Source organism: Mustela erminea, chromosome 20, assembly GCF_009829155.1.
Source record: "Mustela erminea isolate mMusErm1 chromosome 20, mMusErm1.Pri, whole genome shotgun sequence".
Taxonomy (NCBI): domain Eukaryota; kingdom Metazoa; phylum Chordata; class Mammalia; order Carnivora; family Mustelidae; genus Mustela; species Mustela erminea.
Window position 1 is genome coordinate 34,939,004 of NC_045633.1, and position 279,884 is coordinate 35,218,887.

Consider the following 279,884-nt stretch of genomic DNA (forward strand, 5'->3'; position numbering starts at 1 on the left):
CAGCTCTTGGACCTACATCAAAAAAGACTGGCTGCCCGGAAAGTTTTCTTTCCAGCGACAAAGGCTGGAAAAAGCGCCGTGGTCGCCACCTACCGAGGAGGAGGGGGTGGGGGTGGGGGCGGGGGTGGAGATGGGGGCGGGGGGGGCGGCCGGCGTGGGGGTCCCCCCCCCCCCGCCGGGGACAGGAATCGCGACATCGTTCGGTCTCGTGCTTTTGCAGAACCCCCTAACGACCTCCGGGCTCGAGTTCTGTAAAACTTCTGAGTTCCACGGAGGGGACGAGAGCCGGGTCTCGTCCTTCTCGACATTCTCGAAGGCTCCCCAAGTTGAAAGGATAATTGGGGGGTGGGGGGCGGGATGTTCTGTCGCATCTCGGCGCGGTTGACCGGACAAAACGAGCGGCTGCGGGGCAGGTTTTCCGCGCCCGCTCCGTGGCTTCCCCGCCACTTTGCTTCTCCGCGTCCAGCGGGGGCGCGGGAGGAGAGCCTGGGGCGGGGGCGGGGCGGGGGGGGCGCGGGTCAAGAAAGGCAGGAGCGTCCCCTCCCGTCGCCCCGTCCCAAGTTGGGGCAACAGTCTCCTCCGGCCGCTTTGGGGGGCAAGCTTTCAAAACTAACAGAGGAGTTCTTTGTGTCCCCGAGGGGGGTGCGGGGCGGAGGAGGTCCCTTGGCGGAGCACCGAGAGGGGCAGGCCGGACTGGGGACGCCCCGGCCCTCGCCGCGTTCCGGCCTCGCCATCGGCGGGGAATCTCGGGTGCAACCGTGAGTGCGAGCCCTGGACGGTGGCTGAGGCCGGCGGCAGCGCCGCGCTGAGCAAGCGGGGGCCGCCTGCCCCGGCCTAGAGAGGCGCCCCGCGCCCCGGCTCCCCTCCCCCACCCGGGCGGCCGCGCAGGCCCCAGGTGCAGCCATGTTCTTGCTCCCACCACCCGCGCCTCCATTGACAGTCCTTGCCGGAGAGGGCCGGGCGCTGCGCTCGCCGCGTCCCCGGGTTCGGGGCTCGCCCGCGCGAGGCTTCCTGGGAGTCGTAGTCCGCCGCCCCCGCCGCCGCGTTGGTGGGGACGGACCCGAAACTACAACTCCCGCTGGGCGGCGCTGCGGGTGCGCAGGCGCAGCGCGCCTTCGAGGAACAAAAAAAAAAAAAAAAAAAAAAGAGGAGGAGGAGGAGGAGGGTGAGAGAGAAGCTCGGAGAGCAGAGAAAAGGGGCCACCGATCGCCCCCCCGCTTCCCCGCACGCGCTCTCTGGCTGAGGCCGCCCGCCTGCCGCGGTTACCCCGGCCTCTCCCTCGGTCCCCTGTGAGCGGATCTCGGCGCTGAGCGAGGCCCTGCCGGGGCGGCCATGCGGCGGTGACAGGAGCTCGGCCGAGACGCCCGGGCCCCTCGCCCTCTCACCTCCTGCCCGCTCGCCCGCTCGCCGCAGCCCGAAGCTGCCCCGCCGCGGCCGCAGCTCGCGCGCGGCCCACACTCGCTTCCCTTCGGCTCCCCCAGCCCCGGCGCTGCCTGGAGGCGGCCGCACTCGGGTGAGTCCCTGTCGCCTCAGCCCCCGGCCCCCGCCCCGGTTGCCATCACGAGCGGGGCCTTTATTTGAGACGCGCCCCCTCCGGGGCCTGCCCCCGACGGGGGTGGGGGGTCGTCGGCGGCCGCGGTGGGGTGGCCGGCACCCCCCCCCCGCTCCCCCCCGCACACCCCGGACCGCCGCGTGGGGGGTGGGGCAGGAGCAGCCGCGGTCGCGGGGGACGGCGGTTGCACGCGCGCGCCTGGGTGCGCGTGGGGGAGGGGCGCGCGCGCCGGCGCCGCGTGGGGGGGGCTCACGCGTGAGGCCCGCGCGCGAGCGAGCCTGCGGGCTGCGCATGCCCGGCCGCTGATTGGCCGGCTCGGGCGGTGCGGGTGCGCGCGCGGTGCCAGGCCCGAGCCGTGGGGTCGCGCTCGGCCTGGTGTCTCCGGGGCTCGTGCGCCCGGGCGGCAGACGCGCGCGATTGGCCGGCGGGCGGCCGGGGCGGCGCCGCGGCGCTGCCTGGTAACTGCGGCCGGCGGGCAGGCGGGCCGGGCCGCGCCGCCCCTCCCCGCCCCCGCTCCTCCCCGCGCCCGCTCCTCCCCGCCCCTGCCCGCGCCCAGGTGGAGCCCGGAGTGGGGCTTTGTCCCGGGCCCGGCCGGCGCGCCGTCCCCGCGGGGCCTGTGCTTCGGGGGGAAATGGACACAATGACCGGAAGGAAAGCCTCGGGCTTCAGGCCCTGGCCAGAAGCCGCGCGGACTGCGCCGGCCCCGCGGCGGGCTGCGGGGAGGGACGAACCTGCCCCGTCCTTCGTGCAAGTGGCGCCCTTCAGGGAAGCGAGTTGTGCGTTCTTTGTCGTGCGGCTCAGGACGCTCCGGGGTCCCGTGCGGCCGCAGCCGTCGCCCGCCGCCGCGGATGCGGGGCTCCGAGCGGACGCCTCCCTGCGCCGCCTTCGGCCGCGCCGCAGACAATGGCCGCACCGGCCCGAGGGCGGAAGAGCCGCGTTGGGGCGCTCGGGAATCCGAAGGGGAAGTTGGTTTGCAAACGAGGGTGCCTCGGGGGACCCCGCGGAGGCCGCCTTCCCGCGAGGCTGAGGCCTAGGACCGGGAATGACATTTTATGCGCTACTACGTCTGCATATTTTTTTGTCAGTTCTTTTCCTTTTTTTTTTTTTTTTTTTAAAGATTTTATTTCTTTGACATAGAGATCATAGGCAGGCAGAGAAAGAAAGGGGAGAAGCAGGCTCTGCGCTGGGCAGAGAGCCCGGAGCAGGGCTCGATCCCAGGACCCTGAGACCATGATCTGAGCCGAAGGCAGAGGCTCAACCCATTGAGCCACCCAGGCGCCCCCAAATCTTTTTTTTTTTTTTTTTTTTTTTTAATATTTCGCTTATTTACTTGACATGAGAGATCACAAGTAGGCAGAGAGGCAGGCAGAGGGAGAGGGGGGATGCAGGCTCCCTGCTCAGCGGTGGAGAGGCTGATGTCAGACTTGATCCCAGGACCCTGAGATCACGACCTAAGCCACCCAGGCGCCCCCGTTTTGTCCATTCTTCAGCTCCAGAGTGGTACCGCCTGACGCGGAATCCCCTTTTGCCTCCTTTGGACTTTGGCTCACACCTTTCGTCCGGAAGGACTTTTTCTGCAGACTTTGGGACTCTGTTCTTGCTCGCAGGCAGTCACTGAAAGCTGTCCCTTGCATTGTTGGGTCAGAATTGGTTTCTTCGTGAGGTGTCCCGGTCAGCTTGTGTGCCCCTTCTAGGAGGGTATCTTCAGTTCCCCTGTGAGTGTGTTTGGTTCTGCGCCCGTGCACTCGTGTCTGCCTAGGTGGTCAGTGGGTAGGAGGGTAGGGATTAAGCCTTTTCTACCTTTGTCTCTCCTCTCAGTGTACAGACGGTCACAGGGCCTTGCATAGGGGAGTAACAGCAGCAACAGGTGCCCGGCATCCCTCCTGAGCGCTTAACGTTTATTTTCTTATTTAATCTTCAAAACAACCCCGTGATTCCCTTGTGTCCATGAGGAACAAGTCTAGAGAAGCTGAGTAATTTACTTCTGATTACTCAGCAAGTCAGCCTTACCCCAGGATTTGATCCTAGCGGTCTGACTCTCAACCCCTAAGCCCGTGAGCACCAGCAACCCCTGGAGGGCTTGTTAAAACACAAGTGCGGAGCCCCACCCCAGACGTTGGGATTCTGCAGGTCTGGGGTGGCACCCTGTCATTTGCATTTCTAACTAGTTCACAGGCGGTGTTGCCTGGTTCACTGCACTGGTGGCGCTTTGAGAGCTGTTCACTACGGTGCAAAATTCAGTTATGAGTGTAGGAAATTTACTCTTTTAAAAGATTTTCTTTTTTTTTTTTAAAGATATTTATTTATTTGACAGAGATCACAAATAGGCTGGGGGCGGGGAGCACGCTCCCCGCTGAGCAGAGAGCCCGATGCGGGGCTCGATCCCAGGACCCTGGGATCATGACCTGAGCTGAAGTTAGAGGCTTAACCCACTGAGCCACCCGGGCGCCCCTACTCTAGATTTTCATCTCAGGTTTTAAAAGGAGGCATGGATTTAAAAGTACAGGACAAAATTAGAAACCTAAATAATCTTGGCTTTTTTTTCCTACTCTGAATCATTTTGTAATGTATTTACAGCACTGGCATTTATTACCTCCTCCCAGAGGTGGCTGAAGCATCCCTTCACACCACTGAGTGTAATCGGGAAATCTGAAAGGCCTGATAGGGCCTGATCTTGATACTGAGATTTGGGAGGCGCTGATCTCCTGCAGCCCTGAGTCTCCCCACCCACTCCTCCTCACAAGCCCCAGGCACTTCCAGTGGTTTGGTTTATTTACTTATTTATTTTAATGTAGGTTGTATGCCCTACGGGGGCTTGAACCCTGGGCCCTGAGATCTGGAGTGGCGCTTTGCACACTGACTGAGCAGCCAGGCACCCCCATTTCGTTTACTTTTAAGAATGACTACAAAGACGGTCATTAAATTTGTAGGTTCTGAGGTTCTTTTTCTTAGGGCACAAGTCTTGAGAAAGAGTTTTGAGTTCATTGTAATGGATTTGCTTCTGGAGAAAGTGACTCAATTTAGGTAGGAGGAATGTTCTGTCATTTTTGACGGCGCGTAGATGGCTTGTGTGTTCCAAACCAAAGCCTGGAGGAGAAGCGCCCTTTCTCCAGGTTGTTATTAAAGGAGCCGTAAATAAGACACTGAGAAATTACTAAACACTTAACCTTTTCCCTTTATTAGTGTTGGCTAGCTTCTGCATTGCATTCTACCTGACTCGGTTCTGCCGTGGTTTCTTCATTGAAAACATGCATTTTAAAATATTGCAGTTCTCTTGGTAACTGTTGTGGTATAACTCACATGAAATTGTTTTGACCGATGGCTTAAACAGATGCCGATCAAGTGATTTTTATGTATGTCTAAGCGAAAAAAAATTTCTGAAGAGTTGAGAATACTCTGAGGACAGTATTTCTGCTAGAAATACTGTTTTAGAAATACATTAGAGGCAATTTACCTCAAGAGTAATTCCCAGAAGTTTTATCAGTAGCAATCTACTGATGATCATTGGATCATTTTTTTCAAAAGTTGTATACATTCATTGGGTGAAGCTTATTCATTGTTACTAACTGAAAGAAAGTTGGAAATGAAATCAGTTGGTTGGTTATAATTGTGAAGTTGAGATTTCTTGTAATCAAGGTGGTTTTTTTTTTTTTAAGATTTTTTTTTTTAAAGATTTTATTTATTTATTTGACAGAGAGAAATCACAAGTAGATGGAGAGGCAGGCAGAGAGAGAGAGAGAAGCAGGCACCCTGCTGAGCAGAGAGCCCGATGCAGGACTCGATCCCAGGACCCTGAGATCATGACCTGAGCCGAAGGCAGCGGCTTAACCCACTGAGCCACCCATGCGCCCCTTTTTTTAAGATTTTATTATGACAGCGAGAGGGGGAACACAAGCAGGAGGAGCTGGAGAAGGAGAAGCAGGGACCCCGATATGGGGCTCAATGCCCAGGACCCTGGAATCCTGACCTGAGCTGAAGGCAGATGCTTAATGACTGAGCCACCCAGGCGCCCCTCAAGGCAGTTTATTATTATTATTATTTTGAGATTTTACTTATTTATTTAACAGAGAGATCACAAGTAGGCAGAGAGAGACGTAGAAGCAGGCTCCCCGCTGAGCAGAGAGCCCGATGCGGGGCTCCATCCCAGGACCCCCGGATCATGACCTGAGCCGAAGGCAGAGGCTTTAACCCACGGAGCCACCCAGGTGCCCTTCAAGGCGGTCTAAGTGGCAACATCGCAGCCTGCACAATACTCGGTTGGCCAGAGTGTAGCCTGAGGTGACTTGTCTAGGGAATAAAGTTGAGAATTAATATTTAAAGGCTGTAAGTACAGTGGGAAAATGATGTGGATAAAATCACAAGTACTGATGGCAGCGTCTTGACATTCATTTTCCTTTTTTTTTTTTTTTGTCCTTTACCATTCTCTCTTGTCTGTGCTTTGCTGGAACTCTGCCAGGGCAGTTTTCCTGTGTTTGTTTTCTTTCTTTCTCTTTGTTTCTGCAGTCCTTGTCTTTCTACCCTGGCTTGTTTGTGTTTTCTTTCTGGCACTTAACTCTTCTGCTTTTTTCACTTTGGCGGAGTGGGAACACAAGAGAAAGTTCGAAAGAGCCAGGGATTTTTAGTTGATGGGAGAATTGACTCATTGTTCCTTGGTTGTAGCTTGACTGAAAACCGTAGAGGGCTTTTGGGGCGCCGGGTGGCTCAGTTCATTGAGGGTCTGACTCTTGGTTTCTGCTCAGGTAGTGATCTCAGGGCTCAGGGTTATGAGATCGAGCCCCGCGTGGGGCTCAGGATGGAGTCTGCGGAAGGTTTCTCTCTGCTTCTCCCTCTCTCTCTCAGGAGAGAGAGGTCCTGCTCTCTCTCTAATAAATAAAATCTTAAAAAAAAAAACAAACTAAAAACTACAGAGGATTTTTAAAGAATTAGTTTATTTAAAATGTAACTTAAGAGGCAAAATGTGGTTTATGATCGTGGGAGAAGACTGTGACCTAGACACGGGTTCTGATCCTGCCTGGTGCACCTCCTGGTCGTTAACCTTGAGCAGTTCTCTACACTGTTTTGTGCCTCATTTTCCCTGTTTAAAAAAACAGGGATGGTGATGAGAGAACCCTGTTTCTCTTGCAGGTTGTTGTGAGGATTGAGTGAAAGACAGTGCTTGGGATGGTATGTGGCCGACAGAAAGTATTCAGTAAAATTAGCCATAAAAGCACTGTGTTGAATACTTCTGAGAAACTGAATTTTCTAAGGAAATAAACATTGTCCCAGTAATACTGACTACAGGGTTCATCTCCCCACACTGAAGAATATAAGCTCTGGAAAGGCAGGGACTTCTTGGGATTCTTTTCCTTGTAACTGTTGAATTGTTTTGTATTTGTAGAAGGGCTAAAGGAAATAACGAGTTTCTTTTTTCCCCTAAAAGTTCGTGTATGTGATTATTTTATAGTATAATTCTACAGAGTAGTGAAGAGTTTGGTTTTATTTGGGGTATCTGCTTCAGACGAGCTGAGAACTTATAAATTTGTGTTATGGAGATGAAACATGTCTACCTTGTGAATAGTGAATTTATTATTGAAAAATAGCCTTCTGGACCTGTTTACTCAGTGCATAAATTCACTGCGCCTACTTTGTCTTCAGCCCTCACCAGTTCTAGAGGTAGCGACCTCTTTCCCTACTGGTGATGTTGGCATATTTGAGATAGAACGTAGTAAAGGAGTTGAAAGTAGTCGTCATTTTCCAGGGTAATTAAAGAAGGAAAGGAAGGCGTAGCTATCTTACTTGTGGCCCGGCAGCAAACACTTCAGTTACATTATGTCATCGGTCATGTGACAGAGAAGGATGACAGCGTGTGTTATACCCACTTTATAAGTGAGCAGATAGAGATTGAGCCTCGTTCTGGACTGAGTTTGAAAACTGGCTGAACAGTTACCGGGAAACCCGTTGGCTTCACGTCTTCCTCCTGTTCCTTCTCTTCCTTTGTGCCACTTGGAAGTGTATTTAAGCTTTTCTTTTTTTTAAGCATTTTTTTGCTCAGTGACATTAATTACATTCAGAATGTTGTACAGTTCATCACCACTGTTTCTAAACTCTTTTTGTTTTTTCCCACCCCAAATAGACACTCTGTACCCATTAAGCAATAACTTACCATTTCTCTTCTCCCCCAGCCTCTGGTAACCTCTCATACACTTTCTGTCTCTATGAATTTGCCTATTTTATTCTTTATTACTTACTTACTTGATTTATCCATTTATTTTGTTTTTTTAAGATCTTTTTATTTATTTGACAGACAGAGATCACAAGTAGGCAGAGAGCCAGGCAGAGAGGGGAAAGCAGGCTCCCCGCGATGTGGGGCTTCATCCTAGGACCCTGGGATCATGACCTGAGCCGAAGGCAGAGGCCCAACCCACTGAGCCACCCAGGCGCCCCTATTCATTTAGTTTTAAGTAGGCTGTGTGTCTAACATGGGCTTGAACTCACAACCCTGAGTTAAGAGTAACACGTTCCTTTTTTCCCCCAAGATTTTATTTATTTATTTGACAGAGATACAAGTAGGCAGAGAGGCAGGCAGGAAGAGAGAGGAGGAAACAGGCTCTCCGTGGAGCAGAGAGCCCGATGTGGGGCTCGATCCCAGGAGCCTGGGATCATGACCTGAGCCGAAGGCAGAGGCTTCACCCAGGCACCCTGAAATCTAATTTTTTTAAATGGTTAATTTACTGAATGCTTGTGTGAAACACCAGCAGGTACTTAACTTACAGTCTGATAACTTTGTGAGGTAAGTACACATACTGTTGTCATTTTCCAGAGTAGTAAGTTTGGGGTTCAAGAATCCCAGGGTCAGTCATATCTAGTACTGGAGCTAGAACTTGAATTCAGAACTTTGGTCTGATTCCAAACTTGGTTTTCATGATAGCTTTGCCTTGTTGCCTGCCACCTGTGAACAGTGCATTGAGCAAAAATAAAGATGGGACTTTGTAGGTCATAGTTACTTGATTTTCATTTCCTCTTCCCATTCATGCAGAGTTAGAAAAAGAACACTGATCTACCTTTTCCAGTCCTAAGTAATTTTTTTTCCTAAATAATTTTTAAATTTCTAATAAGGTCAAAAGGATACATTCTTAGTATATTGGTAGAGCCAGATCTGGACTGTCAATTTAAAAGGATAGTCTGTGCATTTGCAAACATTTTCTCTTAAACTCTAGTGCCAAGAAAAGTTGATATGGTGCTTTTTTGGTTGTTTTTCAAGGACATTGCTTTGGCTACTTGTGGGGTTCAGGACTGAACTTGGGATCATCAGCTGGGCAGATTCTCTTCCCTGGCTTCATTTTATTTTGTAATTCTTCCTTTCACCTGTCTTTAAAAAAAAAAAGAAAGAAAAGAAAATGTAGCTATTTTTGTTAGGTATCTCAACATGTTTTTTTTTTTTTTTTTTTTTTTTTTTTTTAAAGATTTTATTTATTTATTTGACAGAGAGAAATCACAAGTAGATGGAGAGGCAGGCAGAGAGAGAGAGAGAGGGAAGCAGGCTCTCCGCTGAGCAGAGAGCCCGATGCGGGACTCGATCCCAGGACTCTGAGATCATGACCTGAGCCGAAGGCAGCGGCTTAACCCACTGAGCCACCCAGGCGCCCTCAACATGTTTTTTAAAATGTGGTGGTGAAGGGTGTCAAGTTTTAGGCATAAATATAACTGTTACAGGTCATTTCAAATCTTAACCTTCCAAATGTATGTTGTTTCTTCTTGAGAGTGCTTGGGTTTTACTGACATGATTACCAGCTTTATTGCAGCAGATAGAAATGAAGAATTAAACATCTTAAAACGTAAGCAGAGCCAGCCATCAAAGCTTAAAAAACCTTGACTTAAAAATCTATCTTGAGCAGTGGTTCATCTTAGGGATTTCTAACTTTATTTCTAAAAGAAAAGAGAGAGGGAGCAGAAGCAGGGGGAGTAGAAGAGGGAGAAGAGGTTTCCCGGTGAGCAGGGAGCCCGATATGGGGCTCGATCCCATGACCTTCATGACTTGAGCCAAAGGCAGATGCTTATCGACTGAGTGACCCAGACAGTTCCTTGGGATCAAATTATCGATTACACTTTCTGACTTAGGCATTTTAGCCAACGAGCTATTATCTGATAGCCTCCATGTGGCTGAGTTCTAATATTGGGGGGAAAACATCCACCAGAAGTTTAGGATTCATTGTTGAATTAGCACATGTGTCAAGAGTGCTTACTATGTGCCAGGCACTGTGCTAGTGCTGGAGTGGCAGGATTCCTCCTCCTGCCCCAGTCTAGAGCAGAGACACATGGTCAGTAACAAACACTGTCCACATTAAAAGGCCCAGGTTTGGGGCGCCTGGGTGGCTCAGTGGGTGAAGCCTCTGCCTTCGGCTCAGGTCATGATCTCAGGGTCCTGGGATCGAGCCCCACATCGGGCTCTCTGCTCTGCGGGGAGCCTGCTTCCTCCTCTCTCTCTGCCTGTCTCTCTGCCTACTTGTGACCTCTGTCTGTCCAATAAATAAATAAAATCTGAAAAAAACAAACAAAAACCCCTGGTTTACCAGTTGTGTGCAGTCTTGTAGGGGAAGTTTGATAACCTTTTAAGTGTAGTATGTGTGCTTTCACTTCTAGGCTTATTTACCTTCGTTAATTTCTAGTCACTCCCTCCTTCAAATGCAGAAAGAAAGAAAAACAGCCCATTTCCGGTTTTATTTAGCGAATAGAGATATATTGTAGTCAGGAATTTACTGTTTAACCTCCTTTGCCCTTCTCCCAGTTCTGACATTCTTCCTGCCCTTGACACCAAAAGCAGCAAGACTTAGGGGCGCCTGGGTGGCTCAGTGGGTTAAGCCTCTGCCTTCAGCTCAGGTCATGATCTCAGGGTCCTGGGATCGAGTCCCGCATCACGCTCTCTGCACAGCGGGGCGCCTGCTTCCTCCTCTCTCTGCCTGCCTCTCTGCCAACTTGTGATCTGTGTCGAATGAATAAATAAAATCTTAAAAAAAAAAAGGGCAGCAAGACTTCAACACCCATGAGATAAGGCAAAAGTAGAAAATTTTTGATTAGCTTATATGTACTTAGTGCTTTAAACATTATGTGGGACACTCTGAAACTGACAGCAAACAAATTTCCCACATATCCTTCAACCAAAACCCCATTCAGGGTTTGCCAGATGTCGCTTTTTTTTTTTTTTTTCAAGATTTTATTTATTTATTTGAGAGGGAGAGAGCCTGAGAAGGGGAGGCAGACGGAGAGAGGAGAGGGAGAAGCTGACGCCCCACTGAGCAGGGAGTCCGATGGGCGGCTCCATCCCAGGACCCAGGCTCACAACCTGATCCAGGGCAGCCCTGCCAGATGTCTCTTCAGAGCAAAAGGCTCTGTCTAATCCAGTTTTCACTCAGTTGTCTTGTTCCTCTAATACACCTCACGTTAGAACAGCTCCTTGGCCTTTGAAATTGGTGCCCTTGACCTTTTTGAAGATGTAGTTGTTTTACAGAATGTCCCTCAGCTTGGGTTTGCCCGATGTATTTAGGCAGGAATATCACAGTGTTCTCAGTACAGTCTGTTGGGTGGGATGTGAGGTCTGTTTGTCCTTGACTGGTTAACTTTGATCACTTGGTGTGTGCCATGCTTTACTTTGTTAATAAGTATTTTCTGTGGTAATACTTTGGCGATAATGAAACTCTCTTTTTAAATTTTTAGTTAATTAATTACTTTTATTAACATATAATGTATTTCTTGTTTTGGGGGTACGGGTCTGTGAATCATAAGTCTTACACAATTCATAGCACTCACCATGGCACATGCCCTCCCCAGTGTCCATCACCCGGCCACCCCATCCCTCCCATCCCCAAAACTCTCTTTTTTAGAATTAAGGATTTTTTTTCCTCTTGAGGCTGGTGATTTTTATTTTTTAGAATGCAGGTTAGTGCATGGACCTAAAAATCCCATTATCGTTTTTGTCTAAATCTCAGAAAATGAAATGTTTTTCTGGAATTTAAATATTATGAATAGTGGAATTTGGGAAACATTAACAATCTGATTAAATTTGGGTGCCTGGGTGACTCAGGTCACCATCAGGGTCGGGATTGATTCCCACATCAGGCTCCTTGCTTGGGGGTGAGGAGGGCCTGCTTCTCTCTCTGCCCATGCTCCCCCACTTGTGCTCCCTTTCTCAAATAAATAAATAGAGTCTTTTTAAAAAAATAAATTTACCAGTAGATGGTACGGTTTAAAAGAACTTGGAGTATTAAGATCAGTTAGATCTCTGTTATATTCTACTTAATAATTCTGTAATCCCAAGCAGTTTACCTCGTTTTTCCCAGGTAGAAGCTTCTTATGTTAAAAAAAAAAAAAAAAAAAAAAGGTTCTGCTCTGTAAAATGTGTCAGGCAAATGCCCCACTTGGGTAATAAACAAATCAAGTTAATGTCTTTGATATCCTTCAGAAGCCAAATTAATAGGGTCAGTGAATTAACCTGAAACAGGTCTTCTGTAGCAGCTACTAAGCAGACGTAATTGGAACGAATGGTAGCACGTTGAAGGAGATTGAAGACACAAGCTCTGGGTTTGCGGTCCGAACTGACTGTAGTATATGTACCTGAAATTTAGGGATGGAACGTTTCCTGGAAAACCGATTCTTCAGCTTCTACCACTTAGTGATTATAGGTACAACGTGGAGGTGTTCAGTGCCATCAGCTTCAGAGGTAGAAGGATTTCGGCGGCCTAGAAGATTGTGGGGATACAGTATTATATGATGACCCAGATTGACTTTAATGCAGCCGAAACTTGTTTAGGATAAAGTCAGCTGATTGAACCATTAGATCCTTTCCAGTTATCTTAGGCACCCTGTTACGGCAAAATGTGTGACATCTTAGATGAGGAATTTTAACTTTTCTGTGTGTGCTCATCATTTTGAGGAAATTTCTTTTCTTTTTTTTTTTTTTTTTTTAAGGTTTTATTTGTTTATTTGACAGACAGAGATCACAAGTAGGCAGAGAGGCAGGCAGAGAGAGAGGAGGAAGCAGTTCTCCGGCTGAGCAGGGAGCCCAATGCGGGGCTCGATCCCAGGACTCTGAGACCAGGGCCTGAGCTGAAGGCAGAGGCTTTAACCCACTGAGCCACCCAGGCACCCCGAGGAAATTTCTTTTTTAGGATACAATTTATTTTGAAAAGTCTGAGGTGCCATTTTACATTTTCCTTAGAATTAAGTGATACTTGAAATTATTTTTACTTCTCACTGAAGATGTTTCTGTTGGTTTATGTACTTTAGACTAGGACGGTGCCTTCATTACTAATTTAATCAAAACTTGACTAGGGGGATGCCTGGGTGGCTCAGTGATTAAGCCGCTGCCTTCGGCTCAGGTCATGATCCCAGGTCCTGGGATCGAGTCCTACATCGGGCTCCTTGCTCAGCGGGGAGCCTGCTTCTCTCTCCGCCTCTGCTGCCTCTCTGCCTGCGTGTGTGCTGTCTCTCTCTCTTCCTCTCTGACAAATAAATAAATTAAAAAAAAAAAAAACTTGACTAGGATTTCTTAATAAAACGAGTTGGTAAATTTGAGTTTTACCTCACGTAAATAATAACCCGAGACTAGGTCTCATAGAACGCAGAGCGACTGGAACTGACTCCAGAAAAGCCGAGGACGAGATCTTCAGTAGCGGCCTAGATAAAGACTGTCCCTGATACAGGAAAACCACACTGCGTTTTTAAATGTATTTTATATTTAATTTATTTGTTTTTAAATATTTTATTTATTTGACAGACCCAGTGAGAGAGGAGCACAAGCAGGGGGAGTGGGAGAGGGAGAAGCAGGCTTCGTGCTGAGCAGGGCGCCCCATGCGGGGCTGGATCCCGGTGTCTTGGGATCATCACCTGAATAAAAGGCAGATGCTTAAGGACTGAGCCACCCAGGCTCCCCTTTTTAAAAAATTTTAAGTAGAGGGGTGCCTGGGTGGTTCAGTGGCGAAAGCCTCTCTGCCTTCGGCTCAGGTCATGATTCTAGGGTCCTGGGATCAAGCCCCTAATCGGGCTCTCTGCTCAGTGGGGAGCCTGCTTCCCTTCCTCTCTCTCTGCCTACCTCTCTGCCTACTTGTGATCTCTGTCTGTCAAATAAACAAATAAAATCTTCAAAAAATAAAAATAAAAATTTTAAGTAGATTGTACCTGCAACATGGGGCTTGAACTCATGACCCTAAGATTAAGAGTTACATGTTCTGGGGTACCTGGGTGGCTCAGTGGGTTAAAGCCTCTGCCTTCGGCTCAGGTCATGATCCCAGGGTCCTGAGATCGAGCCCCACGTCGGGCTCTCTGTTCAGCAGGGGGCCTGCTCCCCCGCCCCCCTGCCTGCCTCTGCCTACTTGTGATCTGTCAAATAAATAAATAAAATCTTTAAAAAAAAAAAAAAAAAAGAGTTACATGTTCTACCTAGCGAACCAGCCAGATGCCTCCCGCTTCATTTTTGGGGTAGAGGTCAGAAGCTGAAGAAGTTTGGATGAAAGATTGTCTTGGTAGAAATATTACTTTGTTTTTACCTCTGAAACCTGGTGAATAATTACAGAATTGAATACAGAATTGAATACCATTACCTGTCCTAAGTGCAGTCTGTAGTTTTCCATGGGCGGTAGGTACCCTTGTGGTTGGTATTTTAGGTGCTGTTGAGTATTTTCTCAGTGTTCATCCATCCAGGTGTCTGGCTGGGATTTAGGGGTTATGGCTCTTGTACAAAACATTGAGTCAGGAAGGTTAATGATTTTTGCAGTCTCGAAGTTTATTTCACCGTATTTAAGTAGCTATGTGGGTAGATCTTAATTGTTCACTGTAAGTAATAATAACAGAGAGAACCTTAGCAGTTTATAGAAAATTGTGAAAATAAAGTTTAAAAACAAAAGATTTTATTTATTTATTTGACAGAGAGATCACAAGTAGGCAGAGAGGCAGGCAGAGATTGGGGTGGGGGGGGAGCAGGCTCCCTGCTGAGCGGAGAGCCCGATTAGGGGCTTGATCCCAGGACCCTGAGATTATGACCTGAGCTGAAGGCAGAGGCTTTAACCCACTGAGCCACCCAGGTACCCCGAAAATAAAGTTTTTTTTTTTTTGTTTTTTTTTTTTTTAAGGATTTTATTTATTTGACAGAGATCACAAGTAGGCAGAGAGGCAGGCAGATAGAGAGAGGAGGAAGCAGGCTCCCCGCTGAGCAGAGAGCCCAATGTGGGACTCGATCCTGACCTGAGCCAAAGGCAGAGGCTTTAACCCACTGAGCCACCCAGACGCCCACCGAAAATAAAGTTTTTGAGAATAGAATAGAATAGTGGGCCTGTTGCCTCTATCAGTTTAAATCCATTTTCTCCTGGTTGAGGACTGGGTCCTAGGTCTTGGATTTTGCTAAAATTTTACTAAGTTACACTTGTTTAAACTCAGCTCTGAGGGCTGTTATTTGCTGTGGAGAGGAAAGGTGACTCCTGATGGTACCCGTCAGCAGAGTTCTGTGACACAAATTACGTGTTCACAGAAACACTTGGCCTGTAATTCCATATTTCTTCTTTGAACCAAATCCTTTGTTTTTTTCATAGAATGTGGCTGATGCTGATATGTGAAGTATTCCTCAGTGTCCCTGCAGTCTGTGCTGCTTGCACAGAAAGGAGACTGTCCTTTGGCTTCAGTTTGTTTGCAGTGGGTGGCCGTTACTCTAGTGCCTCGTCAAGATTGCCTAGTAGTACAGTTTTAATCACTGTATAATTATTTATCTTGGGTTCCTCTATTTAACCTTCTTTTCTTTGGTTATTATTGTGCATGGAAAAGGTAATTGGGAATTTGGAGGTACGGATTCCAGCTCCTTGTTATAAAAGTTAACTGTCCGTACGGCCACAGCAAGACAGCTAATCTTTCCACGTTGGGCTTCTCATTTCTCACATAATGGAGCAAGGAGGTGGCACTAGACCCCCACCCCCACCCCCATCTAAGATCGCATGTTGTAAGGTTGAACTGGAAAGATGCTTGTTGAAATTAACAAAATAGAAATACAAAGAAGAAATAGGATAAAGATGTAATTAAAAAAAAAAAAACAGGATCAGCGTAATACAGTACCTTCCCCTTAAAAAAAAAAAAAAAAACCAAGAATCAGCATAATATAGTACTTCCCCATTTACCACTCTGATCCAAAGCTTAAATTTGAAACACAAGTGCTGAAAATTTAGTAGCATTTCATTTCATTTATTTATTTTTTTAAAAATTTATTTTTATTTATTTATTTGACAGAGATCACAAGTAGGCAGAGATGCAGGCAGAGAGAGAGGGGGAAGCAGGCTCCCTGCTGAGCAGAGAGCCCTGTGTGGGGCTTTATCTCAGGACCCTGAGATCATGACCTAAGCTGAAGGCAGAGGCTTAACCGACTGAGGCACCCAGGCGCCCCTGTATTTTATTATTTTTTAAAATATTTTATTTATTTGGGGGGGGGAGAGAGAGAGATGGAGCGAATGAGTAGGGGGAGGGGCAGAGGGAGAAGCAGATGCTCTGCAGAGCAGGGAGCCCAACAAGGAACTCGATCCCAGGGCTCTGGGATCATGACCTGAGCTGAAGGCAGAGGCTTAACCGACTGAACCACCCAGGCACCCAGTTTAGTAATATTTTAGAGATCACCATAATAAAAAATACTAAAGACCTCAGTGGGTTTTTCGTTTTGTGTTTTGCTGTTGTTGTTAGACTGATAATGGCATATGTGAAAATCTTCATGAAGTCTCCGACTCACTGTAAAATATTCTTTTTGTTATTTTGCTGTTCAGCATGAACAGCAAGGATCAGTAAATTTTTTTAAAAGATTTTATTTATTCATTTGATAGAAATCACAAGTAGGCAGAGAGGGAGGCAGAGACAGAGGAAGGGAAGCAGGCTCCCCGCTGAGCAGAGAGCCAGATGCAGGGCTCGATCCCAAGACCTAAGCTGAAGGCAGAGGCTTAATTAACCCACTGAGCCGCCCAGGTGCCGCAAGGATCAGTAAATTAAAAGCAGTATGGTAAAATGAAAATTTATATGGAATTGGTTGTTGGCTTATTTTGAGGTGGAACAGATCAAAACAGTAAGGACCCAGGTAAACCTAATCCTTGAAATGGATCTCCAACACGAAATCCAAGAAGATTGGCAAGACTGGCTGGAGTCCGGTTTCGGACACATCAGAAAGGATCATATCCATTAACCAGTGGCTGCCCAGGATGGGAGATGTAGGAAACAGTAGCAGTCCAGTGACGGTCATCTCCGAAAGTTCTAAGGAGACTTGAAATCCAATCAGGGAAACAAAAGATGAGGTCAGAAGACATTCAGAACTCAAGAATTGAGCAAACTGAAAAAAACAGGAAAGAAGGTCCGGCAGACTAAAGTTGCTGCTATTTTTTGCGTGCGAGGCTCGCTTAGGCGCCCTCTTGCTTCTCCCCTGGTACCCGTGTCCTGCTCTGCTTTCTTTCCAGTAGCCTCCATGCCCAACGTGGGGCTTGGACTCCTAGCCCTGGGATCAAGAGTCGCAGGCTGTACGGACTGACCAGCCAGGCGTCCCTGCTTTGCCTTCTCAGTGACTGCCTGCCTTCCTGTTCTACGTGGTCCTAGCTAGAATGCCAGGTGCAGGGAACCCCGGATCCTTTTGTTCCGCGTAGCCCCTGCAGTTACACCAGGTGCGTGACACAAGCCCCCAGAACTCTTGTGCACGTCGTAGTGGGAAGACAATGGTGGTCTGTTGCCTCTAGGGTCACAGTATGGGTGTGCGGTGAGCCTAAAGATGCGTGTGACTGTCCCCTCTGTCTTAGGAGAGAAACCCATTCGCTCCAGAAGTGAAGACTCTGTGGGATAGAGAAAACTTAATGTTGTCTTGTGTTTCCGGATCTAGTTGTGGATCCTTTCAGCTGAATAATTAACTTAGACATTAAAAATTCCTTTCGTGGGGTGGTTGGAAATAGGAACTCGTAACCTTACAGTCTAAGATAGCTCTGGCAAATTCATAAATTAGTCTTCAGAATAAAGATAAGATGTGGTTCCCAGGGCGGGTGGAACTAATCAGAAGGTTCTAAAATGACAAAATAAAGCTGGCATAAATAACAAAAAGTTGATGAGATGGGAACTTGGAAGGGCTAATACAGAAAGGCTAATAGGAGAGAGAAAGTGGGAACTCAGATAGTAGAAGTGAAAATCACTTTTGTCCTGAAGGTACCTACTAATTAATTACACCGCTTTATGGGGTGAGAGGCTCAGCAATGGAAGCCCCGAGCTTGCGCAAAACTAGGGGTCAAATAGACATTTTTCCCCGCAGTGAGATGACATCCCAAATTGGATGCAGGATGAGTAAGATAGTCTCCATCCCTGTTTGTGGTCCGGGTTCCCATCTGGGTGGCCCAAGCAGCCTGATCCCTTGAACTTGCATTATGGTGATCCCAGGGAGCTGGTGTTCCCAAACAGCGGGAAGAATGTGCCTTCGTCATAGGTCTCACATTTAAAATGATTTTTCTTTTCTTTTGTGTTTGTGTGTGTGTGTGTGTGTGTGTGTGTGTTTACTGTCTTATGGAGTGCATAATCATTTTGTTCTTTTTCCGTTTTGTTCCAAAGAATATCCCAAATGAGGTTTAGAGATCGAAATTTGCCTATTAGCCTTCCTTGAGTACAGAGCTAACTGTCCCATTTTAGTTGCTTTCAGTGGTGATTTCCTTGTTCATTTCTGGTCTCTCTCTCTCTCTCTCTCTCTCTCACACACACACACACACACACACACACACACACCCACACACCCTGTTTAAAATAAACCAGAAAAAGAATACAGGGGTTCTGCGCAAGTGGATTTTATTTTATTTTTTTAAAGATTTTATTTATTTATTTGTCAGAGCGAGAGTGAGCACATGCAGACAGAGAGGCAGACAAGAGACAGAGAGAAACAGGCCCCTGCTGAGCAGAGAGCCCAATGTGGGGCTCAATCCCAGGACACTGAGATCATGACCTGAGCCGAAGGCAGCCGCCTAACCAACGGAGCCACGCAGGCGTCCCCGGCCCAAGTGTTTTATGAGAACACTGGCTCCTGTGAAGTTCTTTTTTCTGGGCTCTGCGAATATCCTTCTGTTTTGCTTCTGTGCTCTTACCCTTTTCTCCCTTACAGGGTTGTTGTGCGTATGAAGTAGATAATAAACCATGATGGCTGTGATGAATAGCTCCTCCTCCTCTTCTTCTTCTTTTTGGTCTAACTGCGGCTTATAACGAGGGGGCTTAGTAAACGGTCAGAGATGAAGGGGGACTTAAAAGCAAGTGGTTGATTTAGTGCTTCAGAGTCTGGGGACCCACAGCCTAGTCTGCCAGTGCCTGTCATGCCTCATGCTCCGTAAGCTTGTGTCAGCAGCGGCCTGGGGTGTGGCCTTGGTGTGCGTCGTCAGTGCCACCGCGCGATGGCGGTTCCTTTCTGGGAAAGAGAAGAGGAGGGCCGTGGCTACCGGGGGGTGCGGGGTGCGGGGAGAGAGTTCGTTGAAGAGCCTGCCCAGGGAAATGACCTCTTGGGACGGGCAAGGAACAGTTCGGAGAGTTTCTGTTGGCATGCGCATGCACACGTTCCTGAGAGCAGAAGGCCGCAGACAGAATGCGCCCCCTTCCCCGTCAAGCCCTGCTGGACTGACTCATCCCTCCAAGGCTCTTCCCATTGATAAGGGCTACGGTGCCTCCTGAGAAGTTCTGGTAATGAACCGGGACCTCTCCTGGCCTGCGGCACCCCTGCAGGGCTGTCTGTGGGGGGTCTGTCTCCCCATTTCTTAATACGGAGAGGGAGTGACCTCGTGGCCGACTTCCGGCCATTTAAGGTGAGAAGCGGAAATCGCAGTAGGCGGGGAATTGTCCCAAAGTTGTGTTCTGACACTAAGAACAGCTGCGCCCTTTGACATGAAATTGAATTTGTAACATGAGAACATGTCCCCTTTTCACGACTCCTTTTGCCCTTCCTGGAGAACTCAGAAAAAGTGAGATGAGTAGGACATCTATGAGCTTTCAGAAACCATGACCGTACGTTCTAAGTGAATGTTATGATTATGGCAAAATAATATGCTTTTGTAGTTCATTTTGACTGAGCCACATTTTAATACAAATTTACTGAAACTCTTTTCCAGGAGTAAAGAATAGGACCTAGGCTGTTAGGGAAAGTAATTTCTATGTTTTAAGCGTTCTCTTGCTGAATGCTATTGTTCCTGAGTCTGTCTCTATTCAGGATAGAGATCTTGTTTTGGAAAACAAAATTGCTTTTGTGTGTTCACAGATTCAGGGATAAGTATCAGTTTTTGTTATCAATGTTCCTTTTTTTTTTTTTTTAAGATATTATTTATTTGACAGAGAGATAGAGCCAGAGAGGGAACATAGGCAGGGGGAGTGGGAGAGGGGGAAGCAGGATTCCTGCTGAGCAGGGAGCCTGATGCGGGGCTCCATCCCAAGACCTGGGGATCATGACCCCAGCTGAAGGTAGACACTTAATGACTGAGCCACCCAGGTGCCCCTTGTTACTGTGTTTCATTGTAAAGTGTTATTTCCTAAGTATGTACAATTTGTTACTTGTTGATGCCCAAATATAGCTTAGTAGTCAGGGAAACAAATGGTGGGAGCTAGGTCACTTTTACTTATTCTTTTTTGAAAGTAAGGTCGGTGCCCAACGTGGGGCTTGAACTTACTACCTCAAGATCCAGAATCGCATGTCCTACCGATTGAAGCAGCCAGGTGCCCCTAGAAAATAGTTTTTTTAGTATTAGCAGTGTTTTGTTTTTGAGAGAGAGCCCAGGAACTGGGGTGAGGCGGGGGTGGGGGTAGCACAGAGGGAGAGGAGAGAGAAATCTTAAGTAGAAATGAAGCCCTCCACAGGGCTTGATCAGATCGCTACCCTTAGATCATGATCTGAGCCGAAATCAAGAGTCAGCTGAACCAGTCGGCACCCCGGTATTAGTAACTTTAAAATAATGCTTTTGATTTTGGCTTCTTAAGAGTCTTTATGTGATATATTTTTGCTTTTTTTCAATTTTCAATTTCTATAAGATATGCATAACGAAATTACCATTTTAACCATTTTAAAATGTACAGTTCCCTGGCATTAAGTGCATTCATATTGTTCTGCAGCTCTCAGCATCCTTTAGTTCCAGAACTTCATCATCCAAATAAAATTCTGTGCACATTAACAGTAAATCTCCACTACCCACTCCTCCTCGTCCCTGGCGGCCACCATTCTACTCTCTGGCTCTGTGAGTTTCCCTGTTATGTAGGTATCTCATGGGAGTGGAGTCACAATACTAGTTTTGTTGTGTCTGGCACATTTCACTTAGAATACTCTTTTCGAGGTTTGTTTATATCATAGCATGTTTTGGAACTTTTTTCTTCTTTTATTTTTTACGATTTTGTTTACTTTTTTGACAGAGATCACAAGTAGGCAGAGAGGCAAGCAGAGGGGGCGGGGAAGCAGGCTCCCTGCTGAGCAGAGAGCCCCATGTGGGGCTTGATCCCAGGACCCTGAGATCACGACCCAAGCTGAAGGCAGAGGCTTAACCCACTGAGCCACCCAAGCGCCCCAGAACTTTTTTCTTCTTTAAGGAGGAATTCTATGCCATCGGATGTACATGTCCCATTTTGTGCATTGTTCAGCTGACGGTGGACACCTGGGTTGTTTCCACCTCTTAGCTGTTGTGAATAATGCTTTTGTGAACATATTGTAGATATATCTGAGTTTCTGCTTTCGGTTTGGGGTATACGCCCAGAAGTGGTATCTCTGTGTTGTCGTAATTCTGTTTAATTTTTTTAGGAACAGCCAAGTTGATTTCCACCCTGGATGCACGATTTTACATGCCCGAGTGTGGTGCACCGCGGCTCCAGTTTCTCCATATCCTTGCCAGCACTTACTGTGTAGTGTTAACGTGTTGCATTTTTATGGTGTCGGAGGGTTAGCTGAGGCTCTTTTCTGACACCCAGGTAGCGGAAAATCTTTTCTAAAGAGGATAATAATGCTGTATTGTAAAGCATTCTTAGATGTTATTTGTCCTTCTTGGTAAGAAAGAGAAATTCTCTTCACCTAGCCTCTGTCTGCCTTACCCACTGCGCGTGTGTCTGGGAGGAAGGGAACTTGGCGGCTGTGTCCCGTGATGCACTGTGATAAGTGATCACTGGATGCTGCAGTGCTTCACTTCTCATTCTCACATGGAAGATTTTTTTTTTCCCTGAGAGCACAGGAGCTGGGGGAGAGGGAGAAGCGGGCTCCCCGCTGAGCAGAGAGCCCCACATGGGGCTAGATCCCAGGACCCTGGGGTTTTGACCTGAGCCAAAGGCTTTAACCGACTGAGCCACCCAGTCGTCCCTCACTTGGGAGACATTTTAACTGGTCGTGGGTGACATCTGAATTTATTTCGGGGATTATGCTGACCTGATTTTATGGAAATTAGTTGGAAATTTAGGGGATAAATTTTATATCTTAGAGGATGGGAGTTTTTGACAAATTGAATACTCAGCTTCTGAGCCTTTTTTCCTCTTACGCAAGAAAACTGTGAATTAGGCATCTGTGGAGGACAGTCGCAGCTCTGAACATCTGTGTGGAAGGACGTTGTAAATTTCTGCTACTCACTGTCGTATTTCTTTCCTAGGGATCATGGCCCAAGTAGCAATGTCTACCCTGCCCGTTGAAGACGAGGAGTCCTCAGAGAGCAGGATGGTGGTGACGTTCCTTATGTCTGCTCTGGAGTCCATGGTGAGATGGCTTTATAGTTAGAAAATGTTTGTAGTTGGGTAGGGGTTGGGCTTGTGGGTGAGACTGAGTTTTCTTGGAAACATACATGTTTTCTGGTTTTATAAGAAGAGTTTTTTGCTTGAATAGTAGTTCTGGATTTAAGCCTTTCAAATCATTTTACTACCATGTTTCCAAACAATCTGAACTTAACCTAAATATTTAATTTTTTACATTTAATTTCAGTTGGTTACCTATCAATATCTTAGGCAATTTCTTGTTTCGCAAGCAGTAGCTTTGAATTTATGTGAAACGCTGAAGACGCTCCGGACGAGCTGGTATATGAAGCTGGTGTGTGCTGGTGTGTGCTGGTGTTCAGTTGTGTCTGTGAAGAGCACCGGCGGAATTCTGAGCCCCAAGAGCACACTTACTCTTTGCATTCTGTATTGTGCTTGTGCTCACAGTTGTCCTTACCCCGCTAACTCTTACTAAATATGTAGTGTTAGCTCTTCATTTTTAAGAAACCTGTATTGTATACATAGTTATAGTGAACTGTTAAGTATCCTTTTGCTGTATTTTTGTATACTCTGGTGGTAGTAATAATAGTTTACTTAATCATGTTTTTATAGATCTACAGCTGGAAACCTGGTATTTCAGCTCATAGACTTATAAGTGTCAGACTTAGGTATTTTCTGACACATTGAAATTAGACATGTCCTAGCTAGGAGAGGGCTATGTATTTCCGGTCCTAAGTGTGACTCGTATTAGATAGCATTGAACCTCACAGGTGTCTGTATGACAGAGTTTGCAGGTTGCTTACCTTTCCCCCTTCAGGCGTTTTTTCCTTTGTACTACTTGAGAATTTTGAAAAATTCTTTACTTAAAGAAAGTTAGAGGCTATATATTCTTAACCTTTTTTTTTTTTTTTTTTTTTTTTTAAGATTTTATTTATTTATTTGAAAGAGAGCACACGCAGTGGGAGGGTCAGAAGGAGAAAGAGACACTCTTAAGCAGACTCCCTGCTGAACAGGGGGCTAGATACCAGGACCCCAGGATCATGACCTGAACTGAAGGTAGACATTTAACCGACTGAGCCATCCAGGCTCCTCTGAATAATAGTTTAAAGGTTAAATCCTACTGTTTTTTGTTTTTTTTTTTAAGATTTTTATTTTATTTGTCAGAGAGAGAGCTTGTGCCCATGTGCACAAACATGGGGAGTGTCAGGCAGAGGGAGAAGCTGGCTGCCACTGAGTGAGGACCCTGGTTTGGGACTCCATGCCACGACCCTCGGATCATGACCTGAGCTGAAGGCAGACGCCAAACCACCTGAGCCACCCAGGAGTCCCTACTCTGTTTTTTTTTTTTTTTTAATTGTTTTTGTTGTTGTTTTTAAGATTTTACTCATTAATTTCAGACAGAGAGAGAGCACGAGCAGGGGGTGGGGACACAGGGAGAGGGAGAAGCAGACTCTCCACTGAGCAGGGAACTTGACACAGGGCTCAGTCCCAGGAGCCTGGGATCATGACCTAAGCCGAATGCTTAACTGACTGAGCCCCCGGGTGGTCCCCTACTGTTTATTAAAATGGTTTTCCTTAATACTATTCTATACATAGAATAACTCGGTCAGATGGAACCCATTCTCTTCCTTAGACTGTCTTTTAAATTTTCTTATCTTTGGCAAAGTCACTTCTTTATTCTTAGATTTTATGTCTTCCTCACCAGCATAAAGAGTATCTCTCCTCATGTTCCTCGTTGTAAATTATGAAGTGTAATTATAAGTGTATAGGTCAGTTTCATCTTTTCCCTTGGTCCATAGATTTCTTTGATCGAATCTTTGGGCAGTACATGAATCTGGCCCTGCTGTTTCATTAATGCTGCCTTTGGTGACAGGGGTGTCCAGCTGAGTGTGGATAGTGATGCGTAGGCATGTACCCTCACACCCTCACACCCTGGCCTACAACAGAGAGGAAATAACACTTCCTTCCAGGTGAGCAGCCACAGTGTATCTCATATAAATGTCGTGTTACGGAATGATAGGGCAGCATTAGTCCTGCTGGCACAATTGTTGGCTCCACCTGTAGGTCAGAAGTTTTCTATTAGGGTTTTGCTATATTTAAAAAGATTTTCAATCATCTCAGTGGGCGTAAACTTACTTATTCAAGATAGCATTTTAGAGCAATATTATGCAGCTAATTTCTATTTAAGGTGGTTATTGTGTAAATAAAAACCGATTAGAGGAAAGCTATAGTTTGCAACAGATGATACTGAGCACCTGGGGTATTTGCCCCCCTCCCAAAAGTCAACAACAAAAAGCGAAAGAAAACCGCCCAAACTTCCAAGCCTTTATAATGTGTTAAGTTAAAATTCTAGATGAGTAGAAAAAGTAATAGCACAAACTTAGAAAAAAGAAGGAAAAATACATAATTATATATTTAATTCCATAAATAGCTATTCAGTGGCAGAAGTAAGTGAGGTGCTTTTATGTATCAATAGAGAAACATATCACTAAGATAGTAGAAAAATAAGTAAACAGTATGTTACTTTACAGAAACAGTATTGTACTAAGGTACAGTACTCTTTATTTTTAATACCAACCAGTCAGTGAATTATTATCATTACTATTTTTAAGGATTTTATTATTATTATTATTAAACATTTATTTATTTGAGAGACAGACAGTGAGAGAGAGCATGAGTGCGGAGAAGGTCAGAGGGAGAAGCAGACTCCCCGTGGAGCTGGGAGCCCGATGTGGGACATGATCCCAGGACTCCAGGATCATGACCTGAGCTGAAGGCAGTCGCTTAACCGAGACACCCAGGCACCCAAGGATTTTATTATTTTAAGTAATCTCTACACCCAAAGTGGGCTCAAACTCAGCAACACCAAGATCAAGAGTCGCCATGCTCTACCAGCTGAGCCAGCCAGGTGTCCCGGAGTGGATTATTGATTAAACTAATATGCCCTTTTAGAATGTTCCTGGAAAAGTTACACGGTATCATTTGTTAAGAATATTTTGATTTCGCTCCACTAGAAGGTCGGATGGGAGTGTGAACTGATAGACTCTTTTTTTTTTTTTTTTTTAAGATTTTTATTTATTTATTTGACAGAGAGAGATGACAAGCAGGCAGAGAGGCAGGTAGAGAGAGAGGCAGGCAGAGGCAGGCAGAGAGAGGGAGAAGCAGACTCCCCGCTGAGCAGAGAGCCCGATGCGGGGCTCGATCCCAGCACCCTGAGATCATGACCTGAGCCGAAGGCAGCGGCTTAACCCACTGAGCCACCCAGGCGCCCCCTCTTTTTTTTTTTTTTAAAGATTTTATTTATTTATTTGACAGACAGAGATCACAAGTAGGCAGAGAGGCAGGCGGGGGGGGGGGGGGGAAGCAGGCTCCCTGCTGAGCACAGAGCCCGACTCGGGGCTCAATCCCAAGACTCTGGGTTCATGACCCGAGCCGAAGGTAGAGGCTTAACCCACTGAACCACCCAGGTGCCCCATAGACTCTTCTTAAAGCAGTTTGCAATAGGTTCTGAGAACGCTGGAGGTATTTACTTTCAGAGTCAAAAGTTTTTTGGCTCGTTTCCTATCTCTGACACTGCACACAAATATTTTGTCACCAGATTATTTCGGTGTTATTTTAAGGAGTGATCGTTAGAATCACCAACACTGCCAGTAACATTAGTACCAAATAAAAGAAAATGAAATGTTATATAAGAGTTAAGATTTTTAAGAACTTTTTTTTTTAAAGATTTTATTTATTTATTTGAGGGAGAGTGAGAGAGAATGAGAGGGGAGGTCAGAGGGAGAAGCAGACTCCCCATGGAGTTGGGAGCCTGATGTAGGTCTGGATCCTGGGACTCTGGGACCATGATCTGAGCCTAAGGCAATTGCTTAACCAACTGAGCCACCCAGGTGCCCAAGATTTTTAAGAACTTTTAATTTCATAAGAATATACTTAGTAGAAGCCGTACTTACTTAAAAAACAAAACAAATCACCCCAGCGTCATTCCCGTGGTGCGTTCAGACAGAGACTCTGGAGGTGGGATGATGTAGCGGATGCTGTGAGGTGGCTTCAGACTTCCCTTTAGCCCTGATGGCCCTGATCCTTCCTACTGCCGTGAGTGTTCGAGGCTCCTGGCCCAAGGTCTCCCCTTTCTTTGGGCGCCCTCCCCGCTCCAGAGCTCCCCAGACGCGGCCACACCAGCCGTCAGCCCTCTGTCTGCTGACTCCTGCGCCCCTCGCGTCTCTTGGGTGTTGCTGTAGCGCGAGCTCTCCAGTAAGCCTTGGGTGGAAGTCTGAGGCTGTTTCATGGGGATTTGACCTGTAACGGATTAGAAGGGATTTTGCCCTTTTTTCTTACAAATTCTGTTTTTCCCTGTTTAACATTGGGATTGAAAACTATATAAAAGAGCGGTACCTTTAAAAAATGGTGACTCTTTTTCTATGATAATCTCAGGCCAGAAACTAGGAACTTCATCTGATTGCAGATACTGTAAGACCATTGAAATGATAAGATTTTTTTTTTTCTTTTTTTTGACAGAGACCACAAGTAGGCAGAGAGGCAGGCAGAGAGAGAGAGGGGGAAGCAGGCTCCCTGCTGAGCAGAGAGCCCGATGCAGGGTTCGATCCCAGGACCCTGAGATCATGACCTGAGCCGAAGGCAGTAGCTTTAACCCACTGAGCCACCCAGGCACCCCCGAAGTGATAAGATTCTTTTTTCATCCATCGTACATAGTACTTCAAGACATCTGTACGTAGTGCCACACTTGCTCTTTGTGTTTCAGTGTAAAGAACTGGCCAAGTCCAAGGCGGAAGTGGCCTGCATCGCGGTGTATGAGACGGATGTGTTTGTGGTTGGAACAGAGAGAGGACGCGCTTTTGTTAACACCAGAAAGGATTTTCAGAAAGATTTTGTAAAATACTGTAAGTATTGTATCTTTGTCTTTTGTCTTTTGTAAATACTGGACCTAAATAGTTAGGGATAACAAATGTCTTATTTTCTAAAACAGAATGGGATTTATACTAAAAGGATTTTCTAAAATGTCTAGAGACACATTGCAGAACACTCAAGATGTCCCTGACATTGTAATATATAATGGTAAAAGCTGAAGAGTTTAAGAAAAATGGTAAATGTTTATCCTGTGTTCTTTGTTTGGTGTTACTTTGGATTAGTGGCACACCTGGGAGAGGAGGTAGAGGAATCTTGAATTGATTAAAGGTTCTTTTTTTTTTTTTTTTTAAGATTTTATTTATTTATTTGACAGAGATAGCGAGAGAGGGAAACAAGCAGGGGGAGAGGGAGAGGAAGAAGCGGGCTTCCCGCGGAGCAGGGAGCCTGAAGTGGGGCCCGATCCAGGACCCTGGGATCATGCCCTGAGCCGAAGGCAGCGGCTTAACCCACTGAACCACCCAGGCGCCCCTGTAGGGATATTTGTGTGTGTGTGTGTGTGTGTGTGTGTGTGTCTTTAAGTGCCAAATTTAAATTTCCATTATCAACTTAGATCCATTTAAATTTCCATTATCCAGTTAGATCCAACTCATGATAAATTGAGCAGATCGTGGGTAAATAAAATATTTTTCTTAATTCATTAATTTAAATTCTCAATCATATTTTTAGCCCTTTTTATAAAAGCATATCTTCTCTACACCGCAGGCCCCCCCCCATGCCCCACTATAATCTTTTAAGCTTTATGATAGTATAATCTATTTAAATATTTTCATTATTTCTGATCGTTTTGAGAATTTTTAAGGCTTTGATCATGTTTGTGTATTTAAGTTTATAGTAATAATGTTGTTTTGATTATGTGTATATCAGCTGCCATCTGTCCCATGAATACTGTAATCCCACTGGCAGCTGTGTTTATATTCCCGTTCCCTATACTGTCTTGCCTGTGTGGTTCTCCAGTGGTTAGCACTAAGCATTAGGGGAATTGTCCTCAGTTGCAAATTGTAGTCCCTGCCTATTAGTATTCGTACTTTCTTTTTGTTGCCAGTAATTTAATGCCCTAGAGAATAAATCTTGGGATGTAGTTCTCAAACATAATATTTGTTTATATAAAGTATTTTGTAGATGAGGATCAATAGTTGTCTTCTGAAACCTGATCAGTAGGTATATGAGTCAGTTTTACAATTTTTTTTCTTTTAAGATTTTGTTTATTTGAGAGGGAGAGAGAGAGAGAGAGAGAGAGAGAGAGAGAGAGGAGAAGCGGACTCCCCGCTGAGCAGGGAGCCCGATGTGGGACTCAATCCTGGGACTCCGGGATCGTGACCCGAGCCAAAGGCAGTCACTTAACCAACTGAGCCACCCAGGCGCCCCAGTTTTACAGTTTCTTGGGAAGAATTTTCTTTGCCACAGTTTGGAGCAATGAGATGATAATCACTCATAATTTAAAATGTTTGTGTTATGACAATAAGAGAAACAAGGGCAATTTATTTCAGTGATTATAGTTTAACCCAATATATTTTTTTAATTTTTTAATTTTTAAAGATTTTATTTATTTATTTGACAGAGGGAGATCACATGTAAGCAGAGAGAGAGGGGTAGGAAGTTCCCCGCAGAGCAGAGAGCCCGATGCCGGTCTCCATCCCAGGACCCTGAGATCATGACCTGAGCCGAAGGCAGAGGCTTAACCCACTGAGCCACCCAGGCTCCCCTAACCCAGTATATTTAAAACAGCATGTGGTCAACATAAAAATGACCGGTGGGGTATTTTGCATGCTCTTTTGGACTAAGTTTTCAAAATCAGTATGTATGGCAGATGTACCGCACGTCATCATTTGGACTGGGACATCAGGTGCTCAGCAGCGACAGGTGTCTAGTGGCTGTGTGTTGGACATTTTGAACCTGGAATGTTTTCTGTGACATTGCTAATCTCATATTTAAGTTTGTAGGTGACAAATTACTGTAATGGTACCTTTTCTTAAAAAAGAAAACAAAACTACAAGTAGCTAATTTTTACTTTATAGAATTTTTTGTTAAAGCTGCAGTTATTTCAGAGGCGATGACCGTTTATGGTTTTTATTCAAGTCATTTATTGTAGATTTTTATTTTTAAATGCCCCCTGCTCCCATCCCCCTTTTTAAAAGATTTTATTTATTAGAGAGAGAGCCCACGTGTGGGTGTGGTGAGGTGGGGGAGGGGCAGAGGGCAAGGTTGAAGACAGGAAGCCTGACGCCGAGCTCAGTCCCTGGACCCTACCTGAGATCATGACCTGAGCTGAAAGCTGCCGCTTCCTCAGCTGAGCCACTCAGGTGCCCCTCTTTTGTCTTTTTATAACAAATGATAAATATCACAATATTAGAAGTAAATTATTCTTATGGAAAGGCAAATATTAAGATCTGGGCATCTTATATCATTACTTACTTTGCAGGTGTTGAAGAAGAGGAAAAGGCTGCAGAGATGCATAAGATGAAATCTACGGGCCCGGCGAATCGCATGAGTGTGGACGCTGTGGAGATTGAGACGCTCAGAAAAACGGTTGAGGACTATTTCTGCTTTTGCTATGGTAAGGTCATACACTTGAGTTTTGTTTTTTTTTTTTTTTAAGATTTTATTTATTTATTTGACTCAGAGAGATCACAAGTAGGCAGAGAGGGAGGGGGAAGCAGGCTCCCCGCCTAGTAGAGAACCTGATGTGGGGCTGGATCCCAGGACCCTGAGATCATGACCTGAGCCCAAGGCAGAGAGGCTTAACCCACTGAGCCACCCAGGCGCCCCTACACTTGCATTTTCTAAAAGAGACATTATATAATTGAGTTTGCTAAAGGGTGAATTGTGTAAATGGTTTCAAGGTCGCATTTTTGACAAACTGAATGGATCGATTTCCAAATACGGGGTTAACATCAGGAGTGACCATACTTTCCTTTTCTTGTTCGAAGAAACAAACCCAGAAACAAACAAATGTACCTAGTAGAGCTGTGGGGCAGGTTTTTTTTTCCCCCTTTTCTATTTACAAGCTGTTTTAGGTTTGTAAGAAGAGAGAAGTAGATTTCCCAAGTACTCCCTGGCTCACTACCTGCATAGATCCCTCCCACTATCAACTACCCCTTTCCCTGGAGAATCTGCATTAATACATAACATTCACCCAAAGAGAACTGTTTATTTTTGCCCTGTGTGCTGATCCCACCAGTTTCCTGAAAAAATCATCTTTTGTTAGTCTAAACACATGGCAAACAAAGCGCTTTAAAAAAAAACCCAAAACTGTGGGAAGGAGAAGTTACTGGTTACACTGTGAGATTGTAGGTAAAATTCGTCTCTCGGGGGCGGGGCACAGGGAATAGGGTTTCTAGCCGGTGTGGGCTCCTGCCTCTGATACACTCAGACGGGGTGGTAGAACACACTCAGTTACGCATGCTCGTTGTATTTATCTAGTAGGGCTTCAGTGAGAATATTGGCCAAAAATTGCGGGATACTTATGGTAACAGTAGGACCTGTTAGGTTTCCATGTTCTGAGGCTGAACGGTATATGAGAAGATTGTATTATACCACAGTGAGGCCATCGTAAAGAAAGACGATGGTGGAAGACAGCAGGCATTGTTTCTTTGGTTTTGTGTAGATTTTATACAATATTTTATATACTTTGCGTTTTGGCCTTTTGGATCTGTTTCAGGCTTAGAACTTCTAAAATGGAAATAGGGCCCTCTGGTATTTTGAATTTGTTTGGAAATCGGATATTACAAACAGCATGAATGCCATTTGTTAAGCCATGATAAACTAATGATGATTTTGTTTTTTTAATCTCCACATTGAATGATGTTTATCCTCTTCCTACCTCAACTCTGTCCCTCACCCCCAGGGAAAGCTTTAGGCAAATCGACAGTGGTACCTGTTCCGTATGAGAAGATGCTACGTGATCAGTCTGCTGTGGTCGTGCAGGGCCTTCCAGAAGGAGTTGCCTTTAAACACCCTGAGAACTATGATCTTGCCACCCTGAAATGGATTTTAGAGAACAAAGCAGGGATTTCATTTATCATTAAGAGGTGAAGTACTTTATCCCTTTTCTGTCAACAGTTTAGTATATAAAATTGAACATTCAGTTTATTATATTTTAAAAATTCTTGTTTACTTTAGAAGTCAATTAAATTTATGCTTTACGGTAGTTTTGTTTTGTATATTCATGTGTAGTTTTTCATTTTGTTTTAATGCAGACCTTTCCTAGAGCCAAAGAAGCACCTAGGTAAGTGATTACTTTGTTTCCAGATAATTCCTAAGCCTGTTGGACCAAATTAAACATATTTTACTGATTTCTTTTATTTTGAGAATGTGATGTAAGACATCTTAGGAGTAGGGTGTTATATATAAACCAGTGAGAAGTCACTGAACTGAAAAAGTAGAGACTTGTTTTTTGGTCTTAGTTCTGGTACTTTCCTTACGAGGTAGTCAAGGTTTACCCTGGCGACGGGGTCGATCATACACTGGCTCTGCCCTCCTTTCCCAGAATTAAGAGGGTGACTTCACTGAGCAGGCGCAGAATTTTTGGGCACAAGATTGGGTGGGGAGGGGGGGATGCACAGCTTTGCCTCAAGCATTCAAGCTTTGGAGTGCTGGTAGTTCAATGGAAGAGACAAAAACTCATCAAGTCCCCACAGCAGGAGCATAGCCTGCACACTGTACAAATGGTTTGTTGGAGGAAGCATTTGTTTGTGACCCAGGAAGGCTTCTACGTTGAAGAGGGCATTAAGTTGGGCTCTTGAAGACTGAGCTGGGTTTCAACAGGACTTCCTATTGGGAAGTTCGAGCCATTGCATTTGAAGGGAAAAGTGATTTTTAGAAGATTGGTGCCCTTTGGAGGCAAAATAAATGACCATTATCATTAGCATCTCCTAACCAGTGTAAGGGAGAAAGGAAAAATAATACATACACACACCCATATTTTATTTTTTTGTTTAATAACCTTTGTTTTCTTATCATGATGAAAAGATCAATATTTTAGGTGCTTTATTGAGGTGTACTTGGCATGACATAAAATTCGCCTGTATTAAGTATAGAATTCAGTGGGCTTTAGTAAATTTACAGAGACAGTTTACAAAGTTTTACAGTCCTTGCCACCTAAATTCAGAATATTTTCATCATCATCTCTGTTGTTTTCATGAATGTTACATAACTTAGATATATAGTGTGGATGCTTTTGAGACGGTCTTTCACTCTGCATAATTCAGTTGAAGCTCATCTAGTGTTTTTTTTTTAAGATTTTATTTATTTATTTGACAGAGAGATCACAAGTAGGCAGAACAGCAGGAAGAGAGAGAGAGGGGGAAGCAGGTTCCCTGCAAAGCAGAGAGCCTGATCCGGGGCTCGATCCCAGGACCCGAGACCATAACCCGAGCCAAAGGCAGAGGCTTCACCCACTGAGCCACCCAGATGCCCCAAGGCTCATCTAGATTGTTGGGTGTATATGTAGTTATTTCCTGGGGTGCCTGGGTGGCTCAGTCCTTAAGCATCTACCTTCAGCTCAGGTCATGATGCAGGGGTCTTAGGATCAAGCCCTGCATCAGGCTCCCTGTTCGGTGGGGAGCCTGCTTCTCCCTCTCCCACTCTCCCTGCTTGCATTCCCTCTCTTGTTGTGTTTCACTCTGTCAGATAAAATTTTAAAATCTTTTTTTTTTTTTTAAAGATTTTATTTATTTATCTGACAGACAGAGATCAGAGGTAAGCAGAGAGGCAGGCAGAGAGCGTGGAGGAAGCAGGCCCCCTGCGGAGCAGAGAGCCCGATGTGGGGCTCGATCCCAGGACCCTGGGATCATGACCTGAGCCGAAAGCAAAGGCTTTAACCCACTGAGCCACCTAGGTGCCCCCAAATTTTAAAATCTTTAAAAAATATTAGTTATTTCATTTTTCTTGCTGAATGGTAAGTATTCCTACATTTGAATATACCTCTCATGTCCATTCATGGGTTGATAGGCCTTTAGTTTGTTTCCAGTGGGCGGTTACAAATAATACTACCATAGACCTACTTGAGTAAGTTTTTGTCTGGACATAGGCTTTAATTTCGCTTTGGTATACATGTCTAGGAATAGACTTGCTGAGTCATAGACTGATTTTACATTTAGCTTTAGAAACACTGCCAAGCCACCCACTAAGTGCCTGTACCATTTTATGTCCCTACTGGTATTGTCTGAGGGTTCCGGTTTCTCCACAGCCCCATCAGCACTTGCTACTGTCTTTTTGGTTTTAACCATCCCAATGGATGTGAAGTGGTGCGTCTCTGTGGTTCGGACAGTTGAGTATCTTTTCATGTTTTAGCGACCGTGTATATCTTTTGGAGTAAGGTCTGTTCAGGTCCTTTCCATGTGTTTTTATTGGGTTATTTGTAGTGTTGTTACTGAGTTGTAAGAGTTCTTTTTATATTTTTGATGTAGATTTAATACATTTTCTCTAGTTTTACAAGTTGTCTTTTGATCATGTTCTGTACGGAACAGAAGTTTTTAATTTCTACAGAGTTTGGTCTATTCTTTTATCACCCGTGCTTCTGATCTTGTATCCAAGATTGTTGCCTAACACAAGGTCATGAGGGTGTATTGTGTTTTCTTCAGTAAGTTTTATAGCCCGAGTTGTTACATTTGGATCTGTGGTCAGTTTTGAGTTAATTTTTGTATATGGCACGTGGTAAGCTTGTAAATTGCATTCCAGCACAGTTTGTTTAAAAGACGCTTTTCTCGCTTTGGCATTTTTGTTGACAGTCAGTGGGCCCTGCTTGTTTGTTTCTGGACTTTCTACGCAGTGCATCACGAAGTATGTGAACTGGGACAGTTTACCTCTTTGCAATTTGGATACTTTTTATTTCTTAATCTTGTTTTTCTAGCCAGAATGTCCAATACAATACCGAATGGAAGTGGTGATAGCAGACCTCACCTTCTCAATATTAGGAGGAAGACATTTGAGCTCTTGTCATTATGTTAGCTATTGCTTTTTTGTAGATGTTCTCTATAAGATTGAGAAAGTAAAGGTTTATTGTCTTGTTTTATTAAAATTCCAAATTTTCTATTTAATTAAAATATTTTAGTTATTTATTTGACAGACAGAGATCACAAGCAGGCAGAGAGGCAGGCCGAGAGAGGGGGAAGCAGGCTCCCTGCTGAGCAGAGAGTCTGATGCAGCCTTGATCCCAGGACCCTGGGATCCTGATCTGAGCAGAAGGCAGAGGCTTTAACCCAGTGAGATACCCAGGGTGCCCCAATTTCAGAACATATTCATCACGCTCAAATAGAAGTCCTATTTTTTTTTTTTTAAACACACTTTATTTATTTATTTTTTAAAGACTTTACTCATTTACTTGACAGAGATCACAAGCAGGCAGAGAGGCAGACAGAGAAAGAGGAGGAAGCAGGCTCCCCGCTGAGCAGAGAGTCCAATGTGCGGCTCGATCCCAGGAACCTGGGATCATGACCTGAGCCGAAGGCAGAGGCTTTAACCCACTGAGCCACCCAGGCGCCCCTAGAAGTCCTGTTCTTGTCAGGCAGTCACTGTTTGCCGGTTCCGAGCCAGACATACGTCTGCTGGCAATCTTTGTCCGCGCTCCAGTGCCACTGGGGCGTTCCTGGATTGCTGGCATCATAGTGCATTGCTCTGTTTGTTTCACCGATAAAAATTTGAGCTTTTTCCTTAAGGGGAGAGGATGCTGGTGACTGAGGGGATGGAAGCTGCTTGTTGGCCGATCCGCACCCTCACTTCCCTTCCCTACGGGGAGAGAGTGAAGCCGCTGTTGCGCCGATTCACACGGCACTCACTCCGGTGCGACCCAGAGCTGCAAGCGCTCCTGCCCTCGCTCATTCTCTGTTTAAGAACGTTGGAAATAGGAGTCCTGTTGAAAGTGTTGGCGAAACCTAAATCTTAACTGTTTTTTTTTTTTTTTGTATATAGGTGGTCGTGTGATGGTGACAGACGCTGAAAGGTCCATGCTGTCTCCCGGTGGAAGGTAATGTGCAGTTGCGCGGTACGAGTGAACCTCCACACCCCAGCAGCGCCTTTAGTTTTTAGAATCTTGAGGTATTACAATATTAAAAAGGCCCATATCATATGTCTTGAAGGTTAATACTCGGCTGATTCATTTGGGGTCCTGCGAGAATGCGGTTTTTCATTACGTAGTTCCTGGGGGCAGCTATCGGGATGAGTTGCTAGCCACACTGGGCTCCACTGGGAGGAGGGAGGAGTAAAGTGGAATTTGCACGTCGTTACACTTTCTTCCAATAGAGACTGATCGGAATTTGAAGTACTATATTTAGTGGACAAGTAAATTTAACGTAGAGTCAGGTTTGCGTTAAGCTGGGTCAGCTTAGTGATGTTGTGTGTTGGCGCGTGGCCGGCGCGTGGACGGCGCGTGGACGGCCGGCACCGGCGCGCGCCTTCATCCTGCCTTCTCTTCCTTTCAGCTGTGGCCCCGTCAAAGTGAAAACTGAGCCCACAGAAGATTCTGGTATGTACTAGCGCCTTTAGACTCTACTATGAAGTTAAGAGAGCCTTTTCCTTAATTTAGAAGGTTGGATTTTGACTCATTATTTACTGTGATTTTTTTTTTCTTTCTACTGTCATGTTTTGACGAGAAGCAGACAGAATAAATTTATTCCAACAGTGACTTTTCTTTTAAATTAAAAAAAAATTTTTCTCAAAGACTTTATTTACTTATTTATTTGACAGAGAGAGAGAGAGCGCAGGAGCAGGGAGCCCGATGCGGGGCTTGACTCCACGATCCTGGGCTCAGGACCTGCGCTGAAGACAGAGGCTTAATCAACTGAGCCACCTGGGCGCCCAGACATTATTTCTTAATGTTACCAAATAATATACTAAAACCTGGATAGTTTTTTTACTGAATTTTAGCCAGAAGTTTTTAGCTAATTAATGACCTGTTGGTTAACAAAATTTATTGCTAGGTTTCCCTCCAGTTGTATAGGATTAATAGTGTAAAACGTCAGCTCTTTCTACACAAGCTAAGCAAATGTCACCTTACCCTCCCCGCCCGCTTTGCCCGTTTCTGCTCTCCAGGGAGATTGCCTTTAACTCTACAGTGTTTTTGGTGTTCAGTTTCTTTTTTTTTTTTTTTTTAAGATTTTATTTATTTATTTATTTGACAGAGAGAAATCACAAGTAGGCAGAGAGGCAGGCAGACAGAGAGCAGGAAGCAGGCTTCCCGCTGAGCAGAGAGCCCGATGCGGGGATCAATCCCAGGACCCTGAGATCATGACCTGAGCCAAAGGCAGCGGCTTAACCCACTGAGCCACCCACGCGCCCCCAGTTTCTTATTTTTAAATGTCACGTTTGTACTCTTATTTCATACAGAGTTTTTGGATAGCTTTTTTGAGGTACAGTCTTGTGTGCTGCCGAATTGACGTGCCCCAAGTATAAATCCAGTGATGTTGGAGACCTGCTGAGTTTTGCAGAGATAATGTATTGTTGGCACATGTCTGTCATCCCAAATGGAAACCTGGTGCCCAAGTAGAAAGCCTTTTCCCACCGTTAGTCTAATTTTGGGTTTCGTAGGTGACTTGGACATTGCCAGAGAGTGTGCAGTCCTACACTAGGGAGTTGCATATGTTGGGAGGCTCATCTTCGAGATCGTCATAGTGTACAGAAGTAATTCATACCTGAAGATTATTCTGTTGTGCAGATACACTACCTTTTCTTTGTCCAGTACATTTATCGTTTGGTGGACACTAGAGTTGTTCCCACTTTTTGGCTGTTCTGAATAACATGGCTATGAACATTCACATCTTTTTTTTTCTTTAAGATTTTATTTATCTGGCAGAGAGCGATCACAAGTACGCAGAGAGGCAAGCAGAGAGAGAGAGGGGCAAGCAGGCTCCCTGCTGAGCAGAGAGCCCGATGTGGGGCTTGATCCCAGGACCCTGAGATCATGACCTGAGCTGAAGGAAGAGGCTCAACCCACTGACCCACCCAGGCGCCCCTACAGCTTTGTTTTTTATGTGGAAATATGTCTGTCTTCATTTCTTTTGGGTAGATAGATACCCAGGAGTGAATTGCTGGTTCTTTGGTAACTCTGTGCTCAACTTACAAGCAATTGACAAATTGTATTTTACAGTAGCTGTAGGTTCTTAGCAGCAGTGTACGGGGGCTTCAGTTCTCCATATCTTGGCCAACACGTGGTATTGTCTTTTTTGTTGTTGTTGTTACAACAACTCTAGTGAGTATGCCGTGGTATCTCATTGTGTGGGTTTTTTTTTTTTATGCTTTTAAATAGATGTTTTATTTTTAGAGCGGTTTTAGGTTCACAACAAAATTGAACAAAAAATATGGAGGGTGTTTTCATGTATCTTGTACCCTTCACATGAAAACCCTCCCTCCCAAAATTGGCATCCCACATTAGGGTATTAAAAATGATGAAACATTATCACCCAAAGCCATAGCTTACATTAGGGATCAGTCTTGTGCATCCTGTGGGTTTTGATAAGTGTATAGTGACGTGCATCTATTATTGTAGCAGCACACAGGATAGTTCCTCTGCCTTCTCTCTTGTCCTCTGCCTCTCCTCTAACACCCGGCCGTCCCTTGCTGATCTTTTTTACGGCCGCCTTCGTTTTGCCTTTTTTTAGAAAGTCTTAGAATTGCGATTTTAATTGCATTTTCTTAACGATGTTGAACATCATTTTTCATGTACTTACTAGCTACTCCTGTATTAGTTTGATGAAACGTCTTTTTAAATCTGTTGCTCATTCTTTAGTTAATGTTGTTTTCTTTCTTTTTTTGTTATTTATTATTGAAGTGGAGTTGACATACAATGTTACGTTAGTTTCAGGTGTACAATGTAACGATTCAACAATTCTCTCTGTGACTCGTGCTCAACCATACTAAGAGTGGCCACCCCCTGTCACCGTGCAGCATTATTACAGCACGGACTATATTCCCTGTGCTGCACTTTTTATTACTATGACTTAGATTTTTTTATAACTGGAAGTTTGTACCTTTTAATCTTTTTTCCCTGTTTTGCCCGTCTCCCCACACACCTCCCCTCTGGCAACCACGGTTCTCTGTATTTAAGATTCTGTTTGTTCCTTTGTTTTGTTTGTTACATTCCACCTACTTCGTCTTGTCTGACTTGTTACTTATTTCACTCAGCATAAGGCCCTGTAGGTCTGTCTGTGTTGTCACAGATGCTAAGATTTCCTTCTTTGTTTCTCCCCTTCCCCCCCATTTTCTTTTTATTGAAATTTTTTTAATTATAAAAGTTATTTCCATATTCTGGATATAGGTTTTTTTTTTTTAAATCAGAAACCATCTTTTGCAAATGTAGTTTTCTACTCTGTGGCTCGTGTTTTCATTTTCTGGTGTTCTTTAAACCTAAAAGTATTTTCATTTTGTTGCAATTCAGTTTTACACATTTTTCTTTTATCACCAGGGGCTTTGGTGTTACATCTGAGAAAACCCAGACTCTTCGCCTCATCTGAGGTCATGAGGAATTTTACCCTGCTGTGTTTTTTTTTTTTTAATTATACAGTTTTAACTCTTATGTCTAAACCTCAGGCCTGTTTGAGTTCATTGTTCCGTGGGTTGCCAGGGAACGGTCTGATTTCATCCTTCTGTGTGTGGATGCCCCACTGCCCCAGCGCCCTTTGGGTGTCCTTTATTGAAAAGTTGTCCAGTCCCCATCAGATCGCCTAAGCACCTCTTTCAAACAGCAGGTAACCAGGTATATTTCTGTTCCCTTAAACTTGAATCCCAGTCTTAGACCAGCAGCACACCGTACATAGCTCATGTTATTTCAAGGTTTGGTTTTATTATCTGTTAACATACGGAACAATAAGGATATGATTATTTCACTGTCTCTCAATACTTCCCCTTTCCCACTTCGACTGTCTAGTTAAACTGATTTTTACCGTTCAGGTTCTTTGAGAACTGATCATGATCTTGGATGTTGTACTTTAATGTTTCCTTTCTTGTCATGTCCATTTCTAGGGCGCAGGTGGTTTTGCTTATTTATAAAATATACAGCTCTTCCTGACTGGATTACAATTTCTTTGTTAAGATTTTTTTCTTTCTTTAGAAGATTTTATTTATTTGGCACAGAAAGAGAGAGAAAGCACAGACGAGGGGAGAAGCAGGCTTCTTACTGAGCAGGGAGCCCAACGTGGGACTTGATCCTGTACACCGGGATCATGACCTGAGCCAAAGTAATAATCATTGTATTGTTACTGGGAATATCAGTTATAATGAGCTTTAGTGATTGGCAGTGAGAAATGGGACATTTACTGCATTTTCTTATTGAAGGCATATATACACTGTAAAACCTGAGCAGAGGCTCTAGCTGGGGTACAGAAATTTTAATTGGGTCAAATGCAGTTTTATTTCACTAAAATAGTGACGTTCCTGTTTGACCTCTTGCAGGACGGAAGCCAACTGTAATTTCGTTATATCCGAGTTTGCGCTGTTGCAGAGCTGGTCATCATGTAGCTTTTACTCTGCTCTCACTTTATTTATTTGTTTCATTAAAGGTTTTATTATTTGACAGAGAGAGACACAGCAGGAGACGGAATACAAGCAGGGGGAGTGGGAGAGGGAGAAGCAGGCTTCTCGCTGAGCAGGGAGCCTGAAGTGGGGCTCCATCCCAAGATCCTGGGATCATGACTTGAGCTGAAGGCAGATGCTTAACGACTGAACCACCCAGGCGCCCTACTCTGCTCTCACTTTAGTTAAAACGTTATCTTGGGCTGCCTGACTCACTCAGTTGGCAGAGCATGGCACTGCTCTGGATCTCAGGGCAGTTAAGTTTGAGCCCCATGTTGGGTGTAGAGATTACCTAAATAATAAAATTTTTAAAAGAAATCACCTTATACAGTGAACTTCAGACTTAAGGTTCATCTAGGAACACAAGGATATTATTAGGAAATCTCTACGCTCACGTTCTCATGTTACTAAAAATTAGAAATACTATATCCTTTGAGTAGATGATAAGAAGACTGCAGAAGTCCTTAACCTGATTGCCCGGGCTACCGTGCAGAACTGCAAGTGCCAGCCCTTCGTTGTGATGAATAGCGAACCACGGGAGCACCCTTTGTAGGACAAAGAGGCACATTTTCACCAGTTTCTTACCAGTTTCTAGGACAAACCAGCACAGATGAGGGGTAAGTAGTTAGGAAGTGGAGGTACCATTAACTTGTAGACGGTTGGATTGTGTGTGCAGAACACCAGAGAATCAGCTAGAGAACCGCGAACAAGATACCGAGAGTCTGACTTGACCTTGTGACATGTGAAAGAGTCCAGATACCGTAAGAGTTTAGATTAAAAGCATTATGGGGAAAAAAAGTTAGTAATCCTTTGAATAATTGCTAAGTACTACATTTGGCTAAGAAAGAATTAAAACTGAAGGGTGGCAGCGTTGGCCAAAGTGAGCCAGAGGACATGTGAGACACAAGGAATTGCTGTTTGCAAGACAGACGATGAAGGGCTGTTGTACTGGACTTACATTAATGACCAGAGATTCAAGAAGCAAGAGAAAATGCTTAGTCTGTTTAAAGAAAGGGAGATAAAAAATCCAACAAAGATGAAGTTGTGTCGGCAGACCGGCGACACTCTGCTCATACCCAGTGAAGAGGAGCTAGAGTCAGCGGCTTCAGGGATTCTTAATGGGTGCCGAATTGTTGCTTTCTTACAGGTGATGCTTTGGTAATTCTTACCATTTTATTTTATTTGTTTATTTTTAAAACGATTTTATTTATTTACTTGACAGACAGATCACAAGTAGGCAGAGAGGCAGGCAGAGAGAGAGGAGGAAGCAGGCTCCCCGCTGAGCAGAGAGCCCCATGCGGGGCTCGATTCCAGGACCCTGGGACCATGACTTGAGCTGAAGGCAGAGGCTTTAACCTTCTGAGCCACCCAGGCGCCCCTTTATTTGTTTATTTTTAAGCATTCTGTTTTTAAGGAATCTCTATACCCCACATGGGGCTTCAACTCATAACTCCGAGATTCAGAGTCAGGAGTTCCAACCAACTGAGCCAGCCAGGCGCCCCTTTCTTAAATTTTGAGGTGCACGTGCTCTTTGGCCCTTTGCTGCTTTAATAAAACGGCAGTGGACGGGCAGTTCCGTCAGTGGAGTCCTGGTTGCCATTCCCCTGGGAGTGCGAGGGCGGTGACTCTGCTGCTGTCTGTAAGGCAGTGCTCGTTCGCTGCAGAAATCCTACCATGGGAAACAGAATACGTTTTTTATTATACTTTAAAGTTTTTATTTTAGTGTCACTTTTTTTTTTAAGTTTTTTTTTTTTTTTTTAAATTTATTTGACAGACAGAGCAAGAATGGGAGAAGCAGACTCCCCATTGAGCAGGGCGCGCAGTGCGGGGCTTCATCTCAGCACCCCAGGACCATGACCTGAGCCGAGAGGCACACACTTAACCAACCGAACCACCCAGGAGCCCCAAGAACTTTTTACTTTGTTGCAATAGGAGGTGGTCAAGGTTTATCTCACTCTCTCTGTAGTCCGGCTCTAGTGTCTGCCGTCCCGAGAAGCCCCGGTTCCGTTTTGAATGGTGTTAGGACAACAGGGTCTCCGTGCTGGGTGTGCTTATTGCATTTGGGATGTCGCTGCTTCCGCAGTGACGATGTGTGGGAACCGGTGTGTGTGCCTGGGGTGTTTGCATGCACGTACACATACATGCATTCATTTACGTTTTACAGATCTTCGACATTCCAGGGGTTTGCCCTGCTCCTTTTCTTGTATAATTCCCTTCTGTTAGAGTGAGAATCCTGCCAGCCACACCTTCTTAGTATGACTTCATGTGACCCCCGTCCTGTTGTCTAACCCATGGGTCCTCACCACCTTCCTTACCTCACGGCCGCTCTGACCCTCCCTACTGGGCTGTCACCACTCTGCTCGCCCCCTCATCCAGCTCCGTCTCCTAAAGCCCTCCCTTGGTGTCCCCTGCCCCTCCTGTGAGTCCCCTCCTCGTCCTGCCAGTCTCCTCTGCTTCCCGGGGCCTCCCTGACGTAGCTGCCAACCTTGCTCGGTGGCAGCTATTGGCATTGGGGGTAGGTAGTTGGGGAAAGGGAAGCTGTATTTATTTATTTATTTTTTTAAGGATTTAATTTATTTGAGAGCAAGAGAGGATAGGGACAAGCAGATTGCGTGCTGAGCAGGGAGCCCGGCTGGGGGCCCGGTCCCATGACCCCAAGATCCTGACCTGAGCCGACCGAGCCGCCCGGGCGCTCCAGGGCGAGGCTGCATTAATTGTGCTTGTGTGAGAGAGGGGTGCTGAGGAGAGAGAGCGGGAACTTCCGTGGATGTGACATATGGGCCAAGTCCTGGTTTTTCGGAAGATGTGCAGGAAGGGTGGCATTGAATATCTTCGTTGGGAGGAAGTATTTGAATCGATTACACTGTTTTACAGAAGGTTTTTCCCTTTCTTTTTCATGCCACAGGAGATCTCAGTTTTCTGTTTAGCTTTTGGTTGATTGCAACTCAATCACCATTTTATACATCGTTTTCTCTTTTATTCACATAGTCATTTCCTGAATAGTTTTTATCTAAATATGAGCATGCTGAATTGAGAAAAGTCCTGTTTTATTAAATTCTTTAACCATCTTTATGTATGGATGTAATAGCAGCGCTCTCACAGAGGTTTCTTTTTTCTTTTTCTTAAGGATTTTATTTATTGATGCGACACAGAGAGAGGGAGGGAAACAGCGAGAGACAGAACACAAGCAGGGGGAGTGGGAGAGGGAGAAGCAGGCTCCTGCTGAGCAGGGAGCCTGATGTGGGGCTCGATCCCAGGACCCTGAGATGATGACCTGAGCCAAAGGCAGAGGTTTAATGACTGGGCCACCCAGGTGCCCCAAGGTTTCTTTGTTCTCCCTGATGTTGTATTTCTTCATATTCTCAATTTATTCTGCAATTTCTTTTGATATTTCCATTTTACTTTTTTTTTTTTTTTTTTTGTATATATGTCTTGGGTATAACAGTCATGGTCTGGTCAGGAGAGAGAAGCCGTAGAGAAAACCCACCGTAAAGATGAGCCGGTTTTCATCACTAGCTTGGTAATGAGGAGTATGATCAAGTTTCAGCTGCGGAGCAACCCCGGGAATGGGCTGCCGCCCCTAGAACTTGGATTCTGACTGCTGAGGGGGCAGACCGTTGGGTGGTGCTGGTGTCTCAAGGGACGGGGACGTGTTAAAACTGGTTCTGGTGGTGGTGGGAAACTTGCCACTGGGTCTTGCTGTTTGCTATGGGAAGGGTCTGCTTTCTCCAGGTTGACGGAGGGTCTGTGACCCTGACCGGAATAGGATGCGGACAAGAAGCCAAAAGGACGTTGCCGGTTCATGGTCACTGCTCTGGCCTTGTAGCCTCCTCCCTCTTGTGCTCCCTTGGGAGTTTTGCAAGGAGCCAGAATGCTTTGCAGTCCAGGCTCCAGCAGGGTCTGGGGGTGCGTCTGGAGCTGGGACAGCAGGTCGTGACCGCACTGGCTGCTCCCTCCGGCTGCTCCGTCCGCACCCGCCTCCACACACTTGGGCTTTCCGAGAGCAGAACAGCCGTTCGGCGGGCAGGATGCGGCTCTCTCGCACACAGTCTGTCGTTTCTGGCCTCTCCCCAGAATGAGGGCTTCCAGGGTCCTGACAGGCTTCGTGCCTGTCTCTGGGAGACCTAGCAGTGTCCAGTCGTGTCCATTCGGGAGCTGTGTTACTTGTGTCTCAGATTCACTCTCAACCGATTTGAATATTCGTTTTCCAAGAGGCTGCATGGTAACAGAAGCCGAACAAAACTTGTAAAATAATCATGCACAGTAGAAGGAAGAACAGTTTATATCCCAAATACGTTGCATTTGCAGAAAGACATTCCTAACATGGAAGAAAATAGGCACATGTTCACATTTCTACAGTTTGTCACAAAAATTAATACCTTCTTGAATTCATTGCCCATTACGTTGCACTTCCTTTGCCTGCAGTCAGGACGGTAGCTGGTGAGGCCGTTCACCTCTTTGGGGCCGCGCGAACCTTCATTCCCGAAGCGTCTAAATCCCCGGTGGATTTGCCTTTTTTGTTTGCTTTCATTTTTCTCTTTACTGATGAGCACCATTGTGGTCAAGGGACGGCCTGCAGAATCTCAGGGTTCCAGACTGTTCTCTGCTGCCGTCATGGGCAGCACACCCGTCTCCTGCTGGTAATTGCTTGTTGCGTTAGGGATAAGTGTCCCTTGGCATGGAAAGCTAGCTCTTCCTGGCTGTTTCCAGTTGGTGATCCTCTCTCCGTGCTGCTCGCGTCACGTAGCGCCGGCTCAGGGTCAGACCGCTGGAGAGCTGCACACAGTGAGCCTTCATGTGTGTGCAGGTGGGTGGTGTGTGCTTTTGTTATAGCCACAGAGGCCCACGTCCAGTTATCTGTCCTAACCATAGGCACAGCGTTAGGCAGAAAGGTACATTTTGTTCCCTTGTTCATAAAGGGATTTATTAGGAGGGAAGAAAAATCATTGTATCTTCTGAAAATGGTTTACAGTTATGCCATCTTGACTGCGGACTGTTGAGTCATTACAACTGAGGTTTACAAGTCCTGCCTTCCACCTTTCAGCAGGGGGCAGAGGGACAGGAAGAGAGACAATTTAAGCAGGTTCTCTGCCCATGATGGAGCCTGATGCGGGGCTTCAAGTCTGATTCTGAGACCATGACCTGAGCCAAGACAGATGCATACCTGACTGAGTCGGGTGCCGCTACACGTGATTTTCAGTAGTTTGTCAACGTCTTTCTAATTCCTTTAGTAATTTCGGCACACAGTGTGGGACTTGAACTCAGGACATGAGATTAGGAGTCGTGTGATCTGCCAACTGAGCCAGCCAGGTGACCCTGTAAAAGCATTTTAATGTTGTGTGAAAAGAGAAGTATGACTGATTTTCTTCAAATCCAGAGAGAAGAAATCCGAGAAAAAAAGTTAGCAGCAAATAATCTCAGAAAATTAGTAACAGAACTTTGTTTTGTTGGGATTTTAGATGATTTTTGCCCCTTTGCTATACCTACCAAACTTTTGTCTTTTCACAGTCTTTATGTATGTGTTGCTCTGCATTATTAGGGCAGGAGAGATTTTCCTGCATCGTCTACCTGCATGCCCTAAAGTGTAATTAGGTACGTTCACTTCCTTTTACAGGTATTTCCCTGGAGATGGCAGCTGTGACAGTAAAAGAAGAATCAGAGGACCCTGATTACTATCAGTATAACATTCAAGGTAATACTGTGTATACCGTTTTTCTTCTCAAAAGTTGTTGGCGGTTATAATTCAAATTTACCAATTGCCTAAATTCATTTAATATTGCTTTATGGATTGTTTCTTGATTGGCATGCATGCTTATAATTTATCACTGGAATAAGATAGATTTCCAAAATGTGGCAGTGAAATAAGTCATCTGTCTACAGGGGAGATGTAAAATAGCCATTAATGTTCTTGAAAGGCAAGCAAAAGTTGTGGCACAATTTAGAATTCAGTTCTAGTTTCTAGTGTTATTTGCAAGACACAAGAGGCCTTCTGAGCCTCGAATATTCTGTTTGTGCAATAAAAAATACCTGTGTGACCATTATCATTATCTTAATAATCTGCAAAAGGTAAGAGTCTCATAAATTTTTGGCTATTATTTCTCACCTCGTTCCGCATCTTTCTGCTCGCTTGTTAAAGGTTGTGGCGCAATAATGCAGTTGCTCTTACCCATCATTGGCTTTTAGTTGAGAAGAATGTTTTCTGTATTTATAGTCCATTTTATTTTTAGAGGTGCATAGAATACTTGAAAATATTTAAAGTGTAAAAGCTGCTGAGTGTCGTTGTCTGTATATACCCATAAATCTGTCTGTACTATAGTCAGGATAATGACATTTCCGTAACCCTCAAGTTCCTTTGTGTTCTGTTGCGATTCACTGCCCTCCAAGCCAACCACTGATCTGTTTCCTGTCATTTGACTTGAGTTTCCATGTTTTAAGAAATTTCTGTAGGTGGAATCATTATAAAGTATGTACTGTTTTCTTGTGTGACTTCTTTCATTCCACATAATTGTTTTGAAATTCATCCACAGTGTTACTTATATCCGTAACTAATGCCATTTTATTGCTGAGGATTATTCCATTGCATGTCTGTCTGCCACAGTTTGTTTATCTCTTTGTATATTGATATTTTGGTTGTGTCTGCTTTGGGGGGCTCTTAAAAACAAAGTTGCTTTGAATTTTTGTGCAAATTGTTGTATGGAAATATGCCTTCATTTCTCTTGAGTAGATTCCTAGAAATGGCATAGCTGGGACATATGGTAGGTATTTAATTTTGTAAGAAACCACCAAAGTGTTTTGCACAGTGCTTGTACTATTTTACATTTCCACCGGCAATGTATGAGTAGTTCCGAGTTGTTCCACATCCTTGCCCACACTTGTCCTGTCAGTCGTCTGCTTTTTAGCCATTTTAGTGAGTGTCTTAGAGACCTCGTTTACTTGTGATTTGCCTGCTACTTGTAGCTCATTTAAAAACATAAACTCTTATGAATTCTGGAGCATTGTGAAAGTTTTATGAATGAATTTATTCTGATTTGCAGTCCTGTGAATACCTATGTACATATATTAAACTTTAATAGTGAATTTCATTTTTTTTTTTGTCAGTTTTGCACATTTTATTCTTGTGATGTTAGTAATCACATGGCTAACAGGTTGAGACAGTTCTGTGGAGTTTTAATTAAACAGTTAAAATTTTGGAAAAAATTTAGCCTTTATAAAAGTAGCCGTTGGTACCTTCCTAATACATGGACATAAATTTGATAAATACTGTTGAATGAAATAGTCTTTTTTTCAACACAGATTATTTTTACAATAAAAAGGTCTGCTTTTATCTTTGGTTACTGCCTGTTCAGAGTTGTGTTATTTTCAGCCACGAGTATAGAAGCTTTCCTGTCCCCTTTTGAGACTGTAGGTTGAGTGATTCAAGGTGAAGACTGGAAAATGAGGGCTGGAAATCAGATGTTTGTAGGGGGAGAGATGGCCTGAAATGTAGTACTTTAGGTGCAGTTGAAGGTAAGAGCTAGATAATACGTATCTTCTGTGTTTTATAAAAATTGTGTACTTTTACGTTGAGGTCTTCGATCAGTTTAGGCCTGACTTTTGTGTGGTGTGGAGGATGTTCGGTTCCAAGCTGAGTGTATGGCTACCCAGATTTTCCAGTAGTACTTTATGGCTCTGTTCCATTGATCGCTGCGTCTCCTCTGACCAACTTCTACATGTGTCGCGTACTGTAGCGTCCAGTAAGTCTTGAAATCAGAGTGTGGGAGTCCTACAGAATTGTTGTTCTTTCCCACAATTATTTGGTCTATTTTAGCTCCTTTATCTTTTCATATGAGTTGTAAAAATCAACGTGGTGATTTGTTCGGAAAACTGCAGGGATACTGGTAGAGATTGTGGTCAGTCCGTGCAGCTGATTCTGGCTAATTCCCTGCATGCCCCTTCTTCTGGTTCATGACCATGCTTCTATAGCTTTTCCTAGATTTCTTTTTTCAGAGGTTTGTTTTTGGCACAGAGAGATCCTGTAATGTACATTTTGTAAGATACACATCTAAATATTTAATGTTTTTTGTTGTTACTGAAAATAGGACTGTTTTGTACATTTCACTTCCAACTATGGCCAGTCCAGAGAAACTCCAGTTTTTAGGTACTGACCTTGTATCTTGTGACTCAGTTAAAATTCACTTACTAGTTCTAGCAACTTGTGGGTAAAGTCTTTGGGACTTTCTAAGTAGACAATGTCATTCCTTCCTTTTCCTTGTGTTAATTGCGCTCTCTGGGACCCTCTGGTGTTGTGTCGGACAGGAATAGTGAGAGTAGACGTCCAGATCTTTCAGTAGAATAGCCGTGGGGATTTCATAGATACCTTTCATCTGTTTGAAGAAGTTCTCGTTTGTCTGTGCTTGTAGTGATTGGATGTCAAATTTGTAGAAGGTCTTTTCTAGGGGCACCTGGGTGGCTAAGTTGGTTAAGTGTCTGCCTTCAGCTCAGGTCATGATCCCAGGGTCCTGGAATCTTGTCCTGCACTGTCCTCGCTCGGCAGGGAGCCTGCTTCTCCCTCTGCCTGCTCTGCCTGCTGTTCCTCTGCTTGTGTGCGCTCTCTCTCTGATAAATAAATAAATAAAATCTTTTTAAAGAAAAAGGTCTTCTTGGGTGCCTGCGTGGCCCAGTGCGTTAAACCTCTGCCTTCAGCTCAGGTCGTGATCTCAGGGTCCTGGGATCAAGCCCCGCATCGGGCTCTCTGCTCAGTGGGGAGCCTGCTCCCCCGCCACCGCCTGCCTCTCTGCACACTTGTGATCTCTGTCTGTCAAATAAATAAATAAAATCTTTAAAAAGAAAAAAAAGGTCTTCTACATCTCTAGAGATGATTATATGGGTTTTTCTCGTTTACTCTTGTTAAAATGGTGATTGATACTAATTTTCAAATGTTAAACCAGCCACGCGTTACTGGGATAGTAAGCCCTATTTGGCTATAATGTATTCTTCCTATATATTATTGATTTTAAGCTATATGAGTCAGAAGGCTTCTTTCCTTGTAAATGTCTTTGTATCTGGTTTTGGTTAATACTGGCCTCAGTAGAATGGATTGGGAAGTGATGTAATGGAGCAGTGTTTTTGTAGATTTGCTACTATTCTGTTCTTTAGTGTTTGGCGAAATTTGCCAGTGAAGCCACCTAGACCTTTTGGTTTCCATAATGGAAACTTTTTAAACTCAGTCTATTTTTTGATTTTTAAATTTCTTAAAATAGTTGTGGGCTGTTCAGGTTATGTATTTCTTCTTCCCCCTTTTTTTTTTTTTTTTAAAGATTTTATTTATTTATTTGACAGACAGAGATCACAAGCAGGCAGAGAGGCAGGCAGAGAGAGAGGAAGGGAAGTAGGCCCCCCGCTGAGCAGAGAGCCTGATGCGGGGCTCGATCCCAGGACCCTGGGATCATGACCTGAGCCAAAGGCAGAGGCTTTAACCCACTGAGCCACGCAGGCGCCCCTGCGTAGTCTTGATTGAGCTTAAGCCGTTTGTTTTTTTTTTTTTAAGGGAATCTGACTACGTTGCCTTAAGCATTTTTGTTGTTGTTGTTTTCATTTCAATATTTCAGGGTCTATAGTGATGCCCCTCTCATTTTCAGTCTTTTTAAATTTGTGTCTGTTTTTCTTGGTTGCTCTGGCTCAGGGTTTCTGAAGCTTGTCAATACTGACTTTTTCTTTTTTTTTTTTTTTAAGATTTTATTTATTTATTTGACAGACAGAGATCACAAATAGGCAGAGAGACAGGTAGAGAGAGGAGGAAGCAGGCTCCCCGCCGAGCAGAGAGCCCGACGCGGGGCTCTATCCCAGGACCCCGGGACCGTGACCCGAGCCGAAGGCAGAGGCCCCAATCCACTGAGCCACCCAGGCACCCCAATATTGACATTTTGATCAAACAGTTCACTGCTGTGGGTATCTCTGTTATGCTGTGCGTTGCAGAAGGTGTAGTAGCTTTCCTGGCCTTTACCCACTAGATACCAGTAGTATCTCCCTAACTGTGACCATCAAAACTGCCCTAATTCTAGGGCAGTCTGTTTCTCCCTTTGTCTTTCTGTTATTTTTTCCCCTTTACTCGTTTGTTTTGTTTCTGAAGTTCCACATATGAGTGAAATCATAGGGTATTTGTCTCTCTCTGACTGACTTATTTTGCTTAGCACAATATTCTAGCTCTGCCCATGTCATTGCAAGTGGCAAGATTTCATTCTTTTTATGGCTGAGTAGTATTCCATTCTCTCTGTATTCCACATTTTCTTTGTCCATTCATCCATCTATAGACACTTGGGAGCTTCCGTAATTTGGCCAATGTAAGAATTAGTGCTTTTGTATGTTTTGGGGAGAGACCCAGTATTGTGATTCCTGGGTCATAGCACAAGTGTGTAGTTGGCTTTCTTTGTTTGTTTGTTTTTTGTTTTTAAGAAGTGTGTAGTTCTAATCTCCACATACTAGTGGACTCCTCGGTATCTTTTCTGTTACTGATTCTCATTTTCTTTCTCTTGTGGTTGGAGAATACTCTTTTCATAATTTCAGTTATTTTAACTCTGTTAAGGTTGGTTGATAGTCCTTTAAGTCTCCTGTCTCTGCTGCTACTTCTGTCTCCTTGTTCGAGCCGTTCTAAACAGCACTGACATCTCCGGCTGACCCTGGGTCTGTGTTTCCTCGTGCTTTTGGAAGGGCTGTCGTTAGGTGCCAGTGTCTTTAGAAGCTCCTTCCCTTGGGCTCTTTTCTAGGCAGCCACTTCCAGTGGTGACCCTTCTCCTGACCTGTAGCAACCTACCTTAGTTTTGTCTGGTTTTGTGTTTCATGTAAGTGGAATCCTTTTGCATGTACTGTTTTAGGCTTCGGTTTTTCAAAAAATATTTTTACTTATTTGGGTTTTTTTGTTTGTTTGTTTTAAGTAATCTTTACACCTAGTTTGGGGCTTGAACTCACAACCCCAGAATCAACTTATTCCACCGAATGATCCAGCTGGACACCCCTAGGCTTTAAGCAAAGTTTCTGAGACATATTGTTAGGTGTGCTTGCAGATCATTTATTTGCATTGCTGTATGTATTTCTAAATACATTGCATTGCTGTATGTATTTCTAAAATACTTTATTTTAAAGTAAAATATTGAAACCTAAAGACATAACGTACATCTGCCCAGGTTTTGGGAATCTTAGTCTTTTGACACCCCCCCCCCCAGCCCATCATTGACCCTCTTCTTTGGGCTCTCCCAAATTTCTACTTTTCTTTTCTGTTCCTCCAAGTTAACCATTTTCTTGAAATTGAGGGTCATCCTTATCAGTAAAGGTTTGTTTGGGTTTCTCTGGGGGTGCTGCAAGGGCAGAGGGAGGGGGAGAGAGGATTGATACTAAGCAGGTTCCATGTGCGGTCTAGTCTGGACCCTGAGATCCTGACCGAGCTGAAATACAGCCAGCAGGGTGCCCTCTTAGCCATAAGGATCTTACGCCTTTCCTATGTATCTGTTCCCACAGACGTGTCTCTGTGAGTATTTCCATGCACATGCGTTTTATATTTAGTATTTTGCTAGTTTTTAAGCTTGACACAAATGGTATCACGGTATATATGTTAGTATGTACATACCAACTTGTATGTCCCTCATTTGGTTTGAGTTTTTGAGATGAACTCGTTTTATCACTTGCATATTTAATAGTATTGTTGTACAGTATACGTAATTCATTTGTTCATTCTTCTGCATTGGACATTTATGTTTTCCTCCAAAACTTTCAGCATTTTAAAATAGCCTCCTAAATATCTCTGTGCACTTGCCAGTGCTTTCTAGGGTAGTGGTCGTCACATGGGGGCATTAGGACTGTTTGATTTCATGACTGTGTCGATACCACTTGCATTTTGAGTGTCCTTAGAATGAATAAAATGTATGTGTGTGTGTTAAAGCATACATAGCTAAAATTAAACATAGATAGTTTGAGAGGATAGTGATCTGTGAAGGTCTCCTGGGCACATATAACTACTAGAAGTCAAGCTTAACAATATTAATTTGAGGCCAAAGAAGGAAAAAGTAATAGGTATAGAAAGTTAAACTACATGGGTTGTTATAGTGGTTGATACAGTGGTTATTAATGTGTACTGTATAGTATATACACAGACACACAAACATACACCTTTGTATATACCTTACAGTATAGTCTCAAGATTAAAATGGATATAAAGACTTGACACAGTTGTTAAAATTTGTAGATCTCAGTCATGTGGGAGATTTTTTTTTTTTTTAAGGTTTTTAAGCATTATTTAAAAGGTTTTAAGATTTACTTATTTGACAGAGAGTGCACGCAGAAGCTGGGGAAGTGGCAGGCAGAGGGAGAAACAGGCTCCCTGGTGAGCCAGGGGCCCGATGCAGGTCTCAATCCCAGGACCCTGGGATCATGACCTGAGCCGAAGGCAGATAACTGCTGAGCCGCCCAGGCACCCCAGTCATGTGGGGGATTCTAACGAGTGACAGTCAGTTACTAAACCATCACGCTGATGAACACCTGCAGATTGTAAGTAGGAAATGCGCATTCTCCGGTTTAGAAACGGAAGCTACGTGATGGCGCATGTAGACCTGAGCACCAAGCACCTCAATTTACAGAGCAAGACTCTTACAAAAATGGACTTTATCCTTGTTCACAGATAATTTTAAATTCTCTGAATGTAATATAATTAGTGTAATTAGAATTCAGAAGTAAACAGGCTATTTAAAACAGAAATCCTATACATTGAACATTGTACAAGAATGTACTTGGTGTTAAGGAGGACCTTCTTTTTAAAAGATGAGACCAGAACCATGCTGAGAATACTGTGGAGCCAGACTTCAGAAAAAGCAGCTAAAGCCGAACTTAGAGGTCAAGTAACATCGTTGGCTGTCATTTAATTGTTTTCTGTGTTTTGTTTACCCAGGAACAGAGGACTAGGAAGCAGTGAATTTGGCATTTAATTCAAGTCTCTTTCATACGGTGTCTTGCTCTTAATTGAAATTTCAAATGCAGTTTGTGCATTTTCTCTGAACTTTTCTTCTACAACATATTCTTTACTTATAAGGTGCAGTTTGGGTCTTTGTGATATTTCTCATGAGTTGGTACTTTTCAAAAGTCTTAAAATACGGTCCTGGCTGGATTCAGAGTTAGTGAAGTGTCTTGTATTCATTTTAGTACAAGAACATTGGTTTGGTTTTTTTTTTTTTCTTCCCTGTAGTCATCACAGGACTTGAGGTCACAGCCTCGGGAACATTGTTTCTTTTAAGTAGCCATTAGATTTGTCTGTTTCAGATTGATCACTCTCATCACTAACAAGCTTGATATTGCATGTAATGTGTTGTCAAAATCTTTATAGCCTTCTATGAAGGTTTAGTTGACTCAAAATGCTTTATGTATTAATAACTAGGAAGGACATGTGAGGTTATTAAGGAGTCCTATGGATCTGCAGGAAAGAGGGAATTATGAATTAATAACTGTTAGTTTGTCTTGTTTTCTGTTTCAGTGGAGATTCAGGCTTACTGATAGTTTAATTACATGAATTTAGAGATTCCGAGGAAGGTATAACAATTGATTCAGCAGTTTTCTTCAGCATGACCAAAAAAAAATTTTTAATATTTGTAAAGTATATGTGCTGCCGAAGCGAGCACTAAATATTTGCAAAGGAAGGAAGAAATACACCTCGTGTGATAGATCTGCAGTTACAATCTGTGTGAAGTGGAGTTATAGTTTTGCTGTTAGAAACCAGCCATCTACTGGGTAGAAAGACCCATGTCCACCGTTTTAGACATGTCATTCCCATTCAATTCATATATGTCTGGTCATTTTCAAAATTTCAAAATAGACTGTCTATAAACGAATTTATCTGAGTACACCTTTTCCATTCACTAAGACCATGCATCGACACCATTCATTTTGTCATACATTTTTTTTTCATTTTGCCTTTTTTTTTGGTTCATGAAAAGGCTGTATCACTCCATATCTCTCACCCAAATCTGTTTACTGAAGTGACCCAAAATATATTTTTGGGATTACTTTTGAAGTATTATCTTTGTATTCCAAAGCAGGCCCTTCCGAAACTGATGATGTTGATGACAAACTTCCCCTTTCGAAGTCTTTGCAAGGTATAGCCTTTTTGCTTCCGTTTTCCCACATAACTGTTCTGATGTGATGTTCTTTGTATTGCACAGACTGTGTTTTAGTATTAATATCTGTATTGTTACTTTTCTAAATGGAAAAGGAAAAAGAAAATGTATTGGCCTTTTTTTTAAACATAAATGAACTTCACAAGCAACAATTTTTCAAAACCAATTTTCCCTTTTGTGAATCTAGTAATGAATCTCGAAATGGGTACATGACACACTTTCATATTTAAGGTAAAGTACACATTTATACCTTATATCAGAATAGCCAGAAATACGGTGTTTATTGTATAGCTAGTACTGTAAATTTGATAAGGTCATGTTGATATTTAGTTTTTAGAAAGATCTGTGAAATGACCACTTTGTAAATAAATCCCTGCATTTATTAATTGAATCCTTTTCTGGGAATTTTTGGATGGTGTGCCCTAACTTGAGGATGGTAGGCTGTTTGTGATGGCTTTTACTTTTACGTCTATTCTGGCTGTGGTCGAGTAGAATTTTTTTTTTTTTTTTTAAGTTTACTTTGACTGTAAATGCAATTGCTTATTTCAGATTTAAAAAAAGAACAGAAAGGACAAAATCCTTGCTGACACGCACTCTGTGATATCAGGGTGGAAGAGTCTTGTATTTTGACCCCCCCTTTCCTGTGAAGCCCTGTTCTCTGCCTCATGATCTCCTTTGACCTCACATTTTTTGTTTTCTTTGACTTTACAGTCAAAAGTCAAGAGGCTCCATGAATTCAGATCTTAACGTTAAAGGTGTTGGGGAAGGGTGGTCACTGTGTGTTGAGAAAGCATAGTTTAAAAGTTACTTAAAGAATAAACCGTGGCTCTAGATTTATAGATTTACCTAGCATTTGAGCTCAGGTGAGTTTTTATAATATGGAGTAAGTGGAAGAGAACCCCAAGATTATTATGGCTTCATAAAGCTAGACATTCAGAAACCCAAAGTATTTGACTTTAGTGTGGCTTTTTAAGTAAAAGGTACTAGGTATTGAATGGGAGTTTTTGAAACCATAACTGATGCTCTTTAAAAAATTAAAATAAAATATACTTAAAACCTATGTCCGAGGGGGTCACACCTTTAGTACGTTTGGAGTTCCCGTACCCAGGGGATGGCCAGGCAGATTGGATTTGCTTCCCCTGTGTGACTTCCTCTTACTCCTAGGGCGTATATTCATTGACCCACAAAGGCAGTGATTTCCAGCTTTTTCCATGTTTGCGGCTCAGACATTAAGGACAGAGGATGAATATTCTGGGGCAGTTTGGGCAATTAATCCTAAGTGGCTCTCTGTTGTAGGTTCCTTCTTTCCTATTTATGAGTAAGCTTCTGCTCTGGTAGGATGAGCCTGTTTACCTTGTGACTGCCTAACCTGATACATTGCTTTATGTTCCAGTTTTTAGAAGCAGGCAGATTATATTACCTGAATTAAAATGCTTTTGAGACTAAAGGTAGTATCTTAAATTTTAACTTACGAGTTTCCTTTTAGTACAACTTTGATTAAATAATGGGGATTGAGTTTCCATAGCTTCCGCCATTGTAAAAATGGAAAGCAGGAAACATTTCACAGCAAAACCTGAACTTGTTTGTGTAGACTTTAATAGAGTCTGTGAGCAAAGATAGCATTCACTCTGATTGTGTTTCTGTGTGTGCGTCATTGACAGATGAGCATGGTACCTTGAACCATAATTGTTCTGTATCTCACATTCCAACATCTATCAGTAATTTTATTGTATAGTTATAGTAAATACTATTAAATCCCCAAACCTACTTAGGTTTACTTTATCTATTTACATTTTAAAATAATTCTTTGTACTTTCAAATAGAAGTGTTACGTGTCTTTTCTGAATTAGATCACATTGTTGGAATTAACTGCGAAAGAATTAATCAGTTTGTATATGTCGTATGGTTAAGTGTTAAATGATTTGCGCTGTTGCCTAGTTTCTCTTCTTTCAGTGTAAGTTTTTACTGGTTTAGTACATGTGGTTTATTTTCTCTTTAGGAAGCCACCGTTCTTCAGAAGGCAACGAAGGAACAGAAATGGAAGCACCCGCAGAAGGTTAGATACAAGGGTTTTTAATTTGCAGTATCTGTATTACGTTTGTTCTCTGTGAAATATTACCCTTAAAACACCTTATTTGGAACCCAAAAGGTGATTGTTACAGTATGCCTTTTTAGCCAACAGGTTGATTTTTTTAGTCCTAAGGTGTTACATACACATTTTACTCTACTGAGTGATAAAACATGTGGGCACGGAAACGGAAGTGGTCGGTAAAACTCCCACGGCGCAGAGTGCTGCCCTCTCGTCCTGAGCGTCTTGTGCCATGTTAGGGGTCCCTTGAGAAAGAGTGCTCCAGTGTTGCAGACCGACAAGTATGATGGGCTCTGCTCATACTTCATTCCCAGACATTTTATTTAACGGTGCTGTTTTTTAGAAGAGAGTAGTATTTCCGTATAAGATAAATAAAGGAGGGGTTTTCTTTCTGCTTATTTTCAACCCCACGACTGCCCTGTGTGGAACTCACTGTCTGTTTCCCAGCCAGTCCTCCTCTGGTTGTGGCACTGAGGAAATACTGAATTGTGGTGCGGCTCTTGAAATTCTCTCAATCCTAAGTGAAACTGTTACCTTGCCGAATGGCTTCCTTTTTCTCAGCAGTTTCTGTAGCTCCAGGATGACTGGCATAAGGTACCTGACTCTCGTTTTAGAATTACGATTTCTCTCATAAACTGGTCATGTTGTGCCTTTTCCCCCCCGGAATAAAACAGGAATCTATACGATAAATTTTTATTTCTTTTATGTGCTTTTTATTTAACTTTTTTAAATAAATAATTTGATTTCTACCCTCTTTTGAGGAGAGAGAGGTCTTAAGGACCCTGGAATGTTGACTAAGCTTTCCAAATTCAGTTACGTTTCTTTTTGAGATCTTTTTACAGAAAATTCTATGATGAATTTTTTTTTTTTTTTTGATGTCTTACTCTGTACAGGTAATTAGATGTTTCCTCCATAACATCTGTAACATCTCCGTTGTAGCTAGGCGGTCCGCGTGCCACAGGGGGCTACCTGTGTGCAGGCCACGCCCGGCCCAGGCGGTCCTCAGGCAGTCTGCGTTGCTCCGCAGTCCCCAGTGCTGTCACCAGATAACTAGGCTTTGACATACTTGATGTTTGAGATTTTTTTGGTCACAGTGCATTATGAACAGAGTTGAGTCGAACCTGGGTTCTGGTCTTTTTTCCTTTACTAACAAGTGAACATGATCTTTGGCAGATCAACGGCTCTCTCAACCTTTGCAAAATGAGAAGAGAGTCGATGGGAATACTCTCTGGCTGAGCTTTCCAGCACTAACGTTCTGGTGTACATGGGTTTTGTGTAGTAACACAGATAGAAAAGTTCGGGGATAGAATCCTGTGTGCCTCCGTCCCGCTCATGGTCTTGATATGAGGGTCCCCGAAGTGAAGTGTGGATTGTGGTTTTATTTAATGATGGAAACCACTCCGAGGATTTCTGAAAAAAGAGGGGAAATAGTAAGCAAGAGAGAAAAGCCTTTGTGCCTGTCCTAGCATTTTTTAGTTCTAGCAGGAAAAGAATCGTGACAGCATTATGATCTCCTCCCTCTAAAATCCGAGGGTTTTGAGTCCATTAATGCTTAGTGCCAGGAATTTGGTATTATCCCGGAGGTGCCCAGCGTTTGTCCTTTTGTTTTCTCTCACCCCTTTTTGCCGTGCAAAGGGTCAGATATTGTAACCTGACAACTGTGAGCTGAATTCAGATGCCAGTAAAAATTTTCTTGTAGGCTGCTTTTGGAGTAACAAATCAGTGAAATGTTGGAACATACAGAAAGTGCTTTATAATGAATGTCATTTTAGAATTTTATTTTTTTCAAGATTCTACTCAGCATGTCCCTTCAGAAACAAGTGAGGACCCCGAAGTTGAGGTGACTATTGAAGGTTAGTTACCTAAAAGCCTTGATTCCACAAGTGTACTTCCGGTCCGAACAGTCCTTGTCGCCCTCACGTCGCTAAGTCTGTATCTCGTTCGTTCTCCGCGGGGACCTGGGGAAAGAACCGGAGCTTGTATGTGTCTCTGGGAGCGACGCGCGCAGGTCGGGGCCGCGCGGCCCGCGCCGTGGGGCTTCGAGGCGGCAGCGCGGGCCGAGAGCGCGGGCCGCGGCCGGCCGGCGGGGGGACGGGGCTGTCCCTCCCCGTCGCCGGGAACCGAAAGGAAGTGCGAGCGCAGGAGCAGTGCAGGCGCCCGCGGGACCGGACGTTCGAAGCGTGGCTGGGTGGCGGTTGGGTCGCGGTTGGGTCGCGGAGGACAGCCCGCGCGGCCTCGGGTGGGGAAGGGCAGGGGCGGTTAGTCCGCGGTCCCTCGCGCGGCCTAGGAAACGGCGGGAGGCTCGTGTGACTCCGGCTTTCCACGCGGCTCTCGAAGCAGTCGGGACCATCGATTCTGAAGTAGCGTCTTCGGCCGGAGCGCCTTCGAGCCCGGTGTCGTCGTCCGAGGCTCTGCGGGAGTGCGAGGAGCGGAGGCTCGCGTAGCGCCGGGGGCCGGGTTGTCAGCAGCACCGCCCGCACGGTTAGCGACCGAGCGCCTGCCGCCGCCTCACCGCGCACTTCTCTCCTGAGGTGAAACACGGAAGCGCTGCGGTCGGGGTCGCGCTGCCGGAGGGTTCATGCCCCGCCCCGCCCCGCCCTGTCGTAAGGTCTGGGTGTCTGTTGGTTGTCCAGACACGGAGAAGTGACTTTCTATATAACAAATACACGCGTATATACATGTGTATACGTAGTTGTGCAAATAGACGTTCTCAGCATCCAGCATTATGACAGGCGTTTAAAATGCACAAATACCCCATTTCCAGAGGTTCCCCCCACCGCGTCCCAGATAGCCACACACCTGGGTCCCTGAGTTGTGGGGGGAGGGTTGTGGTTTGGTTTTGTTTTTTGTTTTTTTCCTGCAGCCTCACATTTCTTGATTGTATCTCTCTCTCCTTTAATAACCTGTCTCCTTTGCCATTTAGTTGTTTATCATGTTTGGCTATTCATACTACTTGAGATGTTTGTCTTCGTTGCTTCTGAAGTAGAAGTTGATGATTCTCATGAAAATTTATTTCATACTTCATGTGTTCGTATCTCGGTATCACTTACATAGTTCTTGTGTCGTTAATACAGTTTTACTAACCTAAAAGCAATCTTGAATTGTTTGTAGTCAGCATTAAGTGCTCAAATTTAATTGCTTTTTAGTTACAAACCTCAGGTATCAGAGAAGGAAGTCTGAAGAGCATGTAAATACTATGCACACTCAGAACTTTGTCCTTTCTGTAGAGATAGGAAAAATAGATGGTTAAGTAATTAGAATAGAACTTTTTAAAAAAGATCTTTTATTATTTATTTGGCAGCGATAGAGATCACAAATAGGCAGAGAGGCCAGCAGAGAGAAGGGGGGAAGCCCGTTTCCCGCCAAGCAGAGAGCGCGACGTGGGACTCGATCCCAGGACCCTGAGATCATGACCTGAGCCGAAGGCAGAGGTTAGCCCAGTGAGCCACCCAGGCGCCCAAAGAGAACTTTTTTATGAGAGAGCAGGAGGGCAGGAGTCAGGGAGGGACCAGAGGGAGACGGAGAGAGAGTCTTAAGCAGGCTCCCCGCGCAGCACGAGCCCGATGCGGGACTCGGTCTCACGACCTGAGGCAGATCCAAGAGGGGCGCTAAACCCACTCCGCCACCCAGGCGCCCCTAGAAGAAAACTTTTCAGTAAGACTGGTGACCTGGTGGATTTATGCATGCTTAAAGCAGATGCAAGCTGTTAAAATTGCTTTGAAAATCAGTACTTGCTTTTATAGCACAGCACCTTTAAAGATAATCACGAAAGAAGTGGATCATGAGCCTAAAGCGTGTCAGTCTTGTCGGTTTTGACACCGCGGAGGAGAGCCGTGAGTGCTGCGGCTTTGCTCTGACGACCGCGCCGGCAGTTCACGCGGCTCAGCTGAAGTCGTCCGCAAGCGGGAGAATGTCTGCTGCTCGGAAGAGCGGCGAAATGCCAGGCTCGGGGGAAGGGGGTCAGCTGTGCGCATCACAGGGAAGGTCCGAGGAGAACCAGCGTGCCCGTCTGTGGGACAAGTGTATGTCGTGTATTTTCTCTGGAAAGATGATTGCAAAATGGTGGGAACTAGTTAAATATCGATAGTGAGAGAAAAAAAATGTGGTATTTCCTCATAATAGAAACAAGTACACAGGCATTGAAACGGGGGCGGTCTTTTGTTCACTTTGGTTTTAAGTAAGTGGCCTGAAAAAAAGAAATTTTGAGATTTCTAGATTGAAAAATCCCTGCTTTTCATGAACAAAGCAGGTTTAAAAGGAGCAGTGTATCTAGATAATGATGTTAGATTTGTTTAGGAAAATGCTGTGCTTCATAGAAGATAGGGCCGCCGGGTGCTCCGTTGGACGAGTCCTCTGCCTGTGGCTCGGGTCGCGGTGCCGGAGTCCTGGGATCGAGTCCCATGTAGGGCTCCCCAGCTGCTCCCCTTGCTTGTGCTCTCTCTCTTACACACACACAAATAAATAAAATCTTCAAAGAAAAAAGATAAATGAAGATAATCTTACTTGCTTGGGATGGCTTTTCATTTCTCCCTGTCTTTTTGGGTCTCCCAAATAGTTTATAGGAAAGAAAAAAAAAAACACTTGTCCTCAAATAAGTTTGTTAATGTTTCGCATAGCACTTTTTCATCGATCTCTGTGTTTGGAATCGTGGAGATGCAAAGAGGCTCATTTGGCATCGATTCAGACGCGTCATCTAGGATCCTAGTCCTTAAGGCAGCCGGTGGCGTGCTTGGAGTTGCGCTGTCTCATTCGTGAGGATTCACTTGTCCTTGAAGTCAGTGGTACACATTCCCCCCCCTTGTGTGACTTAGGTTTGGGATATTGCCTCTGGAATAAGGGGACCACACCTGCCTGAATTTGGTAAACACCGTGCCCGCATTTGGGGGTAAAATCAGACAGCCGCCCGGTCTCCGATGCATGCAGAGAGAACCTTCCTACAGAATTGTTGGCACTGTCACAGGCTGGTAATCTGGCGATCTGCTCTGCTTCAGAAGAAGTTCCCTGATCATGACTTTTTTAGGGCCTCGGTCCCCCAACCTGAGCCATTCGCGCATGCCCGTTGTGCTGGGGCCTGACCTCCTGTCTGTTTCCTCACCCCGGTTTTTCTTTACGTTGATAGTGAAGAGATTAATCATTTAGAACTCAATCCCTCATCTTTTTAAGTAAAACTATGTTTGAAGTAGATGTTCTCTCCCCTGTCCATGGAAACATGTAAATACTTCAACACAGGCGTGCGGTTCCGCACACAGTTGGCAGGTGGACGGGCAGCGGAGGACGCCGTCATCCTCTGTTGGAATCCTTTTCCGTGACTTTCGTGCATAGGAGCCTCGTAAATGTCTGGCTGCCGATTGTCCTCGAGGACTGTGGTTTGCAGGTGCCCATTCAGTCACTGCGGGTCCCCAGCTGTGTGTGTGCGCCTTGGGCCTGTGCGCGAACAAGATAGGCAGGTCTCCTGGAGGGTTTTGATCAAGGGGAGCACCAGGTTCTGTCCTTCCCTTTGAGGAAACGGGGCTGTTTTCTGAAAGACCGAGAGCAGACCGGGAGCGGAGCGAGACCACCAGAGCAGAAGGCTGCTGCTGCGTCGGGCTCCCTGGGGCGCAAAGCTGGGGGTTCTAGAGCCGGGTGGAGGCCGTGGCGATAAAAGTGGTGAAGTTTGGGTGTGTTCTGAAAAGAGAGTCAGTCAGTAGGCTTTGCTATTTGTCATTGTTTGGTTATTTTGCTTGGCTTAGAAATGTTACTGGCCTGTTCACAGGCTCTGGATGATGGAGTACGTTCGTATTTGAGATTTTTGTGTTTTGAATATTATAGCTGCTGAAGAGTCACGTAATGAACTTCCAACTGTTCGTGTAGAAATTAGAGTTTTAGAGTAATTGGGACCTGGATCCGTGGATGAAAATTTACTGTCCATTAATTTGACATGTGGAGGGTAATTCTGTGTACTTTTCAAAAGGGATAGTATCTAGTTTATGTTGATTTTTAAATGATCGGTGTCAGATTGTATGATGAAAATATTACTGTTGGATTGTGTTGCAAATAAAAGTACTAGAAAATTTGTTGCATATTTTGCTAATGCATTCAGCATTCAGGATGCCATAATACATTTTAGCTCTGAAGCCTGTGGTGTCCTGTAGGTATATTTGTAAGTATGTTGCAAAAAGGAGAACAGGCTTGTTAAAGTGCGGATTTGAAGTAGGGACAGTAGCTGCCTTTTTTCAAGGTGGGGTAGGAGCTTTGGTTAGTCCTGGTAGCGTGATACTTATTGTTCCCACATAACAGCTTCCCCACGTTAAAATATTTTGAAGTTTATCTTAAAAGCGTTTACCCTTGATGATGTAAACATTTTTAGTTTGGGCTTGAATTTGAAGCTTCCTGAAATGTGTGTCTTTTAACACAAAAGTGGTTGCTTCTAGAAGTGTGGAAATGCCCTGATCATTAGGACGACTGGTCGGTCTGCCAGACCTGACTGTCAGAGGAGGCAAATGCTTAGAGCTTTGTTTGATAGTCTTGCAACAGAGCAGTAAGTAATTTTGGCCCCTTGGGGCAAGGTTTTCGAGGTCAAGAATAACATTTTCTCTTACTTTCACGAAAGAAATTGGAGTTTTTTGCAGCAGAGAGTGGAAGAGACTGTGGAAGTTCATAGCTGTGGCTGGGGTTTCATTCCATGTGTCACAGGATTTAAAGCACCCAAAAGTCGATGCGTAAATATATGAAGTGGGTTAGTCTTTTACTCGAATGTGTGGTGTGCTCTCTTATTATCACCAATAATGAAATTCATCTCTTGGTTCACATGTACAGATTAGACTTGTCGCTGGAGAGAAACGGGAACCACTTTTTAATAATACCCAGTCTGCTCCATAGCTTGTCTTGTTTGCACACACTCTCCTAGGTTTGTTTTTGTCCTTTTCTTTCTGTTTATGATTAGTGAGGTTGCTTTTGTAAAATATGTTTATCCCACTAAATCCTTTACGTTGTGAAACAAGGCCGGACTGATCGAAGCCGACTTGACACTGGAGACAAGCCCTCGTGCCCTTTCCCTTGGGCGTAGGTTTTCGAGTGTATAGTTGAGGTCAGCCTAATAGAATTGCTGGGATTCTTCATTACTATCCTCCAGCTCTCTTGTCTTCTTAATTTTATGCTCTTTTGGTTTTCGTTTTATGTAATTTCAGTTAACAGCTTAAACGGTGACCTATAGAAATAGGCTACATTAGCCCACAGGGAAAGTACTTCTGTTTTCAACGTTATTGCTTAATGTTTGTAAAGAAGTTTTAACATTAAGCATTTTAAAAGGCTTTGACGCAGGGCTCCCGGCTGGCTCGGCTGCTACAGCGTGCTCCTCTTGATCTCGGGGTCCTGAGTTCCAGCCGGTTCCAGTTGGGGGTAGAGATTAGTTGAAATAGAACAAAATGGTTTGACACTGTTCATAGGTGAAGCAAGTGTCTTTCATTTCATTATGCAAACTAGCATAAACATGCTTGTAGGCTTCTAAAAATCTGGAATTGGAGAAAGACATTTTGGTTTTTTTTCCAGTACATTTTCAGAATGGAAGGGCAAGTGTATTAATGATAGCGCGTATGTTTTCGCAACTGTGCCAAATTTTTAGGTTGAATTTAATTACTTGATAATCTTTTATAGTGTTTGGACCATTTTTGTAACCATTTGGCCACTAATGCTTGTCGTAATTTAATAAGCCCAGAGGACATGGTTAACTTTTATTTTACCGGTAGTTTCTAGTTTTAAGATCTTTTATGATAGATTCCTTTTTTTCTGGGTTTGAGGAAGGGTGTGTGCAGTGACAGTCCACATGTGAAAGCCGGAGTGTTGTTAAGTCGGTCGTATGCTCCCATCTCCCAGGATCCCCTCAATGTGGCGTCGTGGTCTTCCCAGCTCATAAGTGGGTCCTGATGCTACTTAATCGGGTATTGGTTGCATCGGTGACTTTCTCTCGCTAGAGAGTAGAATAACGAGCAGATGATTCAGGCCGCTCGAGCCTCTGCTGGCATTAGGGGAAGAGCCCAAAGCCACGAGCCTCGTGGACAGCGTCTCGTTGTGATCTCTGATGCCTCGAGAGAATGGCGGGCGCTTCAGGCTCTGGTCTGATTTTCCCGCGATTGACATACGAAGAGCTCAGAAGTCCTGTGTGGTTGTTCCAGGCAACGTCTCGTGTTTGGGTGGATTTGAATATCTTGTTAGCTCTTGGAGAGTACCGTGCTAGTTCAGCCCTAGGAGCTGCACTGAGTCTGATCTCAGCTGCACTGTCGAGCGGGGTGACAAGGTCAAGCCACACAGCGTCCGTGGAGTCGGTTTCTTGAGCTGTTGAGAGGACAGTGAAGGTTGTCTCCAGGAGTAACCTGTAGTATTTGAATGGCATTTTTTGGTGATTCTTTAACACAGTGATTATTTTTTTTCTATCCCCACATTGAGTTTCAAGTAGAGATTTCTTAAAGTGATATTTTTAGTAAATTATGGGTGATGTTTGAGCAGCAAAGTTACGATTGTGCCATGGGACATTATCAGGGTTCTAGAAAAAGATGATCTTGATTGCTTTTCTTACTTTATCCAGATGTCCTTAATTCTGGCCTTAGATGAAGTTTCCTAGCAGGGTTGAGCTGCAGGACATATCTGTGAAGACGTAGCATGAACTCACACTAGAGACGTCTGAAATCTGTGTTCTACTTCAGTATCTGCTTGCTCATTTCTCCTGGGTTTTGTGTTGACTCTAGCATTATTTGTGTCACAGACAACGTAGCCCTGTTCCATTAATTCTGTAAGTTCTGTGTTTGTTAAAAGTGGTCGACACCCAGTTACCCCCTCCCGTGTTTATGCATGCTTGGATTTTGTATGAGCTGACATGTTCCTCTGTTCAAGTGTATTTCCTTCCCCTTTTTGTATATATTTGTATAATTTTAGGTATCTGTCTCTCTTAAAACCTTTTTCTTGAAAGAAACTGTAGTCTTAGGATCCGAGAGGGGTTTGGGGAGAAGGGAAATTTAGGAGGCTGTAACTCAAATCAAACAAACTAAAGAAGAGGATATCAGGCAGAGGAAAATGAGGGCCATTCAGCTGAGCACGTCCCCGAGAGTAGGAGAGCTGCAGGTGTCATCGGGAAGAAGTGGGCCAGAAATGACCGCACAGAAGTGCCGACTGCGGCCGCCAGCGGGCAGAAAGGCTCCCCACCTTTGAACGTTGAGAATCGAACAGACAGTAGCCGGAGCTCACGCAGACTGTTCCTCCAGTGATGACAATTCTCTTTTTCAAGATGATGATTATTCTCCACCTACCAAGAGACCAAAGAGCAGCGAGCCCCCCCAGCCGCCTGTCGCGGAGCCTGCCAATGCCGGGAAGCGGAAGGTGCGGGAGTTCAACTTCGGTAGGTTCCGCCGCAGACACACACCCCTTTCCTTTCTTGCCTCCCAGACATTGTCTGTTTCCCCAGGACTTAGAGCCGCTCATCTGTGAGTGTGTCTGGGGTCGAGGCGGGGGAGATGCTTTAAAATCCATTACTGCCTTAGATTCATTCTAATGTGAGGAGGACCAGGGCAGGTTGAAGGGCACCCACGGACGCTCTCGAAGCGGAGGGTGCGCTGCCTGAAGCACCAGCCGGCCCGTCTTCCGATGTTAAGTACAGTGAATAGACTCCGAATCAGTTTTGATGACTCCGTAATTCAGTCGTTTTTCTTAGCTATAAAACCTTCCTAATTTAAGATCTATTTTACGCTTTGATTTTTCTTATTCCTTGTAACTGCCAGCAGTTACTCTAACCCAAGCCCCAGTAGATGGTGTATTTTTTTGAACGGACTAAATAGAACGTTGGTGGGGCAGATTATGTGCAATCCATATTTTGAATAGGTAGAACATTTAACGTCTACACTTTCTAAATAGCTTTTTGGTATTTTAATTTGTCATAGTCATAAATGCTGGTTATAAGTTGGATTTTTTAGTACGTTTACATGTATTTCTATTTGTATTTCTATTCCTCAGCACTCAACGATACGTAAATACTGATTTCCACAACTTAGGTTTTAGAGGGGTTCCTGAATGACCTTGGACGACACCTCCATTTTATACTGTTCAGTTAGACTAGTCTTTTCTGACCTTCTTAGACATTCTCAGGCTAAAAAGAAGGTACTCAGTGTTCTGAAAATAAACATTTTATTTTTCTCAAAATTTTTTACTTATTGAGGTAATCTGTACCTCCGTGTGGGGCTTGAACTCACAACCCCAAGATCAAGAGTTGGACATTCTTCTGACTGAGCCACCAGGTGTACCTCGAAAATAAACTTTAAAAACGCCTCTTATAATCTTTCATTGTACCAATTGTGAGCAGCACAATTCTTAAGAAATGCTTAAGAAAGCAGTGAAATTACATAGGTGGATTTGGATTATTAAAAATTAGGATGTGCGACTTTTGCTCTTGGTTGGGGTAATGAGTTCAAGACTCATCTTGGGCGTAGAGATGACTTCACATAAGAACAATTAGGATGTATTATGTAGAAAATAAGCCACTAGATGTTGGGTCACTGTAATAGAATAGTGCCCCCAGACAGGGGTTTAGTGATCAGATGTAACTGGAACTCTCAATTTTTCAGAGAAGTGGAATGCTCGAATTACTGATCTACGGAAGCAAGTGGAAGAGTTGTTTGAGAGAAAATACGGTAGGTCTAAACTCAGACATTCTTGCAGTCGCTGGTCGATAAGCCTCTTGAAAGTGGGGTTACTGTTCATGCCGTGTGAGAAAGTTCACTTCTCTCAGTGAAGTTACTGCTCCCTCAGAAGCCCGTAGAGAGCGCCTGTTCGGGTATTAGAAACCTTGTCGCCTAGATGACTGTGAAGCTTCGGGAAAGTCTTCTTCTCGGATTACCAGTTAGCATTTCTTTTAACCCTTCACCGAGCTCCTCTGGGAGTTTATTTACAAGTGTTTTGCAAAGTCCCAGATCTTGGCTCTCGAATTGAAGATGAGCTTTTTCATGAGTCATTTTGTCATCTGCTCGGTTGAGTCCATTATTCATCTTGTGTCCTTATTTTCTGGACTACTGATCGAAGTTAATTCTTGTCTCCTTTTATTATTCTGTCCTAAATCTGCCTTTAAATAGTGATCAAAAAACAAGCACCATGTTACTACCAGTTGGTATGTATTACCTAAAGTAGGTAACGCCTAAAAATAGCAACCTTCTTTGAACTGTGTTTTTATTTGGAGGATTCTTTTTTTTTTTTTTTTTAAGATTTATTTAGGGCACCTGGATGGCTCAGTGGGTTAAAGCCTCTGCCTTCAGCAGGAAGCCTGCTTCCTCCTCTCTCTCTGCCTGCCTCTCTGCCTCCTTGTGATCTTTCTCTGTGTGTCAAATAAATAAATAAAATATTTTTTAAAAAAAAAGATTTTATTTATTTATTTGACAGACCCAGCCAGAGAAGGAACACAAGCAGAGGGAGTGAGAGAGGGAGCCAGACGCAGGGCTCAATCCCAGGACCCTGGGACCATGCCCTGAGCCGAAGGCAGACACCTAATGACTGAGCCACCCAGGCACCCCATTATTTGGAGGATTCTTAACTTTGCAGTGGACTAACAGTCTAGAAAATGGGCTGATTATACTGAATTTTCACTTGAAAATCGTTTTTTGTAGTGCTCTCCCACTCACGGAGTTTCTGTGGGTGAAGTTCTTAAGTGATAGCACCACTGGCATTATTTCCTCAGCTGGAAGAGGTAGTTCCTGTAGCATTTTCTGTGGATGACAGCCGACCCCTCTGTGAAGATTCAGAAGGAGAGTAAACTCAGTAACAGATTCAGTAACTTCTCCTTAAGGCTCTCCTAGTGGCCTTCCCTCTCCAGTAGCCCTGGCATTTTCCTGTGATCTTACTTGGTCCTTTTTTTTTTTTTTTTTAAAGATTTTATTTACTTATTTGACAGAGAGAGATCACAAGTAGGCAGAGAGGCAAGCAGAGAGAGAGGAGGAAGCAGGTTCCCCGCTGAGCAGAGAGCCCGATGCGGGACCCGATCCCAGGACCCTGAGATCACGACCCGAGCTGAAGGCAGCGGCTTAACCCACTGAGCCACCCAGGCACCCCATTACTTGGTCCATTTTAAAGCAGAAAATTCCAGAACTTGTTCTGTGTTCGGCACTGTTCCACGCTGTTAACGGCTGCAGGCCCGGGGGACAGAACGTGGGGCCCTTTGTCTTCATCCTCCCTGAGGCTGTGTTAGGGAGATTTGATAAGATAGACGGTGTAGTTAGTGTCTGTATTAGGTGGCCCGGAAGTGCGTGGTGCTTGTTGTTCATACTTTATTATATAGTTACTGTAGTAGTGTTTAGAGTAAAAGTAATTTACTGTTAGAACAATTTTACAAATTTCAGTGCTTCTCAAAAAGGAAAACAAAAATCATGTTTTTGCTGTTGTTGTGATGGTGGTTTATCGCATTATTTTGCATACAAGAAAACAGTGTTTTCCGACTATTGTGAGTATAAGAACAATACTCACATTTCACAAATGGAAGCAATTTTTTTTTTAAGATTTTATTTATTTATTTGACAGAGATCACAAGTAGGCAGAGAGGCAGGCAGAGAGAGAGAGAGAGGGGAAGCAGGCTCCCCACCGAGCAGAGGCTTAACTCACTGAGCCACCCAGGCGCCCCAATGGAAACAATTTTAATGGTGATAGCCTTAGGGGAAGATGTTTTCTTTGTTACCTGACTAGGATTTTCACCGGCAGGGTGTCTAACAGAGGATGTTAAGGTAGCCGGTATTAATGTGTATCGTGGTCCCCTGAAACGTCCGCACCCGCACTCCTGTTTAGCAAACAGACTTTAACATCAAGTACTAGTGAGAAGGGGCGGCTGTTCTGATGGAGGGCAATCCTGTGGGAGAAGGAGGGAGCCAGGGGAGGCCATCGGAGTCCGTCCTGCTTTGGGGCTAAAAGGGGCCATGGCCGGGTCAGTAGCTCATCTGCTGTCCTTGCGGCACACCCGCTGGAAGGCTGCTTCCTCGGCGGGGCTGTGCTTGTGAAGGAGAAGTCTGGAAGGATGTGGTAGGTACCTGCCCTGCGGTGCTAGAACATCTGCGGTCATTGACTCCGCCTCAGAAGGTTTAACTGCGGGATTTTGATGGTGTCTGCCAATGTGCCTCTGTTGGGGACGAACTTAGCCGATGCTTTTTTTCTTTAAACCTTTAAAACTGCAGTGTCCCAGCTGTCCTGTCACTTCAGCTCTAAGAAGTCCACATTTCAGAAGGGGGAGCTGAAGAGGCCTGGCTGGCTCAGGCAGGAGAGCCGGCGACTCTTGCTCTCGGGGTCGTGGGTTCAGGCCCCACATCAGCTTTAAGGCTTACTTGAAAACAATGCAACATCGGGAGTTGGGTGAAGGGAGAGAATCGTCTTGACATCAGTTCCACCATCACCCCTGAAAACATGGCCTGGAGTGCCCAGTGGTTCTCATGGTGCCCTGTTGTTTAGAGAATCTGACCCTTTGTAAGTTGTTTGATCAGATTGCTGAGGTCTTCTCATTATTTTGGAATCTGGAGACTCCCCAGGCTTTTGACCTTTTGCAGCTACTGCATTATTTTACCTTTGGACAAATAAACTACAGCAGAGTCTTTACAGTTCAGGAAAATCTTCTGCTTCTGTTAATTTCATTTAAAAAATCCCTTTTTATTTACACCAGTGTTTATCATTGAAAAATACGACTTGTCTGCCTGTTTAGCTGATGTGAACTGGTATGTTTTTCTGGATCGTATATGTTCTTTAAATTTCAGCAGAACGTCCAGCTGCATCTGGCATTACCCCCAAATAACGCATTATTTGATTGCAGATTCGGTTGGAGCACCTGCATCGTTGGCGTTCTTTTTCTTTTAGTTCCCTTCTATTGCTTTTCTTCTGATTCAGTTAAAACAGAAGCAAAAGTAGAGTCATAAAAGTTACAGAGCAGTACGTATTAAATTACTCTGTTGTACAGACTGTGCTGCTAATCCCTGTCTCAATGATTTTTTCCTTTCTCTTTCTATCCTTAAAGCTCAAGCTATAAAAGCCAAAGGTCCTGTGACGATCCCATACCCTCTTTTCCAGTCGCACGTTGAAGATCTTTATGTAGAAGGACTTCCGGAAGGAATTCCTTTTAGAAGGCCATCGACTTACGGAATTCCTCGCCTTGAGAGGATATTACTGGCCAAGGAAAGGATTCGTTTTGTGATAAAGAAGTAAGACTCTCTTTGGACTCTTGTCTTTGTTCTCATGTAGTGCATTTTTTTATACTGTTGTCAAATGTTCATTAACCTCCAGGGCTGTATTTTAATTAAATTTGAGTTATATATTATTTTATTTTCCACCTTTTAATGTGTTTCTGTGGACAGGATTTTCTTAGTCATGTCCAGACTTGGCTTCTGGAACATGAATATTTGCCCATGTGTGATTGACGTAGAGCTGTCAGTCTTGTTCTCTGGTTCTCTGCTGAGTCTCCTGAAGAAAGGAATAGAGGATCAATGTGTTAGTAAAATATTTTTAAAAAGCAGTACAGTACCAGTCGGTACCCATAAACAGTGTCTTGTTTTAGGTCTGCTTTTTTTCTTTTTTTAAAGATGTATTTACTTATTTGAGAGAGAGAGAGAGAGAGGATCTCAAGCAGACTCTGCACTGAGCAGGGAGCCCGACCTGGGGCTCAGGTCTCACGACCCTGAGGTCATGACCTGAGCCAAAACCAAGAGTCAGACCCTCAACAGCCTGAGCTCCCCCAGCGCCCCAGATGGAGACTTTCTGACATGGAAAGGGTTGGGGAGCAGTTAGGATCTGCGGCCAGCCGAAAGGGACAGAAGCCCTCGAGAGTGGACTTCACGCAGTAGAATGCTTCCCTCTCGAGGAGGCCAGAGGTGGGACGCTTAAAACTGGTGTTGGTGGGGGGGTTGCTGAGTGGCTCAGTGGGTTAAGCCTCTGCCTTCGGCTCAGGTCATGATCCCAGGGTGCTGGGATTGAGCCCCACATCCGGCTCTCTGCTGAGCAGGGAGCCTGCCTCCCTCCAACCCCTTTCTGCCTGCCTCTCTGCCTACTTGTGTTCTCTCTCTCTCTCTGTCAAATAAATAAATAAAATTTAAAAAACAAACAAACCGGTGTGTGGGGCTCTCCTTCTCTCCTCCAGATTCTTCCTTGTGCTCCTGGTTTCCTTAGACCAGCAGCATGCTGGATGCCGTCAACACAGGCTCCGCAGCCAGGCGGGTTGTACAGGAGGGACCGCAGCTGCCTTTGTTTCTCTTGGGAGGTGGCCTTACCCTTCTCTGGTCAGGATTCTGTCGAGTGCTCGTTCCTCAGTCGGGTACAGGCTTGAGAAAGAGAAGTCAGTAGGGGTCTAGACCAAGCAGTTCTCAGGCCCCCGGGAGTGGCGATGGGTTTGCTTCTGCTGAAAAACAGGGCTTTTTTTTTTTTTTTTAAAGATTTATTTATTTGACAGACAGAGATCACAAGTAGGCAAAGAGGCAGGCAGAGAGAGAGGAGGAAGCAGGCTCCCTGCCGAGCAGAGAGCCCGATGCGGGGCTCGATCCCAGGACCCTGGGATCATGACCTGAGCCGAAGGCAGAGGCTTAACCAATTGAGCCACCCAGGCGCCCCACGGCTTTCATTTTAAGTCCTTGTGTTGGAAATGAATCTTTCAGAACTGTGTGTATATTACAACTGATTTTTAAACTTTTTTCCTGCGATCTCTTGAACTGTAAACAGTAAAGAAAATGAATGTCATCGAATTAGGGACTCCTGGGTGGTGGAGTCGGTTAAGTTTCTGACTCTGTTTCTGCTCAGTCCTGCCTTGGGCTCTGCACAGAGTCTGCTTAAGAGTCTCTTTCTCCCCCTCTCTGCCTCCTGCCCCTGTGCACGCTCGCTTGCTGTCAAATAAAATAAACCTTAAATAAAAATATCAGGGACGTCTGGGTGGCTCAATTGGTTAAGCGGCTGCCTTCAGCTCAGGTCATGATCCCAGCGGCCTGGGATCGAGTCCCGCATCAGGCTCCTTGCTCGGCAGGGAGCCTGCTTCTCCCTCTGCCTCTGCCTGCCTGTGCTCGCTCTCTCTCCTGACCAATAAATAAATAAATCTATCTCTAAAAAAAAAATGGGAATTTAACAACCACTTCTGTCAAAGATTACAGCCAAGCATGCTTCTATCTGTGTTGGTATTCAGTAAGGGAATGACAGCTTTTAAGATTTAACTAAGCATGAAAGAGACCCAAGAGGTACCTCAAGATAATGAGTGAGCTGTCCTCCCCAAAGAGGACCTTGTTGCAAATAAATTTTTAATTGTGAGATCTAATGGACTCTTGAAATTGAATTGTCAGCTAAATGGGCTTGTTCTACAACTGTCACTCGCCAAGGACCATCAGTAAGGATCCCCCTCCCCCTACACATTACTACATGAATAAGTTTGTTTTAAGAAAACTCTCTTACACTGTCATTTTATTCAGTTGTACTTTTAATATTAGAGGTTTTAAATTCATTTTTTAAATAGCAAAGTAAAATACAGAATTTATAGTTTTGTTATATAGAATTTTTATATATAGAATTATATTTATATAGAATTTATTATATATATTTTTTAACGTACATATCACTGCCAGTATTTGCTAGCCTTAAAGTAGATAAAACTGTTTGGATGTTGAAGCCTGCCGTAGGATACTTCGGGCCGCACGTCCTGTTTCAAATCCTTTCAGTACACTTAGTTATAGTTATGGAAGCCCTCTTCTTCACTGAGAGAGACTTTTTTTTTTCAAAGATTATTTATTGGAGAGGGCGGGGGGACAGCAGAGGGAGAGGGAGAAGGGAGGCTCTATCCCAGACTCTATGCCAGGACCCTGGGCTCATGACCTGAGCCGAGGACAGACTCTTAACTGACTAGCGCACCCAGGCGCCCCTTGAGAGGGACTTGCAAGCCCTTCTCTAACGGTGAAGGTGCTTCATCTTGATGGATATATTTTGTTTTAGAAGGATGATTCTACAGAGTTGAGCAAATGTTTTATCTATAGCTCACTAATACTATTTTAGCACTCTCTGTAACCATTGATTTGGTCCTGTGCTGGTTTCCGGTATTTCTGAGATGGCTCTTACCAGGGTCATTCTTGTTTCTGACCCAGTCTCCACCCCTGCCAGCACCTGACTTCAGGTCACTACACCCAGAAAGGAGTGATGGGCTGTACAAGTTAGATGGTGAAAATGCTCTGATCTAGAAATTAGGTCTTCTGGGCAGTTTTTAAATAAAAAAACATGTAATCTGTCTCACAGATGTGATAGTATTGAAATATAGTTAGGATTTTTTAACCAATTCATAGATGTGTTGAAGTGAGGTAGTCTTGAGTATAAAGTAAAATGAAAGGATGTCATCCTAGAGTTCCATGGTCCCTTCATTGGTGTTACGCTGTGATCGGGCATCTTTTGGTTAGTTGCAAAGGGAACTTTTTCCGTGAGGGATGCATGTTCCAAGATGCACCTTATGAAACTATTTGCAATTACCGTTTGGTTTGATTACTCTCTGGAAATCTCCGGAGATGAGAGTTTAATTGTGCGCAGCAGTTCAGATGCTCTCGTCTTTTTAAAGCCGGCCCTCACGACTGAGTGTCACATAGGTACTCGTATTGCTACTTTTGCTGAATCTTACCTGGTAAACACTTGGTACTTTTTCTCACCTTGCAGACATGAACTTCTGAATTCCACACGGGAGGACTTACAGCTCGATAAACCAGCCTCCGGAGGTAGGTCTCCAGTCTTGTTTCAGACTGTGTGTCATAGTGGAGTCCCTGACCGGCTCAGTTGGTAGAGCGCGCAGCCCTTGATCTCGGGGTCGCCAGTTCGAGCCCCTCGTTGGCCATATAAGTTACTTTAAAAAAAAAAAATACATCAAATCACAACATCATATACAAGAAATACACAGTATTGAAATAGTATTTTCTGTTCTCTAGAAGGATAAACTCAGGTTCTTCCTAATAATCCATTTTAAGTAAGTGCAGACATCACACCGCTGGGCCGTCTGAGAGAGCTAAGCTCATCCACTTCTGAGACCCAGAGTCTGTTACTCGGCACGGTGAATCAGTGTCCCCCACTGATTCACCGTCAGACACCCAGTGTCTGCGCGAGTCCCCCGAATCCTCCCTCGTCATTGCCCACAGGACATAAGAGGGCTAGCTTAGAACACAGAGCCGTGGGTATCATCACTTGTCTGGGAGACGCGTTTTGGAGAAACACACTTGGGACTTGTTCTCTTACTTCTGTCGGCTCTGGAGGCCGGGGGGTGTAGGTGGAGCACGGGAAGCCTGTCACTTAGGTTGGCGTGATGGAGAGCTTGCCGGCATCCTCCTGTCCCTCTGTTTACCATCGTGGAGCTCACCCACCGCTGCTGCTCAGGGGCCAGAGCTCTGCTCTCTCTGAGCTGTGGTCCTGACACTCAAGCTTTGAAATCGTGCCTCGTTACTAATTTTCCATTTTGTCATCGTTTCATCCGCTGTTCTTCTTTCTAGTCGGTGTCAGCACTGATTTTAAGAAACACCTTCTGAAATCTTAAAAAGAACAGGAGAGCCTGGCTGGCTCAGGCAGTGGAGGGGCGACTCCTGTTCACTCAGGGTCGCGAGTTCAGACCCCACGTTGGGTGTAGAGATTGCTTAAATAAACTTGGAAAAAAAACGTACTACTTATTTGACCTGGTTTAGTAACGCGACCAGTTTGAGGACGTTTGTGTGTTTGTTCTTCTTACAGTGAAGGAAGAGTGGTATGCCAGAATCACTAAATTGCGAAAAATGGTAGATCAGCTCTTCTGCAAAAAATTTGGTGAGTCTGATTTTCCCCACGACTAAAGTATATTACAGAGTAAGTTTTCCAAATTTTGCTTTTAAGAAAGTAAATACAGTGAAATGATACACCTCGTTTCCTTTTTCCCCTTTATAACATAAAATGTATTTATTAGTTTCAGAAAAAGAGGTCAGTGATTCATTGGTCTCACATAATACCCAGGGCTCTTTCCATCACATGCCTGCCTTCATGCCCGTCACAGTGACCCCATCCCCCACCCCATGTGCTCCAGCAGCCCTCAGTTTGTTTCCTGCGATTAAGACTCTTCTATGGTTTGTCTGACTCTGATTCCACCCTCCCTTCCCCTGTGATCCTGTTTTATTTCTTAAATCCCACATACGCGTGAGATGCTACGAAAATTGTCTTTGATTGATTGATTTCGCTTAGCGTGATACCCTCTAGTTCATCCACGTCGTCGCAAATGGCAAGATTTCAGTTTTTTGATGGCTTGAGTAGTATCCCATTTTGTGTGTGTGTGTGTTTGTGTGTGTTTGTACACACCACATCTTCTTTATCCACTCCTCTGTCGATGGACACCTGGGTTCTTTCCACAGTTTGGCTGTTGTGATGTTGCTTCTATAAACATTGGGGTGCACGTGCCCCTTTGGATTCCTACATTTGTATTTTTGGGGTAAATCCCTAGTAGTGAAATTACTGGGTCGTAGGGTAGCTCTAAGGAGCCTCCATACTGTTGTCCGCAGCGGCTGTACCTGTGTCCGTTCCCAGCAGCAGCGTGGGAGGCTCCCCTTTCCCCGCAGCCTTGCCAGCATCTGTCTTTCTGGACTGTTTCTTTGCAGCCATTCTGACTTTTCTTTCATCAGTGAATATACATGTGTTAATCATGCAGAATGGTGGACCCGTGCCGAGGGGAGGGGGCCGTACGGCGGAAGCATGAACTCCTTTCCCGAGTGACTCTGACCCAGTGTTGCTGGTACAGCGCCAGGCCCCTTGCGGCCCAGGAGTCCCTTGTCTTTGGCTCCTTCTGTAGCACTTGGTGTGGCTTTCTGTAGCAGCAGGCCTGGGTCACAGCCTGTCCCTGAGGGCTGGTTGTCCAAAAACGGGGTGTGCCCCCCTGTTCTTCTCTTATTCCCTGGCCTTGCCGGCTCGCGTCCCCATACATGTCACTGTACTTGGGTTTGGTTTGTCGCTGTGGAATCTCTTGTCACCCTGGGCCACTCCACCCTGCTATGTCATGCTTCTCAGCAGTCTGTGCGGTCCGGGCTATGCTGCTGCTGCTGCTTGTTTTCACGGTTAAAACCATTTATACGGGCAGTTTCGAATCTGGCTGACTCTGGGTTTCTTCCCATGTCACTGGTTGTCTTTTTCATTCTTGATGGCACCTCCCTCTGGTCAGTCTGCACTTGGCGTGCGGCCTGGCAGCTCCGTCCTGAGTCCGTTGCCGCCTTCCCTGCTGCGCTCCCTCGGCAGCTGTTCCCTCCCATCTCTTGGCGCCAACTTCTCTATTTCCTGATGGCTTTTGCATTTAAGCTGCTAGCCCTGGACACTCATTTGACTTCAGAACTTTATTTTTTCCCCGCCTGTTTGGTACCTCTGCCAACTTCACGTGTCTGAATTAGGATCTTTTTTTTAAGATTTTATTATTTGACAGACAGAGATCACAAGTAGACAGAGAGGCAGGCAGAGAGAGAGAGGGAAGCAGGGTCCCTGCTGAGCAGAGAGCCCGATGCGGGGCTCGATCCCAGGACACTGAGATCATGACCTGAGCCGAAGGCAGAGGCTTTAACCCACTGAGCCACCCAGGTGTCCCTGAATGAGGATCTTTATCTCCCTCTGTAACCATGTTCCTTTCCCCGACCATCCGGGGACACCACCCTCTCCCCTGTTGTCCTGGCCAGAGCCCTGGGAGTCACCCTGGATATCTTGATTCTCACAAAGCCTCCTGCTGACCGGACTTCGAGCTCAGCCCAGAGTCCTACCCTTTTCTTCTTTGCTGCCGTCTCTTACACGTCCAAGCTGGTGCTACAGAGCCGATAGGTTTTAATATCATTAGAACCGTAAGTCCCTTTTCTGTTTTCTACTCCACGGCCTCCATTTGTTCTTGGAGTGAACCCCACAGTCCCTGCTCGTGGCCACCCTGTCTTCTAATGTCACCTCGTGGACTGTCCCCCAGCTCACTCCGGACTGGCTCTATGACTGTCTCCTTGTCCTTTATTTTTTTTTTTTTTAAAGATTTTATTTATTTATTGGACAGACAGAGATCACAAGTAGGCAGAGAGGCAGGCAGAGAGAGAGGAGGAAGCAGGCCCCCCACTGAGCAGAGAGCCGGATGCGGGGCTCGATCCCAGGACCTTGAGATCGTGACCTGAGCCGAAGGCAGCGGCTCAACCCACTGAGCCACCGAGGCGCCCCTTTGTCTTTTAGTTTTTGGAGGTCCTGCCGTCCTGGGGAGTGCTGTCTTGCTGGGACCTCGTGTTTTTGTGCCTCTCCTTGTCGTTTCTATCTCCTTTCTGGTGCGGCCACATGGGCCCGGTCTTCCCCTGGGCGGCCCGTCAGCCGAACGTCTCGGAGCACATCCTGTGTCAGCCCGTTTTCGCTCTTCAAAGCACAGATGGGGGTCTTCTGCCTCCCCCTACAGAGCCGGCCAAGATCTTGTGCGTCTTGCCGCTGCTAGAATTGCGCTTAATGCTAGAGCAGGTGCTGCCTGGATACTTGGGGAACAGGCCTGTGTCACGGACGCGTGGGCGTGTGGCCTCGTGCCGTTATGTCGTGGAGAAGACCAGAGGCCGTCCTGAGCGCCCCAGCTGCCCCGCGCGGGGGAGGCTGCGTGGAGGGCAGTGTGGCAGCTGGCACGGACTGTCCCAAGGACCGCAGCGGTTCTTCCTGCTCTGCGGGAGAAGCCATTTGAGTTTTACCGCCCAAAAAGCCAAGTCTCCTGTTTGATGATTCTTACTTGGCCCGTGGTTTCCAAGAGGGGTGCATGGCACTGGGTGTTAGACGTAATAAACCAGCTCTGGGGTACCTCTCGGATGGCAGCTGCGAGCTTAGGTCATGGCTGGTGTGTTGTTTGCAGAATCCGTGCACTTGATGTTGGCTGTGCTCTGGACCTGGCAGTGGAAGGCAGTGGGGAGAAGTCTGGATTTTAAGTATTTTCTCCTCATCCCTGGCCTCGACTGCCCAGTGTGAGTGCAGGGCCTTAGTGACAAGTTCCATCCTCCTAGTTTGTCTGGTCAGAGATCAGCTAATGAGCGAGAAACCAAAGTGTCTTCCCCACTTGAAAGGGCATTGTACTTCCGAGGCGTTTAGTGAAACGAGTCTGTTGGAGGCCGCCGCCGTAGTGTCGTCAGAGCCCGCGGGGATCTGCATGAACAGGTTTAAGCTTTGCCCTTCCGTGTGGTTCCGGAAGTGGAACTTGGGAAAAGAGTCGGCCCAACCTGTCGGCACCTCTGATGCTTGCCATGCGAGCTGACGTTGGCCTTGTGGAAAGGAGAGGCTATATGGACAAGCCCATGTACTCATTCCCATAAGAGGGAGCCAATGGAAAATGTTCTGGCCTCGTGTCGGAGCTAAGAAAATAAGTAAGAGCTTACCTGTTGCTACATTATAAACAGTAATAGTCTGGTTCTTTGTTTCTGCTCTTGGCCTTGGGTGAGTCTAGGACTGTAAGTACCGTAGAGAGGGTTGCTGCTTCCTCTAAGGTTCCTAAAAGGAAAGGGGGGAAAGCTTACATTTCTGTAAGTGTCAAACATCATAAGTCTAGAAGGTTCCTTCCACTGCTTCGTCAAAATAGTCAGTTGTAGGCCTTCTGCACCCGCGGATGCCTGGCCGCCAGGTGCTGAGAAGGTGGTAGAGCAGAAGGCAGTGGGGCGCCCCCAGACACCAGGGGAGAGGTACAGGGCAGAGCTGCGGTGAGTACGAAGTGTCCGAGGGTGGCGTGGGGTCTGTGGACAGGAGGGCACGGGGGAGCGAGGGGCTTGTTTTCTCTAGAGGAAGCCTCCCTGGCGACCAGCTTTCGCAGCTGACCTTCCCTTGCCCCGTGACTTCTTTCTTCGTATCTCCACTCCAGCGCTTGATTCCTTTTTATTTCATAGGAATCCCATTCGAATCATGACTGTGTTCTTTCTGGCCGTATTTCCCCTGTAATTGTTACTCTGTTATGCGTCCAGTTGTGTTGTGGGTTTCTCCCGGGTGTGAAAGGCTCTGCCGTATTTCTTGAGGGAGTGTTTCTTTCAACAGTCATGGTCTTCATCACACTGTGTGCGGTTCCAGATACACAGTCTTCACTCGGAGCAGAGAGGACCTGGGCGTCCGGGTGGCTCAGCCGTTCAGCATCTGCCTTCGGCTCGGGTCACAATCCCAGGGTCCTGAACTGAGCCCGTGCGTCGGGCTCTCTGCTCAGTGGGGGGCCTGCTTTCCCCTCTGCCTGCTGCTCCCCTGCTTGTGCGCTCTTTCTCTCTCTGACAAGTAAATAAATAAAATCTTTTTTAGAAAGCAGACGAGCAAGAGAGGGATCTTGTACTTGGGCCCTTCGGATTCAGAGCTCATGACACAAGGAGGAAGCTAACTGGAAGGCCTTGACCTTCCTTCCTAGAGCTCTGTCCCGGAGCGGCTTCAGAGCACGGATTACAGATGCCACATTTACACTTCGAAATTCTAATTCTCCACCTGCTCAAAACTGGAAAGGCAGTGCAATGCGTTCCCATGTACCCATTTTTTTTTTTTTTACGATTTTATTTATTTATTTGACAGAGAGAGATCACAAGTAGGCAGAGAGGCAGGCAGAGAGAGAGGGAGAAGCAGGCTCCCCGTTGAGCAGAGAGCCCTGTGCGGGGCTCGATCCCAGGACCCTGAGATCATGACCTGAGCCGAAGGCAGAGGCTTAACACACTGAGCCACCCAGGCGTCCCATCCCATGTACCCATTTTTCAGAATCAGTGATCATGAGGATTGTCCACACTGTTCATCTTTTCCTGTTTTTTTTCCCCTCGGGAGGAACACGCAGCACATCACAGGCACTGCATCGTTTATGCTGTGTTCACGTGCCTCTGAATAGAGCTTTCACTTCTTACACGAGCACCGCGTCGTCGTCACACTTGACACAATTAACCGTTCTTTGTACCCACTCTTGGACACTCCGTCTGCGAGTTTCCTCGTTCATCTGAAAAGTCCCTTTAAAAAAGGTTTTGCTTTGAGGGGCGCCTGGGTGGCTCAGTGGGTTGAGCCTCTGCCTTCAGCTCAGATCATGATCTTGGTCCTGGGATCCAGCCCCGCAGCGGGCTCTCTGCTCAGTGGGGAGCCTGCTTCCCTCCCCCTCCCCGACCCACCACCTGCTTGTGATCTCTGCCTGTAAAATAAATTAAAAAAAAAAAAAAAAATCCTAAAAAAAAATACATAAAGGTTTTGCTTTGAATCTGGGTCTAAACAAAACTCACGCAGGAGCTTTGGTTGATAGCTGCTTTTAACCTAAACCAGTCTCGGCCTGCTGTTTTTATTTCCATTCCATGCATTCTTTGCAGAAGCTACTTTTAAAATACCACATTCATTGGGGCGCCTGGGTGGCTCAGTGGGTTAAGCCGCTGCCTTCGGCTCGGGTCGTGATCTCAGGGTCCTGGGATCGAGCCCCACATCGGGCTCTCTGCTCAGCGGGGAGCCTGCTTCCCTCTCTCTCTCTCTGCCTCCCTCTCTGCCTACTTGTGATCTCTGTCTGTCAAATAAATAAATAAAATCTTTAAAAAGAAAAAAAAAACCACATTCATGTAGTTGGGATAAAGAACATTCATCTTACCGTTGCAGTATAAGTAAAAAGTAGTAACTGTGTAGGAGCCACTAACAGAATTCTCACACTCAGAGCACAGGTAGCCTCTAAAGTCGGTCTCCAGATGATTTGACAAAGTAGTATATAATTTATGTATCTTTATTCTCTATGGTAGTTCTCTTATCCTGTTTATTTCTTCTCAAAGATACTGAAAAAGCTTTTACAGGATCGTAGAGCTGTTAAGATGGTCTTCGAATCTAGAAGCTTCCCTCCACCAGAAGTTACCTCTTGATCACGGGCCATTCATACTTGCCTTTGCTGTTTCCGTAGTTAGTGTGTATGTTTCCAGAATTTACTTTGCTTTTCAAAACGTTGACCACTATTTTGCTTTGGATTCTACTAAACTGTGATTTCAGCAGGAGCTTAATCTCCTGAATTGTGTTTCCTTTGTGAAGCTGAAGCCTTGGGGAGCACGGAGGCCAAGGCTGTTCCTTACCAGAAGTTTGAGGCACATCCCAATGACCTCTACGTGGAAGGACTGCCCGAAAACATTCCTTTTAGAAGTCCCTCATGGTACGGCATCCCACGGCTGGAGAAGATCATACAAGTGGGCAATCGAATTAAATTTGTTATTAAAAGGTAAGATGATGATCTCCGGAAGCAAATGTAATGCTGTCCTTAAGAAAAGATTAATATCGGGACGCCTGGGTGGCTCAGTCGGTTAAGCACCTGCTTTCAGCTCAGGTCATGATCCCAGGGATCGAGCCCCACATCGGGCTCCGTGCCTGGTGGGGGAGCCTGCTTCTCCCTCTCCCTCTGTCTCTGTGTGCTCTGTCTCTCTAGCTCTCACTCTCTCGCAATTAAATAAATCTTAAAAAAAAAAAAAAAAAAGATTAATTTCATGCAGGTGGGGTCTTTTATTCCCCCTCCTGTTGGACTTATTGTCCATATTTAAAATAAAGTTGTATTATAGTTAGATTTGTTTATCGAGGGAATGTTTGTTTAGTATCAGGCACCAGATGGACAAAGCTGGGTCCAACAGGAACCTTGTCTTGGGAGGCTTGTTACAGAGATAAATGCAAAAAGGTGTTTTTTTTGCTTTGGGGGAGAAGGTGAGGGTGGCCAGTAGATGGGTCAGCGGTGCATCGAGTAGTGGAAAAGGGCTTTGAGTACAGGCACTAGTAGAAGTAGAGGAGAGAGGGCGGGTCCCGTAACCGCAGCGTTCTGTGCGGGTGTGGGAAGCCAGGCAGATGCGGGCCCGCGGAGGAAGCCTTTGGTCCTGTACTGTCAGTGGGGTAATGAAAAGGTTTTAAAGCCAGTTTTTTGTTTTTTTTTTTTAATATTTTATTTATTTATTAGAGAGACAGAAAGAGCATGAAGGGGGGAAGAAGCAGAGGGAGGAGGAGAAGCCGACACCCGGCTGAGCAGGGAGCCCGACATGGGACTCGATCCCAGGACCCTGAGATCATGACCTGAGCTGAAGGCAGTCACTTAACTGACGGAGCCACCCAGGCGCCCCTAAAGCCAGTTCTTTTTAAAAGAAGTTGGTGGGGGACATCTGGGTGGCTCAGTCAGTTAAAGTCATGATCCCAGGGTCACAGGATCGAGTCCCCCTTCAGGCTCCTTGCTCAGTGGGGAGCCTGCTTCTCTCTCTGCCTCTGCTGCCTCACTGCCTGCTTGTGTGCTCGCTCGTACTCGCTCTCTCTGACAAACAAGTAAGTAAAAGCAGTTGGTGAGACCCCTGACTGCCTCAGTTGGTGTGGTGTGTGACTCTTGATTTGGGGTTTGCGAGTTCAAGCCCCACATTGGGCTAAGAACTTACTTTAAAAATAAAAATAATGGGCACCTGGGTGGCTCAGTGGGTTAAGCCGCTGCCTTCGGCTCAGGTCACGATCTCGGGGTCCTGGGATCGAGTCCCACATCGGGCTCTCTGCTCAGCAGGGAGCCTGCTTCCTCCTCTCTCTCTGCCTGCCTCTCTGCCTACTTGTGATCGCTCTCTGTCAAATAAATAAAATCTAAAAAAAAAAAAAAAAAAAGAAAGATTTAAAAATAAAAATAATAATAATTTGGATTTGCATTTTATTTGATGGAGAGAAAGATCACAAGTAGGCAGAGAGAGAGAAGCAGGCTCCCTGCTGAGCAGAGAGCCCAATGCGGGGCTCGATCCCAGGACCCTGAGATCATGACCTGAGCCAAAGGCAGAGGCTTTAACTCACTGAGCCAGCCAGGTGCCCCTGGATTTGCATTTTAAAAGGATTCTTCTGGCTTGAGTTTGAAGGGTGGTGGAATGGGTGATTTGTGGGGAGGGAGAGGGTGCCAAAGGCACCCTTCTGTCTTGACTACAGAAGGCTGCTGTGGCGGTAGAATGCATAGCTCTGGCTTATTCGTTGGGCCTTGTGCATGTGTATGGTCACTGGGTCTCACCGTGTAAGGGAGAGGACTCTCCAGTTCGGCACAGCTAGATATATTTGACCGTATTATGGTGGAGCTCGTGCGGTTTCAGAAGCACTTGAATGGTTTTGGGGAGACGGCGACTTCTTTCGCACTGTTGAGCTTCACGTGCCTTTGAGGACATTCAGTCGGAACCTGAATCTGTGAAAATTGCTATTTTCAAAATAATCGAGTCCTCCGGCTGACTCCCCCCCGCCGGGAAGTGAAGTGGGACTGAAGCGTAGTGAAGTCACGGACAGCGCCCGGCTGTGTGGGGTGGCCTGTCGGCCGTTCCGCTCGCTGTTACTCATCCCGCCCGTGTTTTTGCAGACCAGAACTTCTGACCCACAGCACTACCGAAGTCACTCAGCCGAGAACCAACACGCCAGGTAAGATAGCTATGGGTTCCTTTTTAAAGCTGAGATCGGTGTTCTTCAGTCTTGTAAAGTGATGGAACTCCTCTTTCTCCCTTTCCCCCAGAAACCGTATGTGGACGCTTAGTACAGGCTCCCTCGGTTATCAGCGCACACCCAGGTAGTTCTGGGAAAGCTCAGCCTTCGCGTGTAGGTCCGTGGTGTTCAGTAAGCATCACTACTATTCAGCGTGTGTCATTTTTAATATTCCGGCAGCCCAATCTGTGTTCCGTGCTGTAATCAACATCAGCAGACACGATAGCTACGACTGCGGTGCGAGTTTTTACACTCAGAGCACATCTCACGCCGGGGAAGCACATTCTGAGTCTTGGGTCGCGGCCTGTGGCTCATGTGGCGGAGCCTGCAGACGCGGACCTTAACCTGTGGTCACTCGGCCCCCGTCTTCTCAGTGACAAACAGTGCAGTTCCAGCAGCTGCACTGACCTCATAGCCCAGTGGAACTGGGAGGTCTCAGTCTCCGTTGTGTGAATGAATGGTTTTATTTTCTCCATCTGAACTATAAGTGTGCCTTTATTCCTTTGCCATCTTTTTGTTCAGCGGGCATAGTGTCAGAAAAAGTGACCGCAGCTCGTGTGTCTTCTACAGACTCACGGACTTCTGTTGCCAAGAGCTAGGGGGAGATTCGGAATTCACGCAGTTAATTGTTCATACACAATGGCATACAAGAGGGATGCCTTCGTGGCTCAGTCGCTGCGTGTCTGCCTTCCGCTCAGGTCGTGATCCCAGGATCCTGGGAGCAGAGCCCTGTGTCGGGCTCCCTGCTCGGCGAGAGGCCTGCTTCTCCTTCTCCCTCTCCCACTCCCCCTGCTTGTGTTCCCTCTCTCGCTGTCTCTCTTTCTCTCTGTCAATTAAAAAAAAAAAACGATACCCAAGAGGTCTGTACTAGGCCCTGGGGGTACCTGCAGGCAGCCAGCAAAGGCGAGCCAGCATCCCGGAGAGACGGCAGAGTCATTTGTGTTTCTGGTGGCATGTGAAATGGTTGAGATGTACCGTGTGCAGGGGAAGCCGAATTCCCCTGTGCCAGGAACCCTGCTGGGGAGACGGTGTGATCAGTGAGCGGCAGAATCCACCCAGCGGGCTCCTCGGCCTGCTTTTGATTTAGACAAAGGAAGTATTGGCAACACACGGAAGGTCGGGGAGAGGCCAGGCTTTGCTGAGGGAAGTGATAGAAGGAGCAGTATTTTTGAAGGCATGACTGGGGTCACCTGGGTTAGTGTGACCTTGACGAGAGGCTCTGTCCAAGTCTTTTTCAAGAGAAGCACCAAATTCAAGGTTGTGCTTACGGGATCGCTGGTTGATCATTCTGGTAGCGACGGCAAACGTGACAGTATATTGAGGGAGCCCGGGGTCGGCTGTACTTACCTGTTGTCCTCTGGCCGAGAAGAGTCTCGATGCTCTGAATCGTTAATGGTACTTGGCTCCCAGCTTTCTCCGGAGACCGTGGCGGGAGGTAACGTTGTCGTTCTTTGTTCCCGCAGGACCGGTCATCCGGTCTGCCGGTAAGCCAGGCCTCCGTTTCTCGCTGGGCTAATTCGGGTCCGACTGCGTAACACAAGTTAGTTACCCCATTAGGAAGGTCTGCGTAAGCGTTGGCATGACATGAGATGTCATAAAACTTGTGTGCTTCAACGCATGGGGGCACTTTGCCCTCAGTTCTAGAACAGACACACACAGGTCCCGTGGGAGAGAGTCCTGGACTTGTAACCAGGTGGTTGAGCTTTGAAGGGGCAGAACAGGAAGCGGCACCCGCTTCCTGGGAGGAGGAGTACAGAGACCTTCCCCAGCAGAGGAGATGTTGGGTGAGGCAGAAAATGGACGAGGGGACAGAAGCGCTTGACCTTGGAGAAGTGGAGTCTCGATGTTTCTTAATACGAGTTTTTGGTTTGTACCTGACTTCCTTCCTCTGGCTGAAAGGTTGAGCCACACCACACGGAACACTTGAGATGGTAGGTTTTCTTTTAAAAGTAAGAGCTTTTAAGGTACTTCCCCAAAGTAAAAGTGTATTATGAGATTTTCCCAAGCCACTGACCTTTAGCAGTATTTCCAGAACTTTTCCAGCATTTCTAGACTGCCTCTGTCCACCGACACAGATGACTTCCGCCCTGAACGTGATCCTCGTGCTCTACCCTCCTTTCCCTCTTACTCTTTCGCTTGCTCGCTCGCTCGCTCGCTCCTCTCTCTGTCCAGCCCCTCCCACCCACCCCCCATCCGAAGCGCCACCAAACAAGCCTCGAGTGTCTTTTAAGTAAGTGACATCCTACATGTCTTCTGCGGTGGCTCATTTTCCCTTTATTTATGAGGGGTTTGTTGTCTTGTGCGTAAGAGGAGGGAAAGAAGCCCGGCTGTAGACGTGAGTAGCGGCAGGTCAGATCTCTGAATCCCTTTAATGTGCATCTCTCCCGTGTATTTCTGTGATTTTCTGTGATTAGTGAAGTTTCCCTTTCTGTGGATTTCTAGCCACACGCCAGCTTGATAACGCAATGAACGGCTGACAGAAAGTAGATACAGTCGAAACTGTTCTGTGAACCTGACGCGGCCGCTGCTCCCTGCCCCAGCACGGTCCTGTGGCGCTCCTCCAAGGAGGAACCCTCGAAAAACACTGTTTAGAGCCTTCTTACAAACTCGTTCTTTATTTACAGTGTGGACCGAAATTTGATTTCTGTCCTCCTGAAGCTCTGGTGTTGCCAGGTGCAGGGGGTCTCCTCGAGACCCAGAGGTTTGGGGGTGCCTGGGTGGCTCAGTGGGTTAAAGACCCAGAGGTTTTGTTTCTAAACAAAATCAAGTTCAGAGCGTCGCTGGATTCAACACCGAAAACTGACAGAGTGTTGTATGTCGGGTAGAGCGGAATGTTCTGAAAAGGGCCGTCACCGGGAGGAGCCACACCCAGCCTCCTCCTGTGTCCGCACCGAGAAGGCGCGTTGTTAACCACGTTCGCTTGTGCTTTGTAGTCAAGGAAGACTGGAACGTCAGAATCACCAAGCTCCGGAAGCAAGTGGAAGAGATTTTCAATTTGAAATTCGGTACGTGAAACCCAGTGATTGTGTCTTAGTTTAGAAATCTGAACGGAAGGCGGTGTTCCGCGTGTCCCACAGCCGCGGAGCCGAAGGAAGGAAGCCCCAGAAACGGGGTTTTCGTTGCTCTCTGCTGCTGAACCCGCGGCTGAACCCGAGCACGGGACCGTGTTTCTCCCAGACGCGGTGTTCTGGTGCGTCCCGGCCGGAGAGCAAGGGAGGAGGCGGGGCAAGGCTCGGTTCCGCCGCGCGCGCTTCCAACCAGGCTGACGCCGCACGGGCAGCGGACACGTGTCCCGCTTGTCCCGGCGCCGTCTGTTGGCCGCGGTTTCCGGGAGCGTGGTCTTGAGGGGGCTTCTGAGGGGACCCGGCAGGCGTGTTTCCGTGGATGGCACGTGTCGCTCATGGAGAAGGAGGGAAGGAGTGGGAGTGATAGCAGTCCCGCCGGGGCCTTCCCGTCTGCCCTTACTGCAGGGTGTTCCTGTTCTGTGTCCCGGATCCCGAACCTTCCACCTCTGTCTCTGCTCTCTCCGGATGAGCTGCGCTCGGGGGCACCAGGTGCAGCCCGTATCTGTCATCAGCAAACAGGCTTTCGGGCCGTGGCCCATAGTTACCAATTGATTCTGCCCAGAGCACAGAGATCGTTCTGACTAATGATGTTCCCTTGTGGTTCGCTGAAGTGCTAAATGTTCTTTTTCAAGATACTATTTTTTAGGCCCCTTCTTGCGTTTTGCACGCTATCCTATGCAAAATGCTTCCAATAATCGAGTGGGGGCTCCCCTTAAGAAAAGAAAACTACTGAGTGGAGATCGCTAGATGGTAGGGAATCTGCATAACACGTTTGAGAATGCCCGGGTGTTAGCTCGACTAACGTGGTGATCACTTTGCAATCTGGACAAATACCAAATCGTGGTATTTGGCATGCCTGAAACGAGTGTAATGTTACATGTCAACTGTACCTTGATAAAAGGAAACATTTTTTAAAAGAATACAGACAAAAATAAAAGAATGCCCGTAACATTTTACCTTCCGTGTGTTACGTTCTCTTATCTTGCAGCTCAAGCTCTTGGACTCACAGAGGCAGTCAAAGTTCCATACCCTGTGTTTGAATCAAACCCCGAGTTCCTTTACGTAGAAGGCTTGCCAGAAGGAATTCCCTTCCGAAGCCCTACCTGGTTTGGGATCCCGCGACTTGAAAGGATTGTCCGTGGGAGTAATAAAATCAAGTTTGTTGTTAAAAAGTAAGTTCAGTTTGCCCATATAGTCATTTCTGGCGTCAAAACAGTAAAGTTCTATTTCCATCTGAAGTGTTTTCTGGCTGTGGGTGGCCTCGTCGCGATGGGAGAGCTCAGCTCTGAGCTGCCGCCTTGGCACAGGCCCTTGCCTTGGCTCGTCCTTGAACCCGCATAGATTCTCTTCTTCATACAAGGAGGGTGACACCTGCTTCGCGGGGGTGGTGTTCGGCGGGGTCAAAGACACGGTGCTGATGCTTTGCCTTCCTCGTACGTGAATGAAGGTTGAGGACGGATTTGTAGCTGCCCCAGTGCTCCGGGGGCGGCCTGGGTTTCCGTGCTTGTGTCTCTTACGCACCTTTCTGCAGGGTTTCCGTACTTGCCCAGACTAAACTAGTGTCCGGTAATTTTCACTTCACGGAAGAAGTCATTTACTCTTCACAAAATCATGTAGCAGGTCATGGTGGGAGGGAAAAGTGAGGGTGGTTCTTGTCCATAGTGACAGAATGCGTTGTCCCATGACAGCACGAGGGTCTTCAGAAAAGAAAATCACTGGTCCTGGTAACATTCACTAGCTGTGAAGACCAGTGGTATGCTGGGAGTTCTAATATTTCTTGGTTTCTCTCTAGACCTGAACTAGTGATTTCCTACCTGCCTCCTGGAATGGCTAGTAAAATAAACACTAAAGGTAAGAGATCACATGCTCTGTGTTTCACGTCTGTGCAGTGAAACATTCCTTACTGATACTACCCGAATCCCACCGAGTCGCGCGCCTAGTGTCTTTCCGGGGCTTTTGGTTTGTTTCCCTGCTGTTAAAGGTACTTTATGTAGTGGGCGGGCCCCCCCCCAAAAAACCATTCCATTGACAATTCCTGTTTGCCGTCCTCTGTCATTCCCGCTTCCACCGTGTTGTTGAGACTCTGGTGGAGGATTACCACTTTAATTCTTCAGTTTTCTTTGAGAAGATCCAAACTGTATGAATATTCTGCCTTAATAAAGCATCCCCTTCTGGGTGGTTTTTCCCCCCTCCAATATGCAAAAGTGATCGTGTGCTTATTTTGTAGCCTTGCAGTCGCCGAAAAGACCACGGAGCCCTGGGAGCAATTCAAAAGTTCCTGAAATTGAGGTCACTGTGGAAGGTAAGGCCACTTGGGGGCAGGTTTCTAGTGATTCTCCAGTTTACTGATTTTATCCATTAATTCTTCAGTTTACTGTCTGCTTTTATGCAGATGAATTTTTACAAAACTGGGCTTACATATGGAGCGTAAAAAACAAAAGAACACAAATTATGAGGCTGGCTTCTGGGTTTCCTCTTGTCCTTTGTTCATGGATACAAGAAGACTGAGCTCGTGGTTCAGGTGTACATGCATACAGGGCAGGACGTACAGGAGATGGTGTTCCAGACCGGCCTGGACCCACTGTGTGCAAACACAGTGTATGTGTCAGCTCTCTTGGTTGGGCAGGGAGAATTTAAAACAAAATGATGCACAGGCTCGAGTGCTAAGAGGTTTTGGGTTTTCAAGTCTGGACTCCGTCATTTAGGCAAAGTACTTAAAATCTCTGCTTCAGTTAATAAATACATCTGTAAAATGGTAATAAGAATGGTACTTAGTTCATATGCTATTTTTAAATTTTTAAATCTTTTTTTAAGATTTTATTTATTTGTTCTACACAGAGAGACACAGCAAGAAAGGGAATGGAAGCAGGGTTAGTGGGAGAGGGAGAAGCAGGCTTCCTACCAAGCAGGGAGAGCCCTATGTGGGGCTCCATCCCAGGACCGTGGGATCATGACCGGAGCCAAAGGCAGACACTTAATGACCAAGCCACCCAGGTGCCGCTCATGTGCTGTTTTTAAAATTGAGATAAAATTCACATATAAAATTTGCCATTTTATTTTTCTTAATTCACTCCTTAAAATACACAATTCAGCATATTCATACGGTGGTGCAGCTGTCAGACCAGTCAAACTCAAGAACGTTTTCTTCACCCCGAAGAGGACCCCATCCTTACCTAACAGCAGTTGGGCCGCATCTCCCCATCCCTGCGGCCCCTGGGAACCACCTACTTTTTCGTCTCTGGCTAAGCCTATTCTCGACGTCTCACGGAAGCGGAATGACAGTGGGGGACCCTTCGGGACTGGTTTCTTTGATTTGGCGGAATGTTTTCCAGGTTCACCTGTGTTGTAGCCTGACCCAGTACCGCAGTCCTTCCCCTCCGTCTGCTTTTGAAGATTTGTGCTTAAATACACGTGACAAGGATAAGAGAGATTGACCCTTCCTCTTCCCGTCAGAACTCCCGTCAGCGCTGAATCCTCTCATTCCAGTAACTGCCCTGCCGTTCCCCACAGCTGCACGACATTCCGTCAGCAGCACCCACGTGTTCGCCACCACTTTTTATTTTCTGATTCTTATTTTTTTAAAGATAAGAGAGCGAGTGCACATGAGCAGGCGGAAGGGGGGCAGAGAAAGAGGGACAAGCAGACTCCCCGCTGATGCTGGGATACGCCACATTTTGTTTATCCATCCGTCAGGTGGACATTGGGAACGGTTCTGGCTTGGGGTATTAGGAATTACGTTACTAGGAGCATTGGTATGGAAGTTCTTGTATGGACATAAGATTTTTTGTTTTTTGTTTTTTTTTAAAGATTTTATTTATTTGACAGACAAATCATAAGTAGGCAGAGAGGCAGGCAGAGAGAGAGAGAGAGGCTTCCTGCTGAGCAGAGAGCCTGATGCGGGGCTCGATCCCAGGACCCTGGGATCATGACCTGAGCTGAAGGCAGAGGCTTTAACCCTCTGAGCCACCCAGGCGCCCCTGGACATAATTTTTTAATGTCGATTTATATGTAGAGGGTCTGATTATTAAATACAAATACATGTATTAACTAAAATGATCTTGTGTAAAAGGTGGTAACTTTTCTTGCTTTGTAGTAGAATTAGCAAGGGAGACGAGATAGGAATGGGATGCTGTTTAGGTTGGGAATAAACCCATTTATCATACATACCAGCGTAGAAACCCATTTTGGGGGGGTTTACCTGGGTCGCTCAGTTAGTTAAGCTCTGCCTTCAGCTCAGGTTATGATCTCGGGGTCCTGGGATCAAGTTGCGCATCAGGCTCCCTGCTCAGCGGCGATCCGCTCTCTCCCTCTGCCTGCTGCTTCCCCTGCTTGTGTGTGTGTCTGTCTCTCTGACAAATAAATAAATAATACCTTTTTAAAAAAAAAAAAAAAAAAACCCACCACCAAACCATTGTTTCTGAAATGAAAGAAATACCATTTAAGTGTTAGACCCTCAATTCGCACACATTATATTTTTGTTTTCTAATTGAAAAGGAGTGGACTAAGGTCAGCGATGGGTTAGTGAAAACTGGTTTTGAGCTGCCTTCAGATTAACAGAGAATGGGTTTATGTTACGTTCCCCCTGCCGTAGATTTCCTGTGCCACGGTAGCTTTCTGTTCCTTCACCAGGTCTGTAAATGGACTCTGAATTTAAGTAGTATTTGTTAAAATACCATAAAGTCATTGCTAGTATTTTCCCTTGATATATGTCGTAAAAGCTGTGTCCCGTTCCGGGAGTTTTTTGGCAGTTTAGCGGTGAGGGGAGAGGTATTTTGCCTGCACTGTACTAATACTGTTTTGTACATCAGGCTTGTTGGGAATTGTTTTACTTTAAAAGATAAATGTATCACATATAATTTATACACGGTCAAATGTACCCGTTGCAGTCTTGCGGTGTGATTTTTGAAAACGTTGGTGCTAGCGTTTGATTCGGTTTTTGGATCGTCGCCAGCAACCTGCCCCGCCCCCCGGGCACCCCAGCAGTCAGTTCTCCCGGCTGGGCCCAGGTGCAGCCTCTCCCCGTCTGCTTTCGGCCCACGGAATGCTTTGGCCTGTTCAGAATTCCGTGTGAATGCAGTCCTGTCGGCTCTGCTCTTTGCGGCTGGCTGCTTTTTCACAGTATAAGGCTTTTCGGTCTACACTCGTGGCATAGCGCCGTGCCCCCTTCTCACGGCGAGCACCCTCCATGGTGTGGCTGCCCCGTGTTTGTTTACGTGGTCGTCAGCGGACGTCGGGTCTGTTTCCAGCCTTGGCTGAGAACGAGACTGCGGACGCTGGAGAGCAAAGCGCGGCCTGTGTCCTCTCGGGGAGCGGAGTCGTGGAGCTGGTCAGGGGCCTCGGGGCCGCCCGGCAGCTCTCGGGAGCGCTCTTGTCGCTTCACACTTCCACCAGGAGCCGCCGCGTGCTGCTTGCCACCGGTCCTCTGGGTCCTCGGCACTGTCGTCGTTTTAAATTTAGCTTTCCCGGTGGGGGCCTGGTGCTTTTTCACTTCACTGTAAACCTGAATCCTGCCTTACTAATGTAGACTGAGATCTAGATACTTCAGGCAGGTCCGTTCCGCCTGCTGCTCCCAAGTGCCTTCCCGGGTCACCCGTTGTTACTCCAGGCTCGCTTCACCAGTGCCGAGCCCAAGCAGAGGGGTGAGCCGGCTGGCCTTAGTAGCCCTTTGCAGGGCTGCGGGCACGGGCGGACTGATGGCCTCGTCGTGGTTGTCCCTCCTGGCGAGTCCAGGCTGCGAGAGACAGCGCGCTTGTGAGTGGGGAGGTGCGGGGGTGCGGAGGGGCCCAGTGAGGGCCCGATCTCAGAACGCTGGCGTCGCGACCTGAGCTGAAGTCAAGAGTCTGGTGCTTAACCGACGGAGCCGCCCAGGCGCCCCTCGACGTGTTCTAGAGCATGACAGATGCAGTCGCCTTGAGTCCCCTGCTGCCATCCTCCCCTCCCACACGCCCGAGGATGCCGAGGCCGTGTCTAGGCCGAGTTCACAAGATGGAAAGTGGTGGCCGTGCGCACGTCAGGGGCTTGTGTTGCTTGAGTCTGGTTCTGGCCCGCAGGCGCATCAGAGACTAGTGGTGAGGACCGAGGAGCCAGACCCCGCAGTTGGGACCCCAGCCCCACCGCGTGCTGTGTGCTTGGCTGCAGGCTGCGTAGCCCCCAGGGCTCAGGGTCCCCACACGTACGGCGGGCACGTGTGTCCTGTGAAAGCAGGGTGCGCTCGAGGCAGCGACCAAGCCGTAGCTGTTGGTCGTGTCGCTGCAGATGTTGTTCTCCACGGGGGACAGCATAGGAAGTAGGTAGCTCAGTAGCAAGGCGGTTCAGGTGAAAGCCCAGAGGGTATTTTTAATTTTTTTAAAGATTTTATTTCATTTGAGAGAGCATGCTGTGCTGGGGGGGGGGCGGGGGCAGGGAATCTCCAGCAGTCCCCGCTGAGCTCAGGGCCCGGTGCAGGGCTCCATCCTAGGACCCTGAGATCATGACCGGAGCCGAAGTCAAGACTCAGAGGCTTAACCACCTGAGGCACGCTGACAGCCCAGAGTCTATACAGATATTCTGCAAAGTGGGAAATGTGGAGTTGAAAGACCTATCTTTAGGATGTTGGTTATTTTCTTAACAGATTTGAAGAAACTTAATTTCTTCTTATTTTCCCATTACTTTCTTCTTATTTTCCCATTACTTTGGCTATTATGTTTTTAAAAATTCTTCAGATTAAAATAAACTTACTATTTAAGCATTAGGTGATCTCTACATAAAGAGGAGTCCGGGCTTGGGATTTATAAGAATAACTTGAACTAATAGTTCTTTTTATTCAGTGGAAGAACAGCCGGTTTCCCACGACATTGTTTCTGACTCGGACTAAGAATGTGGGGTGGGGGTGCAGTCAGCTGCAGAATCCCAAGGAAGCCTTCTCGTGGAGCCAGCACAGCCATACCCGAAGCTGTCGTTGTTCGAGGGTTGAGAGGAAAACACGCAAGCAAACGTAGCTATCCCCAAATTAGATGGCTCCAGAAGGGCTTGTCGGAGCATTAAGCGAATTGAAAATTCGTCAGATCTTCCAGAAAGCTGATTCTGTTTAAGGCGAAAGTGGCTGAATGCAGGGGCGGAAGTGGAAAAGTGGACGGAGGCTGTGGTGGGGGGCTCGGCGCCCGCTGCACTGCACAGTTTGTGCACGGTCTGAACCTAACACGGTTGTTCAGGGAAACACGAGCGATACTGACACGTGATGGGGTACGTGTATTGATTATGATTTTTTCTTTCTAATTCTTCTTTAGGCCCTAATAACAACAACCCTCAAACCTCCGCGGTTCGAACCCCTACCCAGACTAATGGTTCTAATGTTCCCTTCAAGCCTCGAGGGAGAGAGTTTTCCTTTGGTAAATAAGAATTTTATTTTTCTTAATTTCATCATTTTACGTAAAAGGAACCAATACAAACGCTGTATTTTTCTAGGTGAACGGTTCTTTCTTTGGTTAGTTAGTGTATATGCGCTAGGAAAGGTACTATAATAGCTACTTAGCCCCTCTGTGCCTCAGATTCTGGATTGGTGAAATGGGGTTACTATTCCTTCCCGCCTCCTGGGGTTTTTATGAGGAGTAGGAGTACTAAGTTAGTTCAAGGGTAGGACCGTACCTGGCACACTGAGGGGGCTGTCACTGTTTTTTGGGAGGTTTCTTGGTTTTCATTTGTTTTTTATTTTAGTTTATGTCATTTATTTGTTGCCAGTGTTTTAGTAATACAGTGAAACGGTTTAATGTAGAATTAGAGTAGTTGCCAAGACACGACTGTGCTAAAAACCTATGTCTTTTTTCTTAAAGATGCACAGTGAAATAAATTGTTGAGCAGAGATGTATTTTGCCAAGTAATGCTAGTAACTGTCTTGTTTTTCACTTGCAGAGGCCTGGAATGCCAAAATCACGGACCTAAAACAGAAAGTTGAAAATCTCTTTAATGAAAAATGCGGTAAGTTTATTTTTAAATGTTAGGACTAAAATATATGGTAGCCTTTTCCCAGTAGGAGAATGCGTGCAGAATACAATGTGGAGCATTACTGTCATGGAAGATACCTGTGTTCTGTGGGTGTGGATTCCGCCTTTTCTCCCACTTTTCTGAGCACTGCAACATTGAACACATTTTTCTAAAATTGAAAATAATACCATTTTTAAAAAAAAAAATATATATATATATATATATATATATATAATTTTAGTGCTTGCAAAATGTAATTTTAAAAGGACTTTTTTTAAAAGGCTGAGTTTGAGATGGGACTGTGAGAGAGAAAGGGAGCGTGTGTGTGTCTTACAGGCGAGGCTCTGGGCCTCAAGCAAGCCGTGAAGGTGCCCTTTGCGCTATTCGAGTCTTTCCCGGAAGACTTCTACGTGGAGGGCCTGCCTGAGGGGGTGCCCTTCCGGCGGCCGTCGACCTTCGGCATTCCAAGGCTGGAGAAGATACTCAGAAACAAGGCCAAGATTAAGTTCATCATCAAAAAGTAAGCACAGTGAGCTGGAAGGAGCCTGGCCGTGAGGTAGTGGCGCCCTGACGGAGGCACACGGGGACTGGGCCTCCCCTTTGTGCCGAGACCTGGTTAGCTCTAAGAGTCAAAGGAGAAAGCTCTTGGAGCTGTGCTTCTGTGGGTCTTTTAAGTTTTTCATGACTGGTTATAAGAGGGCAGGGGGTGCTGGAGCTTGTCAGAGGGATAACCCCTTGACCTTGCTGATAGACCCCTGTCTTACCGTTAACGGTGCTGCTGGGTCTAATAGTCGTTCGGTTTTGTGAAGCCCTGTGATTTCTCCAGCTTACAGAATATTTTCTCTTTCTGTCTTTAAGTTTATTTATTTTTTTTAGTAATCTCTACACCCAAGCTGGGACTTGAACTCACGACCACGAGATCAAGAGTCGGAAGTTCTTCCAACCGAGCCCAGCAGGCACCCCCAGAATATTTTAAATTTCAGTTGGCTTTGGAGGTCTATAAGTTAGGCCAACACAGTTGAAACGGATGGGAATAATCAGAAATTAAAAATATGTGTTGATGCTCAAGAATTATAGGAAATTAACGGAAGTGAATTTTAGGCTATTAACGTTCGCTTCTGAGTCCCACAGCAGCATTGTCAAATGCTCAAAGCCAACAGCACCAACCAGGATGGCCACCTCTTGTACTTCTGACCAGGTCTGGAGAGGTCTGCCAGTAGCTAAGCCCTCTGCTTCTGTGTCTTCCTAGAGAAAGACTCGTGCTCCAGTTTTCACCAGTTTGTTTTCTGTTTCCATGCTGTCCCCGCACAGCATGTTCCCTGTTTCCATTCTCAGGTCTAGCGCTCGATTTTTCCAGGATACGGTGGAAACCACGGGCAAGGGAAGCTCATTGAAGCTGTGACCATGATCAGAGCGGGGTTTTCCCTGGGTGTTTCTTTAGACGAGGGACATGTTCTTTCTGTTCTTACGTTACTACGAATTGAATGTATATATACAGAAAATAAATGGTTTTGTAAAATCTTTGTTTAACTTTTAATGTTTTACTCTGGGATTACTAGCACACATGTTTTTTTCTCCTTCCTGTTTTTCAGGCCTGAGATGTTTGAGACCGCAATTAAGGAGAGCACGTCCTCCTCGAAGAGCCCCCCGAGTGAGTGTCCTCGCTGCAGAGTGTGTGGTGGGAAATGATGTTGCAGCAGTGATTTTTTTTTTAAATCGTTGAAAGAACAGCTACTGAGTTAAAACCAGGAAAGTTCATTAAAAGTTGTGTTTTGACTGCTTTACAATTTTGAGTTTATTTATGAAAATGTTTACGTGTCTGCCGCTATACTGAGCACAGAGACAAAGAGAAAAGAGTAGGAGGGGGCAGTCTTTCAGGAAACTTAATCCCTCAGAGTGACAAAATACACCATCAAAAGGAGCAGCCCTGGGGCGCCTGGGTGGCTCAGTCTTTGGGCATTTGCCTTCGGCGCAGGTCATGATCCCGGCGTCCTGGGATCAAGCCCCACGTTGGGCTCCCTACTCAGCAGGAAGCTGGCTTCTCCCTCTCCCACTCCCCCTGCTTGTGTTCCCTCTTTTGCTGTGTCTCTCTCTGCCAAATAAATAAAATCTTCAAAAATAAAAAAAAAAGGATCAACTTTTTTTTTGATATTTCATTTATTTATTTGACAGAAATATCACAAGTAGGCAGAGAGAGAGGGGAGGAAGCAGGCTCCCTGCTGAGCAGAAAGCCTGATGCAGGGCTCAGTCCAAGGATCCTGGGATCATGACCTGAGCCAAAGGCAGAGGCTTATCCCACTAAGTCATCCAGGCGCCCCAGTAGAGCTGGTTTAATTACAATTTGTGTGTGTTCTAATCCGAACTTTCTCCTTTAAGGAAAAATAAATTCATCCCCGAACGTTAATACTACTGCATCAGGTGTGGAAGATCTTAACATCATTCAGGTGACGATTCCAGGTATGGTTTCTCTGCCTTTCTCTTGTTGGTGGAGTTTTCCGAGTTTGGGGTTTCACTTGACTGACTCGGGTTCCTGGGGCTCGCTCCGTGCCGTGTTGTGCCCCTGCCCACCCTGCCGGGAGTACTCACCAAACACATCCCCTGACGCGTTCTTTCCAGAAAGCTCTACGCAGTTACCAGACACAGCATGAGCCAGTACCTGGTGTCTTGTTTAGGAAATCTGACAGGAGGGCCGGCAAAGCTCCTTGTAACAGGAACAAAGGCATAGCATTTTCAGTTTGTTAGAGTCAAATCAGATACGTCGTTTCAATCTTAATTAGTGTAAGATACTTAAATTGTCCCAAAACATGAAACGAGTTCACTCGGAGCACCAAAAAATGGACTTGGAATTAAAATTGCATTATTGAGCTACGGCCGTCTGCTTGCCTTTTTCAGATGATGACAACGAAAGGCTGTCAAAAGTGGAGAAAGCGAGACAGCTCAGAGAGCAAGTGAACGACCTCTTCAGTCGGAAATTCGGTGAGTAGTTTGGCCTTTGCAGTGAGCTCGGACATTTCCTCCCAGCGAGCACTGGGCAGCAGATTGCACTGTCGTCTTCCTGTGTAAAAGGAAGTGAAGTTGAAATGCAAGTGTTCCTGCAAGGGGTTTTCTAAAGTTTTTTCCTAAGGAGACCGTAGCTGTGTTATTAGACTCTCAATGATGGTTGCCGTCCAAGTGAGTAGAGTGAGGTTCGGAGGTAGGGTTTGGCGTATACCGTGACTGTCACTAGCTGCGGGACTGTCCTTAATGCTGCCCGCGTGTTCTCCTCACTCCGGAGGCGACAGGCTGATCTGTGCTTTTATGCTGTTTGTCTTGTCCTAGGTGAAGCTATTGGTATGGGTTTCCCTGTGAAGGTTCCCTACAGGAAAATCACCATTAACCCCGGCTGCGTGGTGGTGGACGGCATGCCGCCCGGAGTGTCATTCAAGGCCCCCAGTTACCTGGAAATCAGCTCCATGAGAAGGATCTTAGATTCGGCCGAGTTCATTAAGTTCACAGTCATTAGGTAAGCGAGTCTTCCCTGCTTGATCGTAAGAACGAATCTGTGGATGGTGAGGCTAAGTCCTCCAGAGTGTAGTCCTGGGTATTAAGAGAACCAAGTTTTCCGCGTAGTGAAGGAAACACAGAACACCCTTGAGTTCTTCTACTGTGAGATTCTCTTTTCCCTAGGCTGACTCCTAGTTGTCCGGTTTTGAAGGCAAGGGGTTAGCGAACCTTTGCCCAGGGACCAGAGCCAGGCTGCTGCCTGTTTTTATAAAGCCTTTCGAAAACACGGCAGTGCAGTTGGCGGCACACCGCGTCTGCCGCTGCTTTCAGCTTCCAGGGCCGCAGCGGAGCGGCTGGGGCAGAGACAGGATGGTCCGCAAAGCCGGACGTGCTTACCGGCTTACCCAGGACAGAACACGGTGGCTAGCCCGTGCCCTCGGAGCGTCAGCCCAGCCTCAGGTCAGATAGGGCTCGGATCCCAAGTCAGCCAGGTCATTCTGTCCCCTTTCCCATACCGTAGAGCTGTGCTCGTCACCTTTGAGAATGGGCTCCTGATCACGGAACGGGGATGATGATTTTTCCCGTGCTCTCGCCAGCATCGCGAGGTTACGTTCGTTGATACCGTGCGTCCCAGGAGGTGTCCAGCAGGCGTCCTCTTTTCCATCCGCCCGAGCAAGAGTCCTTGTAGTGTTCACCCTTGCAGCTGCCCACACCGTCCCTGTTGCTCAGTCTTCCCAGTCCGTCCACTGTTGTGTTCCACTGTTTCTAGTACCGGTCACTTCGGACTGGCTCTTAGAACAGCTCATGCGGTAACCTCCAGCGGCTTTCTGTCCTGAGCTTACCTTCTCCCAATGCCCTTTCCCTAAAAACCCTGTTTTTGTCCCACTTAACCCGTGCCCAGGGTCCGTGCTCTTCTCCAGGGGTCGGGGTAAAAGCGCGCTTCCAGTAGACCATGTCACTGAAATTCCTGTATTCTTTTTTCTTGGCTCCTGTCGTGTTCACCATCTTTAGCGTGGCCTTTTCTGATGATGGTCTGTAGTAGTTATTCATATGTCTGTCTGTTCATAGATTAAAAAGTGTAAGATTGAAACGTAGTTGGATAACATTGCTCATTCTAACACGTAAGTGACGTGAGTTAAATATTAGTTCAATAAACCGAATATACGTGTAAATTCTTGTAGAGCAAAAATTAACTGTTGCATAATTTGTTTCTCTCTTTAGACCATTTCCAGGACTTGTGATTAATAACCGTGAGTAGATTTCATGAAATCTTTTCCTTTCTTCTTTTCTGGGGTGTGAGAGACGGTGTGCACGGGCTCTTTGCCCACAGAGTGTGGTGTTTTACGTCACATGACATTCTGGTGTTTCCGCCCCAGTGCCAGCGCACCAGGCGCTTTTCTACACGTAAAATGGGGTTAGGTGCTTGGCCGTTACATCCCAGGTTGTTCGTTCATAAGATGCTGACACTAGTCCCCCCTTGAGAGTCTCCAAGCAGCTAAATGACTCATGTGGCGTCAGACACCTTACACGGGGATCCCCCAGCGCCTGCTTGTTTGTAAATAAAGTTGTATTAGAACATTCCTGGCTTCCTGGCTTCGGGCGGGGCTGGCTGGCTGTGAGAGACCGCCGGGACCTGCAGGGCCTGAGACCCACGCTGACTAGCGCTTCGGGAGAAAGCGTGCTGAGCCCAAACTGGAGCCTGCTCAGCGCGCTCCGGAGGGACAGTGTGGACTCGGGGTGACTACCGCGTGACTGCCGCTCGCTGCTCTCTGTCTGAGCCAGTGTCTGGCGCAGGTTGGGCCCCATGTGCTGTTGCCCCGACAGTGCACGTGGTTTTCCAGTTCCCTGACGTTCGTCACATTTAGCATCGTATTTTCAGCAAGTACTTCGTTAAAGTTTTTCAGAAGTGAGAATGCTCGTTCCCCCAGAACCGTCAGAGCGTCAGGCTCTTTTCCGGTTGGTATCACGACTCTGACACCCATCTGCGCCGAGGACTCGGTTCTGGGTGTGCACTGGGAGAGCGTGTTCTGGAGTTTTCGGGGCCCCTGGAGCAGCAGAGGGCCCCTCTGGGCAGTCCGGCTGTCACCGTAGGTGCCCCCGCCCCCGTTGGCTCTGTTTGGGGCCTTCGTGCTTCAGAGCCATAGGTTTTGTTATCTTCTGCTTCTGGGGTTTCACTTTGTCATAAAGCATACTCATTTGGTTGTACCCCTAAACCGTGCACTGTCTTTTTAAAGGTTCTGTTTTTATTATCGTCTCTGTCCTGGCTAGTATGTTGGTTCCCAGCAGTGTCGGTAATGAAAGAGAACCTAGACCTTGCTTCGCAGATTTTCACTGCGCTTCGTGACAGTCCGCTTTCGCCACGCCAGAGAGCCGCGGGGTAGTGTGTGATAGAACTTCCGGAGTTAGTGACTGACGGGACCAGGGCTCTTCATCCGTGTTCCCTTCTTGTCATAAGGAAAAATCTTGCCTTTGTGGCAAGGTCGAAGCATCCACATAGAGAACGTCTGTAAACGTGCTTTTCCGTTGTGACCGCATGTCGTCGTGTTAATGTTAAAATGAATCTGCTTTTGTTTTCAGAGTTGGTTGATCAGAATGAGTCAGAAGGCCCAGTGATACAAGGTAAATCAAGCAGGATAAAACAAATATTCCTACTTTCACGATGCAGTGGGTTGCATGAAATGAGGGGTCCTCACTTGCTCCCATGTGCTGACTTCGGGGAAAGTCATTACACACTCAGACTGCGTGCGTTTGAGTCCTGCGTTCAGAGGCCTGTATGTGCTCAAGCCCTGGGTCCTAACTGGGAGCTGTGGGCCACACGTGCTCAAGCCCTGGGTCCTAACTGGGAGCTGTGGGCCACACGTCATCCGACCCCATTCTCCCACTCAGGCAGAAAGGTCCGCAACCCTAGGAGGCCAGTGTTGTGGAGTGTAATGTTTTTTAGCCACGATGTGTCTTTCTGACTTTACCCCTTTACGCCATTCATGTCTGAGGCCTGGTTACCAGCCTAGTTGGGTGGGGTGGAAATTGTGACTTGAAACATTCCTTAGAAACCAGCCTGGAGGCCGGCCACTGTGATCCAGTTGAAAGCAATGAAAGGCTTTTATTTTATCAAAAGGGAACCCACAGGACGGTGGGAGAGATCTAACAAGGAGCGTCTTTCTTGTCAGAGCTGTGTTAATGACGGCTGTTATTTACCACTCGGGGTGCGCGAGGTAACTTAACTGTGTCCGTAAGGAGATCTGGGGGAGTCTGGTGGGTCATCACGTTCAAGCACAAGGCGCGGCAGCTGCTGTTGGATCTGGGACTTGTTCGTGTACATTGTCTGGAGAACTTTGTCATTGCTTCCTCCAGGCCCTTCAAGTAAGTGAGAGCGACTTAGAACAGTGTTAGATTAAATCTTCCTGTGTTTTTCTTCAGAATCCGCTGAGCCCAGCCAGTTGGAGGTTCCTGCGACAGAAGGTAAAAAGGGTTAGTCCAGCTGCCAGACACTGAAGTCCCTTAACAATGTCCTCAGGACGAAAGCTCGAGTGTGATTTCCACACCGTCTCCCTAAGTCCCTGTGGTTGCGTTTTCTTTTGTCTCTGGGGGAATCGGCTCTGTCATTTACATCCGGAAACGGTCGTGTTAGCAGGGACTTGTGGTTCTTCTGCTCTGTTTTCCCCACGTGACTCTTAATGAATCCTGAACCAGTGCAATAACGACTTTCTGACTCAGATTTTTAAACAGATAAGTAGTAAGGTGTTTGTTACCTTGAGATTTTTCAGTAACACAATTTAGAACTGAAGTTGGAGGACCGTTGTCTCTGAAAATGTTATCTTCAGTGTCTTACGGTTCCTATTGAATCATTTCAGTGCAGAGCTTGGTAGGAGTAGGTTTATAATTCTACAGATTCGCATTCATGGTGCAATTTACCAGTTCCCCTTTGTTTTTCTTGATAGAAATAAAGGAGACTGACGGAAACTCTCAGATCAAGCAAGAACCAGACCCTACGTGGTAGACCTCTTCCCCTTCTAGGGTAAATCAGCTTCTGTGTCCGGGATGCCATCTCGTGCCCGTCTGAACCCGCCTGCGCATTCAGAAGCTAGTGTGTTTTCCCTGCTTCAGCCATAAATGGTGTCCCTCACCTTCAGGTCATAGGAGGTCAAGTATAAGCCCTACTGGGTGCTTTGATTAGAGGATCAAGCAGAGAGATGTTCCTTAGATCAGTATTTGTGAGTCAAAAATGTAAAAGCTCTTTGTCCTAAAAGGAAAATGTTTTGTTTCTAATCTATAGGGTAAATCTCGTCCCCTCCATTGGAATACACTCCGAGTCTGTATCACTACACTGACAAAAATAGCATTGCAGAGGCTGGCTGAGATGCACAGTCCATTGGGCATCTTGCATAATGAACGTGCAACCTTGAACTTGGCCAGGTTGTTAAAAAGAGAGGCAGCTCTACACCAGGAGTTTGCTCGCTTGGTTCTTTGATCCCGTCGAACCTCGCTAAGGCCGAGCTGTTGAATAGTGACGGCGGCTCTAGGGTCAGGGTCTTACTTCACAGTAGGTGCTCCGATGTGCACCTGCTGGCGCACTTTTTTACACAGAGACCTTTTCTTGTCTGGGAATTTGCCGTTTACCGTCCGTTCATGGACTTAGTGCTGATTGAGTTTTGCTGTTTGCCATTGTTGACGTCCTGGGTCCGGAATAACCTGGTTTCTCGCTTGTCTGTTTTGTCTCCTATTGTAGCCTAAAGTGTCAATGGGTGAGAAGAGCTTTTCGGACCTGTTACTGCCCCAAGCCGTGTAATATACTTGTATAACAGAAATACCTTCTATACAAACCTTTTTTTCTACTTTTAGATAGAAATGTCTACTTTTTCAGCAGTTCTGTGAATTGAATTAAAGAGCAGAGTGACTGTAGATTTGGAATGGCTGGTTTACTTCGGAATGTATTATAAGGATTTTACAGCAATGCTGGAAAACGACAGGGAAAATGACAGGGATGAATCTCATCAGATTTTTTACGTATCAGCAGAGCCTTCAGCTAACGGTGTTTATTTTCCAACCAAGCGAAGATCTCTCCTACTGGAACATCTCAGCTCCCGCAGTGAAGAAACACCTGTGATCATTCAGTCCTTTCGGTTTTCTATTTGGAAAATCATTTAAGTGACCCTTTTGTTCACGGCTCTCCTTGACCACGGAGTGAACAGTTAGTATCTGTATATTTGACTAAACCTTTTCTTAAGCGATCTATCATGGTTCCTATGTTTTTTGTTTTTTGGGTTTTTTGTTTTTTTTTTTTTAATCATAATTACAAAACCACCATCTGGATCCCTAACAAGCCGGTGAGAGGTTAGTGTGTCAGCGTGTGGCCTAGAGACGCGGTACCAGCAGTCTCTTCCACGGCGACGTCGCATCCAAGTGACACGAGGGGCGGCCCAGCGGCGTCGGGTCAGGTGCGAGGGTTGGGCCCAGCCCGGGGACAGACGCTCCAGCCTCGCTGTCCCGGACCCCGTAGCGCTGTGGGTTTCTGGATCGCCGCCAGCTCGGATCCGCCTGCAGGGGTTTTCCTCGTCTCGGTGCTGGGAGCCGGGCCCTGAGCCCAGGACGCGCCCGGGTGCCCCGCGCCCGCAGTGGGAGGTCTTCGCGGTTGGACTTCGCAGACAGAGAGTTGTACAATACCAGCGAGGAGACGCTAGAGTACGTGACGGCGTAGAGTGTCCATTAGCTTTATCACAATATTCACGACGGAGAATTATATTACATGGTAGCAGAAATAGGCATTTTTATGTGTTGCTTATATTTTACCTCAAATTAAATTGTAGATATAGGGTAATAAATAAAATCCATCCATGCCTTTCACACACTAACTCATTTCTTGCGAAGGTGTTTTCGTGGTCGCGCGTGGGGACGGCGGGGGCTCGGGGTCGCGGAGTGCGTGGGGCGGGCCGGGGGCACTGTCTGTGCGCTCCGAGGCCTGCGTGCGTCCGGTCCGAGTGGGCCCGAGCACGCCCCCGCGCAGGCTCCCTCCCCGGTGAGCTCGTGCCTCAGCTTCCCCCCTGCGTGAGCACGTGCACACCCCGTGGGGACCACACGTGTTTTTCTGTCCCCCCTAGCGTGGCCTCCCCGACGCGCGTGTGCGCAGGGAAGGCGGGGCCCCCCGCCCGCCAGCCGACGGGGCCACAGCCGCTCCGCCAGGTCTCCTGCTTCCTTTAAGGCCTTCCTGAGCTGGGCACGGCCCGCGCTCGGCCTCGCTGCCCTTGTCCCCAGCTGCCCAGCCCCGCCACTTCCGAAAGCTCCGTCCAGCAGCCGCGCTGGAAAGGAATTGAGCAGCTGCGCCTCACACTTACCGGACCCCGGGTGTGCAGACGCAGCAGGGAGCCGAGCTGCCCTGTCCGGCCTGAGCACGCCCCGCGGGATGCTGCCGAGGGCACGCGCGGTTCCCGGTCCCTTGTGTCGTCAGCCTCTGCTTTTCCGTGTGGGATGTCGCACCTGCCGAGCGCGTCGTCTGTGTTCCCTGGACGGACGGCCCAGAGTCAGCGCGACGGCCCCGTCGTCACTTCGGAAAGGTCCAGGGAACCGTCTCCTGGCCGGTCCCGCCTTCCCCTCAACAAGCCTCGTTTCCAGAAATGCTGCCTCTCCCTCTGGGGGTCCGCCGGCCCGGCCCCTCCTGCAGGAGCCGCCAGTGAAACGCGTGGTTCTTACCGACTCCCCGCGGGTCTCCAGAACCTTCCCGCTTGGCAGCTCCAGGCCCCTGCGAGGGTTCTGCCTTTCCAGATGGCCTCCCTGCCCTGAGGGCCACCCTGGCTTTGTTGAGGGAAGGGGATGGCGGGATCCCAGCCCCGGTGGCCCAAAGGCTGAAGCCCTCGGCTCCCGGGGGTCCGCGAGCGGGCAGCGGGCGCATCAACGGGACCACAGACAGATGGCGGGACCCTCACAGGCAGTGGGGGGGACCCCGCTTCCCCGCCGAGATCTTTGTCAGGTCACTGAGGACTGAGCAGGACGCATTCCCACAGGCTTAGCGTTTCTGCCTCCTTATTCCGCAAGTTTCTGTTAAACGGATCTTATCAGGGATGGTAGTAATGAGGAACAACACTTTGTTGACCACGTCCGGGCTCTGCTCCGGGGCAGCTGTTCACCTTGAGGAAATTTCCATCAGGAAAACAGTACAAGCAAGTGGACACCGGGACTGGGACTCGGGACCCCCACGCAGAGTCCGGCCAAGTGCTGACCGCCCCCCGGCCGCCACCTTCCGGTGCCTGGAGTCTTTGGCAGGGAGGACCTCGGGAAGGGCGGGTGCTGGGGCGGAGACAGGGGTCTGTCCTGAGAGACCTTGGCGTGGCCCTGCCCTGCCCACATGTGACCCTCCGAGCGCACGTCCGCCTGCCCTTCCTGGCGGGGAGCACATCCGACCGGAGCTCCCGCGGGTTCCCGCCCTCCCGGTGTGTGAGGCGAGGGGGGTTGGGTGCGCTCGTCCCAGGCCGGCGTCCCTTCGAGGCTCCACGGATGAGGAAGTCAAGGCTGCGTGGTGGTCACACCCCCCTCCCCGGTCTGCCGGAGACTGGCCGGGGGCAGCGGACTGAAGCCCTCAGTGTCACTCGCCGCTGCTCTCTGCGGCCGGCGGCTGGTACTCTCGGTTACCCTGAGCATCCGTACGGCCTCCTTTCTGCCCCACTGTCCCCGCCACTGAGGACCAAAAAGATGTGTCAGGAAGAAAAATAGTGTTAGAAAGACCAGAGGACACGGAGCACCACAAGCCCCGGTCTGAATAAGTTCAGGATTGTTGGCTGGCTTAACCCGTAGTGGGTAGACAGTTGTCACACACTGAACGGTCCCCTCCAAGCGGAAGCCCCAGTTTCTGGACATGGATGTATTTGGAAGGTAACCTTCTCCCAGGGATGACTCAGTTTCCCTGGGGTGGGGACCAAGAGGAGAACAGGGTTCCAGAAATGGAGAGGGCCTGGGGGCTGCTGTCTGGGCCTCTCCGACCTGGGGCCCAGTGGGGTGAGCACAAACACGGCTGTCTGTCCTTCCGCTTAGCTACCCCAGGCTCCGCAGCTGGACCCCTGCTCCCACGTGGGTTCGGTGGGCAGCTTCCCGGGCCTCCCCGCGTGGCCGCCAGCCTTCTTGGCTCAAGGATCAGATTTGAAAGCTCACAGCTGGTTGTAGAAAATCCAGGTCCCTAGGGGTCTGGTGGCCTGGAGACAAGTATGGTGGGTGGGCCTGGCTTGGCCCCTCCAGTAGTGGGGCTCCTAATCCAGGTCCTGGGTTAAATAACAAAGCAAGGGAGGTTGGATTGGCCGGTGGTTCTGCCCAGCCTCATTAACTCCGATCAGATCAGCGGTGGTCAGTGCGTCGCGGGACCTCCCCCCTTCAGCCAGTGCGTCGCAGGACCTCCCCCCTTCAGCCCCACCCCACCCCCAAGGCACACACACCTTGTGGTTTTATTTTAAGGAACTGTCAAGTTGAGGCCAGTTACGATACAACACCGGTTAGTAAAGGTGCTTCCTGCCGGATTTCCTTCTCAGAAGCAAGGTCAGGGGTCTGCGAAGCATTTTGCAGCAGCACGAGCCTCACGCACGGCCTCTGCTCGTCTAAGATCTCAAGTTCCCTAAGGCAGTAAAGACTCCCATCCAGGAGTCGGGGCGGGACCCGCGGGGGACATCCCCCCTCGTTTCCATAAAAGCTTTCGGGTAGATCCAGCCAGAGGCGGAGAGAGCAGGACCACATGCCGGAAGCGTAGCTGCTTCCTGGAAGGATCTGTCGAGTTCAGACCAAAATTGGCCTCTCCCTTGTGACCGGTCTAGGACCTTTTTTGGGAAAATCCTTCACAAAACACAGGAGGCTAGGGTTTCCAAAAATGGGGGGTCGGAGTGAGGAGCCTAGGGGGGTGCGGTCACAGAAGCCAGAGCAAGTGTTGGCCTGTTGGCCCTGCGAAGGGACCAGCGGGCCCCGAGCTTGTTGCAAGGGGCACAGGAGCCGTGTCACACCTGCGTACGTCACCGGTCTGCAGGTGACCCGTCCCCTCGCTGTGCCCCCCGCGTGCTGTATCCCCTTGGTAGCGCCCGAGGAACCGAGTGCTTGAGTCGCCGACTCCACCACCCCTCTGGCCGTCCCAGGGCTGGGCAGATCCGTGGGTGGCCGCCCAGCCCTGGCGACTCCCATCTGGGGCACAATTTCCTTCATTACTGAAGTTAGCGCCAAGTTCAAAGATCACCACAAAATCCCCTGCGGTGGCCGCTGGCTGCTGGGTTCATCCTCCGTGGTTAGCCGATGAGCTTCAAATAGCTGTCGCTGTGTGACACATCTGGGCCCCGCCAGCAAGGGAGTGTCCGCCCGGCCGTGGGTGTGGAGTGGGGGGCAGGGGCCAGGCTCGAGGGCTCCCAGGCAGCCCGCTGGGGAGGAGGTGGGCTTGCGAAATTCCACCCCTCAGCCGGGCATCGGCCAGACCCGCTGGGTGCAGCGCCTTGAGGCTGCGCCCGTGACCTTGGTTTCTGTCCTCTGCCCTGACCTGGTCAGGAAAGCCTCCCTCCCAGCCGCAGGTGACTGACCCTGGGAGCCCCGAGGGCCTGCTGTCATTCATGGGACATTTCCCTCGCTCGTGGCCCAGGTTCAACAGCAAGAAAGCACCCCAACTCGGGCTGGCGGTGTGGACCCCGTGTCCCCTCTGTTCTGCTGACCTCGGGCTGTCCTGTGCACAGTCTGCAGCTGGTCGGGGCCCCCCGCCCGGCTCACAGCAGCCCGCGAACGGAGCAGTCCCATGTCCAGAGCAGGGGCGGGTGTGTGTGTGTGTGTGTGTGTGTGTCCAGTGGACGGCATGGACGTGTCCTCCCCCAGGGCGCTGCCTCCTGCAGCCCAAAGGCGGGTCGGAGCCCACAGTCCCCAGGCCCCGGGTCCAGGGGAGAAGAAATTCCCAAGGGTGGGACTCAGGTGTGTCCCGAGCCCTCTCCGAGTTCAGGCACCCGGTTCCCTTCTGATGAGGCCCCAGGGGTCATTCCCGACCGGCCCAGAGCCCATTTTGGGTCCAGTTTCCTGAGAAATAAGACTCGTGGTCCCTTGGGACGCAGATCTCGGGCACCCCGCGTTTCTGCGTGCAGACCCCTGCTCGCAGTCAAGAGCCTTGACCCTTCCCGGCCAGCGTCCCCTCCACGGGGTTCCGCTGCCTGCCAGTCAGTGGCAACTCGGGGACCCTGATCCTGCCGGTGTGGGCACCAGGAGAGAAGTGGTGCTAAGGGCTCGCCCAGGGCGTCCCCCGGCGGCTGACCCCACCCCAGGAGGAACAGCAGTTGGGCAAGGACCCAGAACAGCCTCAGAACAATGGCTCATTTGTCCCATCCTGGAAAGCCCTAGACTTGCTTTCTTGACACAAGCTCCCAGGGGGCCGTGCCCGGGCCTCAGGCTCCGCTGTCAGACCCGTCTCCACTCGGCCTGTCTGTGTGGCCCAGCCCTGGGGATTTCCTGGTTGAGGAACTGGCCAGCCTGGCCCCAGTGGGGAAGGCCTGGCTGGAGACGGTGGCATCTGGAAAGTCGCGAAGCACCACAGGGCCCGAAGGGACAGCCCTGCCTCCTTCCCAGCAGGCCCGGTTTGAGAAGCTCCTTCTCTGGGGTGTTGGCGCCGGCGGACTCCTCCCTCGCGAATCCCCAGTCGTGCTCATTGTCCATTCTCAAGGCCAGAGCAGGGGAGCCCAGTGGCTGAGAGCCTGGGCCTGGGGTCCGGACTTCCTGGGTTCAAATCCCAGCTCTTCCCGTACAGGCTGTTTCCCGCTCTGTGCCTCAGTTTCTGCATCTGTAAAGTGGGAGGAATAGGGGCCTGTCCCTGAGAGCATCCTCGTGAGGATGAGGTGTTCATAAATACAAAGCTCTCCTGACCCCGGGCCAGTCCCTCCATCGGGCCGTCAAGGGGCAGTGGGGGGGGACCCTGGGCGGCTGTTCCGGTGCACAGCTGACCGGGCCCCAGACAGCACCTTCCTCATCACTGTGATCTGATAATCACCAAGCTGTACGTTTTTCTGCAGTTTTCTGTATGCTTCACAATAAAGTCTTAAAACTTTTTAAAAAGTTTAAGTTGGTTAAAAGCTATCTGTTCATTATCTCATTCCTTTAACTAGCTCATCCCCTCCCCTTTTCTTTAAACCTTTGATCACTTGCTTGTCTCACGCATGCATTCAAGTCGGTCCATCCCAGCCTCACAGAGGCTTTGCACCTGCACCGCGACAGAGGTCACTGCCCGCCACAACGGGACGTCGCTTTGTCTCGCGCCACAGATGCCCCGGCTGCTGATGCCACGGGACGAGGTACGGGAAGGCCACGGGAGGGAAGTGGCAAGGTGGCAGCTGACCGCTGGAGTCTGCTGGGGACCCTGGCTGCCCTGGCCCTGGGCCTGTTACACAAGAGTGGAAAGACCACGGGAGGAAGGGAAGGAAGTGCCGAGACCCGGCGCCTAGGAGGTCCCGCTGGCCGCCAGCCCTGCTGACTTCTCCTGCCCACCCCCTCGCTGCGCCCAGGTGAGCCAGGCCCGGGGCCGGGCGGGGACCTCAGGGCAGCACCGTGTGGGACCAGGGGGCAACCAGAGAGCAGCCATCGAAGCACAAACATAACCTAGACCCTGCGTGCCGGGGCTGGGCAGATTTCCCAAGAGCCCACTTGCAGAAGTGGCAGCCTCAAGAGGAAAGGACACCCCAGCTGCCACCCACCTGCTCCCTTCCGGTCACCGCTGTCCCCACCGCAGAGGTTACCCTGCCTGCCAACAGTGTAGACGGGCGATGGGGGTTTCTCAGCTTGGTCTACATGGCGTCCTGCCGAAGGTGTGCTCTCTTGTCTGCCTTCTGTCCCTCCACCTTGTTTCTAGAAGTTTCCCTATGTTGTGTGATGCTGCACTGTATCCTCCTGCATGGGAAGATTTTACTTTATTTTTTGAGGATTTTATTATTTGAGAGAGAGCACCAGTGGGGGGAGGGACCGAGGGAGAAGCTGATGCCCCGCTGAGCAGGGAGTGGGACTCGATCCCAGGAGTCTGGGATCCTGACCTGAGCTAAAGGCAGATGCTTAACTGAGCCACCCAGGCTCCCTGCAGGAAGATTCTAGATGCGTCACGGAGATGACCAGAGAAGGGCCTTGCAAGGCTGGCCACACCCAGGGCTGGTGACCTCCCAGTGACCACAAGCGATGGGCCAAGCAAATCTCTCAACATAGCGGACGTGCCCCCTGCCCTTAGACAGAACCAGGAACAACCACCCACGTTACCGGTCATGGTAACGGTCACAAATCGGCATGCTTTGGCCACCTCACCCGCAGGAGTCCAGGGGGACTCGTGGCTCTCAGAGTGCTGGTGGCCTTTGCCATGGCCTCTGGGTCTTGGAATCTGTGCATCTGGGCCACCAACTGGCCCCGCCAACCTGAGCCTGCAGCCTGGGTTGGAGGCCACCTGCCCTGTGACCCCGGACCCGCTCTGTAACCTCTGAGCCTCCTGGCCCGACATCCCCTCTCAGTAGAGCCTGTGGTCCCGTCTCACTCAGGAGGAAACTGAGTCAGGACCGAGGGTCCACTTGCTCAGGATTTGAACGCAGTTCTCACTCAAAGCCTGTCCTCTCCGCTCCTGGCTCTCAGTCACGCACCCCTGCAGAGATGCACCTGGCGTTCACTGGCTCGTACACGCTCCCATGGCGGGGACTGGAGGGCCCTCTGCAAGCCAGGTGCCAGGCTAGGGCTTGGGGCCAGAGCCCTGTCCCAACAGGCCAAGCCCTTGCTCTCATGGGGCTCATATTCTGGTAAGGAGACAAAAAAATGGAAACGGGCAGTGTGTCAGTGTAGTAAGTGCTCTGAATCGAAACAGGAAAGGTGGGGGGACGGGGCGGGGGAAGCATGAAGTTTTGCTCCTTTGCACGAAGTTACCCAGAAAGGCTTCTCGGAGGAGGTGGCATCTGAGCAGAAACCTGAAGGCCAGGAGGGAGGGAGTTAGGGACAAGGTCCAGGCGGCCCGCAAGGGAGGGATGGGCGTCCCCAGACCGCGGGGCTCGGGGCGCGCAGACGGCGGGGAGCGCCCCGCAAGCGCTCGCACCCACCGGGCTGCCTGAGGCCGCCCACGTCCGCGCCGTCTGCGTCCGAGGAATCCCAGAAACCGAAAGAAGAAGCGGCGCCCTCCCTGCCCCCTCCCTGCCCCCTCCCGCCCCCAGCCCTGGCGAGGCCAGAGCGACTTCCTCTTTCTCCCGCATTTAAGGCCCAGCCGGGGAGCGCCCCGCCGAGGGGAGGCCCCGCAGCCCAGCCATGGGGGACACCTTCATCCGCCACATCGCCCTTCTGGGCTTCGAGAAGCGCTTCGTCCCCAGCCAGCACTACGTGAGTAGCCCGCGGCGCCCTGCGGGGGGCCCTGCGGGGACCGGGGGGGGGGGGGCCTGGCGGGGGGGGGGCGTCGCGGAAGCGCAGGTGCCACACGGCGCTGTCCCCGCGCGCTCCCGGGCCCCGGCCCGTCGTTGTGCGCCTGCATGTGCGCCCCTGAAACGCGCGCGCCCGGCACCCCGGGGCCCTCGAGGACGCGCGGCCTTGCGCCCCCACCCCCGCCCCCGCCAGCCGACCTCACTCGGTGCTGCCGCGCCCCAGCCGGGAGGCCCCGAAGGCTCCCGGTTCGCGTCCGGGCAGCGCAGAGCGCCACTGCGGGGCGCGCTCCTCCGGGCAGCCCTCCCTGACCATCCCCGCCGGCAGCCCTCTGTCTCCCCCCGCTGGCCCTGGGGTCAGTTACACTGACGTGGGATCCCCTCCAGGAGGTGACACCACCAAAGGGCCCGAAGTGTCCCTTCCCCTCATCCGTGGTCCTGGGAGACTGGGATGCATCTGCCCAGACATGTCCACCCCACCCCACCCCACCCGGGGGCCCCAAGCCCGGAGGAAGGCCAGGGAGGAACTCGGCTTTCTCGTTGTAAAATATTTGTAGGGCACCTGTAGTATCCTGCCTAAGACCTTTCTTCTCTTTCTTCACTTTAAATTTTGAAATATATTTTTTATTTTTTTTTAAAGATTTTATTTATTTATTTGACAGACAGAGATCACAAGTAGGCAGAGAGGCAGGCAGAGAGAGAGAGGAGGAAGCAGGCTCCCTGCTGAACAGAGAGCCCGATGCAGGGCTCGATCCCAGGACTCTGAGATCATGACCTGAGCTGAAGGCAGAGGCTTTACCCACTGAGCCACCCAGGCGCCCTGAAATATATTTTTTAAAGATTTTATCTATTTATTTGACAGAGAGACACAGCGAGAGAGGGAACACATGCAGGGGGAGTGGGAGAGGGAGAAGCAGGCTCCCCGCTGAGCAGAGAGCCTGATGCGGGGCTCGATCCCAGGGGGATCCTGACCTGAGCCAAAGGCAGACGCTCAACCCACTGAGCCACCCAGGCGCCCCGAAATAACTTCAAACTTGCAGAGAGTTTGCCCCTGAAGTGCAGATAGCTCCCGTGTCCCCCCACCTCCCACACCTGTGCTCCCTCTCCCTCTCTTTCCCCCCCACCCCTTTCTCTCCACGAATCATTCCAGAGTAAACCTAAATAAAGGCGTACTTTTTAAAAAATCGATTTATTTGAGTGGGGGGGCTGGAAGGGCAGAGGGAGAGAGAACTCAAGCCGACTCCCCGTTGAACGCGGGGTTCAGCCTCGCCACCCCAAGATCATGACTTGAGCAGACACCGAGAGTCGATGCTTGCCCAACTGCACCCGCCAGCCGGGCGCCCCTCGACTGTGTGTTTCTTAAAATCGGAAGCATCCTCTTCCGTCACCGCCATGCAGATGTGTCAACATCAGCAAGTTGGTGCGGATGAAACACGGTCCCCCCGACCCGCCGACTTCCCTCGGCTTCCACCGGTTCCCCTGCTTCTCCTGTAGTAAGAGTGTGCCAGAGTCTGGGATCCAGCCCAGGACCACCTGCTGCATTTCAGCCCCCGTCCCCACTCTCCAGACGCCCTTCATCTGCGTCACTCCTTGTTTGTTTGGTTGGTTTTGGTTTTTTTATTAAAAAATTTTTTAAAGATTTTATTTATTTATTTGACAGAGAGAGATCACAAGTAGGCAGAGAGGCAGGCAGAGAGAGAGAGAGGAGGAAGCAGGCTCCCCGCTGAGCAGAGAGCCCGATGCGGGGCTCGATCCCAGGACCCCGAGATCATGACCTGAGCCGAAGGCAGCGGCTCAACCCACTGAGCCACCCAGGCGCCCCTTTGTTTGTTTGTTTTAACTTTTATTTCCCTGTGTCATCTCTACACCCAACGCGGGGCTCGAACTCATGACCCTGAGATCAGGAGAGGCATCCTTCACTCACTCCGCCAGCCCGGCCCCCCCGAGTCTGTTTTTTGTTTGTTTTTGTTATTTTTTTCTCTTTTGATGTAAAATTTATGTAAAATGAAATCCACCCATCGTAGGGATACTTTTGCAGGATGTCCCACCGTAATCCAGACCCTCGTCAAGGTAGAGATTGCCGCCATCAGCCCCCGGTTTCTCTCACTCCCCACCTACTCCTCCACCAGCCCCCGGACGCTACCACCGTTCTGATCGCTGTCCACCTTGCGTGCGTGGCGCTTGTTCCAGAATGTCGTGCAAGGGGAACCCTACCTGCCACGTGGGTGGTCTTTTGTGTCCCTTCACTTAGCGGGATGCTTCCGGGACCTACCGTGTGGGTGCACCTGTCAGTGATTTGTTCCTTTTTGTGGCTCAGTAGAACTCTCCCAGTTCTATTTTGGTTTCTCCTCACCAAGTTTCCTTTCCTTTTTTTCTAATAATGTCTTCATTGAGCTAAAATTCACCTAGATAAATTGTACAGCTCAGTGGTTTTTAATAGTCACAAAGTTGTGCCATTATTCAATATATATATATATATATATATATATTTTAATATATATATTTTTAAAGATTTTATTTATTCTTTTGGCAGAGATCACAAGTAGGCAGAGAGGCAGGCAGAGAGAGAGAGAGGGAAGCAGGCTCTCCACGGAGCAGAGAGCCCGATGCGGGGCTCGAACCCAGGACCCTGGGATCATGACCTGAGCCGAAGGCAGAGGCTTTAACCCACTGAGCCACCCAGGTGCCCCTTAAATATATTTATTAAGTTGATGTATTTATTTGATAGAGAGCATGAGCAGGAGGGGCAGAGGGACAGGGAGAGAGAATCCCAAGCAGACTTGGAGCTGAGCAGGGAGCCCAACGTGGGCTTCGATCGCACAACCCCGAGATCACGACCTGAGCCCCACCCAAGAGTCGGAAGCTTCACCGATTGTGCCACCCAGGTGCCCCTCACGGAGTCAGTATTAGATTTTCGTCACACCCCAAAGAAACCCCAGCCCCGTTAGGAACCTCCATTCCCAGCCCAGCCCCCGCAACCACTAATCTACCTTCTGTCTGGGTAGATTGTCTCTTCTGGGACCACACATGGGGCGCCTGGGTGGCTCTGTGGGTTAAAGCCTCTGCCTTCGGCTCAGGTCATGATATCAGGGTTCTGGGATCAAGCCCCGCATATGGCTTTCTGCTCAGCGGGGAGCCTGCTTCCTCCTCTCTCTCTGCCTGCCTCTCTGCCTACTTGTGATCTCTGTCTGTCAAATAAATAAATAAAATCTTTAAAAAACAAAAACAAAAACAGTCTCTCCCCGAGTTCTCGAACGGTCTGAGCCCAGGCTCTTCTGTCTCACCGCCCGTCACTTTCCCGCTAACCCCAGGAGCCCCTGTGTCTCCAACTTACAGATGAGGAATTTGAGTTCATTTGGGAGGAGCCGAACATCTCGCCCCGGGTCCTCAAGCTGGAGAGCAGGAGCTCTGGGGTCCCTGAAGCCGGTGCCCTCTCAGTCACCCGGGTCACCCGAGAGTCACCCTGCTCTCCACCCCACCCCTGCCCCCAAGTCCCATGGGCTTCCCCCAGGAAGCTGAACGGGTCCCCCCCGCCCCCCACCCAGGTGTACATGTTCCTGGTGAAGTGGCAGGACCTGTCTGAGAAGGTGGTCTACCGGAAGTTCACGGAGATTTACGAGTTACACGTGAGTGCCCTGCGCGCGTGCGCGTGCGCGTGTGTACATCGGGGAGGGGACGTCGCACCCAGTCCCAGCTCTGCCCTTCCAGGGGGAGGGTGGCCCCGGTGCTGGCCAGGAAGGGAGGAACACAGAGCACCCCCCACCCACAGCGAGGGGCATTATTCCTTAACTTAGAGCATTTCCCTTAGAGCACGTTTTCGTTTTTATTTTTTTTAACGTAAACTCAATTAGTTGACATATACCGTATAATTAGTTTCAGAGGTAGAGGCCGGCGGTTCAGCCGTTGCGAATAACACCCTGTGCTGGTCGCATCCCGTGCCCTCCTCAGGGTCGCTCGCCGGTTGCCCCGGCCCCCCGACCCCTGCTCCAGACACCCTCAGTGTGTCCTAGAGTTGAGAGTCTCTTATGGTGTGTCCCCTCCCTGATTTCCTTTCTATCTTTCCCTCCCTTCCCCTATGAGTCCTCCGTCCTGTTTCTTAAATTCCACAGACGAGTGAAATCCTAGGAAAATTGTCTTTCTCTGATGGGCTTGTTTTGCTTCATTAGCATAATACCCTCTAGTTCCATCCACGTCGTCCCAAGTGGCAAGATTTCCTTAAAGTATGTTTTAATGGGATAAAATACACAGAACATAAACTTAGCATTTTTAAAAAAGATTTCATTTATGTATTTGACAGAGAGAGAGGGAGAAAGAGAGGGAGAGAGTGAGCACAAGCAGGGGGAGTGACAGGCAGAGGGAGAAGCAGGCTCCCCACTGAGCAGGGAGCTTGATGCGGGGCTCGATCCCAGGACCCTGGGATCATGACCTGAGCCGAAGGCAGAGGCTTTAACCCAGTGAGCCACCCAGGTACCCCGACCCACAAGCCTTTTTTAAGATCAAGAAAATAAAACATTACAAAAGAAGTGGAAAGCACCGTATATCCCCTGCCCTTGTCCCAGCTCCAGACCTGGATGGACACACAGACACACACAAGTCCAAGAACAAGACAGAGTCGTGTTAAGCGTGCGTTTTCCGCAGGCTTTCCAGAAGCCGTCAGCATCGTGGCTGTTTCCTTCTCTGCCTTTTTCCTATTACTAGGTCGTGTTTTTGAGACCGGTCCGTACTGATGTGTATGTGACGCCGTCTCTCCTCTTTAAACTGTTCTGGGTTGTTCCAGTGTAGGATTAGCCCTTTTTACTGACTGGTGGACTCGTTCATTCATTCAACAACTATTTACCGAGCACCCACTGAGTGCCCGCGCGTCCTACTTGGTGAGCAGGAGATGCTCTGAAGGTGACAAAGGCATAAAAAAGATACAAGTCCTTGCCCTCCTTGTGGACCGTCAGTCCTAGCGGAGGAGTCAGGTTAACAGACAGAACGCAAGGAATTCACACAGTATGTTAGACAGTCGTCCGGACTTAGTGGGGGATGGGAGGACTGAGCTAAGAGGGGAAACCGCCAGGGAGAAGGTTTCACTGAGGGGGTGACATCTGAGCGAAGACTTGAAGAAGGACAAGAGAAAGAGAAAGCGCTACGGACAAGTGGGGGCTGGGGGTAGAATGGGAAGCTCAAGTGCAAAGGCCCTGGGGCAGCAGTGGGCCTGCAATATTCAGAGATGCCTGGGGCAGAGGGAACAGGGAAGGGTGGGTAGTGGCCAGGGAGGTAAGTGAGGCGGGCGGGGACAGGTTGGCGGGGCCTTGCAGACGAGCGTGAAGCCTCTGGCTTCCAGTCTGAGTGAGCTGAGAGTCGGGGAGGGCTCTGGGCAGAGGGGAGACGGGATCCAGTTTAAGTGTGCCGAGGGAGCTGGATTGGAGACAAAGACGGAAGGGGGCATAGGTCCGGGCTCGGTGGAAGCTCAGATCAAGGTGGCGGCTGCGTGGGTCGCGACGAGGGTCAGATTCTGGACAGATCTCAGGAGTAGAACCAGAAGGATCTGCTGGTGGCGTGAGCGGAAGGTAGGCCAGAAAGAGCGGACCCAGGATGGCAGCCGGAGCGCCCAGCCCAAGCCAGGTGGGGAGTCGATTCCGAGTCGGTGCCTTCACCTCTTCTTTCGTGTCCAGAAACTGTTAAAGGAAATGTTTCCTATCGAGGCGGGGGACATCAACCCACAGAACAGGATCATCCCTCACCTGCCAGGTGAGGAGCAGGGTCCCCCGGCCCGGCCGCCCTGGCCTGCCGCACCCCAGCCGCGCCCCCCTCCTCCCGCCCCCGCGGGGACTCGACCTGGGCGTGTGCTCACGGGGCCTCTACTGTCCCTCCTGGGCCCCTCCAGCCCCACGGTGGTTCGATGGGCAGCGGGCCGCCGAGAGCCGCCAGGGCACCCTCACCGAGTACTGCAACGCCCTCATGAGCCTGCCGGTCAAGATCTCCCGCTGCCCCCAACTCCTCGACTTCTTCAAGGTGCGCCCCGATGACCTCAAGCTCCCCACGGACAGCCAGTGAGTGGCCCCTCGTTCCGGCCCTGAAGTGGAAGAGGGAGGGGCGGTGGGGAGCTCTGCCTGGGGAGGGGTGCGGGACCTCTGCTAGGACAGCTAAGTCGAGTTCAGAGAGGGCAGGCGACTCGCCCAAAGTCACACAGCCCAAAAGAGAAGGAGGAAGGGTTTCCACTCTGGCCTGTGTGACCTGGAAACCGTACGCCCCCCGCCCCCCGCCCCCAGCATCCCTGCCGAGTCTCCCCCTGGAGCCCGCTGAGCCTCCCGGTGCTGGGTCCGGGGTGGGGGAGCTCTCTGGGCTGGGGGTCCGCCATCCTAGGTCGGCAGCCTCAGCTTGCCTTCTGAAAGCAGTTTCCCCATCAGTAGCGGGGTGGGAAGGGCCAGAGGGAGGAAGGGGGGTCGGAGAGAGCATTTACAAGGGGTGAAGCGCTCCTGGGGAGGGGGCGCGGGGAGGGCTGGTGGCCACTGTTGGTGGAAAGCACCGGAGAAGCCGAGGGAGGTCCCATGTGCCGTCCTGCTGGGGAAGGTCCCTCTCTCGGTCCCTCTCGGCTCGCTGAGTACGGGGGGGGGGGGGGGGGGGGAGGCCCGGGGAACACACACTCCACTGAACAAACCCCCGACCCAGGGCAGCGCAGCGCAGCGCCCAGGGCCCTGCGTGGCGGAGATGCCCGTCGCCCGTTGGCCGCTGCCCTGAGGCCCCGGAAGAAGGGAGCTGCCCCCCGAGGTGACAAGAGCCTTTCCCGGACCAGGGTGCCTCACCTGCGTTCAGCTGTTGCCTCCTCCTTTGGGTCTGCAGAAGGCGGGGGTGGGGGGCCTCTCCTTGCCCATCCCGTGGCTTCCTTCCCTCCGCAGCAGCCCCCAGAGCCCCTACATGCCTTTTCCGCTTGGGCACTTCTTCTGTGGGTCCGCCTGGAGCGTCTGCTCCCCTGTGGGAAGCCGCACACCTCACCCAGACTCTTCTTTCCTGCAGGACAAAGAAACCAGAAACCTACCTGGTGCCGAAAGACAACAACAGCGTTTCGGGTGAGTGGCGGGGACGGCCACCTGTAGGTCACCCCACGGGGGGTGGGGGGGACTGGCATATGATATAGGATCCTGAAAACAGGCTCTGCAGGGAAATGGGCTGGGGTGGCGGGGGGGGGTGTGTCTCGGTGGCTTGCGCTAAAGGCTGGGGGTCTTTGGGGGTCGCTGGTCATCAAGTGAAGCTTTTGGAGCTCCCGTCTGTGGCTGCAGAGCCCAGCCCGACCCTGGCTCCCAACAGCCCGCGATGTCGTGGCTGAATGAATGACCAGGTCCGGGGGTGCAGGCGGCTGTCAGGGCTCATGGTGTCCGATCTGTATGGCCGATACTTGTTACTAATACAACCTGACGTTGATTAAGGACTCACTCTGCCCCAGGCCCTATTTTAAATGTCTCGCACATATTAACACATTGTAATCATTTCTGTAACAATAGGAAGTGGGGGTCAAAGTGCTATGAGCCCCATTTCGCAGCTAGACACGTGGAGGCTTGATTTAACTGGGGACTCAGGTCATGGCAGCCACGAAATGGGGAGCAGGATTCCGACCAGTCAGTGGGATGCCTGGATGGGGTCCATGGGCCATTCAGGGTTTGCGTGGGGGCCCAGCAGGGTCTTAGTCTACACGGGGTGCAGCGCCACAGACGTGGGGGAGGTGGGTGGGAGGGTCTTCAAGGACAGGAATGAATTTTCTCACCGTTCTGGAGGCTGGGAGTCTGAGATCGGGGTGTAGGACACCAGTCCTACGGGGTCAGGGCCCCATCCCTATCTCTTCCTTAAAGGCTCTAATTCCAGATACAGATTCCAAGGTCCTGGGGCTCAGGGCTTCAACATGTGAATTTTAGGGAGGGAGGAAGAGACGTATTTCAGTCCATGACATAGCGCAGGAGCAAGACCCGGGGTGCAGGTTAGAAATGCAGACTCTCAGGTCCTGCCGCAGACCTATGGCATCAGAACCCGCCTTCCAGCAAGATCCCGGGGCGATCGGCGTGCACATTAGGGCCCCGGGGGGCTGCTCACTAACTCGAGTGAGAAAGAGCGTGTGTCGGGTGTGTGACTAGCGTCAGGAACACAGCAGGCGCTCGGTCAATGCGGGGCTGCCAAGACCGGCTGGTGTCGGCCGCTTTCCAGTTGGCAGGGGGGGTCCAATTCCTGCGTGCCTGGTTCTAGTGGCCCGTGCAGGGGACTGCCTGGAGGAGGCAACCCATCCGCCCCTGTCTGCTCACCCTGCTCTCCTTCTGTCCAGACATCACGGGCCCCATCATCCTGCAGACGTACCGGGCCATCGCTGACTTCGAGAAGACTTCGGGCTCCCAGATGGCTCTGGCCACGGGGGACGTGGTGGATGTCGTGGAGAAGAGTGAGAGTGGTCCGTCGCCCCGTCGCCCCGCCGTGCTGGGACCTTCCCCACTGACGGGCTCGTGGCTCCTTCGGGGGGGCCCCGACTGTCCTCCCCACGCCAAGGGCGCCTCCTCAGCCTCCCGGGGGGAGGATTTAGGCATCTGTGCATCCCTGGGGGGGCGGTTAGGTCCAAGTGGCCAGACCAGCTTCTGGGCGTGCTCAGTGGGAAGCAGACTCTGGTCTGAATCTGAGTGTTGCATGTCTGTGTGTGTGTGTCCTGCTGTCCTTACCACCCTGGGGGCTGAGGGAGGTGCCACGCGCCCCCCCCCCCAAATTCTGGCCTCCCCCCTCCCGCAGGCTGGTGGTTCTGCCAAATGAAGACAAAGCGAGGTTGGGTCCCAGCATCCTATTTGGAACCCCTGGACAGTCCTGATGAGTCAGAGGACCCAGAGCCCAACTACGAAGGTGTGGCCTGCCCTCCACGGCCGTAAGGATGTGAGGGGCAGAGGACCAGAGGGGCTCCGGGCTCTTCAGAAACCGGAAACAATCATGTCCACTTTGGGGTTGGCTAGGATTGTGGGGTGGACAGTAGGTCACGGTGGAGACCCCAGAGTCTGGCTCGAGAGGCCCAGGTAGGAGCTGGTGCCCTTGGTCAGGACAGAGAGCCAGGAGGTAGAGTAGGGGTGGGTCCGGCTCTGGCCGGGTGCAGCGGGAAGCTGGCGGATGAGCAGCGCTGCGGTTCAGGAAGGAGTACTGCCTGGAGGCGGGGGCATCCTCGCTGACAGCAAGGGGAGAACCGACAGCGCCCCCAGCTGGATGGGGCCTATGGGGAGGTAGAGATAAGTTAGATGAACCCGTATTTTAAAATGGAGAGATTTCACAACCGAATGCGGATTTATGGCACCTGTGGAAAACCCGGTAAAGGCACGGATGCCGGGTCAAGGGGCTCAGGTCCCCCGTGGACGGGCGCTCCCCCCCGCACTGCCTGCCCGGCCACGGGGCCTATTGAGGTGCCTGGTCCTTGATGTGGATGTGTGGATGGTGGGGGTTGTCACGGGCAGAGGGCAGAAGTGCAGGTGACCCACGAGTGGGGGGCAGGAGCCTGCAGAGGGAGACCAGCCAGGCCCCGGGGAGAGGGCGGTCCTGGGCTCTTGCTGGAGGAAGCCTCGGGACCCAGAGAGCAGAGGAGGGGAGGCAGGCAGGTGCTGGGCCGACCCTCACACCGTGCCTCTGCCCCCGCGGCCAACCAGGTGAGCCCTATGTCACCATCAAAGCTTATACCGCCGAGATGGAGGACGAAGTGTCTCTGCAGGAGGGAGAAACCATCGAGGTCATTCATAAGCTCCTGGACGGTTGGTGGGTCATCAGGTAGGAGAGCGTCCCTACTCACCCCCGCCGTGCCCACCCCGAGGGTCAGCCCTGGCCCAGGGGCTGGTCTGTTTGGGCTCCATGCTTACTGGCGAGTGGGACTCCGGGTAAGCCACCGCCTCTCTCTGGACTCAGTTTCCATTTTGGTAGCAGATCAGTGATTATCCCGCCCAACCCGGCTCTCAGGGTTCGGTGTCCTTGTCCTTTGTGACTTGGGGTCACCTCGCCATCTGTTGTTCTTTCTACAACACGATTCATTGTTGTGTTCATTATTTTACTTGAGAAGCTTTTTGCTTTGAAATCTTTGGTTGTCACTGATTCTTGTCTGGTCATTCCTCCTGGGGGCTCTTCTCAGACCCACCGGGCCTCCCCAGGTCCTTGGACACCCTTTCAGAGCCTGGAGTCCTAGGGCCTGTCCCCGGCTCGGCTCGGAGCTTGTGGCCACAGCACCCACCATCAGCCTGACCCCGGCCTGGGGGCTCGGAGGCAGGCGGATATCTCTTAACGACCAAGCACAAAACCCCAAATTAAAAAGCTTTTGGAAGAAAGCATAGGGGAACTTGGTGACCTGGGGACAGACAAAAGTTCTTAGACACAGGAAGCCGTGGCTTTGAAAGAAAAAACTAACAAATACAGGGTGGCAGATGTTTGACTGCAAACACATGTCCCTGGGGATCAAGTTGGACCTGCTAACTTCCCCGTACTACCAACATCATGGCTGAGGGGCCTGTCTGGCACAGATAAAGAAACTGAGGCCTGGCGGGACAGGGTCTGGTGTTGGCCAGGCTTCAGGGTGTCTGCAGCCTCCAGCTGCCTTAACCCCAGTTGTTTACAGGGACCCCTGAGCCCCTGCTCCCCCCGTGACTGCGGGGGCTTCGAGGGCTGCCTCTGTTGCAGGAAAGACGACATCACAGGCTACTTCCCATCCATGTACCTACAGAAGTCCGGGCAGGACGTAGCCCAGGCCCAGCGGCAGATCAAGAGCCGAGGGGCACCTCCCCGGCGGTGAGCGCGGGTCCCGGGACTGGATGGGGGTGAGGAGGGGGTGCCACGCGTCCCCTCTGTGGGTGCAGGCCCTGGATTGGCCTTGCGGCAGAGGGGGGCACTCCAGCCAGCGGGGGAGTCAGCGGCCTCGCAGGATCGAGGGTGGACGTGCCCTCCCCCACCGTGGGGCCGGCACGGGGGCGGTGGGAACGCAGGGGTGTGGGGGTGCAGGGGAAGACCTCGATGCCCCGGGCTGACCTCGATGCCTCGTGCCGCGGGCTGGCCCCCCAGGGCGGCGGCAGTCCAGAGGGCTTCCTGGGAGGGGCCGGGCTGAAGGCGGGCGAGGGGCGTGGGAAATGGACCTCCAGCCCCGCCGCGTCGTGTGGGGTCCCCGCCCCGCTCCCCACAGCCCGGGGCCAGTCGTTGGACCCCAGGGCGGGTCATGCGAGTCCCTGCAGGCTGGGACGCGGGCGCAGCGAGGGCGGCCCGGCCTGCAACGCCCCCGTCCCGCTGCACCCAGGTCGTCCATCCGCAACGCGCACAGCATCCACCAGCGGTCGCGGAAGCGCCTCAGCCAGGACACCTACCGGCGCAACAGTGTCCGCTACCTGCAGCAGCGTCGCCGCCCGGGGCGGCCGGGACCGCGGAGCGCAGCCAGCCCCCACCGTGAGCGCCGCCTGCCCCCTGGGGTGGGGGGCGGGGCCTGGGGACAGGGCGGGCCTTCTTGGGGCGGGGCCTAGAGGATGGGGCGGGGCCACGGGCGCGGCGTGAGAGTCCTGAGTGGTCTGGAGGTGGGGCTGCCCGGGGAGGCGGGGTCAGGGGTGGGGCCTGGAGGGTGGGGCGGGGCCTCTCATCAGGCCCCGGCGCTTTCCGCCGCAGGGGAGCAGCAGGAGAGCGAGCGCGCAAAGCCACAGCCCGCAGTGCCCCCGCGTCCCAGCGCAGACCTCATCCTGCACCGCTGCAGCGAGAGCACCAAGCGGAAGCTGGCGTCGCCGGTCTGAGGCCGGGCGGCTTCCCCGAGGTGGTGTCCTGGCTTCTCCGCCCTGCCCCGCCCCCTCCCTGTATACACCTGTACAGACCCAGAAGTCTGGATGCCTCGGGCAGCCCGGCCCCGCCCGGCTAACTGTTCCGCGCTCTCAGTTAATGCTGCAGGGAGTGGGCAGAGCTCCTGCAGAGCAGCCGGGCGGACCGGGCTGGGGCGTGCCCTTGGGGTTATTTATAGAATCGGGACTGTGGACTGTGCGGTCTGCTGCGGCGGGAGGTTGGGGGAAGTTGCAGGAGCCGAGGTCGAGGTCCGTTGGCACACTGCCCTGGCCTTGGCCCAGACTAAGTTTGCACGGGGCCAAGTGCAATAGGAACCCCCGGTCCCCCCGCACGCCCCCGCGCTGCCTGTTTGGACAGAAGCTGCCTGCTAAAACTCTGGTCCCACTGCAGAAGAGTTCTGAGGAAGGGTGCCGCAGCACACCCTGTGTGCCCCTTGGTTCGGTGACAAAGAAGAATTATCATCTAGGTATAGGGAGATGGTTATTCACTGCCCAGTTAGGAGGCTGTACCAGAAAGCAGTCACTCACTGATGCACCGTCCCTCGCCGGCCCCACCAGCCCTGCTGCCAGCCCATGGCCTCAAAGTCTTTGCTGGTGGATTTTCTGCAAAATGCGAAGACACCAGGGTGCAACCTGGGCTGCAAATCTTGCAAAAGCAGCAGCTTAAGAGGAAGGCAGTGGGGAGGGGCGCCCCTCCCATAGAGGAGGTGGCTCAGGACAATGGGCAAGGCTGGTCCCTTTGAGATAAGGGGACCCAGGCCTTGAGAACGTCCCGGGGCCCTTCGTCTGCTTTTTGCACACTCGGTGTGCTGGAAAAGTGCAGCCCCTCCCGCGCTAGCATGCGAAGCTGTGGGAGAATGAACCACCGACCATCCCAACCCCTTTGCTTGTTCAGTCCCAAGTATGATTAAAAAAACAAACTGTGTGAGATAAAAATACTGATTTTCCTAATTTGTATTTTGATTTTTTCCAAGCTGAGTTCCTGATCAAATGTTTTTCTCATGGTTTCCTGCATTCCTGGTCCCCTGGAGGTGGCCTTGTGCTGGCCCCACTGCTGCCTGCTGAGGAGGGGGCTCCGGGGGGTGCAGGGGCCTGAGGGCAGGGGGGCCTCTGCCGTCCCCCAGCGGAACCTAGGGAGAGCGCCGGGCAGGCACGCCTGCAGGGGCCTGAGTTACAGCAGCAGCTGGTGTGTGTGTGCGGAGAATTTTCCAGGGGCCAGGCACAACGCGGGGCTCGCTCTTTTTCTTGTTTCTGGTTCTGAGAACAATCCTGTCAGGGTTATGGTGGTGGAAACCAAGCCTCAGAAAATGTAAGCGGGTTTTCAGGGTAATATGGCACGTGGGTGGCAAAGCCCGGAGACGGAGGGAGGCTTTTCTTTCTGCTTCCAAAGCCCTACAGGACCCATTATGCTCTCCTGACCCCGCAGAGCTCCTGGTCTGTGGCTCAGGCCTAGCGGCGGGTGCTGTGGCCGATGGGCGCTCAGAGGAGGGAGGTGACAGGGTCCCGGCTTCCAGAGCTCCAACCCCCCACCCCCACCCCAGGCCAGTGTTGGAGGAGGGACCAGTGTCCTCTGGCCGCCCTGGGATGGGAAGACAGGGCCTTGGGGGGATGCTGTGCACTCTCTGCCCCTAGGAACTGATGGGGACCACCAAATCCAGCCCCTGGCTCCTGGGCTGGGCCCGAGCACCCCGCTCCTAAGGGCTCTCATTTGGAGACGCCCCATCAATCCACGACCCCAGAAAACCACCTGCTCATTCAGTCAGTTCCCCCAGGCGTGGCTCAGTCGCCGAAGTGACGGTCCTGGGCCACTGCGGTGCCAACACAGAAGGCAGCCTGGGCTGTCCCCTGCTGTCCCCTCTGGGGCTAACCACCATAATGCCACACAGGACAGCCACCTGTCATGAAATAACATGGACTTAGGCGTCCCACAGCCCTAGTCTGAATCCTGACCACATTTCTGCCATGTTACCTTGGCCGGTCACTGAATCACTCTGGGCCCTAGCTTCCGGTTTGTCACGGAAGGGGCTGACTTTTCCCTGCAGGGTCCACAGGGTCCCTTTCATACTCAGTGTAGACATCAGCCCAGGTACACCGGTACCCAGGTACACGGGGGCGGGGGGCGGCCTCCCCTGACCCCGCTGTAAACCAGCCCATTCCTCCCCCCAGAAAGGGAGCCTCTGAGCTAGCCAGACCCAGCTGTACCTGCAATCCACCCGCCAAGGACAGGAACGGCCGGGGGGGCGTCATTTTCCCTGGGTCCGAGGACAGGCACTGGGGCTTCAGCTGGGGGTGGGTCCCTTGCGTGGGAAATGGCCTGGAGGTTGGTCTCTCTCTCTCTCCTGCAGCGTCCCTTCATTTTTATCCAAGTGTTTGGTCCGTGGCTTCCTAAGTGGGTCACCACCAGGTCGGGGTCTTTAGCCTTTTTGTTCCCTAGTCAGATTAATTCCTCCAACCTGGAAAGTGTTCACAATTTTGGGTTACTAATTCCAGTGGCTAATACAGACTAAGAACACTATGTATGTGTGTGTGTGTTTGTACACGTGCTTTCAAAAACCAGCTCTCCAGGGGTTCCGTGCTATAAAGGGAAGGCCATCAGGACAGTCTCCAGGGGACGGAGACTTGCAAACAATGTGAGAACACACGGGACACCATGCACAGTGTCGTTTATGGTAAATGAGATCCGAGTATTACACCCGTGTTCGATTTACTAGAACCGGCCACTCAGTCGTGGTTCGGGAATGTCCCGATTCTTGGAAAATACTCCCTCAAGCAGTCAGGGGGCGAGGATATAGGTAACCCCCTCAAATGGTCCAGAAAAGATTAAACACACATTATACTCAGAGACTCATGTCTACACACTCACAGGCAACACACACACACACACACACACACACGTACACACGGAAGAGAGAGAGAGGGAGGCCAAACGAACAGGTGATGAAGCATCGGGGTAAAATTTCAACCATATGAGAATCTGGCAAGAGAACATGTAAGAGTTCTTCATACCTTTCTCATTTCTGCAACCTCTCTGTAAATTGGCAATTACTTCAAAACACAGTTTATTAATTTTTTAAGGCATCCCTGCACCCAACCTGGGGCTCGAACTCACTGCCCAGAGATCAAGAGTCAGCTGCTTTACTGCCCGAGCCAGCCAGGAGTCCCTCAAAATAAAGTTTACCAAAAACAAAAGAAAACAAAACAAAACCAGAAAAAAACCAAAAACCAAAAACCAAAACAACATCCAAACCTCCGCTCCCTTGCCCTTTGAAAGCCTGTGTTACCTGTTAAGTGGGATTTTCCATTTTTAACTCCCACCTTTGTGGGTCGGCGTGGCAGAGGAGACATCACACGGGACTACTGCGGTTGGCGAATGTGTCTCCGAGGGACCGTCCCCCAGTGTGCGAACGTGTTAGATCACAGGGGATACCGTGCAAAGCGTGGGGGACTGGATGCGTGCGCTGGATGTGTGCGCGCTTACCCTACACGCATACACGCCTCTCTCTCTGTTTCTCTGCTGAGCGGCCTAAAACTTCCGTGTGCCGGCCTCAGGGGTGAGCGGAACCCGCCCGCCGCAAGGAAAGGCAACCACCAGGGATACAGTAAAACGCTCGTGATCTTTACTGGACTGTGTGGAGGCATAAAATGTCATACATACGGGTCGGATGCCGCAAGTTGCGTTTCCGAGTCGAGGTGGAAAGAACTGGAAAGCGGAAACCGCGTGCACATTGTCTTTTCATCTCGCCGTCCGTGGGGTGCAGAGGGTTGCAGTCGTCCGCGGGGCGCGGCCGGGGACGCCTTCCACGTCATGTGGCGATGTGGAGCACGGAATCCCACTGCGAGTCCTTGAGCCGCGAGCAGAATTTCGTCCTGCTCAGTTTCATGATGGAGAACAGCTGCTCGCAAATGTACGTGCTCCCGAACATGGACAGGATCTTGGCGCAGTGGACCCTGTACCTCGGGTAGCTGCCCCACAGGTACTTGCAGAACTCGGGGACCCCGACCTTGTCGTATTTCGTCTTCAGCACCGTGTTGCACTGCAGGTCAATGACCTCCATCTGGAGCGCCTCGTGCACGCTCTCGACCGTCACGGAGAACGGGGAGCTGAACAGGGTCAGTTCGCTTTCGTGGACCTTGAAGTCAGACAGCCTCTTCTGGAACTCGGTCTTCAGCTCCACGATTTTGGGAATGTAGTTGAGGCCGTCGCTTTCGTTTCTGGAGACCGACTTCAGCGTGGGAAAGTGGGCCAGGTTGTTCCGGGCCAGGTGCGTCTCCCAAAGGCACAGCTTGGCCAGGAAGGCCCGGATGAGGTCGTACATCTGCGTGACGACCTGCGAGTGCCCCTGGAGGGAGATGTTCAGCGTGTTCAGGTGCATGGTCAGGTCGACCAAGAAGGCCAAGTCTCTGATCCAGTCTGGAGAGCTCAGCTGAGGCAGGGGCTTGCCTCGGGACGACATGAACGAGTCGATTTCTTCCAGCGATTCAAAGAACCGCTTGAGCACCAGCCCGCGACTGAGCCACTTGATCTCGGTGTAGTAGAGCAGGCTGCCGTACTGGCTGTCCAGCTCGTACAGCAGGGTCGTGAACTCGCTGTGGTTCAGCCCGCGGGAGCATATCCAGTTCACCGAGTTCACCACGACGCTCATGACGTGGTCCATCTTCAGCTTCTGCGCACAGAGCGACTCCGGGTGGATGATGCAGCAGACCGACTTGAGGTCCGAGTCCTTGCAGACCGTGGCCACCTTGGACTTGAGTTTCGTGACCAGGCCGTCGTTCCCGTCCACCATCGCGGGCGTGCCCGTGGAGGCCACGCTGACCAGTTTGGACCAGTCGATGTTGAACCTCTTCAGGCTCTTCTCGACGCGCAGAAACATCTCGTTGCCGGATCTCGTCCCCGTCACGGGCACCGTGTCCAGGAGCTCCTCCGACGCGTCGAAGTTCTCGTCCACGCCCCGGATGAATATGGCCAGCTGCGGGGTGTTATTGATGTCCGTGATCTCGTCGATCGCAATCGAGTAGGCCACGAACGACTTGATTTTTTCCCGCAACTTCTCCCAGAGGTTCCCGGCCACGTCTTCTACGGGCTGCGCGGCGGCGGCGGCTTCCTTCGGGCTCACATTGGTCGGCGCCTGTTTCTGCTCGGGACCCGCGATTTCGGGTGACCCCAGGAGGTACTTCTGGAGCCCTTTCTTGAGCTCGTGGAGCTTCTCGTCACGCATCTTCTCCGTGTACTGGTCGTAGTGCTTACTGTGGTTCGTCTGGTAGTGGCGGCGCAGGTTGTACTCCTTGGACACAGACATGCTCTGCTTGCATATCAAACACGTGGGGATATTCTGCACTTCCACGAAGAAATACGCTCTCTCCCACTTCTCTTGAAAGACACGGCCCTCCTGGTCTATCTTCCTTTTCCCCACTTTTGAGAGAGACATGGAGACAAGACACATTTCACGGTTTCTCTTAATGCCGCTATACGAAAACCGACAGCAGAGACGTGGTGATAAATGACAGGGGTGAGGCGGCACGGGGCGGCGGGGTGAACCCGACCCTGCAGAGAGGGACGGCTGACTCTCAGCCCTAGCCAGCTGCTGCCGGACGGAAGGTGGAATCTGTGGCCAGATCTTCAGATTCCAAGAGAATTTAGAAATCGATTTTTTTTTTTTTTAAAGGAAAACGCTATGCCAGACACCAGGCTCAAACTCACAACCCCGAGATTAAGAGTGGCATACCCTACCCACTAAGCTGGGCGCCCTGGATCCCCAACATCGACTTTCATAAAACGTCCCCAGCTTTTCTTTCTTATCCCTGGGTTCTTAGCGTCGGCCGCTCATTCCCATTTTTAAGAGGTACGTGAGCCCCGTGAAAGGCGTCTTCTGTGATCTCAGGAAGTTCCTGTTTGCCACGTCTGCTTTAAGCGACACTGATCTGACAGTACGTTCGCATTTGAATGTCTATTTTTGTTCATTTGGGTCTCAAGAGAACTTCGAAGTCACAGAGAGGGGATGACCACGGCATGTGGTTTACCTGCCGTGGGCCGCAAAGGACCTTGCTCATCGGCCCGGAACCGCACACAACTTACTTGTTTTAAATTTAAAGGAATCTGGCCATGAAGCAGGTGCACTCTGCTTGGAGAGAACACGGGTCTAAACATTCACTTCAAGGAAGTGTGGGCAGAGACAAGAAAGAAAGTCAACTTGGTGGCTGCCTGGGGCTGGGGACAGGGACAGGAGATGACAGAAAAGTGGGTAGGAGGGACCTTTGGGGGGTGATGGGGAATGTCCTTATATTTGATGATGGTGACAGTTTGCCTAACTCTGTAAATTTATCCAAAATCGCTGACAGGTGTATACCTCACCCAAGTGAATGTTATGGCATATAAATTATGCCTCCATAAAGCTACCAAGAAAGGTTTAAAAAAAAAAAGAACTCATTAGGCAGCAAGACGAGTTTGGGAAGAACCATCGGGAATTTTCAAAGAGTATTTTAGCTTTCCCAGCTTGAACCACGGACGTTCCTTCGTGACTCGGACTCCCGAGGACTTCCCTACGCCTGCTTTCCTTTTCTTTTTTCTTCTTTTTCTTTTTTTTTTTTGTTTTTAAAGATTTTATTTATTTTGACAGAGACAGAGAGAGAACGAACACAAGCAGAGGGAGTGGGAGAGGGAGAGGGAGAAGCAGGCTCCCTGCTGAGCAGGAAGCCCGATGCGGGGCTCGATTCCAGGACCCTGGGATCATGACCCGAGCCGAAGGCAGAGGCTTAGTGGCTGAGCCACCCAGGCGCCCCACGCCTGCTTTTCTCACCACATGGGGTGCTGCTGACTTGCAGGGACCCGGGGGGCCATGCTCAGAATACGGGGCATCACTCAGAAGAGATGCTGACCTCAGCCCCGGAGGGGGTCCTGGGAGCCCTCCAGTGCCCAGTGGCACCCTTTTGGCTCTGAACTGGGGGGACATCTGGGCGGAGGGCAGGGGTGTCCTGGGGGACAGAGCTGGGGTTCCAGGCAGGCGCTATGCACCCACAGGTCTGGGCTAGTTCAGTAAATGCTACCCAGCCCCCGCCACCGCTCGCCGGCCAGGAAGGGCCCCCATATGCGAGAGCCAGCGAGCGCCTTCAAACTGTGGGATGAGAATTCTGGTGAAGCCCCAGAAGGAAAGGACTTGATGACCAGCAGGTCACATAAACTGCGTCCAATGAACACCAGGCTTTGTTCTAGGGCTCAAGAAGCGAGGACCCCGGGGTGAGGGCCCGGCGACACGTCTGGCGGTGCTGGGACGCCCTTCTCGTCCCCTACCCGGGCTACTCACCGTTGCTAAGCTCCAGGCCTGGAAGGGGTCTGAAGGGAGAGAGACACAGTGAAAGCAACAGAGTTCATCTGTCCTCGGACGCGCAGCTCCCGGAAGCCGCCCCCTCCTGGGGTTAAAAAAAAAAAATCCCACTGCCCCCTTCCCCATTGCCCACCCCCCCACGGGTCAGGTGGCGGGTGACCCTCAGATTCATTCTCATCACCAAGCAGGGGGCGCTCACCTACCTGATGACCGTGAACTTGATGAATTCTGCGGCATCCAAGATCCTTCGCATGGAGCTGATCTCCAGGTAGCCAGGGGCCTTGAAGACCACGCCTGGGGGCATGCCGTCGATGACCACACAGCCAGGGTTGAACGTGATCTTCCTGTAGGGGACCTTCACGGGGAAGTCCGCCCCGATGGCTTCACCTGGGAGGAGAGAAGCAACAGGCGCGCCTCAGTGTGCCACCTGCCTTTCCCAGACCACGCTTTGTCTTCTCGGCCGAGGCGTTAAGATCCTTCCCGTCCAGGGACAGTGGGGGCGGTCGGCCACTGTTGCTTCAGGGACAGCCTTACTGACTTGGACGTTGGCAACGGGCAAGGTAACAGGCACAATTTCTCTCTCCGTGAAAGAGAAACGATCCTGGCATCTACCTGAAAGAGGGTTTTATGAAGATTGAATAATGACTCGCACGGGAGTACTGAAAGCCATGCTCGGCTATTACGTAAGAACCCCGTAAATCGAAGAGAGAGAGTGTTGCGATCACGGTGTCCATGTAAAAGATCGTCGGGGAAAATACACACTGATTTTGATCGTAGCTCCTTCCCAGGGAGATTATTTCTTTTTTTAAAAAAACATATTTGGGGGGCGTCTGGGTGGCTCAGTGGGTTAAGCCTCTGCCTTCGGCTCAGGTCATGATCTCAGGGTCCTGGGATCGAGCCCCGCATCGGGCTCTCTGCTCAGCAGGGAGCCTGCTTCCCTCTCTCTCTACCTGCCTCTCTGCCTACTTGTGATCTCTCTCTCTCTGTGAAATAAATAAAAATAAAATCTAAAAAAAAAAACTTAAAAAAAAATAAAAAAAAAATATATATTTTATTAACAATTTTTTTAGTAAGCTCTACACCCAACATGAGGCTTGAATTTACAACCCCTAGATCAAGAGTCACACGTTCTTCTGACTGAGCCAGCCAGGCACCCCCAGAAAGATCAATAAAGTATTCCATTAAAAGGAAATACCTCAAATATATACTTTTTGGATACATAACAATATAAAAACTTACCAAATTTTCGGCTAAAGAGGTCATTGACTTGTTCTCTTAGTTGTTTTATCTTTTCAATGCTGGATAATCTTTCCTTCTCATTATCTAAAAATAATCAGACAATCAAATAAACTAGGGTTATTGATATATTTGCCCCCTAAAAAGCTGTTGGAGAAAGAGCCTGACAGCATAGGAAGAAAGCACTTTACGTGGCTTATCGTTCAGTTTAGTTTTTTGGAAATGTGTAAATGGAAGCCATCGTAGATGACAGAGAATGTCCCAAATCATAAACCCATGTAAACACACTCCATACTGCTTTAGGGAACATTTTCAACATTATGTAGGACCAGAATATCCATGTTGACCTCAACTCTTCAGCACTGAATTAGCAATCTTAGCCAATGCAATATGACAAGTAAAAGGAATAAGACGTAGTAGGACTAGAATGGAATATTTTTCAATACTTCACATTCTTATTGTATTTAATTTTGAATAACTAAAGCAATTATGTGGTTCAAAACTCACAAGACAGAACACTGCACAGTGAACCATCTGTCTCCATCCCTCTCTCAGCTCTGTTTCCTTCTTGGAGGGACTATGTCATTGGATTCTTTTGTATCTCTGCAGATAGATTTTATATACACATATTCAGAAAGGACTGCTCGATGGGCAGCAGATAAACTCCCCTCTCTGGCCAATTCCTATTCCATGGTAGCTGGTGCTTGGAGTTGCCCGCCCTGAGGTGTATTTTCCAGTAATGCCAAGGCGTGGCTGTGAGAAGCAATATATCTGATTAACGATGTCTGATATAAGGAAGGTATTCAGTGGGGCGACTGGGTGGCTCAGTGGGTTCAAGTCTCTGCCTTCGGCTCAGGTCATGGTCTCAGGGTCCTGGGATCGAGTCCCGCATCGGGCTCTCTGCTCAGCAGGGGGCCTGCTTCCTCCTCTCTCTCTGCCTGCCTCTCTGCCTGCTTGTGATCTCTGTCAAATAAATAAATAAAATCTTTAAAAAAAAAAAAAAAGGAAGGTATTCAGTGTTTGACACTCTGTACTGTATTTGATATCTCTGAATTGTTGAAAGGATGAACTAAGCAAAAAAATAATAATAATAACAAAGTTCCAAGGGTTTATGACCCGTGTCATAAAATGGTTAAAATATAACAAAAAGAAAAATATAACATCAATTATGATAACGCCAGATAGACGTCCATACCTGGAACTGTCACCTGAACAATGTTAAGATCTTCAACGCCAGCTGCAGAATTTGTGACGCTGGATGAATTTGTGCTTCCTAAAAAGAGAAACTGAAATGTAGGACTTGAAGAAAATTAGGTTAACTCTCCTCTAAAAACGTCCACGTGCCGCTCTGATCAGAAGCGCAGGCTCAACTTCTAAAGCTTCAGAGAACATGGGCTGTAGGCAGTCGGGCTCCATGCTCTGTGTCTAGGACACTCTCCATCTTCCCAGCCCCTCCGCCCTGCATGCACGTTCTCTCTCTAAAATAAATAAATAAATCTTTTAAAAAATAAAATATGAAAGTGCTCCTCTGGCTCCACATTCTATAAGTCATCGTAATAACCGCCGTCCGACGCAGGACAAGCGCACACCTACACATGGGCTTCCCAATGCCAAGGTCCTTTGCTAGGTGGTCATTATCTACCAAATAACTTATAGCCAATCCTTTAGAAAACTGCTCTCCAGACCAAAAAGGTGATTGGACTTGTAGTCCCTGCACGAGCGTCATGTCCCACAAGACAGTAGCACAGCAGGGAGGCCCTCTTGGAGAACGTTTCCATCGACCTGTGTTCAAATCACCACCGGACTTGGATTCTAACATGGGATTTTTTATACCGTTTCCTCGTTTAATTCAAGTAGAGTTCACACACAACGTTGCGTTGGTTTCAGGTGTACAACATAGCGATTTGACAACTCCGTATGTTACACTCCATTATATTCATAAAAGTACTTTGAGGTAACAACCTAAGCGTTAATCTATGGAAGAATGGATAACCCGTGATTTATGCACACGGTGGAATATTATCCAACCTTGAAAGGAAGTTTTGTCATTTTCTGCCATGTGGATGAACTTTGGAGAATCTATTTTGTTTGATTAAGTTCTTATTTCTAACTTTTTTGAGAGAAAGCGTGAGTGCACATGAGTGGGGCGGGGAGCGGCGGGGGGCGGGGGGGAGACTGCGAAGCAGGTTCCACGCCCAGCGCAGAGCCCGGCACAGGCCTCCATCTGACGACCCTGAGATCATGACTGGAGCCAAAATCAAGAGTTGGGCGCTTAACCGACTGAGCCACCCAGGCGCCCCTGGAGATTTATTTATTTATTTATTATTTTTAAAAAAGATTTTATATATTTACTTGACAGACAGAGATCACAAGCAGGCAGAGAGGCAGGCAGAGAGAGAGAGAGAGGAGGAAGCAGGCTCCCTGCTGAACAGAGAGCCTGATGCGGGGCTCAATCCCAGGACCCTGAGATCATGACCCGAGCTGAAGGCAGACGCTTTAACCCACTGAGCCACCCAGGCACCCACCCCTAAATATCACGTTTTATCTGGAAACCCACCAGGCCCCACTGACTTCAGGTACAGCGGACTTAGCACAAACCCATCCCCACTGAGGGAAAATCCATCCATGCCTCCCTCCTGGCTACGGGTCAGGGACGTCACCTCTGGACAGGGGGCGTCTCCTCTGCGTCTGGTTACCCTGACGGCATCACCGCATGACTGCCAGTAAAACCGTCAGAGCTAACACCCCGCGGAGAAGCGGCCCCTTCACACAGAACCCATCAGTGTCTGAATTTCCCCCTCATACGTAATTAACCTACGCCTCCTGGGGACAGTGAGGGAAACAGTGACAGGCAAAATGAAGAAAAGTAAAACCACACACAATTCCAACACTGGTCCCTATGTTTTTTTTGTTTTTTGGTATTATCTTCTATTTTTTTCTTTCTACATAAAATTTCTTCTTTTGAAATAAAACTGAGATCGCAGTATAAATTATTACTATTTTTAAAGATTTTATTGATTGATTGATTGATCAGCAGGGAGCAGGGGGGAGGGAGAGAAAGAGAGGAAGAGACAGAGTCCCAAGCGGACCCCATGCTGAGTGTGCGGCCTGACACGGGCCTGATTCCAGGACCCTGAGATCACGACCGGAACTGGAATCCAGAATCGGACGGTTAACCGACTGAGCCACGCAGGCGCCCTGATCCTATGAGAAATTATGGCTTGGGTGTCCCTCCGTTTTGTTTGTAACTTGTCTCGAGCCAGACGGCGTTGTTTTCCTCTGAATGCACGTGGGCAGTTTTCCCAGCGGATGGCCACAGCCCTCTTGTAACCGCGGGGCACCTGGGCTGCTCACTCTTGTTCTCTCTTATAAACAGCGATGGGAGGGATTTTCCCTCTGAAACGGGGTCAACGTGGTGAGAGCAGTTTCAGAATTCAGAGAAATAAAGTAAAAATGGAAGAATCAAATCCGGATGGGAACAACCATTCCGTTTCCAAATCCCCCTAAAATGGCAAAATCGATTCAGACTCTGTGGTGAGTCACGGGAAATGATATTATCTCTAAATAAAAGGGCTCCCGGTGGGGCGCCTGGGTGCCTCAGCCAGTTCGGCGCCTGCCTTTTGGCCGGGGTCCTGATCTCAGGCTCCTGGGATCGCGTCCCAGGTTGGGCTCCCTGCTCAGCGGGGAGCCTGCTTCTCCCTCTCCCTCTGCCTCTCCCACCCCCCACTCATGCCCTCTTGCTCTCTCAAATAGATAAAATCTTAAAAAAAAAAAATAAACAAAAAGACTCCCACAGCAATTAAGCAACACAGAGAAATGAAAGTCCTCCAACCGGTAGGGAGAAGTAAAGCCCTCACGATTTGCAGACGACATGATTCTACGTATCAAAACCCCTAAAGGCTCCACCAAGAACTACTAGAACTGACCAATGAATCCAGTAAGGCCGCAGGACACAACATCAAGGCACAGAAATCCGCCGCGTTCCCACACAGCCAGAGTGAAACTCAGACAATGATCCCATTGACAACTGCACCCCAAACAGTCAAATCGCGAGAAATAAACCACCAAAGAGGGGAACGACCTGGACTCTGAAAACGAACACTGACGAAAGAAATTCAAGACGATGCGAAGAAATGGGGACACGTTCCATGCACACGCAGGGGAGCGGCGGGCGGAGGGGGGGAGAGGGACAAGCAGGCTCCCCGCCAAGCAGGGAGCCCGACGCGGGACTCGATCCCGGGACTCTGGGATCATGACCTGAGCCGAAGGCAGACGTTAACCCACTGAGCCACCCAGGCGCCTCCCCGCCAGCCCCTTCTTTCTTCCTCACTTGGGATGGAGCATAGTCTGGTCCCGGCCAGTGTGAGCTGCACGGACGCACATACACGTGCGCACACACACGTACACGCGCACACACACACACGCATACACACACCCCACGCCGCACTGAGCCGCGTCCCTCTGACGAGGCTTCCGGAAACTCACCTTCAATTTTCACCTCGGCTTTGGGGTCCTCGCTCGTTTCTGAAGGGGCACGCGGAGTGGAATCTTGGGAAAAGAAAAAAAATGTCTAAAATGACCTTGGCTGCTGTGTGCCCTCATGTTGCAGCCGTCTACGGCTCCTGTGCTGAGACAGCAGCCTGGCCTGGCACGTTCAACCCAGTCCGTACTTAACACACGTAAAAGTGTAAATGTGAAAGTCATTTTTTTTTTAATTTTTATTTATTTTTACTTCTTTTTAAAAAAAATTTTAATTCAGTTAGCCAGCATGTAGTACGTCCTGGGTTTCAGAGGTAGAGGTCAGCGGTTCATCGGCTGCGTCGAACAGCCAGGGCTCGCCACGTCCGCGCCCTCCTCCGTGCTCACCCCCCGGGCACCCCGTCCCCGACCCCGGAGCCCTCCGGGAACCCTCAGTTCGCTTCTTGGAGTTAGGAGTCTCTCACGGTCTGTCTCCCTCTCTGGTTTCTCCCCATTTAGTTCTGCTCCCTTCCGTGTGGTCCTCTGCACTCTTTCTCATATGCCTCCTATGCGTGAAGCCACATGATAATTGTCTTAATCTGACTGATGTATTTTGTTCAGCACCACACCCTCCACGGGAATATCGAAAAAGAGAACCGAAGTTGGCGGCATCAACTATTCCAGACTTCAAGCTCTATTACAGAGCTGTCAGCATCAAGACAGCATGGTACTGGCACAGAAACAGACACACAGATCAATGGACCAGAACAGAGAGCCCAGAAATGGACCCTCAACTCTATGGTCAACTCATCTTCGACAAAGCAGGAAAGAATGTCTGATGGAAAAAAGACAGCCTCTTCAACACATGGTGTTGGGGACACGGGACAGCCACATGCAGAAGAACGAAACTGGGCCATTCCCTTACACCATCCACTAAGATAACTCAAAATGGATGAAAGACCTAAATATTTATTTTTACTTATTATTACTATTTTATCATAATCTCTACACCCAACGTGGGGGTCGAACTCGTGATCCCGGGATCAAGGGCCTCACGCTCTTTTGACCGACGCAGCTGGGCGTCCCTAAATGTGAAGGTAATTTTAACTTTAAGAGGGATCATAGGGTAAGAAAGGGTAACCTTCTAAGGGATAAGGGGAGGCAAGAAACTCTCACATATTAAGAAACAGTACCCATTAGTGTACACGGAATGTCCTTTTCTTTGAGGTGATGGAATTCCTTCTTGCTGTCATCAGACATCCCTCGGACAAAAGCAAGCTGGGTGCCCTGCGGGGCGGATCCCCAGCCACCAGCCCCCCGGGGTCCAGCCTGTTATGACCCCGGAGACACAATAGATTTTTCTGGTTTCCCAGAATTATGACCCACGGACACAAGCCTGGCTGGACGATCTCATCTAACTCTGGCTCATTTTAGAAAGCTGCTGTTAATTGTTCGTAGAGGAAGAAAGACTCTAAAGGAATCAGTTGTTGGGTATTGGACTATCGTAACGTAAGATACACCATCTGGGGGGGAAATGGTGAAGACACACAACACATCTATGCTCTTGAAGCTGCTGCTGCTTCTTCTTTTTTTTTTTTTTTTAAGATTTTCTTTATTTATTTGACAGAGAGACACAGCGGGAGAGGGAACATAGGCAGGGGGAGAGGGAGAGGGAGAAGCCGGCTTCCTGCCGAGCAGAGAGCCTGATGCCGGGACTCGATCCCAGGACCCTGAGATCATGACCTGACTTAGAGAAAATACAAATCATTTTGGAACCAAAAGAGGCATCATCCTACCCCTAAAAGCGACATCTTCTTGCCTGTAAACCGATAAAGATGTCCCATGCCTCTAGGTGTGGGGACAAAATCTCCTTTATTAATGTTACCTTGGACATGTATGAACCATTTTAAGAGTTCAGGCCTTACACACGATACTCAAGATTCATACACACAGGGAGGAAAGTACCATCAGATTTTACTTCTAGGGGCACCTGGGTGGCTCAGTGAGTTAAGCGTCTGCCTCTGGCTCAGGTCATGATCTCAGGGTCCTGGGATTGAGTCCCACATCGGGCTCTCTGCTCAGCGGGGAGTCTACTTCTCCCTCTCCCTCTGCCCCTGCTGCCCCGACTCCTGCTCTCTCTCTCTCTCTCAAATAATACATAAAATCTTAAAAAAAAAAGAATTTCCTAAAATAATTCTCAACTGTGTTCAAAAGAATTTGGAGGGGGTGGCACCTGGCTGGGGGTTGGTGGACCATACAGCTTTTAATGTCATAAGTTCGAGTCCCATGTTTACTTAGAGTTTACTAAGAGTTTACTTAAAATTAAAAAAAAAAAAAAAAGAATTTTGGTATGCCCATCAAGAAGACAAAGTGGATAAAGCAGTAAATGGCACAGGTGTAAATCTTTCTTACCGCACAGCTTCTAATCTGGGTGCTTTAAGAAGAATCACTCACGGGTCAGAAAAGCAAGGGTGACAGAGCTCCTGAGACCACATTTTAGCGCCAAGACTCGGGTGTTTTTCTGAGGAGGCATGCCGGGAAGCTGCCTCACTGTCAAACATGCGTCGCGGGTCTTTAAAAGACCGCGCTCTCTGCGAAACACTGCAAACCAGAGCACCAAAACCGAAAAGAGGCTAAAATGCCTGGTTTCTCTGACCTTCCATGGGTAACTCCATTTCTGTTACTTCGCCACTGGCACAAGGATGCTGGCTTTCTGAAAGAGAAGCAAATGACACATTAAAAAAAAAAAAAAAAAAAAAAGGCCAAAACAGAAAATGTGAACAAGAATTCATTTAAAACCAAGTCGACAGGTCGAGCCCCACGCCGGAATGTACGTGAAAACTACTCCAAGTCCTTGCCACGAAATTCACACAAGTGATTCCTTCTTTACGTTTTTTCTTTGCTGATTTATCTGCCCTTGGGAGAAGATGCCAGAGCAGAGATGGCAGAACCACGCCGACAGCCACCAACACCGCCCCCTGCTCTCCTGCGCGTCCCCGCCTCGTCCTTCAAGTAAATCCCAGGTCTGGCCGCGCGGGGGCGCGCAGACCGTGCGTGTGCAAGCAAGACAGAGGGACTGGTCCTTCCCCTTCCCCACACCACGGCTCCCCCCCAGATTAACACTCTTCTGTACCCTCAGCTCATACCGGGTCACTGTGCAAACTTCCCCAACTGCCTCGTACACATCTTTTTAAAAAATTTCATATTTGGGCATAGTTCCAAAGTTACAGAAAATCACAAAAACAAGAGTACAAAGAGGAACCACATACCGTCTCCTTCAACGACGTGGATAAGGGTTTATGGTTTCCCTTGATCGTGTGCAATCCTGGCCCGTACCCCACCCCAGCTTCCTACGTAGCTGGATCATGCATGTATAGGGGACGTCCTTTTCTCCTCCGACCCACCCGAGGACAAGTTAGGGACACCGTGGCGCTTCACCTCTGAACACTTCCTTCCGGCCTTCCCTCCTCTAGGGCAGGACCTGGTCTAGGGCCCGGCACCCCGTCTCGTTCCCACTGCGCTTCACCTTCATTTAACCTGGAGCGGTTCTATAGTCTGCCTGATTTTTATGGCATTTCTGTTTTAGAAGAAGAGAGACTCCTGGGGCGCCTGGCTGGCTCGGTGAGTGGAGCGAGCGAACCTTGATCTAGGGGTTGTGAGTTTGAGTCCCTTGTTGGGTGTAGAGATTACTTAAGATTTTTAAAAAATTGGGTGGCTCGTGGGTTAAAGCCTCTGCCTTCGGCTCAGGTCATGATGCCAGGGTTCTGGGATCGAGCCCCACATTGGGCTCTCTGCTCAGCGGGGAGCCTGTTTCCCTTCCTCTCTCTCTGCCTGCTTGGATCTCTGTCAAATACATAAATAAAATCTTTAAAAAAAATTTTTTTTTTAAATTTAAAAAGGGAGGGAGACGACCCTCCCGCCACTGAAAGTTCCTTATTTCGAGTTGGTCTTTTCTAGACTTCTCTCTAGATGCCACAACCACTGGTGACTCCTGCTTGACCCAGTCTCTTATTTTAACGGTTACGAAAGGATGGCTTCCCGATTCCAGCACTAACCAGCACTTGGCATTCCACAGAATCCTTAAATGTTCTTCTGTAGCTCGCTTGTTCAAATCAGGATCCCGACGGAGCCCCACACGCGGCATTTGGCTGAAATGTCTTAACTATCTTTTCTTATAAACCAGGTTTCTTCTCCATTTCTTCTCTAACTTGCCATCATTCGATGAAGAAAACCACCTTGTCTCGCGTTCCTCCTGCTCTGGAGCTTCCTGCCTGCGTCCTCATGGTGTCGTCTTTGTGTTGTTCCTCTATCCCCCGCGTTTCCTGCAAACTGGTGGGTAGATCTAGAGGCTGGATCAGATTTAGGTTTGATTTGGGGGAGTACGTGTTCCCAAGGTGCACCTCCTACTGGATCCCATCAGGAGGCACATGAAGTCTGCTCACCTCCGCCTTCGTGATGTGAACACTGGACCACTGAGTTCAGGAAGTGTCTCCCTAATCCATTTGTGATAATTTTCCCATCAATGTCCTATGAATGGCTTCACTGGCCATTTGATGATTATTGCCAAGATGTATGGCTTCAATAGGGCTGTGTAATGGGGACATTTTATAGTTTTTTAAAAGCCTTACCCCCCCATTTTTTTTTTTTTTAAGTAAGCTCTATGCCCATTGTGAGGCTTAAACTCATGACCTTGGGAAGAAACCTGAATGGTGTTGATCCTCTTACCGCCACCAATGTCAAAGGAACCTGGGCGTGGTGTATTTCAGCAAAGCTTGTCCTGTGCATTCTCCATTCCCAGGGGCCCCGGAGATGGGGTACCTGCACGTATGAAAGACCTTACGGGAATTCCCAAGTCACTGATGTGTGTATGTGAGTCAGGGGTCTTCTGAGAAGTCTGTGCTCAGATGGAGGGTGAGGTCCAGGTGGGGTTGGGAATCAGACTTTTGTAGAAATCTCGCACAAGCCCCTGGGCCCCGGTGGGGCCACAGCTGACGTCACAGGCTGGGGAGGGGGGCTCTGCAAAGGCCAGTCGACATTCTGAGCAAGGGGCCTTGGTTGCCCTTATGGATCTAAACATCTCTCCCTCACTTCAAGGGTATATAATGATGTCAATACTTCAGCACGTGAGGACTTCGCCTGAGTGGGGGCAAAAACTATCCGTCCCATGGAAAGCCGCCCACGATGTCAGGCAATTTTCACCCTTGGGGCATCAAGAAGGAAGGGGCCCCGCTTAAGGAGTTTTTGTACCAAGAAGATATCCTGAATAGTTCCGTCCTTTTCCAAACAAGCGGGAGAAAGATTAGAAAGCGCACATTTAACCGAAATGTGGCTCTTCAAACAACGTGCTTCTTTCCGAAAAACTGAACCAGAAAGACGGTACGTACGTCTGTCTAGTCCTCTGCTCATTTCACGGCTGCCTTGGGAGCAGACTCTGTAGATACCCCAGATTCCCCCAACTGTATGCGTTTTGATAGAGCTCAAGGTCATTTGAGCTGAAAAGGATATTCCTGGGAGTCAAGATGTAATCATGTGTACTTTTTTCCAAAACGCGAGCGATTGAGATGCAGGCTACATGGATTCTTTGCGAGGGACACGCTCAGCTCAGCAAGCACACGTGAGCACCTGCTGTGTGCACAGCCCTGGGCTCGGGGCCCTGGGGCTCAGAGCTGGGGCAAGACGCTGTGTGCCCCCCACCCCCACCCCAGGAGCCCACCACTGGCTAGGGCCGTCTGCAGCGAAAGCATAAATACCACACAAGCAGGCAGGACTAAAGGTGCGTGCACTTTGGGGGCGGAAGGTCCCTGCTCTTCTTGAGATTCCGACCGTCCAGAAAGTGGCGGAACTTGCTGGAAGCCTGCAGAGCCAGGAGGGAACCCACCACACGGAGGGATCAGCTTGTATAAAAGCCGGGGGAAGGAGGAGTCGGGGTCTGTTCAGGGACAGGAATCAGCCTGAGCAGGACATCTGAAGAACAGAGCAGGGGGGCTGGTCGTGGGGGGCCGGGGGGGGGCAGACAGAACAGGAAGGGAGCCGGGAACAGCCACCGAAGACACGGCGGAGGAGAAGCCACAGACGATGTGTGAGCAGGGGAGGGAGGCGACAGACCCCGTTCTCCAGGAATAAATGCTTGGGGGACAGGACATAGGACGGATTGAAAAGGGATCCAGCTGTGTGTGGGGGGGTGGGGCGACCAGCCCAGAACCAGAGTGATACGACGGACACTCTCACTGGTCTTCAGTTTTTGGAAAAAAAAAATTTTTTTTTTAACCGTATGTTAGAGACCTCAGAATGGCGCAGGAGTATTTCAAGGTAAGATTTCTATGGGAAATACTTCAAACCTGGTCACGTTTGAACAATTAACGGCGAAATGTCCCGCAGTCTGCCTGCCTTCCCAGCAGAGTCAAAGACGAGACGGGACCCGGGGGCTTACAACGCTCTTATGGACGCGACATCGTCCTGTCGTCCAGCTGGCACCATGCTGGGAGGGGTCCATCCGGATTCTGACCTCGCCAGACAACTACAGACCACCTACCCGCGCCCTGTGTGAAACGTGTGCGTCTCTGGTAAGCCGTGTCTTCTGTTCCCCATTTAACTTGTCAATGAAACAAATATTATTAAGAACGGGACCTGAATTTCTTTTGATACTTTCCCAGTAATTTAGGGGACAGACCAGACAGGAGAGGATCAGAGAGAAGTTGTTGTTGTTTTTAAAATAGTTTCCATGCGCAGCACGGAGCCCAATGCGGGGCTCGAACTCACGACCCTGAGATCAGGACCTGAGCTGAGATCAAGTCACACACTTAACCGACAGAGCCACCCAGGCCAGGATTTTTGAATGCACAAAATAAGACTTCCTAACAGATAAACTCAGGTCCTGTGCGCCCTGGAACCTTCACCCTCATGTTTTTGCCCTGAAGCCTGTGGACTCAGGCTACACGGGGTCTGTGCTATGACTGGGAAATGCTTTATGTCCAATGGCCCTACGCTAGATCCCGGGCACGTGGGTCTTCATCTTTTTATTTTTTTTTTAATTACTCTCTGTTTTTCAGAAGGGGGCTAATGACAGTTTTCTATCACTGATAACGTTTAGGGAAGAATATGAGGCTAAAATGGCATTACCTTGCGTGTTGTAGCAACAGTAATTAGGATCTTCCGATTCCGTCTTGACGGACACAGCCGCCGGCTTCACCGCGGAGCCTTAGGAGGCAACGGAAACGATAAAACCGTGCGTGAGTCCGCAGCCCGGCCCCTACGCACACCCAGAGAGAGGCAGGAGCTGCTGCTGAAACCTCCAGGCTCTGGGTTAACACGACGGCACAACAGTGAGCGAAACCACGCGGCGCTCACGCTGTCCGCGCAAACCGTAGACCCGTATAAAGGCAGAAGCCCTAGCGGCGTCATCGAACAAACAGACGACAGACGTCACGAAACAAACAGACGACAAGAGGAAATCGACACAGAAGCCGGGAAGAGAGGAGGAGGACGAGACGACGGAGCAGGTCGAGTTCCCGGCCGGGAAACGCTCCCTGTCCGCACAGCGGCGCCCACACGCGCGCTTGCGGAAAATCCGGTACACGTGCTTCCCTTTCTAAAAAAATTTTATGTATTTATTTTTAAATAAATATTTATTTTTAATAAATACATTGAATAAAAATTTATTTATTTTTTAAAATTTATTTATTTGACACAGAGATCACAAGTAGGCAGAGAGGCAGGCAGAGAGAGAGGAGGAAGCAGGCTCCCCGCTGAGCAGAGAGCCTGATGCGGGGCTCGATCCCAGGACCCTGAGATCATGACCTGAGCCGAAGGCAGAGGCTTTAACCCACTGAGCCACCAGGCGCCCCTTGTTTTTCTTTTTTTAAGATTTTATTTATTTGGGGCACCTGAGCGGCTCAGTGGGTTGAGCCTCTGCCTTCAGCTCAGGTCATGATCTCAGGGTCCTGGGATCGAGCCCCGCATCGGGCTCTCTGTTCAGCGGGCAGCCTGCTTCCCCCTCTCTCTGCCAGTTTTTCTGCCTACTTGTGCTCTCTGCTGTCAAATAAATAAATAAAAGCTTAAAAAAAAGATTTCTTTTATTTATTGGGGCTCCCAGGTGGCTCAGTCAGTTAAGTGTGTGCCTTCGGCTCAGGTCATGATCCTGGAGTCCCGGGCTCAAGCCCCGCATTGGGCTCTCTGCTCAGCAGGGAGCCTGCTTCTCCCTCTCCCCGTGCTCCTCCCCCGACTCGTGCTCTCTCTCAAATAAATAATAAAATCTTTGAAAAAAAATTTCTTTATTGAGAGAGAGGGTGTGTGAGGCGGGGGGGGAGAGGCAGAGGGGGAGAGAGAGACTCTGGGGCAGACTCCACACTTAGCACGGAGGCTGACGCAGGCTCCGCAGCCCGACCCCGAGGCCCCCAGACGCCGCTGAAAGGATCTAGTTTCTCACCAAGTGTGATGTTAGCTATTGGCTTTTTGTTGTTTTTTTTTGTTTTGTTTTGTTTTAAAGTTACATTGAGAGAGTGCCCCCCCTTTTTACTGAAAGTCTCACATTTTAGAAGTAAAACCAAAGAAAGGAGTCATGATAACCCGCCAAAGACTTGGTTTTAAAGGCATCGGATCAGTGTACATACCAGAATCTTCCATGGGCTCCGTTTTCACACGGACGGGGCCGCAGCTGAAAGGAGACGGGAGCCTGTCAGGACAAGCTGGTGGCGTGAGGCGAGACCTCAGGCGTCGGGACACGCTGTACCACAACCCCCGACATCCACACCATCCTCGCTGCCCGCCCCCCCCCCCCCGTTAACCAGCCGAACACAAAGCTAATTCTTGTAATCTGTCATACAAATAAAGGCGTCCACAGAACACAGTCTTAAAATCCCCAAATCCCTTTGAATAAAGAACGTCGAACTTCCCCGGGTCTAAAAACGAACACGTTAGGGTTATGTGTGCATTTGATTCGCTCTACCCCCTACCTTTCGCTTGGCGATGTCACCGACCTCTCAGCGTCTGTGGCCACCACAGGCCCACCTGTGCGGGAGGAGAAAGACACTTGCTAGCCCCTTTCTGCACCTTGAAAATGCCAACGTTCAGAGGCACGTAAGGTGAAAGCAAAGGTAGAGAGAACTCAAGTCCAGCCCCAGCCCTTACGCCATCGTCCTGGGCAGAGATAAACTCAGAGCAGCCCTCATGCCCTGGGGCCACGTGTGGGGCCAGACTGGGGGCCGAGGAGTGGACTGGGGCTGGAGCGACCTCACGCGGGTCACTAAACCTCCTGGGGCCTCAGTTTCCTCGTCTGAAAATGGTGGTAGGGTGACGATCAATTAATACGTACAGAGTGCTTAGAATCGCACCAGGTACAGCACATGTGCAGAGAAAGGCTGGGCAGCTAAGACACTCCTATAGTGAAAATACAAGCCATGGGGGACATCGGCCACCGGGTCCCCGGCCGCCCCTGACCCTCAGGTCCCTGCTTTAACAGTACGTGGGTAAGTCTGGGAACTTAGAAGTGCTCTGCAAGGGACTTTGCTCGGAGAGTAGTTCAGGGTCGGCACAATGTCACGTTGCCCAAGAACCCCGCCTGCGCCTTGTGAAGCCTGCCCCACCCTCCCCTGGGCCTTTTGTTTCTGTAACTAGTCCACCCGGCCAAACAACCTCTTCCGGCCTGGTCTCCCAAGGCCAGCTACGGCCACTGTGTTTCCCACTGCGTTCCAGAATAATCTGAAGGAGTAAGAAGTGGGCAGAGGTAGGTCTCCAAATGCTTCTGGCAAAATTATAATTTCTTGGTCCCTTGGCCATCAAAAGTTAAGGAGATGATGAAGGGTTGTGCGTTCTCAAACGCGGCCTCCAACACCCACACGTGCTACTTTCTGCCGGAGCACGTGGGATGGGCTTCCCGGCAGAGCCAACACATAGTGACCCTGCTTTAGCTTGAGAACCTGGTCCTCCAGGACGCTCTTCTGGTCACACAATTCTAACCCCTTCCAGGCCTCCGGGGACGACCACCAGCCATCCTGAGAACATCACAGGTCATCGCTGGTTGTCTGTTGGACAGCTCCTTCATTCTAGATCGTGAGTCTCGGGAGTACGGGAAGGGTCACATCTCCTACACCCACTCTGGAACCCAACAATGCCCGGCCCGTGGCTGCGACTCGAAGACCATGGGGTGACCTGGCACCCTCACACTCCTGTCCTTGAGGACAAGGTTGGCCCTACCGCCCTCCCTGCTCCAGCTGTGGAAGCTTGCCGGCTTGAGACCGGGCAGCAGAATCCCATCTCAGTTCTCGCTGTGGTGGGTCCTTCCCTGACCTGCTCACCCTCCAACAGCACGATCCCCACCCCGACCCCCCCGGCCACCCTGCAGGGTCAGAAGGTTGCTCCCTCCGCGGGGAGAAGGCAAGGAATACACAAGCTTCCCAAAGTACCAAACTTGCATTTTAATTAAGAAAAGCAGAACTGGCTTAGCAGCCAGGAGCAGTCACCAAGTATGAGACGCTGTCACTTACCTAGCTGACTCACTGGACCTAGGAAAGGTCTGCAAGAAAACCGATACTATTACCTGACGTGAACACACAAGGAAGACAGATCAAACATCCGCATAATCAGCTTCTACGTGTAACAGAACTTAATGAACAAACGAACTTGAAACGAAGCCGCCCATTTATCCTCAAAAGGACCAGCTGTTATGAGGGGGATAGAGCCTGCCACCTGTTTATGATGAATGAAATCCCCGCTTTGTTCTCCAAGATCCATTTCAGGGTGGCGAGACCATAGTTCTCAGGGGGTTGAAAGGCCACTCCTTCTGGAAGGCCCTGCACGGCCACGGCCCCGGGGTCTCGCAGCATCTTCTCGTACGGAACAGGTACCATTGCTGTCGTCCCCAAGGCTTTCCCTAGAGGAAGAGTCCAGATGCCTTTAGATGGAATGAGCCCAGACCCTACCGGTCAGTTTCATTCGAGGTAGGAAGAAAACTTGGGTGGCGATACTCTGCTTTGAAGGTCAAGGAAAAGCTCACGTACCCCATTCCTTACAACCCAAGTTCATAAAATTCCCAAAGGGCCCAAGGAAGAACTTATCAAACATTTTACTTTACATCTTCACTTTAGAAAGAGGAAATAATAGGTCTTTTTTCTCCAGTCTGTTGGAGACGATGCCCCCAGGTTGGCAGGGAGGACCCGGGGTTCTTCAGGCTGCTGTCAACAAGGGATAGGAGCCCCCACCCAGAGCTTAGCCATCCCTATGTCCCTGTGTCCCTCCAACGAGTCAGGCCAACTTCCCGTGGAAAAGTTACAGAGTCAACATGGCCTCACGTTGCTGCCATCTTGGGGCCATGTCAGCCTTTCTCCGCTGGCTGACCAGCCCCCAGGGAAGGAGCCCCATTTATCTCAGGGAAGGGTAGCCTGAGACCCCCAGATCCCCTATGCTCAGGGTCCCCCATAGTCAAGTGCTCACAGGGACCTGAAAGTTCCATAAATATATGAAGCTCTTTAAAAATGACAAACAAGACCCTGAGATGCTAAGGAAGGAGCTTATGTCACAAGTAAGTACAACACCCCTGTAGCTAGTTGGGTACTGAGCCCTTTTTTTCTTTTTAAAGATTTTATAAATTTATGGCAGAGAGACACAGTGGGAGAGGGAACACAAGCAGGGGCAGTGGGTGAAGAAGAAGCAGGCTTTCCCCTGAGCAGGGAGCCCAACATGGGGCTCAATCCTGGGACCCTCATGACCTGAACCAAAGGCAGACGTGCAGAGACTGTGCCACCCAGGTGCCCCAGCCTTTTTTTTTTTCAAGATTTTATTTGTAGGGGCGCCTGGGTGGCTCAGTTTGTTAAGCAACTGCCTTCGGCTCAGGTTATGATCCCTGGATCCCAGGATCGAGTCCCATGGCAGGCTCCCTGCTTGGCAGGAAGCCTGTTTCTCCCCCCCTCTCTGCCGCTCCCCCTGTTTGTGCTTTCACGAATAAATAAAATAAAATTAAAAAAAAAAAAGAAGAAGAAGAACTGGCTTTTCACTTAAGGAGAATGTGAGTTTTAAGTGTCAGAGGCATCTAAGTGGTCCCATGGATAAGGTGATCTGAAACGGGGTCCAGTTACCCGTTGGTGAACTATTCAGAGAATTAATGCTTGGCCTGTGAACTTTACCGTAACAAAAGCAGAAATAGTCCTCAACCGCTTTTCTGAGTATTTCCGTTTCTCCTGAATCCATCGGCATCCCGTTTGTGGGGTTGGGGGGCTTGGCCTCCTGCGTTTCTTGGGCAATGCCTGTAAGTGAGTGACAGGCACAGAGTCATTGTCCCAGCATTTGTCTTGTGCGTTCCCTTCATATCTCTGCTTCTGGTATTGTGAAGCAAGAAAGGGGAAGAATGAAGAAACACGAAACACTTTTTTTTTCCCCCTGAGTAAATTCTACCCCCAAAATGGGGATTGAACACATGACCCTGAGGTGGTCACACACGGCTCTGACTGAGCACCCAGGTGCCCCTAAAACAAGATCTTTTATTAAGAAAACCCACAGAGATGGGGTGCCTGGCTGGCTCAGTTGGTAGAGCATGCAACTCTAGATCTTAGTGTTGTAAGTTCAAGTCCCATGTTGGGTGTAGAGATAACTTAAAAAATAAAATCTTGAGGGCGCCTGGGTGGCTCGGTGGGTTAGGCCTCTGCCTTTGGCTCGGGTCGTGATCTCAGGGTTCTGGGATCAAGTCCTGTGTCAGGCTCTCTGCTCGGCAGGGAGCCCGCTTCCCCTCTCTCTCTCTGCCTGTCTCTCTGCCTACTTGTGATCTCTCTCTCTCTGTCAAATAAATAAATTGAATATTTGAAAAAAATAATAAAATCTTGAAAAAAATTGGGGGTTCCTGGGTGGCTCAGTCAGTTAAACATCCAACTCTCGATTTCAGCTCAGGTCATGATCTCAGGGGCATAAGATCGAGCTCTGCCTCGCGCTCTGTACTCAGCTCCACTGAGCATGGGGCCTGTTTAAGATTCTCTCTCCCTTGCTTGCTGCCATTCCCTGCCTGTGCTCACGTGCACACTCTCTCTAAAATAGATAAATAAATAAATATTTAAAAAATTTTTAAAAACTCACAAAGACCAGGGCATTTTTGATAAATAGGATAATGTAATAGTGATCATCACCTCTGAAATGAATCTACTGAGAAAGAACTATAAATAATTCCACAGACAGAGAACAGTAGTAGCTCCAAGGAAATGATAACAGAAATGTTATTTGCTGAATAGTCTGAAGGTAACAGTCATGGTATGGGGAGACCTTTACCATGGAATGAAAGTAGAGGCATCACTACAGACATTAAAATTATAAGGCAAGTGTTATAAACCATTGTTCTGGTCACCAAATTTGACAACTTACATGAAAGGAACTAGTTAAAAATGAGGTTGAAAATAATATTAGATTAGAAGTGCCTGAGTAGTTCAGTCGTTAAGCATCTGCCTTCAGCTCAGGTCATGATCCCAGCGTCCTAGTATCGAGTCCCACATCGGGCTCCCTGCTTGGCAGGAAGCTGCTTCTCCCTCTCCCACTCCCCCTGCTTCTGTTCCCTCTCTCACTGTGTCTCTCTCTTTCAAATAAATAAATAAAATCTTAAAAAAAAAAAAAAAAGGAAAAGTAAGATTTACTGAAATGCGTACCAGAAGAAATAGAAAGCATGAACAGTCCTGTATCTGGAAAGCCAGCCTGTATCTGGAAAACCAACTGTGAAACTTGGAAAAAATCTGTAATTAAATATCAACTATTGGGGCGCCTGGGTGGCTCAGTAGGTTAAGCCACTGCCTTCAGCCTGGGTCACAATCTCAGGGTCCTGGGATCGAGCCCCGGATCAGGCTTTCTGCTCAGCAGAGAGCCTGTTTCCCTCGCTCTCTCTCTGCCTGCCTCTCTGCTTACTTGTGCTCTCTCTGTCAGATAAATAAATAAAATCTTAAAAAAATATATCATCTATTAGAAATCCAACCAGCAAGGAGCTTGGGGGGCTCAGTTGCTTAAGCTCCTGCCTCTTGGTTTTAATTCAGGTCATTATCTCAGGGGCATGACACTGAGCCCGGTGTTAGGCTCCACAGTCAGCGGGGAGTCTGCTTCTCTCTCCCTCTGCACCGCCCCTGCCCCCTCACCCACGGCTTGTGCGCCTTCTCTCAAATAAATAAATACACCTTTAAAAAAAAAAAAAACTCAGCCGGCGCCTGACATGAGTGGAATGAGAACCAGCATCATGTTCATCAATTACACACTCACTGTATTATTTAAAGATTGCTTCATGTTTGAATCTATCTTCCTGAGCTTGCAGACCCTAATTTTGGTCTTGGAAACCAATCTGAACTAATCAATCCCTCTCTCCTTTCCATATTTGTATGATCTTGACATGTAAACATATATTTATGTCGGCATGCCCTCTGACAACCCTTGGGAACATCTACATCTCTATCTCCTCTCTCTCTCCACACTCACATTCACATTATATCCTCTGAGAAACTTTTGTGGGTCTTTTCCTCCCCTTTCTTGGTTCTAGAAAATACTGAGGTGCCTAGTCAGTATTTGGTAGATGACCTACCATGGTAGAGATCATCGCTATGCAAGGTGTAGGTTTTAACTAATACCCTAGACTAGTTTCTGTCACATATGGCCCACAGGCTCACTGGCGATCCTCACCACCCATAACACATTGAAGGCTCTGATGGTCCCATAGTGAAAAAAGGGAAAATGGTTATTAACTCAGAGGAATACCTAACAAGCCCTGAGTTTTTTCCCTTTCCTTTGGGAATAAGTAAAATAAGAATTTTTATTTATTTTTTATTTTTACTTTTAAAGATTTTATTTATTTATTTGACAGAGGGAGAGAGAGCCAGAGAAGGAACACAAGCCAGGGGAGTGTGAGAAGGAGAAGCAGGCTTCCCGCCGAGCAGGGAGCCCGATGCCAGGCTTGATCCCAGCATGGGATCATGTCCTGAGCTGAAGGCAGACACTTAGCAAGTAAGCCACCTATGTGCCTCCCCACATTTTTTAAAAATAAGAATTTTTTTAAAGATTGTATTTTTTTTTTTTTCAGAGAGAGAGAGAGACATGGGGAGGGGCAGGGGAGAAGGAGAGAGAGAATCTTAAGTAGACCCCATGCCCAGCGTGGACACTGAAGCAGGACTTGAACTCACGACCCTGAGATCATGACCGCAGCCGAAACCAAGAGCTGGATGCTCAACCCACTGAACCACCCAGGCACCCCAGAATTTTTAAAAAATGTGGGTTTATAGAAAGAGTCGAAGATCGTTTACTCTGTGTTCCTCACATTTCTTTTACAAAACCAGGGTGCTCCTGAGGACACAGGACAAAAGCCACTGGCCCTGTTTCTTGGACTCCTCACTGTGAGGCAGCCGACTCATGGGGATGCCAAGTCACAAGACAGGTATCAGGACCACTTTTAGGATAATGCTTAGGGCGCCTTCAAAGAAAACGTCACATAAGTCCTCCTAGAAACTATTTTAAGAGTTACGAATACAAAGGACAAAACTGTTAACACCTACAGTATTTTGCAAAATCCTTCTGTAAATCGGTCCTGGCGTTGACAAAAGCGCGTCCTCTCTCAGTTCCGACGACAAATACATCCGTCTCATACATGGCGATGCAGGCCACTTCCGCCTTGGACTTGGCCAGTTCTTTACACTGAAACAGACATGAGGAAGAGGGTTACACACCAGTGTTATACACACCCAAGTCTAGTGGAGCCCCAGAGATCTGTTTTGAGAAGAGAGCACGGGGGCGCCTGGCTGGCTCAGTCCACAGAGTGTGTGACTCTTGACGTCCTGATTGTGGGCACACGGTGGGCACAGAGATTACGTCATTAAGAAAACTATAAAGTTAGGTACAAAAATGAGTATTCACTTAGAATGAGAAAAATCCCCCAAAGAAACAAAGCAAATCCACCAAGCAAATACCACAAACATCATAAAACCTAGAGAACATATTTTTATTAAGATAATTGTGATTTATTTTTTATTTTTAAAATAAATTTTATTTTTAAAATAAATTTTTAAAAATTTTTATTAACATATAATGTATTATTAGCCCCGGGGTACAGGTCTGTGAATCATTAGGCTTACACATTTCACAGCACTCACCATAGCACATACCTTCCCCAGTGTGCATGACGCAGCCAGCCTCTCCAAACTACCCCCCCCCCGGCCCCCCATCAACCCTGTTTGTTTTGTGAGATTAGGAGTCTCTTATGATTTGTCTCCCTCCCGACCCCATCTTGTTTCATTGATTCCTTTCCTACCCCCCAAACCCCCCATGTTGCTTCTCCACTCCCTCATATCAGGGAGATCATATGATAATTGTCTTTCTCTGATTGACTTATTTCGCTAAGATTTATTTATTTTTTAAAAAATACTTTATTTACTTATTCGACAGAGAGAGAGAGGGATCACAAGTAGGCAGAGAGGCAGGCAGAGAGAGAGGAGGAAGCAGGCTCCCCGCCGAGCAGAGAGCCCTTCTCGGGGCTCGATCCCAGGACCCTGGGATCATGACCTGAGCTGAAGGCAGCGGCTCTAACCCACTGAGCCACGCAGGCGCCCTGATCACTGTGATTATTTCTTCTTCATCCACTGTTCCTGGCCCAGAGCTCCTAAAACCCTTGGAATTTCTTAAGAGAGCAATAAAGAGGTCTTTTGTCAAGATTAATGTCGGGACGCCTGGATGGCTCAGTGGGTTAAAGCCTCTGCCTTTGGCTCAGGTCGGTCCTGGGATCCAGCACCACATCAAGACCCGCATCAGGTTCTCTGCTCAGCGGGGAGCCAGCTTCCCCTCCTCTCTCTTTCTGCTTGTCTCTCTGCCTACTTGTGATCTCTGTCTGTCAAATTGAAAAAAAAAAATCTCTAAAAAAAAAAATTAAAAAGATTAATGTCAAGGTTAATGGAGCTGGTTGCCAGGGGAACCAACCACGTGAGTGGAGGAGTGGCACTTTCGGCCCTGCCCTCTGGCCTCCAGGCAATGGAAGAAAGGCTAGAAGCTGAGTTCAGTCCCTAGTGGCCAGTGATCTAATCAGTCTCGCCTATGTAAGGAAGCCTCCCTAAAACCCCAAAAGGACAGCGTTGGGAGCTTCCAGGCTGGTGAGCACGAGGGCTTTAGGGAGACTGGCTCACCGGAAGAGGACACGGAGGCTCCACACCCCTTCCCCAACCCTGCCCTGTGCCTCTCTTCCATCGGGTTGTTCCTGAGTCACATTCTTTGGTAGTAAACGGTGAGTAAGATGTTTCTCCGAGCTCCGTGAGCTGCTCTAGCAAATCAGTCTAACCCAAGGAGGGGGAGGGGGCCTCTGGAACCTTGATCTACAGGTGACAACCTTGACTTGATGTTAGCCTCTGAAGTGAGGGGCGGCCTTGGAAGGTAGTGGGGTCCTTACCCTGTGGGTTCTCGCGCTCTCTACACGGTCAGCACTGAGTCAGACTGTAGGACCCCCGGGCGCCTGGCTGGCTCAGTCGGTTAAGCGTCTGCCTTCGGCTCAGTCATGATCCTGGGGTCGGAAGATCGAGCCCCACATGAGGCTCCCTGCTCGACAGGGAGCCTGCTTCTCCCTCTGATCCTCCCCCGTTTCGTGCTTTCTCTCTTTCTCTCTCTCAAATAAATAAAACATTCTAAATTAAAAACAAAAACAACAACAACAACAACAACTGTAGGACACCCAGTAGCTGTCAGAGAATTCCTGCTGCTTGTCAGAATCGGGGGCAGGGTCTTCACAGCTGACACCCCGCCCCTACAACAGGACTTTTTCCCCTAATAGTTTTGCCAAAGGACTCTGACTGCCTCTTCCTAGGACAATTTTGTAACCTTTTCTATAGGCAGAATAGAGAGAAAACTTGGTATTTCTTCCAACCTGGTTGATTACGTTTTTATTATTGACGGTAGAGATGCATAGAAGGGGAAAATTCGTACCTAAGACACACTCTCTGTTCATCACGTGTATGCCCTACAGACCAGAAATCTGTTACATTTACCTTGTGTAAATCCTTCCAAAGATTGGAAAGAACGTGTGGTGCGTTTATAACTATGTTGGTGGGTATATGCCCGACCGGAGACACCTTCTGCCGGACCAGAGAGACCTTCTGTTTTGACAAACAAATACTCTATTTACAGTTGAGAAACAGGGGCGCCTGGGGAGCTCAGTCTGTGAAGCTTCTGCCTTCCGCTCAGGACCAGGGTCCTGGGATCGAGCCCCGCATCGGGCTCTCTGCTCAGCGGGGAGCCTGCCTCCACCTCTCTCTCTGCCTGCCTCTCTGCCTACCTGTGATCTCTGTCTGTCAAACAAACAAATAAAATCTTAAAAAAAAAAAAAAAAGTTTCCCTGTTTAACAACTGAATCTTCCACAGACTAGTTTCGGGCTCTGTGCATTGAAGACCTGCCTCTCCTCTGCTTCCTGCCGGTGTCCGGAGAGGAGCCCCTGTTCCCACCAGGGTGAACTCACGTCCTACCCCCGATGTTCCGTTACTGGGTGGGCCGGCACAACGGACGGGGAGAATGTTCCGGGAAACCATCCCCCACGGGGGCGTCCAGCAGGAGCTCAGCCTCACACGGAAGCCGCAGCAAGCCACACGAAAACGCTGCACTAAATGTATCCCCAACGGAGCTTTCCCTTTTGGAACCCCAAAGATGCCTCGGTCCCCGCATGTCACCTGACCCAAGGCACCATGGGAGGCAGAGTCCTGCCCCACCTCCCCACAATGTCCACGGCCTAATCCCCAGAGCCTGGGAATGAATATATCACCTTAGGTGCAAATGGGTTTGCTAGCTGTGGTTAAGCTTTAGGATCTTGACAGCGGGGGATTTTCTTGGACAATTCAGGTGGGGCCAGTGTAATAATCACCACGGGTTTTGATAAGGAACGAGGGAGGCAGAAGGAGGAGGGGTGACTACGGAAGCCGAGGGCAGAGGAGTGCCCTTGCTGGAAGGGGCCACAAGTCCAGAAACGCAGGTGGCCTCTGGAAACTGGAAAAGGCCAGCCGCAGTTTCTCCCCGGGAGCTGCCCGTCGGGATGCAGTCCCCCTGATGCCTTGATTTTAGTCCCATAGGACTTCCCCCTTTTTTTGAGATTTTATGTATCTATTTGTCAGAGAGAGAGAGAGAGAGCGCACAAGCAGGGGGAGCAGCAGAGGGAGACGGAGAAGCAGACTCCCCGCTGAACAAGGAGCCCAACACGGGGCTCAATCCCCGGCCCCTGCGATCATGACCTGAGCCAAAGGCAGATGCGTAACCAACAGAGCCCCGCAGGCGCCCCTCACAGAGCCTGTTTCCCACCTCCTGGCCTCTAGAACCGTCTCCCAGTGTGGGCTGCTTTGAGGCACTATCTGGGGAACACAGGGGTGGCAGTGGGGGGACAGTCCGAGCAGGTCACAGCGACTCTGCCGATGCGGGGAAGAGCTCTGACTCAGAGAAGCGCACAGACGCGCGTGTGCACGCACTGCTGCGACTGCCCCACGGCCCCGGGAGGGGACACAGATGCGTCCGCTCCGTTCGCGTCACGGCAAATCTCCCTGCATCTCTGTCGCGTGAACCAGAAATTCAGCACTTCATCTACTGGAATTAGAGAACCCAGTATCAGGAGAAATCACTCATTTTTATTTTTAATTTTCAAAGATTTATTGATTTATTTGAAAGAGAGAGATGCCGCTCAAGTACACGGTGGGGAGGGGCAGAGGGGGAAGCAGGCTCCCCACCGAGCAGGAAGCCCGACGCGGGGCTCGATCCCAGGACCCTGAGATCATGATCTGAGCCAAAGGCAGAGGCTTGACCCACGGAGCCACCCAGGCGCCCCTCTTCTTAGCTTCTTAAAGCATATTACAAGCAGCATTTCAGAGGGGCTCACACTCCCACCGGGACTGTGGGAGAGGCCACCTCACCCTCTCATGACGGATGAGGATCATTATTTGGGGGCTGGACTTTGAGACCTGCTTCCCGAGAACAGGGCATGGAGGGGGACGTAGTAACTGGACGGTGAAAAAACATGGCAGACACTACTTGTTTCAGGGTTCTCCAGAGAAACAGAACGAAAAGGAGACTCTCTCTCTCTCTCTCTTTCTGTCTCTGACATGAGCTTCCGTAGAAGGAATGGGCTCCTGTGGTTATGGAGCCCGAGGAGTCCCATGGTGGGCCTTCCTTCAGCAGCAGACGCAGAGGAGCCGGCGGTGTAGCTCAGAGGCCCGGGAGCAGAGGACGGAAGCTGTAGATCCTACGCTGAGTCCGAAGCCCGAGAACCAGGAGATGGATGTCCCCGCTCAGGCGCTCGGCCAGACAGGGGAGTCCACCCGTCTTCTGACTTTTCGTTCTACTCCGCCCTCCATGGACACCGGCCCCCGCGGGGAGGGCACTCTGCTCCGCTCTGTCCCGCCGCTCAAGTGCTCGTCTCTTCCCAAAACACCTTCACAGACCACCCCGGAGGTCGTGTTTAACCGGATGTGGGGGCACCTGCGGCCCGGCTGAGTTGACAGATAGAACTAACCATCACACCCGCCTCACCAGGTGACCGAGGTGAGCCTCACCAGGGACCAGGTCATGCTGGCGTCACGGGCCCCTCACGCAACGGGACGAAGTTGGAGGGATCTCACCTCTGTGGTCCTCTTTCCGAAACTCCAGTCTAAGCAGGAGGAGAAACCCGGTGAAACCCAAACTGACCGATTCGAAAACATCCCTACTGGGACTCTGCGAGACCGTCGAGGTCGTGAAAATCAAGGGGCGACTGGGAAGCTGTCACAGAGCAGGGGTGCCGAAGGAGACCTCAGGACTGAAAGCAACGTGATGCCCCAGGTGCCCCGGGACAGAGAGAGGACATCAGTCAACATGCGCATGAAATCTGGGGCGTCCGGCTGGCTCAGCCGGTGGAGTGAGCGACTCTTGATCTCAGGGTTGTGAGTTTGAACCCCATGCTGGGTGTAGAGAGGATTTAAAAATAATAAAAACAAAAACAAAAAAAAACCCAACTTTTTTTTTTAAGGATGTATTTATTAATCTGAGAGAGAAGGAGGGGAGAATGAGGAGGGGCAGAGGGAGAGAAAGAATCCCAAGCAGACTCCCCACTCCCCACAGAGCGTCCACCCCGACGCGGGGCTCCGTTGTACAACCCGAGATCATGACCTGAGCCGGAATCAAGAGTCGGACACTTAACTGACGGCGCCATCCAGGTGCCCCCCAAAACCCAGCTTAGTTTCCACAGGGTCGAGGGAGTAGTTTTGTTCAGTGAGTGCAGAGTTTCGCTAAGGAAGATGAGAAAGCTCTGGAGACGGATGGGGGTGAGAGCCACCTGACACGGTGGATGGCTTTAATGCCCTTAAACTGGTTAAAGGGGTTAAAATGGTAAATTCTGTGATCTGAATCTATGTATCTTACCACAGTTAAAAAAACAAACAAACAAGTCTTGATGTTCCCCCCTATGAAAACTTTACAACTCACATCCAATCTGTCGCTAAGTCCCGTGAACTCTACAGACCCTTCCAGAAGCATCGCTGCGTCCCACCAGCACCACTTCCGGCCTCATCCATTCCACGGAAGTCTCCGCCTGAACCACAGCCTCAGCCCGCCAGCCGGCGTCCCAGCCTCCCTCTCTTGTTCTACAGTCACCGACCGTCCACACAAGCACCATGCCCCCCGCGTGACCCCTTCATTCGGAACCTTCTGAACCCTTCCCACCACACTGCAGAGAAAGCCCCAGAGCTCTGCGTGATCTGGCTACCTGGGGCCTCTTGTTTCATCGTTACTGGACTTCTTGATGCGCCCTGAAAATACCACACTTGGGCGCCTGGGTGGCTCAGTGGGTTAAGCCTCTGCCTTCGGCTGAAGTCATGATCTCAGGGTCCTGGGATCAAGGGACGCATTGGGTTCTCTGCTCAGTGGGGAGCCTACATCTCACCCTCTCTCTCTCTGCCTGCCTCTCTGCCTACTTGTGATCTCTCTCTGTCAAATAAATAAACAAAATCTTAAAAAAAAAAAAAAGTACCACACTTGAGCACCTGGGTGACTCAATAGGTTGAGCGTCCAGTTCTTGGTTTTGGCTCTGGGGCGTGAGATCGAGCCCCACGTCAGGCTCCACGCTCAGCACAGAATCTGCTTGAGATTCTCTCTCTCCCTCTTCCTCTGCCCCTCCCCTACACTCACCCTCCCTCCTTCTCTCTCTCAAATAAAGAAATAAAATCTTAAAAAAGAAAAAAAAAAAGGGCCAGCTCCGTCATTTTATAGAATGTCCCTTAATTTGGCTTTGTCTGGTGTTCCCCCATTAGATTCAGGTCATGCAGGAACCACAGAATCAGTGACGTCCCTTCCTGGCATGTCACATCGGGAGGCATGTGACGCTAATCTGTCCCATTATCCTGTGTCTGCTCTGATTGCTTGATGAAGGGCCCATCTCTCAGGCTTGTCTGCCTTTATAAAGGTGTGGATTTCCCATTTCTAACCAGTAAGTATCTTGTGATCGGATCCCTTGAAGGGATGTGCATTTCTCACCAAGTTTTGCCCCCAAGGTCCATTTTACACACTGCAGCTAACGAGGGGGTATCAGTGGACTACTAGCTTACCTCTGAATTCAGAACAAAAGCATTCTCAACCAGGGGAACAGAGGCGCCCTCGTTAAATGTTCAGCTCTAGAAAGCTCACACTGATTTAATTACATCCATAATGTAAGGAGCGTCTTTAAACATGACCCGATGAACCCGGGACCTCCATGGAGAAGGCTACGGCTACACAGACGGCAACATCCGTCTGTGGTGGGGTGGTGACCCGGCACTGGTATTTCAGCAGTGGTCCCACGAGGGGACATTTTATAGAACTGAAGACTGTCTCACCATGGACTCCAGAGCAGACACGAGGAACGTCACCACCATCTTGCTCTCCGAGGACTCCTCGTTTTCCATGGGCAGAGCAGACACTTCCACTTGGGCCATGATCCCTGTCCAAGAGAAGTCACAAAACAGTGAGCGGTGGAAATCCTGTGTCCCCCGAGCACGTGTGCAGAGCTGCGAGGGTCCTCGCCGATGACCTAGTTCCAACCTCCCTTTACCGGTGAAGAAACTAACCAGAGACCCAAAGTGGTTTGGGGACGCCTGGGTGGCTCAGTCAGTTAAGCATCTGCCTTCATCTCAGGTCATGATCCCAGGGTCCTGGGATCGAGCCCCGCATCGGACTCTCTGCTCAGTGGGGAGCCTGCTTCCCCCTTTCTCTCTGCCTGCTTGTGATCTCTGTCAAATAAATGAAGAAAATCTTTAAAAACAAACAAAAAAATTAAAGATTTTTTAATTTTAGAAAGAGAGAGAGCATGTATGGGCAAGCTGGGTTCAGAGAAGGAGAGGGAGAAAGAGAATCCTTAAGCAGACTCCCAGCTGAGCACAGAACCCTATGTGGGGCCTGATCCCAGGACCCTGAGATCATGACCTCAGCCAAAATCAAGAGTCTCCCACTTAACTGAGCCACCAGACACCCCAAAACCAGACAAAATTTTTTTAAAAAAAGAACAATGGGGCGCCTGGATGGCTCAGTGGATTAAAGCCTCTGCCTTCGGCTCAGGTCATGATCCCGGGGTCCTGGGATCGAGCCCCGCATCGGGCTCTCTGCTCAGCGGGGAGCCTGCTTCCTCCTCTCTCTCTGCCTGTCTCTCTGCCTACTTGTGACCTCTGTCTGTCCAATAAATAAATAAAATCTGAAAAAAAAAAAAAAAAAGGCAAAATGAGAGTCAGAACACCCTTGACATGGCCCAAGGCATGTGGAAACAGACTCAGTAACCAAGAGGGACAAGACAAGGTGAGCATTATTTCCAAGCGGGGCAGCCTGAGAACGAGGACGGGAAATGTCCAGGCTGAAGGCCCAGGCAAAGACCCGGAGCTCAGGGCAGCAGACTGCGGGGCTGACCAGCAGGCAGGCAGATATGAGAGCCGGCCCTAGTCACCGCTGCTCGGTAACACCTGCCACAGCCAGTCCCCGTGTCTGTGGGTACTGATGCCCCAGGAGCCGGTCACACTAACCATCTCCAGCCCCGGTCGCTAAAACCTGAAAAACATTCCCCTTGAGAGGCAAAGTTGGGCCCAGCAGGTGCACTCCTTGGTATGCACCCACGCCAGTGGAAAGCAGGGCCCCACAGAAAAGTGCGTGTGGGGGGGTGCCTGGGTGGCTCAGCCGGTTAAGCTTGGGGCTTCTGACGTCAGCTCAAGGGTGACCTCGGGGTTGTGTGACCGGGCACCATGTGGGCAGGTGCTGGGTGCTGGGGCCGGAGCCTGCTTGCGATTCTCTCTCCCCTCCCCCTCTACACAAAAACAGAAAAAAAACCCAAAACAACCACAAAAATGTACATGAATGTTCATGGTAGCATTATTCATTATAGCCAAAACGTGGAAACCGCCCCCAAATCCATCAGTCGGTGCGGGGGAAGCATGGGGTCTGGCCATACAAGGGCTCGCTCTTGAGCCATAAAAGGGACCATAAAAGGGAGGGAAAGAGGCGGACACACAGGCCCCCTAGGATGACCCCATGTGTATGGGGAACGTCGGAGCCGGCAGGGAGGGCGGCTGCAGGCGGCTGCGGGGGGCCGTGTTCTGCGGCTGGACAGCGGGGCCACTTCGCCACAGCCCAAGGGCTGACCCCACAGCCCACCCGACAGAGCCGCGGCCGGCGCGGCGGAGCGTGGGTCCCCCGGGGGAGGCCGCCCTCCCAGTCACACCCAGCAGGCACCGCCGCCCCCCGAGAGCCCCGAGGCTCTCCTTCGGGCCTCCGGGTCGCTCTGCTGCTGACGGGCACGACGCCGGACGCCGCCCCACGGCCCCGGTCCCCTCCAGAACCCCCGCCCGGCGCCCCGCGGCCCCGCGCGACGAGGGGGCGGAGCCCGACAGAGCAGTCCCGGGCCACAGCGCGGCCCCGCCCCCTCACACGCCGCCGGGCACGTCCGCGCGCCGCGGGAGCGCTCACGTACGCCGGGCGGAGCGTGACGTCACGCGCACGGGGCCCAGAGCGCCCGGAGCCCGCAGACGCCCGCCCCCGGCGCCCCCGCGCAACCAATCAGAGGGGACGGAGCTGCGCGGCCGTGCGCGCGGCCGTGCTCCCCGCGGCGGGGCTTCCCCGCCCCACCCCCACTCCCGGGCCCGGCCCGCGGGGACCGGGGTTCGGGGGCCGCAGGGCGGCGGCGGGCGCGCCCCCCTCGGTGCCCCGGGCCGGCCGGCCTCCCTCCCCAGGCCTCCCCGTCGCCGGGTCGCGGGCGGAGACCGTCCCCGGGGCGGCGCCGCTCCGAATGGCGGCCGCGGCGGGGCGGGCTACGCACCTGAGTGCCCGCCGGAGGCAGCGCCGGGCGGCCGCGGGGTCCGAGGGCTGGGCCGCGGGGGAGCGGCCGGGCGCGCGGGCGGCGGGGCGGGCGGCGAGGAGGCGGGGCGCGGCGTGCGGGCGGCGGCCCGGCCCGGCTCTCCGCCGCTCTCCCTCCTTTCTCTCCCTCCCTCCCCCTCGTTTTTTCTTTCTTTCCTCCTTTTTTTTGGCTTCCTGGAGGGCGGCCTCGGCTCGCGCGGCCGCAGCGCCCCCAGCGGGAGCCGCCGCTTCCGGTGCGCTCGGTCCGCCGCGCTGCGGCCGCGCGGGTCAGGGCGGGGCGGGGCGGGGCGGGGGCGGCGGGGCCGGTCGCCCCCTCCGTCGCCCCCTCCGTCGCCCCCTCCGTCGCCCCCTCCGTCCCGGACTCCGCGGGCGAGCGGCTGGCACCTGTGTCCCCGCGCCCCGACCCCGCCGCCGGGCTCCTTTCGTGCAGCGGCTCGCGGCGGTTTCCGCCCTCCTGCGCCGGGGGCACCGCAGACTCGGCTTTAGTCCTTTTTTTAATTTTATTTACTTTTAAAGATTTTATTTATTTATTTGACAGACGGAGATCACAAGCAGGCAGAGAGGGGGGGAAGCAGGCCCCCCACAGAGCAGAGACCCCCGATGCGGGGCTCGATCTCAGGACCCTGAGATCATGACCTGAGCCGAAGGCAGAGGCTTGACCCACGGGAACCCCCCCCCCCGCCCCAGGCGTCCCCCATAAAGACTCTCCTGAAGTTTGTATGTTCTAATGCACATTTTCTTTTGCAAAACAAGACCAGGGTCTCCTTTGCTGAGCCCTTTTTCTGGAAGTGACTGTCAACGCGAGGCTTCCTAGCGGATGCTGTTAACAAACAAACAAACTGGCACTGCAAGGGAAAGCTAACAATCTCAGCAGTTAATCGAGAGAGTATCACAGAACAAGAATCAGATCTTCCCTACAGAGAACACACGGAGGGTCGTCAGAGGGGACGTGGGGGAGGGGGAGGGGTGAGACAGGGGGAGGGATTGACCAGTGCATTTAACCGTGAAGAGCACTGGGTAGTGTGTGGACTTCTGAATTACTGTCCTACGCCTGAAATGGATACAACACTGTATGTTGACTATACTGGGATTTAAATGCTTAAAAAAAAAAAAATACCAGGGCACGTGGGTGGCTCAGCCGTTAAGTATTTGACTTTGGCTCAGGTCATGATCCCTGGGTCCTGGGATGGAGCCCTGCACCGGGCTCCCTGCTCAGCGGGAAGCCTGCTTCTCCCTCTCCCACTTCCCTCTGCTTGTGTTCCCTCTCGCTGTCTTTCCGAAAAGTAAATAAATAAAATGTTTTTTTAAAGTGCCTGTTTTTTTGGACAATTTTAAAAGAGATGTTTGAAAATATCCCCATAATGTTATAGCTGCTGCTGTTGATTCCAAAGAGTTCCGTTCTACAGAGTTTTGTCAAACAGCAAGCCTGAGCTACAACTCCGAGTGTTAATACAAGGTTAGGTTTCTGCCAGAGTCATGATGTTTTCGGGAACCGCAAAAGCCACAAGAAGCACAAAATATCAAAACAAAACCTAAAACTAAAACAAACAAACAAAACCCCGTAGCATTAAAAAGACTGGCAAAAGGACACTTTACAGTGTGAGAGCTGGAACAGGACTGGGACCTTGCTCTACCTCAGCTGGGTAATGTGCATCAGGCCACGTATGCTTTCTGCCAGTCCGCGCCTGTCCAAGAACCAGGGAGCGGGCTGTAGTGGTTTTGGGTTTACCCATCAATGTCAGCGAGCAGGTAAATTCGCAAACACGAAATTGATGCATAATGCGGTTGCCTCTGCTTTGTTGCCAAAAACGATCAGTGGGTAAGACTCGAACTTGACAACTTAACTTGGAAGCCATTTTCTAATGTGTTTGGAACGGTTTACGGGGTCAAAATACGCGTGACTGGTTTGAAAAAACTGACCTCAGGACGTGTTGTGTGCACCCCCCCCCCCACTTTGATTTCCCTCCTTTCATTCTGCGAGCTTTCACTCCTCCACAGAAGCTTTTCTCTCCGAGGTCATTGCCAGGCATTTTTCAGTTTGTGAATGGATCGATCTGTCAGCAGTGGACGTTACCGTGCACTGTGTCCAATTTGCAACACTTCTGCAGCCCGGCCTGCCCTTCCGGCCCTCAGCAGTCTCCTGCAGGTCCTTCTTTGCCCGCAACCTTTTGAGTAGTGCTGTAGCTCGGGGCTGGCTTACATCTCTTTGCTCACTCCTTAACATGACCTTGTCCAATCCTGAAAGACCTTCAGTCTGCTTAGGACTCTCAAGTTTGTATCTCTAGCCCAGCCCCCTCAGCCCCACCCCCGTCTGTATGACCAGCTGTCTACTTTGGCATTTTCTCGTGGAGGAGGAAGGGGCATCTCAAGCAAGACAGTGTCCCATCCTCTCCCCAGATTCTCCTGGAGCCCCTTCCCACCTCGATGAATGAAACACCGTTCTTCAGTTACTCAGGCCAAAGCCTTGCAAGTACCCTTGACTCCTCCCGCCTCTGACGCAGTGACACTGATCCTTCAGTGTTCCTGATCCTGACAACCTTGTCAGCTCTATTTCCCAAGATTCTACCCCTCTCGGACCCCTGCGACTGCCGCCGCACTGGTCCAGGCCAGCGTCATTTCCTGCACTAGATTCCTAATTTGTCTACCTTAACTTGTCTGTCCTTAACTCGTCTTCAGATGATTCTTTTATTTTAAGGGAGAGAGAGAGAGAATCTTTTTTTTTTTTTTTAAAGATTTTATTTGTTTATCTGACAGAGAGATCACAAGGAGGCAGAGAGGCAGACAGAGAGGAGGGGGAAGCAGGCTCCCTGCTGAGCAGAGAGCCTGATGTGGGGCTCGATCCCAGGACCAGTTGGCAGAGCATGTGACTCTTGATTTTAAGGTCGTGAGTTCCTGCCCCATTTTAGGCATAGACATTACTTTAAAAAATAAATAAATTAAAAAAAAAAAAGGAGGGGTTCCTGGGGGGGGTGCAGTTGGTTAAGAGTCTGACTCTTGATTTCCACTCAGATCACAATCTCAGGGTTGTGAGATGGACCCTACTTAAGTTTCTCTCTGGATGCCTAGGTGGCTTAGTAGGTTAAAGGTCTGCCTTCAGCTCAGGTCATGATCCCAGGGTTATGGGATCAAGCCCTACATCGGGCTCTCTGCTCAGCAGGAAGCCTGCTTCTCCCTCTCCCACTCCCCCTGCTTGTATTCCCCCTCTTGCTGTGTCTCCCTCTGTCAAATAAATAAACATCTTTAAAAAAAGAAGAGTTCAAGGGGCGCCTGGGTGGCTCAGTGGTTTGGGCTGCTGCCTTCGGCTCGGGTCATGATCTCAGGGTCCTGGGATCGAGCCCCGCATCAGGCTCCCTGCTCCGCAGGAAGCCTGCTTCCCTCTCTCTCTCTCTCTCTCTCTGCCTGCCTCTCTGCCTACTTGTGATCTCTGTCTGTCAAATAAATAAATAAAATCTTTAAAAAAAAAATAAATAAAAAAAGAAGAGTTCAAAAAATAATGTGGAGATTATTGCTCTAAAAATTTGGAAGATCCTGTTGTCAGAAAACCAACAGAAGATTTCATCTGCAAGCAGAGGGCTGAATTCATTCAAGCAGATGAGTGAAACCAATAATATTGGAGTACGCCACATTTATGTGATACAGAAAGACTCGAGATTGTAAAATGTCATTTATTAATTTATCTCAACTAGGTCATCCATTTAATACAGTTCTAATAAAAATCCCAGTGGGATCTTTCTTTCAATTGACAAGATGACTTTAAAATTTATATGGAAGTAAATGTTATGAGTAGCAAAGGCAAAAGAACAAAGAAGACTTGACTGCATAAAAATCAGAGTATAATATAAAACTGTAGCAGTCAGATAAAGAATAGATCAGAAGGAACAGACTCCAGAAACTGGCCCGTATACAGAAAAGCATCATGTTATAAATGACATCTTAAAATCTTCAAAGTATGTTATAGCCAGTTAATTATTTGGGGACAATCATGTATCTGATAAGGTATTAATAAATGTACAATCATACCACTCATAAAAATCAACTCCGTAGGGATGTCTGGGTGGCTCAATTGGTTAAGCGTCCAATTCTTGATTTCGGCTCAGGTCGTGGTCAGGGTTGTGAGATCGAGCCCCATGTCAGCACGGAGTCTGCTTAGGATTCTCTCTCTCCCTCTATGTCTGCCTCTGCCCCTCCTCCCCCCTCACATGCTCTCTCTTAAAAAAAAAAAAAGATTAATGCTGACCTCACTAAAATAAAATTTTGTAGAAGGACACCATAAATTAAGTAAAAAGAAAAGAGAAAATATTTCAACATGTAACAGAAGGTTTCCACGCAATTATATCAAGTTCTCCTATAAATTAAGAATAGTCAATTCAGCAGAAACATGGCTCAGGATATGAAGAGCCAAACAATTCTTGGTAGAGGAAACATGAAATGCCAGTAACCATAAGGTGTTCTACCTTTCCAAGACATTACAGAAACAGAAGAAAAATCAACAAGAGATGTGCTTTAGGTATCGGGATTGACAAACATTTCAAAAGTTAAAGCAGCTGCCTTCAGCTCAGGTTATGATCTCAAGGTCCTGGGATGGAGTCCCTCATCAGGCTCCCTGCTCAGTGGGGAGCCTGCTTCTCCCCCCGCCCCTGCAGCTCCTCCTGGTTGCACGCGCTCTCTCTCTCAAGTGAATATATAAAGTATAAAAAATAAAATTAAGAAAAAATATTAAAAAATAATAAAATGAGCATTTTCTATGACCCTGCAGTTCTGTTTATCCCTATCTACTATCTACCCAAAGATACCATTATACAGATACCAAAGGAAACATCTACAAGAACTGTTACTCACTGTAACATTGTAATAGAAAAAAAGAAAGGTAACAACCTAACTGTTCACCAGAAGAATAAACAAACTTATTCATACTAATACGCAAGGCCGGAAAGGAATGGGCCAAGTGCAAGCAAATTACTATGAAAGTGTCTCCAATAAAGTTTTGAGTGAAAAGAGGTGGTAAAATAAGATACATATGATACTGTTTTCTTTAAACACATACACAACAAAAATTTAAGAATATTTTTTCTATTTATTTTTTAATTTAATTTTTTTCTATTTATTCTCTATATTTCTATATATGTGGGGCTGTGGTTAAAGGAGCCTTTCCTTTTATCCATATAGAACACCTAAGTAATTATTATTATAATTTTTTTACAAAGGCACTTCATCATATATTAATTATATAACTAAAAGTTTAATAATAATAGTTAGAATACATAAGTGAAGTTCATTCTTCCCCAGACCAGAGAATTTTAACTATCCCAGTGTAACAAACAAATTAGAGGAGTGCCTGGGTGGCTCAGTGCGTTAAGCCTCTGCCATCGGCTCAGGTCATGATCTCAGGGTCCTGGGATCGAGCCCCACATCGGGCTCTCTGCTCAGAAGGTGCCTGCTTCCTTCTTCTCTCTCTGCCTGCCTCTCTGCCTACTTGTGATCTCTGTCTGTCAAATAAATAAATAAAATCTTAAAAAAAAAAAAAAAGAAATTAGAATGTCTGCAGGAAAATGTCAGTATAGGGAAATGGAGCTTGGTTACCGACAGCAGACTTTTTAACACTCCGGGAGGGCTGGTATTTTGCTGTGGGACCATCTTTTCCAAGCAACAATATGGACTAGTATTAGCCAGCATACAACCAGTATACAAAACAACCAGGTTTTAACAGTAAAATATAAAAGCCCGGTTTCGCTACAAAATGAGCTCTCTCCATTGGCCCAAACTGGCTTTTCTTGGTTGAGTAAGACGCAAAATTGATGGGCAAGCATCGCCACCCAGTGGCTGAGGCTCACGTTGCAGATTTTATCACGGTGCCCTTTGTCCCCTAAAATCTCCAACTGATGGTACGTCTTTTGGGTATTTGTTAGAAGACAAATGTTTGATAAATTCAAGACATCAGGGCCATGGGCTGGCTCAGATGATGGAGCATGTGACTCTTGATCTTGGGATTGTGGGTTCGAACCCCGCACTGGGTGTGGAAAAAAAACCATAAAATCTTTACTTATTATTAAAAAAATTTTTTTAAAAAAGATTTTAGAGAGAAACAGTGAGAGAGGGAATACAAGCTGGGGGAGTGGGAGAGTGAGAAGCAGGCTCCCCGCAGAGCGGGGAGCCCAATGCGGGGCTTGATCCCAGGACCCTGAGATCATGACCTGAGCCGAAGGCAGATGCTTAAGGACTGAGCCGAGGCGCCCCAAAATATAAAATCTTTTTTAAAAAAAATATATTTTATTAATTTATTTGACTGAGAGAGAGAAATCACAAGCAGGCAGAGAGGCAGGCAGAGAGGGGAAAGCAGGCTCCCCGCTGAGCAGAGAGCCCGACGTGGGGCTCGATTCCAGGACCCCGAGATCACGACGGGAGCCGAAGGCAGAGGTGCAACCCGCTAAGCCACCCAGGCGCCCCAACATAAAATCTTTTTAAAAAAATAAGTAAATAAATTCAAGAGACCTACATAGGGTTATCGATTTTTTCTTTCTTAATTTTTTAAATTTAAGTAATGGCTACACTCCATGCGGAATTCGAACTCAGGACACTGATATCGAGTTGCATTCTTCTGACTGAGCCAGCCAGGACCCTCTCAATTTTAAAAATATCTTCTTTAATAAGAAAAGATTCTTTTCCCTTCCCCCTTCTCTTCCTTTTCTTTCTTTTTCTATCTATTTGTTTATTTAAAGATTTATTTTATTTATTTGAGAGCAACAGCAAGTGAGAGAGAGGGAATGAGCAGGGGGACAGGGAGAAGGAGACTCCCTGCTGAGCAGGGAGCCTGAGGCAGGGCTTGATCCCAGGATCCTAAGATCATAACCTGAGCCCAAGTCAGACACTTACCGACTGAGCCACGCAGGCGCCCCTCAGGTTTTTAATTCTGACAAACATTCTGACAAGGAAAAAAAAATTTTTTTATTTTATTTATTTATTTGACAGACAGAGATCACAAGTAGGCAGAGAGGCAGGCAGAGAGAGAGGAGAAAGCAGGCTCCCCGCTGAGCAGAGAGCCCGATGTGGGGCTCGATCCCAGGACCCTGGGATCATGACCTGAGCCGAAGGCAGGGGCTTTAACCCACCCAGGCACCCCAAGGAAGGATTTTTAAAAAACCTATCTACCATCATCTCCAGTTTGTAAAAGATCCTTAAAACCAAAAAACCAGAGAGGCCATGAACTCAGATAAAAGCAAAGTCTCACGGAAGAACAGTTAAAAACTGGATACACACCTCGTGAACAGATACACATCTCATAACTACGTTAATAACTAGTTATTAGTTACCAGTTAGTTATGCTAGTAAATGTGCCGACTCGACTGGGCTAGGGAATGCCCAAAGACGTGGTTAAACATTATTTTTGAGTGTGTCTGTGAAGGCGTTGCTGGAAGGAGCCAGATTTGGAACTGGCATGCTGGATAAAGATGGCCTTCCCCAATGTGTGTGGGACATGTACAACCCCCGAGGGCCAGGATAGAACAAAAAAGGCAGAGGAGGGTTGAATTTCCACCTGGCTGTTCGAGCTGGGACATCAGCTCGTTCCTGGTTCTCAGACGTCTGCACTGATTGGAACTCTACCTCTGTCTTTCCTGAGTGTCTGGCTTGCAGACGGATCATGGGACCCCTATTTCTCCTACCTCTGGAGAATCCTCACTAATGGATGGTACTTACGTAATTCTTCTGCACCAATATAAGTCTCAGATTTTTAAAAAAATATTTTATTCATTTATTTATTTGACAGAGAGAAATCACAAGCAGGCAGAGAGGGGGGGAAGCAGTCTCCCCGCCGAGCAGAGAGCCCGATGTGGGGCTCGATCAAGGACCCTGGGATCAGGACCTGAGCCAAAGGTAGAGGCTTTAACCCACTGAGCCACCCAGGCACCCCTAAGTCTCAGATTTTTTTTTTTTCTTTAAGAGAGAGGCCATGAGCAGGGACAGGCAGCGGGAGAAGAGAGAATCCCAAGCAGCCTCCGGCCCTGCATGGAGCTTGGATCAGGGTTCGATCTCAGGACCCTGAGGTCATGACCTGAGCCGAAACCAAAGTCGGATGCTTAACAGACCGAGCTACCCGGGAGCCCCTGATTTGTAAATAAAAGCAGAGCGGGAGACAAGATCTTATACACGGATACTTAATTTGGGAGGTAGCAGGAGCCAAAAGTCAGGGAGAATTAATGAATAATAATGTCCTTTCTCTATAGAGCTGAACTGCCTTTGAGGCTCTTTACCACTGGAATCGAGAAGAACCCATCCACCAGATCAGTATCCCACAGCAAGGTCCTCAGCTGTGTTGGTCTGTTCTAGAAAAACTCTCCCCCAACACAGCAGCTAGGATTGGGCTATGCCCTTGGTTAAGTTTACATAGTTTATCACATTATTGGCCATAACCTGCCTGGATTGTGTAGGAGCCAAGCATATGAGCCGAATGGATAATGACGGGAACCAGGAAGCTCTGCATTTCCTTCTTCTTCTTTTTTTCATCCTCTGTGTTTCTGAAGATGCCTCTCAGGTGCGATTCTACCCGCAATGCAGTATGTCTTCTGATTTAATACTGGCTGGGTCAGGACAGGATGAGGAAACCAGTATGAGTTGCTAAGGATGTCTGTCTGTCCCAGTTGTGGACTCAGGAACCTGAGGCATGTCAAGGGGCCGGTGCAGGGACACACTGACCCACGCACCGCCGTGCCTGTACAGGCTCCTTAAGCTCCCCATCTAACTGTGGTCCTTGCCAGTGTTTCAGGTCTCCTGGGGTCACTGTCATCTCAGACCCTCTATGAAGCTCTGGGGAGATCTGCTTATTCTCATTTCTCTAGTGTATAGGAACCCTGGTAAATACCCACAAATTCCTCTGGGAAGTGATTAGCTATTACCTCTACTCGTGCTGGCTCCACGGGGTCCTTTAAGTGCATTCTGCCTCCCCTACAGTTGCTGGATTCTGGTCTGAGAACAGAGTCAGATCTTTTTCTGGTTATACACCGTCAAGGAGGAACTTACACCTCATTCCTCGGAATACCGTGGTCAGGTAGCCAAGCCATAGACCAATGGTGCCAGGGACTAGGGCGGCCACCCTGCCCTGGCTGCCTCTTCTATCAAGTCCAGCCACCTGGCTCTGCCGTTCTGGAACCCCACCATCCTGTAGGGTGCCTAGTTTCAGAGTCGTCTGTCCTCAGCTTTTGGGACTAGTATTCGGAATGTCCATCATCGGTCGGCATGGGCCGCAGAAGATCCTACATACAGGTCATAAAGCGCAAACATCTCACATCTCATTTATTTCAAAAAATTCATTTCACTCCCCCCCCCCTTACCCTCCTCACTTTAGAGGTGCTCTCCAGAGAAGGGAGACAACTTGCTAAAGCCTCGTGTCAAGGGGGTAGCACAGCCGGGACTAGACCCAGGTCCCCGGACCCCCCACCCCCCCGCCCCGTCCGTTCCTGCCTCCTGGGAACTTGGGAGCAGGTGCCTGATCTCAGAAGATGGCTAGCAGTCGGCTGGACACCCGCAGGGAGGAGCGCGGCCGGAAGGACATGCGGGGCCCCGGGTGCTAAGCAGGCAGCCCTGAGCCGGCCCCGGGATTCGGAAATGACGAGGAAAGCCCCCTTACTCCGGGGCAGCGCGCGGCTGAGGGGCGAGGCGGGCTGGGGAGGAGGACCACGCGCTGCGGCAGGCGGTGCGGCTTCCCTGCGGGGCCGGGGTTGGCAGGTGCACCTGCAGGGCTGCCCTCCCGCGCGCTGGGGCTGGAGCCCGGCTGAGCGGCCTGGAAGCGGACGGGGGAGTCTGCGACGGCGCCCGCTGGGGACGACGAGGGGCCGCGGCGAGGAGGGTAAACCGGGGCGGGGGAGAGCGCCCCGTGGGAGCCGCGCAGAGCGGGCCACCACTACGTTTTACCTCTGCGGACAGACAGGCAGCAACGGGTCTTCGGAACGGAAGCGCCCGCCGCCCCGCGAGAGCCGGGAAGACCCTCCGCAAGGAGCGCGGGATGCGGAGGGCAGGCGCCCGGCGGGATGCGGAGCTGCGGGACAGGTGCGCGCTGCAGCACAGCGCCCCGCCCACTAAGCCCGCGGTCCCCAGGCCCCGCCCCTCTCCCCGCCCCCCGAGACCGCGGCTCCCAGGCCCCGCCCCGTCCCCCGCCTTCCCCCAGCCACTGGCGGCCCTCGGCGCCTTTGCCTTCAGCCAATAGCTGACGAGCCCTGGGGCTCTTCCGCCAGAGCGTGGGTTCAGGGGTCACTCAAGATGGCGGCGCCCAGGAGGCGCTGAGGCGTGGAGCGGGGAATGGCGCTGGCGGCGCTGGCGGCCGGGCCTCGGCTGGGGCGGCTGCTGAGCGGACCGGGACCGGGGCTGCGGGCGGGGCGGGGGCACCGGACGGCGGCCGGGCGCTCGCCGAGCTCGCGCGAGGCGGACGCCCCGGTGTTCCAGTACGTGGGCGAGCGGGCAGCCCGTGCCGACCGCATCTTCGTGTGGGGCTTCAGCTTCTCGGGGGCGCTGGGCGTGCCCACCTTCGTGCTGCCCAGCGCGGGGCCCAAGCCTCGCGCCGGCTCGCGGCCGCCCCGCAGGATCCAGCCCGTGCCCTACCGCCTGGAGCTGGACCAGAAGGTGCGGGCCGCGCGGCTCTGTCCCTTCGGAGCGCCCTCTGGCCTCCGCCGCTGCTCCCCGAGGCCCTCGGCGGCGAGCTGGGACGCTGGGTGGTCCCGCGGCGGGGAGGACGACCCTCAGCGGGCTGCAGGCCCAGGTGGGTGGGGGGAGGGCGTTAGGGTCTCACGTTTAACGAGTGGCCGACATGCGCCCCTGCTGTGCCGGACTGGCGTCATTCGCACGTCACCCCCGGAGCAGGGGGTTGTCACCGGAGTCACAGTTACGTTCCTAGGGGTCGCAGAATATACTTTCTCTAATTTCAGCCCTTTTAAGTGCATTGAGACTCCGTTTTATAGGCTGGCCTGGGGCCTGCGCTGGACAGTTGTTCCACGTGTGCTGGAAAGGGATGAGCGTTCTGCCATGGTCCGGGGCGCGGGGTGGGGGTGGGGGGACTTGATGTCAGGTCAAGTGGGTTAGTGACTCCTTGGTTGACCTGTTATTTGCTCCAGCTGTTCTCCACCACCTCAGGCAGCCGCAGTGGTCAAACATTAGCTGCTGATTGTTTTCAGCAAATAGCCCTGGGGAGGAGGCTGTTTGCCCTGGGTGATACGTGGGTCAGGTCACGGGAGGAGAGCCGGGCGCATGGGGTCTTCCAGGGAGCCACGGGACGGATGAGAGGAGAACGCTCTGGGAATGGGGCTTTGAAGTTCCTCCAAACCCTTTTCTTCGTCTTGCAGTGGCGGCCGGACTGTCCGCCTGTGCGGTCACTGTGACCTGTTCCTTTTCAGAGCTACCGCAGAGCTTCGCGGAGGGGAATGGGAATAGGTCGAGTTGAAATGCTGCAAAGCATTTTGCCGAGATTAAAGAAATGCATATTCTCTAACCACAAAGCTTGCTGTTCTTACGGAGACTCAGCTGCTTTTCTGGAGTCAATAGTCCCCAGATCGCTTGAAGTCTTTGATTAATTTCCAGAGTTCTGGGGCGGGGGGGGGGGGGGGGGGGGGGGGGAAAGGATTCTGGCATTTTGCCAGTGTTCTTGTCGATCTGCCGTTTCCACTGATGTCACTCAATCCATGTCCTTTTAATGTCATTACTGATAGGGTTGGATCACATTTGCGATCCTATTTGTTTCTGTAGGTCTTTTGTTTCTTTCTTCATCCTTTGCTGTCTTCTTTTGTGTTAAATAGAGTAGCTTTTATTTATTTTTTTTTATAGATTTTATTTGTTTATTTGTCAGAGAGAGAGAGAGAGCGAGCACAGGCAGACAGAGTGGCAGAGGGAGAAGCAGGCTCCCCGCGGAGCAAGGAGCCCGATGTGGGACTCGATCCTAGGACGCTGGGATCATGACCTGAGCCAAAGGCAGCCGCTTAACCAACTGAGCCACCCAGGCATCCCATAAATAGAATACCTTTTAAAATTCCTTTGTTGGGGGAGCGCCTGGGTGGCTCAGTGGGTTAAGTTCCTTTGTTGGGTGTTTTGCTGTATATTTGAGGTTTTTCTTGGGATTATAATGTCAGTATTACAACATTACGATACAGTATTATCACAGTCTATGTTAGGTTGATAGTGACCTCATTCCGAAACAAACAAGCAAACAAACAAAAAACGATAACAACTTTGTTCCAACAAAGCTCTGTTTCCTCCTCTCTCCCTTGTATGGTTATTGTGATATGTATTTACATTTTAAGCCCAGTAATACGGTTTTAGAGTTATTATTTAATTTATTTTTTTGAGTAATCTCTACCCCCAAGTGTGGGTTGAACTCAACGACCCTGAGATCAAGAGTTGCATGCGCTACAGATGGACTGAGTCAGCCAGGCTTTCAGTTCTTTAAACACGGTTTTCATTTTTTATTTATTTTATTTTATTTATATTTTAAAACTTTATTTATTTATTTGTTAGAGAGCACAGGCAGGGGGAGTGGCAGGCAGAGGGAGAAACAGGCAGAGGGAGGATCAAGGAGTCCAAATTGTGACTCGGTCCAGGACCCTGGGATCATGACCTGAGCTGGAGGCAGATGCTTAACTGACTGAGCCACCCAGGCGCCCCAGTGCTATATGTTCTTTGGGCAAACAACCTGTCATTTATTGCAGAGAAAACTCAATGTCACAAATCAGCTCATGCTTTATGGGAACTCTTTTGCAGATTTCCTCTGTTGCCTGTGGCTATGGATTCACACTGTTGTCCTCTAAAACCAAGGATGTGACGAAAGTTTGGGGTATGGGGCTCAACAAAGATTCCCAGCTTGGATTTCACCAGAGCCGCAAAGATAAAAGTGAGTGTGCTCACCTTGGCTACTCTGTGCTGCGACTGGTCTGAGGGAGCTCTCCCTTTTGTTTTCAAGAATGTGATGACACGGGGCGCCTGGGTGGCTCAGTGGGTTAAGCCGCTGCCTTCGGCTCAGGTCATGATCTCAGGGCCCTGGGATCGAGTCCCGCATCGGGCTCTCTGCTCAGCAGGGAGCCTGCTTCCTCCTTCTCTCTGCCTGCCTCTCTGCCTACTTGTGATCTCTCTCTGTCAAATAAATAAATAAAATCCTTAAAAAAAAAAAAAAAAAAAAAGAATGTGATGACACAAACCAGACTGGCAGAGCGGAATAGAGGGAGTCTTACACGAATGTTATTTGGAACTGTCTGGACTAGATTGCTTGTGAGCCCCTTTGGTAATAATACTGTAGGCAAAAAGAGGCTTTGATGATAAGTAAAGATATTCCTCTTATTGTGCCTGATATATAAATTTTTTTTTTAAAGATTTTATTTATTTATTTGACAGAAATTACAAGTACACTGAGAGGCAGGCAGAGAGAGAGAGAAGGAAGCAGGCTCCCTGCTGAGCAGAGAGCCCGATGCGGGACTCGATCCCAGGACCCTGAGATCATGACCTGAGCCGAAGGCAGCGGCTTAACCCACTGAGCCACCCAGGCGCCCCTATATAAGATTTTTTTAAAGATTTTATTTATTTATTTGACAGAGATCTCAAGTAGGCAGAGCAGCAGGCAGAGAGAGAGAGGAGGAAGCAGGTTCCCTGCTGAGCAGGGAGCCCCATGCAGGGCTCCATCCCAGGACCCTGGGATCATGACCTGAGCCGAAGGCAGAGGCTTAACCCACTGAGCCACCCAGGCGCCCCTATGAATTTTTTTTGAAGATATTATTTATTTATTAGAGAGAGTGTGTGTATGTGTGCGCGCATGCATGCAGAGGGAGAGCGAGAGAGAATCCCAAAGCAGACTCTGCGCTGAGCATGGAGCCTGCTGTGGGGCTCTATCGTGGGATCATGAGAGCGTGACCCAAACTGAAATCGAGAGTCGGCTGCTTCACTGTCCAAATCACCCAGACACCCAGCCTGATTTATAAATTATTTCTAAATTTAAATATAAATATTAATTAAATATAAATATATATAAATTTATAAATTAAACTTTATCATAGATAGGTATGCCATAGAAAAAATAGAGTGTATATGTCTGTAGTTTCAGGCATCCAAGGGGTCTTGGAATGTATCCCCCGTGGATAAAGGGGGTCGGCTGTACTGGACCGTACCTTTACTGTCTGGATAAACCTTTTCATTTTTTTCTTGTTTTCTCATGGGCAAATACATTTTTGCATGGTTTTGGTCAGTGGGTATCTTCTGCCTTTCACTTAATTCTGTATCAGAATTCTTTTAGAAGTCAGCACTGAAGGCTGCATTAGCTGTAAGACGCCACATTGAATTTGTTATACCTTTTCCTGGGATCACGTTTCGGCACACACAAATGGACAGAGTCATGGGAGACATGCCAGCTTTACTTACCAACTCAGCCCGTTTGGTTTTGTTCATTTCCCGCACTTTCCCCTCAGTAATTTTTTTAAAGATTTTATTTATTTGATGGAGAGACAGAGAGAGGGAACATAAGCAGGGGCAGAGGGAGAGGGAGAAGCAGGATCCCGCTGAGCAGGGAGCCTGATTTGGGGCTTGATCCCAGGACCTGGGATCATGACCTGAGCCAAAGGCAGATGCTTAATAATTGAGCCACCCAGGTGCCCCTCCCCTCACTAATTTGAAGCAAATCCCAACGTTATTAATTTTGTTGGTAAATATTTTAGTATGCATCTAAAAAAATAAGGCCCTTGGGGTGCCTGGGTGGCTCGGGTCAGGTCCTGGGATCGAGTCTCGCGTTAGGCTCTCTGCTCAGCGGGGAGCCTGCTTCTTCCTCTCTCTCTGCCTGCCTCTCTGCCTACTTGTGATCTCTGCCTGTCAAATAAATAAATAAAATCTTAAAAAAAAAAAAGGACCTTCAAAAAAAAAGTAAATGCGACATCATTTTCACACCTAAAAATAATGAACAATATAATCCCTTTGTGTTACTAAATACCCAGTTTTCAAATTGCTAATTATCTCATAAATGTCATTAGATTCTTATTTTATTTTATTTTATATATTTTATTTTAAAGATTTTATTTATTTATTTGATAGAGACACAAGTAGGCAGAGAGGCAGGCAGAGAGAGAGGGGAAACAGGCTCCCTGCTGAGCAGAGAGCCCAATGCGGGGCTCGATCCCAGGACCCTGGGATCATGACCTGAGCCGAAGGCAGAGACTTAACCCATTGAGCCACCCAGGCATCCCGCCAAGGCTTACTTTCTTAAGGAAGAAAAAAAAAAAAGGAATAGGGACGCCTGGCTGGTCCAGTTGGTGAAGTGTGTGACTTTTGATCTCGGGGGTGTGGGTTTGAGCCCTACAGTGGGTGTAGAGGTTACTTAAAAATAAAATCTCAGGATGCCTGGGTGGCTCAGTGGGTTAAGCCTCTGCCTTCGGCTCAGGTCATGATCTCAGGCTCCTGGGATCGAGTCCCACATCGGGCTCCTTGCTCAGCAGGGAGCCTGCCTCTCTCTGCACCTCTGCCCGCCTCTCTGCCTGCTTGCGTGCTTTCACTCTCTCTCTTTCTGACAAATAAATAAATAGAATCTTTAAAAAAAAAAAAAAATCTCTAGGGGTACCTGGGTGGCTCAGTGGGTTAAGCCTCTGCCTTCAGCTCGGGTCATGATCTCAGGGTCCTGGGATCGAGCCCTGCATCGGGCTCTCTGCTCAGCGGGGAGCCTGCTTCCCCCTCTCTCTGCCTGTCTCTCTGCCTACTTGTGATCTCTCTCTCACTCTCTCTTTGTCAAATAAATAAAATAAAAAATATTTAAAAAAATAAATAAATAAAAATAAAATCTTTAAAAACAAAAAAAAAGAAAAAAAGAGATCACATTGTTTATCCTATAGAATTCTCCAGTCTGGAGTTTGCTGTGGTTCCGTCTAATGTCATCTTCTGTACTTCTGATAGCTGTATTTACGGCCCGATTCCCCTTATGTGATACTTTGAAGGCTTCCCAGGCCCTTAGGGGTCTGTGCAGGTAGCAATGGAGGATGTATACACCAACAACATGGTCTGCTCGCTTCCATGTTGCCTAGAATCACAACATCTTGGTGTGATAAAGCAGTTACTCCATGCTGATAGAAAGCTCTCTCCAGGGCGTCTGGGTGGCTCGGGGTGAAGCATGTGCCTTCAGCTCAGGTCGTGATCTCAGGGTCCTGGGATCGAGCCCCGCATCGGGCTCTCTGCTCAGCGGGGAGCTTGCTTCCTCCTCTCTCTCTGCCTGCCTCTCTGCCTGCTTGTGATCTCTGTCTGTCAAATAAATAAATAAAATCTTAAAACAAACAAACAAAGTATAAGTTTCTTCTATGGAGTGACTTCTAAAGAACTTTCCCCTTACTCGCTTATTTTATTTATTTATTTATTTATTTTAAAGATTTTATTTATTTATTTGACAGACAGAGATCACAAGTAGGCAGAGAGGCAGGCAGAGAGAGAGGAGGAAGCAGGCTCCCGGCTGAGCAGAGAGCCCGATGCAGGTCTCGATCCTAGGAGCCCGAGATCATGACCTGAGCCGAAGGCAGCGGCTCAACCACTGAGCCACCCAGGCGCCCCTTACTCGCTTATTTAAAAGTTAAAATTTTCTGGGGCCTCTGGGTGACTCTGTTGGTAGAGTGTGCAACTCCAGATCTCAGGGTCATGAGTTCGAGCCCCACGTTGGGTGTAGAACTCACTGTAATTAATTAATCAATTAAGAAGAATTTAATTTTAGGGATCTTATTTTATTGTTGAAATAATCTCTACGCTCAGTGTGGGGCTCGAACTCACGACCCCGAGATCAAGAGTCTTATGCTCTACCAGGCATAGGGCCAGGCGCCCCTACAATTTTCTTTTTTGACTAGAGAGCATATTTGTCTCTTTTTTTTTTTTAAGATTCTATTTATTCATTTGACAGAGAGAAATCACAAGTACACTGAGAGGCAGGCAGAGAGAGAGGAGGAAGCAGGCTCCCTGCTGAGCAGAGAGCCCGATGCGGGACTCGATCCCAGGACCCTGAGATCATGACCCGAGCCGAAGGCAGCGGCCTAACCCACTGAGCCACCCAGGCGCCCCATAGAGAGCATATTTGTGTACTTGAGAACCTCCAGGTACACTAGAATACTTTGGAGAAAAGGCTGCTTTTTGCTTCTGTCCTCCTGGCCACCCAGTTTTTCTCCCTGAAGACAACCTGTGTTAACAGTTTCCAGTTTCTCCTGGAGAGATGCAGTGCGTACACAAGCAAAGGCCCCCGCATATCCTTTTTCCCACTTTTTGATATGAGCGGTATCGTGACGTACATGCTGCGCTTCACTTTACTGGGAAATGGTAGTGGGTCTTCGCCTTTGCTCTCCTCGGATGCAGATGGCGTGACTGACCCAGGAAGGCTCACCAGAGGCAGCGGGGTGCCGCGGGTCCCGGCCCGGGGCCTGGGGTTCCAGTCTTAGCTCTGCCACTCGCTCAGGTGGCTTGACGAGTCCCTCTGATCTCTGTGGGGCATTGTGGGGGTCGGACAGCGTGAGGCCTGATGCCGGGAATGCTGTCCTTCTGGGTCAGTGTGGTCGGCCGTGAACCTGTCCCTCTGGGTCAGTGTGGCCGGCCGTGAACCTGTCCCTCTGGGTCAGTGTGGCCGGCCGTGAACCTGTCCCTCTGGGTCAGTGTGGCCGGCCGTGAACCTGTCCCTCTGGGTCAGTGTGGCCGGCCGTGAACCTGTCCCTCTGGGTCAGTGTGGCCGGCCGTGAACCTGTCCCTCTGGGTCAGTGTGGCCGGCCGTGAACCTGTCCCTCTGGGTCAGTGTGGCCGGCCGTGAACCTGTCCCTCTGGGTCAGTGTGGCCGGCCGTGAACCTGTCCCTCTGGGTCAGTGTGGCCGGCCGTGAACCTGTCCCTCTGGGTCAGTGTGGCCGGCCGTGAACCTGTCCCTCTGGGTCAGTGTGGCCGGCCGTGAACCTGTCCCTCTGGGTCAGTGTGGCCGGCCGTGAACCTGCTCATTCTTCTTCCAGCCAGGGGCTATGAGTACGTACTGGAGCCCTCGCCTGTCCCACTGCCTCTGGACAGACCTCAGGAGACACGGGTGCTGCAGGTGTCCTGCGGCAGAGCTCACTCTCTCATCCTGACAGACCTCGAAGGAGGTGAGTTGGCCTCTTGGGTTCATGGAGGAGCCGGGGAGCCACTTTGTGCCCTTGGGTTGAAACTGGGTGGTTTAATGGAAACACGTGTCACTAGGGAGGCCACTGGCATTTCCCGAGCAGACCGGTAGGGTGGCTCAAGGTCACCGTTGGGGGCTCCTGCCAGCTCTTCCGTGTTCTCTGCTCTCTGTGATTCTTAGAGAACCTCACGTATTCGTAAACGTGACGGCGCCCACCAGGCCGCCTTCGCAAGGCCTCCTGCTGGCTTTGCCATGAAGTCACTAGGCTGCCCGTAGACGGCGTTTTCTGTTGTACTGAAAGGAGCCCGTTAGCCGGCGCTTCCTTCAGCTGGGGGGCTGCTTCCAGAGTCCAGAGAGCATAGATTCTCTCCCGAAGAGCGAGTGTTTCTAGGGAAAGGCCGTCTTGCCTAAATGTTCCCAGTTTCATTTTCCAGCTAAGCGTGCTTCGTGGGAAAAGGCAGACGTGGTGATCAGGAACTCTTTCCAGAGCAGCTGTGGCGTGCGGGGCAGCCTCTAGGGACACGTCCCGGGGTGGGGGTTGTGGGGCCTTCCCTGGGAGGTGCTCGCCTCAGAAGGGCCTGCAGGGGAAGGCAGAGGGGCCTGGCAAGTGGCTCAGGCTGCTGCTGGAGGGCCGCCCCAGCTGGCCTACGGGTGCACCTGCAAAGGCTGGGGGTGTCTGAGAAGGCAACCGGGCGCTTATCCTGCGTGGTTGGAGTGAGACCCCTTCCGAGACCCCCTTGCAGTCCTGACATTCCGGGATCCCACGAGCCCGCAGAGTGGGTTTCACTGGTGGTCTTTTCTGCAGTCTTCAGCATGGGAAACAATTCTTACGGGCAATGTGGAAGAAACGTGGTTGAAAATGAAATTTATAGGTGAGTTCCCCAAAGGACTTCCCTAGATCGTGTTAAGCATTTAACATTTCCCGTGGTTAGTAAGTGATGGACCCACAGAGCAGGAAGTGGCAGGCTTCCCCCTGCTTGAGAGGGGAGGTGAGAGTCCCTGGAAGGCTGTGGAGGGGTCGCTCCGCGGAGGGCTGAGCTCTGTGTAGTGCCTGGGTGGAAGGGAGGGCAGTCGAGCATTGACTGTGGTGCGTCGGACTTGTTCCGAATTAGTTTTTTACTTTTACCGAATTCCCCTCTATCCCATTTATTTCAGTCTTTGTTTTTTTCAAGACCTTATTTTTAAGTGATCTCTACACCCAACGTGGGGCTCAAACTCACAGATCGAGAGTCATACGCTCAACCCATTGAGCTAGACCCTTACTGATTTTGGTCTTTAAAAAGATTCCCTTCTCCTTCCTCACGCTATGCTCTTGGGTCTGAGTACGAGTCTCATTTCGGGCAGTATATTAAGATCACCGAAGTTGGGGGCATCTGGGTCGCTCAGTCGGTCAAGCGTCCGCCTTGGGCTCAGGTCATGATCCCAGGGCTGGGATCGAGCCCCGCATGGGGCTTCTCGCTCGGCAGGGGCCCTGCTTCTCCCTCTCCCACTCCCTCTGCTTGTGTTCTCTCTCTGTCTTTCTCTGTCTCTGACAAATAAATAAAATCTTTTAAAAAAAAAAAAATCACCAAAGTGGGGGCAGCTGGTTGGCTCAGTCTGTAGAGCACGTAACTCTTCATCTTGGGGTTGTGAGTTTGAGCGCCACGTTGGGCACGGAGCCTATTTAAAAATAAAAAATCACCAAAGGGTTGTTGTCCTGTTTTACTCTCCTGCCTCGGCCTGCCTCTCCCCTGTACTTGACCTTGAGAGTTGCCCTAACAGTTAACTGTGTGCACGTGGGGGCTGTCAGTTAGGGGCGACGGGCGGGGGCGGAACCACACGGCGCTTATGACGACTGTACCTCTTGCTTCTCCCTAAATGGCGCGTGGCTGCAGCGAAAGTCACAAAGTCAACCGAATGCAGGACTTCGACGGACAGGTGGTTCAGGTAGGGCACGCCCCAGAGAGGTGCTGAGAGCCTGTCCTCCAGGCCCCTGGAGGTGTTTTTGCAGGGGTGAAAGGTGGGGGGGGGGTGTGACGGCAGATGGGTCGGGGCAATTATCTGAGTTAATAAATTATTTTAGTAAAAATTATTGCCCGCCTCCTGTAGGTCAGGAGGGTATTGGTTTCCACCAGGTTACGGGGGTACAGAGTTTAGTACGGTTTGGGGGGGAGGCCCAGGCTCAGGCAGTTGTGTGTGTGTCCCAGGCTGGCCGTGTCGTGCTCACCGTTTTATTCCCATCCCCGGTGCCGCGCCTGGCACACGGTCCGTGCTCACCATACAGGCTTCCGGACGTAAGCGGGCGCTTACAGGAAGGGCCCTGCGAGCGCAGGAGGAGGATCGCTCAGGCTCGCGGGGGTGGAAGGGAAGGACAGAAGGCACCGCGGAGAAGGCGACAGAGGCGTGGGTCAGGCCGGGGCCGGCTGGTCGGAAAGGGGTTACGGCAGAAGGAGGGGGCGCCCCGAGGGCTTACAAGGGTGGATGGGGAGCTAGTGACCAAGACCGGAGGCCGGTGGGGAGGTCGAGGAGGGGACGGGGAAGAGAAAGGCGTATGGAGGAGGGGACTGAGCAAGAGTCCGGTGCGGAGGCCGCGCGGGGCAGCCTGCCTGGGCCCGGCCGGCTCACTGGTCGGGAGGGTATGTGGCGAGCTTTGGGTCCGTCCACCGGGATGCTGAGCTCCCAAGGATTTCTCATCAGCCTCCCCTCTGTTCGTCTGACAGGTGGTTTGTGGCCAGGACCATAGCCTGTTCCTGACGGACAAAGGAGAAGTCTACTCTTGCGGCTGGGGCGCCGACGGGCAAACGGGTAGGGGTCCTCCCCCACTGGGGTTGGCGCACTAGGGAGCGGGGGCTCTGGGACTCTTGTGGGCGAGCACCTGCCTGCCTTAGGCTCATCCCTCTCTCACCGCCCCGGCCAGCCTGTCCCATCTCATTCCCCTCGCCCCCAGCGCCCATGGCAACCATCCCGGAAAGGGTCGGGTGGAAGATGCCAGATGCTGCTGGAGACGAAAGGTTCACAAAGGCCAGCTAAAGAGAGCGCGGCTTTAACCCTTCCGAGGAGAATGGGATGGACATCGGGAGGAATGAGGGATGAGCTTTATTAACCTTGCTCGTTTAATCCTCCTGTGTTTTGAAATTTGTCTGGAGGGAGGGCCTTTACATGTAAGATTTCAGTCTCGCACACATCCTCCGTAAGACCCCCACCTTTGTGCTTGGGCTCGCGTTTCCTTCTCATTCTTGTTCATGGGTGCACATCTTTTGTATTGTGACAATAGCACAGGTGTGATTTTTACACGCGTGTTTTCTCTTGTCGGTACAGTGTTCACAGTTGCGTTTTTAATAATTTGTGCGATACAGCATCAAGCTCATTTACCGTGAGATAAATGACTCGTTACTTACCAAATCGTTAGTTAATCATTACCCTGTTGTCAGGAGGTACATTTTTGGGTGGGGGGGGGGCCCGGGGTAGCCCCACGTTGGTCATTGAAGATGTTATGACACTTATCGTGTATACACACACTTTTTCTTTTGGGGGATTGTTGCCGTAGGATTGATTCCCAGGAGTGGATCAGAAGAGGAGAATATTTTTGCGGTTTCAGAATGTATCATTAGGTTGTTTTCTAAACATCGCACCGGCCCGTACTGTCCTTAGCCACGTACAGAAGTTACCACGGTGGCCATAAGCTCTCCAGCAACAAATACTGTCTGTTTAAGTGTGCTGATTTCATCACTGTGCCAGTCTGTTCACATGCATTTTTTCGGTATCTATAAAGTCGAAGGTTCTCTTTATTTTTAAAAATTGTGCTGTGGGTCATTTTTGAAAAATCAGCTTTTTTTTTTTTTTTTAAAGATTTTATTTATTTATTTGACAGGCAGAGATCACAAGTAGGCAGAGAGGCAGGCAGAGAGAGAGAGAGGGAGAAGCAGGCTCCCTGCTGAGCAGAGAGCCCGATGCGGGACTCGATCCCAGGACCCTGAGATCATGACCTGAGCTGAAGACAGAGGCTTAGCCAACTGAGCTACCCAGATGCCCCGAAAAATCAGCTTTTCACAAAAATAAGAAGCTCGTTGACAGATGCATCGCAACAGCCCAGAGAGGAATAAGGGGAGATGCGAAAGCCCCGCTCGCTGGAGACGGCCGTGGTTAACAGCTTCCCGGTGCTGTTCCAGAAGCGAGCCATCGTAGGTGACAGCTGGCCTCCCTGCCCTTGCTTGCTGGGCCTGGTGTCCAGCTCTGCAGGCCCCTGCAGTCGGTTCCTGGAGCCGGCCTCTTGCAGCCCCAGGGCCTTGGCACAAGCCTACCCTTCCTTATGGGTTGAGTAACTTTTGACTGTGGGCTCCTGTTTCATTGAATTGACCTTGTGGAAACTGGAGGGGCCTAAACGGAGATGCTCTCCTTCAGAGAGGATGCAGGTTCGCGCTTGTCTGTCGCTAAGGGGTGCTGCGAGTCTGATGCTGCCCTGGGTCCCGTTGCGAAGCCTGATTTACAGTGGGAGTCTGGGGTGTGCGTTCTGCCTTGGTCCTGCTGCCAGGGCTCCCTTTCCGTCATGGCGTGGACGGTGCCATTTGTTCCACTGGCCTCTGGCCACCTGCCTTTTCTCCTGTTTGCTGTCTGCCGCGCCGGTGGGCCAGTTCCGGCTTACTGTTATTTTGGTGGGGGGACATGGGGAGCTGGGGTGGACTGGGCTCTGGGAGAGTTCCTTCATTTTCTGGTAAGCCCAGCAGTGCACTGGAGATCGCTGGCCGCACAGGTCCGTGTGTGTGTTCCCGCAGGGTCCCCTGGCCTCATTGTGTCGTGCGGTTGTGTCTCGTAAACGTTTCTAACTTGAGTCAGACTTAGAAAGTCTCCGGGGTTTTAAAAATAAACGCTCACTCTTCTGTTTCTTCCTCCTCTGAGAGAGCGTGGAGCAGGAAGCTGTAGAGTACGGAGAGGAACAGATTAGCCATGCCGAGCCGATGCTCGTAAAGCATTTAAAACTGTGCTCGGCACGTAGAAAGCCCCTGGAAGCGTCTGTGCCAAGAGTCCGTGACTGGGAGTAACGCTTCGCCGTTGCGGCAGGTCTGGGTCACTACAACATCACCAGCGTGCCCACCAAGCTGGGCGGGGACCTGGCCGGAGTGAACGTCGTGCAGGTGGCCACCTACGGTGACTGCTGCCTGGCCGTGTCTGCCGAGGGCGGCCTCTTCGGATGGGGGAACTCGGAGTACCTGCAGCTGGCCGCCGTCACCGACGCCACACAGGTACGGGGCCGCGCGCAGCCGGGCCTGGGAGCTTGGTAGACATGGAGGGTCACGGGCGTTTGTAAGACGTTCTTCTGGGGCGCCCGGGAGGCTCGGTTGGTTGGGTGTCTGACTCTTGGGCATGTCATGGTCTCGGGGTGGTGGGATGGACCCCCAGGTTGGACTCCGCACCCTGCCAGGAGTCTGCTGCAGCTCTGCCCCTCCCCTGCCGGTGTGCGTGGGCACGTGCTCTCTCTTTCTCAAATAAGTAAGCACATCTTGATAGAAAAGAGCTTCTTCAGCAAAGTGCGACGTGGGAAGTGCTGTTTAGGTCCGACCACCTGTAAGGCTGCTGGGGTTCAAAGCCATCGTTATCAAGCCTTCGATGCGATTCTGGTTCAGAGCGGGCTGACAGGTGCCCCTGTGCGCCCTGTCCCGGTCTGAGGGGGGTGTGAGTTCCCGTGGTGTCGCCGTGTGCTTCCTGTCGGCAGGGTGACGCACGTGCCACGTACGGCACATAGATCGCTGGTGCGCACCTGCTCCCCCCACCCACCCCCGCAGTAGGACACGCACAGGACGCCAGAAGCCACTGCCTGTGGCCTCCCTGTCACCGCCCCCGCCTTCTCACTGGAGGGAGCCACCATCAGTACAATGCAGTAGGATTTTAGACATGAAGGGGAATTGGATATAAAAATAAAAAACTCCACTGCATGCAGAACCTCCCTCTCTAGCCCACATTCAGCAGTTCTCAGCTAATGGCCCCAAACCAAAAATAGCCGCGAAAAACCCAAGACGTAATTCACCTTTTTCAAGTGTAGAATTTAAGTGGTTTTTAGTGTCGTCACCAGTCGTGCAGCCGTCTCAGTCCAGAAGTTTTACTTTACCTTCCTCCTCCCAACAAAAAAATAATCCTGTATCCCTAGTGGCCAGTTTTTGTTGCCATCTGCGTGTCTGCCCTGGATTTGTTTGGTTTTGTTTTACTTTGAGAGGGAGAGAGTGTGTGCATGGGGCGGGGAGGGGCGGAGGGGGAGAGAGAGAGGAATGTCAAGCAGACTCCCGGCTGATTATGGAGCCTGACACAGGCCTCAGTCTCATGACCCTGAGCTCATGGCCTGACCTGAAACCGGGACTCAGATGTGCAGCTGGTGGAGCCCCCGGGCACCCCTGCCCTGGATTATTTTGCAGTAAATCCCAGACATCATGTTTTATCCATAAAAGTTTCCGCATCTATCTCTAAAAGAGAAAGACTATTTAAAAAATATACTTTATTCCTTAATACCATCAAACTTCTGACAACATGCAGAAGGTTTAAAATATGTATTTTTTTAAAGAGCTACGTATTCATTGTAGAGCAGAAGTGGGAGGGGTAGGGGGAGAGGGAGAGAGAGAATCTCAAGCAGATTCCCAGCCGTACACGGAGCCTGACATGGGGCTCAACCTGCCACCCTGAGATCACAGCCCAAGCTGAAATCGAGAGTCGGCCGTTTAACTGACTACGCCTCCAGGTTCCCCTTAAATGTGTATTAGTAAAGAGATCAGCCCAGAGGAAAACTAAAGCCGAGAACAGGATGAGGAGAAGCCTTCCCTGTGGTCCGGCCCAGTGGCTAGAAGCCATAGCAGATGGCTCTGAGCTTCCTAGTAGCCAAAGTGGAGAAGAAAACACGCCCATTCAAGTGATTCATTGTTTCTAGAAGAGAAACAAATAACACAAAATTGTTGCTCTTCCTGCTCCCAAATTCTGAGAACCGCATCTCCCAAGGGCTCCCCACGGGGGACAGACCCAGGCTGGTGGCACTGTTACCGCGGCGTGACAGGCGGCCACACGCCGACACTTCGTGCTTTCGCCCAGCACACACTGATTGTCTCACAGTTTCTGTGAGTCCAGAATGCAGGGGGCGCTCAGCCGGGTCCTCTGGCCCTCGTCCCTCAAAGGCTGCAGTCCTCTTCGGACTCGGCGGGAGACAGCTCTGCTTCCAGGACCACCCCGGCGGTTGTTGGCAGGACGCAGGTCCTCGTGGGCCGTTGGCCTGGAGCCCCGGTTCCTCGTGGGTGGTGAGCCAACTAGCTGTTGGCCCAGCCGTCCTCGGTTCCTGGCCACGTGGGCTTCTCCGTGCGCAGCTCCCACCATGGCGGCTGGCTTCACCGGAACAAGCAAACGAGGGAGCGCGAGAGTGCCAGCGAGACGGAAGCCAGCGTTTTATCATTTAGTCTTGGCAGTGACCTGCCCTGGCTTTCCCTGGCGCTCTGCTCCTTAGAAGGCGCTCACGAGGTCCGGCCCACACCAGACAGCCTCTCGCCGGTGTCTCCACATCCCGCCCGTGCCCCTGCTTCAGCCTCTCTGACCTTGGTCAGACTCCCTGCAGGTGGCCCTCTCACCCCCCTCCCTGGGTGCCTGCCAGCTCTCTTCTGAGGTGGCCTCTCTCCCCTGGCCTTGTCACCCCTCCTCATCCTTCGGGACCCCGGATAAAACGAAGCCTTCTCGGGCGCTCCCCCAGATTAGATCCGGTTCCTTGACACTCTGTCTCCTTCACGGCATTCGGTGCAAGTTAATTTGGGTTCATTTTGGCCGGGCTCCTACCTCTTCCTCCGGACTCCGCTCGGGGACAGGGACCAAGTCGCTTCCTTCCTGTCGAATCCCCGGCCCCTGGTTAGGTCTTCAGTGTATCTTGGACGTTCAGGCAAGCCTTGGAGATGGAGTCCACAACCGGGGACTTCTCTGCTCTGCACACGAGACGGAGCACTGCGCATTCTCACCGGCGTGTCTTCCTAACACTGTGGCTCTGGTCTTGATTCAGGTGAACGTCCCCCGGTGCCTACCCTTCTCGGGAGTGGGGCAGGTGAAGCAGGCTGCCTGCGGCGGCACGGGCTGTGCCGTGTTAAATGGTGAGACCCTCCTGCGCGCGGTTTGTTGGGAAGCTGGAGGTGGGTGGATTGGGGGATGGCTCAGGGCCCACTGGAGTCGCGGCTGCGGCCCTCACCCCGAGGGAGGGAGAGGAGCGTGGCCGTGGGAGGTCTGGTTAGCCTGCGCTCAGTTTCTTTTTTTTTTTTTTAAATATTTTAAAAAAGATTTTTATTTATTTATTTGACAGATCACAAGTAGGCAGAGAGGCAGGCCGGGCGTAGAGGGGGGGAAGCAGGCTCCCTGCCGAGCAGAGAGCCCGATGCGGGGCTCGATCCCAGGACCCTGAGATCATGACCTGAGCCGAAGGCAGCGGCTTAACCCACTGAGCCACCCAGGCGCCCCATGGGCTCAGTTTCATAGGCGGTGAGGGAGACGTTTTTGACAGAGGGTGAGAGCCAGGATTCAGATGCAGTCAAACAGCAGCGGGACGGAGTCCTTCCAACCTCCGTACTGATAGCCGACCTCTGGGGTCTCCTCCTCCCTGTCCCTCCCGCTGGGCCAGAGACTCAGCCCCGCCTTCCCCAGGGAGGCTGTGCCCAAAGACACTAGGCAGAAAGGAGAGCCATGAGGTGTGGGTCCCAAGGCCTGTGCCCAATTAAACGCCAGGCGCCGCTGAGAAGCAGTACACCTTCTATGACCAAGATACTCGTTTCTGAGACTTTTAGGAATGTGGCCACAGGTTGGTCGTGTCCTCGGCTTGCTCCTGCCGTCGGTGTGCAGTGCAGAGCATCTGGGTGGGGAAAACCGTCCCGAGCCTCCCCTGTGCTCACCGGGCCGCGGGGCAGCCGGCGCCCTGGGCCTGTCCCCGTGAGCTCCAGGTGTGCGAAGCTCGCGTCCTGAGCAGGGTTCACTGGCTGGACGTCTGCCACAAGCAGGACTTGGAGAGAGGGAGAGAAGAAGCATGGTTTTAGATCTCTGTCCGTGTGTTCTTGACAAGCAAGGAGGGGGGAAGAAACCCACCCACGTGGACACGGGATTTGGGTGGCTTGATCTGAATTTCCAGGGAGGGCGGGCTGCGCTCGTTCGCCCGACTGACCGTGGTGTTTGCTCTAATGCAGGAGAAGGACATGTTTTCGTCTGGGGCTACGGAATTCTTGGGAAAGGACCGAACCTTGTGGAAAGTGCCCTTCCCGAGGTGATCCCGCCCAGTCTCTTCGGCCTGACGGAGTTCAACCCGGGAGTCCACGTTTCCCTAATCCGATGTGGCCTCAGCCACTTTGCCGCCCTGACCAGTGAGTGGCCCGGCCCGTGCGGCCCTGGGGGTGGCTGAGCTTCCGGACCTTCAGGAGGGCGGCTAAGCCACGAGGTGCTTGGCCTTGAGGGCGTATGATGTGCGTCTCCTCGTCTTCCCAGAGTTCCTTGGCTCTGTGGTCAGGCCACAGTAAAGCAAGTGTCCTCGTGAGGACACCTGTTGGCGGTGGGAGAGGGTTGAGCGTGTCGGGGTGCCGGCGGAAGCCAGCCGCGGGCTGGTGAATCCACAGTGGGTGACCAGGAGGCGACAGGGGCGGCCGGAGGTGGGTCTGGGAGCCCGTCCTGCGGTCTCGCGGGGGCCAGGCCGCCCGAGTCCTCCAGCGGGATCAAAGGCAAGGCCCAGACGCAGGTTTTCGCCGTGTGTTGCCAGACTACAGAGCCGTAAAGGACCGGTGGCTCGGCGGCCCTCTGGCTGGTGTGTCGCCGCGTCGGTCACGCCGCCTCCACAAGCGCGGCCGGATCGGTTTGCCTCTGTTGCCGACGTGAATGGTCAGGCTGAACGATGCTCATTTCCCGTTGTGGTTCTCAAGTAAATTGGTGGTTTCCTTGCGATTGGAAAATCACATTTCATGGGAAGTAATTGTTTTCTTTGGGAACATCCGGGCTGGGATGGTGAGTTTGGGTCGCCCTGAGTCACGGCAGGTTTTTGAAGCCGTTTTGCCTGAGCCCATAAGAAGCCACACGGCCGAATTCGGGGGGTAACAAAGGTGTATTTTCCAGGGCGTTTCCGGGCTTACGCTGCGTGCAGAGTCGCATGCTTGGAAGCCTGTACGACGTGTTCGACTGGGGGGACTGTTTCCTGCTTGCTGTCAGGCCGTGCGGCCGCTGTGGGTCCCGTGGATTTTCCCCAGCGCCCGGTGGTTGCCTCCACGTGCCGGTTGCTGCCCTGCAGTCAGGGCAGCGTCAGAGCTGGAGCTCGGCCCCGTCTGTGGGCCCCGCATTTGCATCCGGCCAGCTGGGGGTTGGCTGGCGGTGGTGGTTTACCCCCAGGTCTGCTCTCGTTCGGAGCGGGGGCCAGACTGAATTGTTCCGTCAAAAGGCTCGGATCCGGGCGGGGGCGGGGGTGACCAAGGAGGACAGTGAGATCAGAGGGCTCCGACAGCTCGGAGCAAAGGGGTTTCCTTTTTAATCAGCCTGGATTATTGTAGTCCTGGCTTTTCCGTGACTTTTCTTCCATTCCCTGTGACCGCAGCCTTTTGCTAGGAATGGGGTCTCTGGGCCGAGGAGCGCCCCCAGCTGGCGTGGACGGAAATCTGCGGCAAAGGCGGGGGTGCGGGCGGTGCCCTGCCGGGGCTGGGGTCTGTCCTGCAGGTTGGCACTTCCAGGGCCCCTTCTGCCTTCAGTCTGCCGGGCTGTCCTCTTTCACGGCACTTTATACAATCGGTGAATATCCGTTTTTACGGTGAGCTCTGCTCCCTCGTCTAGGTCTTGCTCTTTGAGTCGCCGCAGCCCCGTGCGGGCAGGGACCGTGCGTGTTCAGTCGCGGCCCTGTCCCAGCTCCTGGTGTACGGATGTAGACCCGGCCCAGAGAGGCGCTGGTCACTGAGTATCTCTGGACCACATGGTCCCGAGGTACAGAAACCAGATAAGGAATCACGGATCGTCCTGCTTCTCACTCTGTTGGGGTGTGACTCGGGCCCGAGGGGGTCGGCTGCCAGGCTTTGAGGAGGGGCGAGCAGAGCGGGCTGTGCGGAGCTGCTGGCCTCAGAGCTCCGCATGTGCGCTTGTCCCCCATGTGACGGGCGCAGCACGCGTCCATTCAAAGGAGAGCATTAAGGCCCGGTGGAGATTGGAATGTGACTTCGGGCCCTCCTGCTCCCTGGTTCTAGAAAGCCTGCTCTCATGACCCTCCTCCTGGAGACTTGCTCTTGGTGTAGCCCCAGCCACACACCGTTTTCCTTTCTTTGCAGACAGAGGAGAGCTGTTTGTGTGGGGCAAGAACATCCGCGGGTGCCTGGGCATCGGCCGTCTGGAAGACCAGTATTTCCCGTGGAGGGTAAGGCTGTGCCGGGTGGGCTTGCGGGCGCGCCCAGGGCGCGGGGCTCCCCCAGCGTGCGGCTGGCCACGGCGCCCCCTCTCAGGTCCCGGCTGTCCCCTCCTGCCCCGCGGCTCCAGGGGAGACCCTGCCGTGGCGAGGGGTCAGGGAGGGCGCCCAGCTCGCTGTCCCGCGGCCTGCTGGGTGAGCGGCCTGCTGGGGAGGGGGGCAGGCGGGCCGAGGGTTCCAGTCCCTCGTCGGAGGCTGTGGGCGGGTGGGATGGGGAAACAGAGGCACGCCGGCGTCTCCACAAGGAGAAGGCCACATGCAGGCCGGGTGCCCGGGGGTCCCTGAGAGGGAGAGGTTGGAAACGTCGAAGTTGCTGCGCCGGGAGCTGTTTACAGCCTGTGCGGAGGAAAGTTTTACAGCGAATTGGGAAGAAAGGATGTTTAATATTCATAGGGCTTTACACAGCCACCAAAGTTAAAAAATAAAAGCTCTCCTTAGGGGGAGGATACAATTCTACAAAACAGGCTCATTGCTGGGCGCCTGGGTGGCTCAGTGGGTTAAGCCTCTGCCTTCGGCTCAGGTCACGATCCCAGGGTCCTGGGATCGAGCCCCACATCGGGCTCTTTGCTCATCGGGGAGCCTGCTTCCCTCTCTCTCTGCCTGCCTCTCTGCCTCCTTGTGATCTCTCTCTGTCAAATAAATGAATAAAATCTTAAAAAAAAAAAGAAAAAAAAGGCTCATTGCAAAATTAAAAGGGAAAAAATTTCTTTTCTAAATTGTAGCTTATCTCAGTGATGTTCACGAAGCTCTCCTAGGGAAAAAAGGCGGTTCGTATTTTTGCATACAGACCGTCTGTACCCACGTGGTAGCAGACGTATTATAAAAAATGAGTCTCCCATCTCTTGTTCCAGAGGCCGCTGGCACTGGTTTCTTGGGTTTCTTCCAGACAGCGTCTGCGTTGAGATGTGCATGCACGCCTGCGTGTGTGTACGTGCTCAAGGCTCTTTGAAGGCTGGTTTTAATGACGTGTTTTGAAATAGTGCAGAGCATTTTTTAAAACCTCACGTGAAAAGGTGGAAGCAGTGTATAACTTAAATAAAATCAGGATTTGTCCAAAACCCTCTGCAAGACGTTTCGAGGCACCTCAGTCTTGGCGGGGGGTGGGGGGGGCTGTTTCCCTTGGCTGAGGCTGTCCTGGTTCCCGGTGACCTCGGCAGGCCCTGCCCCCTTTATAAAGACTAGAGGTGCCGCCTCTAGGAAACCAGGTCAGAACGGGGGCTTTCTGTTCGCTAGAGAGAATGGTGGTGCGCCGGAGTGGGGTGCGGGCTGGCCGGGGCCTTCTCGCTCTCCGAGCCTGGGATCCCCTTGCGGGTGAGGAATGGACCGTTGCTTGGTGGACAGTGGGGGTCAGGACAGGTGACACGAACGCCCGTGACGCGGAGGTCCCACTCGCTTTCGTGGCAGATCCTCGCTTCTCGCCGAGGGGAAGCGACCGCGTGGCTGGGGTTGGACGCGTACCGCCGTGCCGGCTGTGGGGGGCTCCCTCCGGCCTGCCTTCCCCCCAGATTACAGTGAAGATCAGCAAGGCATTAAGATATGGAATCTTGGCACTGTCCCGTTGAAATGGCCGGGGGTGGTGCCCGCTGTGGGGCGGGAAGCGCCCAGGTGCCAAGGCCACACTTGCTGTTCAGGCCAGAGCCCCCTCCACGGACTCCTCGCTCACCAGGTGGCCTCTGGGAACGTCGCTCCCTGCACGCCTGCTGTCAGGGAGGGACACCCCAGGCCGCCCCCCTGACAGCTGCTTTCCTGTCCAAGCACTGCCCTCCCGCGGGCACTTTGGTGGAGCCCTGCCTGCGGGTGGGTGGGGGCGGCCGAGGACAGCGCCTCCGGGCGTGCTGCTGAGGGCCTGGCGCTCCCCCTGTCCCCCGGGCCCAGAGCTGCCAGCACGGGCTCTGGGCAACGGCGGGGCAGGAACTGGGTTTGGGGTCCATGGGGTTGGAGTCCTTAAAGATCAGACTTTGTCTCGTGCCGGGTCGTGGGATCTTATTTCCAGCCTGTTCCCTTGTACTTTGTCTCTGTCGTTGTTGTTGTTTTTAAATGACACACGATTTAAATTTTTATTTTATTTATTTTTAAAGATTCTATTTATTTATTTGAGAGAGAGAGAAAGACGTACCAAGAGAGAGCACAGGCGTGGTGGGTGGAGGGGGACAGGGAGAGGCAGGCTCCCCACTGAGCGGGGACCCCGACTTGGGGCTTGATCCCAGGACGCTGGGGTCGTGACCTGAGCCGAAGGCAGAGGCTGATTCACCGACTGAGCCACCCAGGCACCCTGTGATTTTTATTTTTTTAACAATTTGTGTTTTCGTACTAATCTTCGGTGGGGGAACCGTTCCGTCACTTTAAAAGTGTTCCGGGAAGCGGAGAGGAGGGCCCTGTGTGTAGCCCCTGCAACAGCGTGACTGGTGTCTCGCAGACTCCCAGAGCCCGGGCCGCCCTGGCCCTCTGCAGGCTCCCCTGGGGACACCCGCGCCTCCACCCCCGACTCCAACCTCTCTTTCCAGAAGCTTCCCTGGAGGTTGTCGAGCCCCACACTGACACTCAGAGCGGGTCAGGGAGCTCTTCAAGGCCACTCATCCAGCAAGAGGCAGGGCCCAGGGTCAGCCTCTGGTGTGTCTGACTTTGACCCTTCCCTGGTGCCTGAGTTCCAGGCTGTGCGACGGCCTCGGAGCTGGCGGGGTGCGGGGGGAGGCAGGGACATGCCCCCAAGTCTCTGTGGGGCCCCCTCCAGCCTCCCTGCGGCACTGTGGGATCAGGCCACCAGGGCAAGAGCTGGAGTGGCCTCCCCCTGCCCTGTCACCACCCAGAAGTGCCCAGACATCTCTGCTGTCTGAGGGCCCCTTGCTTTCATTCCCTGCCCAGGACAGCCTGTGAGGGCCCCGATCCCCACCCCCGGCTGGCCCCTGTGGTCACTGACGTCAGGAATCCAAGGGGCTGCCCCGCAGCAGGAACTGGGGGCTCTGCATGCAGACCCTGCCGCCCCTCGCCGCGCGCCCGCGGGTCGGACTGGGTGGGCTTGGGGCGCGTGCAGGCTGGCCACCCCTCCGGCTGCCAGGCCTCTTCCCGCATGGCCCCGGACCCTGGGCGGGAGGTCTCTGGGGGGTGGACGTGTGGGGGCCGCGATGGAGTGCAGCCAGGTCGGGGAGCAGCCAGCGCCGCTGTTCGGGGCTCCTTCTCAGCCCCTCACCCCCGCCTTTCTCCGGGGGCGGCTGAGAACTCGTGGTGAAGAGGGACGGTCCTGCTCGGACCGCACTCAGACCTGCGAGAGCCGCTAAGAGCCCTGCAGGCCCGGTGTGGTGCGGGTTTCGGAACTGGGTTTCCCTTTGCGAGAATGCAGCGAGTGCAGGTGGGTTTAGAAGACACTGTGGTTCACGGAGGAGGACCCAGCGCTCGTGTGGCCGAGGGCAGTGTCGTCTGGGACTCCGTTCAGAGATCCTCAGAGACCGAGAGCCCTTGTGCCCGGGGGAGTGGGGACCGCGGGGGCCGCAGACGCCAGCCAGTCGGGGCCAGGGGAAGGTGTGCCGAGGGCAGTGGTCCCCCCGGTGATGCCTGGGGATGTAGCTAGGAGGTCACCTGGGCCGGTCATCATGTAGGTGGCGCATTTCCCCCTCCCACGGCCAGACTGGGACGTGTTCGGCGCCCCCATGCCTCGGTGAGGAACCCGCGGACTGGGGCGCTGCTGCTGATTTGCTTAGTGACTTCTGTTGTCGCAAAACGCCTTCCTTTGGGGGAGGGGAGCAGGCAGTGCCTGCCTGGTGGCCCGGAGCCCTTAATGGAGTTGTGTCCTCGCGCGCAGGCACCCGGCTCGGGTCCCTGCGGCTGCCCCCGGGAGCTCAGGCCAGGCCCTCTGGCTGAGGCCGCTCCCCGGTCTTGTGCTCAGTCAACTCCGCAGGCTGCGACAGATCCCCGTCCCGGCTGTCAGGCCGCCCGGCAGAGCACGGCCACCGGGGCGGGTGGCTGAATTCGGATCTGCGCGGACACCACAGCAGCCTCAGCGTCCTGCGAGGGTCGGAGCACTCAGCAGGGCGGGAGCACGGACCTGCAAGCCGTTCCTGAAAATCGGCATTTCGCACACGTGCTGTGCTTGTGTCAGGAACCTCTGCAGGGGCGACGGGAGCCCCCGGGAAGGGTTCCGGTTCAGAGGGAAGGGGCCGATAAAGGGACAGATGCCGACAGGGTGGGGTTAAAAGGTACCTAATACCGGGGCGCCCGGTCGGCTCAGTGGGCGGAACATGTGACTCTTGATCTCGGGGCTGTGAGTTCGAGCCCCACAGCGGGTGTAGAGACTACTTAAAAATAAAATTAGAAAAAAAAGGGGATTTCATATCTTTTTAATTCTTTTTCACTGAATGTCCTTTTATAATGTGCCCAGGAGAGGGTCTTACGTATTGAGAAGAACAATAATGCTAGACGGCGATGCCGTCCGCGTGGGTGGGTGTCTGCAGGGCCTGTAGCCCCCTCTGGGACACGGGAGACCTTCCTCGTCGGGGATGCACGTCGTGCAGGAAGCAGCCAGCCCGGGGCTGAGGCTGACGGCGTGCACAGCCAGGGGTTTCCTTCCCAGAGTGGACCCCGCGTCGGGAGCTGGGGCTTCTTGAGCTCCAGGGAGCCATGGGGGCGACCCCCAGGAAAGGTCACCAAGCCCCTGGCTTGGGAACAGGTGTTGACCACAGGGCTGAGTAGCCTCTGTGGGAGCTGCGGGTTCTGGTAGCCTCTGCGACGGGCGGGTAGGAAGAGTCACGTCTGCCGTCGGCTGGGTGGGACCCCGGGGTCATCAGAACTGCTCTGCTGGGCTCAGATGGGTCAAGAGAGGCAGAGCCGGGGTCAGGCGCAGGCTGGGCGGCTTCCGAACCATGTCCCCTCACGCTGTGCTGGGTCTTGTTCTGCAGGTGACCATGCCTGGGGAGCCCGTGGATGTGGCGTGTGGTGTGGACCACATGGTGACTCTGGCCAAGTCCTTCATCTGAAGCTCCACCCTGGAACCTGGCCTCAGAACCCCTTGGACTGCTTGGCAGAGACCCCAGCGGGGCTGTTGCCGGGGGTCAGAGAGGACCCAGACCCCTTGTGATGCGTGATGCTCTCTGCCAGTGCCCTTAGCAAGAACGTACTGGAAGTCCTGGGACTCAGGCCCCTCTCTGGCCAAGGGTGGGACGCGCTGCATCACCACGGGGGGCTGTCCTCATCCAGCCAAGCACCAGCAAGAGGGGCCCTGGGCTGTGTGTCTCATCTGACCCGAGCAGCTGGTCTGGGGGGAAGCTTAGCTCTACGCCGTGCCGTTCTGTTTGTGCTTGAAGGTTGCCGGACGGCTCTAGTGGCCAGGAGGGGTTCCGCAAGCCTCAGCCCCCAGCAGAGCTCATGGTGAGTGTGTGGGCGTCAGGGCCAGTCCCCGCCCGACTGCGGGAGCCGGGCTGAGAAGCTTGGAGAAGTTAGAGCGAGGCCAGGTTCTTGTGCACCGAACACCCCCTGCTTTCAGGAGCTTGGCTGGAGGGCGAGCCCCCGAGAAGAGATCCAGAAATCGTGGAAAAGAGTTGAGGTAGTAACATCAACTTGGCCTTTCGTTTAAAAACATCTTTGGAAAATCTCTTTTGGAATAAAATCTATTTTCTGCCTTTTTATTTTTGAGCACTGAAGAGGTTTTTTTTTTTTTAAACTTACTTGATCATTTAGAGATTCGCTCACAAAAATAAGGCTTTTGTTAAAGAGACGACTAGAAGCCAGCGACAAATACTTCCGAAGACGGTCCTGCCTGAAAACGGTGTGTCTGCACAGTCGCCTCCCCACGGTTTCGTTGGGAGAAAATGACAACCGGGTCACCCCCCTCTGACTCATTCCCTCAACAGATACTCTGTCCCCACCGGGGCAGCTACTGTCGGTCACACTGGACCACTCGGGGACGACGCCCCCGGAAGCAGGTCCCACACAGCTTACGTTCCGGGAGGCGAAACACAGCGACAGGCCCAACGGAGCGTAGGGCGCTTCCCTGCGTGGGCCGTGGAGACCAGCAGAGCCGGGAAATGGGGCTGGCCATGTGGGGGCTTTGCAGGAAGGGGACGGTCGGGGCGGCTGGCTGGCTTGGTCCGTGGAGCTCGGGGTTGTGGGTTCGAGACCCATATTGGGTGTAGAGATGACTTAAAAATACAGTCTTTAGGGGGCGCCTGGGTGGCTCAGTCAGTTGAACGTCTGACTCTTGATTTCGGCTCAGGTCATGACCTTAGGGTTGTGGGTTCAAGCCCCTTGTTGGGCTCCACGCTGGGCAGCACGAGCCTGCTTGGGATTCTCTCCCTCTGCCCCTCCCCCCGCTCATGCCCGCTCTAAATAAAAGTCTTAAAAAAAAAAAATGAGTGAAACAGTCACTGAGTAGTCCTTGCTGTGAGCTGAGGCCGGAGGAACTAGCCAGGTCCCATGGACCTTGTGTCTGGGGCAGCAGCCCCGGGACCACCTCCTGGGCTCGCGTCCCCTCCATTTGTCCGTGGAGAACCGGCTCCTTCACTTGCCACGAAAGATCTTCCGTAAACTTGAGAGTAAGTGACTTGTCGGTTTCCTTCCCGAAACTCCTGGCTGGGCCGTGTACCGTGCCCTCCCACCGGCGGTGGAGAACAGAGATCCGTCCCCGTGCGATCTTAGAGCACCTGCCGATTCAGGGAGGGCGCGTGCCGCGGAAGGTCAAGGTCATGCCTCCTGCGTCCCACCAGCCTGGTGTTCGGGGCCAGGACGTGACGGTGCCGGGCAGGGTTTCTATTGAAGTTCGGGGTGGTTTCAAGCCCCCCCCAACCCAAGGTTCAGGCCCCCCCACGACCTCCGTCTTGGACAGGAGCCAGGGCACTGAAAGGGACGACCTTGGATGTGTCGTGACCCAGGTTCTCGCAGGCGGGCTCCATCTGCCTGGCTGGCTGGAGTGCGTCCTGCACACGCAAGACTCTCTCCACAGTTGTCTTCTCCCCTGGTGTCTCCGCTTCTGTCCCCTCACCCCTGACCCTCCCGGCGGCGGCCACCTGAGTCCCCACGGATGTCCTAGCTCCCAGGTGTGACAGGGAGAGGGCCTCTGACGGCCTGAGAGGGCGCTCGGTCCGCAGACCCCAGAGGGAAAAGCCCTCATAGCAGCAGATCTTCCTGGGGCTCAGGGTGGCAGGGCTGAGGTGGGGGGGGGGGTACCTAAATGGGGACACGGGGTCTTCAGCCCTGCCCTGCTCACACCTGCCTTCCTTCCGTGGAAAATACCAGAGAGGTCCAGGGCCTCTTTCTTGCTGGGGCAGCCGTAACGCCCACCCGCCAAGAGGGCAAGGAGCCAGACGCCAGAGTCTTGTGGGAGGGACGCCGGGCGGGTGCCTCCCCTCCTGCCTCCAGGGTGTCCTGTGTGGAGGTATCCGCGCCTGGGCTTCCGGAACGTGCGTGCGTGTGTGTGTGTCCCTGACCCCCAGGCCCTGTGTGTGTCTGTGTGTTTTGTGTGTGTGTATGTGTGTGTCCCCGACGCCCAGGACCGACCCTTCCAGAACCAGGCAGTGTTGGGGGCGCGGGGGTGGGGTGTGTGTGTATGTGTGTGTGTGTGTGTCCCCGACCCCCAGGCCCTGTGTGTGTCTGTGTGTTTTGTGTGTGTGTGTGTGTGTGTCCCCGACGCCCAGGACCGACCCTTCCAGAACCAGGCAGTGTTGGGGGCGCGGGGGTGGGGTGTGTGTGTATGTGTGTGTGTGTGTGTCCCCGACCCCCAGGCCCTGTGTGTGTCTGTGTGTTTTGTCCACAGCAGGGCTCCGGGCTTGGGGAAGGAGCTCCGTCCTGCCCCACAGGCCCCCCGACCCCCAGGCCCACCTCTGCCAGAGGCCTGGGGAGGAGTGTGGGCGGAGTCGCCCGTCTCCAGGACGGCCCCCGAGACCCTGACCTTGAGGGTCTCTCCTGGGTCAGACCAGAGCCGGGCTTTACGGCCACGGAGTGGGGTGGTGGGTGGTCTGTGGGAATCCCGAGACCATGTGGGCTTCTACCCTGGCCCCCGTGTCCCCGGCTCTGGGGGAAGCCAGGCTCCCTACTGCGAGCGAACGCCACCCCGCGGGGAGCCCCCAGCCCGCCAGCTGGGACTAAACCGCCTCTGGGAGCAGACCCTCCGGTCTCGGCCAAGACTTCAGGTGACTGAGCGGCCCTGAGCCAGAACGGCTGCAGCTGCTCCCCTGCCCGAGCCCACGCACATCGCAACACACGCGCAAGTGTGCACACACACGCACCGGGTCCTTGGTGCAGCCCTGAGGTCCGGGGGCTGCTTGTCACACGGCACCGGGCAGCGGTGACGGTCCCCCTCGCCCTGGGCGGGTGTCTCTCCTCTCCGACTCTGGCTGTGGGGCTGGAAGACCGGCTCTCCCTCCTCCCGGCGTCCCCCTCCGGCCCCGGCTGTGCTCCCCGCCACCCGCCCGTCCGGCCGCGGCTCAAACGGAAGACCATCAGCACATGCAGACCCGCACCAGACACTGGTCAGCCAACATCCATTTTTGTCTCCATTTTAATTAACACTTTACAAAGTACAAAATATACTGTCTTTTTTGGGGGGGGGAACATTAGGTACTTTTTTTTTTTTTCCTCTCCGTCATACAGTACATGAATCTCGAGGGTTTTGTGTGTCTTCGACAAAGAGGGTAAAAGCGTGAGGGCCCTGGGGCGTTGGGTGGCCCCGTGCTCCCCCTCGCCCCAGAACTTGGGACGGATCTACGCGCCCCTGCTACGGATGCTGGTGACCCGGGACATGCCAGGTGAGGGCCAGATCCCCGAGGCGAGGCCCCCCTGCGCAGGGTGGAGGCCCCTCAGGGCCCCGTCACGCACCCACCATCCGCTCACCCCCATCTCAGGATAACGGAAATAATTTTGGCATAGAGCAAGAGGACTTGGGATTCTGTTGTCAGTCACCCCACCCCCCTGGCCCCCGCTGGGGAGCCAACCCTGCTCAGTTCTTCCTGGACGGTTTTCTGGGGAGGTAAACTGAGGCAGAGGACCGGAAAATGCACTGGGCTTGACCTCTCTCTGGGGACCCGCGTTTGGCCTGTTTCTCCGCCTCCACCAACTGCACTCCCTGCCCTGAGACCCCGAGGGGCCCCCCCAGGTGAGGGGCGCCGGCACCCGAAGCCTCTCCTGGCGAGGCCTGCCACCCACACACTGCCAACCCCACTCCGTGCAGCCCGCGGGGACAAAGTTCCCGAGGCCGCAAAATATGGACCGGGCGAGGCCCCTCGCCGGGATCTGGGTGGGCCCCGGGGGGGCTCACACACTCGCAGGCGGGACACCGCGCACACGGGGCCCAGCACACGACACCGTCCGGGCTCCGGGCCTTGTCCCGCCTTGAACCGAGAGCCTCAAACTGCCTCCCTGCCCCGGAGGCCACAGGGCCAGGCTGCAGGCCTCCCCCGCTGTCCCGGGGCCACTCCTGGTAGCTCGGCCCCGCCTGGCCTTGGCCTTCTCCTCGGAGCCCAGGGCTTAAGGAAAGAGCAGGAGACAAAAAAGCTTGCCCTTGCGGGGCCTCTAATTTGAAAATGAAAGGAAAAAAAGGAGCCTGGGGAGCTCTGGGACCAGGGACAGGTATCTGGAGTGGGGAGTGGGGCTCAGCCGCCCTCAGACCCCCGGGCCTCTCGCCCCAGGACCCCCCTCCCCGGGGCCATCTTGGTTGGCTGAGGGCCTTGCAGCCTCTTTCAAGGGAGGCTACTGCCCCCTCCGGGCCGAGCCCTCTCCCAGCACAGCCTCTGGGAAAACCTGAAAAGCGGAAGCTCCCTTCTTGGGGGGGTGTGAAGTGGGGGGAGACTCCATTATCCTCCCCCTCAAGCTCTGCTCACCAAGCCAACCGCCTGCTCCATTCCCCAGCGGCTGTGACCGCCACGACCGGCGGGTCCCCTCTCCCCGCTTACAGGGGACACACATCTACCGGGGGGTTTCTTCCTACCCCCACCTCCCCCCGGGGTTCACTCAGGAAGTGGCATCAGAAACTCGGTCACAGAGCACAGGAGCGCTCTGCTGTCTCCTGGGAGATCCTCGAGGTCCCTCTTAGCCCCGTCTGGGAAGGGCCCAAGTTGTCCCCACGTCCAGATCCAGAGGCCCGGAAAGGTGGTCCAGGGACCCCCCCTAATGGTCAGCCTGAGAAACGCAGCCAGGAGGGGCTGGGGGAGGGCGGGGGCGGGTTCATCTTTGACCACCAGGCCCCTGGCTTGGGACAGGGGCCTCACCCTACCCATCAAACCAGAACCTTCTCTCCTGACCTCCAGGCCCTCATCCTCCATCATCTCACGGGGGACAAGCCTCGCCAGACCACGCATCTTCTTCCGGACCCGGCACTGGTCACCAAGGCCATGCTGCCCAGTGGGGGAGGCCACGGCTGGCGGCTGTGGGTCCCAGCAGGGGCCCGTGGCCTGCAGTTGGTGGAGCAGGTAGAATGCTGGTGGTTGGGAGACTCGGGACCCCCGGGTCCCGGGGTGGGGAAGTCCGCACACCTCTCTAGCTTGGATGTGTGCTCTGGGCTTTGGAGACCCTCCCCCACCCCAAAGAAGGCGCAGGGCTGGCCCCGCCCAACTCTGCCCGGTCGCGCCCCCGGCGGGGGCAGAGGGAAGAAGGGGTTTCTTGGGAACCGGAGGAGCCCATGCTGAGGGCTGAACCTCAGAGACAGATTTTTATAACTGGGGTTGAGAGAGAGAAGGGGGTGGTCACGCCTCCCCCTCCCCACCTCCTCTCTGTAGTGTGCAGGGATGGAGCAGGCGATGGGCAGGGGTGGCCTTCGGCTGGCATGGGACACAGAGACAAAGCCACACACGCCCAGAGCCCACCCCACCTCTCGGCAGCCTTGCTCAGGAGCCCATCTCCCTGCCCCTGCCACGTGCCCTCCACCCAGAGCCAGGACAGCTTTGGCCCTGCGGGTCTGGAGACCCCCCCCCACAATGCAAACTGGGGGGCATTCTCCATCCCCCCGCCGACCTTTGGAGACCAAGTCCCTGTGACTGTGCTCCTCACGGTCACGCAGACAGCGGGAGGGGAAGGTCCGGGCGGCTGCTCCTGCCCAGGCCTCCCCAGCCCCTCCTGGGCACAAGGTCACCGACATCGGTCCTTTTCCTGGCTAGACGGGGCTCGTCTGCAGGAGGAGGCCTGAGAGAAGAGCCTGAGGTATCTGAGCTTGCGGGTGAAACGTCACAGGAATAGCCAGGTTGAAGGCGGGGGGACCCCGGGTGGAGGGCTGGGTCGGAACCCCCGGGACCCCCCCACCGCCCAGGTCTTCAGGCTCAGGGCGATGGGAAGACGGCCTTTCTCCTCCCTCCGTACCAGGGTCCCCCAGACCAAACAGGGGTATCCGGGGCCCCGGCCATGGAAATGGGGGTGCAGGATGGCACGGAATCCAGCTTTCGGGGGGGACTGGGGGGGCGGGCCCTGGGAGCTCCGCTCTTGGGCTGCTGGTTTGGTTTTGCTCTCAAGCCCCGGCTTCTCCGCTAACGTATTGCCTGCGTAACTGGATTGAAAAACACACGGTGGCTCGAAATGTGCCCGCGTGCGGCGGGGACACGGCGGGCGGAGGCCCCGGCGCCCGCACACGCGCGCACACAGCGGGGTCGGCGTCCGCGCACCGTGCGCACACGCATGTGCGTGCCCACAGCATATATTAACATATATTGCTCAAGTATATGTGCTATTTACAGTATATATCTATATCGACATAAAACACAAGTATTTATAGGTGTGTACAATCGATACGTTCTCGGGGGGGTCTGGGCAGCACACGCTTCTGGGGTCACGGCGCCGACACACTTGCTGGGCAGGGAGGGACGGCAGAGAGCGGACACCATCAGGAGACCCGACGGGAGTCTGGAAGGACGGGCCACGGAACACTGAGGCCTTCCAAGGAGAGAGAGGGGGCCCCGAGGGTCTCTCCCTGCCCACGCGACCACCCCCCGGTTTGGAGCCAGCAAACAGTGGACACGTTTTGGTTGTTTTCGAGTTTTGTGCAAAATGAATTAACTTAAAAAAAGAAAAAAGAAGAAGAGGGTTCCTAATCAGTGCTTGGGCCCTGAGCGCGTCCAGGATCCAGACCCACGGCTCTTTCGTGGTGGGCTGCCGGGGCTCAGAGGTCTTCTTCACGCTGGGAGTAGGGGGACTGGGGCTCGCACAAGCCCTTCGCCTAAGGGACTGTCCTTTCTCCTCTGAGCTTCTCGGGAACGGCGGTTCAGCCGCGCTGTCTGAGAACACCAGGAAGAACACGGGCCTCAAGGACCCTCTGGTCCAGCTCGCGTGGGAAGCACCCCCGGCGGGAGGGGAGGCGCGGGGGCTCACCCGATGTTCCCGGGTCAGCCTCGCAGGGGTACAAGCCCGCCTCAGCTGGCCTGCCACCTGGCTGCCACCGCCCCGTGGCCTCTGGGTCCCCTCTGATGTTCACACAGACCACGGCGCCCTGGGTGCCGTCAGTGGGGCTGCCCTGGGGGGGACCCCTGCCTTGCAACAGACTCTGTGGCCCACTTCCTGCTCCAAAGAGAGGCCCACACTCCTGGGACACCCCCCGATTCTCCTGCTTGGGCGCCAGCTGAGTGATGCCGAGCCCCTGGGCCCCCTGACGGAACTGAGCAGGCCCCATCCCCCGAAAACTGCCGCCAACCGCAGCCTGGGCGCAAATATATTAAATAAGAAACTAAAACGTACGGTACAGTTTTCTCTGTTAAGGCTCAGATAAGCTGCCCCCCCAGGTCAAGTACTCATAAATGCCACAGTCCCCAGCTGAGGGGCGGGCAGACAGGCGAGTCGGGGGCAGGGGCCTTCCGCATCCCCCAGAAGTGGGGCGGGGGAGGGGACAGGATATCAGGGGAGGCCTGTGCTGGTCTAGTCAACTGCTGGGGAGTGGGGGTGACCCAAGAAACCCCAGGTCCAGAATGCTGGGGATGCCCCCACTTGGGGGAAACCGAGGCTCTGCCTGCCCAGGTAGGGTCCAGGGAAAAGCAAGAGGGGACGGGCGCCCATGCCCCAGGCTGGTGGGTCTCCCGGGAACCGCCCCCCGGAGCGAGCGCTTACCGTGGGGAGGGTCTGTTCAGGGCCCCCTTGGCAGTCTTGCTGGGAGTTGGAGCACAGACCCTGTGCACGGCAGGCAAGATTCTGGGCGGCGCGGGTCCTCCCCAGCTCGGGGCCCACCCACGCTTGTCCCAGCTGCCCCAGCACGCGACCCAGGGGCCGCCCACTGGCCTCCACTCTGCGGGAACCAGCCCGGAGCTGATGGAACCAGAGACCAGCGACCACAACATCCAGCCCAGGTCCTCACGGGGGCCTCCCTGGGCTCCATGAACTCAGCACTGCTCGGCCAGCTCCCCTAGATGACATGAGAACCGGAACCCCCTCGTCTCGTAGGAGGGCCCTGCTTCCTTCAGCATTCGCCCCCCGCTGCGGGCGAGGCCAGGGGGGAAGGTGGGTGGGCTCGCGAGCTCCCTGGGCCTCGGACCTCATTTTCTGGAGGAGGAGTCGGGGGGAGGAGGAGACTAGGGGCTCTCTGGAGGGTCTGGGGGCTCCAGGGAGGGCACGGGGAGGCCTTGGCTTGGGCGCCCCAGGCCTGGCAGGGGAAGCGATCGGGGGCGTCTCCCAGAGGCCCCTTCTTGGGGGTCCCTGGGGCCGATTTTCCAGTCTGAGAAATACTGCGAGAAGAATCTTCAGGGTGAGGGCCGGGCCCAGGCCTGGGGGGCGGACAGGGAGGAGGGAGGAGCCCCCCTAGTGCTTCTCTGCTTGGCTGACTTTCAGGGCGCTGATGACGGCGCTGATGTTCTCCTCCGGCACCTGCGAGGGGGCAGGGGAGGCAAGAGCCGTGAGCCCCGCACTGGCGTCCCCTGCCCGGGGGCCGGTGCGGGACACTCACCAGCGCGTGGTCGAACTTGAAGGTACTGATGTAGTAGGCGGGGATGTCTGCGGCGGCCAGGGGCTCGGAGATCTGCGCCACGATGCCACACTCATCTGGGGACAGAGGCGGGGACGACGCTCAGCTAGCCCCGGCCACCCACCACGCGGGTTCCCGGATGCCACGCCAGGATTCCCTGGTGCTCTGACCCGCCCCCCTACTCACCCAGGAGCCTTCTCTGAGCCCCCACCCCGCCCCCACAACGGACTCTCGTCCCTCTGCAGGGCTCCACAGAGCTGAACTCTCTGTCTGCTCCCCTGCTCCCCGCTCCCTACCACCTCGCGAGTTCTCCGCGACAGAGCCGGAGCCCGCGTGGCCGAAGGGAGGACGTGGGTTCAGGCCCTCTTCCCTGTCGCCCTCTGACCCTTTTTCTAGCCAGAAGACCGTGGTCAAGTCACTTCCTCCCTGCGAGCACGGGGTTCCTCCCCAGAGTCCCCACCGGGAATGGGGCTTCTACCTCCCTCTAGACCTCCAAAGCGGGGGTGTATCCCCTCCTCACCCCCGGCTCCCTGCCTGATTTGAAGGCACCACTCAAAGCTTCCTCCTCCAGGAAGACCTCCAGGGTCTGAGGACCACTCTGCCACCAACACAGCCCCTTCCAAACTTTCAGGTGGTTTCCCCCAAATCCACTATTCCAATTTTGACGACGATGCCTTTTCCCAACTGGGCGGGAGAGTCCAGATCGGGTCACCAGCTCCCCGCGCGATTCTGAGGCTGGAGCCCGGGAACCGACCCGGGCTGCAAGCCTGCGGCACCCCACTGCCATCCCTTCCAGCCTCCCCTCTGCTCCTTCACTCCCTGGCCCAGCCCTGGACCTGTGCGGTGACTCTGGGCTCCTGCTTTCCGCTCAGTCTGCCGGGGCTCCCGGCTGGACACGCAGGCCCTTGGCGGCTGGGCGAGCCCGGCATCTGGTGACCGTCTGTGCCACCATGTGGTGGGGATGCGTAGTCTCCCCAAATCCTTCCACTACGCACACAACTACTCCAACAGAAACGGGGTTGGAGACGGGAGTCGATAACGATGCTTTCCCGACTGCGGGTTTGGACCCCGTGTCACGTCAGTTCGGAAGGCCGGGGACCTGCACTCTGCAGAATGACAGGGTGGCCAAGAGGAAGCCCCGAGGGCGCGCGCAGCAGAGCCCCGGCAAGGACAGAGCCACCTGCACCGGGCACACTGGGTCCTGGGGGAAGCCGCGTTTACCCCAAAGCACGCTCATAAGCACGCGGAACCCGCCGGTCTGGAACCCTTCAGATTCTCGGCGAGCTGCTTCCCTGGCAGGGTCCTGCCGGCTGTCAGGGTGGCTCAGACCCCGTGCCGCCCTGCGAGGGCAGCTGCCAGCGCCGCCGGCATCGCATCTGGACACGTCATCAAGACGTTCCACGACTGTCTTACAGGCAGCCTTGTGAAGGACTCGGCTCCTGGTCGCCCCCCGGCAGCTCCCCCGCCTGCCAGAGCTCAGCTGCTCCCCACCGCCTACAGGAAGACATGGTGGCAGACCCCTTGGTCTGGCCTCAGGACTCCGTCCCTCTGCCTGTGCTGACCTGGCTGGGTTCTTCAACCCTGCCTACCTCTGGAGCCTGCACCCCGGGCACAGCCAACTGGAGCCACGCGGGTGCCGCAGACAGGGGCTGCCGCGTCCTACCTCCCCCTCCCTGAGAGCCGGGGAGTACCCACTGGTCACCTTCTCTGGGGAGCCTTCTCCTGGGCCACTTGGGCTTTACCTGTGACGCTGACAGCAGAGCACCTGGTACAACAGACACGCACGGGTGCTTCCCTACCCGGGGGAGGGACCCACCATCCTCCTTATTAGGATGCCCGCCTGTGGCCATGCTTGTTTCTAACAACCTCCTTGGTGAAGAGTTGTTCCAGCGCTCGATCCCCACGACCCGGCACCGGGCAGCCAGTGTGGCAAAGGAGCCCCCAACCCCCGCGCCGAGAAGCAAACTGGTCGCCAGGGTTGGACCAGGAGCCTTCAGTGTACACTTCCTAGCACTCCACAGAGCAGCCTGCTGTCTTGCCCCCAGGACGGCTCTGGCTTTGGCCTCGATGCGAGCGGAGTCGGGGGGACCCGTCCTGTCTTGCTAGTGACCATGACCTGCAAGTGCGTCCACGGGCAGGTGAGGCCGGAGGCAGAACCTGGGTCCCTCACTGCTCCTCTGCCCTAGGTCAACATATGCTGCCACCTCCGTCTCCTGTCCTAGGAACGCGCGTCCGAGGGCTGACGTGATCGCCCCTGGAGCAGTCTGGGCTTCGTCGGGACTCAGGGTTCACCGATCCCACCTGGGTCTGTGGATGCCATTTCCCGGAGACGACCGAGAGCCTGTCCCGGGTTCCAGCTCTGGGGTCTAATGGGTCTAGCTGCAGGAAATCATTTCTGATCGGCGCATCCCTGACAGTGGGGCCGGCGGCCTCCACCCGGCCCCAGGCGAATCAGTGCCCTGCAGGCCTGCTAACCCCCGAGGACCCTGAGCCCCACGGACCCCTGAACACGCCTGTGGACAAAACTTGCCGCCAACGGCGCTGTTTGGGCAGCTGTGGAAGCTGCGGCTCGAGACTCTTAGGGAATCTCCACAGAGATCCTCTATAGGGTCAGGTCATTGTTACGGAGAAGCGGCTCCTTCCCAGGACAGGAATGGTGAGGTATTTCGGGGTGAATGCTGGGGTGTCCGAGTCTGACGGCGATGGCATTTATTTACGTGAAGGACCCTCATCAGAACCACGGCCGCGGCCTGGGAGCAGCTGGGACTCACAGGTGACTTTTTCCCTTCTCTGCTGCAGACTCCACGCCCAGCAAAGAGCCCAGCAGCAGGGCCCGAACTCATGACCCTGAGACCAGGACCTGAGCTGAGATCAAGAGTCGCCACTTAGCTCTGTGAGCCACCCAGGCCTCCGTTCCCTTTCTGTTTGACTCTGGCCCGCGGCGTGCTAACAAGCGACAGGAATGCTCTCTCCCAGGTGGGGAGAGGTGCGGCTGCTTTGGCTGAAGGCGTTCCTCCCGCCCTCTTGTCTGGAGCCCCCTGCCTCCTGTCACTCGCCGGTCGAGGGCCACGGACGCCGGCCCCGCCCCCAGCCTCAGTTCCCCAGCTGCACGGCAGGGTGAGTGAGCCCGGATGGAATGCCCGCACAGATGCTAGGCCCCCGCCCGCTGGTGTGGCACCCCCCGGGGCTCACCAAATCCCAGGGGCTGTCCTCCGATCCGCACCATCTTCCAGAGCTCTCCAGACGCGCTCGTGAACAACAGGTTACTAGGGAACCTAAACAAGGAGAGAAAGAGAGAAACCCCAGAGGCCGACGTTGGTCGAGGTCCCTGGGTCGGAGCGGTGGCTGCCCTCAGGACGATCAGGGGTCTCGAGGCCCTGCCTGAGCGCCCCCTTCATCTGGGGGAACGGGAAAGCAGGGCTGGGAGTGCGTTTGGGAACACTGCCCCCCCCCGCCAGCCCCAGAGGGGAGGCCGAGGGACCCCGGGCCATCAGCTCTCTGAGCTGCCTGTCGTCGGTAAGTAAGAAGGGCCACTCACCTCTGCTGGGTCTGCACGTCCATCACCAGGGAGATGTAGCCCTCAATGAGGGAGAAGGAGAAGAAACGGATGTGGCCACAGTCCTCCCCGGCAGCCATGGGGTCCTTCACTCTGGGGGCGGGGGGTGGCGTGGTGAGGCGGACAGTGGACCCTGATCACACCCAGATCCCCACCCGGTCCGCTCGCCTGCCCCCCGGCCTGGGAGAGCTGCGGCCAAGTCCTGGCCCCAAGCCTGACCCTGAACCTCCGGCCCCCAGGCTCGGTCTCCCCACCTGAGGCGGACGAGTCCGCGGCGTTCACAGAGGCGAGCACCATACTTCCCGGAGCCCAACACCCAGCCGGCCCTGGCTGCAGACCACCCCCGCCCCTTCCTGGACAGGGTTTCTCTGTCCCTGCGCTGACCCACATCTTGGGGTCCCTGGTCCCACCCCCACTAAAATCCGAGAAAAAAAAGGCAGCAAAGCCTACTGTCTGCCAAGCAGAAAAGCCCTGGGCTCCTGGCGCCCCTACAGACCGGGCTTGCCGCTGGAGCTCTGGGGATGGAGCGTGGGGGCGGAATCCACAGACATGTGGCTCTGGGGCTTCGCCATGCTTTGGGGTTTCCGAGGAAGGATGTCTCCCCAATCAGAGCATGGCTTTGGGGTACAGTCATGACCCCTGCCCCAGACCAGCTTCCAGGACAGGGGGTAGCTCGGTGTCTCCCCACTCAGACCGGGGCTCCCAGGCACAGCCGTGTCCCCTTGGCCTCCCTGGCCTGCCCTGCAGCCTCTCCCGTCCAAGGGGGCGGCCGTACCCATTGGAGTAGAACATGACGTCCATGAGAAGTGTGGCGACCGCAGGCAGCGTGTCAGGGTCCAGGCTGGTGACACAGAACCTGTTGCTCGGGCTGGACAGAGGGTGGATGACAGGTCTCTGGACTGTGAGAGCAAAGACAGCGGGTGCTGAGGCCAGGAGGAGTGGCACGGGGTGGGAGGAGGGCCCGGGACAAGAGGCGGGGTGAGCCGGCAGCTGCTCTGGGGGACCTGGCCCCTGTGCCTTCTCCGGCCTCCAATACATTCACTCACGGCTCTCCTGATTCTCCAGCTCAATGCCAGACCCCTGGGCCTTTGCACATGCCTTGCTGACTGCTGGAATGAATGCCCGTGCTAATCTCTACCACTTGGCTGAGCTCCTACTTGGGCTCCAAGCTTCAGTTCGACAGTTGCTGCCTCTGGGAAGCCCATCTTGATACCCTGGTTGGGTGAGGAGTGGCCTCTGGACATCGCCAGCTGTGTCCCCTTCCCCTGTCCTTGCTAGACCTGGAGAGGAGGGTCTCTGACCCTGTGTTACACTTGGTGCTCTGTGGGTGCTCAAGGGTGCCCTGGGGACTTCTCGAGGTCTCTCCGGCAGAGCCTCCTCAACTCACCCATCTTGGGCTTCACGAAGCCATTGGTGATGCCAAGGTTCTCGGCAGCTACCGTCTCGCCGTTGACGACCCGCAGGATGGTGAACTCCGATGACAAGGTGTGGGTGACGAAGGGCAGGTCCCGCTCACGCACCTACGGACGGGGAGTCGAAGATGTCGGCATCCCATGGTCCCTGGGGGGCACCTCCCTTCACTCTGAGATTCTGCTCCCCGAACCAGCTTCCCCCATCCCTCCCGCCGTGCTCGTGGGGGATGGGAGTCTGGAATCGCTGCGGCCTGGGAGCAGACACTCTTGCCCCCCCCACCCTCGTGTGCCATCACAGCCGAGGCTCGGGGTCCAAGCCGGCACAGTCTGCAACAAGCACTTGGTGTACGGGGCTGAATGGAGCCCTGCAGTGCCACCCGGGGCCCTGCGGACACTTGAGCCATGACCCTGCGGTACCTCTGACCTCTCTCTGAGCTGACCATGCAGCGGGGGCGGCCGCAGAACCCTGTCGACGATGCCACCCAAGGCCCCAGGGTGCGGGGCCCCGGCTCACCAGGATGAAGTCCGTCTGGTAGGTGGAGAGCATGAACACGGAGATGTTCTGGTCCGCCAGCGGGGCGATGACCGACTTGGCGATCTTGGTGACGCCGATGGGCTGCGAGCTGGAGAAGCTGCCCCCGCCCGACACCACGTTCAAGGCCAGCCAGGTGGCGTCCGCCACGCTCAGGTGCTCCGAAGAGGGCAGCTCTGCGGGGGGGGGAAGTGGACGACACATGGAAGACGCGCCTGTGACTGTGATGTGATGGGTCCTCCGGGCTGGGGACAGGGCCGGCTGCCTGCCAGGGCCCCCCATCAGGCCCCGGTTCCCTCGTCTGTCAGAGCAGAATGGAATCAGAGGTCCCAGCCCGGGGGGACCGAGCAGGGAAGGCCCTCAGAGGACCTCAGACGCGCCGACCACTCGCGCGGTAACCACAGCCTGGTGCGCCAACCGGTCCCGCTGGCTGAGCGGGGACCGTCCTGGCCAGGCCTGCTGGAGAAGCAGGCGGCTTCCCAGGAAAGGGGAAAGCTTCGGGAGGAAGAGCGGGAGGAAAGGTGTTTGAGGGGCCCCGGGCTTCCGGCTTCAGCATCCGGTCTAACTGTTACGTGGGTGTTGGAAGAGAAATAGTCTGACGGCTGCAGGAAAACTCCCCAGAAACTACAGCTCAATTCTGAAATTCTAAGGGGCCTGGACCTAGGGAGAACGCCGCGAGTCCCCCAATCCGGCCATCTATTTCAGAGACAGCCCCAAGAGCCGCTGAGGGCCGGGTATCCTGATGGTCCAGCCTTGCTCAACGCTCAGCCCAGGGCTTCCTGGGGCCTGTGTGCTGGGTGTGAGCCACGCAGCCCCGACAGCGGCCATCGTTTTAATGTATTTAACGCTGGACACTTGAAAACGCCCCTGTCCATTCGGCCCTCTTGGGAAAGCCCTGGAAGGGTCAGTTACGTCTTAAGTCGCTGCGTATTAACAAGAGACCACACTGGCATTTGCGAACCGGCCCTCTGCCGGCCGCTGCCAGGTTCCTCGCAACCCCAGACCACCCAGTGGCTTCCCGCACCCTTCGGAGAAGAGCCCAAGTCCTTCTCCCCAGAGAGCTCTGTGCGGAGAAAGGGAGGGGTCCGTCTACACCCGCACTGCCCCAGACCGCAGCCGCTCACTGTGGCTTCAGAGCGACAGAAGAACGTGGCTAATGCAACAGAAAAGAGCGTATGTTTTATTTCACTTGGATTCATTTTGCTTCTGCGAAGGGCACGTGGTGCGCGGCTACCGTGCGGGGCAGTGGCCTTGTCTATGCTCAGCACGTGGCGCGCAGGGGTGCGAGATGAGGACGGGGCGGGGGCAGCCGGCCCTGCCTCTGCTCTGTCCGGGCCCCACGTTCCGACCCACCTGCCCTCCCGCTCCTCTGTCGGGGCTCGGTCACCCTGCCGGCCCGAGGTTGGGGGGTGGCCTCACCATCATCCCTTGCTCCCACACCCGACCTCCCAGGATTGGGCCCCGGGGCCCCGGGGGGAGCGAGCGCCATTCCCAGCCCCGGCCCACCAGTGGGGACAGGGCATTTGCTGCCCATCAGCTTACGGACGCATCGGGCTGTGCGACAGCCCCGTCCCCGCCGGGCAGAGTAGGCCGTGGGGTCCTGTGAGCGGAGGGAGGCAGACGGCGACGTACGCCAGCTTCAGGCTGGGACAGGTCGACTCCAGGCCGGGCTCCAGCCGCCCTGGCGGAGGCTGCCAGAAAGCTGCAGCCGGTCCAGGGGGGAAGGCGTGTGCCCCCCAGTCAGTGAAGCGCTGGGGTGTGTGCATTTTTAAGGGGCACCGGTGCAGACACGGCTCTGCTCTGGGGAGTTTCTTGGCGGGTTTGGATGCGTCCCAGGGAGAAGCCCAGGCCTGAGGCCAGCTGAGAGTGGGGTGTGGGACCGCGCGGGGGCTGAAGGGGGCGGGGGACAGAGGACTTCAGGGCCGTCCAACTGCTGGCCAGTCTGGGCAGCGAGCGGGTCGGCCGGGATGGGTCTGCCTGCCCTGCTCCAGGCCTCGGGGCCGGCCACTGCTGGCTCTCGGCCCTGGGTAGAACCCACGGACAGTGGTTAGCTCGGACCAGCGGTCGGAAACCACAGTGTTCGCTGCTTCTGGCCCCTGGGTCCTACAATATCGGGGCGGGCGGAAGGGAGGGAAGGCCTGTCCGGGGCCCATCCTCACCCCGGGCCAAGCCTCGGGGGGACGAGGTGCCATTGTTGGGGCTGTGGGGATGAGCTCCAGGAGGCTGACCAGGAGACCGTGAGCCTGCCCGTCCCTAGAGGAAAAGCGGACCCACTCCCAGACCAAGATGGGCTGTTTGTCTCTGTCACCGCACGCAGCAGAGGCTCTACAAACAGCCTCTGGAGCTGTGGTGGTGGAGGTTAACGGTGTCTTGTCACTCCCCAGCCAGACTGGGGTGGCTCTGCAGCTGGGTAGAGCCCTCCCCCTGCCCTCCTCGTGGTACCCACCCCCCTGCCCCGGGCCTCCCGTGCCCTGGGCTGCAGGTCCCTGCGTGCCACGGCTGTTGTGTGCCCCACCCAGCCTGTGTTTCTCGGCTTCTCCTGCCCCGCCCGCAGCAGGGTCAAGGGTCCTGGGGTCAGGAGGAGGGGGAGGTGTTTAACCCGCCTTCACTCTGGGCAACGCCAACGCCCAGCAAGCCGTGCAGGCGGCAGAAATGGATCTGAACCCAGGTCTTCCTGTCCGCACTCACCGGGAGGCCAGGAGTCGCTTCTGGACGACATCCTCCCCCTGCCTCGGGACCAGCGCGCGTGCGAGAGACACCGCGCTCATGTAACCGTACCCGGTTCAGCCCCGAGTGCCGACCAGGAATGGCGGCCTGGAAGTGAGACCCCTACGCAGCCGCCGCAGGGTAGCGGACCCTCCTCTCAGCCCCACTGGGTGAATCACTTACACCGGTTTCTCTCCCCCTCCCGGAGCCCCCTTCCCCACACTGAAGACACTATGACTGCTCCGGCCACCGGAAGAGGTCTGGGGAGAGGCCAAGGGATTATTAACGGCTCCAGGGGAAGTCGGGGTTTCAAGATTGTGGGTAGTTCCCTCCCTGGGTCAGTCGGGGTCTCAGCCTGGGCCTGAAGATCTCACTTCGGACAAAGCCTGCTTATTCTCCTCCAGGGAGGCCCCCACGTCACGCTCTTGCCTCCCGCGTACTCACCCCAGGTGCCTCTTTCTGAGTCCAGCCTCAATGACGACTCTCTCCCGCTCAACAACCTTCAATGGCTCCCTACTGCCTGCAGAACAAGGTCCAAATGGACCCTGCTCACCCCTTTTTAAATTTGAACCTGTCTTTCCATCGACTCTTTGAACCCGGTCTCTGCTTCTGCGTCTAGACTCACTCATACACCCCCACCTGACACGCGCTCTCCTCCCTAGCTCTTCAAGGGCAGCAAAAACGGCCTCCTCCAGGAAGCCTTCCCTGACTACCTAAGCTCCCCCAAAGTCTCCTCTTCCGAGCTCCCAGAAGGGGACATGCTGAAAGCTCCCCGGTTCTTCCAGACTTAAATACAGCGTGAGGCTCCCCGCTGGTTAGCAGTGCAGCTCAGGAAAAAGTCCCCGGTAAATTCAGATTTCGAATCTTTCTTGATTCCTGCTCTGTCCTCACCGCGCCAGCCTCCTCACTCTGCTCTCCTCCAGGCAAGCCCTTCACGGTCAGATAAGCCCCTTCACTGGCTCCCCCTTGCCTCTGTCTTCTCCCCTGCATGCCCAGCGACCCCCCATTCTAGAAGGCTCCCCACACCCAGTGTCACGGGTTTCACCGGGTGGGCTCATTAGTCATTTAGTTGGGTTTGCCTCAAGCACTGCCTCCTCTGGGGAGTCCTCCTGGACTGCACTTCTGCCAGCCAGGCTGGGTACCACTCTCTATTGATACCGCAATTCTGGTTCCTGTGTTTCTGTCCTCCCAGAGCCGTAAGCCCCTGAGGGGCAAAGGCCGCATTCCTGCACTTCTGCTCTCCCCGGCCTCGGCCCGGCCCCTGGAGGCATCCGGAGAGGACACCAGCCGTGAGGCCGCGGCGGCGACAGCCTTTTCTGCACTTCAGGTTCCTTGTCTATAAAACGCAGTTAGCAAGAGCCCTTCCCAGAGCTTCTACAGCAGTGTCCGCAGCCAGAAGCCCCGTGGGGGCAGGGAGGGAAGTCGGAAGAGGTCGATTCAGGCTCCTAACCGATCCAGTCTGCCGGCTTGCGTACTACTGCAAGGGTCCCTCCTACGGGGTCTCCGCGCAGCACCCACCGTGACCACGAATGACCGCGTCGCGGGCTGGCAGACCCCGTGGCTCATGGGGTCAGCGGGGTTCTGTCAGTGCCGCCTCCTGCAACCCCAGTGGCAGGCGGTGCCGGCTGGGGACAGGCACCATTCACCTGCACGATGCCTCCCAGGGGACTGAGGATTCCTACAAACGTGGGTTTCAGGGCCTGCAAACCCTAACCTAACCCTGCAAAACCGGCCCCCTGGGTCCTGCGGCCACAGCCTTCCTCTGTCCCTGGTCGCCACACTGGCTCGCTGGTGGCCCCGAGATGGAGCGAGCTTGTCTCGTCTGGGGAGACGGGGCCGTTGAGGGTACCTGCTCCTGGAGCAGAGACATCCCGGGGCGCTCCTTCCGCGTCCGAAGTGCCGTGCTTCTCGGCAGGACCCACACAGAGACGGAGATGGGTCTGGGGTCCCCAAGTGTACGTTCTTCATGGGACCGTGCTTTGTGGTTAGAGAGAAGTTCCTGTCTGTGGCTCCTAAGCTCCCACAGGGTCTGTGCATGGATAAATGACGGACCCGACAGACATCTCTGATGATGGGGTAGGGGTGTGTAAGCATGACAGAGCACAGGGGTGAAGTCAATTCTTCCCTCATTCACCGGCGTGGATGGTCTAAAAAGGCCCCCCCCCCCCGCCCTAAGAACCACACACACAGCTTCTGACCCCGGAACACCAGGTCTCAGGCCCCACTTTAGGAATCAGCCGGAGTGAAATGAGGGTCATAAATGTACCCCTGGAGAACCAGGAGTGCCCGCTTGGACTGTAAGCGCAGGGGGACCGGGCAGGGAGGCAGGCGGCATCCACCACGGCGTGGACCGCGAGAGGCCGCGACATCGCAGGAAACGTCGCGTCACGGTGTCAGGGGCAAGCACTTCTCCCCGGGACAGGACGGCGCGCGGACTGACGAGAGACAACTCGTGCCCCGTACCATTGGAAAGGGAAACGCCGAAGAGTGACCAGGAGTTGCCTTTGGGGTGGAATGGCGGTTTTTGTAAAAATGCGGACCCAGGCGCACTCTCTGTAGGCTCTCCCGAACGGAACCGGGGGCCTCGGCGGGAACGCCGGCTCTGGGGGGAGCCCCGCTCCGTGGCCGTGGGCCTGGTCCCCTGACCTCCCCCCGCTCGCAGCTCCACGCCGGCGGGACGCGAACACGCCCCGTTCTCATAAACGAGTGGGCAGCGGGCCGCGCAAACGGACGCTCGCTGGCGCTTTAGACCAGGACCAACATCATAAACCGACGGAATAAAGCGGAGGGGACACGGCGGAGACGGGGAATGGGGAGTGATGCCAACAGGGATGAGGCTGTTTTGGGGGGAGGGAAGAGGTCGGTGGGCGTGGCCGCACAACCCCGTGCAGGCCACAGACCGCCGAACCGGACACTGTAGAAGGGCGCGTGCTTGCTACGTGAATTGTGTTTCAGCCTTGAAGACGGACACACGCGAAGGAAGGGAAGCAGCCGGGCCTACGGGAGCCCTGCCCGGGAGCCAGGGACGGAGGACCGGCAGCCTCTCGCTCGGCGGTGGGAGCTCAGCCAAGTGAGCCCAGGGTAGTAGCTGCTTCCTCCGTAGCCTGGAGTTCCCAGCTGGGTAAGCACGCCGCCGTCTGACTGACCCTTCTAGCTCTGGGGCCTTTCCTGGGGCCGTTTCATCAGCGGAAAGGAAGGGGAGCAGCCTCGGCACAGGGAGAGAAGAAAACAGACTCCGTGCTGACCTTCTAACCCACTCGCCGGGAGACGGAGGCAAAAATAAGGTGGCGGGTGGGGTGGGAGAAATAAGGCGGCGGGCGGGAGCAGAAATAAGGCGGCGGGCGGGAGCAGACATGTCTGGGGGGACAGAGCACTCACCCAGGAACCCCTCCTCGTCAACAATGATGGTGTAGTCCTCCGGCGTCTCAGTCAGACTGAAGAACTTGCACCTGGACGGTGGACGGACAGACAGAACATCACCGTTAGTCCCACTTCGGACCCCGTGGGAGATGACTCGGTTTACCCAGAGCTCTGACCCGAGGCTGCCGTGTGACCTGCCGTGCGCGGTGGATCTTCCCCTCCGCTGCCCTCCAGTTCGGACTCCGGGCTCTCAGAGACGCTGGTCGTCCCCGCTGCACCGCCCCCCACCAACCTCGGGGGACCCCTGAGCCGGCCAGCCTCTAGGTCCCCATGCAGCTCAGGGGTCCTTGATCCCACCTTTCCCGGGGGAAGCAGCAGCTGAAGGACTGGCAGGGAGCAGGGAGAACTGCCTTTTCTGCGGGCGCCCCACGCTCTGGCTCCCGGGCCTCTGCGGCTGCCCCCACCCCCCGGCCCTCCACACCTGTGGGTCCCAGCCCCTCTCTCACCCACTCGAGAGTCCCATGGTCATTTAAGACCTAAATCAAGTCACCCGACCAACAGCCCAGCCTTTAGGGTACTTCTCCTCCGTGCCCAAGAACGAGGTGTGGCCACCTGTGCGGCAGGGGTGGGGGGCGGCGGCACGGATCCGGGATGGTCCCCGGCATCTTTGGTGATGCTGGCTTAGCCTGGGGTGTATGTGTGCGTTGCCCTTCCTGCCCCAAACAAGACCATCGGTTTCCCAAGGCCGGGGCTGCCACTCACTCCGTCCCTCTGTGTCTTGTCCCTGAGGTCATTCTTACTGCCTCGCAGACACGCGGGGCTCCGTGGCTTTCCGCAGCAGATCGGGGGGGTCACCGCCCCTCACCGTCTGTCTCCCTGTCCGTGCTCCAGCTAGAACGGCCCCCAGGACACTTGCAGGGAGAGACAGCGCGCGGCACGAACAGCGGCGAGCAGGAAACAGCCTGTGGTCATTTCTCTGGCGTCACTCGGGCTCTCGAGCGCGAGGCCCGGCGCGGTCTCCGTGCCCCACGTGTGAAACGCATCCAACACGGGAAGTCCTCCAGAAAGAGGACCAACCAGGAATCCCCGCAGGGGCCCAAACGGCACTTCTACATAGATTCAAGGGGAAGACAATCCTGAAGCGGACGCAGGGCTGTAGGGCAGGGGGCGGAGGGAGGTGGGGCCGGCCCACCCCCGGTCAGGGCCCTGCGGCACCAGAGCCCAGCCGCACAACCTCCCCGGTGCCCCGTGTGCTTTGTCCTTGGAATTTCTCACAAGGAACGGGAACACCTGGAACCGACAGGAATGCAAAAAGGCACAGCACAGCCCCTGGGAGGAGGCGGCAGTTTCTCCTGAAGGGAAACATACACAGACCGCGTGACTTGGCAACCCCGCGCTTGGACCACGGGCGAACCGAACACCCAGGACCACGCCGAGACCCGCGTGCAGGTGTTTACGGCCTTGCTTTGTGCTCGCCCCAAACTGGGAACACGTCCAGCGTCGGCCCCTCACCTGGAGACCTGGAGACGCGGTGGCCCATCGGCCCCACGGACACCGGTCAGCAACCCAAGGGGTCAATTACCGGTTCGCACAGTAACACGGATGGATCGCGAGTGTGTTTTGCCGAAGTTAAAGCCAGACTCCAATCAGACACGTCCCCTGATTCCATTTCGGGGACATTCTGGGAGAGGTGCAAGGCTAGGGACAGAGAAGGGAGTCACGGGTGCTGGGCGCTGGGTTGGGGTCCCCTTTAGAAGGACATTGGGGAACTTTCTGGGGTGACAGTAATGCTTGGTATCTTGGTTATGGTGCTGGTTGTAAGAGCACATACGTGTGCACAAACTCCAAGAATCATACCCTAAGAGGGGTGACTTTTACTGTATGTAAATGATCCCCCAATGTGCCTTACTTAATTTTTTAAATATAGTTTTTTAAAGATGTATTTTTCAACAGAGGGAGAGGAAGGGAGGCAGGCTTGCCGCTGAGCAGGGAGCCCAATGCGGGGCTCGATCCCAGGCCCCGGGGATCACGACCTGAGCTGAAGGCAGACGCTCAACCCGCCGAGCCGCCGGGCGCCCCATCAGTGCACCTGACCTCAAAGAAACCGCCAGAGCAGAGTCCTCAGCGAGGTGGCGAGCTTCTCCCCAGACGCTCTGCTCAGCCAGACCCACACACGCCTCAATCTCCCTCCGGCTCTTCCGTTATCAGATCGCGTCTCTGTCTCTGTCCGTCCCACACCCAATTTGCAAACTGCCGGCACACAAGGAGATTCTGCAATTGCTCGGGGACGACAGCAAATTATCGTCACCTCTGAAAAGTGGCAATCGCTGGTCTGGCCTGGCTCCTTCTTGGGGACCCCTGTACACTGAGAAAGAGCCTCGGAAGCATGTGCCCCCCACCCCCCACCGGTCACTGGATTGCCGCGAATGGGTACTTGCTGGGAATGGGGAGTGGCCATCCGGCTATCTGTGACAGCGAACAGAGATGGCACTTGCCCCCACCCCCCTCCATGTCCTCTTGGCTGTGAGGGATGTTCCAGAAATAGGCCCTATAAACTATCCCAGAAGGCAGAAACCCCAGCAGAAGGCAGCACCGGCCTCCGTGTAAAAGGGGTATACATGTTGTTGACGTGACCCGTCTCCCGGGGTCGAGGGCCCGAGGCCCTGCTGTTGGATATCCGTCTCCAAACATGTGCCTGCTGGGGTGGGCAGGCCCCCGAGAGGGCAGGTCAGCCCAAAGGACCAGCCATGATGGCTGTGGTCAAACTCGGGGAGTCAGGCCCCCGGCTGCATGTCGCTACCCCACCAGCCTTCTCCCCAAACCCCGAGTTGCTCTCAGGTTTCCCCTCTGCCTACCACTCCCCTCCATGTGAAGCTCTGCCTTGGAGACCGTACAGGCCTCCTACGTCCCCCGTTCCCCTCCGCTTGGCCTGCCTCTCCGTCTCACACCTCCAAAGGCTGACAAATGGTCTCTCCACGGCCCGGCACACCCTTCCCTCTTTTTCGGCTGGAGACTTGCCGCTCATTCTCTAAGACCCAGCAAGCATCTTCATTGGAGTAAAGCCTTTTCAGATTGGCACCGGCTGCCCCATCTCCCTCACCTCCCACTGCAGGGCTGTGGTCCTCCCTGGACAGTCTACAGCCTTATACGATGTCTACAGAAGAACATTAGAGCCCCCGCGGACAGCTGGGCTGCTGGTGTGTTACAACTCGCTCATCTCACGGTTTATGTGAAGTCTGCCCTTAGAGTTGAGCAGTGCACCGTCTGAACAACTGTGCATGATGAGGGTCCTAGGTCATTTCCATAACCTATGACAAATAATACTCATTTTCCCCAGCAGACCGAGAGCTCTCTCTGGCGAGGACTGTGGATTCTCTGTACATACAGCTAGTCCCTGGCATAGGCTGGGAAGAGAATCAACACTCATTGTTCAATGAGCAAAAAAGTGCACTAGGGCCACAAACTTATCCCCAAGCCAGAGAAGCCCTGATTGGACAAGCCCTGCTGGCCCTTTGTGGGGCACTGCCTTGACCCGCCCTCCTCTGGGAGACACTGAAGGCTCCAGTCCTGACCGTCTAATGAGTCATGGCTAGAGCCACACTCCAGATGCTCGGGGCCCCTGCGTTCGTGGCCTCCCTCTACTTTGTCTATGAGAAAGGACAAAACCCAGCGATTAGCCGGCCTCTGCTCAGTGCTGTCAGGAAGTCCGAGGAGGGGGAGGAGAGCGGGGTGCCCTCTGGATGCCCTCATGGTACTCAGGAATGGGACGGAACAACAAGGAAAATAAAGTGGACTGGGAAAGTGTGAAGGCCTGCGTACTAGTCCCAGCTTGGCACCTGGGGGTGGTGAGCCCTGGGCTGCTTCATTCCGCTGTACAGTTAGGGCCAGGTTCAAGGTGGACTGGTTCCCATCCAGCTCCAGCGTGGGCCACATGGAACCCCGCCAGGTCCACAGCAGGGCACCCTTGAGGGACCTGGCCAGGAAGGCACAGAAAGATGATCCTAGAACCATGGAGTCTGTCTGGAAAACACCGTTCAAGGGCAGGCAAAATCCGAACCAGCTCTGATCAGAACCCAAGACGGATCTGCTATCCGGGTAGCGGGGCAGGTGGTGCATCACAGCTCTGGAGGCAGGGCTCATTCACTGCATGGTCTCTGTGAAGAGTGCTCTCAGTTGAGCAGTGCACAACCCATGCAACAGTGCATGACCATCACCTGGCAGGTTCTGCTGGAGCCATCATCAGGTAAACAGGACATAAACCTCTACAGCTCTGAGCAATGAAGGCAGGGAGACTGGGGAGCAGCAACTTGTGGTTCAGGACACACCCCGAGAATCATGCAAGTCCCCCATCCAGGGGGTGACAACGCACTGCTGTGCTGTGTTGAACACAACAGGGGTACTAGATGTAGGCAGGTCATGCCAGGAAGCATGTGTCTGTTCAGAGCCTCATGGCCAACACAGAGCACGCCCGGGGACTGCAGACTGTGACCTCATCGGCCTGGAGGAAGAGTCCAGCCGCCACCTTTATTCCTCTGTGGCTGTTGTGCTCCACAGGACGGAAGGAGTGCTGCTGTTCCTGGCTGTGGGACCTCAGGTAAGTTGCTTACCCTCTCTGTGCTTCAGTCTCCTCCTGTATACAACGGGGACAATAACCCTACTTCCCAGGGTTGTTGCTGAAGGACACCAATGAGCGAAGACCCAGTGCACGTGTAGTTAGCACGCAGCACCACAGGTTGGCTATTTACTCTCGGACAGCAGAGGGAGCTGACGGGGAGGCCGACCTGTATTCCCAGGGAAGAGAAGCTCTAAAGCCAGCTAGCTCGAGAACAGTGGGCCGGCTGGAGGGGCAGTGGGCCGGCGGTTCTCTGAGGGGCTGTAGGCGGGATGGGGTCTCCGTGGGGAGATCCCCCCGACGTGGTGCTGACTCTTACACACTTGATCCTCCACGCCACAAGCTCTGGCTGAAAAGCCTCCGTCCACCCAGCCTGTGGCCCAGCCCCCACCAGGGAGCCAGCATGATGGGTGATGACGTTAGAGGCTCAGCCCGAGACCCCAGGGGCTCTGCGGCCCCAGGCCTGACCCCAGCACCCCTGCCCCCCGCTCCCTGACATGCCACGTAGAGGCCGAGGGACCTTCACAGACATTTGGCGTGTCTGAGCAAGCGTGTCCGGATCAGGGCAGCCAGGGATGGGGACCCCTGTGGGCACGCACCTCGCCTTTTCGGCCCACCTGCTGGCTGGTGGAGGGTCCCGGCAGGCTGTGCCCCGCTTCCTACCCCTCGTTTCCAGACACCACAAAGACCCCCTTACGCATCAGGGATCCGCAAAGGTGGTCTGGACACGGAGTCCCGAGCTGAGGACCTCAACCTAGGGCAGGCGGGAGCCAGACCAGTCTGGGACCAGAGTCCGCTTCCTGCAGGGTCAGGATGCCCCGTGTCGGCCAGACCCTGCTGAGGTCACCTGCCAGCTCATCACAGAACAGGTGCAGACGCTTCGGGAAGACAGCCCGGCCCGCCGGGGAGTCACTGCCTTCATGCACTGGGACGGGCCCCGCGCACAGGACCGAGACCAGGCGTCCCACATGTTCCAGGCACCTGTGGACACACCGTCTTTTGTTCCACTGGGCGGGGGGTGTCTCTGAATGTGCATGGGCCTGTTTTGAATTTCAGCCTGGGAAGCCAGAAGTGTTTCTCACCAAGGCTAGCCCCCTGGGCCTGGAGCCAGGGTCCACCCTGCTTCTGGCTGCCTCCTGCGCCGGCCCCCTGGCCACGGCCGGCGGCGCAGGAGCCTTCCACAGTACACAGCGAGCGACACTGAGCCAGCCTCATGCTGGTCCAGGCTTTTGATCCCTCGACCGGCCATGGCCTTTTTCTCTCTTCCTCTTGGGTCTTCGCTAGGTCTCGTGTGTTACTGACATTTCATTTCTATGGTCTTTGGCAACCGGAGGCTGCTGTTCGTAGAGAGAAAGCCCTGCGTCGTGTCCGTGACTTGAAGGGTCATCCTGAAAAGGGGAAGTTTTTTCTTCTGTTAAGATGGGAAAAAAAAAATCTGCTCAGGTCACGGGCGGCCAGGACAATCACTGTGTGAGCTGTGGCACTCGCAAGTTCTAGGGTGACAGGGATGGCAGAAAGGGGATGGGCAGGGCGCAAGGGGGAAGCCCCTAGATCCAGGCAGGAGCTGAAATCAGTGGCTAGGTCATTCAGCCATTCGACAAACAGGTCACTAAGCGCTTGCATGTGTCAAGCTGTGCGGCAAGTGCTCGGGAACACACCTCCAAGAATCGGACAATCAGGGTTCACATGCTGGGGTGGAAACAAAAAACAGTGCGTCAGACAGCGGCGTATGCCACAGACCAAATCAGAGAAGTGGAGAAAGGGGCTGCGGGGATGGGGCTGGCGGTCTCCGACCGAGCAGGGCGCCGCTGCCCGGAGCTGCGGGGACGGGAGGCGGGCAGCGGTCACTGAACGGATGGAGAGCTGTGGTCGGAGATGGTGGGAAAGTTCTGGAGAGGGACGGCGGGAAGGAAACTCAGTGCCACTGCGCTCCATGCCAGGGACACACGCACTTCGGGACGGCGACAGTGGTCAATTCGGTGAGGTCCGTGTGGCCACAGTAAAAAGGGAAATTGAGCAGGTACCAGCAAGGTACCTGGGGGAGGAGGAGCTGGCGTGCCACGGTCCCAGGAGCGGCCACACGCCAGGAGTGATGGAGGCCAGGGCGGCTGAGTGGTGGGGGAGTAGTGACCGGCAGCGCAGGGACAGGTCACGGGGCAGGGAGAATGCCTGGTGGCCACTGTAGGGAGTGGGTGGGCCCTAAGACCAGCCGGCCACTAGCTAGAGCCGACGGTGGCCTGGATCAGGCTGGAGGTGGTGGGCGTGGTTCCGTGGGTGGCCAGGAAGCAAGACTCAGCACCTCGGGAAGATGAGGTCAGCGGGCAGGTTGTTGTCACCTCTGAACCTGATCTCCGCTGACACCTCCATTCTTTCCTCCATAGAGACCTGGGGAAGGTGGGGAACTTGAGGCAACAGGCTGGCCTAGTCCTGCACTGAGGGCCAAAGCCACAGGCCTCCTTATGCACGTCCCAATGGCCTGGGGCAGCCGGGTGGGTGGGGTGAGGAGGAAGGGCCCTGCCAGGATAGGGCCATAGTCTGGGGAAGTTCAGCCTCTTGCTTCACAAACCCAGAGCCAAGGGCAGGCTCTGAGCTGACTGGTAGTTAGTTCTCTTTCTTCCCTGGGGGGGTCGGAGACGGAAAGGGCCCATGTGTGGATCTTGGCTTTACCACCTGCCCCAGACAAGACCGGAACAGCTCTCTTATCTCTGAAAGAGGTTTGGCAGGGTACTGTGGGATTGAAGGAGGAACTGAACACTCAGGGCAGTGCTCAGATCTGCCTGGGCTCGTGTGGTCATGCAAAGTGGCGAGTCCAGGAGCTGGCCTGCAGACCCGTGCGGAACCGGACCTCCCAGCAACATTCCTGTCCAGGCGGTGCTCAGGCCTCGCAGGCAGGGGAAGATTCTTGGCTTCTCTGGTGTAAAATGACGCCTGTCTGACTCCGGATCTACCCATTCCCGCGGCCCCCACCCCAGCACCTCCAGGCAGGTCCAAGCCCCGGCCCATCCTCCCCGGTGACGATACCATGAAAGATTATTCACTTCCAGATCTGACTGTGCCCAGTGACACACCTGCTCCTGGGAGATGGGCCGAGACTTCCCCGCAGCCGACCCCCGCCCCCGCATGGCTGGGACAGGAGGTGATGCGGTCTGTGCGTCATCGGCACTAACCAAACAGACGTGTAGCCCAACTAATTATTCCCACTTCGCGGGCAGGAAGCCCGAGGCTCAGTTAGGGTAGGAAGTTACAGCCTTGGGCCCAGTAGGCTGGGCCGTGTCTACAGCGGGGAGGCCGGAGGGGCCCCCACACGTGCCCTGGGAGGCATCCGCCCTCTCCCACAGGTGTCACGGGAGCCGCGGACACGAGAATTGATAACCACTTGTTCTCGGGGACAGAAAGTGGGCTGTGAATCCAGACGGCCCTCGCCGGGCAAGCAGGCGGACGAGCCGTCGGGATGAACGGTCTAGTGTGACTTGCAAAAATACGAGTGAGCCCACAATCCGGTAGACGGCAAAGTCAGTCCGCAGACAGCACGGACGGCGGCATCTGTTCCGGCAGAGAGAGAAGGAACCGCTCTTAAAAATGATAAAATAAACCTTTCGGACCACATGAAGTCTCAAGACACACAAAAAAGAAGCAGAGGGGGTGCCTGCGTGGCTCAGTCGCTAAGCATCAGTCTTTGTCTCAGGTCACGATCCTGGGGTCCCAGGATTGAGCCTTCATTGGGCTCCCTGCTCAGCAGGAAGCCTGCTTCTCCCTCTCCCACTCCCCCTGCTTGTGTTCCTTCTCTCGCTGTGTCCAATAAATCAATAAATCTGTCAAATAAATAAAATCAAAAAAAAAAAAAAAAAGGAAGCAAGGGAATGAAGAACACGGGGTTACCCGGGGTGGGGGTTAGTACGGGAACGGGTGCGACCCTTGGTCAAACCCAGGGGACCGTATGGCCCCAGCCACAGAACCACCGCCGCGGCAAGGAGACACTGGAGGGGGACAGAATCAGGCAGGGGCGGCAGGACGAGTGGACAGGACCCGTCCTAGGGCTGCGACCTCCCCCGAGCCAGGTCATTCCAGGCGGCCCTGGCTGGTCAGTGATCTGGGGGTTCCCTTCAGCTCCATGGATTGATCCCGACATGGTCCCCACAGTCCAGCCGCAATCTGACCCTCTGACGGTGCAGGGGCTTCCACATGCTTGTGTTTCCCCAAAGAACACTGCTCTGCGGGGACAGAGGCCTGGGTGTGAGTCCCCGTTATGGTGACAGCCCTGTGGCCTAAAGACATTTATGCGACCCCTGAGCCTGTCTTCCCACTCATCGAGAGGGGCAGACCCCCCGATCGCGGGGGCCAGGGAGAGAGGTGAGCACCCCGTGGGGTAGAAGCCCCAGCTCTACCACACACCAGCTTTTCTCCCTCCCTTTCCGTCTGGGCTCTGGGCTGATGCTCTCCTGGTTTCCTCCTGACACAGCCAGAAGCTTATTTGAGGCCCCCTGGTCCTCAACATGGCCACTGAGGACACACAGAGACACACAACCTCCTACCCACCGTTCCGGCCTACGGTCGGGATGCCGGACACCATCATCAACATACTGGACCCCAAAGCCATCTGTAGTGGTCCTCTGCGCCGTCCCCCCCAACCCCCGCGCCAAGTCCAGGACACTCTAAACTGGAAACCACAGCCCCTAGAGGGTTTGGCTGTTACAAGGCTGCAGAACCAAGCTGGGGGGGTTGCCCTGTTACCTGCCAACTCTGAGGGCCCCGGGCTCCCAGGTCACTCGAGTGCCTCTCCTCTCCAGCAGCCACTTGGATTCTGTGCCATCCGCTGCTCGTCCAGGGGCAGGATGTCCTGGGCGGCCCCCTTTGGCCGACCCCATCCTCAGATGACCTCTGTCCGGCACCAACGTTCTCAGCCAGGACCTCCAGCCAGAAATCCCCCCAGGGCCCGGCTCCGGCCCCGTCTGTAGGATCGGCTCAGCCCACCCCCCAGCTCTGCACCCTGACCCCACACCCCTGGCGCCCTATGATTTCGGCCAGCTGGGGAGGGGCCCCTCTCAAAACATCTGTTTCCTCACCCATCTTATCTCTCGTCTCTGGCCCGGGAGAACCAGCTCCGGGCGAGCGTCTCTGGCCGTTCCCACAAGCGCCTCCCTCCCCCTCGGGACTCCAGCTCCTTCTCGGCTGCCTGGTCTTAACTACAAACAGGCTTCAGTTTCCAACATCCTAAAAAAAAGCCTCCCTCCTCGCCACCTCCTCCCCAGGCCACCGCCTTCCGCCTTCCCCTCCCCCAGCGGGTCACCGCAGCCCTCCGGCTATCGTCACTGGCCAGCCTCTGCCTGAGGAAGGATCCGGTTCAGTACAGCAATGACCCCTCCCCCTTCTCTGCCGCCGACCTGCCCTTGTCCTTGATGGGCTAGACCCCACCGGGCGGCCCAGGCCTTCCCCTGGGCGTGGGATCTACCCCACGGCCTCCAACTTCTGAGGGTGACGCCCCTCCTTCGTTTTCTGTGGCTCTTCTGTAATTTTTCTCTTCCAGTCCCCGATGAAGGTGGCTCTGGGGCGGCGGGGGCGCAATTCTGTCCCTCCCAGGGTTCCCGCTGCTGTGGTCCAAGCTCTCTTCCCAAGCTTCCTACGTGCACCTCTCCGCCCGCACTGCCTTGGTCTCCCGTCACACCCTGGGAGAGGAACTGCTGATCCCATTTCGCAGATGGGGACACTGAGGACCCGCCAGGTGACCAAGGCGGCTGCACGTGCCCTCATCCTGACAGAGCCCCGTGAAATGCACCACCGTCTTCGAGCCTGGAAACCCGCAGCCACCCCCTGGGGCTCGGCCGACAGCTGGTCACCAGGGCCGAGCTGAGGCCGGGGGCTGCCCTACCTGGGGGCCGGCCGGCTGAGTCATCTCAGAGAACATTCTCATTTTCCACGGCTGTGGCGCCTGTTATGGAAAAGCCCAGCTGACACTGGAAACTCGATCTGTTTACTCTCGGATTCCTAACCCAGCAGAGCGGGGCCCTCACACCGGCCTCCCCTCGGCCATCCTGGCAAGCCCCGGCCAGTCGGAGCCCCGTGGCGGCGACGGACCTCAAGCAGGAGGCAAGGGGCAGGGCGGGGGCGGGGGGGGGGCGTTGCCCCCGGGAAGGGCCATTTCCAGATTTGCAGGCAAACTTGTCTAGCAGACCTGCTCTGAGAGCTCCGATCTGTGAGGTCAGGTCCGTGAGCAGAGGGAGGAAGCTGGAGAGTTTAATTTGTGGGACAGTTTACGACAGGTTCCCCCCTGAAGCCACAGAACACGGACGCCCCCGAAATCCCCCGACAGGGAGGGGAACACAGCGGGGGCACAAAATCAAGCCGGGGCGGGGGTTGGGGGGAGCGACCGTGCGTCACCTCTTGCTGTGACGGACTCTGGAGAGATGGAGACACCGCTTCCATTTGCATACCCCAAGGCAGGGGACGCTCACTCCTTTTTGAGGCAATTCCTTTCATCCTGGGGTAGCTTATTTCCGGAAGGTTCTATCAATGTGGTCTCCACTTAACTGATACCCAGCTAGCCTTAATTCCGTCCTTCAGGGACCCACAGGCATTTGCTCTGGCTGTAAAAATGGCAGGGAAGGGGTCCAGTAGGACCGCCATCTCTTCCCATAGTGGGAACAGGGTTTCTGGGCAAAGCTCTTCACTGCTGAAGGCACTGGAACTCAGCTGTAAGGCTCTAGAAGGTACAACCGAAGTTGTAGGAAACCAGAGAGACTGGGGGTGGTGGTACCAGCCTCCCTTGCTGGATGGTTAGGCTCTCCTGGTCAGGAAGGGCCCCCAGTCAGCTGCCCAGCCAGGGGCTTCGACAGAGCGAACCCACTGCCACATGCTGCTGGCCCAGCCTGGGCGAGAGCCCGCCTGCAGGGCACTGTCCGCCTAAGAAGGCTCTGCTCTCCCCTCGCAGGGCTGCGCCTTTGTGCTGGGCATGCGCAGTCCTCGTGGACCGTGTCACCAACAGGGAGGTGACTAGGGAAACCAGCCGTCTTGGTTGGCCTGGGACCGTCCCAGCCCGGGCACTCAGAGTAGGCAGAATCACAGAGGCAAGTGAGGTTGGGACAGGGAGTGGGCAAGAGAGGGTCGTGGGCGAGTGGGGACACTTTGCCAGGGGTGAAGTGGGGACACTTTGGGAGCGCCGGGTCTTTCGTGGGTGTTGGCTTTCCCAGGGGCGGCTGAGCTACAGGAATGCACAGAGCCACGGATGTCTGACCCGTGATGCCCCACGCGGCTGCCACGTACCCACCAAAGAGGAGCAGTCTGGGGGGGCCGTGCTGGGTGGAGGCCAAAGGCACAAGCTGCCTTTCTTGCTTGGGTCCCCCTTGGGTCTCCTTCACGCCACGACTGAGCGGCCGGGCCATGTGGCTCACGCCCCTGGGTGGGCCTCCAGGGTCCCCCCGGACGCAGGTTTGAGGGAAGGCAGAGAGGCAGTGAGGAGGTGATGTGCTGACGAGAAGGAAACATTCTACAAAGCCCCTTGGTGATGTCCCTGTCACGGAGCCCAAGCCAAGCAGCAGCTCCCAAATGGCCCTCGTCATTTTGGGCGAGACACGCTTTTCACGAGATCAAAGCGGGGCTTGGATCATCATTTCCGACACCTTTTTTTTTTTCCTTACCCCAAACTCTTCCAAAACCGTGGCACAATTTACTGTAACGAAACGTACGGATTTCAGGGGTGGGGTCGGATGCGCTGTGACAAGCAGACACCCCCACGTGCACGCCGGCTGGGTCGACATACGAACGTTCCCGTCACTGTAGGGTCGCTTGTCCCTCCCGTCAGCCCCTCCGGCCCACGAGAGGCAGGCCCGGCTCCCACCCGCACGGGTCGGACTGCTTCGTGAGCCCCGTCGCCGTGACCTCGTGCTGCGGGGACCGTTCTGGGTCTGGCTCCTTTGGTCCAACGTATTTTGAGACCAATCTGTTTCGCTTTATACAGCCGGTGGCTCTTTCTGCTGCCAAGATCTGTATGTTTATGCGGTGGCGTGGCGGAACCGTCTACACCGGTCTACGCTTTGGAACACGACGCTGGGTGGGGACAAGGACGCCCCAGGAGGCGAGGCGCAGCCAGAATGGCTTTTTCAGATAGATGCCGGGGAGCGCGCTGTTTGCAGAAGTCAAGGGAAAGATAAGCGTGGGTAGACGGCAGCCGCCATCCGTGTCCTGGTCGCCGTGGGGGGTGCCGTTCTTCAAACAAACAAAGGTAAAGTAAAAGCAGGACCAATAGGGCTGTCACAGACCGAGGATGATGAGTCACCGAATTCTGTGCACCCAAGTCCGTTAAAAAAGAAAAAAAAAAAAGCTTTGAAATGTACAAGGCAGGGTTGAAGGGGCGGGGGTGGCAGCCGATCCGGTTTGCTTGTTTTTTTTTTTTTGAGATTTTTCTTCCTGCATCTCCCCAGCAATCTCCCCGTTCAAGCTCTGCACACCCCTCTCTGCTCCTGCTTGGGTCCCGTCTTCCCTCGGGGCGGGGTGGGGGCAGCTCAGGCTCCATCCGCCACAGTCCAAAGCGGGGACCCTGGGGGATTCCGGGATGCGGGCGCTGGACACGGAAACCTGTGAGTTTGGCCACGTCGGACAGGCACCGAGGGAGACCCCAGCCCCCGTGCCCCTCCAGCTGGGAGCCCCGAAGGACGGTCAGGAGCACCAGTCCCCACTGCCTTGACCGAGCCCCCCAAGGTCGGGAGCTGGACACAGGTGCACCTGCAGGGCTTCCAGGGACAGGAAACCAAACAGGGTGGGGAGGCGGATGGGAGGAGACCCTCCATCAAGGAAGAGCTTGGAAAGGTCTAGAACGGAGGTTACACTCGGAGGCCGGCTGGGCAGGCAGCTGAGCTCCTCAGGTGAGAACCGGGGCTGGGTAAGCCACGCTTTGCCGGGGACACCCAGGGGCGGGTCTCACCTGCACCAAGACACAGGGGGCTTCTCACTCTGCTTTTGGGTGAGAAGAACAGACACAATTTTTCTGGAACTCGCTGGGCATGACCCAACGACAAATGGGCCCAGCACCTGGTCTCGTGTGAAGGGGCCACGGGCGAGGCTGCCTTGGGGTGAGGGGGGTCCTCCCTGCTGGGGAAACTGTTACCCCATGGGCCCTGGGTCACAAGATCCTCCCAGTGTTTCCAGGGAAGATGGAAATCCAGAGTTTCGTGAGCTCTCTCAGTGTTTAAACATCGCTGGTATAACTTTTTAAAAAACACACTGGGTGGGCCAAAAAAAACACGTCTGGCCTCCAAATACCTTGTTTTCCCTTCCCAAACCCCAAACCGTTCTCAAGTGTCTGGGGGTTAGGGTTTGGGGGGAGTCCATTTCCCGGATGGCAGTGGGAGCCTGTGGGAGTGGCTGCCGCGGGCCTGCACCTGGAGCTCTGATGGGGGGGGTCCTCAGAGCTCCCCGGGGCTGCCTCCGAGGAGGGGCCGGGAGTCGGCTATGCAAAATGTAAACCAGAGAAAACAGAGTGCCCTGTGCCAACCAGCCAGCTCTGGACCCTGGGTGGGACTTTCAGCGGTTTGCTGCCCCAGCGGGCCTGCCTCCCTCTGGAGCTCCACAGTGCCCAAGCCCTGAGTCCGGGCAGTCACACCTCAGGGCGCCCGTCACCGTCCTGGGAGGGCCTGTGGTTGACAGTCAGGAAGGAGTGTGAGTTCTGATTCCCTAGTGCTACTCCCTGCAAGCTGGGTCGCCCTGGGCTTGTCCTGTGCCCCCTTGTGCTTTGGGCTGGTATCCTGTGGCTCCCCGAGTCAGAACATGTGGCCTGTCCACCATGGTTCCACAGCCCAGGGCTGTCTGCGGGGGAGGCAGAGGGGATGATGTATTTATACGAGGGGGCGCATGATCCAGGGATGAAGCAGGGATGAACCAATGGTGGGTACTGGGAGGGAGGGTTCTGGGGCTCAGGGAAGGCTTCCTGGAGGTGGTGTTGGGCGCAAAGCTGGAAAGCTAAGTCCGTGTGTGGCTGATGGTTTCCCAATGGAACCGACTCCCACCAGCCCGGCCAGGCAAGGCCCAACCACAGCAATGGACACCACGCACAACTGCTCTGTCGAGAGGCCCACGGTGCGGACCTGCCCTCAGGGATGGCGAACACGACCAGGTCTGACCCGCTGAGACCATGCCTGAACCAGGCCAGCCGCTGCCACGACGGACCCGGCATTCTCTCTCGCTGCCCAAACCAGTCTTCTAAACCCTAAGCCAGGGCTGTCCGGGAGCGCTTCCGGGATCATGCAAATGTCCTGCGCCTGCACCGTCCCGCTCGACAGCCACTGGCCACACGTGGCTACAGAGCCCTTCGGGAATGCGACTAGTGCGGCGAAGAAGTTTTGGTTCGATCTGATGTTAATTCATCTGAATTCGGACAGCCACGTGTGCCTGCGGGCTCCGGAACTCTGCGGTCCGTCACTTGCTCAAAGGCTTCCACCTGGAGCCGGACCCACGTGCTCCCCCAGGGCCGCTGACTGCCGTGCTGTGGTCAACCCCCACGCCACCGGCACCACGACGTTTCCCAGGACAGTCCTCGGGGACAGCACTGGCACTGAGCGCTTTTTAAGGAGCTCAGCCTTAAGCCGGGAAGAAAGGGCAGGAACACCGCTCACTGTGCCTCTGAGCCCCGGGCTCCTCCTCTCTCTTCGCCCTCCCGTTACCAAGGTTGGGCACTGAGGCCAGGACCCAGTCCCGTCAGCGGTGGAGGAAGGTCTGAACAAACCTCGAGTCTGGGCTCCTTCCTAGTCCTCCCTGCGTGGGCCCGGGAAGTCGGGGAGCTGTATGGGGGACACAGGGGACACAGAGCTCCCGAACAAAGCACCCGCCACCGGGTGGCTTGAAACACAGAGGCCTCACTCCCAGTTCCGGAGGCGCTGGTGGTGTTTCTGGACAGAATGCTTTCCTGGTTCGCTGTGGCCACCTTCCCGCTGTGAGCGAGCTCCCCGGTGTCACTTCTCACCGGGACACTCCTCCTATGGGGTCGGGTCCCCCCCTCCTGACCTCATTTGACCGAAATTCCCTCCAAATACAGTCCCCATCTGGGGTGAGGGCTTCAGCCTATGAGTTTTGGGTGGACATAAGCCTTCGGCCCACGGCATCCACGAAGGCCACTGAGAAGACGCGTTGGTGAATGAAGCAGACAGAAGCCCCACAAAGAAGAGTAAAGAGCTGAAATGTAGAAAAGACTCTGAAAAATGGTGTGGGACGCTCCCCGGGGGGGACTGGGGGGGCCACCGTGCACCACGGCCAGTCAGTCCTGTCTTTCTAGGATTCCGTCCCAAATCCATGAAATGAAATCTGAACCGAGGGTGGTCCGAGAATGAGGGAGTCTCTGCGCTACCCGCCCTCCTCCACTGGGAAGGCCACACTAACCCCAGCGATGGGGGGGGCCTCTGGGAGGGGACAGGAGAGCGGTGGACATGACCGCTCTGTCCCCAGACCACAGCCTGCCCCTCCTTGCTCCCCTGCACAGAGCCTGCTGGGCTGATCTCTCCGGCGGCCCCGGCCACGTGGGCCCAGTCAGAACAGGGCTTTGCTTGCTACCCGGATCCCCGCACTTTCTGGAACGTTCAGGCACCTGGCGGGGGGCCAGGCGTCAGTCGAAGCACACCTACAGAACTCCCACTGGGGTCCAACTTCAACACGGGTGCCCCCGGGTCCCGTTCTCCCCCAACGACCCAACCTTCCCCCAGTGCCTCCCCGACGACGGTGCATTTGGTTGTGCTTGGTTTAGGCCTGTCCTCACCTCCCTGGGCTGCCCCACGGCCACGAGGTCCAGGCCCCGAGGGCTTTCCACGGGCTTTGGGCCCAAAACTTCACTTTCATTAAAATCCTCACTTGGCGAAGGCCAGCATCCCAGGGGCCAAGTTCCGTCTGCCCAAGTCCCTGAGACGGACGGAGGGAGCCGGCAGTGACGGGGAAGAGGTGAGAAAGAGCAGGACGCGGGCAGCGCCAGCCCACCTCGCAGATGAAGAAGCTGAGGCCCGCGGAGGCCAGTGGCCTGACAGGCTGTGAGCTGGTGTAAGCGGACAGCATGGGCCCCGTGCGAGCGCTAAGTGGTGGTGGTGGGCGGAGTCAGGAGACCCCCTGGGCCCCAGAGGCTGGGCCCTCCACAGCACCCATGTCCTCTCTGCCCGCACAGGAGGGGGGTGACCCCAGGGCTAATCGTCTTTGGCAGGAGTGAGCCCCCCGAGGCTGAAAGGGGCCAGAAGCTGCCTACTCGCTGCCCTGGGGTGGGCAGGTGTTTCTACAGGCGCTGGCACCTGTTACCTCTGGGGAGTAGCAGGCCCCAGGGAGGGTGCTGCTCGGGGGCCCAGCCGGTCCCCGAACCTGCAGCCTGGAGAGGCCAAGTGTGGGAAGGTGGCAGGGCGGGGGTGCTGGTACCTGGCACGGTTTCCAACAGGACTCAGGATCGGGGAGGGGGTGGTCCCAGGGTGGAGGGACCCAGCTTCGAGGCCGGCTGAGTGTGGGTCTGGCTCCCCTCGTTGGCGCGGCGGGGGACGGAGGGACAGCTGGCCATAGAGATGCGCAGGTGCCACCCCTGGGAGCCCATTCGGTCCGGGCTTTCAGCGTGCTGGCCGACTTCTGGCTGGACACTCTGGTGGTGGGCGGTGGGGGGGAGGGTAGGGAGCAGGGAGACCCTTAAGACTCCGCAGCCCCCTGGGGTCCTGTGAGCCAGCTGGAGAGGAGGACGGACAGTGACGAAGAACCGGACAAGACGGCGGCCAGGCACTTCGGGGCCCGCACGCATGAGCAAACACACCCGGGCGCCCCCAGAACAGAAGCAGACATCGGGGGGGGCCTTCCACTCCCGGGCCGTGGGGTGACAAGGTGGGTGGTCAGACTGCGAGAAGCAGGCCCGGAATACCGGCCGGCCGCGTAGACTCAGAACCCGTCTCCGCAGGGACTGCGTGAGGACCTCGCCGACACAGAGCCTAGGACCTCGCCGACACAGAGCCTCGGGCCGGGGGTTTGGTGTCCGGACCTCTGCAGGCACACACAGCCCCAAGCATGCAGAGGGAGGTCTTGCCCCGAGTGGTATGTTACAGCATTAACGGTCGTCAACAACAACAACAAAAGAGGACCGGGAACAAATGTCCGCGGCGCGTGACAAGTCAGGGATACGCGCGTCACCTGTTCCGTGGCTCATGGCGCAACAGTTCAAACGAGGGACAGGCGTCTCTGCGAAGACGGATGTCGGCTGAAAAAGCCAGAGTGGGACGGGCAGCAGGGAGTGTGGTTTAATACCAATTTACGCTTAAAACAAAACAAAACACAGGGGAAAGAACAGATATGCAAGTTTATATACACCTGTCTCCCCCAGAATCCCATTCCCGCGAACCTCGCCGTCTGTGGGGGCAGGAACAGGGCTGGAAGAGAGCTTTCGCCGGGCACCTTGGTGTATCTTTGACTCCTAATAAACTGTGAATTTATTATCCGCCCCAAAATTGACAGTGAGAAAAGACAACAGAACAGTGAAGTCAGGAGGCCTTCCTGGAGGAGGAGGAGGTGGGACCAGGGTGAACTGCAAAGGCAGGGAGCAAGAGGGGTGTGCTGAGAAGGTGCAGGAAGGAGGGCGCGTGGCCCGAGGCCCGGCGTCAGGAGCCCGCCGTCCACCCGCACGGCGACGCCGACAGTCACTCCCTGCCCGGGGTCCAGGGCCATCCTGGCCATGAGTGACATCAGGAGCGTAGAGGGGCGCCCGCCTCTCCCAGGCTGGGGTGCGGCACTTCTCTGCCGTCCGCCACCCCCCGATCAGGGCCTCTGACCCATCCAACAGGCCAGGTGACCGCCCCTGGTGCTTTTTGCTTTCTCTCGCTTCAGGGGTCCCAGGAGAAGCTGCCGGGTCACTCCCTGGGAAGCCTGGGCCCGACAGGGGTGGGGGAAACTGTAAATCGGAGACCCGCAGGCTTCACGGGAAGACAGACGCCCACACAAGCCTTCCTGGGCCCAGTGGTCGCTCAGCCCCCTACGTGGAGACCAGAGCCCCAGGCCCAGCAAGAGAATCCCCAAACACAGTCGGGGGGGAAAGAGCAGCTCCCAGAGCCCCAGGCCTTCCGGGGGGCACCCGAGGATTACGGCCCTGCATCGGTGGGCGCCTTGATCTTGGACTTCCAGACCCCAGCTCCGCCCGCGAGACCGGTCTCTTCTGTGGGCTGCCTGGCCTGGGGCTCTTTGTTACTGCTGCCCGGCAGATAGATACAGCTGATTCAGCAGGGATTCAAACTCACATCCGTCCACACCCCAGGACAGGCCTGTCCCCACCTAGCCACACCCCACCCCCCAACCTTCTCTTTCTCCCTAGGCCAGACAGGTTGCTCCTGTTATTCCGTCTGCATTTCTGTATTAACATTTCGTACGTGTTACTGTGTTAAAAGGCACACACCACAAAATGTGCCGTACGGGAATAAACACACTCGCATTATTACGTGGCCGCCACCGCCGTCCACCCCCATGACGCTTTCCGTTTTGTGAAACTCAGACTCTGTACCCTTTAAACAGGAACTCCCCGCCCCCCACCCCAGCCCCTGGCACCCACCCCGTGGCTTTCTGTCTCCACGAATCCGACGGCTGCCGGGCCCCTCGTGTGGGGGGATCACACGGTGCTGGCCCTCCTCTGGCTGACGGTTCCCCTGGGCGCCACGTCAAGGCTCACGGGCCGCAGCAGGTGGCAGAGTGCCCTTCCCTTCGGAGGCCGTACAGCATTCTACCGCAGGCACAGACCACAGTTTGCTTACCCGTTCGTGGAGCCGCGGGCCGGTGCGGCGTGCCCACGTTCCAGTGACCGTGAACAGCACTGCCGAGAGCGCGCGTGTGCCCACAGCTCCTCCGTGCTCTCTGTTCTGCGCAGAGAGCCAGAAGTGGGGCTGGCTGGCCTACACTTTCCGCGCCGGACTCTTCCTCACTTCCTTTTCCACCAGGCCCTTCCCCAAGCTGCCCTCATCCTGGTCTGACCTCCCGCCCTCCCAGGGAGCCTTCTCCGACCCTGGCATTAGACCAATGACTGGATCCCAACCAAGGAGCCTGGACACAGCCCTTCAGCCCCTCCCTCATACCCTCACGCCAGGCCACTCTCTCCAGCCCCCAGGCTGTCCAGCCCCCATGCTGTCCCACACGGCCCAGGCCACTGCGCTGTCCACACATGCTGTTCCACCTTCTTGGAAGTCCCTTCCCCACTTACTGCTTCCAGCCTGGCTGAGGGCCATCTCTCCTGAAGCCCTCCCCGGCCCCCCCAGCCTCAGCACCTCCTCCTACCCTGTGCCTTGGGGACTTCCCTCTTTCCAGACGACGGGTGATCAGGGGTTGCAGAGCTGTTTCCCCCACCTGGCTTGTCCACCCGTCCAGGGATGGGGTCCGAGTCCCCGTGGCACCAGCACTCACCACGGGCTTGGCATCAAGACTCCCGTGTGAACTGGGGGAGGAGGAGGGGGCCTCGGAAGCCTCGGGGCCAAGGGCCCACGCCAGGTGTAAGGAAATCACAGGAAGAATGAACCTTCTCCACGGGGCAGCCTCTCCCTTCCCCAGCCACCGTCCAAAGGGCCTGATGCCCCCCTGGGGTGACAGATGAGCCCTTGGGGGGCTGGAAAACAGCACTTTCTTACTACACGCTCACCCAGACTTCTCCCACGGGGCCTCTCTCTCCTTGCCCTTCGAGGGACAAGGGACGAGACTGTGGAGGAGACCCGCCCTCTTGGGACCCACAGCAAGAACCACGGGTGACGCGAGAGAACTTCCTTCTACAGGAGGAGGCAGGGGTCCTGGCTTTCAGGGACAAGCACTCCTTGGGGCCTTAACACAGGGCATTTTTCCAGTGACTTGACTTTTCCGGGACATTCTAGTGACACGACTGGGGTGCGAAGCAGGCCCGCAGCAGGGGTGGATGCCGTGGGAGCCGAGAGGGGCCTCATTCCTGGGCCCCACAACCACGGCTGCCCCAGACTGGGACCACGTGTGGCCCCGGGACATGGGTGCCGGCGCCTTCTCTGTTGTTCGGCAGAAACGGCTACAGACGGTTAAACCAGGCTGATTTGGACTGAAGAGCTGGGGAAAGAAGCGGCCAGAGGGAAGCTGAGGGGGTCATTGTGAAGGGCTCGCCTCTGGAGAGAATTTGGAAAAAAGCAGATAAAAAAAGACCGTGGTCTCGCTGCCTTCCAGCGCGGGGTACTCCCGACTTCTGGGCCACCCAGCGGGGGCTCTCGGCGCTGATGTGACACCCGGTGATTTACAGGTGACCCCATAAGCCCTCTGGACCCCTTGCTCCCAACGGCGACACTCTGCACGGGCAAACCGTCCCTAAAGGATCACTTAGCTCTGGGGGGTCCTGTCTGGGGGGGGGTGCCGGTTCCCCCAGCAGTGCACCAGGGAGGCCCCCTCCCCTCCCCAGGGCTGCACCTGCCTGGGACTAAGCGGTGGGAAGGGGAGACAAGAATCAGAGACGGGTCCCAGCTCCTGGTTCGGAGGGCGGGGTTGGGGGGGGCGGAGGTGGGCATCTCCGGCCCCTGAGTGACCTGCCCCAGCCTCACCCCTAAGGCAGTTAAGGGGGCGGAGTCCAAAAAGTCTCCTGACTTCCCCCGCCCCCATCCCCACTTGGGCCAGACCTTTTAGGCTGCCTAGAACACGAGCGCCCCAGGGTCAGGTGGGGGGCAGGGGACTCGGGCAGGGGAGCACGCAGGCAGACGAGAGGTTGTCCCTGTTGGGGAACAGGGCACTGCAGGGGATGGGCAGCAAGAAACAAGTAGGGGGGAGGCTTCGGGAGGCTGAGTGCAGAGGCCGGGGCCCCGAGGGCCACCCTTAGCCCCAGAGTGGGTGACACACTGGCAGGCCTTGGGATCAGATATCTGGGCAGCCGCCCCCTTGCTGACGCCGGCAGTCGAGCCCCGGGCACTTCGGGGCTCCATGAACATCCACCGGTTCCAGCAGCTTGCCTCGGGTTGGGCGCCGAGTCCTCGGCATGAAATTTCCCCGCCGTCCTCACCGCAGCCCAGTGACTGCTGCCATGCCGCCCCTTTTAAAGATGGGGACACTGAGTCCCACGTGAGGTAGCTGACAACTTGCCGGTGTTCACACAGCAGGTAAGCGGTGGCCTTGGACTGACCGTGGCAGGCACGTCCCCGAGAAAGATCTGTCAGGAGCTAATGGGGAGGGGGAGGCGTGGAGTGGGGCCTGGCAGAGGACGGCCGCGAGCAGGGGAGCCGGCGTGAACCCCACCGTGCTCCGTGTCTGCTGTGTCACCCGGCACGTGGCACGGAGTCCCAGACAGTGGAGTGGGCCCCCCTTCCTTCCCACGGAGCCGCAGCGCACAGTAGGCTCTTTAGAAAGATCTCGGGGGTTAGGCTTTGTCGTGAAGCTCCCTGCACCAGTCACTGCCTCGGGGACTTCTGAGCCCCGACGGAAAAAAGACTGAACTCTGAGAACGAATTTCCACCCCATCTTTCTGGCTCGAGAAAAGGCAGTCGGCGCTGGGGTAGGACGGACGTCCAAAGGAAGGCGGGCCTGGCGGAGCAAGGCGGAGGCCCAGAGGGCGGAGGGGAAAGTCCAGGGCAGCGTCCAGGAGGCCCCGGACTGGCGTCAGGGGAGACCCAGCCTGGGAGGGAAAATGAACCATACCTCGAGCATGAGCCCCGCGTTGGAGCCCCGGACACGGCTGACCCGTCTGCGGCCTCTCCCCGGCTCCCTCCCTGCTCGTCTCCGGGCAGCCCCCAGCTCAGGTCAGCGAGGGAGCCCACCCCCCACCTACGGACACCTCAGCAGAGCCTCCGGGTGTGGCCGCCTCCTGGAGCCCACCAGTCCGGCGCCCGCTGCTCAAGACTGCCGCCGAGCAGCAGGCACGTGGGAGCCGCCTCCGAGGGCCCCAGGAGCCACCAGGACCACACAGGAGCTTCCTCACCTCCACTCACGGGTGTGCCTGTGTCGGTGACACCGAATCCCCATAAGCTCGGGACCCAGGGGACCAGGAGGGCTCCTGGAAGGGCCTGCTCTGGGCTGGGTGCTCGTGTGGGCCACCACTTCCCTGTAACCCTCTTTGCCCCCAAACCAACAGGAGGTCCCTGAGAGTGGGGTCGCCCAGAAAGGGTCTCCGGGCTCCTCCCCGCACTAAGGTAATGTGGTCGTGTGGGACTCTGGGGGGGCGTGGTCCGCGGTGCTGGGTTCAAGTCCCTCCACCTCAGGTATGTGAAATGCCGGGGGTGGAGGGCGGCCCGGGGCTTCCGCAGAAGGCTACACACAGAGCCACCCCGGGACCCCGTGTGGCCACTACTCCTCGGCGTACGCGCACCCAGGGGGCACAACCACACACGTCCACACCAACACTGGTGCACACATGTCCCCGGCAGCGTGACTCACGCGAGCTCAAACGTGGACGCGATCCAAGTGACCATCTGGGGACCAACGAACAAAAGGTAGCAGAGCCAGAACGGGAATATTACTCAGTCATAAAAAGGAACGGCGTCCCACCAATGCCACGACTGGAAGGAAGCTCGGAAACACGACGGGAAGTGACAGAGGCCAGTCACACGAAGAACCACACGGTCGGCCCGCATTTCAACGAAATGTCCAGAAGAGGCAAATCCGCAGAGACAGACGGCAGCCTGGTGCCGGCACGGGCCGGGGGTGGCGGCTTAGTGGGTATGGATTTTTGCGTGTGATGAGAACGTTCTGGAATTAGACTGCACAACGCTGGGAACGTACCGGACACACGTGAAGGGAAACCTCGAAGCGAGCCGACGGTACGGTACGTGAACTGTATCTCCACAAACCAGATCTCCACAAAGCTGTTACGAAAAAGACCCGACTCTTCCCTTACTGGTTTTTGGGATCTTGGAAAGCAAGTGAACTGTGTGGTGCCTCAGTGTCCCCAGAGACATGGGGCCGGTCGCTGTACACACGTGGACGGTGCTGAGGACCAAGTGGGCTGCCCCCCGGCTCACTGCCCTCCGGCCGCCACACTGCCCTTTGGTTTTCACATGCGAAGTTCCTAGGGCCTTTTTTTTTTTTTTTTTTGGTAAAACATATATAATATAAAACCATCTTAACCATTTAAAAATAAAAAAGATTTTATTTCTATTTGAGAGAGAGAGAGAGTGCATGAAAGCCCAAATGGGGAGGCAGAGGGAGAGGGAGAAGCAGACTCCCTGCTGAGCAGGGAGCCCGACCCAGAGCTCCAGCCCAGGATTCTGAGCTATCGTGACCTGAGCCGAAAGCAGACACTTCACCGACTGGGCCACCCAGGAGCCACCATCTTGACCATTTCTAAGGGTAGAGTTCAGCAGAGCTACGTGTATCACACACGGTCGTGCAGCCGATCCCAGGGACTCTTCCCATGCTGCAGGACAGACTTAAGTAGCCACAAACAACAGCGTCCCCACTCCGTCCCCCCGGGGCCCCCCGGCCCCTGGCATCCTACTCTATGTGTCTATTCAAAGTATCCCATGTAAGTGGAACCGTGAAGTCTTTGTCATTTTGTGACTGGTTTCCTGCACGGGGTGTAAGGTCCTCAGGGTTCATCTGAGCCGTAGCAGGGGTCAGAATCGACTTCCTTCTGCAGACCGAGCAATACTGCACTGTACGTACATACCACATTTGGCCCGTGGACGGACATGAGAGGTGTCACCTTCGGGCTACTGTGAATTCCACGGGCAGACACGTGAGTGGGCAAGACAGACCCCAGGCTTTAAGCACAGATCTCAGAGGTTGGAGCACATCTAAGAGAGTCTATTTAAGGGGCATAAGGCATCTAAAGGTAAGTTTCCCCTTCAACGTTTAACTGAACACGCTCCCAGCAAACACCCCCCCCAAAACTAGTGCACTGTCAGCTGCTGGACATTTCCCGGGGCTTGTCTGCTTGCCGGACAACCAGAATCCGACTGCTCCAGGCCCCGGTGGGGCTGGTTCCTTATAGCAGAGGTCATAATAAGAAAAAAACCTTGTTAGCCGTGTGCAGGCTCTGGAAAGACCAGTTCTGTCCTTTATGACTACTCTGGTCCCACGGGAGACACATGAGTACCACAGTGCACTGGTCCCAAGGCCTGGACACACATGTGGAGTGAGGAGAGGGGACCGGTCCTCCTAGCCTATACCCCGCTGCCCAAGGGATCCAAGGAAACCGCACACCCAGCCCAGGGGGGCTTCCTGGAGGAGGTGATGCTTGAACCAACTCCAAGAGTCATCTGAGCACCCATGAGGGCTGTCAGGTCGGACTACTGATCACATGTTCTGGTTTGCCCTCTTGTCCAGGGTAATTATTTTTAGGGCTCCCTGTTATTCTCAAGAGTGTCCCGTGGGGATGATAAATTATATGGTCCCTGTATTACCTATTGCCTAACAAATCACCCCAAAACTCAATGGCTTAGAAGAACAACAAACTTCTCTCTCTCACAGTTCCTACGGTTGAGGAATTTGGGCGCGGCTCCACTGGGCACTTGTGGCCGAGGATCTCTTACGAGGTCATGGTCAAGGTGCTGGCTAAGGCTGAGGTCACTGGAAGGCTTGCCCGGGGCAGCAGTCCGTTTTCCAGGCGGCTCAGGCACAGGCCGGCTGCCAGTGGGAGGCCTCAATCCCTCTCCGCACGGCTGCTTCTGTGTCCCCACGATATGGCAGCTGCCCCCACGGAGCCAGAGATCCGAGAGAGACAGGGAGACAGAGACAGGGAGATACGGCCAGGCAGACGCCATCTGCTTACGCCAGAGGCCTACACCATCACCTCTGCCACCTTCCGCTCGTTGGAGGAAAGTCACTAATCCAGACCCCACTTAAAGGTAGGGGCACCCTAGCTCTAGGAGAGAAGGGTGCCAAAGGGTTGGGACAGTTAACAAAATCAGGTATGAGCGGTGTGGACACGGGACAGAGCCCGGGAGGAGAGAAGAAATCAGATTACGGGATGCTCACAACGCCCGCTGAGAAGCAGGGGCAGGCAGAGAAGGGCTCTGAGCAAAGCAGAGCGAACCGTGTCATTCGCCCCAGCACCAAACTCTAGTGGGGCGAGCGGCAGCCGTGCCCAGCTGTCCCTTTCCTCCGGGTCTTTGGGGCCTTCACCCCCCGTCTCTGGTGGGGAACGCACCTTTCCTTCCCACTGGATGGAGGCTCCGTGTGTGTTCCCCGCTGGGCCCGGCCTAGAGCAGGTGCATTGCGCAGGGTTTCTGCGTGGACAGCCAAGCCCCAAGCTGGGCTCACACCGGGGCTCTCCACCCGCGCCCTCCCCGGCCCCAACTGCGCGCGCCCACTCCTGCTGCCCGCCGGACCGGTCTTCCTTCATACCCAGCCCCGCCGCCTCCTGACGTCTTCCCGTTCCGCCTAGACTCGGCTCACACGCTGCCGCCTCCTCTGGGAAGCCTTACGCGCTTGCAGGCGCTTGCAGAGGCCCAAGCGACCTGTGTCCCCAGGTAGGTTCCTGGAGGGCCGCGAAAGAACCTCCCCTTGCTAGAATCAGTGTATGAGGGTGCGGAGCCGTAAAGCCTCCTAACCCTGGGCTTCTCCGACTTGGCCCTGGCCTTGGCCAGCTTAACCAGGGCCCCTGCTCTTGGCAAGCGCCGGGTGGGGCTAAGAGTGGACCAGGCTCTGTGGAAGTGCTTGTCCGTCTCACAAAGTCCTCGCAAGAGGCCAGGCAGCAGGCGCGATCGTTATCTCTGTTTCAGAGGTAAGAAAGTGACAGCCCAGCTAAATCAAGCAGCTGGCCCGAGGTCGCACGGGGCAGCGCCGGGATTCTGCCCCAGGGCCCGGGTGCTGGGGCCTCTCACCGTGGCCACTGGCCCGCGTCTTTCCCTAAGCCGCGGTCAAGCCAGGTGCAAGCGGGGTGGGGGGTGGGGCTCAGCCCCGCGCACTCAGGAAACCGATGGACTTTGGATGGACTGTTGGCGATTCTGAGCTTTTCCCCCCATAAACGGGTCTGAAGTCTTGAGTGCTCGCTGAGGCTTGCTGGCAAGATTTCCCGCAGGCGACAACACGCCCGCCCGACCGCGGGCCACGAGGCACCAGGGACCAGGCAGGCTGCGGGTCTGGCCCAGGCAGGCAGTGCAGGTCTCTGTGGGCGTGGGCGTCCGTCACACTCACCGAGGTGCTTTCTTGGCCAACCAAATGACAGGGACTTTCTTTCTAGAGTGGACTTTAAAGACAATCGCATTTTACTGGCAAAAAAAAAAAAAAAAAGTGTGTTGCAGGTTCCTGCAACCTGAACGGACTCCGGGATAATGACCTTGCTCCGCCCCCTTCATGGTGACGGACGAGCTCTCAGCAATACCTCTGCTATGTGGCCCCTGGGGCAACCAAGCTGGTGGGCTCCTAGGCCTGGCTGAGTGGTCCCTGGGACAGTTTTTTGTTTGTTTGTTTTAAGATGATCTTTATTCATGTGGGAAAGAAAGAGACAGAGCACAAGCGGAGGGAGAGGCAGACGGGGAAGCAGGTTCCCCGCTTAGCAAGGAGGCAGATGCGGGGCTCCTTGCCGGAACCGAGATCATGACCTGAACGGAAGGCAGACGCTTAACCATCTGAGCTGCCCAGGTGCCCACCAGGACAGGTCTTACAGCCTTAATTCCTGGGTTCAAATCCCAGCTCTGCCACTTCTGAGTGCCCCGGAGCACTCAAGTTCCTCGTTGTCCTTATCTGTAAAATGGGAACATCCCAACTCCAGCTTGGCGTTGGCCTCGTTGTTACTATACACTCACTGTCGGTGGCCAGCGTGCTCCAGTTTCGCCTTGGACGGCTGCAGGGAGTGACTCTGAGTCCCACAAGAGTAGCAGGAGCTTCTGTCTGCCCCTGCCCCCCTCCCCCCCGCAAGCCCCCAGGCAGCAGCTCCCCCTCCTCACCCCCTGCAGCAGTGGGTCCTGATTGGTCTGTGATGGTCTCATTCCCTGAGCCAGGGATTGGTGCAGGCCTGTCCATGTGACCCGGTTCTGCTCAATGAGACGAAGTCGAGCAGGAGTAGGGTGTGCTCCTGGAGAGGTTTCTGAGACACTCTGAAGGCAAGGAGCCTTTCCCAACACTGGGTTTCCGACCGACGGCCAATAAAGCTTACAGTGGCCCGGGGCCATTCCAGAGGGAGCCGCACTGCCATGCCAAGGATGGCCAAACACAGACAGGAAGCCCTGGGTCCTTAAGGACATCATCAAGCCTTTAGGTTACCACACTTAGAGCACCTGACTCACAGCCTCTTATCACACAAACCTATCAAACTTAGCCAGCAAAGTATTTGCAACCCAAAGCATCCTGCTGATTTCCCAGGGTTGGTCTCATCTCCTCCGCTTGAGATTAAGCCCATCAGGCGGGAGAAGGGGCTGAGCTCAGCCTGTGCACTCAGGGAAGACTTCCTGGAGGAGGTGAAATGGAATCCAAAAGAATGAGCGGCCGATAAAGGGAGCAGGGCAAAGGGTAACATTCCAGGCAGCCAGAACAAAGGCCTGAGGTTGCCGACACCATAGTGTGTGTGTATATGTGTGTGTCTGTGTGTCCACGTGTGTGCGCGCAGGTGAGACAATCTGTGTGGCTGGGAGCAGGGAGAGGTGAGGCTGGAGAGCCAGAGGTGGGGTGAGCTGTGGGGGGGCCTTCAGCCAGGTTACAGAACCTCAGGCTATCACAAGGGCAGAGGACAGGTTCTGTGGGCAGCCTTGATTTTGTTCGCCCACGGTCTCGCCCTCCGGCTTTGTGCCTAGAATAAGTGGCCTCCGTGGGTCCAGCCATACCCAAATGCTGTGCTGAACCTGGCGCAGGGGCAGGGGCACCGGGCCCAGCTTCTCCAGGTGCGCTGCTGCCCACCGTGCCTCTTCCAGCCCCCAGGGCGCTCACAGGAGGCCCCGGCTGAAATCTGGGTCACTCCACGCACGAGTCGGACATCTATCAAACGGGCGGTTACTAAGTACCGACAAAGCAGTGTGCTAAGCGCGGCAGAGAAAGGACCTGGTTCAAATCCCAATTCTGTCTCTTCCCAGCTGGGTGACCTTGAGCCAAGCCACGTTCCTTCTCCAAACCCAGCACCTTTGCCTCTTTGTGGGAGATGTGAAATCAACGGGTGGCTCGCTTCTCTCCGGGGCTGGCCGGGCATGGGCGTAAGCAGTGGGTAAAACAAGGCTCAGAAAGCTTCCTGGGGGGGAGGCTCCCCACCTGGGTGGGACAGTGGCGAGAGGCCGACAGTATGCTGTGACAGACAGCTGAGCAGCGACGAGAGGTTCTGGGGAGGGAGCATCTGAGCGGGGCGGCGAGCCGGTAGGTGAGATGGGCCGAGCGCTCCTGGAGAGAAAAGGTCCACAGAGGCAGGACGGAAAGGACACAGAAAGCCTAGAGCCTCCGGTCTGTGTCCCCGAAGCCCTTAGAACTGTGTGCTGCCCACGGAAGAGCTGGACAGACTGTTGAATACGGGCATTGTTTGAACCTATAATAGCAAATCTCTGAACTGAAGCCAGAAGATGCGGATTCAAAACCCTCGCCTCTCCCGCTCACCGTGTGACCTTGAGCAAGTCATTTCACCTTTGAGCCCCAACCTCCTTCTTTGCAAATGGGTATTAAACCCACTTCACAGAGCTGTGCGGTAGTGTGTGTGGGATCTAGGAGCAGGATCCCCTTTCCCACCTAGCTAATTCCTATTTTAAAGTCCTAAAATCCAGTGCCGCTGCCTCCAGGAAGCTTCCCAGGCTCCCTCAGGCAATGGCAATCCCCCAGACCTGTCTGCAACCCCAGCTGAGGGGCATCTTAGCATGGCTCAGACTCGGCCGCACTCTCACACAGACGGAGCACCTTCCCATGCCTCGTCCTTCCCCAAGGCTCCACCCAGATGGACACAAGAAGGAAAAAGTGATTCAGTCTGCTGGGGGTGAAGCAGAGGACAGGGGGTTCCGGCAAGGTTCGGGGGTGATATCAGTAGATCTTGAAGGGTGAAGAGAAACTGACTGGGAAAGGGACCTGCTTCCAGGCAAGATCAGAAGTCCAAAAGCACAGGGGTGTGAAGGGAAGGTTAAGTAAACCGTGGCTCACCAGAGTCTCTGCCTTGAGTGGCTGACGAGCATTCCCGGTCGAGATTCCACCGGGCCTCAGACACCACGCCGAGGATGCGACCCTACAGCTGAAAACGTGTGACCCAGCAGCACCGGGACACTGAGGGGTGTGTGTGTGTGTGTGTGTGTGTGTGTGTGTGTTATGCACTGGCCCCTGGGCTAGCCTGAGCTAAACTTAGGTCAGGGGTGGGGTGGGGAAAGTGACAGGGCTATGGGCCACCACTGGTGGGGGAACCAAACAGGAGCAAAAGTTCGCCCTGGAGGACTGACTGTTCAAAATGCTCCAGGAGTACATCCACACTCGACTACCCCTCGCTAAAAAGCCAGCGTCCACAAGCACCGCATGCTACACACGGCAGCCCTGTGAGATCGGGTGGGGGAGGGGGGTCTTCACGGCAGGGGGACAGAGTGGGGGCCCGGAGGAAAGGGACCCTGCCACAGTCACGCAGGCAGTGCGGGGCTGGCCACAACCTGAGGCCAGCGGCCCGGCCCGGGGTGCGGGGGAGGCCTTCAGCTGTGGGCCGAATGTGCTCAGCGCCTTCCAGAGCCAGACCCTGGAGACAAGGAGGTGACCTTTGACCTCTGAGGCATCTTGAGCTTGGACTGGACACCTGGGCCACAGACCCGTGGCCTCCAGCAGGGGAGAGAGAAAGGGGAACTCAATGAGGGGTAGGTTTCCCGCGGTCAGGAAGGTCAGCAGGGGCTCACCACTGCCCCCCCCCCGCCCGCCGGCCCCCGACACCCCCCATGTCTATTTGTCATGTCAGTCTCCTAAACCGGGCCCTGGGGTGGATGCTGGAAGAGGGCCAGTCCCTAGACAAAGGTTGAGGGGCAGAGGGAGTGGCTCTTTGCTGCCTTTCTCAGAAGCCCCCAGATGCCCCCTCCTCCCGGCACCCAGGCCCCAGCCGCAGTCTGAGTCATCTTCCCTGTTTGAATGGTAGCGACAAATCAGCCAGGGGGCTGCCTGGGGCCGAGGGCCAAGGGTTGGAAAAACAAGGCCGGTTTCTCTTACCTCCAACCTTGGAAGCTCCAGACAGGCTAGGGGGTGGTGGGCAGAGGGCAGGTAGAGGCGGGATGTAGGGGTGTCAACGGAGGGGGGGAGTGGGGGGCGTCGGGGGAAGGGGGCAGGGAAAGGTTCAGAATTTGAGCTGCCGGCTTTTGTTTTCAAATGACCTGTTTAATAATTACCTTTGCAATCAAAGGAGCCAGGGCTCGGGGGAAGGAGAGGGTTTCAACCCTCCACACCCCACGGAGCAGCCGGAGAAGAAAGTAAACAAGATGCCACCAGCGGCTCGCTCCTTCTCGCAAACAATGGCGGGACCGAGCTGCCCGCTCAGACACACACATCAAAGTGAGATTTCCAGGCAAGAACTTTAACAGGCGGAGAAGAAGCTGGGACCGGATCATCTCCCTGCGTCCCCAGAGCTTCCCGGAGCTCTGAGCCCAAGGGGGGCAGCCGAAGGGGGGCAGCCGAAGGGGGCCAGTCATTTCAACCTTAACCTCGACCTGGAATATGTTCATTCACTTTGCAGCCGGGGAGAACCCCCCTCGGCCCCCACCCTGGGAAAAAACCCAACCAGCAACAACTTCACCCTTTGACGGGTCACAGTGCCATGATGGACAAACAAGGGATTTAAGTTACAGCGGCCAGCGCGCGGCTCACACTCCTCTGGGCTCCTTCAAAAACACACCCCACCCCAGGCATCCCCGGCGAGGGCGGGGGGGGGGGGGGGGGGGGGGGGGGGGGCTCACAAAGTCAGAGCCTGCCCTGGCAGTAGGAAAATCCAACTTGGGTTTTTATTTATTTATTTTTTTAAAAGGTGGTTGCTGCTTCCCCAATCTCCCAAGGCCTTCAACTATTTTCCCCTGCAGCATCCAAGCCCAGCCTCGAGGCTGAGCCATAAACACGCCTGCTCCTCCCCCTTCCACGGTTCGGCAACCCCCCCCCCCCCCCCCGACTTCCCCACCTTCCCGGACCTGGAGGAGAAAGCAGCACCGCGACCCTCTCCCGCAGCCCCTCCCGGGCCCTCCCCCGGCCTCCCCGCGCCGTCCGCAACCCTCGCGGGCACCTCGCGATAAACACCCACTAATGATTTTAGGATTTTCGGCTCCGGGTAGCCGCGCTCAGCAGAATCCCTCCCCCGGCCCCGGCGCCGGGGGCCGGCCCAGCCGAGGCCTTGGGGGATGGGGGCGTTAGTTTGTGTTTGCCACGGCCGCGTCCTCACACCTGTTTTTCATTCATTCGTTCGTTCGTTCATTCATTCCCGGGCTCGTCCCTGCGGCCTCCCCCGCCCGCCCCCCGGCCCTCCGGATCTCCGGGAGGGGACCGAGATGGGGGTGGGGGGGAGAGAGACAGCGGCGGGGGTGCACCGCGCGCGGGGTGGGGGGCGGCCCGGGGCGCGGGGGCCCCGCTCCAGGGCAGGCCCGGCGGCTTCGCGGACGGCAGGCGGGCGGCGGGGCGGGGGCGCTCCCCGGGGCTCGAAGTTGTTCCCCGCGGCCCGGCGGCCGCCCGGGTGCGCCCCTTTGTCTGCGCCCGGCCGGCGCCGCGTCCCCGCGCGCTCACCTGGTCTTGGAGGACAGGAAGGCAAGTTTGATGAGGCCGTAGGTGAAGAGCGGGATGCTCTCCTTGGCGACGCTGGCAACTTGCAGCCGGTGCTCCAGGATGTGGAGTTCCATCGTCCGCCCGCGCTCCGCGCTCCGCCGCGGCTCATCGGCGGGGGGCGAGCCGCGGCCCCCGCCCCCTGCGCGCCCGGCCGGCACCGAGCGCCGCGGCCGGCCGGCCCCGGGGCGGGGGGGGGGGGGGGGAGGACCGGGAGCTCGGCGCCGGGCGGCCCCGGGGCGGACAAAGGGGAGGCCCGCCGAGCCGCGAGGGGCCGCGGGCGGCGGGCGGGCGGGCGGCGGGCGGGCGGCGGGCGAGGGCGGCAGCGCTGGCGGAGCGGCGGCGCGCGGCGCCCGGCGCGGGGAGCAGCTGGTGTTCGCTGTAACAAACAACTTGCCACTCAAACGCCGGCCCGCTGCGCACGCGCGGCCGCCGCGGGGCCTGCCGGGACTTGTAGTCGCGCGCGGCCGGGGCGGCGGGGGCGGGGCGGCCGCGCGTGGGGGCCGGCCGGGCGGCGGGGGAAGGCGGGACCGCGCGCGCCTGCGGGGCCGCGGGGAGCCGGGGGGTGCGGGTGCGCCTGGAGGGGGGGCGGCTGGGGCCTAGCTGGCTGCGAGCTCTTCCCCCGCACCCCGAGGTCGGGGGTTCGCAGCTCCCGCGCCGGGGTCGGGGGGAGGAGGCCCGGGTCGGGGAGGGGCGAGATGTGGAGAACCGGTGGTCAGAGCGCACGGAAGCCGCGCAGACTCGGGGGCCGCGGACAGAGGTGGGGCCCTCGGCGTCTGGCTGGGGGGGGGGGGACGGGGGCCGTTCCCGGAGGAAGGGTCCTGCAGGCGGGGCGCGGACGGGTGCACGGGAGCTCGCCGCGGAGGGGGGCGGGGCGCGGCCCGGGGCCTTCCAGGCAGAAGGAACAGCGTGTCCGGAGCACAGAAGCGTGAAAGCCCCCGCCGAGCGCTGTTTGGCTTTGCTGGAGCGGAAAATGGGAGGGAGGAGAGGCGAGAGATAAGGCAGGCGTCGTCTCCGGGAGCCCGGTCGAGAGGGGTCATGGGTGCGGATCTAATGAGGCGGCTGTGGGGCCCGCGCGGGAGCGGGGGACGGGGACCGTGACGGCCGAATTAGTGAGCCGTCGGCCGCAGTCCGAGGGCTCGTTCCCACCCCGGGGCCCCTGTGCGGTGACCGTGGCCTGCGGCGCATCCCCGTCGTGGCCGGCTGCTTGGGAGATGGTCTAGGTTAAGGTCGCCGGTGCTTCTCCCGTTGGCAGAGTGACCTGGGGACAGGGTGGGTCAGGCTGACCTGCTGGGGCAGGCCGTCAAGGCTCTCTCTGGGGGAAAACTCCAGCGAGGCCCGCCCACATGGGCTCTCCAGGCTGGCCTCGGATAGGTAGGAACATAGGAGGCTCCCTCATTTCCACAAAGGGGTGTGAAACCTGCAATCTGGGAGCTCCTCCAGCGGGCTGATCCCCTTCCCGCTTTGTTTTCACTGAAGAATTTATCACCCTATAACAAAGAATATAGTTACTTTTTGTTTTGTTTTTGTTGGTTTGTCTGTCTCCCTCTTACAGAATCTCACCTCTCTGAAGGCATTGACTTTCATCTGTTCTCTGCTGAATTCCCACTGCTTGCGATGTGGCTGGCCTGTGAGGCACAGGCGTTTCAATATTCATGGGGTGTGCAAATGCAAAACCTATTCTTTGGGGGTCTAGGGGTCTACGAGGCCCAAACAAAAGGAAATGCGTGTTCAGGGCCCAGGCAGGTACTAGAGACGTGTGAACCAGTTGGGTATCAGACAGTCCTAAGTAGAACAGGGGAAGGGAAGCCTGCTTGAAGGCATCACATTCTATTAAAAACAAAACAAAACAAAAAAAACCCCACAAAACCACCAACAGAGGAAAGCAAGCACTTGAATCTAAAGGTAGGACACGGTCTGCGTTCTGACTTCTGCACTGGATGGCCTCAGTCAGTGTTTTTTGAATCTGTAGGCTAAGACCCATGAGCGGATGGGGAAATCAGTCCAGCAGGACCGACTAGCATTAACAACCAAACAAAACAAGAATAGAAAACGGCATGGGGCCTTGCACGTTGCAAGGCTAGGTTACTGTGTCTTCCAAGTCGCAGAAAACTTGAATTTTGGCCTGCGTGTCCACGTGCGAACCTCCCTGCAGAGGTGTTTCTTACTGTGGTCTTACTCGAAAGCAGTTGACAGTTCTGCGGGTTTTCTGGTCAAGCCAGACCATCATAACGTTTGCAATTTTGATGGTATGGCTTTGCGTTGCGGAATCGCTTCTGTTCAGCTGTATTTGTGATTCTAATTTTTGGGAGATGACTACAGAAATCAGTGTTGAGCTGTTAGAGAGACTGTCCTGTGGGCTGCCAAGTCCAGGGGATGTTTTCGGGCTGGGACTAGGGTGAGACAAGGCACCCTTGACGTCATGGTGGTCACTCCTCTCCCTTGATTCCTTAGCGCTGTGCCCTTCTGGTGCCCCTCTGGTTCTTCCACTTGCCAGCTGTGGTTTCTTCTCTGCCCAACCCTACAATGAATGGAGGCCTCCTTGATGTTCCTTCCTGCAGAGTATTTTTAACAAAATGGCGGCCGGTGAATCATGCCTTCCGGTAAGTCGTTCCGCGTTGACTCTGGGTTTGGCTCTAGGACCTTTTTGGCCCATGTGCTTGATAAGTCCTATACAGTGGGACTCGCCCTCTTGGAATGCTGCCCTGAGACCACCGTGCTGTGGAGAAGACCAGATGAAAGACCACGGGGAAGGAGGGGCCTGAGTGTGGGCCAGCTCTTCCTGGCCTACAGCTGGCCTCAACTACCCGACATGTCCCTCTTGGACCTTCCTGCTCGCTGTCCAGATGAATGCGACGTCCCGAGTAAGCCGGCTGACCAGAAGAGCAATTAGCCAGCCAACCTGTAGAAAAATAACAAATAGTCATTTTTAACCATTAAGATTTGGAGTGGTTCATTATATAGCAATAGATAATTCAACCCTCATCTTCTCTCATTCTGGGTGGACTTAGTCTCTGGCTTTGTTATGTTGATGGTCCCCAGATTGATAGTCCCCCGTAAGAATGTGTTCCAGAGGCCCTGACTGATGCGTCTGGCTTCCTAGCGGTTGGCTACCCCCTTCTGAACATTGACAGCCTCTGCCAACCCAACCTGTTTGAACCTGACCTCATTGTCTGACCCACCTCTGACCTTCCCCTTCTGCTCTTCCTCCTGGAATCCCTGTCTTGGTGAAGGACACCAGACCTGTTTTCTCAAGTTACCAACCTGGTGTGGCACCATTTTCCAAGATGGCGGCAGTATGGTCTTCCACCCTCCGTGTTCTTCTGGCAACATGCCAATCAGGAGGTGAGTCTATGTTGTCTCCCCTTGAATTTGAGCAGGACTGTGACTTCTGAAACCGGGTCCTCACAGGTGATACTGTTTGCCTCTGGTCCTCTCGGAATGGTCTCCCTTGGAACCATTCTGCCATGCTCTGTGGAAGCACGAGCCACACAGACCACAGGTAGGTGTTGGTATTGGTTGGTTAGGCCTGTGTACCAAATCACCACAGACTGGGGTGGGGCTTACACAGCAGAAATGTATTGTCTCACAGCCTGAAGGCTCAAAGGCTGAGATTAGATTGTCGGTAAGTTTGGTTCCTTCCGAAGCTTCTCTCCTTGGCTTGTCGGTGTCTGTCCTCTCCCTGTGTCTTCACACGGTCTTCCTCTTTCTGTGTATCTGGTGCCCTCATCTCCTCTTTTTATAAGGATGCCTCTTATATTGATTAGGGCCCCCGCTAAAGACCCCACTTAATCACCCTTTCAAGGTGATCACCCTTCCAAATATGGTCATATTCTGAGGTCCTGGGGGGTGAGGACTTCGACTTTGGAACTTTGGGGACATGAGACACAATTTGACCCATAGCACTACTCTGGCCAACGGCCCCACTGAGGTTCAGCTGGCCACCAGCATCCTTACCAGATGGGGGAGGGAGAATTTGTATGACACAAATGCATGAGACACCTTCCCTCCGCCCCACCCAGGCAAGAACCACCCTGCTAAGCCCAGCCTCTACAACTCTGAGAGGCAATAATGAAATCCGTGTTGTTGCCTTAAGCCACTACACTTCGAGATGGCTTGGTAAGCCGCAGTCCGTAGCTGGAACACCCTGGGATCAACTTGGGGGAGGGGAATGGAGGAAGTTGATTGCGCAGTTGTCCTAGATGGCTCTCTCTCGCTTCCTGTTCCCCCAACCCTAGAGACAGATAGATTTTTTTTTAAGGTGGGTGGAGCAGACGGAGAGGGAGAGGGAGAAACTTAAGCAGACTCTAGCACAGATGCCTGACCTGGGGCTCCAATTCATGATGCTGTGATCATGACCGGAGCCAAAATCAGAGTGGACTGCTTAACCGGTGAGCCACCTGGGTGCCTCTCCACCCCCACCCCAACCCCTATATCTGAACAATCACCAAGTCCTAATGATTTTATAGACCATATATCTCTAATCCAACATCCTTCTCCACTATGGCCACCACGATCCCATGTCAGAGCATGACTCCCCTGTCCTGAAGGTCCTAATGACCGTTCTATCTATCTCTCGTTCCCAGGGTAGCTGCTCTACTCTGTGACCCTATCCCCCTGTAACAACACTGCCTGATGTCCTTTAAGGCCCAAGAGGAAACCACAGTTCTCTTAAGAAAACTAAGCTCAGATCCTCCACAGCTGGTCTTAAGTAAAAGGAAAACGCTTCCTGGTTCCTAGAACAATTTTCAATATGGTAGCCATTAACCACATATGGCTATTGGGCAGTTGCAATGTGGCTAGTGCCATGAGACTCTGATGTTTTAATTTCAGTTCACTTTAATTTAAATTAAAAAACTGCTACTTGAGTAGCAGTTATTAGAAAATGTTCTTGGGGCTCCTGGCTGGCTCAGTGGGGAAAGCGTGCAACTCTTGATCTTGGGGTCGTGATTTCGAGCTCCATGTTGGGTGTAGAGATGACTTAAATAAATAAACGTTAAAAAAAGAGTTCAAGTGTGTTTGGAATAGCGTGCTTAACTGTGCTTTTTTCTCGGGGACCGAGGAGGATTTCAGGACGTGGGGTAAACCAGGACACGTTGATCACACGACTATGAAACAACTTGGTTATGGAAATTTGTGAAATCTAAAACCCAGATCAAGAATTGTAGGTGAAAGTTAAGCATCCAAATGGTGATGTACAATAAAATAAAGTATACCCTGACTTTCCAAGACTTGGCCTTAAAAAAAGAATGCAAAATATCTAAATTTTTTAATATCGACTGCATGTTGAAATAATAGTATTTTAGATATTGGGTTAAAGAAAATATATCATTAAATTGATTTCGTCCGTTCCTTTTTCATTTTTTTAAAACTTCCAAAGACCATATGGCTTGCATTATATTTTCTTGGACGGGGCTTTTCTAGCTCAGTGGCTCTTAGGCTGTGTTTAGTGTCAGAATCATGGGACGTAGAAATACCCAGGCTCAGGCCATCTCCTGCTTCAACGAGCTTGGGCCTCTGTTCTTTATCGACCCCCAGGCCTCAAACACCCGGCTGTGGTGGGATGGGGTGTGGGAGTGTGGTTGCCAGGAACCCCTTTTCCACTTAAGTCTGGAGTCTCCAGACCCAAGAAAGCGATGCTCGAAGGTAGGCAGGACTTCTCAGTCTGCCTGGCTGGGGCCTAGCAAGGCCTTTGCCTCGAGTTCCTAAACTTAAGAACCCACCTCCTCTACAGAAGATGGGCTACTGTCTACTGTCTTCAGAGAAGGTTCTGGCCCCTCTCCACAGGCTGAGACGTGCTCACTCGGGCTGCTTTGGTTCTATTGATCCGGAGTGGGATCAGACATTTCCCCACCCTCCCCCGGTTTCCCTGTGATTACCAATGTGCCCCCAGGGTTGAAAACCGCCACCCCTAAGCCTCCACACCCACCTCTCAAATTTCATCTGAGCAAGAGTACCAACACCTGGATTCTTGTTAGAAATGCAAACTCCCAGGCCCCATCTTGGACCTGCTCAGTCAGAAACTCTGGGGGTAGGACCCTCAGGTCTCTGGAACAAGCCCTCCAGGAGACGCTGACATAGTCTCGAGTTGGAGACCCACTGCCTTTGCAGAAGAGCAAAGTCAGCCCCTGAGCAACGTGGCCGGATCCGGAGTCTTATAGAAGTTCTGGGGGACGGGTGAGGTCATTTCTGTCCCTGGCTAGAAGCCCTCAGCCCCCACAAGGAGCCGAAGCCACTAGCTCCCTCGGCTGGAGCTAGTGGTCATCTCTCCGTGGTGGCCACCCAGTATACGTTTGGATGATTTCCCATGTTCTAGAAGCTTCCAGACCTCCCTCTTGGCTGTGGTGCGGGCATATCAGACCAGCGGAAGACGGGGCTCAGATCTGGGTTCAGAAGCCCAGCACAGGAAGGTGGCAGGATTCCTCCTGGGGACTACTGCTGTGGGACACGCAGCCTACCCTTGGCAGAGCAGAACCACAATTTGTTACGAGCCCATGAATTCTGCAGGTTGGGAATGCAGACGGGGCACGTGGGGGCGGTTAGGCTTGGCCTCCAAGGTACTGAGCTGGACTTCTCCTGGAGAACTTGGATCCTGGGAGTGACTTAAGGGCTTGGGGGCTAGAATCATCTGGAGGTTGTGCCCTCACATGGCTAGTGCTTGGACGGGCTGAGCTGGGATTGTCCACGGGAGCTCTCCTGTGCATGGCCTGGGTTTCTCAGCGTGGAGGCTGGACCCCCAGAGGGAGCATTTCCAGAGGCAGAGTTCCATGAGAGTCAGGGAGAAACCATAGGGCCCTTTTTTTTAAACCTCAGATACCCCATGGCGTCACTTTCATGGTATCCCTCTTGGTCAAAACAGGCACAACCTGTCTTGAGTCAAGACGGGGGCGGGTGGTGGTGTCGTAGGCTTCCCCTCTTAGTGAAGGAATGTCAGAATCACCTTGGGGGGTGAGTTAGATGGAATTCTTAGTGAAGACATTTTTTTAAAAAAAGATTTTATCCATCTATCTGTTTGTTTAGAGGACGAGCTGGGGAGAGGGGCAGAGGGAGAAGGAGAGAGAGGATCCCAGACGGACCCTGTGCTGAGCGCAAAGCCCGACCTGGGGCTCCATCCCACGACCCTGAGGTCATGACCTGAGCCCAAACCAAGAGTCGGAAACTGAACTGACTGAGCCACCCCGGTGCCCCTATTCAGTCATTTTGGAATCACTTGCCACTTAGTAAGGGGAGGTCCCTAGGAAAAGTTGTGGTTTGCAGAATTTCTGCCCCACGGTAGGGTCTGTGAGTTCAGCGCAGACCCTGTTTCTCCAGCTCCCCCAAAGAGTCCATTCTTAATCTTTCTTTCTTTCTTTCTTTTTTTTTGGAAGATTTTATTTTTAAGTCATTTCTACATCGCCTGTGCGGCTCGAACTCACAGCCCCAAGATCAAGAGTCACATGCTCTACCAGCCAAAACCAGTCAGGGGGCCCCTGTTCTTTTTTTTTTTTTTTTTAAAGATTTTATTTATTTATTTGACAGAGATCACAAGTAGGCAGAGAGGCAGGCAGAGAGAGAGGGGGAAGCAGGCTTCCTGCTGAGCAGAGAGCCCGATGCCGAGCTCGATCCCAGGACCCTGGAATCATGACCTGAGCTGAAGGCAGAGGCTCAACCCACTGAGCCACTCAGGAGCCCCCAAAAGTATATATGTTTAAGGCGTACAGCGTAATAACTTGACTTACACACATTGTGAAATGGTTGCCCCTACGTTGAGCTAACATGCCTCATCTCCTATAGATACAAAAATAGAAAAGGAGGGACGCCTGGGTGGCTCAGTGGGTTAAGCCACTGCCTTCGGCTCAGGTCATGATCTCAGGGTCCTGGGATCGAGTCCCGCGTCGGGCTCTCTGCTCAGCGGGGAGCCTGCTTCCCTCTCTCTCTCTGCCTGCCTCTCTGCCTACTTGTGATCACTCTCTGTCAAATAAATAAATAAAATCTTTAAAAAAAAATAGAAAAGGAAAAAGAATGTCTTTTCCCTTGTGATCAGAACTCTTAGGATTGGCTGTTAACTTCCCTGTGTATCACCCAGCAGCGGTAACTTCTGTCTTCGGCTAGTGATTTATCTTATAACTCGAAGTTTGTACCTTTGGATTTCCTTCATCCCATTTAAGATGGTTCTCTTCATTTTAGAACATTTGAAAATTAAATATAATTAGTTAATTTTAAAATTAACATATACTGTATTATTTGCCCCAGGGGTACAGGTCTGTGAGTCATCAGTCTTACACAGTTCACAGCAGTCACCGGAGCACATACCCTCCCCAGTGTCCATAACCCAACCCCCCTCCCCCAGCAACCATCAGTTTGTTTCCTGAGATTAAGAGTCTCTTATAGATTGTCTCCCTCCCTGGTCCCATCTGAATTCATATTTTCCTTCCCTTCGTCCCATCGACCCCAGCCTGGCTCTCAAATTCCTCATATCAGAGAGCTCATAGGATAATTGTCTTTCTCTGACTGACTTATTTCTCTCAGCGTAATACCCTCTAGTGCCATCCGCGTCGTCACAAATGGCAAGATTTCATTTCTCTTGATGGCTGCATAGTATTCCATTGTGTATCTATACCACATCTTCTTTGCCCATTCATCTGTGGATGGACATGTAGGTTCTTTCCATAGTTTGGCTATTGTGGACATTGCTGCTCCAAACATTCGGGTGCACGTGCCCCTTCGGATCGCTACATTTGTATCTTTAGGGTAAATACCCAGTAGTGCGATTGTTGGGTCATAGGGTAGCTCTATTATCAACTTTTTGAGGAACCTCCATGCTGTTTTCCAGAGTGGCGATTTTAGAACAGTTTTGAAATCATAGGAAACTTGGGAGGGCAGTACATGGATTCCGAGTATCCTGCACCCAGGATATTGTTACAATATGTTACCATTAACTAAAGCCCATGCTTCATTCAGATTTCCCTAGGTTTTTTATTTATTTATTTATTTTTAAAGTAATCTCTACACCCATCGTCGGACTTGAGTTCACAAGCCTAAGACCAAAGTTTGCACACTCCACCGACTGAGCCAACCAGGTGTCCCTAGATTTCCCTAGGTTTTACTTAACATCCTTTTTTCCTTTTTCTCTCCCAAGATCCCATCCCTGATACCACATGACACTTCACTGTCATGTCCTATCTTCTTAGGCTCCTCTTGGCTGCGACAGGTTCCTCAAGATTTAAAAATAAATTCCTTTTCTATGGGACTAGAGGGGACGCTGTGGTTTGCAACTAAGCTGTGCACGAGGCATTCAACGCTCACTGCAGTCTGGTCTCTTCTCTCTCCGGTGGTCCCATCGACCACCTCACAGCCTCACCCTGCATCCTCCGTCGAGAACACCTCGTTCCCTCCCACGTATGCTCTCATGGCCTCTGGTCCCTTGCACAGGCTGACAGACACATCTTTTTTTTTTTTTTTTTTAAGATTTTATTTATTAATTTGACAGAGGGAGAGAGAGATCACAAGTAGGCAGAGAGATAGGCAGAGAGAGAGGGGAAGCAGACTCCTCCCTAAGCAGAGAGCCCGATGCGGGACTTGATCCGGGATCATGACCCGAGCCGGAGGTGGCCGCCCAACTGACTGAGCCACCCAGGCACCCTGGTTCTCTGGTTTCTTATAAAACTAAATATACACTCACCAGATGGTCCAGCAAGCCCACTCCTGGGTGTTTATCCAGGAGAAAGGAAAACTTACATTTGCACAAAAACCAGTTCACAAAAGTTTACAGAAGGGTTAGCGACAGTTGCCCATACTGGAAACAATCCCATTGCACTGTAACTGTTGAATGGATGAATACATTGGTACATCCGTGCAGTGGAATACTATTTAGCAACAAAAACTGGTGATACACACTAACATAGATGAATCTCAGACACATTACGGACGGTGAATGAAGTCAGACCCAAAAGGCTACGTAGAGTATGATTATAGCAGTTGGGGGTGATGGGACAGGATTTGGCACCCACAGAGGGGCACTGAGGAATTTGGAGAGGAGATGGAACAGTTCTATATCTTGATTGTGAGGGTGATCACAGACGGTATGCCTCTGTTGCAACTTACGGAACTGTATGCCAAAAAGAGTAAATTTCACTGGATGTAAATTATATCTCAGTAAACTAGGCCAAAAAGACCGAACCTAAAAGCGTTCTAAGTTAGTGGTATGGTACTGTATGTATACCTATGCAACTTATTTTGCTCACCGTTAATGATTTGTGAGATTTATACAAACGGACACTATGTGTATAATGATAGGGGAAGCTCTTATTCATTTCCAGGCTAGATACTTCTCCAATATATATTCTATCCAATATACATTCTATCTTGGTTTGTTTGTATACACTCAGTTGTACACATTACTTTGTGTCGCTTTTTTCTTCTGTTTTAAAGAATGTTGCAATAAACATAAATGTGTTCTGGAGGGCAGGGGCTGAGATTTCTCTCTAGGATATTTACTTAGGATAGTAAATGGAAGAGGTGAGGCAAAGTCTATGAACATCTTCGATGTGGTTTCCATGAGCTAATCCCAGCTGACACTTTCCCTGCCCGTGTGTATGAGTTTCATTTTTTTACATCTCCACCAATAACTGTGTTACCAGACGTTAACTTCTGCTTACATGAGTGTAAAATGGTATCTCATTGTTTTATTTTGCAATTTCCCTGATTACTAGTGAGAAGGATTAATGGGTTTGTTGGGCATTTGGATTTTTTTCTTTGGTGACTTGCCCCTTTACTTACTTTCTTTCTTTCTTTTTTTTTTTTTTTTTTTAAGGATTTTATTTATTTATTTGACAGAAAGAGAGATCACAAGTAGGCAGAGAGACAGGCGGAGGGTGGGGGAAGCAGGCTCCCTGCTGAGCAGAGAGCCCGATGCGGGGCTCGATCCCAGGACCCCGAGATCGTGACCTGAGCTGAAGGTAGACGCTTCACCGACTGAACCACCCAGGTGCCCCCATATTCTGTGGTTTAATTAACATAGAGCCACATACAGATTTATCTTAATTTATGTTGTCTCTTCTTGGAGTGCATTTTTGACTTGCGACCTCAAATCATAGTCTGTCATTAGCTCTCAAAAATTCTCAGCAGTTGTCCCATTACCTGTTGCTTCTCCACTGTTGTTTCCTCCTGTTCTTCCTCTGGAACGTCTCTTAGGTAAATGCGGAAGCCCCTTCATCCGTCCTCCAGATCTCTTACCTGTTCCTTGTGCATTGTTCCCTTTGGCTCTCTGTGGCCTCGCGGCGGTCAGGATGCCTTCGGTAACAGAATGGTTCTTTGAATGGAGCTTCATGGAAGTTTCTTCTCAGAAAGCGATGTCTGTTTGGAGATCTGAAAGGCAGCAGGATGTCATTCAGACACAAGGGAATGTGGGGGTCCAGTGGGGACTGGTTCAGGGCCTCTAAGGGTCCCAGGGCAAGAAGGTGACGCACCCAAGGAGCAAAGGAGCCTTGGCAGTTGGAGGCCACCAAAGGCTTCAGGTCAAGAAAAGACTCGAGCCATTGGCCGTCGCTTCTGGCCGCTCTGTGCAGCAGAGGACAGGAGAAGGGCAAGGTCTGGAGAGAGGAGACCAGCTCAGAGCCTGCTCCAGCCTGGGAGAGAGAGCGGTGGCAGCGGCTGGGACCGGAGAGGTGGCCGTGGAGATGGCGGGAGAGGAGGGAGAGAGGACGAAGGGAGATGTATTTCGGGCCCAGCCAGATGTGATGGATTGCACAGCAGTGGGCTGCTGGGGGGGCGGGGCAGGGCACAGAGGTCTGGGTGCAAGCCCTAGTCTTGCTTATCCTCGTCCAGGTGAGACCTTTCCGCCCCGAACTCACTTGCCCTTTGCCTGAGACAATTCATGCTGACCCCTGGGGCTGGGGTCTTGGGTGGGTCAGCTGTCCTGGGGTTGGGGTCTTGGGTGAGTCAGCTGTCCTGGGGGCCCCAAGCCCAAGAATCCCGTCTCTACCCCAGCGCTAGCCTTGCCTCTGACCCACAAGGTGTGCTGTATCAACGCTTCCGGGCCTCTGCCTCAGCTGGGATGTGCACCGAGGCTGCTTCCCGAGGTCCTCAAGCTTTGGCCCAGCTGCCCAGGGCTGGTCAGTTGCCTTTCCCGGGGCCGGACCCTGATTCCCTGTCCCCAGGTCCTGCTGTCATCTGGACGGGCTACCCAGAATAGAATCCTCTGCCAACACTAATTTGGGCAGCTTCCCTCCCTGGAGGCTCTGCCGCTGGGCCACACACTCCGCTGGCCAGCCTCGTGAGCCAGGTTCCCCTCCCCTAGACCACGTCTGTCCAGGCTATCCAGTGACGTGGCCCCCAATGGCCAGCTTTCTCCTTTTTTTCTCTGCTTGGCTTGAGTGACGTCGGCAGCTGGCCCTGAGACAAAGATTCAAATACGAGATGTCTCGGAAGCCCAGGTCGGGGGAGCCGGACAGGGACAGGAAGAGAGCCAATAAAGGGACATAAGCAAGAGAGTCGCCACGGTGGCCGCTGAGCTGAATCTCGTGGGGGCCTCTCAGAGCTGTCCCTCCTGCGAGGTGAGGTTGTTGATGGGCTTTGGTACCAACTCCCATCTGTCACCCGTCAAGGGTCACCTCCGGGGCACTTGTCCCTGGCCCTCTAGTGCACAACAGGGTCAGAGACGGGAGAAAGCCCTTGGCAGGTGCTGTATCCTGGACCCTGGAGTCGGGAGCCTGGGGCACCGTCTCAGCCCAGCCCCGGAAGCCGTAGCCCTTGTCCGCAGCGCAGGGACAAGGCCACCTGCCTGTCATTTTGTAGTGAGCAGACGGCGATTTAACCCATGCGCAGGGCCTCCTTCGTAAAGCTGGGGGGTGGATAGCCCTCTGGGCTGTAGAAAGTGCCCCAGATACGGGGGGCAGCAGCCCCGAACTCTAAGGCAGATGCTCATCCCCTTTCTTTGCCACTGCTCTTCCTGTCCCCCCCCCCCCCCCCCCGCCATCTTTGGCCACTGGTTCCTGCTGATGTGACATTCTTGTTCTAAAAACAGACCTGTGACACCTCAAGCAGATTTGCAGTCCCTTGACAACGGTCCTGTCTGGTGCATAAAGGGCCTCTGCCTCTCCGCCTGGCTTCCCAGGGCCCCAGAGAAGAGGAGAGGGTCAGTCCTGGGGGGCCCTCTGAGGGTGGCATGGGACCCCCCCACCTTCCCCACCCCCCTACCCACGCTGGAGGGGAGCGGAGCCGGGAGTCAGAGCTCTGTCTGTCGTGGAAGCCCGGGAACAGACTGCTAATGCTCCTGGGGCTTCCTGTCCGGAGCAGGGGGGCTCCAGCATCAGATGGAGGTCCCTTCCTTTGGGGCACTGAGGTCCCTGTAACCCAGGTGCCCTCCCCGCTGCTTGGTGTCCGGGAGGTCCTCTGCTCCAGGACTGGGCAAACCGACCGTGAAGCCGGGCAACAGACCTGGGAATGGCCAGCCTTGGGGTCTCGAGGGCGCCCTGGAGGTTGGGCCATTCTGCTCTTTCCAGCGTTCCTTAGCCGCTTGCAGCCAGGGTCCCGAATATTCATTCTGTGGGGTCGGGGCTCTGGCCCTGGGCGGTGCAGGGATCAGCGGCTTCTGTTCCTTGGCATTGAGGCAGGCCTGAGTCTCAGGCCTCAGGCCTCAGGCTTGGACCCAGTGGCTAGCAGAGCCCTGGGCACCCACTTACATGGGTTCCTCTTCCCACGTGACGCACCGCAGCCCCAGAGGGCACCTCCTGCCTTGGTTTCTCATCTCAGGCTCTTGCTCCCCACTAGGGCCGTTGATCCTCCCTGAGATCTGGCCAACTTGGCTGGGGCCCTGAAGCCCCTCCTCCCCACTCCTGCCGGCCCCCGACCCGGAATTTTCTTTCCTGGGGTCACTTGCCTATGCTACTGTATCACGAATAGCGTGTCGTGATTGGTGCTGACGTTACTTGTCCTGCACGATCGTCAGAAGGGACAGCGTTACTAACACATCCAAGCCAGGCCCAGCATCCAGCAGGTGCTCAGGGGGAGGGGGAGGTAATCGTTCCCAGTGTTGATAACAGTGCCCCCATCTCCCTGCCTCCGCCCCGACTCTGAGAGAGTCTGCAGCTGCCCCCCCCCCCCCGCCCCCGCACCCTCCACATACACATTTGGATCCTGGACGGTAGTGCTGCCCAGTAGAACTCTCTGCAGTGAGGGAAAGGTATGTGGCCGTCACGTCCAATAGGCAGGCCACCCACCCACGCGTGGCCCCCGCCCTCTGGGCATGTGAATTGTATGGTCAGTTTAATTAAAAAAAAAATGAAACTTGGGGTGCCTGAGTGGCTCAGTGGGTTAAGCCTCTGCCTTCGGCTCAGGTCATGATCCCAGGGTCCTGGGATTGAGCCCCACATCAGGCTCCCTGCTTGGGAGCCTGCTTCCCTCTCTCTCTCTCTGCCTGCCTCTCTGCCTACTTGTGATCTCTGTCTGTCGAATAAATAAATGAAATCTTAAAAAAGAAACGTAATTGCACTCCATCTAAATGTGGACAACTGCACGGGACTAGTGGCCACCAAAGGGAGCAGCATTGCCTTAGAGGGTTAACCCCCTGAACCGGTTCGTTCATTAAACAAATATTTATTGGGAGCCAACTTGCTGCCTTTTTAGGCGCTGGGCCTTCAACAGTGGATAAGACAGGCACGATCCTCGCTGTCATGGAGACAGAAGCGTTTCAATAAATAAATAAGGTCCCTCAGACCCTGATAAGGCATGTGGGACAAGCCCGGAGCACCATCAAGGGCCAAGGAAGGCTGCACCTGCCGGCCTTTTTGTTGTAAGCTTGATCTGAAAAATGACTCCTTTCCTTGATTTTCAGCATTTCCCAATATTTCCTAAATCTTTTTACAAGAATTAATTAATTCGTTCTTTTATTATTTTATTATTATTTTTTTAATTTCCAAAATTCTTGCCTCATTCTGCCCACAGAAGAAAGTTTTGTTCTAGTATTTTGCCTCTTGATGGACTGGTCCCGCTTATTAAGCTTTTTTGTCCCCTTGTGTTGCTTCGTGAATAAGCTTTAGGATTTAAGTAACATATAACTACAGTTACTGAAGTTCTTCCGAGGCCAAGAATATGATGAACCAGGACCTAGTTAGTTATATGAAGTCGCAGTAATTTACATAGCAAAACTTGATAAAGTGTCAAAAAGAAAAACACATACGAATTTCACGCATACACGAAGATGCAAAATTTCTAACTACCAGCGAATAGAACTTAGAAATAAATAGAAAAGAATTCACTATTAACGTGTGAGGTTTACCCTGGGAATGCAAATAGGGTTCAAGAAGTTAATCCCCATGGTTAGTTACTAGAGTCGTTACTGGAGTTGGTATATAGTTACACGGTGGTTACTATAGATTATTAGAAAAAATATTTTCAGTACTGCAGAAACATTGGATACAATCCGTATTTAAGTTCTCTACGTCAAGAGGCTTTGCTTGGGCTGCTGTAACAAAGCCATAGGCAGGGGGGGGCTCGAACACCAGAAATGCATTTTCTCAGTTCTGGAGGCTCCAAGTTCAAAATCAAGGTGTTGACAGGACTGGTTTCTTCCGAGGGTTCCCTCCTTGGTGTGTAGACAGCTGTCTTCTTGTGTGCGCACATGCTCTTGTCTCTGCGCAGGACGGTGTCTTAATCCCATCTCCTTATTAGGACATGAGTCATATTGAGTTAGGACACGAAGCACCTCCTTTTAACTTAATTACCCCTTAAGACCCCATCTCCAAATATAACTTCTTTCTGAGTATTGGGGATTAGGGCTTCAACATATAAATTTTGGGAAAATAAACTTAGCCTGTAACAGTCTTCACCCTACCGCCATGAATGCACATCGCTAATGCAAGTGGCCTTGAACTCTAGCCACTCAATTTTATAGCTTGCAAAGCTTATGCACTTCAGCATCTTTGGCTGACCAAGCAGGGGCCGTCCCCTCAACAGGGTCACTGGAATGAGTTCCATTTGGCTTTCATGTTTCATAGCCAGCACCAAAATACAGAATTAAAAAAAAAAAAAAAAGCATCCTTGACCCCAATTCTTTCCACCAGCACTGACTTCCTGCTCTTGAGAGCTTTTTCATCTCCCTGGACACGTTGTATCGAGGAAGACACGCCAGCAAACACCTTGATCATCTCTGGGCATTAGAGCCCCTAAGATCCATCTGCCGGCGGCTGATTTTAGCAACTCTGTGGATGTGGGGGCCCATTTTTTAAGCAACAAAACTGAGATAAAAATGAAAGATGGGGATCAACAACTAAATGCTGAGCAATGTGAGGTGTCCCCAGGGTTGTGTCGACGACATCATGGCTGCTGAATGACATTGCATTTAGATCAAACCGTATGGCCCTCCAGCGAGCATTGGACAGAATTGTGCTTGAGTCGGAGACATTAGGCTTGATGTAGATTTATTAAGGGACTCAAACCGGGGTGGGGGGGGGTCCGAAGTGTATGTTCGGAGAGAGAGGAACAATGAAATCCTTGCGTGCACATGCGCTTTTATGCTCATGAGATGCCTTGCGCTTTTTGACATTTAAAACGGAACATCTTTTTTTTCATTTCCGGTGAGACAAAAGGAAAAACAATGAACTTTTCATAACGGAAAAATCTGAAGCCATCTGCGGAAAGCAGAGCAAGTAGTTCAATGAACCCCCATGGACCCATCATCCAGCTCGAATCACGGTCGCCACGCTGCCCACCTAGCACCGCCAAGTTCTCCCCACCCGCTCTTTTTCTTGGCTGGCATATTTGAAAGACGTGTCATAAAAAGGAAATTTAAAAATAAAACAGAAGGAAAATTACAATACAGAATGTCGTTTCCAAAGAAGCTCCTTTACGTTCTGCCGATTCTCTGTCAAGTGGCCGGGCTCCAGTCATTATCGAGCGAGAAATTTCCTTTCAAAGTGACAGTTTACACGGCAAGAGCATCCAGTAAGATCCCCCAAGGGGAAGCAATATTGCCAAAATGCCCGCTTTACTCTTCCAAACACCTCAACCCCACCCTTTGCCGAATTCCTGAATCCTGCTTTTCTTGTTCTTGGTTTGTTTTCAGCTTTTGTTTTCTACGGAGTAGACATACCTGTGTTGGAGTTGGCTTGCTGTCCGTAGTCACGTGGTTACAGATGCAGGGAAAGAAGGAAGATCGCGGGGCTGCTGCCTGCCCCCCACCACCCCCGCAGACTCCTGGAAGCCTCCAGCGGCCAGCAGGGTCAGGGGAGGGAAGGTTGTCTTTGACTCGCGAGCACAATGGTGTGTGCGTTCTGGAAGGGTCTGTTGAGAAAGGAAGTTCCAAGAAAGGAACTTGGGATCGAACACGTCCCCTGCCTCCATCCCCCCAACAATTGTATATCAAAGTGTGATGAAGTCAAAGAAAGACTCCAGGAGAGCCTGGTGACCCAGGAGAAAAGAGCAGACCCTCCCCTTGCTGCCAGGGCTGGGAGCGAACGAGCAAAACCAATCAGAAAAGGAACGCGGGACTCAGCCAAGCTTTGTTTCCGTCTTCCTTTTGCTCTTCCCCATCCTCTGAGCTGCCGTGGCCAACGTTCCCTCCCTTGTCTCCTCACCGCAATTCCACGTTCCCTCCCTCGCCTTCTGGTTTGGGTTATTCCTGTTGCATCACAAATTACCCCCCCCCCGAAACGGCTTCAAGTGCCTCTTTTATTTTGCTATTTTGTAGGACAGGGATTGGGAAAGGGCTCGGCAGGCCACTTCTCCCTTGGGGTTGGCTGAGGTCGCTGTGGGCTGCGAACCTAGTCATCCGAAGGCACAACCGGGCCGGCTTTCCAAGATGGCGGACTCCCTTGGCTGGTGGTTGATGCTGACTGGCTGTGGGGTCCCCGGGGTGGTGGTTTCTGGGAGTTTGACTTCTGCCCTAGTAGCTGGCTTCCTCCAGGGTGGGCAATCCAAGAAAGCGAGGGGGCAGAGGCAGGACTCTCTATGACGAGGCCTGAGGGACCCCATAACTTCCACCATACTCTCTTGGTAGATGCAGTCTTGAGCCTGCTGAGGTTCAAGGGAGGGGACCTGGGCCCCACCTCCTGCTGGTGGAATGGACTTGCCCCTTTGGGTGAGGGTATAGGGGATGGGAGACACTGCTGTGGCCATCTTTGGGAGATGCAATCGGCCATACCTTCTGGACCAGCCTAAGCCCTGTCCTAACTCATTCTGCTCCTGCTTCTGCACGATCAGGGAATGGGGCAAAGCCTGTTTGCTCTCCCTGCTGGCTCTTCCAGCCCTGGACTGGGTGTTTGGCCAACTTCCTCCCTGGTTTCCAGTCATTTCAGTTGACTTTGAGGAGAGCTCCCATTTTTAGTCAGACAAAGTACCTGGGGAGAGGAGTCTGATCTCCATCAGGATTCTCGTGAAGATAAACCCTCGTTTAAATATTTTTTTAAAAAAAGATTTTATTTATTTATTTGACACAGAGAGAGATCACAAGTAGGCAGAGAGGTAGGCAGAGAGAAAGGGGAAGCAGGCTCCCTGCCCAGCAGAGAGCCCGATGCGGGGCTCGATCCCAGGACTCTGGGATCATGACCTGAGCTGAAGTCAGAGGCTTTAACCTACTGAGCCACCCAGGCGTCCCTAAAGTGTCATTCAGTAACTCGACTTAATACTTGTCACTTCAGCTCGGGTAAGAAAAAACCAAAACCAAACAGAACCGAATGGAGAGCTCTTCCCCTCCCCCCCCAGGCAACGCAGACCTCACAGAGGGTTGACATATGTCGTTTCCTGGAAATCTGGGATTTGAGCAATCGATTCTGACATGTTCTGGAAGGACGGTTGTCTGAGTTTTCGACGCTTCGGTTTCACTTTCACAACGTCCTCCCCGGTTCCTTCTCCTGGTCTCTCTCTGGCTCTGTCCATACGCTCTGTTAATCCCTGTTATTCTTTTCTTCTCCGAGCAGCAGGTTTTCTTCCAGTGTCGGGGTTCGAACTGGTCTCTGCTCCTGGCGACATGGTTGACTTAGGTGGTGGGGATGTTCCATGGGGGGAAGATCACGGAAGCCCCACCAGGGCTGAAGAGCCGCTGATCTGCTGAGGGGCAGAATGTGGGGTCCACGGGGTGTCTTGTATGGTAGAAGTCCCCGTGGGGTCCTGGCATAGCTCCCGAGCCTGGCCCAGCCCCCTTCTCCAGTCACCTCGGTTCCCATTCCTACCCAGGTGCTGGTTTGAGCGTCGCGAGCCTGCGTGGCCAGGGCATGGTAGCCGGGAGGATCCTCTCCAGTGGTGCCAGGTGGGACCAAAGGGAGAGCTGGGGCCCCCGAGGCCCGGGGTTAAGTGTTTGGATCTTATTCTAAGTAAAGTGGACCTGAAGCAAAAGAATGACATATCTGGTTTACATCTTCGGAAAGATCAGTATTGGGATGGCAGAGATGCAGAGGGATGACTCCTCCCCTGTGCTGGAGGGAATGGATGTTGTGTGAACAGCAGGAAATCAGTACTAGAGCTTACCTGTGGCCCTAGGGACCCTACAGGACCTACGGGACCTACAGGACCCCCAGGACTCTATGACCCAGGAGCTGGGTTCCTGCTGCATGCCCAGAAGGACGTGTCAGAAGGATGCTCATGGCAGCATTGTTCATAGTAGCCCCAGAACGACCCAAGCATCCACCGGCAGGAGAGTGGGCAGATGCATTCTAGTACATTCTTCCCACAGTCTGAAAACAACGGTGACACAAAGAATATGCACAACAGGATTCTGTGCATATAAAGCTGAAAGCAGGCAGAACAAAATACTGATCAAGAATGCTTGCATGGATGACATAGACGGTGAAATTATGAAGAAAAGCAAGGAAAACATTATCATGAAGACAGAATGGTGATTATTGCCAAGAGGGATTGAGGAGGAAGCAGAATGATGGGGAGGGGAAAAAAAAAAGAGAGATGTGCAGGAAATAAGACCTTCCCTTCTTTTCAGTGGACACGGTTGCTCCTGTGTATGAAGTCTGGAGCAGTGGCAGCCATCAGGGGACCATGAGGACAGACGTATGGCAGAGGGAAAAGACGGAAAACTCCTGGGTCTCGGGTAATATCATTAGGTCATGGAAATAACTCAAGAAACCCCCTACTCTGAACTTCTTGTTAACGGGAATAATGACCCCTGACTCTTGAGGCGTTTCTGAGTTGGACGTTCTGCTACCGGAAGCAAAAATCACATGGTTTAGAGTAGCTGGTTTGACCTGGTCCAACTCTGCCCTCTGTCCCTACCAATCCCAAGCAGTCATGTGAATCTGTAGACCACAGGCCCATGAGGGAGGTCAAGGTTCTGCCCTGCCTCCTCGCTCCGAACAGGATGTCCTTCTCTGGTGGGCTAGTGCTGCTCAGACACCATACGGGTCTGTGTCCCACTTTGGAATGTTCTGAAATATTCTTGATAATCACAAGGATCTTAATTTTTTAAAAAGGTAAAACTGCATTTCACTAAGGCAAAATTCCCAGCTACTATTAAGTAAGCTCCAACAACAAGAACAAAAGCCTCAGAATCCACCCCCATGCCCTGCCTGGGAAGCCTGGTTCCTTCCTCTGCGGTTCTAGAAGTGGCTTGGCCATGCTGGTCACAGGGAGGGCTTCTCTGCAAAGGCCCCCAGGGGGGCTTTCCGGTGGGGACGGAGGACAAAGCGGGAGGAGAGCTAGACGGCCTGACCCGTGTTTGCCACCTAGCGTGTGGGGCACGGAGAATGCTCTGGAATGCTCTGGTCCAGACCGTGCACTGTCCACACAAGGCCTTCTGTGCAGAGTGGCATTGAGGACGCCCCCACCGCCCTGCAGAGCACACAGGTCCAGTGGGAGCCCGGAGTCCCACCGTCCTCCAGCATTCCCCAGGAAGGGGATGGAAGAACTCACCACCCCTTGCCATCCAGGGTAGTGACCCCAGGACAATGTGGAGGGACAGATTGTTTCTGCAGGAGCTGAGAGAGAAGGGGGCAGGAGGGTGTGCACCTGTCATGGGTCTCTGTGTGCAGGGTACCGTAGTATGTTCTGAGCGGATGTGACTGCCCTTCCTCCTGACGCCAGCCCCGGGGTGGTAGAGGTTATAACCCCCTGCTGTGGAGAAGAGGCAACTGGGGCTCAGAGAGGTTAAGAGACTTGCTCAAGAGGGGCGCCTGGGTGGCTCCGTGGGTTAAGCCTCTGCCTTCAGCTCAGGTCATGATCCCAGGGTCCTGGGATCGAGCCCCGCATCCGGCTCTCTGCTCTGTGGGGAGCCTGCTTCCCTCTCTCTCTGCCTGCCTCTCTGCCTACTTGTGATCTCTGTCTGTCAAATAAATCAATAAAATCTTTAAACAAACAAACAAAAAACCAAAACAAAACCCGGAACTTCTTGACAGGAGCCCCCACCAACCTCGGATCTGCCATCTGGCCTTCGTTCCTTGGATTGCGACCAAACCTGGAGCAGAGACCTTGGCATCACCTCGAGCCTCAGTAGCACAGAGGGTGTGAGCTTGTTGGAGCCTTCTCTGAGGGTATTAGGAAGAAAAGAGTCTCTTCTCTGGCCTCTGAGTGCCATAGCGCCCTGCACTCCCATGCTATAAAAGTGAAAACATTCCACGCTGGTAGAAAGTGAGATTGATACGGGTCTTCATACATCACTCACAGGACTATAGATTAGTTTCAACTCTCTGGAAAGCCATTTGACATTGTGCGTCAATGACCAAAAGATATTCGTAGCTCATTTCCTGGAGTTCGTAGTAATTCCAGGAACTAAGCAGAAGCGCAGACAAAAATTTAGGGACAAAAATATTGCATTTATGTACGTATGTATTCCTTCCTTCGTTTATTTATTCAATTTATTTAAACTAAAAAACCCGGGTGCCTGCACGGCTCAGTTGGTTGAGCAACTGCCTTCAGCTCAGGTCATGATCCTGGGGTCTTGGGATCGAGTCCCACATCGGGCTCCCTGCTTGGCAGGGAGTCTGCTTCTCCTGCTGACCTCTCTACTCTTATGCTCTCTCTCTCTCAAATAAATAAGTAAAATCTTTTTAAAAAAAGAAAAAAAAACCCTAAAAAACCCAATAGTCTACTCACTTTTTCTTTCTTTCTTTTTTTTTTTTTTTAAGATTTTATTTATTTATTTGACAGACAGAGATCACATGTAGGCAAAGAAGCAGGCAGAGAAAGAGGAGGAAGCAGGCTCCCCGCTGAGCAGAGAGTCCGATGTGGGGCTCGATCCCAGGACCCCGGGATCATGACCGGAGCCGAAGGCAGAGGCTTTAACCCACTGAGCCACCCAGATACCCTCTATTCATTTTTCTTATTCCTCCTGCTTCTCCCCCACCCTCCAACCTCTGGTAATCACCAATCAGTTCCCCGTATCTATGAGTTTTTTTTTTTTTTTTAAAGACTACATATAAAACATTATATGATATTTGTTTTTCTGTATTTATTTTAAATTAATTTTAGTAGCAAAACAAACCTGAAACAAAACCTACATTGTATCCGTCAGGTTTCTTAGCTGCAGACAACTGAATCCCCTGGGATAGTTTAAAGCAGGAGAGAATTTATTACAAGACACTAGAGAGCCTGTTGAATCTTTGGAAGGGATTCAGCACCAGGTCTACAATGGGTTCTCAGGACCAGTTTCCAGGACGGCAGACTGGCCCAGAAGGGAGCTGCTATTGTTGCTGACTCCAGGCCACGTTGCCCCTGCCATGGCCAGGAATCTGTTGCCCTTGCTAATGACCTCTAAACATGCAACCTCTTACAGGGCCGCAGAAGAAACACTGCCCGGCCCCTGTGTTTCCTCGCCTAACTCCCTGCCTGGTCAGTTTCACATGGTCACAGCTGATTGGCAGAGTCCAAGTCACATGGCCCTCAGTGGCAAGGCAGCCTGGGAAATGTAGTTCTAGTGATAAGAGGGGGCATTGCAGTGCTCAAACCATGGGGGAAGGTGTTTAAAGTATTTTGGGTACCCACCCTTGACATATATCCTTCACATTTCTTCCCCTCCCCAACTTGGTTGCTCAAACGCAATGTTCCATTAAAAAAAAAAATAGACTTTATTTTTTAGAACAATTTTAGGTGCATAGAAAAATTGAATGGAATAGTTTCATTGCCCTAAAAACCCTCTGTGCTTTGCCTGTTCACCCCCCCCTTCCCATGAATCCCTGGAAATTACTGATCTTTTTTGTTGTCTCCATAGTTTCATCTTTTCCAGAATTACATAGTTGGAATCCTACAACATGCAGTGTTTTCAAATTGGGTTCTTTCATTTAGCAATATGCATTTAAAATTCTTCCATGTCTTTTCATGGCTGGATAGCTCATTTCTTTTTAGTGCTGAGTAATATTCCAGTGTCTGGATGTACTACAGTCTATTTACCCATTCACCTTCTACAGGATACCTTGGTTGCTCCCAAGTTTTGGCAGTAATGAATAAAACTGCTCTAAACAACCATGGGCAGGTTTTCTTGTGGGCATAATTTTTCAACTCACCCGCGTAAGTACCAAGAAGTATGATTGGCTAGATTGTATGGTACCGTAAGGGCATACTTTGTTTTGTAAGAAAGTGCCAAGCTGTCTTCCAAGCGGTCATACCATTTTGCATTCTCATCAGCAGTGACTGAGAGAGCCTGTTGCTCGACCACCTCACCAGCATTTTCATTTTGGATTTTCACGTTTCTAGTAGGTATGTGATGGTATTTCATTGCTGTGTTAGCTTGCAATTTCCTAATGGCGTATGATGGGAAGCATCTTTTCATAGGCTTATTTGCCATCTGTGTATCTTTTTTGGTGACGTGTCTGTTCAGATCTTTTGCACGTTTTAAAATTGGGTTATTTGTTTCTTATGGTTGAATTTTAAGAGTTGTTTGTGTTTTGGATGGTAGTCCTTTATCAGATATGTGTTTGATCAATATTTTCTCCCGGTCAGGAGCTTATCTTCTGATTCTTCTGACAGTATCTTTTGTAGAACAAAAGCTTTTAATTTTAATGAAATTCAGTGTATCCATTTCTTCTTTATAAAAAGTCTTCACCAAAATCAAGGTCATCTAGATTTCCTCTTATGCTATCTTCTAGAAGTCTCAGAGTTTCACATTTTACATGGAGGTCTGTGAGCCATTTTGAGTTAATTTTTGTGAAAGATGCAAGGTCTGGCTCTAAATTAACTGTTTTTTTTTGTTTTTTGTTTTTTTTGCCTGTGGATGTCCAGTTGTTCCAACACCATTTACTGAAAAAGAAATAGATACTTTCTCCATTAAATTGCCTTGGATCCTTTGTCATAGATTAGCTGATTCCATTTGTGTGGGTTTATTCTATTGATCTATTTGTCTATTCCTTTTTTTAAAAAAGGTATTTATTTATTTATTTATTTATTTATTTATTTAGAGAAGGCACAAGTTGGAGGAGGGGCAGAGTCCACACTGAACATGGCGGCTGACATGGGGCTTGATCGCATGACCCTGAGATCACGACCTGAACCCAAATGCTTTTATTTATTTATTTTTTTGCATCTGTTGATAAGATCCTGTGATTTTTCTTCTTCCATCTGTTAATGTGATGGATTACAGTAATTGATTTTCAAATGTTGAACCAGCCTTGCAGGCTGGGAATAAATTATTCTTGGTCACGATATATAACCTTTTTTTATATGATGTTGGATTTGCTTTTCCAGTATTTTGTTGAGGATTGTTGCATTTATGTTCAGTTACTGGTCTCTAGTTTTTCTCTCTTGTGATGTCTTTGCCTGGTTTTGGTATTTGCTGGCCTCATAGAAGGAGTTAAAAATTATTCCTTCTGCTTTGTTTTCTGGAAGACATTGTAGAGAATTGGCATAATTTCTTCCTTAAATGTTCTGTAGAATTCACCAGTGAACTCTTCTGGATCTTGTGCTTTCCGTTTTGGAAGGTTATTGATTATTGATTCAATTTATGTTACAGACATAGGTCCATTCATAATACTTATTTCTCCTTGTGTGAATTTTGATATGTTGTGTCTTTCAGGGACTTGGTCCATTTCACCTAAATTATTAAATTTGTGGGTATAGAGTTGTTAATAAAATTTCTTTATTATCCTTTAAATGCTTATAGGATTGGTAGGGATGGCTCCTCTTTCATTTCTGATACCAGTAACTTGTGCTTCTGTCCTTTTCAGTTAGTTAACCTGGCTAGGGGATCATAAATTTTATTGGTTGTTTCAAAGAACCAACTTTTGGATTTATTGATTTTCTCTATTGATTTCCTATTTTCAAATTCATAGATTTCTGCTCTAATATCTGCTCTTCAGTTTTCTTTGGGGTTTAATTTCTTCTTCTTTTCCTAGTTTTCTAAAGTGAAAGCTTAGATGATCGATTTTAGATCTTCCTTCTTTTCAATGCTACAAATACCCTTCTGAGCACTGCTTTTGCTGTATCCCACAAAGTTGGGCAGTTTTATTTTTATTTGGTTCTGAATATTTAAAAAAAAGATTTTATTTATTCATTTGACACAGAGAGAGAGAGATCACAAGTAGGCAGAGAGGCAGGCAGACAGCAGAGAGAGAGGGAGAAGCAGGCTTCCCACTGAGCAGAGACCCTGACACGGGGCTCGATCCCAGGACCCTGAGATCATGACCTGAGCCAAAGGCAGAGGCTCAACCCACTGAGCCACCCAGGGGCCCCATGGTTCAGAATATTTTAAAATTTCTTTTGAGGCATCCTCTTTGACTTACATATAATTTATTTTTACTTATTTTATTTAGTTTAAATTCAATTAACCAATATATAGTACACCATGAGTTTTTGGTGTAGTGTTCCATGATTCATTAATTGCGTATAATACCCAGCGTTCGTCACATCACTTGCCCTCCTTAATGCCCGTCACCCAGTTACCCTGTCCCCCACCCACCTTCTTTGACAACCTTCAGTTTGTTTCCCGGAGTCAGACTTACGTGTTACTTAGAAGCCAAATTCTTGTCCTACAGAAACTGTGAGCAAGCCAATGTTTATTGTCCCTAAAGCCACTAAGTCTGGGGAATATTTTGTTACAAAGTAGTAGATGTTACATTGTATACAATTTTCTTGCTCAGGATAGGCTACCCTGCATACCAGCCCCTGGCAGACGCTTCTCCCGTCTCTGTTTAGATGCTTCTGGAAATGCTAAGCTTGCTGTTTCCCTGGGCAGCTCATGGAACTGCTAGACAGGAATCTGGAACTGTTTATTGCTGATCTTTATGAAATGACCAGAGGGCTTCTTACTGTCTACTTTTGTCACCCACATGAATTTAACTCATGTCGGTGGAACCTACCACAAAGACATGAAATGGTTAATCAAGCAGCCGGCCCCCAGCGTAGCGGGGGCTTGCTTAATGCTGTTGAGATGTTTGTAACAGAAGGAGGAATAACCTTTTCAGCAACAGGAGAGGTTCTTTCAGGGTCTTCGAGAAGGAAGATGCTCCTTTATGATGCTGAAAAATACAGACAACTGAGCATCAGACAAGGGTCCATCTGTAAGAGACACAGGGTCTTGCTTTGGCAACACCTATACAAAGGAGGCCGGGAGATGGTTCACTGAAAGGGAGAACTTCGCCCCGAATAACTCAACTCCATTCCCAGAGAGAATCCACAAGTTCAAGGCTGTCATTCTGGGGTCGAAAGAAGGGTCACTATGGTGAGTGTGTCCTCTTAAATAGAGCATCAGCCCCGCCTTGGACAAGACGTCCCCGGGGCATGGCTCACTCTCTCCTCTGACTCTGGGCTGTCTGTGCGTCCATCTCCATGGCTCACTTTGGGGTACTTGGCTTTAGCCACATAATTCAGTTGTGTGCTTCAGCTGGACTGTGGCCACCCCTGGTGTCCCTGTGGGCAGTGATGGGCGGCAGGCACGCTGATGGCTCACGAGGATGTGTGTCTCTTTCTAACATGACATGTGAGGTCATGTCATGCTGGAGCAAGGAATGTGCAGTGCTGGGACAATTTCCACCGTGGCACAGAGGACGGGTCAGTGCTTTTCCCCAGAAAGTGGGTTTATTGGCACCCCCCAGCCTGCAGCCACCCTCTGCCGGGTTTCCACGAGTGCCGCCCAGGGTCTGAAGCCCTCTGGCTCACTCCCAAGGGAAAAGACCAGGCAGTTCCCACTTTGCTCCCCTGGCTTCTCCTTGGTGGCTCAGGAGGGGGTGTCGAGGCTGCTGGCTGGTACAAAGTTGTTGTACGCTGTTGCCCAAAGACAGGCAGGATCCCCGTTCTGGAAGGAGCCAAAAAAGCAAGGGAACACCACTTGGATACCACGGTCGGCAGACACTCGCGGCCCCCTGAAGATAACCCCTTCTTCACTCTTGGGGTCTCTGAATGTCGCCTTTACTTGGCAGAAGAGATTTGTTGATGAGATTAAGTGGAGGACCTTGAGATGGGAGATTGTCCAAATGAGCCCTACGTAATTACAGAGGTCTTTCTAAGTCAAGAGAAGGTGATGGGGATGTAGACAGAGAGATTGCCAGACTCTTGGAGTTGAGGAGGAAGAAGGGGCCACCAGCCAAGGAAGGCATCTAGAAGCTGAAGAAAACAAAGAATCAGATTCTCCCCCTAGAACCTCCGGAAGGAACCAGTCCTGCCAGCACTTTAACCTTGGCCCAATGAGACTGATTTTGGGTTTCTGGCTTCCAGAACTCTCAGATTAAAAAGTATCTATCTATCGTCTATCTATCTATCTATCTATCTATCTATCTATCTATCTATCTATCATCTATCAAGTATTGGGATAAAATTCATGGAGCATAAACTCAGCCCTATTAAAGTATATGATTCAGTGACGCTTAGTACATGCCCAGTGTCGTGCAAACCCTGCTCCCGTCTAGTTCCAAAACATTTTTGTCATCCGAAAGTGTATTTTCTTTTCCTTATGACTTTCTTTGTTTTGTTTTGTTTTAAAGATTTTATTTACTTATTTGACAGACAGACGTCACAAGTAGGCAGAGAGGCAGGCAGAGAGAGAGGGGGAAGCAGGTTCCCTGCTGAGCAGAGAACCTGATGCAGGGCTTGATCCCAGGATCCTGGGATCATGACCTGAGCCAAAGGCAGAGGCTTAACCCACTGAGCCACCCAGGTGCCCCTTCCTTATGACTTTCTTAGTAGCATTTTCTTTTCTCTAACTTCGTGTGTTGGAAGAATACAGTAGGGTATTAGTGGTTATGTTTTTGGGGGAGTCAAAAGTTAAATGTGGATTTTCTGTGTGTGTGTGTGGGGGGTCAGTGCCCCTAAACCCTGTGTTGTTTGAAGGTCAACCTACTGTGTTCCTTTTAATGGCTGAATAATATTTCCGTTGTATCGATGTCTCACATTTGTTGCAGATGAATGTGGGCTGTTTCTACCTTTGGCTATTGTGAATAGGGCTGCCATGAAGATCTGGGATTAAGCCTTTATTTATCTGTTCTCAATGATAATGTCTGTTGTGATAAGTCACTAGGATTGTGGTAATTTGTTACAGCAGCAATAGAAAACTAATGCAGATGCTCAGCCAAGTTTATTATTATTTTTTTATAGATTTTTTTTTATCCATTTGGGAGAGAGAGAGAGAGAGAGCATGAGAGGGGAGAAGGTCAGAGGGAGCAGCAGACTCCCTGTGGAGCTGGGATCCCGATGCGGGACTCGATCCCAGGACCCCGGGATCATGACCTGAGCCGAAGGCATTCGCTTAACCAACTGAGCCCCCCAGACGCCCTAAACCAAGTTTGGAGAGAGGCTTCCAGTAGTGAGTCCAAGACTGGAGTATGGGGCTGGACTCCATAGGAACCTCCCAGAGCTGCCTTCGCCGGCTCAGGGTTGCAAAGAATGTCCTTCCAGCGGGGCAGCCTCCAGCCTCCACCAGAAAGGCCAAGCTTGAGTCCCAAAGAAAAGGAGAGAAAGCCGAGGCCAGGGGTGAGCCGGAGGTGACAGGCTACAGCAAGGGGAGGTCCCCGCTGGACCCCCTCATCCCTCTCTCGCCCTCCATGGGGCTGGCTTAACGGGCATCTCGTGCCCTCCTCAGCGATCAGCAGGTTTTAAGCCCACGGGGCTCTCTTTTGTGGCTGGGGCGTGATCCATGTGCCCTCTGCCCGGCCGTGTCCCCCTCCTCCCAATTAGGCCTGCCCCCCGCCCGCTGGGGAGCCGGCAGCGTGCGACCCCTTTCCCAACAGAAGGCACAGATTATTAACACACGGGTCAAAGACCTTGACCCTGCCTCGGTTCCCTCCAAAGGCGGTGATGCTGGCCCAGAGCTCGGGGCCTGACAACGGGGTTCCCCCCCCCCTGCCTTGGCCCCAGCTTCTGTGCTCATGAAGGCAGCTGTCCTTACCGGGTAATGCATTCGACGTGCCTCGAGCTTGTCAGCTTTAGGAACCCACTGCTGGTTCCAAAGCCGCACAGCGGTTCCTGGTGTCTCATCCCCAGCGACTCGCCCCCCGGGGCTCACACGTCCTGTGTCCTCCATGCTCCTGCCGACGACCACCGCCGTCCCCACCATCCCCCTGCCCCGCAGGCTTTTTCTTTTCTCCGAGGCACGTGACCCCGTGACCTGTCACGATTTCAAAATCCTTGCTGGCGTTTTCAACTGGGGCTTCTCCTTTCCTGCTTGGGAATCCAAGAGGCAGTGTGGGGTCAAGTCCCAATCCCCACTTTTCCACGGCGTGATCTTGCTGTGTGTTCTGGGATCTGTTGTTCCTCCTATGAACCCCAAAGGAGCTTAGAATGTAGTGGCGTAGACGGGACCACCCCGAACTTAGAGCTTGTCGTGATTTCTACGGATCAGGAATTCTGGAAGCGCAGCGCTTGGCCGGGCCGCTCTGGGTGGGTGTGTGTGTGTGTGTGGGGGGTCTTTCTTGCTGTTTCAGGCAGGTTGGGGGCTGTCGGGGGTGATGGGATGGGAGGGGCCGGGAACAGGGGGCCGGGGGGATCCAGGGGACGGGGCAGCCGGGGGTGGCTGGGGGTGTCTCTCCATGTAGGCTCACCTGCTGGACTAGCTTGGACGTCCTCAAAGTAGGGTGGGCTCGGGCATCCAGACTGCTCACAGGGGAGCTGCAATGAAGACGTTCTAGAGAATTAGTGTCTCTATCACCCTACTCATGGGCCAGTCTTATGACTAAGGTCACCCCAGAATCAAGGGGATTTGCAGCCCGATTTTTTTTTTAAGATTTTATTTATTTATTTGACAGAGATCACAAGTAGGCAGAGAGGCAGGCAGAGAGAGAGGAGGAAGCAGGCTCCCTGTTGAGCAGAGAGCCCGATGCGGGGCTCGATCCCAGGACCCTGGGATCATGACCCGAGCCAAAGGCAGAGGCTTTAACCCACTGAGCCACCCCGGCGCCCCTGCAGCCCGATTTTAAAGCCATGGCAAGAAGGTCGTTTCCTGTCTCTGGGCCTCAGTTTCCACGTCCATGAAATGGGGCTAACCATACCTCACCAGAGAGTTGTCGTCAGGGTTGAATGAAACAGCGCACAGGAAAAGCCCGGGATCCGGCAGGCGTTCAGCCGCACACTAGGCTCTGAGTGCCGGGTGGGAGGGTTGCCAGCTGCCTCCAGGGCTCTGATGGACTCTTCCTGACCCCAAATGTGAGGCAGGCGTCCATGCATCCGGTTAAAAGATTGTGCTTCCCTGGATGCCACTGGGAGACTGTCCCTAGAGAATGTCCTACTAAGAATTCCAAGCAGTGGCATCCTGTGACAGGCACCTGAGTGGCTTAGTTGGGGAAGGCCGGTTGTGTCACCCGCCTGGGTGAGAACATGACCCATGGAGGGCTGAGGCAGAAGAAGTTGGGTCTAAGTCCTCTGGTGGCTCCCCATTTCTCTCAGAGTAAAAGCAAAGCCCTCCCTGATCTGCCACTATTCTTTGACTTGACTTCTCGTCCCTGTGTTCACTTCACTCCTGTCTTATAGACCTTCTCCCTGTTCTCTGCCTCAGGGCCTTTGCACTGGCCTGTCTCCCTGAATGTTTTCCCCTCCCCTCCCCTGATACTGGCATGGTTTACGCTCTTCTGTCATCAACTGTGCATTCACCTGTCACTTTTATCAATGAACCGCACCTTGACTCCTCATTCAAAATCCCAGTCCCTTGGGCGCCTGGGTGGCTCAGTGGGTTAAAGCCGCTGCCTTCGGCTCAGGTCATGGTCTCAGGGTCCTGGGATCGAGTCCCGCGTCGGGCTCTCTGCTCGGCAGGGAGCCTGCTTCTCTCTTTCTCTCTCTCTGCCTGCCTCTCCATCTACTTGTGATCTCTCTCTGTCAAGTAAATAAATAAAATCTTTAAAAAAAAAAATCCCGGTCCCTCCCTCAAACCCTTGACCCCACTTTATCACATTTTACTTTTTCCTGATGACACTGTAGTGGGTTTCCTGGTGGTCCCCCAAAATGCATGTCCACATCCTAACCCCCAGAACCTGCGAATGGGAATTTATTTGGAGACAGGGTCTTTTCAGACGTATTTAAGTTAGGGATCTTGAGATGAGGTCATCCTGGATGATCTGCGCAGGTCTTAAATTCAATGGCAAGTGTCCCTAGACATGCACAGAGGGACACCCAGAGGGGACAGTCACGGGGAGAACAGGAGGCCCATGAAGACAGACACAGAGATGGGAGAGGTGCAGGTACAAGCATAGGAACTCTGGGAACCACTGGCTGCAGAACGGTGAAATAGGAGTTTCTGGCC

General features: G+C 52.2%; 5 protein-coding genes and 1 long non-coding RNA gene across 23 annotated transcripts; 3 read left to right on the forward strand and 3 right to left on the reverse strand.

Moving 5' to 3' along the window:
- The first annotated feature begins 1,409 nt into the window (after positions 1 to 1,409).
- On the forward strand, positions 1,410 to 103,640 carry GTF2I (general transcription factor IIi). 11 transcript variants are annotated; one of them, XM_032327341.1, is made up of 35 exons: positions 1,410 to 1,513; positions 22,153 to 22,256; positions 27,012 to 27,150; positions 29,598 to 29,732; positions 31,023 to 31,206; positions 31,375 to 31,403; positions 35,087 to 35,141; positions 35,596 to 35,639; positions 45,294 to 45,371; positions 53,731 to 53,790; positions 55,811 to 55,867; positions 57,673 to 57,753; positions 65,157 to 65,267; positions 66,487 to 66,552; positions 69,897 to 70,080; positions 73,544 to 73,602; positions 74,600 to 74,671; positions 80,861 to 81,044; positions 83,166 to 83,224; positions 86,218 to 86,289; positions 87,338 to 87,521; positions 88,142 to 88,200; positions 88,577 to 88,651; positions 93,615 to 93,716; positions 94,237 to 94,302; positions 94,645 to 94,828; positions 95,901 to 95,959; positions 96,685 to 96,765; positions 97,201 to 97,284; positions 97,627 to 97,810; positions 99,013 to 99,041; positions 100,369 to 100,410; positions 101,209 to 101,250; positions 101,730 to 101,806; positions 102,518 to 103,640. In XM_032327341.1, exons 2-34 carry the CDS (start codon positions 22,158 to 22,160, stop codon positions 101,786 to 101,788), a joined length of 3,018 nt encoding a protein of 1,005 aa, XP_032183232.1. In that variant the 5' UTR covers positions 1,410 to 1,513; positions 22,153 to 22,157; the 3' UTR covers positions 101,789 to 101,806; positions 102,518 to 103,640. The 11 variants fall into 11 exon arrangements, 10 of the variants coding, with proteins under 10 accessions (XP_032183232.1, XP_032183234.1, XP_032183233.1 ...); XM_032327343.1 differs by having other exon boundaries at positions 57,691 to 57,753; XM_032327342.1 differs by having other exon boundaries at positions 53,734 to 53,790.
- A 7,328-nt stretch (positions 103,641 to 110,968) lies between these two features.
- Positions 110,969 to 123,877, forward strand: NCF1 (neutrophil cytosolic factor 1). Of its 2 annotated transcripts, none has more exons than XM_032327353.1 (11): positions 110,969 to 111,105; positions 114,686 to 114,766; positions 116,801 to 116,876; positions 117,013 to 117,178; positions 118,143 to 118,195; positions 119,437 to 119,550; positions 119,889 to 119,996; positions 120,782 to 120,899; positions 121,797 to 121,904; positions 122,404 to 122,549; positions 122,763 to 123,877. In XM_032327353.1, exons 1-11 carry the CDS (start codon positions 111,034 to 111,036, stop codon positions 122,882 to 122,884), a joined length of 1,164 nt encoding a protein of 387 aa, XP_032183244.1. In that variant the 5' UTR covers positions 110,969 to 111,033; the 3' UTR covers positions 122,885 to 123,877. The 2 variants fall into 2 exon arrangements, with proteins under 2 accessions (XP_032183244.1, XP_032183243.1); XM_032327352.1 differs by having other exon boundaries at positions 110,970 to 111,105; positions 119,437 to 119,559.
- Positions 123,878 to 126,521: 2,644 nt separating this feature from the next.
- LOC116580801 (general transcription factor II-I repeat domain-containing protein 2) lies at positions 126,522 to 161,245 on the reverse strand. Of its 6 annotated transcripts, none has more exons than XM_032327500.1 (16): positions 161,193 to 161,245; positions 158,734 to 158,837; positions 151,434 to 151,572; positions 148,056 to 148,175; positions 146,623 to 146,806; positions 146,421 to 146,449; positions 144,891 to 144,945; positions 144,549 to 144,592; positions 143,059 to 143,136; positions 138,596 to 138,652; positions 135,967 to 136,029; positions 132,677 to 132,754; positions 131,485 to 131,568; positions 130,449 to 130,632; positions 130,225 to 130,253; positions 126,522 to 128,336 (listed from the first exon to the last, which is right to left on the reverse strand). In XM_032327500.1, the coding sequence occupies exons 2-16, from the start codon at positions 158,830 to 158,832 to the stop codon at positions 126,730 to 126,732; spliced, it is 2,850 nt and encodes a 949-aa protein (XP_032183391.1). In that variant the 5' UTR covers positions 158,833 to 158,837; positions 161,193 to 161,245; the 3' UTR covers positions 126,522 to 126,729. The 6 variants fall into 6 exon arrangements, with proteins under 6 accessions (XP_032183391.1, XP_032183392.1, XP_032183394.1 ...); XM_032327501.1 differs by having other exon boundaries at positions 126,522 to 128,208; positions 130,225 to 130,330; XM_032327503.1 differs by having other exon boundaries at positions 128,045 to 128,208.
- A 10,204-nt stretch (positions 161,246 to 171,449) lies between these two features.
- RCC1L (RCC1 like) lies at positions 171,450 to 196,341 on the forward strand. 2 transcript variants are annotated; one of them, XM_032326930.1, is made up of 11 exons: positions 171,452 to 171,838; positions 173,963 to 174,092; positions 179,189 to 179,317; positions 180,140 to 180,206; positions 181,209 to 181,260; positions 182,034 to 182,118; positions 184,372 to 184,553; positions 187,328 to 187,415; positions 188,493 to 188,666; positions 190,596 to 190,681; positions 195,619 to 196,341. In XM_032326930.1, exons 1-11 carry the CDS (start codon positions 171,518 to 171,520, stop codon positions 195,694 to 195,696), a joined length of 1,392 nt encoding a protein of 463 aa, XP_032182821.1. In that variant the 5' UTR covers positions 171,452 to 171,517; the 3' UTR covers positions 195,697 to 196,341. The 2 variants fall into 2 exon arrangements, with proteins under 2 accessions (XP_032182822.1, XP_032182821.1); XM_032326931.1 differs by lacking the exon at positions 188,493 to 188,666 and having other exon boundaries at positions 171,450 to 171,838.
- A 3,591-nt stretch (positions 196,342 to 199,932) lies between these two features.
- On the reverse strand, positions 199,933 to 248,503 carry CASTOR2 (cytosolic arginine sensor for mTORC1 subunit 2). The gene is made up of 9 exons (XM_032326933.1): positions 248,282 to 248,503; positions 216,163 to 216,233; positions 210,061 to 210,254; positions 209,522 to 209,654; positions 208,910 to 209,033; positions 208,117 to 208,227; positions 207,771 to 207,853; positions 204,561 to 204,655; positions 199,933 to 204,481 (listed from the first exon to the last, which is right to left on the reverse strand). Exons 1-9 carry the CDS (start codon positions 248,392 to 248,394, stop codon positions 204,416 to 204,418), a joined length of 990 nt encoding a protein of 329 aa, XP_032182824.1. The 5' UTR covers positions 248,395 to 248,503; the 3' UTR covers positions 199,933 to 204,415.
- LOC116580563 lies at positions 224,533 to 228,674 on the reverse strand. Its single transcript, XR_004281713.1, has 3 exons — positions 225,820 to 228,674; positions 225,488 to 225,634; positions 224,533 to 224,568 (listed from the first exon to the last, which is right to left on the reverse strand). It is a non-coding gene; the product is annotated as an uncharacterized LOC116580563 (long non-coding RNA).
- Positions 248,504 to 279,884: the final 31,381 nt, after the last annotated feature.

Excerpts from the sequence above, each read along its gene's own strand:
- GTF2I (XM_032327341.1), top strand. The coding sequence starts at position 22,158 with ATGGCCCAAGTAGCAATGTCTACCCTGCCCGTTGAAGACGAGGAGTCC. Across the intron at positions 22,257-27,011 it reads TGTCTGCTCTGGAGTCCATG|TGTAAAGAACTGGCCAAGTC; the intron begins GTGAGATGGCTT and ends TTTGTGTTTCAG. Across the intron at positions 99,042-100,368 it reads AGGACTTGTGATTAATAACC|AGTTGGTTGATCAGAATGAG; the intron begins GTGAGTAGATTT and ends TTTTGTTTTCAG.
- NCF1 (XM_032327352.1), top strand. The coding sequence starts at position 111,034 with ATGGGGGACACCTTCATCCGCCACATCGCCCTTCTGGGCTTCGAGAAG. Across the intron at positions 116,877-117,012 it reads GATCATCCCTCACCTGCCAG|CCCCACGGTGGTTCGATGGG; the intron begins GTGAGGAGCAGG and ends GGGCCCCTCCAG. Across the intron at positions 122,550-122,762 it reads GAGCGCAGCCAGCCCCCACC|GGGAGCAGCAGGAGAGCGAG; the intron begins GTGAGCGCCGCC and ends TTTCCGCCGCAG.
- LOC116580801 (XM_032327500.1), bottom strand. The coding sequence starts at position 158,832 with ATGGCCCAAGTGGAAGTGTCTGCTCTGCCCATGGAAAACGAGGAGTCC. Across the intron at positions 136,030-138,595 it reads AATGGAGTTACCCATGGAAG|ATTCCACTCCGCGTGCCCCT; the intron begins GTCAGAGAAACC and ends TCTTTTCCCAAG. Across the intron at positions 130,254-130,448 it reads ATCAAGTTCACGGTCATCAG|ACCCCTTCCAGGCCTGGAGC; the intron begins GTAGGTGAGCGC and ends CTCTCCCTTCAG.
- RCC1L (XM_032326930.1), top strand. The coding sequence starts at position 171,518 with ATGGCGCTGGCGGCGCTGGCGGCCGGGCCTCGGCTGGGGCGGCTGCTG. Across the intron at positions 171,839-173,962 it reads GCCTGGAGCTGGACCAGAAG|ATTTCCTCTGTTGCCTGTGG; the intron begins GTGCGGGCCGCG and ends ACTCTTTTGCAG. Across the intron at positions 190,682-195,618 it reads ACCAGTATTTCCCGTGGAGG|GTGACCATGCCTGGGGAGCC; the intron begins GTAAGGCTGTGC and ends CTTGTTCTGCAG.
- CASTOR2 (XM_032326933.1), bottom strand. The coding sequence starts at position 248,394 with ATGGAACTCCACATCCTGGAGCACCGGCTGCAAGTTGCCAGCGTCGCC. Across the intron at positions 209,655-210,060 it reads ACCAGACGGACTTCATCCTG|GTGCGTGAGCGGGACCTGCC; the intron begins GTGAGCCGGGGC and ends CCCCGTCCGTAG. Across the intron at positions 204,482-204,560 it reads TCAAGTTCGACCACGCGCTG|GTGCCGGAGGAGAACATCAG; the intron begins GTGAGTGTCCCG and ends GCCCCCTCGCAG.